The 288,358-nt window shown below is 39.1% G+C and overlaps 3 protein-coding genes across 6 annotated transcripts; 2 read left to right on the forward strand and 1 right to left on the reverse strand.

Moving 5' to 3' along the window:
• The first annotated feature begins 29,762 nt into the window (after positions 1-29,762).
• WDR36 (WD repeat domain 36) lies at positions 29,763-63,073 on the forward strand. The gene is made up of 23 exons (XM_039733428.1): positions 29,763-29,945; positions 31,193-31,220; positions 34,110-34,210; positions 34,704-34,821; positions 35,725-35,857; positions 36,758-36,812; positions 37,353-37,485; positions 38,431-38,606; positions 39,104-39,224; positions 40,663-40,728; positions 41,645-41,728; positions 43,176-43,330; positions 44,472-44,586; positions 45,810-45,975; positions 46,249-46,357; positions 47,120-47,199; positions 50,824-50,931; positions 52,306-52,403; positions 53,525-53,667; positions 54,016-54,132; positions 54,362-54,443; positions 57,071-57,258; positions 58,728-63,073. The coding sequence occupies exons 1-23, from the start codon at positions 29,799-29,801 to the stop codon at positions 58,875-58,877; spliced, it is 2,673 nt and encodes an 890-aa protein (XP_039589362.1). The 5' UTR covers positions 29,763-29,798; the 3' UTR covers positions 58,878-63,073.
• A 25,837-nt stretch (positions 63,074-88,910) lies between these two features.
• On the forward strand, positions 88,911-225,180 carry CAMK4 (calcium/calmodulin dependent protein kinase IV). 4 transcript variants are annotated; one of them, XM_039733408.1, is made up of 11 exons: positions 88,911-89,233; positions 147,695-147,773; positions 166,567-166,629; positions 167,169-167,251; positions 179,813-179,885; positions 210,479-210,569; positions 212,344-212,418; positions 214,777-214,852; positions 218,471-218,597; positions 220,645-220,797; positions 223,355-225,180. In XM_039733408.1, exons 1-11 carry the CDS (start codon positions 89,061-89,063, stop codon positions 223,553-223,555), a joined length of 1,194 nt encoding a protein of 397 aa, XP_039589342.1. In that variant the 5' UTR covers positions 88,911-89,060; the 3' UTR covers positions 223,556-225,180. The 4 variants fall into 4 exon arrangements, with proteins under 4 accessions (XP_039589342.1, XP_039589346.1, XP_039589343.1 ...); XM_039733409.1 differs by lacking the exon at positions 88,911-89,233 and adding an exon at positions 131,483-131,628; XM_039733411.1 differs by lacking the exon at positions 88,911-89,233 and adding an exon at positions 137,567-137,658.
• Positions 225,181-236,047: 10,867 nt separating this feature from the next.
• On the reverse strand, positions 236,048-246,482 carry STARD4 (StAR related lipid transfer domain containing 4). Its single transcript, XM_039733413.1, has 6 exons — positions 246,465-246,482; positions 246,031-246,160; positions 244,103-244,152; positions 241,485-241,611; positions 240,230-240,344; positions 236,048-239,656 (listed from the first exon to the last, which is right to left on the reverse strand). Exons 2-6 carry the CDS (start codon positions 246,133-246,135, stop codon positions 239,430-239,432), a joined length of 624 nt encoding a protein of 207 aa, XP_039589347.1. The 5' UTR covers positions 246,136-246,160; positions 246,465-246,482; the 3' UTR covers positions 236,048-239,429.
• Between the last annotated feature and the right edge of the window lie 41,876 nt (positions 246,483-288,358).

Raw genomic sequence — 288,358 nt, forward strand, 5'->3', positions numbered from 1 at the left:
TTTACCAGCTGTCTTTATCACAAGCCATGCATTTTCTCACTTTCACTCTTGTGATTCCCTCTCCCATGCCAGGAGAGGCTTGGGAGAGACTGCTTGGGGTCCATTGATTGCTGGGATAAAACCATGACCATCCAGGCCATCAACTGTTTTTTTTGCCATTAGGGAGGTCAAATCTACGTCACCCGTGCCTCCCAGGCATACACTACTTGACTCTGCTTTCCCCCCTATCTCTCATTCCCTCCTCAGCCTGTTTCTCTCCTGATGACCACCCCAGTTTTTATGCTTTTCCACCTTCCAAGCCTCACTTGCGTATTCCTTGTCCCCTAACCAGACCTATGCCAGTGGTGGTAAAACAGCACTGTGTGTCCTTCCTCCCTCCACACTTTGGCAGGCAACCTGATGGGGAAAGGTAGCTGGGGAGTAAAGTGGTGTTTCAGCCTCCTCTCACAACAAAATAACATAAAGCTGACAGGTGTCTCTGGTCCTTCGTGCATTGTGGAATAAGGCCTATCTCTTCCTGTCCCCATACTTTCATACCAAAAGGAAGAGAGGCAGAAGAACAGCCAGCTGGAGAGTTGCTGAAAAAGGAAAATGCTGCTCCTTCACATAACCTCACACCCTCCATAGCTCTCAGTCTCCTCTATAAATCGAAGTCTCTCCATTTTCAACGTATTTTCAACAAATTTGATTTATCTCTCTTAGTCAGTGCTGCAGGATAACAGAGTAACGTCTTGAATCCAAAATCATAGCATCTTTACATCATGAAACTATATTAGATGCTTCATTAGACATCTCTCCCTCAGAGCCTTCCCTCGCCTTGAGCATATATATGAAATCTCTGCTGAACAGCCCCTGGTGAGATCTTTGCCCCAGGGGAGATCTTTATACATGTAAGTGTGTGCATGGTGTGTCCCTGTCTCTGTACACACACATGAATAAGGATACATTTAAAAGCAATCTCTGGATACAATGCTGAGAAAGCATCTCAGTGATTCATCTTACCAGGACTGCACAGTGTGTGACCACTGGGCTGAAAAAGGGTGCATGAATTTTTAAAAAGACCTAACCACTTCAACAGCCTCGTGAAACCCATGTGGAGCTTCTGCCCAGCCTTTTGGTACATCAGAAGGTTAAAATTCTGGTTTTGCTTAGATTCACTGTGAAAAATGACTCAACAAAGACCTACAAGTTTTGAACTGAGGTGTACCACACCGTTAGCTCCTTCCTCTCTGAAAGAAAACCATTCCAATTTGGTAGTAGATAGCACATTCATGGAAACATTCAGAAGGAGTTTGGACAGGACTCTGAGCAACCTCATCTACTCAATATCCCTGCTCATTAGAGAGGAGTTGGATTAGATGAATTTTAAAGTTCCCTTTCAACCTAAAATGTTCTATTATTTTATGAAATATATAGGGGTTTTGCACCTGTAAATCTTCATGCATAACTGATTGAAAGTAGTGACTTTATGTTCTTATACTTTAATAAAGTATAAAGACACAGTTTCTTGTGCTATGAGGACCTTAAAGCAATGTTCAGGATTCTGTAGGACCCTTCATTTTCCTTGTCAGAACAGGTTGTGTTGTAGAAAACATCTTTGCTGTTTTAGAGAAAGACAATGAGAAGTGTCATTTGTCAGCAAGAGATGTTACAGAAGTTTACCACTAAATTACAGCAATTGGTATTTATATTTCAAGGAGTAATCGCATTTTTCTTCCTTTATCAAGATGTATATTGACTAATCTGCCTTTTAAAAAGGTGATATACTTGGGACATAAGATTCTCATGTACATTTACATGGTTACTCTGCTCTTGCCATCTCATCTCCTCTGTGATGCTTAACAAACAAAGTTAAGTATATTATTATATAAACTATAAGTTAATATAGTTATTATTTTCTTCCATATAAAACATGGAAGTATTTTTCTATTATTCATAGGAATGCATTATAAATAATTTGTTTAGCAGAACATATGAAAAATGGCACAAAAAAGCAAAGTTTATGGAAGCTTGTACCAACATATGAAAAAAAGTTATCAGAGTCTAAACTGAGTCTAATAACATTTTACTCCTCTTTGCTTCACATGATGTATTTCTATCACAGTGCGAAAAGAAAAGCACAAAATCCTTTCATCTCTTCAGAGAGCAGGCTCTAGGCTGCTCTTGGAGCTGATACTAAGACAGACCACAGCAGAAAAGAAGGTTGTGTTGGAGAAGATCTAGGTGTTTGGTAAAGCTGTCTAGGCTCTTCACAGCATTAACATGAGTTTCAGTTGTCAAGCATTCAGAAGTATGAAGATGCCATACCATTAAAAAGCATTATTCAGTTCCTTGCTGGAAAGTATTAACATTTTTGCCTCCTAATGTTAACTTAGAACCTTTTGACTGTTTCAGAGCATGACATTTGGCATAATGGGAATTGAGTTCAAATTAATTTGAAATATTTTTGAAACTACTCTGAGATTTGTCTTGCTAAGAAAGTGATTATTCATTTTCATTATATTCTCCAGAGCCAATTAGAGTAATGTCATGGTGACCTGGGCTGCACCAGGTGCCTCTTGGTGTTTCCTACAGATTTACTTGTTGGTAATTTGATGAGATGCTGTGTTGTATTGAGTTTTGATTATGAAGACAGGCTGAGAGAGTTGGGATTATTCAGTCTGAGCAAGAGAATACTCCAGCAAGTTGTTGTATCCCTATAACTGAAGGGAGCTACACAAAGGTCAGAGAGGGATTTCTGACAAGGGTAGTGATAGAACAAGGGGGAATGGCTTTAAACTGTCAGAGGGCAGACTTAGATCACATAATAGGAAGAAATTCCTTACTGTAAGGGTGATGAGCTGCTAGAACAGGTTGCCAAGAGAAGTTGTGGATGCCCCATCACCGTAAATGCTTCAAAGCCAGGGTGGTTAGGGCTTTGAGCAACCTGGTCTAGTGGAACTTGTCCCTGCCCATGGCAGGGGGTTGGAATGAGATGGTCTTCCAACCTAAACCATTCTCTGGTTCCATGACTCAAAGAATTAAGAACCTTCACATGCACAACACGAAAATTTAACAGACCTTTTTCCTTTTTTTTAGTAGGACTGTCTCATAACCTTTCTGCAATACAATGCAAGTCTATCAATACTTGTTTCTACTCTCCTGTTTTGTTTTCTGAATTTGTCATTATGACACTATGTCCCAGTTGTCCATGGGTTATGTTTCATGAACATGTCTCAAGTGATCTTGAAGAACCTAATTCCCACTTTCTTGTACTCCACTAGCTGTTAATCAGCATGGTGAGAGGAATTACAGTTTACAGAACTAACCCCAGTTTGGCATATTATTTTTCACAGAGCCTCCTCCAAACTGATTTCTTCATCAGTTCACTATAACCATTCTTGCAATAAATATCCTTAGAAGTTTGTGTGGTCTTTTTTACATTGGTTTTGTTTGGGACTTTCTTATTTTATTGGTTTCTTACCAATATAATTTTAAGATCTCCAGTGAACCTCTTAGGTAATTTTTTTGTTTCTGCCTGAAGTGAAATTTTTTCCAGCTACTTCCCACATATTTCCACAGATTTTTCCCATGGAAGTTCCATGAAATTGATTTTCTCCCACTCAAGATTAATCAAGCAGACATGCCCTACTAGGTGCTGAGTAAAATCAAGGCACTTATGTTACCCTGTGTATTTCAATTAGTAGCAACTTTAGAAATTGTGTTGTGAAATCAATAATGAAAATATTAAAGGTTAATTTTATGTTTGGAGTTCTGTTTAAATTTTTTTAAGATAACGCAAACGAAATATTGTTCATGCTTGCACAGTGTAGGATGCCTTGCTTCCTCCTGCTCAGGTCCAGAAACTGTGGTCTTTGTCTGACTTGCTCTTTTCCAAACTGCATGACATACATTACAGTAACTTTTCTCTTGTTACGCTCTGTGATATGAAATTTGCATCATCTGTTCCTACAGTTTATACCATGAGAACTCTTTTTCAGTTTATTTTCCACACAGGCCACAAAACCCTGATGTTGATGATTGACTTGGAAAATAGGTTATGTTGCTTTCTCCTTTCTTGAAATTTGGACCCCTGTTCTTCTGCTTCTCAAGTAACTACATTAATTATGATCTGCTAATCCTGACAATTGTAAAATCAACTGTCTACGTACTATTAACATATATTATGCTAATATGTGATATTGGATATCACAAATATCTGACTTCATTTTGGGTGTTCAAGTGAAAAACCCCACAAAGCAAGACAATGAAAACTTTAAATTGGTTGATCCTTTCATCGAACAGGCTTCAAACTCCATCTGCAGATTCATGCCTAGAACTACTCTTGCTTCAAAGATTTTATTAAACTTTACCTCACTTTGCCTCTGTTTGAAAATTGGTTCCAGCTATAACCATTACTCCAAACTAGCCTTCAAATGCCACGAGGCCCTCAGTAGAAAATAATGTTAACTTCCGTGAGCAAAGATGGTCTTTTGTCACCAACAAACACACTTGCAGAGTGTTACAGTAGGAAATATTAACACTGTACTTATTCCTTCTTTCAGTGATGATAGATTATTATCATCATTACACAGATTTTTATTGCAATGCTATGAATGTCTCTCCATCATTTAGATGCAGCCCAGAGAGCCAAGTGTGTCCTGGGCTGCACCCAGAGCCCGTGGGCAGCAGGGGAGGGAGGGGATTCTGCCCCTCTGCCCTGCTCTGGTGAGACCCCACCTGCAGAGCTGCCTCCAGCCCTGGGCTCCCAGCACAGCAAGGACACAGAGCTGCTGAGAGAGTCCAGAGGAGGCACCAAGGTGAGCAGAGGGATGGAGCACCTCTGCTATGAGGGAGGGCTGAGAGAATGGGGATTGTTCAGCCTGGAGAAGAGAAGCATTTGAGGTGACCTAATTGTGGCCTTCCAGTTCCTGAAGGGAGCTGGAGAGGATGGAGAGGGACTATTCATAATGGCACAGAGTGACAGGACAAGGGTGAATGTCTTCAAACTGAAAGAGAATAGACTGAATATTAAGAAGACATTTTTTGTGACAGTGGTGGGGCCCTAGCACAGATTGCCCAGGGAAGCTGTGGATGCCCCATCCCTGGAAGAGTTCAAGGCCAGGCTGGACAGAGCTCTCAGCAGCCTGCTCTAGCGGAAGGTCCCTGCCACAGCAGGGGGGTTGGGACCAGATGATCTCAAAGGTCCCTTACAACCTTCTGTGATTTTAGCAAAACAAGTCAATGATTAAGAAGACCGATACATAATAAAGTGAATTATCATTTCACAGAAATGGAAATAAACCATGCAAGGCTTAGTTTATTTCATCATTGCACAAGCATGGCTATGCTATGGTCAAAAGCCACAAGTATGGCTATGCCTGGTCAAAAAATCCCACTATAATCTCAGCCTTTCACTGTGCCTATCCTAGTAAGCATCCCAAAAAGTGACATTGCAGTGCTGTTTCTAGAACGTTGCTAGAAGTCTGCATGGAGTCCCACAGCTTTGAATGAGGTTGGCTTTCTTGGTTTCACCTCCAATAACTTGGAGACTTGCACATCAAATACCCATGTAAGCAGCAGAGTAAACATAGCTGCTTGGCAATACACAGTCATACCCATTGCAGTGTAGTTCTCCTCATCAGGCACTCATCTCAGAAGTACCCATTTCAAAAGTACTCATTTCCTTCCTATTTGGTTTAAACAGCAGCAGCTGCCAAGTGTTGAAGTGCTCAAAATTTGAAAAAAAACTAGAGTGTCAAATAGTTCTTCAGAAGTTTTGGACTTCTAAGCAGAGGGTTATTGAAGCTCAAGAATACTTTATGTTTTAATAATGTTTTGTCATGGTTTAAAAAATATTAAAAATTGTTTGCCTGCATTATTCTACTTTACAGAGTTTTTTCATATTTTTGCGTTTTTTTTCATCTTCATCAGCCACATCTCTGTTCTTTCTAAGCATGTTCCTTTCTCTGTTGTAGTTGAGTGGGCTGTACTACAGCCCTTATGTTAGTCCCCTCCTCCTCAGGCATAGGATTTTAATCCACTGGGATTTGCTATTATCAATATGAAACACCTCTCTCTAGTACACTTCTTAACATGATGGAGAGTAACTGCTCCAAGAATTTGTGCTGTCTACCAGCTCTGAGTAGCCTGAGACCTATCTTAATGGTTTCATGATGTTTCATCCACTTCTTACTCAGATTCTCTGAGATCCTTGTAACCTCTTCTAAAACTACACACTAATTCACTGAAAAGATGGCTAAGAGATTTGATTGTAGACAAAACAGTAAGTCTGACAAATTATATCAGGCCATATAAAGAATTATTTACTTCCCATGTTTCATATTTTTAAGAAAATACTCTAGCAATGGGATACTCCAGTTGTTCCTGTGCCACCTGATGAACAATGACAATATCACATTGGATTATGATGCAGGGAATGAAATTTTAGACACTGTAAGATATTACCTCTTGAATGAACTTGTCAGTAAGCTGGCAAGAAGAAAACCAATATTAGATTAGCTGTAGAAAACCCAAGCAACCTGCCTCAATCCATAAGCCTCAGACACCTTTAGAACTTGCTGGAAGGTGCTCAAGAGCAGTATTCTTACAAAAGGGGAAGAAAACCCCTGATGAATTAATATTTTATTTAAATGGGCGGGGTGAGTGCACTGATCAACATAAAAATAATGACACTTGTTAGAGGGAGCTTGGGAAGAATCGGTCAAAATATAAATAATTTGAAAGCATCATGGATATGTTATTTACTAAACCAAGTAAATGTTTATGGCGGATCAATGTGGACTGTAAAAACACATGCACACACACACAAAAAGTAACTGGGTTACACAACAGAATTATGGTTATCCAGTTGTAAGACAAGATATTATTTAATACAGGAGTCAAGCACAAATGAAATGTAGAGAGAATAACACATTTTTAAGAAACTAGACATAAAACCACTATAGGGAATACAAACAGAAGAACTACCTAAAGACATAAAACAAAATAATGAGTGTATTTTCATGTCTTCTGGAAGCTGACACCATGCCAAGGAAGCTGTGGACGTAACAGACAAAAATGTAAAGGAATGCTCTAGTAAAATACTTACAGCTGTACAGTATTGCATTGCTCCATTTTTGGCACATGAAAAGTCAAAAGAGTTGGCTAAGAATAAAATTTTGGTTTTCTCAGAAAACTGCTTTGAATGAGAGGTTGAACAGTAAAAAACCTTCAGGCTGAGCTTGAAAAGAACAAGACATAAAACAGCTGAAATGGCAGAAGCAGTGTGGCATTTCTGGTCAAAAATGTCCTGGCAGAGAAGGACTGGATGGTGTCAAATGTGGCCCCAGAGCCTTCATGGGTGTCCAGGAGTGGACCAGATATCTAACTACCACTAAGTCTGATTGCAGTGCTGGGTAAATGTATGACTAAAGCAATAAAAGAGAGAATCTGCAGATAGCAGAGACAGACTCAGGAAGAAAAAGCTCTGGTTTTGTAGGAAACTGTGCATCACCAGCATTACTCTGAAGCAATTACATGTGTAAGGTGAGTCAGTCACACATCACAGTTGGAATTACAAAAAGTTTTCTACAAGATCTCCTGAGAAAATCTCTTAAAGAAACGAAATTGTCATGGGAGTGTAAATATTACTAACAACTATCTAAATGTTGAGAAATAAATTGTAAGAATAAGTCGTGATATTTCATCATGAAAGGACATTGTCAGCGGGTTTTCTCAAGAATTAATATTGACCCTCTTGTATGTGAGCTAGAAGAGAGTTGGACAGTGAGATGACAAGTTTTGCAAACCTTATATAAAATAATAGGCATTTTTCAGACCAACTTCTGGCAGCTAGTCTTGTTCTAAAATTTGCACAGTATGGAGTGACAGAATGCTGAAATGGCATTCAATAGTGACAAAAGAAACATAGAGTGAAGAATATGTAAATGAACATAATGTGGATTTATATGTGAAGAAATTGCCCTACCAGTGTTTTATAAGTTAGGTATAATTGTTCAGATCATAGATGTTAGATTCCATACGCAGAAGCATCCAAAATAGGCAAATAAAATACCATAACCCATTAAGAATACAATATTTATGGATAATGTCTTTCAACAGAACATGTGGTTTTAATCTAAAGCTTTTCTTTGATGTTGTGGCTGCAATATTATTCCTACAGTTACATGAATTAGAAAAGAGATGAAAACAAACAAAGATGACTCTGCAAATGTGTAGATTCACATATTTAATTATGAAAAATAAGTCCAGTTCTGGTTATCTTATATGACTAAAAAGACAAATCGGAAAAGGAAAAAGCGTGGAATCTCTGTGACAGGAGACTTAGCAGCTGTTTTACCAGCAAGACATAATTGGTGATGGGGATTTGTAAAATTTCCAATGGACAGGAAAAGGAATGACTAGGGAATGAATTTGCACTGTTTCTTAGGGCAAAAGGCATGTGAAACTCAAACATCAGATGTAAACCAGACAATGGAAGCATTTTCCTACAGAATTCATCATCAATCTGTGGTGCAAATCGCTGTAGGAGCCATAGAAACAAAATATTTGAATGAAATCAGGCACAGCTTAGATCAGCCCATGCTAGGTACGTCCACTGAGGGCCACTGAATGTCACTGGTGAAAAGCTGCCCCCAGCTGAGGAAATCCTTGAACCACTGACATCAAAAACTGTGTTAGCAAGCCTAGGCAGCATCCATTTCCTACATGACTGGCTTCTAGTACTCTTTTCCAAAGTATTAATTACTTGAGAAAGGATGATAGAATAATTGCAGCATAATGGGTCTTGATCTTGATTTTCTGTTCTCCTAGGTCTGTTTCAGTCCTATGCTGGGCAAAAGAAGAGATTAAGTTTAGTCTTGGCCTCCTTTCTGCCACTCATCAAATGTGGGATGCTGGTACTGAGTCTTTTGACAAGACCATAGTTTAGCTCATGATGGATGCAGTGGGGTAATTTCTGGGTGTCTCATTTCTGTCCTTTCACCTCCCCAGCTTCTCTGAAGCTCATCTTATTACTGGAATTTGCCCTCCCCTGCATCCTCAGTTTGGCACGTACATGGTTCTGCTGAGTCAGGATCAGGCCACCCACTCCCTCCAAATGCCCAGGAATCCCAGGACTTTTCCACCAGGAAGAACAAAACCTTGAAGGCCCTGAACTCAGAAGGGTGTACAACCCAAGAAGCCCATTCCTGGAATGGGGGATTTCCCTGCTACACCAAATGAACTCTCAAAGCAGCAACAGGCACAAGGACGACAAAAGGGTCAATCCAAGTGAGAAGTAAGCCACTCACTGGGAGTAAGAAATTCAGATATGGTCATATAAATTCAATCCATTCCCTGAGCATGCTATATACAATAATTTAACAGTGTATAATCATAACTTGGAAAAGGAGTGTTGGCCTCATAGAACATCATCTTGACACAGAATTTCTGTTGGACATTCTACATCACTCACTCCTATTCTTTGGGTCTTGCTATACTAAACATCTTTCTGCTCAGACTGTTTGAGGACATTTAGAAACATGTATTGTTAATTCTTCTTAAACTTCCATTTTAATGATGGAATTGTTTTCAGTTTGAAGATGAACATACCAAATCAAACACCTGTTCTGAAAATCAAAGAACAATTTAGTTTGGAAAAGACCTCTAGGATTACTGAGTCCAGCTATTAACCTAACAATGTCAAGTCCACTACTAAACTGCATCCCTGAGTACCACATCTACAAGCCTTTTGAACAATATCATGGTTAGTGATTCCAGCACTTCCTTGGACAGCCTGTTTCAGTGCTAGACAACCCTTTCTAAACCTTCCCTGTGCAACTCGAGGCCATTTCCTCTTGTCCTATTTCTTATTCCCTGGGAGAAGAGGCAAATCCCCAACTGGCTATGAGTCCTCTCAGGGAGTTGTCAAGGGAAATAATGTCCCCCCCAGAGCCTCCTTTCCTCCAGGATAGACACCCCCATCTCCCTCAGCTATTCCTCATCAGACTTGTGCTCCAGCCCCTTCCCCAGATCTGCTGCCCTTCTTTGTCATGCTTCAGAGCAAAACAAAACAAAACAGAAAACAAAAAAAGATTCAGATGGGTAAGATGTGGATCTTTTCTAAAGCAAAGAGAAAAATTTTTATGAAATTTGTGAAATCCCCAGAATTTATTTCTTTTTTTTTTCCAGGGAATTGTAACAGCTCTCCTGTAGCATCCTTAGCATTGGGGAGAAGGAAAGTGATTAAATACCTGTAAATTAATCATCTAGCCACTGTTCAACTTTCTGTTACTAGGATTAAAGTGAAAAATGCTATTAAAATTGAGCATGATTCACCAATTTAAGAAAAGGAAAAAGGAAAAGCAAACCTCATACTACAATTTGTAAATTACCATGTCATTTTCAACACAACTCATAATCTTTCAGCTGCAAAGTTGAGTCTAGTTTCTCTTGCAAAATAAACGTTGACTATGAATTGTGAGAAGTCTGACCTTTAAAAGTAGTTTTTAATAAATGTTGGTTGTTCAGTTCAAGTACAAGTACTCTGAAGAAAGATAGCATCTCTCAAGACTAAGGAAAACAAATGCAAAGAGCACAGTGTTGTGTCCTCTTTCCACCAGGTAGGAAAGATGCTGATCAACAACTATAAACTATGGTATAGCACAGACATGAGTAAACGTTGTTTGAATAGAAGCACTTCAGAAATTTGTCTAGAACAGTCATATTTTCATAGCTTGGTGTGATCAAGTACATGCTGACAGATCCTCTGTCAGAAATAGTGTAGATATGTATGATTATGCCTTGAGGACGGGTGTAAATTATCATCTCTTGACAGCTGTTCTAGCTCTGTGTATTTTTATGAACAAAAAAGTATTGCCATTGTTCATATTGCCTTTTGAAGTATCAGCTGTTTCCTTACCTCATTCTCTAACTGCTAATAAGTTTTAAAAATAGTTCCATTTGCCTGTCATAATCCCTTCCAGCTATAATTTAATTGGAACCTTACCCACTATGATTTAATTTTTTTAAAATAATTTTATTCCTTTATACTTGCCCTTAGTTATGATAATCACTGGCTTCAGAGAGGCCAAGGCAGAGTTCTCTCTGTTAAGTACCACCATCAAAAGAGGGAAGAAAACCACAGTACTGTCTTTACTCACCACTGGCTTTTCCAAGCCAAAGGGCTTCTATCTCAGCTTCTACATTAAAATCTTCATTCACAAAAGTATTTTTTCTGAGTAAATCTTTTTTTCTCTACCAGAGATCAGTAATGAATGAAATACTTTCTCAGAATGGGATAGCAGTCCCCCGCAGTCTCAAGGAATTTCCCTGAAAATAACTCTTCTAATAGGATAAATATTTACAGAGGGAGAATATAATGAGCCAATTCTCTAATACCTTTTTGGGGTTGATTTCTTTTATTTTTTTTTTATTATGAAGGTCCAGTTGGTTTAATCAGAGACTTACAAATAACTCATGTTGATGCTGTGCTAAATACAGTTTTGGCTCTTGGTCTGTCCATGTATTTCCTCTGTTCCTCACAAACATGGTCACCCCCCCAAGAGAAAATAGGATTCTCCCCTGGTGTACTGGTGTTGCCTTGGGGAGGTACATAAGATGATGTTTATTGAAAGATCTGTGCAATTAAGTTTGTGATTTTCATTTTGTTTCTCATCTTTTCCTAACATGTCATCAGTAATGACCTCAGAGGCTTGTGGGATAAACTATCTTCTTTCCTTTTTGTCCTCATTCAGTACTACATCAAATATTGGGAGGTTAATAGAATAGAATAGAATAGAATAGAATAGAATAGAATAGAATAGAATAGAATTATACAATAAAAAATTATATTTTTAATAGAATAAAAACCTGAGGATGTGCTTGTATGACATTTCTGTTTCTGGCTAAAACTGAGGTACAGAAGTTTGCCTTTGGTTAAATAACAGAAAACTATCTGTCCCAGAACAATGATCTGAAGTGTTACATACATATACATCAGACATGACACATACAAGTGTCTTCCAGAAGATGTTATGATGGTTCAAGTCTCCCATGTGGACCAGGACATGCAAATTTGAAGCTTCTTCCAGCTGTTTGTGGAAGGTTGCATTCAACAGTACTTCTAGGTAGGGTAGTCTATCAAAGACACCCATCGTGGTGTCCTTCCCTCTGCTTCTACCTTCCAAGCCACCCTGTAGTAAAGCCGCATCTGTTTGAGCCATTCCCTCTTCATGGGGTACATATCCATCCATGTATGCTGCGTATAATAATGTAGTGTTCAGATGATTAGTCAAACATGGCTAAAAATTAACATATTTAGCCCAGAAAACAATAAATACATTATGAGGGAGTGGGAACAGCTTGTATAGACTTCTTTATGCTACTACTTCTGTTGATTGCCATTGGAAATTAGCTTTATTCTGTCACTTTCTAAAATATAATACCTATTATTAGGATTGGAATAGGACATTTGCCAGTCATGTCATTCAATTCTTGCTTAGGAGAGACTGTACTGAGTATCCATAACTTTAGCCCATGTATGGAATATGCTCTTTCAAAATTGGAAAGGCATGGCAAATTCACATAGAATTAAATATAAAAATGAAAATTATGAAATGCAGAACCTTTTCAATTAGTTGTAGACATTCCTTATGTTGCAAGCAACTTTTTTAAGAAATTAGTGGGTAGCTTGCTCTTTAGGACAGGCAATGTAAGCCATTTTGTGACCTCAGTTATTTTAGAAGCCGTGTAGTTCCCACTCCTAAAAATAATGGAGTTCAAATGGCTTGCTTTGTAGGGATTTTTCCAACTTCTCTGCAATAAGTTTTGGAATACCTATAATCTGAGTACTAGAACCTAGACTCATTAGGGGTTGGTTTTGTTTCTTTTGCTAAAAAGTGACACTTTAGGAATTTTATTCTTTCTTTTGCAATGCCTTATCTAGACTGACATATCTGTTGTGTGGTGTTAGCAAGTGGAGTTGAACATATTTATTGAGTGATTCAGTGGCTGGGCTGTAAAATACCATGTGATTTCTTTATGTAAGGTACTGTGAATGTTTTCTTTCTCCTTCTGTGCAACTACCAAGTAAAAACATCCTGCAAATCTTATCTGGAGTTAACTGTAAAAATGTAATGAGGTTCTCTTCACTGAAGTAAATTAACTCTCTATTAGACTCGATCCTTACAAGAAAGAAAATACAAGCCTTCTTCAGAAACTGAAAGAAACTGTTAACACAACACATGGGATGCAGAATACATTAGAAGTATGAGGTTTCAACTTCACATCTCAATTACTTTGAAAAACTGCTTGAAGCAACATTGTGTCATGGACTTCCCAAACTCACAAGTGAGCTGTCTTCTTCAGATGCAAGAGTTGTGACACTCGTAATCTCATTTCTCATAAAAGCAACCATATGTGGAAAGTGATAAAAGACACTGTCCAGACATTTTAAACTTATTGTTTACTTCTAGTTTCTGGCATTATATACGTGTATGTATGTCTCAATGTAAGAATGGGAGAGTGAAAGTTTTCTCTCTGTGCTTTCTGCCAAAAATAGTTGCATTCAGGCCAGCACTTTCTTCTTCAAAGTTAAAAGCCATAGGAAGGTTCAGAAATTTTAATTTCTGTTAACTGCTTTTATTCTAAAATCTAAGTAAAGAAAAATATCCTGGAAAATAGTTTTTCATGCTATCCAATTTATCTAAAACATTTTTGTGGTCAGTTATACACAAAAAATAGTGTATTTATCTACTTTTTCATATACAGTAGTTAGTGTCTCAATGTCTAAACATAATCTGCATACAGTTAAAGTGGTTTTGTCAAGTTCTATCTGATTTAACAAAGTATTTGCCAAAACCAAAACAAATATTTGCTCTGTCAGAAAGTATAACCTCTTGGAGAATCCTTTTAAGAGACCAATGAAAAATTTTAACCACTGTAAACAGGTCCAACCCTTGGATTATTATCCACTACTGACTTTCTGTGCAGGAAGATACGAAGTTACAATAAGGAGTCCAGGGCAATCAAGAGATGTTTCGGGGCTTTGGGATGACTGGTTAAGGTATTAGGAGTGCAAGCACTATTCCCCTCTATCTTTCCAGTTAGAGGAAATGATGAGGAAAGAAACACGAAGACCCAGCGATCAATACCTGGCTCCATGACTGGCAGGGGCTTTGGCCATGGGTTGGGCTACATGACACCAGATCTGCAGGTGGATGTCACCTGTCTCAAAGTGGGAAAAGGATTGTTGCAATTAGACAGGCTCATTGCAACAGCTTTAAATGAGGTTTTAAGGGGAAAGGGAGAAAAACAGGCTCGATAGAGAGAAGCCTGAAGGTGACACACCTGTATCCAGATGGGGGTCAGACTCTTTTCCCAGGTAACTAGTGACAAGAAGAGAGAAAATTATCACAAGTTACACCAGCAGTAGTTTAAATTGGAGATGAGGGAGAACTTCTTCATGGAAAGGGTCATCAGGCATTGGAACAGGCTGCCCAGGTACAATCACCATCTCTAGAGGTATTTAAAAGGTGGGTAGATGTGGCACTCAGGGACATGGTGTAGTGGTGGACAAGACATTGTTAGGGTTGGTTTCAATGTTCTTTTTCAACCAAAATTATAAAATTCTATGAAATCTTAAATAATATATAGTAATTTTTATCACAGAGCTGTTTTTTAGTGCAAAACCGGGAGACATGCTTGAACACCTTTCTCTGAGATTTAAGAGAAAAAAGGAAGTTCTGAAACAAATGAAAACTAGGCTTATATTCTGACCCCTATCATGAGACAAGAGCACTGGCACAAGCATTTCTTTCATTCATTCCACACCACCTTTACACAGCCTCAGGAAAAAGATACTGCATGTACATTCCTTGCAACTAACTAGAACTGCACAAAAGGAGTAATTCATTCGTGCCACCTGTGTTTCTTCTCCTAAGAGAAGCAACTCTTACCATTCAGTTAATTGTTATTATACAAATGACAGGCATTGAATTTCAATATGCAAAAATCTGCTTTAAACATATCTTGGCAATGACCATCTAGATATTTTCATCTAAAGAGGAATTAAATGGAGCTTTGAGCAACCTGGTCTAGCAAAATGTGCCCCTGCCCACAGCAGTGGGGTAGTTAAATGGTCTTTAAGGTCTCTTCTAACCCAGGCCATTCTATGATTCTGTGATGATTCTATATACTGTTCAGCTCCAGTACAATGATAAAAACTTGTAAACTGTGAAATTAGAAAATACTCACAGATAATGATGGTTTGTCTTTCAAAGAAATTTAAACCTTTTAAGAAATTAATTTATCTGCGAAGGTTGTTACATATAAACTGCTTTATATCTCCTAGGTTTTTGGGTTTTTTCTCAAAATTATATACATCATTGTGTGTTTATGTTTATACCCTGCTGTCTATTTTTCCCAGCAAAATATGTTACTTTCTGAACAATATTTGTTAACATTTCTAATTTTTCTTGCTTTGAAGTAATATGATTAAATTTATGTGCTGTACTTCCATTTATAAATTTCAGTTATTTCACTCTATACAAGATGATGGTAAACTTTGTATTAATGTTTCCAAAGACCATTGTCACAATATTTCTGCCAGTTTTTCAATAGCTCTCTATTATGAGCTATATGTGTGCATATAGAATATAACAGGATCATAATGAATTTAAGTTTCTACGATCTTTTGATCTTTCTTTTACCTTTTTTAAATTTATTTTTCCTTTTTTATTTTTCATTTTTACCAGCTTCTTAAAAAAAAAAAAAACAACAAACAAACAAACAAAAAAGAAGGGAAATAGTATTTTGAAGTGAAAAAGCAAAAGACCTGTTCTCAGTCAATCTCTGTCTGAATGCTTGTGTGGCATACACTGAAAACTGGCATACCATATGTGAAGAACTTGCTTAATATGGAGTCTCAGGGAGCAGGGTCTCTGTTTCACAAATCATGGCCCTGCTGCTTCTCTGTCTTATTGCCACAATTAGAAAATCAGTGTGTCTCTTCCATTAAAACAATGCTGAAAGCAACAGCTTTTATTTCTTTCACACTGCATAACACTCAGTGAATCAAGACCCAAAAAATCAGGAAATGGATTAGCAACCTCTCAATACATAAGCCCTGTAATGTCTGGTTTTACATAAACTTCAGTGTCAGAGGGGTTTTAAATTCTTTATGCAACAGTCCTCAAAAGCATGGGTAAGACATTGGTTTCCAACACACAAACAGTCATAACACCAAAATGCCAAATTGAGTTACCTCCAGCTGCTCAGAATTTTCATCAAGAGATATTAAAGGGAGATACACTTGTGTGAGTGAGAAGGCATTTCCTGGTCACAGCCTTATTTGAACCTGGTCATCTAGGCTGTGAAATGCCAGTTTAGTTTAAGCTACTAGACCCCACTTCCATTTGCAGCAGGGACTGGCTCCCAGTTTCCTCTTAGTCCCCACTGCCTTTGAGTGGATACAGAGCAGCTGCAGCTACAAAAATATTTGGCTTTTAATCCCCTGCAGGTCATGACCTTACTGTCCAAGGACAATTCCCAATAAGGCATCCCTCATCTCCTGTGGGGGAAGAACACATAAAAAACCCCCATGATTTCTATTTTTTTCTACCTGTGACCTCCTCCTCTTTTGCTAAATTTTTAAGTTCTTACTGTGACATCAGAGGATGCAGGTTTACTCATTGGTATGTTTTTGTTACATGGCCACTTGTCAGGCTGTGTGTAGCCAGTCAGCACCATGCTGGCACGTGGCTCCTGCCTGTGCTTCATGTGGGTCTCCAAGGAAAAGGTTTCTGTCTCTCTGTGGTGGAGAAGCTCCTCCCTAGCCCTGCTTAAGCACAGATCTAAATCTTAAGTCATATTTTCCTCTCCACCCCATTTACTTCACTTTGAAAGTCAGATATGTCCACCTTGCAGCTATCAATACTATGCACAAACCTGAGTTCTTCATTGCCTGAGCTCAACCCTCTGCTACATTAAACTTGTCTTAGGTTCACACTCTGTGTTGATGCCTCTTCTATGAACTACATTTCCTGGTCACATAGAACTTGTGGAAATAGTTTCATTCCAGTCAAGCTATGACTGCAACTAACCAACACCAGCAGCATGTCTGACTGGAGCTTCTTTCTGGGAATGGGTGCAAAATACACAGAATTCCCCATCTTTTGTCCTTCACCCAGACTTGCTCTTACTAGTGGATGTGCTAGGCAAGCACATGCAAGAGGAAAGTTGAAGACAGAGCACTGGACAGCACTTGAGTTATCTGGAAGTTCTGGAGAGAGCAGGCAGGAGTAGCAGCAGGGTTGAGAGAGCAGGCAGGTGCCTGCACCCAGCCCGGGGCAGGATGTAACTAAGGACCTGCAGGCAAGGACTATACAGGGATGTGGTTTGTGCCCAGGTCTTGGAGGGGACATGGTACTCCGAACAGTGATAGTATAATATGTTAATAAGGTGAAATGGATATGTACATTTTACCTGAATTACAGCTTTCTTAACCTCACTCATTCTGCAGGTTCCTTATCCAATGGGATACCCCAATGTCTTTTGGGATAGTTTTATCTTGAAGCACACATCAGGTCAGCTAGTGAAAAAATTCCAGTAGGATGGAGGGCAGTTCTGGCAGGATACAAAACCTCCATTCACAGGTTTAAGTCCCACCAGGAGTGATGCCAAAGGAGCTGCCACTTTTGGAGGGGAGTCAGCAGCTCCTTGCATTGCTGGTCAGGGCTCTAGGCTGCTGTCCTCTCCATGTGCAGGACAGGCAGACTGCCTGTCTTTGCTGTTGGGCTGGCAAGCAAGGAAGCCACAAACACAATCCCAAAGAGTGAACTCCAGTGCTTTCAGTGCAGATATTCCTACAACTCTCCCAGACTGACAACTAGGGTTGATCAAAGCAGTGATGTGTAAGGTTCTGCCATGGGCTGTAGCCCATTGAAGACCATGAGATGGGTCCTTTAGGGGCCTCTTTTGGGACTGTGCTATTATCTGTACTAATGACACAGATTAAAAGATCGAGTGCATGCAGCAAATCTGCAGATGACACCAAGGTGAGAGTGCAACAGACACTCTTGAAGGACAGGATGCCATCAGAAGAAACTTGAGCAGTGGCCCATGAGAATCTCATGAGGTTTTACAAGGCCAAATGCTGGTGCTGCACCTGGGTCAGAGCAATCCCTGGTGACAGCCCAGGCTGGGCATGAACAGATGGAAACCAGCCCTGCCCAGAAGGACTTGGGGGTGCTGTGGGTGAGAGCTGGACATGAGCCAGCCATGGGAACTCCCAGCCCAGAGAGCCAAGTGTGTCCTGGGCTGCACCCAGAGCCCGTGGGCAGCAGGGGAGGGAGGGGATTCTGCCCCTCTGCCCCGCTCTGGTGAGACCCCACCTGCAGAGCTGCCTCCAGCCCTGGGCTCCCAGCACAGCAAGTATATCCCAGCGACTACCCACCAGGCAGATGTCCAGCGGGGGTTCCGAGGCCGGGATAGCTTAGTGGGAGCTCAGGCAACCTAGGCAAGCTATAGTGATTTTCAGCTCTTAGTGATTATCAGCTCTTAGTGATTTCCAGCTCTTTAGCTTGCTAGGTACTGCAGCAGCAGATGCACGGAGAGAGAGGAGAAGACTGTGTGAGGTTCCGCAGGATTCTTTATTCTTCGGGTGTTCCGCGAAGGGTCCAGTGACAGCTCTTCTGCCAAACCCGGCAAAATCAGGGGTTTTTATACCCTACAGGGGTTTTGAAAACTGTCCAATAGTAAGGGTCAGGGGAAAGTGACCTATGGGCTTACAGAGAGACAAGCAGGGTCCGAAGGAGGAAGGGAGGGACTGCTAGGGTCCAGTCTTGCTGACTCAGCATTTCCTAGCTCAGGCCTCTGACCGCCAAGGAGGCCGTGCAGGCCCTGAGCCTGCTACAACTCCACTTTCTGTATTTAGAAAAAAGGCATTCCCTATGGTTCTTTTAAAACAATGAACAAGGCATGAGAACATAACTACCACGATGACAATTACAAGAAAAATCCACAGCATTCCCTTAACCAAAGATGCAACCCATCCCGTCAATCCCCATTGACCAAAGAGGTCATTGACCCAGTCTGGGGTCTTTTCTACTTTTAAGTCACAAGTCCTTTCAGTTTCTGGATGTTGACGTGGATGGATTCCGAGCATGAAGAGAGATTGAAGCAGCACATCCCTTCGAAGTCCTCGCAGCCATGTCCGTGGGCAAGCAGCAGGAAGTCAATTGCTGCTCGATTTTGGAGTGAGGCATGTCTTGTGGTTTCTTCTTCCTTTAAGAGATCGCTCAGGGCAGCAGAAGTAGCGTTAGCTTGCTTATTGAGCCAGTACCCGAGGTGATTTATTTCACCTAGGGGCTTAGCTGCAGCTACCCATGGTAGGAATATAGAGACCGCTATCTTTTTGGGTTTGTTCCAATCGTATAATTTGGGATCACAATTTTCATCAAATTCTGTGTAGGATCTTTTGTGGCGTTTTAATTCACTCTCTTTTTTCCAATTGTGTAACAAGGTGATATTTGGAGTAAGGGTAGAAAGTTTTCCTAGGGTACAGGGACCTCCCTGGAGTTGTGAGGGGATCCCAGCCCATACTCTGTCACCACAGATGAGAAACGTTCCCTTGGGTAGTACTTTGGGATGGAGAGAGGACACAGAGATCACACGAGCAGTATAATTACACCAGTCATGAGGGTTATAGGCTTTGTTAATTGGCCATATGTTTTTTCAGTATGTGTTTTTGTTCTGATCAATTTCTGGCCAATTATTTTTTGGACGTTTAAAGTAAAATTTGACACAGAAGGTGGCCTTGGAGGACCCGAACAGATCCAGGCAAAATTTGTTATTTTATGGTAGGAGGGGAGGGTTAGGGTTCCTTTCTTGTTCCTTTCCTCTGTTCCTTCCACCCCCCTGTTTAGTTTTAGTTTTTTATTGTTTTTTGTTTTTCTATATGCTAAGGGTGGGGGAGTGGGTAAAAATTTAGAGGCTTTTGGTAAGGGTTGATAAAGGGGATAATAGGGTTTTTAGGGTAAAAAAGGGTAACAACATATAATTCAGAGAACAGTTTTGTTTTTAGGCTGTGTCTGGCCTAGGGCTTGATGCCGCAGAATGTTGTTCAGCTTCCTGTTTTGTCTGCTGTTGCGTGATGGGACGGTCGTCCCCTCCGCAGGTGGACATTCAGCGACGTCTTTGTCTCCAGGCAGAACTGGTCTGGTTTTGAGGAGTCTTGTGTTTGACTGTGGAGGATTCTTGTCACTGCTTGTGGAAGTGGTATTTGCAGTGCCTAGGTATGGTTTTATGTTTTTCCCTGGGTACCATCTTGGACCAGATGATAGTAGAACACACGCATATCCTCTCTCCCAGGTAATCAGTTGGAAAGGTCCAGAGATTTTATGTGTTTCTGGGTCCTTCACCAGCACAGGTGGTTTCTCCGTGAGTTTTGCTTGGGTGGTATTTGCAAAGTGGCGAAGTATTGGTGGATCAGGCTCTGAGGTTGTACAGTTCGGGAAGTTGATGACATAGAGAGCATTGCAGTCTTTCAACTGGAGAAATGATTTTTGTTTCTCTCTGTTGCTGATTGAGGACTCTTTTAAGGGTTTGATGTGTCCTTTCTATGATGGATTGTCCTGTGGGGTTTGCAGGTATACCTGTCTTGTGTTGTATTCCCCACTCACTGAAGAACTCTTTTAACTTACGAGAGGTACAGGCAGGTCCGTTGTCTGTTTTGATCTCCTTTGGTACTCCCAGGGTAGCAAAGGCAAGGAGAAAATGTTTCATGGTGTGCTGCGCAGTTTCTCCTGGATGCTCCTGAGAACGTATCGACCGACACATGTACGTATTTTGATCTTCCAAAAGGTGCAAAGTGGGTTACATCTGTCTGCCACAGAGCAAGGACACGGAGCTGCTGAGAGAGTCCAGAGGAGGCACCAAGGTGAGCAGAGGGATGGAGCACCTCTGCTATGAGGAAAGGCTGAGAGAATGGGGATTGCTCAGCCTGGAGAAGAGAAGCCTTTGAGATGACCTTCCAGTCCCTGAAGGGACTGCACAAGAAAGATGGAGAGGGATTTTTTACAAGAGCTTGACATGACAGGACAAGGGTGAATGTCTTCAAACTGAAAGAAGATAGGTTTAGATTAGACATTAGAAAGAAATTCTTTACTGTGACAGTGGTGGGGCCCTGGCACAGGTTTCTCAGAGAAATTATGGATACCCCATCCTGGAAGTGTTCAAGGCAGATTGGATGGGGCTTGGAGCATCCTCATCTGGTGGAAGATGTCCCTCTCCAAGACAGGGAGTTTGAAACCAGATGATCTCTAAGGTCTCTTCCATGCCAAGCCATTCTCTGATACTATAATTATTTGATATGCTATTAAAAAAAGAAATCTGAGTAGAGGGCTTCCTGTAGGGAGTGAGTATTGCTGGGATATGCAATAGCTGAGCAGCAGCATTGAGAATTGCAGTTCTGTACATACTCTATATACTTTAAATCATGAGTGCAATGAGAGTTGGACATCCTCTTTGTTCCAGTTACCAGGAATTTCCATTTGCTTTCCCTGGGGCTACCCTACATCTGTGTCTCACTCTATTTGGCAGACTTTCTTGGCAAAATACAGTTTAGCATTATTTACATACAGAATATTTCTGGCATATTGCTCTTTTTGAGAGTAGAGAGAGAGAAAACACAGCTAGCTTCCCTATTTCTTTAACAAATTATAAATCATATTGTAGTTGGATGAGGTGAAATAGATATGGTGATTTTGAAGAAGCTTAATTCTGATTGTTTTGCAGCCCTTGAAATACAACAGCTTAATCCCATTTTTATCTAAACTTTCCAGTATTGTCTAGACTCACTTCAAATTTTTACTGAAATAGCACAAAGGCACAAATTTGTCAACACTGTGCTTCAATTAGAAATGGCAAGATAAGAAACCATTTGGTTTGTTGTTTGTAGTTTGTAATGTTAAGGTTAGGTTTCTCTCCTTAGTGAATGTGGTATCTCGGTATTGGTAACATTTAATTTAGATCTAATTCTTTCATTCAGCCACATGGCAATTAAATAATGTATTTATTTCACTAAAACATGTGAGAAAAAAAAATCTATTTTGCTTTTCACTGCTCTTTCATTACATTGATAATGCCAAAGTCATAGCAACATTATTCTTGTATTCCTGCTAAAAAGTGTGCAACTGAAATGTTCAGAAGCATTTTATAAACTCATCATTACTCAAAGTAAGCAACAAAGTGCATAGAAGAGCAAACAGAGGAGAAGGGACAGACTATTGATTGACAGTTGATTTTTAAAAGTTATCAGTTGCTTATCAGAAAAATAAAATGCTATTAAGCAATCAACATTTCTAGTTGTGTGTGTATATATATATATATATATATATATATATATACATATATATATAATTCTTCCACTTCTCCAGAAGTTGTGGATCCCGTGGTTGATCAGGGTAAGAATGTCCTTTCAGTTTCACTCCTTTCAAAAACATGGAGATTGACTTTCTCAAGAAGTCAGAGTTTTTAATTCACCTCGCTGAGTAAGTGCCTCAGGGTATCTCCCTTGACAAAACACATCAATAGTTCACCTGGATTTCTATTGAAATATTTCTTGGATGAGACAAACCTCATGTATTTGGTGAAATATTTCAAGTGCAGGAAACTGTTTTTTCCCTATCTTTTCTAGCCAGAACATTCTTGACCTCCCTTGCTAATTGTGATGACTTCAAAGTAAGGATCTGAAGGAAAAGTTATTGTGTTGAGCTTCCTCACCCTGCGTTAATGGTTTAAAACGGGTTTCTTATACAGTTAGACATATCCAGTTGCAATGACAGTCAGTGGATACCCAATTCTAACTCAAAGATCAAACTTCAGCAGTGTGTTGAGGGTTGTTTAAAATTTGAAGTGATGGCTTCCTTTCGTTCAGATTTTACACAGTGGCCAAAGTACTTCCATATATTCCTTTCAATTTATCCTTAAATACTACTTTTCAAATACTAGAAAAACAAGTTCCAGTGTAAGTATATTAATTTTGAGAGAGAAGAATGCCGGAGTTATATTGGAGTACTAATGAAAAAAAGGATAAAAGTAATGGCAGCACCATTGTACTGCTTATTCAAGTGCAAGACACGATTCAAAGAAAGTTAAATGTGTTAATAAGTTATGATCACACAAAACTAAACTATCTGAACAGCCTTAACTCAGACGAGCCAAGAATATCCAGAACCATGACATGTTACAATTCTGATACTTTGGGATTTGTGAACCAGAATAGATGAAACTAATATTTTTCCAATTACTTCTCATGGGATTTCAAAAGAGGAGAAGTGAGAAAAAGCAAGGGAAGAGTTTGAAGGCAGCTAAACTCTCCTCTACCCAAGAAAAATAAATGTTTAAGATAAATATTTCATAATGGACTTGGAAAATTATTGGGACTGGATAAGAATAGAAGGGTAAAAGACTCCAAGGCTGACATTAGTGATGTGGTAGCAGAAGATGCTTGGAGAGATAAAGATGACAAGGGAACAAGGAACAGCAGAGACAAGTCTGTTTAACTCACAGACTACAATTCCTCAAAAGGGCCCTAATGTTAACCACAAGAGTGATGAGTCTTTGAAACTTTTTCTGGCAATGAATCACTCTGACACCTCTAGGTAAATATGCATTTTACACCTTCTAGCAGCTGATATGCACATAGAATAATAACTCCCCACTGTCGTGATTGGTCAGCCTGGCTGGAAGGGATCTCAACTAAGAGCATGGCCTCCAAAGAGCGTGGCCAGAGCAAAGTGGCCATTGGTTTGACTCCTGGTGCTAAAACTTGTCTTTTAGATGGGTGCTCAATTTCCTAAAGAGACAGGAAATCAATGCAGAAACAAATAGTACTGAGAAAAATGTGGTTTCAAAGCCTTTACAAGAGTGTGTCAGCAGTTATGTTGTGGAACTTAGACTACCTGCATGTTCCAACTTAGGGGGTTTTTATGTGCCCATGTAGAAGCCACCAGTGTGGGGAGGATTGTGAGAAAGGTATTCTGTGCTCACCTCAGGACTCACATGCCCATGTCCTGCAGATGTGCTGATGGTCTAGATAGCTGCTACCCAAATAAATACCATCATGTACCATATTAGATGAAAATGGTTAGGTTTTTGTCCAATAATGTGGACATGCTCCTTTGCTTTGCCAGCATGTCTTTTGATCACTGGTGGAAGCTGAGGAGTACCAAAGTCAAGAGCTTCTAGACCCTCTTAGTACTGTTGTTCATTGCCAGCCACCAGCTACCCTCAAGTTCTCCTGGTGGAGATGAACACACCTTTTCCAAGTGGCATGTGGAGGTAATCACCGGCATTCACCTGCTGCTTGTGTCCAAGAAGGTAAGCTCCTAAGGGACAGCCAGCCAGCCTTGTGTGTCCATGACCAGGAGGAACAGGCTCCAAGCATTGCATAGGAATGTGGAAAAAAATTGTGGGCACCTCTTATAATTTCCATTGTGATGGAAATTATTATGCTTTAAAGGAAAAATATTTGCATCATTTTCTGAAATAAAATTATTTTAATGAAAAGTCATGAAAAAAAATATGAGGCCATTGAGCTTTTGTCCCCATGATCTGTGTATGAAAGTTATCTCTAACATAATTTTCATGTTTCCTGAGGTTTTCTGATGGTGGCATTCACACCCCCAAGCTGCAAAAGGCAGGGAATTTTTTTATTAGCTGGTTGGGTGCTGAATTTTAAAAATTTCCAAATCCTATATATCAAAAATATAAATATGTTAATCATCCTGGATATAATGGCATTTCTGTAGTGGTGAGAGCTTTTAGGAAAGAATATATTACTCATGTTTACGAAAAAGAAAGGTTTGCCTTCCAGCTACATGTACCAAGATGTAAGAGTCAAAATTGGCTCAGCAAATACAAGCCAAAATAATAAATTATAGTACCATAAATATAATAATATTGATTAGAAATGTATATTAAAGTCAATGACTTCATATTGTCTTTCTTCTTCTCCTGATGAGTGCTGGAAGCAGTCCCACCCACAGATACCATCTCGACCTGCAGCAAAATTGCAACTGCTATTTCTCAATCGCATCTTCCCATTGCTCAAGCACCACCACAAATGTGAGATCTTCAATTCAACCAGGAAACAGGGATTAAGGAGGAAAGTAGTTGTATTGTAAGCATAAAGATCCATCAGAAAATGCCTCTTGTCACTTATTTTTCTTAATGGAAACTACTTCCAAATCCCTTTAATTTGGCCAATTGCTCCAGTCAAAAATTGGTGTCACAAGTGAGGCTGCAGCACCCTTGGCTGAAGCAAGTAAAAGTTTTGAATTGCTAGAGTTACAAAAATGAACAGATTTTTGTAAAGTCCTCCTTTGCCCCCTGCCTCTCTGGTACATATGTCAGTAAATGGACTTTTCTCTCTGAACAATTTAAAATAGTAAACAAACTTGAACACATATTCATATAACTTGACATTTTCAGAAGTTACTGCTGCATGCAAATGAAGAGATTAGCAAAGTTTTTGAGAGATACTCTTTATTTGCAGAAATTTTCCATAAAAAAAAATAGTGGGTAAAGAAGATCTTTATTTGCAGAAATTTTCCAAAAAAAAAAAAAAAAAGTGGGTAAAGAAGGAGCTAATTCCCTTTTTCCTAATAGACATTCCTGGTCCTTAGATTAGTATTTCACTGAATTCATGGCATAAATAGGCTTTCATTGGTTATGATGCTGGTTCTCTGGTATATAATAAAACTCACCTAAGGTGACCTTTGTGCTATGGTGCACCTCCAATTATGCAGAGAAACATAAAACTAATTTAACAGATTCATCTTTTTATCAACATAATAACTTCATGAAGCCCATTAACAACTTCGAACAAAAATCTTTGGAGAAAGACTGAAGCACATGAGTTTGCAAGTTAAGAAAACCACTTCTAGAATATGAGAAGACGTCCTTTAGGAAACTGGAATTTGTTTGGCACCACTGTGACAGCAATGCAGGTAACCACGTCTCAAGGGCTCTTGAGGGCTACGCGGGCTCGGCTACCGCTTTGCAGACTCATCTCCATTAGTGCAATAGCTATTAAAGCACGGGTTTTGAAACGTCAGTTATGACTAGAATTAGATGTATGCGCACACGCAAAACCAGACACCTACACACATTCACGTGGCCGCAGGATTGCGGCCACGCTTTGGAACAGAGACCAGGAGCGCCCAGCGGAGACCAGGGCGCTGCGGCCGCCTCTCGTCCCCCTCCCTGGGCTGCGACACGCAAAGACGAGAAGGAACAGAGGAAAGGGGGAGATCCAAGAGGAGAGCAGGGCGGGAACCCACTCAAGCGGACAGGCACCCACGGATGACTAAGCTGCTCTGGCTGGTCCCCAGCTCAGGGCCAGAGAGGCACGCTGTCCCGCGGCAGCCTTCCAGGGTTTCCCTCATGACTCACGCCGCAGGGAGCATTCCCCGAAAACGAGCACGCCCCCGGCCGGGGTTTCCGCGGAGACTTCCGAGGCACTTTCCCTGAAACACTTCAGCAGGACTAGGGAACAGCTGGTGCCGAGCGTGGCAGAGACGTCGGTGCCGGCTGAGAAAGGCTCGCGGGAGCGAGGGAGGGAGCGGGGCCGTGCCTCCTTTTGGCCCGGCACTCCGGCACCCCGGGCACCCTGGTCGCCAGTGCCCGGGGCAGACTGACCCCCGACGTCCCCCTCATACCGATACCCTGTGCCTGGGGCAGCCTGTCTTTTGTGGTCCTGAGCATCCCGATATCCAGTGCCTGGGGCAGCCAGTCCTGCGATGTCCCGCGCGTCCCGGTGCCCAGTGCCCGGCGCAGCCGACTGCTCTGTCAGCTCGGCTGTCCCCACGGCCGAGCAGCTGCTCCTCCCTCGCCTGCACTCCCCGCAGCCCAAGCAAGAGAAGGGGCTCCCCCGGGGAAAGGGGTTTGTAAAATAAAAGGTTCACCTTCGAGACAAAAGAACCCCTCAGTTGTAGACGGGGATGGAGGAACGACCACTATGCTCCAGTTACTTCCTCACTAGAGTGTTAAAATGATGCCCTGGAGATGTCCCTGCAACCTCAGTGTGGAGGGCACGCACGTCCCCCCCCGGGCAGACCCTCTGCAGGTGCCCCGACGCATTTTTTTCTCGCTTTCAAGAGAAAATCGGGTTTTGCTGCAACAGTTCCCGCTGAAGTTGCATCCCACGTGTTTATGGGGAGGGCTACTCACACTTGTTTCAAGCAAAGCTTTTGTGTTTTCTTTTGTTTTGGTTGGAGTTTGGATGATGCCTTTGATTATTATTCGTTATTCCGGTTTTATTTTCGAATCAGTGACACAACTTCAACACTGAGTAATAATTATTTACAGTTCTGGAAAGAGGTGCAAGAGACGTCCAAATGAGCCCCGGTTATGGAATTGGAAACCTTTATTTCCGTAGGCGTACAGGTACATATATGAAGCCAGCAACGATCTGAAGCCCGGGAGGAGAAAAACAACGTGTAAAGACACCATGGATAATCACAACGGTAACCAACCAGTTTCTCTAGTGCTTCTGAAGCACGGGCATCCCTCTCTTCAGCTGTCTTTCGTGCCTTGTCGGGTCACGCAGTGGTGCAAGCTAATTAACCTTTGGCTTTTTCTTACACAGTCCTTTGTAGCTTGATCATCTTTCTTCAGATCGCCTTCTTACCGCGGGGGTCCACCTACAATTTCAACCTTTGTAACCACGGCAAGATACAAGAGGATCTACTAAACGTTTTGGATGCAGACAAAACCTTTACACAAGAGGTTGGTGCTTTCTCTGGTGGCATCGGAGGGAAACTGTCGGGACGGCACTGCCTCCACGTTTTTACCCTTGACCACCGGCAACTACTTTCTGAAAATCTCGGTTAGCAAGCCGGGAGTTGGCTAGTTTAGTAAACCGGTACCTGTGAAACAGGACCTTGAAGTTATGTCCAACTCTCCTCCTGTGACCTTTCTAAAATGTACTTCGCTGAAGCTGGGACTGGCAGGGACGGAGAGCAGGAGCCCGGGCGGCCGCTGCCAGAGCTCTACCCGACCCTTCCCAGCGCCTTGCAGACCCGTAGGACTGAAAGTCGCTTGTATAATTCTTCACCGACGCTGAAGATGGTGTCACGGTTGCAAAGGTGAAGTGGTTTAGAAGCTACGCGGAGGGTTCACACGCACAGCCGGCCCTTAGCTCAAAGACCAGGCAGTGTTTTTCGGGGAAAGCAGCCCTGCCGCTGGCTCGGGCATCACAGCCCGGAGCTGCCCAGCGCAGTCCAGCAGCGGCTGCCCCGCACGGCCGCCGCCTGACTCCCGCAGCCGCGCACACCGTGCGGGGCCCCGACGGGGCGGGGTATCTAGACAGGAGGAATGTCGATAACGGTGTGCCCGAGTCAGGCTGGCAGCCGGCGAAGGCGACCCCGTGGGACGTGGCTTTAACAAGCATCCCCTGTTGTTGTTTCCTTCCAGGAGCTACGACTCGATTTTCACACCTGCGAGGACGCGCCCTCCGAGCCGGCGGGCAAGCAGCTGTCCGAGGTTCGCCCGGAGTGCTCCCTTCCCGGCGGCTAGGTGGCATTCCCTTCCCGCCCCCCCCCCAAAAAAAAAAAAAAAAAAAAAAGGAAAGAAGGGGTCAAGAAAGGAAGAAAGGGGTATGAGGGAATGGGGAAAAGGTAACGGGGGAAAGGTAAGGGGGGGAAGGAGAAGGAGGGGAGGACGGGAAAAGAGAGGAGGAGAGGAAAGTGAGGTAAGGAAAAGGGAAAGCGGACGGAAGGGGGCAAGGATAAGGAGCTTTATTATATCTTTGGAGGGTGAATGGGCAGCCTCTTTTTAGGGATACGTGGGGAGGCGCTGAAGGGATAAGGAGTTAAGGGTCCTGACCGTCGTCTGCTCGCAGGACTCCAGGCGGGCGGAGCGAGCGGGCCGGCTGCTGGAATGCCTCCTGGAGCGGGCGCGGGGATGCGGAGAGCGGCCGGAGCTGTGGCGCGTCACCCGCTCCGTCCTGAAGCGCCACTGCCCCGGCTTCTGCGCGTCACAGGAGGGTCCAGGGACAGCGCAGCAGGACAGCCCCGGAGACAGCGCCGGGAGCGTCGCCGGGACGTCAAGCCCGGTCCCGTGCGACAAGAGCAAAGCCCGGGAGCTGATGGCGGTGTGGAGAAGCTACAACAACTTAGGATAGGTGGCCTGGGGGTGGCGCGGCTTTGCATTTCGCGTCCTCCGCCGGACTTCACTTGCATTGTCCGCCGTGCACTCATAGCAACGGAGTCATCCTGCGGGTTGGTATTTTTTTAAAATATCCATAATTTATTGAAAAAAAAAACCCAACCAAACAAAAACATGCCCACATACAAAACCAACACTACCACCACGACAAAAACCTCAAAACAGACACCTCGGGAAGTTCAGAGGCTCCCGATGCGGGTGTCTTGCGGGATGCGCCATCGGAGGTGTGCTCACTTCGCACCCCGCTGCCGCCTCTGCGGCGGGGCCACCCACAACTGGACCTGGAGCTTTGCGAGGGCAAAGGGGATCACGAAATGAAGAATCAAAGGGGATACAAAAATGAAGAATAAAAGAAAAAAAAACCAAACGCGCAGTCGCAGCTGCGTGAAGTGTTTGTGGCAGAGTTCGCGGCTGAGGCTCCCCTGCGCGCCCTGCTGGCATCGCGGTCAGCAGCGCGGGGGCGGCGGGCGCGGGGGCCGCTTTCGGCGGCGCACGGCGGGGCGGGGCGGGGCGGCGGAAGCGGGCGGGCGCTTCCTGCGGGAGGGCGGGCGGATGCGGACACGGACACGGACACGTGCGGAGCGATGGCGCGGGAGGGCGCGGGGCTCTTCGCCGCGTTTCGGGTGCTCGGCCGCTTCAGCGGGCACGTCCCGCACGTCCTGCGCTATCACGGCCGCCACCGCGAATTCTACGTGGCCACCGCCGTCGGGCGCAGCGTCCACACCTACAGTGTGAGTACGCGGCGTCCCGGTCCCAGCTCCTTTTTCCTGGCCTCCTTCCCGCTCTCACCTGCCGTGGGGAGGCCGGGGCCGTGCAAGGAGATCCGCCTCTTCCTCCCCTCGTCCTCCGCCCTCGCCGTCACGATACGGGAGCGTGTGCGGGGCTGTGGCGTCCCGGTGCCCCTCTTCTGTAGCCGGCGGTGGCCGGGAGGGAGGGAAAGAGGGAGGCCGCCCCTTGAGCAGGTCGGGAATGAGCTTGTGCAGCCATGTGGGCAGCGCTCGCCGATGCGGCACAACCCATCTGTCGGGAGCGCCCAGCTACTGAAGCTGTTCCTTCATTACAAGATAAATCAAAGCCCACCCGCTCTCATTTAGCGTTTGAGGGTTACGTTTTATGGGCGGGGGGCAGTCAGATCCTATTAAAACTCCTGTATGAAAACGGATAAGCGTAGTTGAATTCAGCAAGATGAAAGGCTGTTATACGAACTCGGTTTTTTGCCGTGTAGAATCATAAACCCCTTAAGGCTGGAAGGGACCTCTGGAGATCACCCAGACCAACCACCCTGCCAAGGATGGTTAGTTACCTAGAGCAGGTTACAGAGGAACGTGTCTAGGTGGGTTTGGAATGCCTCAAAAGAGGGAGACTCCGTGGCTTCCCTGGGCTCAATCAAAGCATTTTCACTGTATAGGAAGCACTACACAGAACTGAGCACTGTGAACACCAGAGTGCAGACATCAGGGATCTTCCTGTGCTTCTGTGGCACCTTTTAGCGTTCACTCCTGTCAGTGTTCTTCACAGCCTTTGAAGTGGAGTAGTGATCATCACCGGGCAGAGATGGCTAGGTGTTTACAACTAAAGCAAAACCTTTGTGAACAGAGATGAAATTACAATATAGGGTGGTTGTAGTGAAAATAAGGTAGAAGCAGATATGATGTGGAAACAAAGGTACCCAAGCTCCTCAGGGTGTCTTAACATGTCCTTAAGTTTTCTGTGCATTAGTGCAAAATACATCAGGAAGCACAACATAGCCGTTGGTGAGTAGTTGTCTTTTGGCAAATGAATTGTCTCATTCCTTTTGACCTGGTATCTTTATGTTTTTCAGTAGACAGTGTTTTAGACTGGGATGAATAATCTTCCTGGTTTGTGAACTATCAAATGCATTGTCTGATCTAGGTTAATTCCTAGAATGTTTAATTTGTTTATACCAAATTCATTGCAACCAATCACTAAAAATGCCTTTTTAACATTGTCATTGCAGGTGAAGAAGCTTGGTATTGTTGCTGTGAGTAAGTACTCATAAATAGTTAATTCTTCTTATTTGGTTGGGTTTTTTTTAAACATGTCTGACATCTGCACTTAATTTTCAACTTTAAAAAAAATAATTGTACTTACTAATATTTACACCGAAATGTATTAATAGGAGTCTCAGAAATCTAAAATACCAGTTTGGAAATAAGACTGCTGTTGAAACTGAAATTTAGTTTTCTTAGAGACATACCTTTTGAACCTTCTGTTCTTATCATCTTGTTTTTCCAAAAACACCTCTAAGCCATAGGGATTGCACAGTGAATAAAGCTCAGTTATTAATTTCAGACCCCTTTTTTGCTGTTTTTGTGATTTTTAGAAGACTGTTATAGGAGGAAAATACTTACATGAAGAAAATAGATGTGGATGCCTTCAGGGAGTGTTAGGAGCTGGTTGTACTGGTACTGGATACAAAGGATATGAATTGGTGGCTTGACGTTCACTTGGCCTTTGGTGGCAGAGCACTTGGGGTGTCAGCAGCAGGGCACACGTTCTTCAACACCATCCCCAGCAGCCTGGGTGCTGAGGCAGGGCACACCCCTAGGATAAGCTTGCAGAGGATGCTGTTTTAGGAGGAGTAGCTGACACCCAGAAGGGCAAAGTTTCGGTCCAGGGAGCAGTTGCAAAACATAAATCTTGGGCCAACAGGAGCCTTGCCAAGTCCAGCAAGGATGAGTGCAGAATCCTGCTGCACCTGAGATGGAGCAAGCTGGGAAGTGACTGGCTCATGGCATTCTGCTGGGGCTGTGCTGGTGCCAGGCTGGATGTGGACCAAAACCACGGTAGCTGTGAGTAAGGCAGGCTGTGTATCGAGCCTCATTAGGAATGCATCCAGCAGATCAGGCAGAGCTGTTCTCCCTGCACCTCACATTGGTGGGGCTGTGCCTGGTCTGCAGCACTCTGTTAGTGTGGTTCTGTCCCTTCCACTGCTCCCCTTTCTCCTGCAGGGGATATGCTGAGTAGCAGGAGAGTGTCAGGGCCTACAGCAAGCAGTTTGAAAATAGACATTGGAGTAACTGGATCTGCCTAGTGCTAAGAAGGGCCAAATTCAGGGTGACTCAGAGTGTACCTGAAGGGCAGTAGGATGTGGGGCTGGATTTGTGCTGATGGTGGTAGTGGTAGACAGAGCAGCAAGGGGCAACACCCACAGATTGCAGCTTGAGAGGGTCACAGTGGAGGGTAGGAAAAATGTCCCGAAGAGGTAACTATGGTACAGTGTATGCCTTGAGCAGAACTCCTTCCACAGAAGTGTTCAAGATTCAGCTGAGCACAGCTGCAGGTAACCCAGTCTAGTACTGGTGATAAACTTTGTGAGGAGCTGGTGGCATGTTGAACCAGTTGATTTCCAAAGCTCCCTTTCACTTGACACTTACACAGGGATGCACTCTGTCTTGAAAAGTAAGGTCTTTACCTCTATGTACCACAAAGTTTTTTACAGAGATATCATAAATAAAATATTTTCTATTAATAGAGCATCTATAAATTTGAGACTAAATGTCACATGACCAGGATTAGATTTAGATTATCAGCTATGCATTTTTAAAGCTGTAAACACATTAACTTTGTTTTCATCTTGCAAAATCATTGAAACATTGCATATTCTGTTCTACAGTGGGCTGCATCTTCTTACATATATAATCATCTAAGCTTTTTGAGAAACTGAGATGTTTACATACAAAACTGTGATTGAAAAAAGTGAATGCAGTGCCTCTCTTTTTATGGTGCTGTTGGTTTGTTGATGTTGTGTGGTTGATGCTCTGAACTTTTTAATTTGGGTCTGCCTAAAACTGTCTTAGCCTAAGCAGCCTTGCATCCAGCTTCTGTGGAGTACCAGGTGTCTGTAACCTGGTTGTAAACTTGAGTCACTTCACAGGTGCTGAAGAGATGTTCAAACAAATGGAACTTCATGCAACCTTCTTTTTTGTTCTTATTTTAGTTCCTCCTTTTGAAGCTCTGCTGCAGTATAGCAGAGGGTGCAGTTTTCTTTGTGCCTGCTAACAATTCACAGTACAAAGCACCTTTGTGGGAAAGGCTGCTGTGTGACCATGCTAGTTTGTATCATAGGTGCACTTGCACAGCGATTTTTGACCTGATGTTTCTCTGCAGAAGTGTAAAGTGCTTTAGTAATTTACATTTTTTATATTTCCTTGGATTGGGAGTATTATTGAGAGTCTTATTGAGAGGTGGTTTTTTTTTTGTTTTTTTGTGGGGGTTTTTTTGGGGTTTTTTTTGTGTGTTGTTGTTGTGGTTTTTGTTTTGTTTTGGTTTTGTTATTTTTTTTTTTCCATTTTTCTACTATTTGGGACCACACCGGCAGTTTCTCAGTGTGGTCTGGAACTTTATTCTTTTACCTTTTATGCTAGTAAAGTAAATATCCCGATATTAGCTACTCTTTCTGAACCAGTCATGAGGTAGGGAATGACATGTATTCCTAGAACATTAAATTCTCAGTGTGATCAGGAGATAGGTGCAGGAGTGGGTCAGTAACTCCCAGGCCTGCAGAATAACTTATCCTAATAAGCATTGCTAATGCTGAGATTTGTATTTATCATCTGTGTTTCCAGCCCTCACAAAGCTAACATGTGCATTTACCTATAGAGATAGTTCACTAATTTGTTATTAAGTGTTTTTCAAAATAATGACCTTATGTTCTACCAATCTTATCTTACTTATGATGTTGGTACTGATGTAATGTTTTGTAGTAATATTTGCATTCTTCTGAAATGTGTGTATTTCTCTAAAATTCAACATGATGTTTGAACAAAGGGCTTTCTTTGTGGGTCACCATGCCGAAGAAATACACTGTCAAGCTTTCTCTCTTGCTAAGAACCTAAAACTTGATTAACTTTTTTTTTTTGTTTGATCAACAGGTAACACTTTGCCACAGGACATCACATGTTTGGCAGCAGATCGCATGCTGATATTTGCTTCATACGACAATATTCTCCATGCTTTTGCCAGGAACAAAGAGGTTTCTATTAACTTGCTTATTACTCACTAGTGCAAAACAGTTGTGTAGTGTCTGTGGTATCAAGGCAGTTAATTTTCTATGAATGCCTATTTCTGTAGCTGTTTGGTACCTTCAGTTTTAGGGAAACAAGCTGTAGAATAAGGAGTTAAAAGCTTAAACTGGAAGAATGTATGAGCTAATTCCATAATGCTGAACTGTGTTTTGCATATTAATTAGAATAATTGAGTAGCTATTTAAAGATTTAAAAAATCATCAATTCATGTGAGCTAAATGAATTGAAAATAAATAATTGAAAATACTTAGGTAGCATATTTTTTGCAAACATTTTCAAATATCAGATATAACTATCTCTCTTGCATTTTGAGTTGTGTGGCCTTTCCATGAATTTTATTTGAACTTGTTGCTGACATCTTTTAGCTGTCCTCAGGTATTATGTTAACATGATATTCTATCTTAACAGCTTATTAGAAGCATTTCTGTTTTGAAATTATAGGTGGTTCATACCTATGAAGGCCACAAGGCAAGGATACACCTTCTACAGCCTTTTGGTGATCATGTCATCTCTGTGGATGTTGATAATGTCCTTATTGTTTGGAATATACAGTCAGAAGGTGAGAGATTTTATTTTTGTTGCTGCTTTATAGGATAGCAGTGTAAGACATTCAGTAATTAAGAAGAAAGGTTTTTTTTAAATGCACACATTCAGAAGCAATTTATTCTTAAAAAAATTTTCTTAAATGATAGTGCTACTTAGTTGATGATCTGAAGTCCTAATCCTGCAGTAATATTTCTGAGTGGATACTCTTACCATGTGCAAAGGCTCAGTAAAATTCTGTGTAGATGTAAAAGAGAGAATGATTATATGAAAATTACATTTTAGTGTTCCATTCCATACAAGAGTAAAGGCTGTGATAGAGCAGCTTTGGCATTATTTCTAATTCTTGTAATTCCTTGATATCTAGCAGACTGGGTATGACTAAATTCTAATGAATAATCTTTTTGTGTGTGTCAGCATCTTTTCATGCCGTTGTCAAGTGCTTTTGAAATTGTGCTTCAGTGCCCCAAACATGTTTTTTTAGAAAGCATTCATTGGCGTGACCAGTGTTATTCTCTGTGTGCTGGTTGTCAAAGTGTCTGTAGCCAGGCTTTAGAGATTTGGAGTTTCTGTAACAAACAAAGGGCATGCTAATCACATGAGGTGTTGTGCTCAGGTGGGGGCAGGAATCCCTCAGAAAGATATAAGTCAGATAAAGATATGGTATTGCCAGTACTGTTGTACTGGATAGGCTTACAGGGAAAAAATACACCTTCAAGCCAACAGATGTTTTTACATTGTAAAAAAGTTCAGCCTTTTCTGTTACACATTAGCTAATCCTCTAATGTAAGAAAATCCAGTTGCAGGATTTGAAGAGTTAAACATCAATCCTGCTTTTACATTTGCAAAGGGATGACAAGCCTGCAGAGCAGGTTTGTAGGGGTAGCCACACTAACACCGTTTCTTGCTGTTTTTGCAGAAGAATATCTTCAGATAGATTTTGATAAAGCCACTTTTGCAGTTTCTGCACTTCTGCATCCCAGCACCTATCTGAATAAAATTCTCCTTGGGAGTGAACAAGGAACCTTGCAGCTATGGAATATAAGATCCAAGTAAGATTCTTGATACTTTGGCTATGCTTCATGCTCCATGTAGTTTGAGAGGCAACAAATTATACTGTTAAGTGTGGAATCTTCTACTGACTCTTGGCGCAGGTTTTCGGTTGGTATATTTCCAGGAACAAGGAATGCTGCTGCTCCCTGAATGCTGATGCCTTTCAGGTTGCATATTGTGAGAGTAATCTCCTTCCAAAGTGTCAGGGGTTGTTCAGGATTTTTTTTTTTTTAAATTTCTTGGAATCACATAACTTTCACATGAAAGCTTTTGAAATTACAGTAAAAACATGTTCAGGCCTCCTGCCTTCCATCTTCTATGCTTGACATTTTTGGTTGTTGTGGGTCCAAGGAAGTGCTGGCAGGTAGAGTAGAGGTAATGACTAGCATTTGAGTCTTAGATTCAGGTAAGAGATGCATAGGCATGCATCAGTTGTCTCTGAGCATGTCCCAGTAGATCATCATCCGTAATGTCATTATTTCATTCCTACCATGAGCAGCTGCTTTTCTAAATCATGAAAGTTACAGGTACAGTGAGCTTCACTGCATATTAATGTTTGTTCTGCAAATGCATGTTAAGTCAGCTTGCATAAATCAGTGTTTCATTCTCCTAATTCAGCTTGCCATGATATCACGATTGTTTCTTTTGTTTCATATGTTCATGGCATGCAGTTAAGTCACTGATGTGATATTAATGTACAATACCACTTTTTCAATAAAATTTAGCCATAACTTTAATCTTATTTCTTAGTATCACAGGCTTTTTTTTGCCTTTTATCTGACTTATAAGAACAGAAAGCTGATGTTCTTTTCTGTATAAGTACATATAAAGCAATGACTGTGTAATGGAAAATCCCCAAGGGTTATTTGATTTATGAGTTTTTAATGTTTGTTTTGCAGCAAACTCTTGTATTCGTTTCCAGGATGGGGCTTAGCAGTCACAACCCTTGAACAAGTTAGTATTTTTTGTTATCTTTTATTTTCATATGTAACTGGTTGAGAACAGCAGGCAAAATATTGTTCATTTAAAAATACATCAGTAAAGATGGCATGTATTGTCCCAGGTAATTGTAGTAATCCTCTCTTGACTGAAGGTCTATTATCTGCTCTTCCTCTATTCCTAGTTCTGTTGCATTTGGCATCTTATCTGTTTTGTGTTCATCATATCTATAGTCTTCACTGAATGATGTCATGAAGTCACAGAATTTTCAAGATGCATATGTATCATGAAGCTTCATGACACTGATGATTTTTTGCCAAATTTGTTTTGTTTTGGAGTTTGATAAAATGCAGATTTTGTTGATTCAGTAAAAGATTTTGTAATGTATTTGCTATAATTTTTTTTTAGATATAAAACTAAGTTAAAATTTATCAATGGCTTTGATGACAGCTGGTGGAAATGGTCAGAGTTGTCTAGGATAAAACTTGCAAAAGAAAGCTCTGTTTTTCAAAGTAGTCCCAGCGTCTTGAAACAGAATTTTTTAATTTCTTGCAGGCTCCAGCAGTGGATGTTGTTGCTATTGGCCTTGTATCTGGTCATATCATTGTACACAATATTAAGTTTGATGAAACTCTGATGAAATTTCAACAGGACTGGGGTCCCATCACAGCAATATCTTTTCGTACAGGTAAATCCTAGTGGTTTTAGTGAAAATATGTATGAAAACTCTAACACTAATGAAACAGAGGAAAACAGCTTGTGATAAAACATTTCAGAATCAAATTTGTGCTGTGACTTTCAGTTTTCAAAGGCTGACAGTCATCTAGAAAAGGTAGCAATAAGTGAGATCATGCATTTTCATCATGCTAGCTGTTCTATAGCATTTTCTTGTGTTCTTATTGCACAGAAAGTGACGCACAGTATACTTGAAAAGAAAATTTTGTTTGCAGTGTGCCAAGAGCTAACACAGTACACAATTGTGAGAGACATTGTGGTCAGTACATCGTGCTTTAGTGTCCATACCTACTGATCAGCAGTGTCTGTCCTCCCAGTGTTAGAATGTTAACAGTTGGGTGAATGCTGAATGGCTGTTACGGAGGAATCTTAACTTGTATTCACAGCTTTTTCTTGTCTAACAGACATGTCCAGTTATTAAAGCTAGTTACTTTAATGTTGATCCTACCTACAGAGCTGTCGATACTGAATCTAATTTCTCATTTGAATAATCTTGCAAATCTTAACAGAATATAGGTTGAGTGCAGACCTTGTTGAGGAGGAATGCTACTGGAGAAAATTGTGGAAAGACTTGTGAGAAGTAGAAAGAGAACCTTTTGTGTCAATACCTGTTGTGTTTTCAAGCAAAATCTCTAGCTCTGATTGCTGGATTTAGAGATTTTACTGTTCTCTGATATGAAAAAGTTGTATTTTTTTAATCAGTGAGTTCAGTTTCTTTTCTGATAGACATACTGCAATATTTCTGTTAAAACCTATATTATTTCTAGCATCAACTTGAGATTTCTTTTTCCTTGTGGTTATAGACTTTTCTAGCATCAGTTTTAAGATGTGACAAGACAGCAGGGATGAGCTGAATGTCAGTAAGCAAATCTTTTGAACTTTTTTTTTTTTTGAGCAGATGGACACCCAGTAATGGCAGCTGGTAGCCCAGTTGGACACATTGCTTTGTGGGACCTGGAAGAGAAGAAACTGATGTGTCAGATGCAAGATGCCCATTCCACAACAATAGCTGGCATGACATTTGTCCCTGGAGAGCCACTTCTTATTACTAATGGTGCTGATAATGCTCTACGGGTGCGTTACAATCTCTGCTGCTCTCTGAAACCATTACAACAAAACTCAAGTTGCTGGTCTCAGTTGGACTGTAGTTTAAAGATTTTCTGCTATGTTGTCATTGCTTTAGGTACAAAGGTACTCCTTTGTAGTACCCTTGAAGAACAAAGCTTTGGATTCACATTTCCAGAAATCACACTTTATATCCCAGTATTCTCTTAAATCTTGATCCATTTTGATAAAAGTTTTGCATCATAAGCAGTTGCTGCTGATAAAAGCCCCTTATGCTGCATGTCCTCTGATGCCACTAGGCTCTGGTGGAAGGGCAGAATGAACAGCAGGAAACAAATAAGGTGATGTAATGGAAGCTTCCAGAGTTTTAGTGTTAAGGCTGAAAGCCAGTGTGTGAAGTTGGCTGCACCAGCTCCCAGATGAACATGTTCTGCTGACAAGAGGTGCAATTATTGGCAAGGCAGTGTTTATCAGCCTGGCTTTTTTCTGCTTATTTTGGGATGCAGGTTTGGATTTTTGATGGGCCTGGTGGTACAGGTCGCATATTGAGGAGCCGCATGGGACATAGTGCACCACCAACAAAAATCAGATATCATGGGCAAAATGGAGAGCAAATTCTTAGTGCAGGTATGAATCTCCATTCTTCTTCAGTCTGTTTTCTAGCTGTGATAAAGAAAATGTGCGGAGATAAGTGTCTTTGTTTTATTAATTCACAAGATTATATTTCAAGTGTTGTATAATGTGTTTATGAAACATGGTAAATAGCTAACATAAACAGTCTAATTTATTGCTGTTACAAAGTGTTTCACTAGAATTTTCCTACTCTAGTAGGAAATCAGTTTTTCCCTAGAGTAACATACCAGCAAGCTGAAGAGTACTTGAAAACAGAATAGCAAAGGAGCTGCTCTTATCATCCATATTTATTTATTTGATGAATAAAAATGTTTTTGTTATCTTCTGAGCAAGTGTTAGCTGGTCAGAATGAAACCTGTAAAAACTCAAAAAATGTGGTTGTGGCAGGGGAAAAAAAAGCAGCATAATGCATTTAGTAACTAATTTTTAGTAAGTACTTTTTCCACTTAGTTTGAGCAAGCTTTGTGGCTTGCACTGTCTTATATATCACAGACACAGCTTACTTGTGTTTGTGATATATATTTTAAAGATTGCTTTTTACTGAGACATTCATCTAAAAGTGTAAAAATGCATAAGTGACTACTCTTCCTTAGAAACTAGCATATTTAAAAAGACCCCTTAGGACAGAGAAGTGCTAGAACAGACTGTGTTTTACCCCAGACCACTTAGGTGATGAGATTATAGAGATTCACCACCTGGTCTCTAATTACTCTTAAGAATTTAATTGTCTGTATGGCCTACTTTTGAAAACATCATACTACCTGTACTAAAATCTCTTGCCATCCAGCTAGTGACTTGCATTCTTGTAATGAGTTATTGTCTGTATTTCAGGTCACACTAGACAAACCACAATCTCAATCAAGTATTGCTTAACAAGTCATGACATTTTCTTTTTCAGTGGTGAGGGCACAAACACAACCTTTACGATGAAAAGGGTCTTAACCTTTGAGATCTGATGTATCCACAGTGCAGGAAGACTAATGCTCTGCCCTCCTTTCTGAAACAGTGGTCAAACTTTGTGCAGCAGAAGTGAATTAGTTGCCTTTCATGGGCTACTGGTTTCCTTAGAAGAGGAAATGAACTTAAATTAACTTAAATTAACTCCTCAAATTAACTTAATAAAATTTCATTAATGTCATGGACATTACAGAGTGAGAGGAATTGAACATAGAAAAGATGACTGTGAAGAGGGTCATTCTGATAATGTGTGGGGCAGAGTTGTAGGAATGGGGTGTAGGCCATAGAAAATTAGGCTCCATTAGTTCTGCCACTTAGAGTGTATCTATATTTATTCTTGGACTAGAATTTTTAGTAAATATCTTATTATAGTGTTTCAAGTTGCTTATTGCTTACATTTTATTTTTCTTGCTCAAATACCTTATGAGTAAATTTGATTTTTGCCCTTCACTGCTCTGTGCTAATGCTTTCTTAGGTCAAGATGGAACACTGCAATCTTTTTCAACAGTACATGAGAAGTTCAATAAAAGTTTAGGACGTGGTAAGTATCTCAGTCAAAGTACAAACACAGGTGAAAAGAAGGCCGGAAAAGCATTTATGTAAATATTAGTCAGGCCTTGTTTTCACTTCAACTGTTCTATAAAAGCTAATAACCTCAGTTATTCTGCAAACTCAGTCCTTTCTGCAGTAAGTGTATGGTCATATTTGATTATACATTAAAAAGGAGATTTCTGATCCTGGCAGTGTATCTTACTTCACTGTGGGAAATACTGTGCATGATTTCTGTATTAAAAATATGTAAAACAGTAGCTGACATTTCAGCATATGTAATTGCAGCTTTTTACCCTGTTTCCATTCTGTTCAATTGACTAAATTATTAGCCAATTCTTACTTCTTGGCTTGAGTTCCTTTGATTCAGTGTAGAGTTTGACTTAAACACATCTTACAAGTTATGCCATGGTTAAGGAACACTTCCATTTGTGAGAGCAAGAATCAGAAAGATTAAAATAATTCTTAGTTTTAACTGTCTGTCCTTGTTATATATTTATTTGGACCTGTTTAAAAAGATGCATAAAAATTAATTTGGGCATAAATTTGAAATTCAAGATTCTTTGGTTACTGAAAGGTCTGGGTGCTGTTTACTGCTTTATATAGTCATGCCTGTAGGACCGTGTTTTTAGCTGTGATGGGAGAACCTTTGCCTAGGAGTTCAGCACAAGATCCTGGAACCAAGTGGATTGAGCTGTTAATGTCAAAGGCTGGTGATTTGCTCAGCATTACATGAATTTTAACAGAAACTTAGTGTTCTTAGCTCTACAAACCTAGGGAACAGGGATGTGTTTATTTAGGCCAAATGTTTCTAAGTTTAAAAGGAGCTTTACATTTTGTTAATAGTTCCTTTTAAATCATTCTCAGTTCTGACAATGAGACTGACACCCTTAATGTCTATTTTTAAGGTTCAATTAATAAAAAGAAATCAAAAAAGAAAGGCCTTAAGCTGGATACAATGGCACTTCCACCAATTACAGCCTTTGCGTCAGGTGAGTGGTCTTTGACATAGGTTACAAACTAAATATGGGTATATTATCTTCATGTATTAATTTCAATTTTTTAAGCTTCAAAACACTATTGTTTTGGAAGCACATGCTATATCTAGATTATTCTGTGGCCTTTCATGAGCTACTGAGTGGCAGTTAAAAATTGCATTTGACTTGGTAAATTGTTCCAATATCTCAAAAAGAACATATTATGTTAAAACATCCTTATCTGGTTCTTGGCTTGAAAATCTCCTGCATGGGAATCAAAGTCTACTGAATTATTCCAGGCTGCAGAACCAACAGCTAGGTGGAGGATGATCTTTGTCAGCTGAGGAAGTCTTAGTTACACTTACAGTTGATTTTGAGTCCTCAGTACATTTATTTGCGTCATTTTTTAAGGCTGAATTTCAAGTAATTCATTCATTTGTAATTCAGTATGCAAATAATGAATCTAACTTCTTTAGGCAGAATTACAATTATCTTTGCTTCATCAAAATGTGATTCTTTGAATTAATGACCTCCTCTTCAGACTTGAAATCTCTTTTGTCAAAAGTGTAGGTATTTTCTCTTCTGAGGATGTTTTATTGTTTCCTATGTTGAAAGATCTGGATTTACAATTTTGTGGAGCCATTTGACTTCTGTGGTGTAGACTGTCTGTACACTCTTGTTGCAAGTATGTGTGTATGTTTTTAAGATACATATTTAAAATTAATTAATTTTGAAATTAATATTAGAGCTGCCTGTGTTTGAAGACTTAAAACCTCCACTTATTTGCTTAAGTAAATATGTACTTAAATACTTACTTAAGTACATTTGAGAGTTGTTTCTTTGTTCTCTTTGTTCATTTAAGTGAACCAGTTTGTTTCTTGTTTTAATCTTTGAAGTTCTAAAAATAACTAGTTTCAAACTCTCAATTTTTTTTAAATTTCCAGAAAATTGCTCATTATTTAGATCTCTATATATCATATTTGACTACAAAGTTTGGATACTGAGCTTTTGATAAACAATTTTTCTGGAAATGCAAAATATGTATTTTGCTATGTGACGCAGATGTATCTCTTAAACCTGACATTATCTGGTGACTTCTGCTGCTTCAACAGCTGAAGAAAAAGTTAAAGACACTCAGCTGGAAATGTGTACACATTGAGCAGTGTAAACCATTCAAACCTGTTTAAAACATTTACATTGAAATATGTGTTTCAAACTGCAGAGGTTAAAATATGCTAAGACACAAAGTGTAACATACAAAACAGTTATTGAGGTTTTGGTTTAACATTTTAGTTACACTACACATACACAACTGTTTGCCCAGTGGTACTTCTGAGTGATAGCCTTTTGAGTGTGCAACGAGAGCACTAAATATGAAATGTTCTGTCTAAAGGTACTTTAAAATATCAGGAGAGCTGAAGTTTGACTTTAGAATTACTAAAAGGACTCTGTTACCTTGCAGAGGTGGCACATCAGAGTGACTGGGATGGTATTGTTGCCTGCCATCAGGGGTATATAACCTGTACAACCTGGAACTATCAGAAAACCTCCATGGGAGCTCACAAACTGAGGCCAGAAGAATTTAGCAAACACAAACCTATTGACATATATGCAACAGTAAGTTTATTTAGGATAAGATTTCTTCAGATTCACACTGTATGCTCTTTTGATTCCTGTTGGTACAGAAATAATGCTTAGAATGAAAAAGCGTGGTCTAGATGTGTTTTAGTTGCTTGCATTGTCCCTTCTGCCAGCTTACTGTGTCCAGTGAGCTGGTTTGTAATGCTTATGGTCTTATGAAAAGCTGTTCTTTTTCCCTAAACATTCAGGTTAAATGCACTTATTTTCTGGCTCTGAGAGGTGGTTAGTGTTTACCTTTAGTCTGTCACAGCAATGTAGAGGTGTCTGTATGCCTGTGCTGATGAACTTACTCTGAGAATGCAGATTGCAGAAAATTCTGAGCTTTTTTTGTCAGTACAGGCAAATGTATTTCCAAATTGCAAGAAGGATATTACCTCAGAAATCCATTAAAACTTGAGCTGGACTCAATGACATTGTGTCAAACACGCAGTGAAGGGGATGAAACAAATGTTTGCTGAGGTTTACCAGCTTTTTAAAGGAGGAATTGCTGTGGCACACCTCATTTACTAGGGGTTCATGCAACTCCTGTGTCTTATGATACATGTTTTTTTTTACATTTTGTTGAGTGGTTAGTTGTTAGATAAATTAAATTGTAAATAACGAGTTTTCTTTTGACTACTAGATTCTTTGGGCTGTATCTTTCCAAAGACATCTAGATCATTGTTTCTTTGTTTCTTCCTATTTAAACTCTCTGTGACCTCACCCTAATTTGGGTGGGTATTGATAACATGGGCATTGAAAGAGGCATGCAGTTGCCATGCTTACAGTTGGTCTTAAGGACTGAATTTGTGGCAGTCTTTATTATTTAATTGACAGTGCTGATAATATTACCTATGGCTTCTAATGGATGTTACTAAGCTAGGATTTCATTATCTTTCACAACCACGCATTGCCATATTTATTACATGACTATTTGCTCATTTTAAGAGTTTCTCCCTCTGCTTTCTTGAGATGCAAATTGTTTGTTTTGTGCAGGTTTCCTCAAAAAACGTGTTAGTGTTTTGTATTCACAATCTGCTGTGTACTTGTAACAACTTCACTGACAGACACCTAAAGAATGGTTTTCTTAGGTGCTTTGTGTTATTGATTGATTTTTTTTTTTTCATTCTCTTGGAAGGCAGTTGACATTACCTCGTGTGGTAACTTTGCTGTAATTGGGATGTCTACTGGACAGGTAGATGTGTATAACATGCAGTCTGGCATTCACAGAGGGCATTATGGCAAAGAAACAGGTAAGAGCTCCTAAACTTCCAACATACAGGCACTTAACAGAACAGTAGTCACCTCATGTTTTGCCATTATGAAAATTCAGTGTAGGTTCTGAGTTGAATTTAGGATGCATTTCAGTTTTTCTAATTATGCTGCCCTGTCCTATCTTGCAGTCAGAAACCTGACTTGAAGGACAGGATCCTTGATAATGTTATCAACTCTGATGTTAGCATATCCTTGGTTTTTTAAAACAAAATTGTTAGTTACCGTGATGATTAGCACTTAAATGAGATGCTCTGGCCTCCAGTCTTTTTGAGATAGTCACATTTCCAGTATTTGGCTTCTTGTTTTATAGGTTTCTGTCTCCTAGATAAAGTTTGCCATCTGTTTTGTGCCCCCTGCTTAGAAATGAAAGGAAAATTGAAGTCCTAAGCAAGTCCAGCTCTTTGCATATGGTGTTATTTTTTATTAACCAGCTGCAAATCTAGGGCATAATGTGACTGTGCCCTGACATTCCCTTTTAGAGTTGCACACATATATATTTCATACATATATAGTTTATGCATATTTCATATACTCTCATACATGCTTTTTGGCATTTATGGTCTGAATTTCTTTGTTTTAGAAACAAGGAAGGAGTCCTGCCTGAGCCCTTAAGACTTACTGGATTTCTAAAAGCCATCTAGCTTAGCAAACATGAAGTGGTCTCTTTATAAAATCACTGATTGATAGTGGGATGAAAGTTCTAATTTTGCTTACTGGCCAGTAGCCCTAAGTATAGATTAAGAAATAAAATTGATAAAAAACTAGAGGAGCTATGTGTATTCTTTACATTGCTGTGTGAAGTAGCTTTGGAAAACTCCCAGACTTTGTGCCTGGACTGAAGTAAATTTTGTCTGGAGTGGTAGTTCTTCTTGGAGACATCCCTTAAGTGATTCAAAAACTCCCTCAAATCTGACAATCACAAAAAGTTCCCCAAACTGAAAGCAGAAATAAGAGCTAACACTCAGCTTCAATTACACTTCTTACTTGTATTCTAGGTGTTTACTTGAAATCAATTTGGTTTTTGTAGAGATAAAAAAACCTTAATGCTGGAGCATCTTGTCAAGTGGCTTTCAAATTGTCATATACTTGCTGATCATTCATTGTAGTCAGGCAAAGATAAACAAAATAGTGTTTGGCATTCAGCCAAATTTCTGTGCTAAATTTAAATTCTGAAATAATACTCTTTTCTCTTGATTTGCAGCACATGAAGGGGCCATTAGAGGGGTAGCTGTGGATGGATTGAACCAGCTGGTAATCACAGCTGGTAGTGAAGGATTAATTAAATTTTGGAAATTCAAAATGAAAGATCTGGTTTATTCCACTGAACTTTCTTCTTCTCCAAGTGGAATTCTGCTTCACAGAGACAGGTAAGAAATTGAAGTTATTTCATGTGTACAGTGTTTGGTGAACATACTTATCTAGAATGGCAGCCAGTACTCTTAATTAGAATATATTAGAATTTGCACTTCTAATGCTTTGAAATACAACTGTCTGGTAGACAGAGGATGACGACATTTTATTAGACTGAAGGAATGTAAGACTTGTTATTTTTAGGATAAAAGATACCTGGAGCAATGTTAGGATGTTTTTATTTTTTGTATCTTGTGTATTCCCTCATGTGTGTTGATGTTTCTTGGCAGTGGTATTCTGGGAATTGCCTTTGATGACTTCACTATTAGTGTTTTGGATATAGAAACCAGGAAGATTGTCAGGACATTCTCAGGACACCATGGACGGATTAATGACATGGTAATTGTTAACTGTAACAGGTGCCATACACAGATACCTAACAGATTTTACAGATGGTGGATTTCTCTGCATGTATTAAGTCATTGGGTATTATGTTCACCCTGCGAACAGTAAAGCTGTAGTTCAGCTCCACAGCACTTTTAACCATGTTAGTTTAGAAATGTTAGGTGGTCAAATTGCCATCTATTTTTTAATGTGCTTTGTGATTTAACTATAACTTTCAACTATAACAACAAGCTGGTTTGGGGGTCAAACAAAACAAAGCACTGGGAATAACGAAAACCTCGTTGAGGAGCAAAATTGTGCAGAAATTTGAGCTGTGTATATAAAAAAGATGAGCAAACCTAAAACAGATCTGAGATTATGCAGCACATTTAATTTAATTTAATTAATTCCTTAATTACATCTTATGTAATAGTTCATTGTAGTGCTCATTGAAATAGTTTTTAGCTTCAAATTTATTTATAAATGCTACTAAAATAGTATTTATTTGACTTATTCAACTTTATGGTTAGAAATGGGTTTCCACCATGAACATAAAAGTGGGGACTGAAGCACTTTGACTAATAGTGAGATACATCTTGTGTTTTATGTTTGAGCCTGTTCTTAAAAAGCTTTCTTCACTTCCAGTAGTGTTATTGTCAGTTATGGCTTATGGCGATACCCTTTCACCCGGGTTTTAGGGAGCAGTCTGATCTTGGCAGGGCCTCCTGTGGGGACTGGCTTATTTCTTGTGCCATTAAATTGACTACTTTATTTTAGACTTTCAGTCCTGATGGTCGTTGGCTGATAACTTCATCAATGGACTGTTCCATTAAGACTTGGGACCTTCCCTCTGGATGGTGAGTCAGTTTAAAAACATACAGCAGAAGAAATAATCCCCTTTCTGATAAATGGCAGAAAGCTTTCTGGTTTGATTATCTGTCACGAGATGTGACAGTCGAAGTTGCACATAATAAAAGACTTCTGCCCACTATTTTAATTGTGATCAGTGCATGTCTTTTTCTGGGTCTACAGCGTAACACTGTCCTGGAGATCTGTTGATGACCCCTGGAGTTTCCATGTACTGTGAATAAGTGTGAATTTGTTCTTTGTCTGGAAGCAGCACTGTAATCTAACGGGCAAGAGATTGTTTAAGGTGAATTGCACTGTGATATGCTGAAGTCTTCATAGGATCAAAGAGTGGTTGGAGTTGGAAGCAAAGATCTAGTCCAACTGTCTTGATGTGGAAAGGAACTTTTCTCACTAGATCAGGTTACTCAGAGCCCCAGCTTCGCCTTGAACACCTCCAGGGCTTGGCCATGCACTACTTGTTTATGCAACCTGTTCCAGTGCCTCGACCACCCTCCCTCATCATAAGAAAATTCTGCCCTACATCCAATCTAAACACATGGCCTTTCAGTTTAAAGCTGCTGCCCCTTGTTCTGTCACCACAGGCCCTGTTAAAAAGTCTCTCTGAGTCTTCCTTGTAAGCTCCATTTAAGTATTGAGAGGCCACAAGGTTGTCTCCTCCAGAGCCTTCTGTTCTCCAGAACACCACAGCTCTCTCATTTTCCTCATAGGAAATGTGTTCCAGAGCTTGAGTCATTTTCCTGGAGCTGCTCTAACTTCATGTGTCTTGGGGGCCCCAGAGTTGGATGCAGTGCTCCAGTTGATTTTGTAAAGAGAAGCCTGTTTTCACTTACATTCATTTTAACAACACAACATAGCTTTACTTCAGTTATATTTTTAATTTGTTTGTACTTGCAACTGCCAAAAATACTCTCTTGTGATCCACCATGAGTAGTCTTCTCCCAGAATAAAGTTTGGCTGAGAAGTAGGCAAGTACACACAAGAAGTTCAGGAGCCCAGGAAAAAAGCCAGGCTGAGAAGTAACTTTGCGTTCTGCCAGTGCATTCTTTCGGCAGCACATCACATTAGTTTGTTTTTTTTTTTTAAGGTAGTGCTGTGCAGCTCTGGTGGTTGTGCTGAAACAGAAGGGTTTCAGTTTGGTTGGTAATTTTGTTGACATGGTTTGGTAAATAATTTTGTATATTGTAAAAGTTCTCATTTTACTAGAAGTGCTTTGATTCTCAACAAACAATTGGCCTGTTCTTGCATGATGAGAGCCACTAGTCTAAAATAGGACAGAATGGATATTAGTGTCTTCTTTCCAGTATAGATGGGAAGGAAATTAGCACTCTGGTCTTCACCTTTCTAATACTCTTTCCCTTGCAAAGTAATATGCTTACAAAAAAATTGCAGCATTAACTAATATAAGTTTCTTCTGGTTTTTTATTTCTTCAATAACATAATACTTTACAATAAGAATCTATTTTAAATTTTTTTAAAGCAGTCTTACAGTAGTTCTCTTTTACATGTAAAAAATTTAAATATTTTGTCTCTTGTCTCTGAAATTCAGGTCAAGATTAAATCTAGGAAGGTAAATGACAAACTCTGGTTTTAGATGTAATTACGTTAAATTATTTTTCCAGTGTGTAAAGGCAAGGTTTTCCCATAACTATAGGCAGAGGAGTGTATTGAAAAGGAGGAACAGCTTTTAACAAAATGCTTGATGCTTGCTTTACCTCTGTGGCTCCATAAATAGAAAAAACATCTTATGAACTGTGTATTCTAAAGCCTCAGCTTTGATGTTGTTCTTACAGAAGTATGGAGAATATGTTTCTAGAATCCAACATTACAAAAATTGCCAACTGACTTTAATAAATGGTCTGACATCTATTAATTGGACATTGTTTTTACTTGGGAGTGGTGCTTAACTGTCCATATGTATGCAGTGCAGGTCTTTCTAGTGCATGTTTTTAACATAGGGCTTTTTTAAAAGTGGGAAAAAATGATGACTTTGTGTATAGAAAGTTACAAGCAGGAGCCCAGGCATTATGCATCTATTTCTTTCTGCTATGCAGCTTGCATAGACAAAATGAGGAATCAGGGGTATGAGCTGACTGTTCCTGGATGAAGCATGTGAGAAAAACCAGCATAGGAGACCTGTTAAATGTGAGCTCAACATTTTAGTTTCTATTGTCACAGTTTTGCAGTTAGGCTAGAAGCATTAAGGTAGATTCTTTCAGCCCCAAGGCAAGATCAATTTAGCTTTTTATGTAAAAAATACAAGTGTGTCTTATTTCCTATAGTACATTGATCCCTACTTCCCCCAAGCCAGTAAGCATGATTTAAGTTCATTTTAATAATGATTTAAGTTCAGTAAGAACTGATTTAATGTTAAATTTGTTTTGGAGCTCTTTGTGGTTGATTTATTGAACAGAATTTCTCAGTTACAAGTAAGGATTGTCATAAAAAGATGGATTTGAAAGTAAGAGAAAGTATCTAGGGTACATTTTTCTCGCCATTATGCACTGTGTATAAAATGTATCTGATATAAGTTTGGGATTTATGGTTTAGTGTTTATATATTTTATATTGAAAGTGATGAATGATTTTTCTCTTACCTGAGATTTGCAGCATCTGTCTAAGAACATGCATAGGTAATAAAATACTGCAGGGGGAAAAGGCTTTTATTTTTGACATACTCTCTCAAACCATCACAGGAGTGCTCAGTAGCTAAGAAAATACACGCCCACAAGATTTTATGTTTTAAACTTCTGTGTTACATCAATATTTTTTCTATGGTTAGTGAACAGAACAGGGCTGTAGACCTGTAAACAAGAACAAAGTATTCATGCTCTTTGTTTGTACTTTTAGTTTCTCTTGGTGAACTTAATTTGATAACTTGAACTAGTTGTCAAATTAAACTTAGAATTTAAAGTAACTGAAATTTGTATTTCAGCAACAGACAAACAATGCTGTCAACCTGGGCTTGAATGGAACTCTGCTAGAGAGTGCATCATCCAGAATTTCAATGTCTCATTGTTAAAATTATTGCATAACAACATTTTACTATTATGTCATTACAGTTGTATTTTAACTTTGTTTTTACATGGTATTTTTTTCAATTTTCTGCAATCATGAAAAAAAATGATCAGGGAATGGTTTATCAGGCTGAAGATACGGTAATGCCAAAACTGTTGCAGATAATCAAACTTCACATTGTACAGTTCATATTTTATTTTAGAGACTTTAGGTGCTAGTATTAACCAGGTGTACATGAAGTATGCCGAGTGATAATTGTCAGTCTGAGCAGCTGGGGCTAAATGAAAATGCAGAATTTATGGCCAGTGCAAGTTTTGTGTTAGGCATAAGGAATTGACTGTTTCATCTAATATTCTCCAGGTGTAGATGTCTAAGGAGGTGCCAGCTTTATCTGATTTTAGAGAGTTTTGTAGAGACAAGGGGTTTGTTGCACGGTGCTGTTCACTTGCTTTGTTTATATATTTGGATTTTTCTGCTACCCTGGTTTGTGTCCATACTTCTTGTGGCCTGTTTGCATTCATCTGTAATTCAGATGTGTGCAGATAAACGAGTTTTTCTTGCTGACAATTTCTCTTTTTTTTTTTTTCTTCTTTATAGTCTCATCGATTGTTTTTTGGTAGACTCTGCAGCTGTGAGCCTTACTATGTCCCCTACAGGAGATTTTCTGGCTTCAGCACATGTGGATGATCTTGGAATTTATTTGTGGTGAGTATGTAATCTGTTTCTATTTAGAATTTAGGATGGGGCAGAGTTCTTTTAATCACCTTTGGTGCAAATAGATAATTGCCCTGTCAAGTATCATCTCCAGTGTTTTGTGTTCTCTGGTTCTAATTAGGACAGGTGTCTATATTGCTCTGATTCCTAAGTGGTAAAATTTCCACAGTTAAATTACTTATTCAGATAGATAGTTTAAATTTTCTAAATGTTTCTTGCTCTTAAGAGTTCCTGTTACACCATTCGTAAAGTTTTTCGTAGACTCCATTTCCCCCACAGATTTGAAATGTCTTTGTTCAAATAGCGCTTCTTTCTGAAGTGCTTTTCTTGTCCTGCTGTACAGTGTTGTCTGACACTTGAGCAGTATGGGAAAGTTGTGATTATTTCTCTTTATTTGTGATAAATGAACACAGAAGTAAAATGTGATTTCATTCAGTTTCCTCCTGATACAGCTTTAAAGCGAATGACTCTTCAGGGCCAGTAATGAAGTAGCACACTGTTAAAATGGCTTGGGTCTTTTTCCCATTTAGTTGACAGATTATTTCAGGTTAGATATGTTGGCTGTAGTTTTGTCTACAGTTGTTAGGCCTTCATTTGTTAGGCCTTCCTGTGGTTAAGTATAAGTGCTTCCTTGTGAATAACAACAGATGTTTTTACCTAGCCCTAGTTTATTGACAAAAGGAGCAATTTGCCAGAATCATTTATGTGTGTGTTTCAAACCTGAAGAAAATTTTCTTAGAGTATTACCCTAAAATCCTGTGAATGCAGGATGAGTCATTTATATTTGCATAATTTGTTGTGCATAATGTGTTCTGCCTGGAGAAGGCTCTGGGGAGACCTTAGAACCTCTTCCAGTGCCTAAGGGGGCTCCAGGAGACCTGGGGAGGGGCTTTTGACAAAGGCCTGGAGTGATAGGAAAAGGGGGAATGGCTTCAAACTGAAGATGACAGATTTAGATTACACGTTGGAAAGAAATGCTTGATTGTGAGGGTGGTGGAAATATTCTTTTTGGCCATCAGGACCAGGGCAGTTACTGCCTCTCTTCTGGGCACTGGTTAAGTCACACTTCAGATTCTGTGTTTAGTTCTGGGCCACTCACTTCAAGGAGAACATTGAGGTCCTGCAGCCTATGATTATTTTCTTGGCAATAATACTTGAACATAACATCTATATTTCAGATGTTCAGGTGAGTCTATTTTCACACTTAATTTTCTGCTTGTCTGGTAGATGAGGAGACCTAATCTTGAATAGAGCATGGTGAATTGCCATGCTGCAGCAATATTAGACTTCAGCATAAATTATGTCTAAGTACTTGTTCCCATTCATCTGGAGATGGTTTTTAAAATGCCTGTCTTATTTTTTCAGGTCAAACCGTTCTTTGTATTCACTTGTGTCATTACGGCCCCTTCCTGCAGATTATGAACCATCTTTGGTGGCACTCCCCAGCACCTGCCCCGTGCAAGGTAACCCTCAGATGAAAGTGTATTTTGTTTTTCCCTTGCAGTTGCTCCCCTGCTTGCATGCCACAGATTCATTGTGAATATCTTGTTGGCAAGAGAATTGGGTTCAGCTGACCTGGCCTGTGCCTAGTGAAAGAAAGGCCGAAGTGGAATTTTTTTGCTAAATTAATAGAAGTGATTGTGCGTCAGAAGTCCTCTAGATGGAGATCTTGTCTGCCCAAGTTTGGAGTGCCTGCATTGGCATCTCCATCTGGAGAAGAAGCACACCTAGCTGTTGGCCACTAGAACTTGCCTTATGGTGATGGCTGCTTTAGCAAGCACATATTTGGTCTACATATTTAAATTAGGGAGACAGGAATTCATCCCAGAACTTGGAATGTTTTTGTCCTGATTCCATCTGAAAGTTTTAATCCACTTTGTGTCTTCAGCAAATCTAAAGTTCCTGTTTAGATGCTAAGGGCTCGTAATGGGTTGCATTCCTTTGTTGTTTCAGGCTTGTCTATTAGATTAATTGTTTTAGACAAGTAATATTTTACAAAAAGAAAGGAAAGCAGACATATTTGTTCAAGATCACACAGGAGACAAAGAGAAAATCAAGTGACTGATATTATAACTTTTCTTGCGGGACGTTGTGCTTTAATGTTGAGATTTTCTTCTTTTTTATGTGCCACTTCAGTCATGCCTATGAAGACGTTGTGATGAGGTAGTGAATATGGTGCAAGGGTCTAAATGGAAGGATTTCACAACTTTATAATGTAGAACTAAAATTACTGTGTATATATATATTCAGAAAGAGCAACAGATTACTGTCAAAATTTTGTTTTCTTTAATAAATCTGTAAACTGCTTTTATATAACTTCAGTCAAAGTGGACAAATCTTATAATTAAAAATTTGTTTATTAAATTCTACATCTTAGCTATAATATTTAAAGTTATTTAATATTTCATAATGCTAATACAGATTGTTTCTGTAGCTTTTTAGCTCAATGTAATGTTAGCACCTATGTCTATAACTATTATGCATTTGTTATTCAAAAATTGCAAAAAAAAAGTGTTTGGCTTTATTTTTTTTAAAAAATGAATGTGGAGTATGAATGTTCATAAAGGATATCTGTTTCTGCAAGATGTGGATGTGTCAGGAGATGAAGACCCATGTGATGAAATGATAGAATATGTCTCACCTGAGCAATTGGGGGAGCAGCTGGTGACCCTTTCCTTATTACCGGAATCAAGGTGGAAAAATCTCCTCAACCTTGATATTATCAAGGTACTGAAACTGTGCAAAAAATAGCATACATCCATATATTTGCCCTATTTCTATTAAATGCATTAGCTATTCATGAAACTTTATCCTGCTTTTCAGGTGTTTTCAAGATTTTGCATTAGAAGTCTTTGTGGTGCCTTTCACAGTTCCTGGGATTTGGGAGAGGGGCTTTTTTTCTGCTGAATAGTAGCTTCATAATTAGTGGTTAAAGGATTTTACTTGTTGATTTACTTTCTAGTTAGTCTTTAGGGTTTTCACAGTATTTTAAAAAGGAAACTCTTGACAAACAAAATATTCCCACATGCTCTTACTATGATGATAATGATTTTAATTCAAATATCTAATTAACAGAAAAAAAATAAACCAAGAGAGCCACCAAAAGTTCCAAAGTCAGCGCCTTTCTTCATCCCAACACTTCCTGGTCTTATACCCCGATACATTCTACCAGAGGAGGAAAATGATGCACAGGTAAAACTGAGAATCAATGTAATTGTGTTTATATAGTGTATTTTAGAATAAATCTCAAGTGCTTTTTCATGTTGGGTTAAATCACTAGACTTTAAAGAACCAGTTTTAACTCACTGTATTATTGCTTTATTTCTCAAAGTCTTATTCTCTCAGTAGAAAAATAATGTAATTGAGTTGTAAAAATGTGTTTGCATATTCACGGACACACTGCTATGCTTTTGTGGTCTAGTCAAAGGTGGTAAACCTTGGGATACTGGCACAGAAATCTGATTTCTACATTCATCTTGAAGAAGCCCTGAGCACCAATGAATGTAAGTTTATGAAATATTTCACTGAAAATGTTAATGCTGCTTTTATTTTGATACATATGTGATTTCTAATGTCAGAATTGTAATGGATGTGAGGAAAAAAATACTCATACTACAGTATAAAAGGCAAAGGAAATTACCTAATACACAGATAGCCAGACTAGATCAAAGATCCATTGGTACTGCAGCTTGTCTGCAGCATGGAATCCAATTCTGGCTAAAACCTTTATGGAGAAAGAAGGTTGTGTTCCTAAGATTGTTAACCTTTTTGAAAACTGTGATGGATATCACCCAGAAAAGGTGCTATACATTATTTCTTGGGAAAGGAAGAAAAGAAGTAGGGGATTGATTTGGAATAGTCCTAATTGAATAGTCTGGTGGTTCACTGAAACATGAAGAGCATAATATGTCTAGCAAGTTCTTTCAAGGGTTTCTTCACCAGACAGTGAACTTACAATGTTAATTCATTGCCCTATAATTTAAACCTTAAGAATAAATAAATTATACAAAAATAAGGTGTTGAATTTCTTTGAACATTCAGTTTATTTTAAAATTTAATCTCTTAAACAACCTGTGGGATGCACCAGCTGTTTTTCGTGTTTATCTTGTGATGCTACAGAATCATTAAAACTTGGGTTTTTTGTAATTATGCTAATATATCTGACTTGGAAATGTAAATGGACAGTAGCTTGTCCACAAAGCAGTTCTGTTGGGAATTCTCCTACCCCTGCTTAAACTCTCTTGAGATGACTATTTTACTCAAGCAAGCTTAAAACATTTTGTATGCAGAACTTCATTATCTGTCATAAATAAGGTGTGTTCTTGTGCCTCACTTTTAGTATTTTGATTGACAGTGTTCTATTGAGGTGCTTCAGAGCCTCTCAGAAGAGGTGAATGTTTAAAAACCTTGTGTGGAGCTGACTCTACCAGGGAGCAAGTGCACTCTGATGTACTTGGACATGTGCCTCAGGCCACCTCTGCTGTAAGGCAGGTTTGTCCCAGGGTCTGTGCCACAGCCACGATCCAGGGAGCCTCGTGATCCTGGCTGCTGATGGTGAGCTGTAGGAGTGTAGGAGAGTGCCCCCTAATGACAGAGTGGCAAAGCTAGCCTTTGTCCCCCAAAAAAGGAAAGAAGCTCAGAAGCTTCTCTCAACAATTAGGTGAAAAGCCACCTCATAGGACCTCAGAGACGTCACCAAAAACTCGGGGTCATCTAATGAGATAGAAGCCAAAAAGTCCCACCTGGTCCATCAGGTAGAAAAGAGGAAAACAAAAGAACTAAGAGGCTTTTGTGAAGGTGTTTATACCAGGGGCAGACCTCTGTACCTGGCTCAAGTTTTTCTGTTTGTTGTTTTGCCTTTTATTAAACCTTTTTGTTTCTAACACTGCAGCAGAAGCCATCCTGCTCATTATTTTGCCTCCAAAGGTAATAGCTAAGCTATCCTTGGGTGTGTTAGGTTCCCTTTTGAGGGTTCATAAGACCTGGCCTGAGAAAAAGAACCTAGCAGGGAGTGGGGCTCTTTGCTGTCTAGATTACAGCCATCTCTTCTGAAAGTGACTGGACCATGCAAATGAAAAGAATCCTGCTGGAAACCATCCTGGTTTACTGTTGGGGTGGAAACAGGGCTTCACACCTCAGGTCAGGACTGTGGAGCATGGATTGAGCTGCAACCTTTTCCATGTCATATGTGTATCAACCTCACAACATGTTCCATGCTTCGTTTGTTTAATGTCATAAAAAAAAGATATTTAATGCATCTGTTTAGTACTGTTTAAATCACTTATATTCAAAACTAGCTAATGATTTTTTTAGGAATCAAATTCGATTTATATCACCTGAGGAATATTAACCAATGCCTAATACCATTAGTTACCATGAAGTTGGTCTTCTTAGCAACTTCTTAGCAAAAGAAATATTAATCATACACGTATTAAAAATGTTATATCTATCAGTTGTATTTTGCAACCAAACATATTTTTGCTTCTTCCTTTTGAAAGCAAATGGGTTGAATCCTCATAGGTTATCAGGTAGGATGGTAGAAATCCTGAGAAGGAACAATTATGAAGAGGAAGAAAGTTTGTAAATTGCATGTATTTCTACTGTGACAAAGATTTTTCTCCTAGCACCCTCCAGGCATCACTTAACAAAAGTAATAATTTTGTTAGATGCACCAGAAGGTGTTTAGTTTTGCTTAGTGTCAGCTGGAGTAAAGATGCGCAGTAAAAATAGTGCTCTCCATCCTTCAGAGTTTTTTCATAGTCAACTGCTCGAAATCTCAAGTATATGCATTCTTTCTGCCAGGAGATGTGAAATGACAATGTTACGTGGTTAATTAGAAATTTTGTTTAACTTAGAAGACAGAAGAGGGGGGAAAATTGAAACAAATACAAAGATGTTGCTTGTATTTTTCAATTACAAATAAAGTGCATCTGTACTTTTAGTATGTGGTGGGACGGTAAATTAAAGATGGGAGACATTTTCTTGAAAACAAAAAAGTAAGGAAACAGTAAAAACTTGAAATTCATAGTCACTGCTTAAGAATTTTAGAATAAGCCTGTCTTGTGAAGGATCTCTTAGATTCTGTTTTGCAAATGTTACTGATAATGTGTACCTCAATGTTTTACCACAGATAAAGCTCCACTTGACTTACTGAAAAGCTTGGGACCATCTAATATTGAGGTAGAACTACGGGGTTTGGCCCCTGAAGGTGGGGGCTCAATGGAGGTGATGCTGAGCTTTCTGAGAATGATTGGGATGATGCTGAACAAGAAGTACAACTTCGAACTTGCTCAGGCGTACCTGGCACTATTTTTAAAGGTAAACATTTTCTTATGAAATTTATGTCAGTCCTATTTAAAATAATGGTTATACAGTAAAAAGGTATAAATTGTCTGCTGAAATTATCTGAATTTATTTTGGTTGAGAATGGTTTTAAAATGTCTAACTGAATGTATTGGATGATTTGGCAACACATTTGGTGACAGTCAAGAAAAACTTGCAAAACAAAAGATGTTGTGACGAGGCCTCAGCCAGACAGGTTTTGTTCTTGTATTCCTTACTTAGAATTGTTTGTTTGGTTGGCTTTTTTTCTGTAACATTCCTAACTCAGTGGTTGTTAATTGTTAAACTAAGGTATGCTATGTCTTAAATAAGCAAAGAATTTAATACACCATGGTTGGGAAATAAATTGAACATTTTGTTGGATTTACCGCAAGACTTTGCAAGCCTGACCTACTTTCCATGTCAGTGGGCTGCCTTTCTTGTGTTACCTGTTGAGTATCACAATGTTATACTAGAGAGTTAATGAGAGTTAACGAAATTGTCCCAGCATATGTGTAAGTTAAAGTTACGCTACTGAAGCATGATAACAATTACTCTTAGAGACAAAGTGGTTCTGCAGAATATTGAAGCCCTTCTGATGCAGAAGTGTTTTGGATACTGTGATTTATGAAATAATGTGAAAGCAATTAATAACAGTTTACTTGGAAAACGTTGTTATAAACATTCAGACACATGTAATACCAGGGCATCCACAGCTTCTCTGGTAACGTGTTCCAGTGTCTCACTACATTCACAGTGAAGAATTTTGTCTAGTATCCAGATAAACTACTATCTTTTAGACTAAAGCTCAGTATCAAGGCTCCTAGATACTTAAATTGTAGCCTGGAAAATAAATATTCCATCCATTAAGTGGTAATAATTATTGCAAGTTCAGAAGATTTCTCTTCTTTAAATACTCCATCCATTAAGGGGTAATAATTATTGCAAGTTCAGAAGGTTTCTCTTCTTTCTGTTTTAACAAGGTTACTGTTTGTCACATAAGGAGACCTCATCCATCTCAATCATTATAGTGTGTGTTGGCATCATTCTTCTTGATGTGTGCAACATGGATAATTAAAATAATAATCCTGATTGACCTTAGCACATCTGTCTAGCCTTTCTAGCCCAAAGAGGAATTCGTGTGCAGGTCAGAAAGTGGAGAAAGTTACCCTCTAGGGAAGTGTGGAATGAGAATAGATTCAGCAGACTTGCCAGTAGATGAGTGAGTAAAAATATAGCATATTTAAGACACTTTGCTGCCTTATTCCACCTAAAACATGAAAAATGGCTTGTAAAGATTAGCAAAAGGGGTTCAGTATTAAATAGAGGAAGTTATTTGAAAGAAAAGAGTGCTTTTCTTATTTGGGACATTTCCTGAAAGCCAAGTATTGGAATTGGATGGGAAAAACAGTCTTTTAATTTTTTAGTCTGTATTTGTTTCACTAACTGCTTGTTTTCATTTTCAGTTACATCTTAAGATTCTGTCATCGGAGCCAAAACTCTTGGAAGAATTGTCCAAGTTGTCAATGCATCTTGAGGAAACTTGGATTTACTTGCAGGCTCTCTTCAATCAGAGTCTGTGTGTTTTAACATACATGAAAAGTGCTTTGCTGTAAAATACTTCAGGATTTTGTCTGCATAAGATTTCTTTCAGAGGAACAGTACAATTTACTACCAAAAATACTGGATTCCAAAAATCATACTGGGTCTTGGAATTGTAGAATCATTAAGGTTGGAAAAGACCTCCAAGGCCATCAAGTCCAGCATTCTTCTGGATACCACCTTGTCCATTAAGCCATATCACTTAAGTGCCAGACTACTCATTTTTTTTGAATACTTCCAGGGATGGTGATTCCACCATCCTGTTTTAGTGCTTCTTGTGGTGCTGTATTTTATACATCTACATATGGCAGAGTATTTTAGAACATGCATAACTGCCTGTTTTTGTTCACTTCAATTGGAGAAAAAATTACTACATGCAGCTAAAGTATTTGTTGTGTCAACTCTGCTGTCAGTGGACAGACATTTGGATTCAAGGCCCTGAGCAACCTGGCCTTGTGAAAGGTTCCTCTGCCCGTGGCAGGGGATTGAAAGTAGATGATCTTTGAAGTTCCTTCCAACCCAAGCCATTCAATGACTCTCTGATTCTATGGCTACATAAAACATAGTTCACCATGAAGAAATGGCTTGTGGGAAAAGAAAGAAGTGGGAATGTAACTTCTGTGCAGGAGGCCACAAACTATATTGTTCTCAAAGTCAGTGTCGATGCAAAAATAAAACAAAAAGTCTGAATTATTAACACTTTATAAACAATAGTTTAAAGCAAGTTTATCTAAAGATTGTGTTCCTCTGCAATTAGAGCACTTCTCTTGTGATGGTTGTAAAAACCAGTTGTCTTCTCACTTTTGCAGACATCTGTTTCTGAAAGCAAAGATTTCCTGCTGAACTAACAATGACTGAACTTCAAAAAAACTCTAGAAACACAAGCACCAAACTAAACAAAACCAGATTTTTGGGAGGCCCAGTTTCATAGGAAATTTGTTTCTTTTCTTAAGGAAAAGGAGGAAGGATTACTAGAAGAAAAGCTTTGTTTTGAGGATTTTTTAATTAAATCAGATGGGTTTTTTTACAAATTGGTATTTAGGTTTCAAACCATAACATTTGGGCATTGTTTGGGAGCTCATGAGTGAAATTATCTTGAACTTTGCTGCTTGAGAGTACTTCCTCCCAGCATAAGAATCTCCTGAACAAGGCCTTTGCTGTATTCCACATGCTCAAACTACGTACACAGACCGACAGAGTAACTAATACAAATATATGCAATTTCAATGAGTAAATTTGATAGGTGATTCATTGCCTTTGATGGAAGACTGAAGCAATAGTGTGGGTCAGTTGTACTGTATAGCTGGGTTTTTTATAATGCGCTTTTAGTCATGTGTACTGGAACAAATTATCTGCAAACATAGAATCATTCAACAATAAAAGGGCTTGGCTTGAAAGGGACCTTGAAGATGATCCACTTCTAACCCCCTGCTATGGGCAGGAACACCTTTCACTACACCAGGTTGCTCTGGGCCCCTTCCAGCCTGACTGGGCGCTTCCAGCGATGGGACATCCACAGCTTCTCTTGGTCATGGTGTTTCACCATTGGCACAGGGAAAAATTTCCTGTTCATGTCTAATCTGAATCTACTGTCCTTGAGTCTTAAGCCATCATGCACACATGAGGTTTCTTATGAAGTTTGGTACTGAGATTTAAGAAAATCTTTGTACCACAGAATTATTGGTTTCTGGTGATACGGTTCTTGGCAACCCATTACTCCCAATTTATTGGATTGATCTGAAGTTGTCCAAAATACCTTAAATGTCAGTGTAATATATAATGAACCCCTGAGCTTGTAGGTGTTACTGTAACTCCTTTAGAAGATCTTACAGCATCATTTTCTGAATAAAGACAAAATGTTCAAAGGTTAATAAGGCAGTATTTACGGACCTGCCTTTGTGGAAGAAGGAAGAATGGATACAGAACTTTCATGTTGGATCAGAGGAAGGGTCTGTCAAGCCCATGGTTCTGTCTCCAGCTGGAGGAAGAAAGATTTGTGGTATAGCAGCCTGGCTGTGTACAAAGTGATTGTTTCTCAGGCATATCACAGCACCTTTCAGCAGGCAGCAATTAGCTACTCTGTGACCCAGCTGTAGCCTGACAGTTTGTTTAATGTTCTGTGACAGACCTTTTGTTCTCTGTGAGTTCATCTAATCTCTTTTAGAACCCATTTATCCTTCACAACATCCTGTAGTAATGGGACCTACAATTTAATTAACGGGAATAATGTATTTCTGTTTATATACTCCAGACCTGCTATTTTCTAACATTGATGCCTCTCCTTGAATGTGAGAAATATCAGTCGTGCTGTAGTCTTCCTGCTTCACAGACTGCCTCAGAGCAGTGGTGAAAGGGTCTATCCTCGTGAAGGACATACTTTCTTTTGCTGGGTGCACATGTCTGCTTTTTCGCTAACATCCGAGAACCCTTTCTGGGCACAGATGTTTAAATCTGTATGTACAAGATTCGTCTACAAAACCTGTTGGGATTGTAGAGTAGGGTTTCTTTTTCCCCTTCCATTCATGGTCTGCTTGATGTAGTCATAAGAAAAAACTCTGCCAAATAGGCTATATTCTTAAAGCAGAAGCATCAGGGTAATTTTTGTGAGCAATGTATGTATAACACAGTTGATATGATGTTTTCAGTCCTGTATGACCTCATTAAATGTGTTTAATGCAGTTTCTTGTATCATACACATATGTGTTTGAAGTCCACCTGGAGCACATCAATAACTTCCTTCAGAATGTAGTATTTAGATGTGAGTGATATCTCACCTTTTTTATTCTTGTCTTTTTCTCATCATTACTACTCATCACTGCTATTTCAGGGGTGTTACTGTTGTTAGAACTGTAGAGTCTTCCAGCAGTAGTTCTGATTGCTTCATGTTCATGGTCTTTTATTTTGTCCTTTTTACTGCACATCAAAATGATGAACAATTTGCTGTTAATTAAAAAACTTCTTCAGAAATAAAAAATAATTTCTTCCTGTTAGTGAATGAAAGTAGGTATTTCACCTGCTATTTCCTGTATTATTCCTTTACGTGAGACATCAAAGGACAGTATTTTGTGATATTCAAAAATGGTTTTGTGATAGTCAAAAATGGTTGATTACAAGTGGTAACACATGTGAAAACTGAAGTTGATAATTTGGGCTTGGTTGCCCTTAAGAACTCACATTAGCATGGTGCTTTTTTAATGGCATATGCAATAGGATGTGGAGAAATGCTAGATGGGTGAAGGGATATTCATGTTAACTCTAGGTTTTCTTTCAAGCAGGGCAGCAACTGGAGATTTTACCATTCTTACACAATGCCAAGCTCATCTTAAGCTAGCTTTGAGTAGCAGCTTGCTGTTAAAATTCTCTGTTACTGTGTGTGACACAGCACTCCTTCCAGCTTCCTCTCAGGCGTGTGCCCATCTCTGTTCCTGTGCTTCCTCTTCACCATGATTTTCTCAGCTCTTTTGGCTCCTGAGTGCAGCTGCTGCTCTTAGCAACTCCTGCACATAGCAGTCCTATCAAGTTAGGTTCTCTGTACTTCCACTATTTTCTTTTGACTGTTATTTTTTCCAGTGCTCTTGTTTGTTTTGAGCCTGGTAGTTGGACCTTGCTACCTGAATTTGCTACTGAATGGATTCAGATGCTGCACAGTGAATGTTGCTCTTTTCTGAACCATAAGAAGCCTCAATCTTACTAGTCTTTGCTTTCCTTTTTCATTCAAGTAAAAATAGAGGTATTATGAGGCATGCAAACATGAAGAGAGAATAGAAGGATACCAGTGTTTACATTGGCTACATTGTTCAATGGCCAACCTATACCTCTGACTTACTCCAACATTTTGTACATTTCAAATTTAGCTCTTATTTCTTCAAGGAAAAATATAAGAAAGATCACATATCTGTGCAAATTGTTATACTGCAAGTGTTGTAGTCCTAGAGTAAGGACACTGGAAGATACTAATTTACATTCTGTGAACTAGAAAAGACAGGGTGTTTGTTGGCATATTTGAGCTCTGTTAATGAGCTGTGTTGAAGGAGTTTAGCATTGTTCAAGGATCACTCTTATATAAGTAGTTTCTGTGTTGTCTGTTGGCATCACCTTATGTTTACTGAGTATCATACGTTAATCTTCTCAGCACATCACCATTTGTATCTTCAGAACTATTTGTTTTATGAAAAATTATCTTTTAATAAAAGTAATTTACCTTTTTAGAGATGAGGAATCCAATCAGTGTCTTATTTGATGCCAGTGCAAGGACTGGCATCCTTTACTTTTTGATGTGTTTGTAGTGTGTGTTAGAGGAGACCAAAATACTGTCATTAAGTGTTGTTAACCCCTGTGCTTTTCTTTTTGTAAAGCAGTGGTGAATTGAGAAAAGCAAAATGAAAGATAAAATAACCAAGATTTTTCAACCCTGGCTGTTATGTCTTTTACTCTATGATTCTGTGTTCCCCAGAAGGATTAAATGAGCTTTCTGATGCTTATTGCACATCACAGATCTTTGCTGTTTAGTAGCAGTCTCTGAAAAATTACTTTCCTCCACTGATGTGTGCATTACTGGTTTGTGAAACAGCTTATGTGGCTAAGTGGAATTACATACTACTTCCCTGACTATCCAATGTGTTAAAAGATGTGCTGGCTCTATGACTGTGTTTTAAGGGTCCTCACCCTGAAGGATCAAATCACCTTGGTGTTTTGCAGTGACCTGAAATCACCCATAGAATAAGTCAGAATAAAATAGAACAAAATACTTGAAGAATCCTCACTCAGTTACTATTTTTGTAGAGACTGGAAATAAAAAGAAAACTCACCTACTTAAGTCCAGGGGTTTCCTTCACCCTTTTTTGTTAGCCTGTAGCCAAGCTGATAGTTGCCTTACAGCTACACAGCTGAAGATCTATCACTTACTGTCTCTGAAATTGCCCAATATTGTTCTCAGAATGAGACATGAATTTTGCAACTCATCCATTAGCACTCCAAACATTTTTTGAGGGTTGTTCAGATTCACATGCCTCAAAAGGATTTTGTAGCTCACTGAAAAACATAGCCATGACATTCTTATCTTACAATCAGTGATGTTCCTGCTGCTCTGGAGCTGTTCCATTTGGCACAGCTGGAACTGAAGAGTCACCAGCCTGTTGTAATACAACATGTCCCTTCCTGTCCTGTGGAGGAAAGGTTAAAGCCCTGGTAAAAGTGTTTTCAGAGTGTGTCAGGTCACCTATTTTGTTGAACATCAGGTTTGCTCACACAGGGTTGTGCAGCTGGTTGTTCTTCACATTCAGGATTAACCTTTGTGTTTCCCTGTTGGTTTTGGTTGATGAAAGGGTGAGGGATGACTGCCCAGTTCTCTTTGAAGAATTACATTTCAACAGAATCAAGACAAATGTAAGCTATTTCAGCAGTGCTTACATCAGTGCTTAATTGAGATGGTTTATTCATGGTGCTAGAGTAAACAGCACCATCTGTACAGAAATCCCTGCAGCTCCCTTTGTGTTAGTGAGTGAGGAGACAACCCACTGGTGTGTATGCAAAGGGCGGAAATACTTGATTTTTTTTTTTCCTTTTTTTTTCCTTCAGTCTCCACAGGCAAAGCCTGCTTCTGTTTTCCGTGTGTATCAGCATCCTCTCTGAGGGAGTTGCCAGCAATGAGGGAGAAATGCGTTTGAAACTTCAGAGGGCAGAGCTCTGAAGTCACCTCATAACCAAAGGACTGCACAGGACTTGTGCACACGTGCTGTCCAATGTGATAGCATTAGCATCAAGGAGGTCCCTGACAGCTGGGTTGAGGCTGTTGTGCCCATTTTTAACAGAGGTGAAGTGGAGGATGGGGGGAACTGTTGGTTCATCAAACTTCCCTCGTTCTCCAAAAGAATAATGGAGCACATGGTGCATATGCTTTTGGAATCCATCTCTAGTGCACAAAGGAAAAGATTAAGAAAGTCACAAGGGCAATTCATGCTTGCCCAAGGCCTTCTAGGATGAAATGGCTGGTTGGGTACACAAAGGAAGAGCAATTAGCTTAATGATCAAATTTAGCGCAATTACAGCAGTCTGTGATTACATTATCATAGTCTATTATGAAACACTGTAAATTGCTACTCTGAAAGTCAACAAGCATGCCTTCAGTTAATATTTTGCAAATTATGGTGCTTGTTCATGACAGTATGCACCATGTACCTTTTATACTGTGAGCTGACTTAAGCATCATATTGGTTCTGCAGCACCAAGGTGTGAATTACTTTTGCAGTTATCCATTATAATCAGCATTACAGAAATTAATTTAGCCACGTTCTAATTATGCCTAATGCATGATTATTTTGTTTAATATCCCATAGCAAAGAAGCTCAATAAATTACATGCAGAATGTTGAATAATGCTAGTGGTATTCAAGAGATTTGCACTGAGGCATAGAAGAATTGAGCTGCTAAACTAGTTGCAAATATTTCAAGTGAATGGCTGATAAAAAATTATTCTAAAGTTGGTGTGTGCCACAACACACTTCATAAGTTCTTGCCTCTTATCCACAGAGGTTTCAATTTTGTGTATCACCACTGTGTCACATCTCCTGCTGCAGCTATAGATCTTCTTTTTACAATGGCTTCTTCAGCCTGACTCTTTCATAACCATTTGATAACACAATTTGTGTTTGAGCAAAGAATCTTCCTGCGGTACAAGACACTTACTGTGGGAATGGTGAGAGGTCCAAGAAACACTGTTAAAAGAGACTGCAAAACCACATAGCCAGCTGAGAAAGAGACGGCAAGTGCAGTTTTCTTAGTGTGAAGGTGGTACCTAGAAATGTATTTCTGGAACAAGACTGCTGCTTAGGCTTGGAGACAGCAAATTGTACAAGAAACAGACTGTGATGTATCCTCAGCAGCCGAGTGCCTACTGCAATTAAATCTCATTTCTCAGTCAGGAAAATGCATGAAGTGATTTAAAGAATCTCTGTAATCAGAAGTAGTAAAGATTGTCTGTCCTCAGGAAGAGAATGGGCCCCAGTGTAGTGGTACTTGACCCAGGAGACAATGTCTTCTCTGGAGATGCTGTCCCCATTGCAGCATCTCTCTCAAAAATTAATGAAAAATTGTCTGAATATCACAGGAGTTACAACAACAGCAACAAAAAACCTGATTGGGTGAGAAAAACACAGAGCATAATTTTACACAAGAGGACTTGTAGTTAATGAAGTAATACCAGTGTTCCTGCAGAGAAGCAGGATTGCTGAAAGCCCATAATGAGTAAAGACAAACATTCACATTTCTCCTCTTCCGTGCTTAGCTGTGGGAGCATGGAAGCTTTGCTGTAGAACTGATTGGAAGTGAATTGATTGCAAGATCTTACCTTTATGCCTCAGATTAGTCCTAAGGCCCTTCTTCTTAGACAAGGCCCTTCTTCTTAGACAGGGTCACAGGGTCCAAAAGTGCCCCAACAAGCTAATGTTAAACATTGAGGATATTACATGCAAGTTGCAATCCTGGCCTTCTTTGCAGGACAAAACAGAATGATTTCCTCATAAGTAGAAGGCCCAAACCTGGAATTCTGCCTTTCTGAAAACTGACTTTGTTTTCTATGATTCAAGTCTGTCTATTGTGATTGACAGTGTTGAGATCTGGAAGGGCAAGAGAAAGAAATGTAGTGGAAAAATACAAAAATTCTGCCAAAGTACTAATTTGATAAAACTATGTGAAAAATGTACAGATTTTTTCTCAAAGGAATCCAATTAGTGATACATACTGAATGTTTCTAGGGGTTGTCAAGACCTGAACAGAATTGTCTTTCTAAACAGAAGATTTAAGGTACAAATAATTTTTTCATTAAAATATCAGTTCCTGTGATTTTGGGCAATTTTTAGACCAAATTTATAACTATTTAATTATCTACTTTGTAAAGAAAGAAAGTACTGAAATTGTCAAAATTAAAGGAAAAAATCAGTGAAATATTAGGAGATAAATAATGATGTAAATATTAATCCTAAGGGATAATGATATTGAAAACATTATGTGTTAATGAAGGCTTACCATGTTAGATTCTCTGCTTCATGCACATGAGAATGTTTCTTATCTGAGCCTAGTACCTAGTGTTTAAAGAATAACTCCTGATTATAACACACATATGGAAATGGACTGTTTTGACATAAGTGAGGAGGTGATGTTCTTCATTGAATGCCTTTTCCTTTCATGCTCTAAGGAAAGGCTTTGAAAATATGGTACATTTTTTTCAAGCAGAACCACAGCACAGCTTAGATACTCATTCCTCAGCTTATTTATCATTTTGATATGTTGGAGAAGGAAATCTTGGAGCCACAGATCACTACAGACAATACCTTTAACTTTGACATTACTCACCCTTGTGACCCCAACTCCACTAAAGTCTCTGGATTCAGAAAGAGAGATGCAGCTCTGGGATTAGCAGGAGTTGGCCCTGTGAGTTGCTACTTGACTTCAACATGGACCATGAACTCCTTGATAGGTCTGGACAGCCTAAACAGAGACAATGTACTGACTGAGGCATCAGATGAAGATGTCCCAGTAATAAGATGAATTTAAACCCATTTTAATTGATCTGTCAAGTGCTGTGGGCGTGTGCCCAGGAGTGGAATGCCAGTGTTAAGCTGGAAGATGAAGCTGGAGAAGCAACCCAACCCAAACCATGATGATAGAATATTCTTGCCATCTCAGTGTGTTCCATCAGTAAAAGAATGGTTACAGCAGCCTCTCTGAAGTTCAGCTCTATAGGCTACTCCAGATTTGTTTGTTACTCTGATTTAAATACTTTTTAAAATACTGGTTACAGTTCTAAAAGAGACGCTGTGGTCTAGGTAACTATTAAGCTGTTTTAGCTGTCTGCTTTTAATAACTGTCAGTCCTAAGTGAACTGTCAATTAAAATGACAGATTCCTGTTGATTAGAGATATCTACAGTGAATCTCTAGTCAGTGACAAGAAACAGGCTTCTATGCTACAAGACAGCCTGCTGTAATAGCAGGAAAACTAATTTTTTAATAGGCCATAAATGAATTTTCTACTGTCTTTCCACAATAAAATAGTATGTTGTTTTGAAAAGAGATGAGGTAAAAGCTTTAAATGGAACTTTTGTAAAACTTACAAAGACAAGATTGCTAAGTAAGTTCTTGAATTTTACTTAATCATGATTGAGAATTACATTCAGAAAAGCTAAGTAACTGTTTTTATGTGCACTGGAGAACATTAAATGAAATAATTCACTGTCTTTAAATAGAAAAGGACAACTGTCAGTTTCAAATTATGTTCCAGCCTCTGTTGTTCTGTTGTAATTAGTCTACATTAACACAGACTTCACCTCCCACAAATACTAACCTCACCAGATATTGGAAACACGTATTTGGAAAAGTGACAGACAAATTAAAACCATTTAAAAATTATTTCAAATCCAATAAAATAAAAAGTTTAATGATTAAGAGAATTATGTATTTTTCCTCCTTTCCAATCAGTCAAAAGACACTAATAATATTTCCTCTTAGCTATGACTATTATGCCGCCAAGACCAGAAAAGCAGTTTACTTGCATTAATTGATTAAGTTTCCAAGTATGTTTGTCAATCCTCTCTCAGTTTATATGAAATTGTTCTTGCAGTATTCGCCCCACTGCTTCCATACATCATCTACAGAAATTTGAAGAGCTGAATCAAATATTGCAGACACATCAGGTCAATTCAGCATTTTCATGTCTGTATTCCACAGTTCTAAACAAGATTTATTTGCATTGTTTAGTTATGCTTTTCTCCTTTGACTAAAAGGGAAGGTGTCTTACTAAAAGGACAGGATTGTTACTCAGATTGTACTAAAATAAAGGAAAAATCTTATTTGTTCCATTAATCTTTGTAATTTCCACTCTAGGATTCAAACTATAACAATTATCTTTTGTTACAGACTGCTTCTATTTCTATTAGAGACTGACTTGAAAGGCAGGTGCTTCTTTTTCCATTGTTATTTTGTCAGCAACTACTTTCTGAGGAGCTAATTCTCAGTCTAAGCATTTTATTTCCACTTCCTCAATGGGAGGTTCAAAGACCAAAAGTGCTTGACTTGGATAAAGCAAACCATGAATAGGTAAGTGTTGTTTGAACTGTGTGACTTGTAGGAAAATGGACTATCTAGCATACTGCCATGTAGAAATATTTGTATATTGTCATTTTGGAGTGTTACCCAGGGATTCAGTTCTCAGCTGTGGTTTCCAGGCCTAAAAAGCTTGGTGCTAGCTCATTTTCTTTTGCTTTTCTCATACACCTGTTGTTGCTAAATGTCCTTTAAATCAGCAGAATGACCAGAAATAGTACAGAGGATTTCCAACTCTTAGCTCCAGCTCTTGTCCTACCACTCAGTATTAGTCCAGTCTTGAGAAAACTGGAATGTAAGAAGAAGAGTAATGAAAGTCATGATTTCTGCATTCATGGTAAACTGGATTAGAGATAAAACCATCTTTTAGTTTCCATGGTGTGGCCAACTGTATTTTTGTGGAGATTGCTGCTCAAGCATTTTACCCAAGAATTGCTAATGGCTCAACCTATCTTCTCCATCTCCAGCAAAGTTTTTCAGTGCTCATCTGCATTATCTCCAAAGAGCACTTCTAGATTTACCATTACACAAAGTAAGTTATCCACATAATCAAATGTTTAAACATTAACTCAACCCAAAACAATTTCTTCCTGGCGAAATTAAAGAACACTAAATGGTCGAGTCTGGCTCCTAATAAGACTGGATTATGTAATGGTGTTCATATTCTTAAATGAAGAGATAGAAATCACTGGGTTTTATTCTATCCAGAAATCCAATAAGAAATTGTTCTGTGAACTCAAAATGCTTCACTCATGTGAGTCATTGTGTTGTCATGTGAGTACTGATAAATCTAGTTATAATCTTATTGAAAACTTTATCTTGCTCCTTTCTCTCTACAAAGATGAGTACCTGTTTAGTCAAAGTGACAGTGAAGAATACGTTGTTGACCTTAGCCATCTCAATTCTTTCTACACTTGAACACTTCCAGAGATGGTGACTCCACTGACTCCCTGAGCAACTTATTTCAATGCCTGACCACTCTGCCAGGGAAATTTTTTTTCTGATATCAAGTCTGAACTTCCCCATGCACAGCTTATAGCCATTTCCTCCAAGAAAATCTTCTGCTGTGTGTGTACTGCTGAAGACTAGTGGGTTTGACTCACAGCAAGGCATTTGCACCATTTATTAGTTAATTACTGAATTGTTTGTGTATATATCTTGTAGCCCAAAAGTTTGGAACTCCATGTGGTGACTCTCTATGGCCTAAGAATTGCAAAGGGTCTGAGGTTTGACATGGGGTTTGGATGCCATTCAGTACATGTAGGATTGAAGTTAAATGCAGGTAAACCCAGAAACTCAGGTGAAATGTTGGTCTTTCTAGTACTGCCTTACACTACTGGATCCACAGATAATGAATGTCTTGAAAACCAAGTACACCAAAAAGCCAGGCAGATGACAATGGCCTAGCTTCTTGCCTTTTTGTTACTCTGTCCTGTACATCTGCAACCCTTCATAATATGAACATCAGGGCTCTAAAGCAATCCAGGATCCCACAGCATAGTAAGGGAAGTCACTCTCTTACAACTCTATAAAAATACCTGAAAGGAGGTTGTGGGAGTTGGTCTCTTCTGCCAGCAGTCCCCACACAGCAGGAGATTTTCTTAAAGGAAGTTTTTCTGTGTTGTGATGAACTGAAAGTTATTTAGAAAATAACCTATAGAAAAAATCCCTTCAGTTGGATCACATTTTTATCTGACCTGCTGTTTTAAGTTTTGCTTTATGCTGAGGTAAAAAACGTGAAACTTCTTTGTAACAACAAATGCAGCTCTGTTAGATCTGACTGAAATGACCAAAAAAGACAAGGAAAAGTGAAACACAGTAGGAACATCTACTTTCTCTGAAACACTTTCTCAGGCTTTACCAAATTGAAGTTAATGGACTATTGGAGGCAAAGGTGGTTTCTAGGTGTTTTGGGATTCAAACAATGGATTTGTCTTTCCAGTGAATGAATCTGCCTGGCTTCTTTTGAATCCATCTACATTTTTGGCATCTGCAGTATCCCACAGCAAGTAGTTTCAGAACTTAGAGCTGCTTCCTCATGCTTATTTGAGACAGGCTTCTTATAACTCTATTTCCCTTAGTTCTGTTACTGAAAAATAGCACCACACAATTATTCCTTATCCAGCATGGATTCCCTCCTCCCTTGCCCCACTCCTTTTGATTTTCTAGTTCTTCAGTATGGGTAAAATTAAAACAGAAGCAGTTGAAAATATGACCTCATATAGGGAAGGAAAAATTTCTACCTATTCAGAGTAGACATGGGCATGTATAAACACTGAACAGTGTAGGTACTCTTTTTCATTAAATCAAAAATAATTACAATTACTTTATGTTTTGAGTGCTTTTATGAAGAACCATGATTATTTCTTGAATTGTAGGCAGCTTGGGATAACTGCAAACATCAGAGAGTAAGTTCCTGTCTGCATCATTGTCTTAGTTAGCAAGCTAATTATTAACCTGGGAAGAAAACATAGGCAAACCTCCTGGAACCCTATCCTAGCTTTCCTAGCTTTTAAGAATATATTTTAAAAACCCAAAGAAAACAAAACAAAACCCACAAACAAACAAACAAACATAAAAAATTCACAAAGTAGGAAAGTGAAGGTAACTAATTTAAATAGTTGTTTTCAGGTACTTCATGAACTACAATTACCACTTCAAGATTAAAAAACAAAAGCATATTCAGAGTGTATCAGCCTTTTGTCAATAATATGCCCTTGCTTGTCAAACTCCAAAATCTCAATTCCATTTCATTGCAGGGAAACCGCATCAAAACAACATTATTTTCCTTTAGAAATGTTATATTAATCAGAGCTCTGGATGAGATCTGGGCACAGGTGGACAGGTCTTCAAGTTGTCCTGACCCTCTCAAATGCTCAAAGACTGTGCTTTTGCAGGTTCTTTTCAATATATGGAGCCATTAGCAGTAAATGAACAACCTCATTTGTGATGTCAGGACCAAAGCACTCTTTCTGTCCCTCATCATATAGGGAGAGCTGGTGAAGTGTGTTTGGCTTTAGATTGCCGTTGTGGAGTGTCTCCGTTGCAAAAGCATGACCTGGTGTTTAACACTTAAACAGGCAGAAAAAATGCTGAGAATATGAGTTGTTTATTGCATTTTCTGTTTTGCACACACATTTAAATATCCATATAATTTAATGGGATCTCTTACATTGTTTGCAGACTCCGTAACTTCTCTGAGGCTCTGTACAAACTTTTAAAAGCATATTCAATGTTAATGTTCAAGTACTGTAAAGCGAATGCAGGGGACTGATAAATTATATGTGACATTTATTATGCTACATTCTGTGCTGGCCCAGAGCTAATGGAAATTGCAGAGTATTTTTTGCCTGTATTTGTTCCCATTAACAGTACTTGTTCTCAGCGGCTCTTTGGGCTGCTCATCTTATCTATTTATCTGTTTAGTTGCTTGAGCTGCCTGAAGTCTTTCTAACTCTCATGATCAGTTCCACTTCTGTAAGGACAAATACACAAGGGGGATCACAATCAGAGGAAAGATGTGTGCTCATGTCTTCACAAATAATTGGAGGGGTGAAGGTATGGGTGTTTAACGACTTGCAACTGGGTCTTAATGTCCCTACTGACTTTGGGCAGCAGGTTTATTGCAGAGCTCAGACAGTTTGACTCCTGAAATGGACAAGTGGGTCTGCACAAGCCTGAACTTCAGAGTAGAACAGGAGGATCAAGAGGGGATATGGGGTAGGCGGTTTGGGAAGGCTGTACCTCAGCCAAAGGGGAAAGGCAGAGGGCAACATTCAGCTGGGAGTTTAGGATGAAAGAAGGCTGCACCCTCCGAAACCCCAGAGAGAGTAAACCCCACGGGTGTGTGTCCCAGTGGACACACACTTCATTTTATTCAAATAAAGGTGAAGGACTCCTCTGTCTCATTTTTGGACATAAATGCTTGGCGTTTGTGGATTTTCCTGACAAAAAGAAGGAAAAAAGTTGAAAAAAGGTAAAAGCTTGCAGTTAAGACAGGGGTTGCAGAAAAGCTGAATTTTCTTTTGTTCCATGCAAAACTAGAACAAAAAGATGTCAGCTCTTTTCTCAGATCTGTCACCATCTCTCAGTGCCTTAAATAAAACTGTAATGTATTCCTGAGTTCCTTCATCAATGAACCAGTGCTCAGTGTGTCACTGTTACCAGGAATTCAGGGATTTTTTTTTTAAATGAGTGAAACAAAGTGGCAGAGTAGAAGGAAATATCTTTCTCAATATGCAAGCAATACTTAGGCACATAAAAGTTGTGGCTTGCTCTGTGCCAGAGTGTCATACTGTGCTTATACACGCCTTGTTAGAGCAGTTACATTTAGCTCTCCAGCGGCTGGACTTCCATAACTGTCAGAATGATTGAGCAGTTTGGATGCCTTCCAAGGCTCATCCTTCTCCCAGTAACCTAGATTGTTTAAGATCAAGTGTGTCAGAGTCAAAAATATTCCCGAGCAGTGCCTGTTACAGGAACTGGTGGAAACATCTCTGGACGTGACTCAAACCAGAGAAGAATATGTTTTTTTGCAAATTTATATTGGCAGCTCTTGATCATGAGTGTCAAGTTTAGTCATATTAAGCCTGAACAATTTTCATGTCTGGCCTTCTGAATCATGGACAGGGAAATAATCTTCTGATGGCAGGTGGTTAAGGGACTGTCATCTATCCCATGCATGTGGGAAGAACATAAAAGAATGTTGAAATTCTACAAAGACTCTTCAACAAGGGAGTGTTGCTGGTGAGTGCCTTGTATTGAATGGGACACTTTTCATCCTTGTGGTGAGTGAGATGTGTGAGGAGTGTGGTCCTGGACTCTGAATGTATTCAAAGGCAAAAACAAGTATTTTTGATGTGTGGTGATGACTTGAAAAACAAGTTATTGAATATTTGCTCACAGCACTCTGTCCCTGTGCAGTGTCCTTACCTTTAGTGCCTCCAGACCAGAAGAGCCTCAGGGGAAAAACTTTTATATTTTGGTGGAGTCTGTTTAGGAGCAATTAGTCTTGAAAATGTCCAGACATTCCTCCTCTGTGGTAAGCACCATCATGTTTTAATAATGATATTTTTATTACACTTTCTAGCTATGTGGAAGAATTGGATTTCTTTGTAAAAGCGAATTACTTCACCATTGCTGAGATACTGTCTGAGAAAGGAAAGGGACATCTGGTGTAGGCTTTAGTGGACCTGGACACCAGGCTTCATCTGTGCTACTGAATGCATTCATTACAATAGGAGATAGCGGAGGGAGCAGAGGTAGGCACACTTCAGCAAGTGAAGGCTCTTCAGATTTAAAAAAACCAAAAAGTTAAATTTTTTTTCTTCATTTTTGCAATAAAGATATTAATTTTTCCTTTTTTTTTTTGTTTTTGACACAAATTATCTATATACTGTCTGCATTAGATTAGCTGATTCTTGTTATGTGTTCACAGATTAAAATCTGTCCAGTATATTTTTTAAACTGTAAGATTTTATTTTGTATCTCCAAATGAAGAGACCTCACCTGCTGCCAGGCAGCAAAGATATGCAGCCGTGTCTTTGCAGCCACACTGTCCTCTGCCTTTATCTTTTTTAGGCTAGGAGACACTTTCAGCAACTCTGCTATCTCATGGTCTTAATTTTTTTTTTTTTTTTTTTTTTTTATATCACATTTTTTTTTTTTTTTTTTTTTTTGTTATATCACATGGTAAATTATTTGATGCCTGCTGGGAATAAAATTCCATGCTAGTTAATGCTGTTACAGAAAGAGCATGTGCTATATTGGTAATAGCAATGATGCGTGGACTAACTGTAAGCACAACAGCTTTTCAGGAAGTTAAGAAGTCTTGAGATGCAAAAATGTAAATTCACTGAAGATTTACATATTTTAATGATAAAACATATGTGATAATTTAATCAGGAGATTCTGGGTGGAGGAATGGGGGGCAGGGGAAGCACATGTTGATAGCATCTCACTAGTCATACTCTCCTTATGCTGCCAGAAAGCAACAGATAATTTTGACCTACCATTTAATGAGAAAATGAGATGCCACCAGAGGATAATTTTGTAACTCACATATATTCCTTAGTATCCTTCTGGTTTCATCTGCTAGTTTGCATTCTGGTTATAAAATTTTTGAATATATTGTAAGAATATATATTTTGAATATATTGTAAGAACTTTGAGAGCAAGTGGGGGATATTGGCATGTGGAACCTACTCTCAGCCAGTGGAAGTTGTCTGGAACCACCGATGTCTAACGTCCAACAACTTTAAATTTGGTCTGTCATAGTGTTTGTTTGGTTTCACAAATTAGGCCCCTGGTTAATATTTCCCTCCTGTCCTATGGGTCATCACAGCAATCTCAGCACCTGTGTCCATACACAACCTCTCCATCCTCCACCAAAAAAGTTCTCCTTCCCTCTGCCAGCATTAGTTGTTTTCTGTCACTTGCAAAGGTCTGTTTCTCATGCCTCCTCAGCTAATTTCCAATTCGTACCTATTTATTCTGCAGAACAGTTGCCTCCTAAATTAAAATGTGGTCCGCATATTCTGGATGCACCGCACTAAATTAGGCATTGTTGCACAGGGATCCCTTATTTTCAATAGTAAGTAGAGAGGATTCAGCCTTAGATGCAGCTCTTCTTTTGCCACCTGGTTATTCTTTTAATGGAAAAATCAAACCTCCCTGTACTTCCAAATGTGTGAACTATGCTGATAGTTCATAGATGCATTTTAACACATTAGACTACTATGAAATAATTAATTCTTGTCATGGGGAACATCTCTCTAGCAAACATACCATAAAGATGCCGACCCAGTCTCTGGAGTCTTTCTTCTTTCAAATCTGTATGAGCTCTTGCTCCTGCAGTCCTGTTTAAAGCTTGACAGTGCTTTCGGTTTAAAAATCACAATTTTTAAAGAATTCAGTATGCAAACATGATTGTGGCAGAAAATTGTAGTATCTACAGATGACTTAGGCAGAGGACTGTCTTTTCTTGGCTCTGAGGCTTTTAAAAAAATATACACATATCTGAACCTTTGCTGTTTTTTTCAGTTTAAGAAAACATGATAGAGACTGCTGGTTGGGAATGATGCTTTCTGTGGCCTATGAGAGAAGTTTTCAGTTCGTGTAGCTGAGATTTTAAACAATCTGCATTTCTTAGGAAATTGGCAGGGAAGTTTAGATGGTCCAATGGCATGGAACTAATGCTGTTTCTTCAAAATTTAAATTTTTTTTGCTAATGGGGGCCACAACCTATTCACCAATCCACTTAGACTTTTACTTGGTTCAGCAAAATGTACACGTGGGCTTAATTTCCAGTAAAATCCATGACATGAATTGAAACCCATTTTTAATGCCTTGCTCAACAAAGATGCTAGACATAGAATAAGAGCCTCTTCCAGGATGAGAATGCAGTGTGAGATGGAGCTGAAAAGAGGAGAACCTGCCTTATTCTTGGTGTGGTATCTGCTGATTAGACATCTGTAATCAGCCAGGAGGAACTGAAGCACCTGATTGCTTGCTCCTCCAAGAATTTAAAGGCACATTTCTGGGATGAACAGTTCATGACAAAATTACCTGTGACCACAAGGGACAGGATCTGAGAGCCCACACTGCACTCCTAGAGTCCAGAGTCCTGTGTATTGGGTCATGATCCAAACTCACCAGAAACCAATTCTTGTTGTTTGGGCAGATCAGCACAGCCTCCTGTGCTGCCCTGCCCAGGATGAAAGCAGATAAACTTGTTTACAAGAACTGGTCACATGTATTTATGAGACTGAGCATGACTTATATGTACACCATCTACACATATCACTTTGGCGTAAGCCCATGGCAACCAATCCCACTGATGTGAGTGGGACCAGGCATTCAGCCTCCAGCTTGCCTGCCTCCAATTTGTCACAGGAACATGTTGAATACAGGATGTTTTAAAAGTTTAAAGCTCTTTGTCTCTGTTCTGCGTTGCTAGTCTGGCTGTCATACCTTCATTCTGCTTTTCTTATTTGTAGCCTTTGGCAGAATCTATTTCTAGATGCATCATTTTAGTAGAAAATTTATGCTGTTGCTGTGGGAGTGATTCTCTGGTTCAGTGGGAGAAAAAGAGAAGGGTTTTTCTCTAAAAATCTCTCACTAGTTTAGTATCAATGGTATAACCTGTATCCTTGAAAATAAATATGTTGTGGTAAGCTGATTTCTAGAAGAAAAGAAAGACCACCCTTAAGTGATCTTCAATCAAGAAGTGGCCATGGTGTTTGGGTTTTGTTGTTTTTTTTTTAATTGAGAGCAAAGTTTGGGCTGAAATTATTTGGGTTTATCAAGATCTCATAACAATATTAGAATTCTGCAGAAGTCATTGTAGGAGTGTAAACCAGCAAGTTGTTCTACAGAAATGCTGTGTTCTTGACCAAGTCACTGAGGATTCACTAAGCAAGATTAGATTCTTTAAAAGAAACTGATATTAAATGCAACATGCATTAAAAAAACTTAATCTGAAAGTTGCTTACTGACACGGTCAAGTTATGTATAGAATAAAGACAATCTTACAGGTCTCAGTGATCTGTTTTTCACCAGAACACCTTCATTGTTTGGTTTAAACATTTTGTACACATCACAGGGCCTCTCTTATAAAAGTTCTGGGTTTGGTAGCTTAGAAAGAAGTTTGTAGGTTTGAGAAAAACTTCCTGTATAGAACTGAGTGAATAGCTGTAAAGGCAAGGTACCCTGAATTTCAGTACTCTGTTGGTCTTGGTTTTCTCTAACAACAGGATGAGGATGATTCATGTGGCCTCCAAGTTAATTTCATTCTTTCTCTAGAACCTCTATTCCATGTCATGCAGTTAGTCAAAATGCACACAGGGTACTGTAGAAATTATTTTTGATGAAAAAAATGTACACAATACGTAAGGATACAGGCAGAAGTTATTTGGAATAGTTATATTAGCAGTTACTGTGCCTGAAAGTGGTAAATATGGCTTGGCCAATCTTTGAACTTCTGTCTTCCTTTCATTTGCAATTTTTTTAACCAGGAAACTGTTTTCTGTGTCACACAGCACAGGTGAGACTGCTGAAGATTAGTACAAGGAGAAATATACAACTGAAATGCTGGTTTCTGAGAGAAGTGGATCTTATTGATGTCAGAGGAACTCAGGACTTTCTTTAATAATTTCAAAGTTTAGCTTGAAAATATTGCACAGTTTAAGGGGCAGAGTAACAGAGCAGAGATACAGATGACCCAAGTAGTTTCCAAATTATTTTATCAGTCTCCTACTTAATAGCTGTATGTCCATTGAGAAAAATAATATTTGGAGATGTGGTATTTATGGTGATGCTGCAGCATCCATTTCACTCAGTTTTTCTCATGACTATTCTGTGATTCTGTGACAAGGTGTTAAATTGGCTGTGTTACCCTTAAACTCTAGATGTCATCACTTCTGGAAAATCTTCTCACCTTCAGAGCACTTACCCTCATGCTTTTTATTAGTTCCACTCATTTGAACTCATTTGAACACGACAGTGGCTGATGCAGGCTTTCTTGCTATTTCTTGTCATGGCCTGCTAAATGGTTTTCCTGCTGATATCCCATCAAGAAAGAACTATCCAAGAAATGGCTGCAAGTTCTACCCAAAAGCATGGTATGTTTTGCCATGTTAAGCCGCGTGATTATGAAAAATGTGAAAAGCCACAGCCAAGATAAATGTACCAAACAGATGGCTCTTTACTTTCCTGTCTTTTAGGCTTGACATTGGTAGCAACTGAGGAGTCTGGGATTTTGGTTTTGTTTGAGGTTTTTTTCTGCTTGTTTGGATGGCCATTTTTTTTGTTTGTTGTCATTGTTGTTTGTGCTTCTCTGTCATAGAACTGGGGACTACCTTCTCCAAAGGAAAAAAAACACAACTCAATAGGAGCCCAGTGTACTCAGAGCTAGACTCAGTAAATAATTCCCCAAAACTGAAGAAGAAATTAATTCATTTCATTTGGAAGAAATAAAATGTTTTCTATATGTACTTTTGAAGTTAAATATTCTGCTTAAAAACTGATTTTCAATGCTTTAAATGTTCTATTGAAAAAGTTAACCCAAACTGAGTCTGATGAAGAATTTTGTTTACTTGAAATAAGTTACTTGCCTTTTACTGCAAGACCCAAAAATACTGATTGTAAGTTGCCTTAAATAAGTTAGTGTGGGATTTAGCCAACCAACCATGGAGTCTCCTGCAGAGCCATAGATGAAACACAGAAACAGGTCTTCACTCTGGTGAGGAGCAAAGAGATTCTTTCTTGTTTTTGCTCATTTCAGATTGAAGGTACTTCTTTCCAAATCAGTCAGAGAAACATAAAGAGCTCTGCTATTCCTCATTTCACTTTGATAGCCCACATTTCCTTCCCCATGTGAGTTAGGATGCTTATCTATGTAACTGCTGACATTTTGTACCAGTGTCTGCTAAAAATCCTAGGGAAATATAAGAGTAGCAAGTAAAATGGAAGCAGTCTAGTGTGATTATTTTCTGGAAATCTTCTGTAGAAAAGCTGGTAAACAGACAGACATAGCCTTATCAGTGCACTTTCATCTGGTGTTGTAAAAACCCCATTATTTTCCAAATTGGGGTCACACTGTTGACCCTAATAATGGACTGGTGACAAACCTTCTCCAAGGTGTATGACCAGATATTTCTTTCACTTTCAGTTGTTAATAGGCTTAGAGACCACTGGCATTGCATAAGTATAAAACAATGTTTGTTTCTGATTTATTATTAAAATCATACAAATAATTGTTCAGCCTTTAACTGGACAAAAAAAAAAAAAAAAAAAAAAAAAAAAAAAAAAAAGGTATCAAAATCTTCCATCTAAGAGCCAGAAGGTGTGAGAAATATACAACAAGAATAGCTTGGAGAGTGCTTAATGCTTTAGTTTGTTTGTTTCCATACATGGATTAGTGATTTTAGTATTGCCTTCCTACACAAGACTTCTGTGGAAGCAGGAGGTATTGTCTTCAAGTGCAAAAATCTTTCTGTACATTTACAGTAATCACATGCAGATCAGTATTCAAATGATACATTTTTGTTACCTATACCTACCTTGTCATGTACTCTTCTGAAGGCTGAAGGATTATTTATATTCTCTTAGTGAACTTTGCTTCACTGTGAAGACTGGTCCACTGCAGGGTAGGATTTGTTTTAATGTATTTTGAATATAAACAAAAAACGAACAGATCCATTTGAACACTATTCTGATTGATGATCTTAGCATTTGATTTAGTGAAGAATTTTTCACTGAAATCAATGTTCAATATTTCACTGATTGCATTTCAGTTCACATTTTTTAAAAAATAGATATGTAGTACTACTTAAGGAAATTGGGATGTCCTTAAATATGTGTAAAATTTTACTGTCAACAAGAGGAATTCATGAGCTTTTGCAAAGTGATTTATATGAGTCAGATGTTGCTAAGGCTTTTAGGTACGCTTCATAAATCAGTGGTCTAAACAATGGTAAGAGTATTTACAGTACCACACTATTGTGTGAAAAAATAAACAAGAGGAATTGTTTACATAAGTAATTAAACTTCTACATTTCGCTTTGCTTCAGATTTACTGAATTGGAGTTCACAAGCCGGGGTTTTGCTGGAGAGAAAGGTGATGGAATCAATTCCAGCCTGTTCAATGGCAGACCTGCTGCTTGGTGAGTGAGAAGTAACACCTCTGGCACAGCATTGGTAGGAACAGTGAAAAAACCCTGCACAACAGAGACAGGAGTCCAAGGAGAGGAAGGAGGATATGTGAGATAATCAGCCCTACAGGCACCAAGGTCAGTGGAGCAGGAGGGCAGGAGCTCCTCCAGGCAGAGGCAGATTCCCCTGCAGCCCCTGGTGAGGCAGCTGCACCACTGCAGCCTGTGGAGATCCGTGGTGGATCAGAGACCCACCTGCAGCTCATGGAGACCTCACACTGGAGCAAGTGGATGTGCCCAAAAGAGGCTGTGACTCCATGGAAGGCCAGTGCTGGAGCAAGTTCCTGACTGAATTTCATGACCGCCTGGGGAGCCTTACACTGGGGCAGTGAGTTTCTGAAGTGTTGCACCCCAAGGAAGGGACTCAGACTGGAGCAGTTTCTGAAGAACTGCAGTCCGTGGAAAGGACTTATGCTGGAGAAATTAATGAAGGACTCTCTCACATGGGAAAGGACCCCATGCTGGAGCAGGGAAAGAGTGTAGGGAGTCCTGTCCCTGAGGAGAGAGGAGTGGCAGAGGCATGTCATTAACTGACCATAGCCCCCACTTCTCATCCCCCTGCAGTACCGGTGGGGAGGAGATAGAGAAAAATAGGCTAAAATTAAGAAGGGAGAAGGTGGAGGGAAAGTGCTTTAAATTGAATCTATTTTACCTGTCATGGCAACTGGTGAGTGACCTCTCCCTGCCCTTATCTCGCCCCAAGAGCTTTTGCTTGTATTTTCTTTCCCCTGCCCCAGTGAGGAAGGTGGCAATTGAGCAGCTTGGGCAGGCACCAGCCAGGGCCAACCCACAACACTGGCTGAGGTCATAATGGAACACACAGGTGGAGACTCTCAAATATCATCTCTACGCATGCTGCTCACTTTTCTAGGAATTCTACCTGGATGCCTTATATTCTACATTTAATCTTGCTCAGTTTAAGTTGTAATGCAGTAGTTGAAGTGATGAGTATAGTAATAAAATGATACATTTGTTCAGTCTGCAAATGTGATCATCACTGTTAATTCCCACCATGGTAATTAATCAGTGGTACAAGATTTTAAAAATTTAGCCAAGCAAGAATTTAAACCAAGTGAAGTGCAGCTGATTTTCTTAAAGTGCAAAAACCCCTCATATCTTGTGCTTGGAAATGCACAATTTTATTGGTGTAACATGTTTCAATATATATGTATAGATATATATATATATGTATCATGTAGAGAAGAAATTGCAATGCTGTGACTTGGAAATACTGACTTCTGTTTTGCCTTGGAGGGATTCAGATTTTCCTGTTTGACAAGATGTAGCATATCCTGTATGAAAGTATAATCTCATATGATCTTGAGTCATGAGTGAATTTATTAGGTATTTCTAATGTTTTCAAGTTTTTTATGAAAAATACAGATTTTTTTCTATGCTCTATGTACATATGCCTGCACTTCTAAAAGTGGGCTTAAGGATACTGAGTTGCTGGATAATTGGTAGGACCTTGCACTTCACCAGCAGCTTAGTGTAAGTTATCCCTGTGTAGACCCTTTCATTACAGTAACTACTTTTAAATTGTAATAAATACAAAGAGTAAAATACATAAAAATAAATACATAGAGCAAAAATCTTTATGTGGGTGCTATCAGAGTGCAGAAGAGGTGCTGAAAGTCTTCCTTTTACCTATTACTAAACTCTTCTTGTTCTTGAAAGTTGAATTAGTTGCAGTGAATTTTCAAGAATCAAAATGGAAAAATCCAGGAATCATATGGAGAAAGTTGAGCACAGTGAGGAAAGTTTTATCCTGGAGCTCCAGGGCTTTTAGACAAGAACTGTTGAAGAGTGAAGCAGTTGGTTGAGAGCTTTATGTCTGAGTGGAGGCAACTTCATGCAGGCCTGAAATAGGCACCACATTTTGGTCAGGCAAAGTGGGTTAGAATTTATGTTTTCCTCCTCCTCTCTTCTACATTTGTCCACAGACAAGCTTATGAACATTACTTCCTGGGGCACATATGCCCTTCTCCTGTGTCTCCGGTCAGCCTGTGTCAGTGAAATATTGTTACAGGTAGTAGGGCCGTATGAATCCAAAGACTCAAGGGCCCTGTAAAAGAATAAAAAACCCAAAACACAGACAGTCTAGGGGGAAGCAAATGGAGTAAATATTCTCTGAAATAATAATATAATTTAAAAAATAATAACTCACAGGCATTTTCATTGCTTTGGAATTTCTGCATAAAAATTTCCCACAACTGCTGTCTCATTCTGAGATCCCTCAACAAAAGCATCAGGTCTGTCTCTTGAAATTATTGCCTTTATGGAGACCAAAGGTGCAGTCTAGTACTGGACCAAAACACAAAACTAAATAGTTAACCTTTACTTTTGAATTGGATGCTGTTCTAATACCTGGATTTTTTTTCCACAGTTAGATATTTTCTAGAACCTCTTTAGCTAACACAGCAAGCCTGTTATCATCAATATCAGCCAGGGCACTCAAACAGATTAGATTGCAATTGAACAAGACCATATCTGGATGCTTAATCAGAAGGATGTACAAAACAATATCAACAAACTACAGCCATTTCCTGTCTCATAAAAGCTGCAGTATTCCTGATTTTGCAGAACTGGAAGCAATACAATCAGAAATCACTGAAGTAAATTAGAATAGCTATTTTTTCTCTTCTGTACCATGCCCTGGGTACAAACTGTTTGTGTTTCCCACTGTTGTCACTGGCACTCAAGTCACAAGAAAACCAGTCACAACTACACTACAGTTAACAGTCCTCTCAATTTATAGCCACTCAGATATGAGGCAAATGAGTGAAACAAAGAAGGTCTGTTCCATAATGGATTGCAGCAGTCAGAATTGAGTGCCTTAATTGTTTTTCACAACACAGCAGGGTTTTATTTATTTCATTTGGGGTAAGAGGAGGTCACAGAATCAGACAACTGGAAAGGCAAGATTACTAGCTGGTCTAGCTAGTAACTCAGCTGCCTTTTGGAACAGCAGTAGGGATTGAATTCTTGAATTCTCTTCAATTTCAACTATGTCTGTTAAGTTCTATTGATAAGTGCCTATTAAGTTCTTGATAACAGATCAGCTACTGAACTCACTTTACTACTAGATAGGTGTTGAGATGCTGGCAATGGAGAATTTGCTTTACACCTGTGGTAAGAAATCTTGCATTGCTGAATCTGCATGTATTTATGTGGGAAAACCAAGCAAACAGCTTAGACTGCCTCTCTCTGCTGGGCAATATAACACAGAGGCACCTGCTGAATTTTTTAGCTGGTTTTGCTCACAAATCAGCAAAAGGACATGCACAACCAATGACTAACTTTTAAAATTAAGTGAATGGCAGCTGCTCCCCTTCAAATTATTCCTTAATGTCTCCTTCAACGCTGGGCAAGACATACATTTTAGGAAATAGGAAAAAGGTGGTTTAAGTATGGGGTTTTTTTATTTGTTCAATTTATTGCAAATCCACAGAGGGTGCTAATGCTTAAACCTCCTTCTAACCTTCTTATAAAATGACCGGTTTTCCACTGAGCTGAGGCTGAACTCCAGCCTACCCTGGGAAAGTGAATTCTCTTCATATAATTGACCATTTCTCAGAAACTGCTAACTTTGCCTTGCTCTTACAGTCTTCATAAAATTTCCTGTATGCAGATTTCTTTTTCCAAATACCAAAACATGGATGAATTTTTCTTTTGTTTCTTGAGAGTGAAAGAAACAATATTAACATTGTCAGCTTGGATTTTAAGAGTGCTTGCCTGTGACTAGGACTCTTTATATTTGTTTTCCTAATACATTTTTCCAACTTTCTATTGAAAGGGCTGGAAATCTGGCACCTCAAACTAGGCATAAAGTCCTTACTTGTACATTTTACAGTTCACTTCATGGTTTGCTTTTTTTTTGGGGTGCTGGGGGTGGTGAGAGGAGGGTGTTCTTTTTCCCTGTGATGGAGGGAGTTTAAACTACATATTTAAACTACTTAATAGCATTTGATGGGGAAGAGAAAATTTTGCCTTAGAAACAAGGAACACTATATCCTGGAGAAATTTCTCTAGCTGCTAATAATGGCAGAGGACCTCCAGCTGGATTTTGTTTGAGCAGGGATTAGAGAGCCAGCAACAGCTAAGTGAGCTTAACTCAGGAAGAACTATGTGTAACTTCTTTGGGTCCTACCAGGCAACTTATGGTTTATGAAGCTTGTCCTCAAGGGGGTGGTTTATTTGGGTTTAATGACTCATAGACTTGTGGACCAGCTTAATCTTTTTTTTTTTTTTTTGGTGAACCAATGCTGTTTGATCCTGAAAAATGAAAAGGAATGCTTCAAGTATCCTCCTACATTCTAGAAATCAAATGATTTATTGAATCACTTAAAGAGGGACAGGAAAGATAAGGGACTATGGTGCAAAGATAACTGTTCTGTATGCCTTCCCACAATGACTATAAAATGACCCTATTGATATCCTCAGCCCACATGATGTGGTTCAGAGATGGATGAATCACACCGTTTTCTAACAGTTTATAATTTCTTTTATCCCCATTTACATGTCTGCTTTTCCCAGTCACTGACAAAAAAAATCATCTTGACTTCAAAACCTGTGAGTAGGGTTTGAGGTAAAGGGCACACTGGTACACTCCTTCACCTCTAATGTCACCTGCAAAGGGTCGGTCTGTTCCTCATCTTTGTTTTCTTGCATAACAACACCTCCTCTCCAACATCACTGTTCTGCTCTCTCCCAGCACTGCATTCATTCTCACCTGATTTAAACTCTTCATGTACACAGCTGATGAAAGAGTCCTTTTTTACCCAGCAGCTCTATAAATCTTTAAGTAGACTTAGATTTACACATAAAACAGCATGAAAGATAACAATAAATTAAGAGACTGTGATGAACTTGTTCAATACAAGTAATAAGGCTTCCTATACATAAATAAAAACAGGGAAATTGGCAGAAGTTTTTAGCATTTCCAACTGACAGGCATCCATGGAAGCTTATACAGTGATCCAGAGGTATTGGAAGTTGAGTGGGAGATGAAAGATGTTACAGAAAATAAAATGCAAAACAATGCAAGGTTTTGTATTCAGCAGGGAAAATCAATGACAGGGAAGGGACGTGGCAGCTTTGGGGATTTGCCTTGGTCTCAACTTCTCTGACTTGTATGTGACACAGTTTGAGCAACGTCTGTTTCAGAAAACTTAATCTGCACTACAGTTATAGCAGATAAGCATCTGATCTAGCACAGGTGGAAATGCAGAATCCCTACTGGATCATCTTTGTAAAGAAGGAAGCTCTAGTACATGAAAACCACTTTGAGAGAAATATTCCTTAACGGGAACTATATCTGACAATTTGCTTTTCATGGATAACCTTTACTACAATAGGCATGGAGACATTTGTACCTTCAATAAGAAACTGCTGCAGTTTGGCCAGAAAGAAATACTGACCTAAGTTTCAGGGGACTAAGATAGTACTCTTTCAAATGATGCCTACAGACTGGAAACTACTTATTCAAAACTCAGAACAGAATTTGTTCTTTTTTTTTTTTTTTTTTTTTTTTTTTGAGTTCCTACACAAGGCCTAACTGCCGGAATTGTATGAAAATTTCAGAAGTCAAGTTTTAAAAGTTCCTATCCTACATTTTCCTTTTAATTTAGCCCTCTAAGGTATGTTCTGATTATACCTGGTGCAGTGATGTCTGTACAAAGGACAAGAGCATTCACAAAACAGGACTATAGCAACCAGGAGGGCAGAAAGATTACTGATCCCAAGTATTTTACTTCCACCAAGACACCAGATAACACTCCTGCTTTGGGGTTTAAATTTATGGGTGACAGGCCAGAGGCAGAAAATTGGACATCTCTTGCATGTATGTTTTGTTATATAAACTGATTCCTCCTAGACCTATCTTTTTTGTTTGAGTTTGTAACCTGGGTTTGTTGCCAGGAAAATTATGATCTTTGTAGCTCCATAATAAAATTTTGTACATAGTGTGTCACAAATTGATAAATGAAGACTTGTTAGTGTTTTAGTTTCATGTCCAATAAAGTTGGTGCAAATCTTCACATGGTTAACATAGATCTGAGTTGGAGCACTGGAGCACTGCTGTCTTTGGTTTCCATGAGACTGAGAGGCATTTTTTTGCTGGTTAGCTACAGTATGCAACCTGAAGACTTTCTTTAATTCCACATGGACATATTTGGATATTGTGATCTTAATTTTTGAAGGATGTGGGCCTTCTGAAGAACGAGGTCCAGTCAGTTTTCAAGTACAAGCTTGTCAACATGTCACAATGCAGCTCACTTTTGAGTCAGAGTTTCAAAGAAAGTAAAATGTCTTTTCTAGATATACCCCAGTTTAAAAAAAAATCAAAAAGAAAATCCACTGGTGCTGTGTCATTTACCAAGGAGTAGGTGAAGGCTCATGGTAACTATATCTACATCATCAGAGATATGAACCTGATTGCAGGTACCTGGATAAATATAATGCTGCTAAAATAACGTCTTCAAAAACCCTAACAGAGCAGAATTATACGTGTCCTTTGGCTTGCAGAATACATTAGAAATTTGACTAAAAATACAATGTGGAAAACCACTGTCTTCTATGTGTGCTGATTTGCCATTTTGTGTGTGTGTGATTGTCTTCATCAGTGACCATTTCTTCTCCCAGGAGATCTGTTAACAAGCAAGATGAAAAAGTGTCACCTATCAGCCAAAGACTTCTGAAGAAAAGCTCTGCATGCACCAGCAGAGATAGAGCAAGCTGGGGGGTTGAAAGAGGGCATGAGCAACAGTGAAAATGCTGCCTGGTGCTCTGGTGCTGACATCAGTCCTGTAACCGTGAGTGCTCTGGGCATGACGTTCATCTCAAAGGAAATGTGGAGTTGCTGTCAAACTGTATTGTGATATGACTTGGGTTGTGTCTTGGTTTTCTAATCAGGACTTTGGGTTACTTTTTCCTGACTTCCAAATATGAATTTGAAAATGATAAAATCCCAAATTACAGTGGTATCTACATTTTAATTTTATAATGACAATTACTCAAAGCAAAAAGGTTTTATCTCTCTTTTATCTATCTCATTTATCTCTCATCCTTTCCTACTACTAACAAAGACTAGTTTAGGATATACTTTTTCTATTATCTGGTTACTCAGAGAGAAGCACTTTGTTGTTAAGATCTTTGAGAAATTAAGAGGTTCAGAATTAAGATTAATTGCCCCGTCTGGTTACAGTAAGGAACTTATGGAACACTAAGAGACAGACTTGTTTATGAGAAGAAACAAATAATTTTGGAAAACATCAATACAGCCGAATCAACAAAACACTGAACAGGATACTGTGCTTTATTTGAGGAAGAAATACGATATTTAAAAAACAGGCCAGTGAATTGTGGTTGAAAATTAGAGGACAATGCTTTGTCCCTTCTGTTGTGCAGGTTTGCACATGGTCCATTTTACCTCCTGCCTGTGCTGGCATGGCAGTGTGAGTGGGTGTAAGAGCACAGAGAGGATGTGAGTGGGATTGATCTGGCACACTATGCATGCGAGGCACACACAACTGCTGCTGCTTTATTTCACCACTACACCAACAGAAACGACCCTTCTATAGATGTTTCTGGCTAAGAATTCTGCAGTTGGGGATGTAGCATGCTTTAGTATAATTCACATGCATTTCATAACCTGCAGATTTCATAACCTGTTAAAGATTGGCATTGCAGCAAAGCAATTTTATTTCTCCATGGCTTCTTTTAGTTCTCTGGTGGGAAGAGAAGATGTGTTTTGGGGATTTTTATAGTCATGTTCGAGAATTTGTCAGTCTCTTTCTTTCCCACTGATGTTTGCCTTGCTCAGCCTCAGCCCCCACACCCTCCTCGCCAAAATCACGGCAGAATTCCTGAACTCCCGCTCGGAAACCGGCAACGCTGCGGCATGGCGGGCGGGCGCCCACCGCGCTACGGGCTGCGCATCCCGCCCGGCCCCGCCGCACACCGCGGATCGGGATGCGATTTCTCCTCCCGTGCGGTTGTCGCCCCGCGGGGCCGTGTCCCGCTCCCGGGGCCGTGTCCCGCTCCCGGTGCCGGTGAACTGGCGGCGCTCCCTCCGTCCCGGGCCGGCCCGGGGGTCTCTCGCTGCAGGCGCGGAGCTGCCGCTGGGCTCGGCGGGGCGGATGGAGCGGGGCGGGGGGCGATGGAGGTGCATCCCCCCGCCCCGCCCCGCCGGGCTGGGGACCCGCCACCGCCTCTCCAGGGCGGCGCGGGGGGAAGGAGGAGGAGGGGAAAGGGAGGGGAGAGCGAGGGAGGGAAGGGAATAAGTGAGGAAGGAGAGAAAGAGGGAGGGAGGCGAGGTGTAGCCGCCGCCTTGTAGCTCTGCGTTCTGCAGCCGGCGCGGAGGAGAGGACAGCCCCCGGCAGGCGTCCCGGCATGCTGAAAGTCACCATGCCCTCCTCCTCCTCATCCTCCTCGTCCTCCTCATCCTCCTCCTCTGGCTCCTCGGCCGCCAGCCGACCCGGCTCCGCCGCGCCTGACTACTGGATCGATGGCTCCAACAAGGACACTCTGGCTCACTACTTCGAGCTGGAGTCCGAGCTGGGACGGTGAGGCGGCGCCGGGCCGGGCCGGGCCGGGCCGGGCCGGGTGGGCGGGGGGCGGCCGGGGCTGGGTGTCCCTGCCCGCGTCGCTGTGGCCAGAGCGGCAAAACTTTGGCGTGCGTGAGCGGCAGCGGGAGACCGTGCGGCTTTCACCAGGGGCAGGCTTTCGAAGGGAAAATCCCAGCTCCCCGCGAGCCAAGCCGAGAAATCCCGGGGGGAAGGGAATGATTCCTGGGAGAAGGCATCTCCCCGCTCGGCGGACGCTGGCCCGAGCCGACGGTTTCTAGGCAGGGTACCCGTGTGGTGTCAGTCCCCGTGCGCTGTCGGCTGAAGGGTGGGCATCACTCCCGGAGCGCCGAAATGCCGCCTCATTCACGGCATCCCTTCACACCAGACCTTCCGCCGTTCTCTCCATTAGCGGAACCCTGCGCTGACAAAACTCCCACCCGAGGCAGAATTCCCTGAATAGGCCTCTGCAGGGTCCTTCCCATCGGGGTGCAGTGTAAGCGAGGGAGCTGCTGCATCTTCATTCATTAATTTTTGCACTACTGCCCTGCAACTTAAAGGTCCCAAGTGTCCAGGTTCTTAAAAACTGAAGTCTGGTCTAGAAACACTATATCTGACGTGCAATTTTTGCCCTCTTAGTACATTTGTTAGTTCATGTTGAATTTGCAGGTAGAAAATAACGTGCAAAAAAGTGGAAAATTACAGGGTCTTTGAAGTTCACAGTACATGACTTAAATGTGTAAGTCAGTAGGTAGCAAATAGCAATTGTTAGTTTTGCCAATGATAGAGCATTAAAACTGCTGAATAAATGTGGGAAATTTACAGATAATGACATGGTTGCCTTGGTAGAAGACTTTTTCCAGAAAGGACATGCAGTGAAAGTTATTGCTACAAAGCATACCTGTGCTTTCTGTACAATTAACTGACAGGGGCAGGAAAGGTGATAGAAATACAATGTGGCATAATTCTTGACTTTCTGCCTAAGTCTTATGCATCTGCTGCTACTTTTTTCCCCCCAATATTGCTACTATTCTTAGTCGGATTTAATAGGTATGATTTTATGTATGCTTATCATATTTTTATTTGACTTCACTGTACCCCTGTGCAGAAGAATAAAAGTATGAAGCAGGAAATATTGCTGTGTTGGTTGTGTCTCTAGAGTTGACAAAAAAGGAAACCAAACAAAATGCCGGTGACTTACAGCAGTTGATACCAAGCCTGTCACCTGGATTAGTACTCTTCTCTGGGGTCTGCTAGAATCCTCCCACCATTTGTGATAGTGACTGTGGCCTTTGCTTAAATGTAATATGTATTGGTGATGCATCTTGGGTTTGTTGTGTAAGGAAGGGTTTTCAACATGTGAAATCTCCAGATTTTGGTAGGAAGACTTAATGCCTGTAAAAGTGCTAGAGTAAAGATGAGATGCAATGGATTTTTCTACCTTGCAAGGTGAGAGAGTAAATGCTGTAACACTAACAAAAGGTTTGAATATGGAAGAGAACCACACCCAAGCAGTGTACAGATGTGAGCATTAGGTCTGTCTGTTCCTGGGTAGAGCTAGGAAATAAGATTTAAAAATAAAATGAAAACAAAAACAGTACAGGACAAAACAACTGTCTTAATCAAAGATTAAGCGGTAGAGAAGGGACAGAAGAACTTGGAGGGGGACGTGCTTTGAGAGGAAATTTCTCTAATGGGTATGGCAATGAGATCTTGGTACTTAGGTCCCAAGGCCAGCACTCTTTTCAGAGTGCTGATGGTCGTCTCAGAACCCTCTGATAGGTTTATCTTGGCAAATCTATAAGGAAAAGCCAACAATCCCTCTTGGTTCCCAAGTGCAGTATAGAAGTGTATTGCTTTGTCTTGGGTTACCTCTCTCCAAACTTTTATCCAGTTTTGGATATGGTTTTGAGTATGTCTACAAAAACAAAATTATTCATTAGTTTAGTTTTGTTAGTGTTGGGGGAAATGTGTAAGGTGAGGCTGAATAATGTGGCTGTGTGATCCCTTTAGATGCAGTAAATAAAGTAATATACTGAAATAACCAGTGGAAAACATTGTGCTAAATTATCTTTAACAAACATAGGGATTGAAAGATGTCTTTTGGCAGACTCCAAAGACCTGCATTTGGACAGCTGTGGCCAAATATGGGAATTTCCATTTGGAAGGAGTGTTCCTTATGCAAAATATATCTGACATATCCCTAAGGCATCTTACTCGGTAACTCTTACTTGCATGACTAGCTAAGGAGTTATGGAAGAAGAGGGAGATGATCCCTTTGAAGGAATGATAAAATGCCTTTAAGCTTAGGTGGGAGTCAACAGTTGTTTTTAAACACAGGATCAGTTCACATGTCTGTGCTGCTCAACATGTTCATAGATAGAGAGGTGAAACAGAAATATTTGCTGGTCTTTGTAAAGTGTCAAGGGTTTAAAAGTTGTGTTGCCTGTGAAGAATTACAGAAAGAAACAACTTACTCTACTGCTGGAGCATTTAAAGGCAGATGAAGTTTAGTTTGGAAAAATAAATGGCATGATGGAGCATCTCATTACAGGTTTTTGTTGGTTGTTTTTTTTTTTTCTTTCATGGGCTCTTGGGGGTATCTGTCAAAAAATGGGGCATCCAGTCAAAACTCAATGACAGGAGGTAACACCACTTTAGCACAGTGTACTGGAAGTCCTGGCCATGGATACTATGAATGCTAAGGGGTTACATGGACTTAATGGGCAACTAGGCAAGTTTACACGCAGGAAATCCACTAAGACTGATTAAACATGAAGATGCTGACTACTGAACTGTAAGTTCCTGAGAGTTTTGAGGGTATTCTCTGACAGTGTTAATAGGACTTTGCTCTATTCTTACATTCTTCTTGAGGCATATGTGTTTGGCCACTGTTCATACTCTGGGCTAGATAGGCCTTTATTCTCATTCTTTTATTCTGTTTTTATGTTCCACTGAAGCCCTGATTAGTTCACCTTCCTCTTAGTCCATTTTTAACTATGGTTTTTGTCTATAAGTGGAGCTGAAAATACTTTAAATGTGAAATTTTGTGCTTTAAAAAATGTATTTTTTGCTTTAAAAAATGTCTTTCTTTTACAGGTTGCAATTGTTGATGTAGAGTTTGGAATTTTGTTCTGAGTGTATTTAATCTAAAATCTTCTTTTCCACACTCCCTTGGCAAAAAGATGTTGAAAATGTTGTACTCTCGACTTGTATTTCCTTAAGGACTAAAACGTTTTGTCGGTCTTATATAACCCTTGCTGTATCTTTTGGTACAGAGTTTCTGAATTCAGGGCTAGTCTGAAAATAGTGTTTGAGAGAAGAAGAAATTCCATAATTTTTTTTTTTTTGGATACTAAGCAATCTTACAAAAAATATAAATTTTCTTTGTTGGAATGTTACTTGACAAGCACCCTCTTTGCCTAACTAACTACATGACTATCTGAGTTGAAACTGTCTAATGTTACTATTGTAGGCAGATTGCAAATCTATCAAATGGTCAAAGGCATATGAAAGTATTTCCAGTCAAATCCTTTGGTCTTTCTTTCTTCCAAGGTTACGTTTTCCTGCATGGGCAGTCTTTCAGCTGTGCGATCCTTGCTGAAGACTGAGACTGAAAGGCTCTCAGTACTTGGCAACTTAGCTTGGACTGACAGTGTGAGCTGAATCATGGTGGTTTTATGTCCTTCAGTTTTTAGCACAGAGAAAGTTTAAATCTAACAGTACAGTTTGATCAGAATGACATCTTACTCTGTCAATTCTATTTATGAAAGCTGTCATCCTAACATGTACTTTTGTAATGGCAGAAGTAGATTAAATCAGCTAACTTCTTTGTTAGCTCATTTAAGCTAACAAAGAAAAACTTCTTTGTCAAGCTGATAAAAGAATTATTTTATAGAAATGGATTGGTTTTGCATTTGATGCTTGGAAGTTCAAACAGTTTTTGGTTTGAAAGCATGTCAATTATTTTACCCTCCATCCCTTCATTAAAAAAAAGGTTCCTTTTTCTGTTCACCTCAAGAGTAATTTGTTTTACAGCCCAGTTTGTTTTGAAAAATCATTTTCTCAGTGTTCTTTAGGGTGCATTTAAATCAGTTCTGTCCCACCTTCATAACACTATTGCTCACTTGCTTGTAAAGTTTTTTTTAGTGGACCAGAGGATTTTCCAAAGTGATGTAGGGATGCAACTGACAGGCAGCACATGTCTGTGGTGCTAGCTGTCTGAACGTGAGAGCGTGGAGTCTTTTTAGGGATCATGATGAGAATCATCTTTGAGTAGAAACTGCTTGTGTAGATGTGCCTGTACCGTGAACTGTAACTTGCTCATTACCCTCACACCTCCAGGCAAGCAGGAAGCGTTTTCCCTCAGACAGTTCCTGCCCATCCATTCCCTATTCAGGGAATTCTGCCTTGGGTGGGAGTTTTGTCAGCACAGGGCTCCGCTAATGGAGAGAACGGCGGAAGGTCTGGTGTGAAGGGATGCTGTGAATGAGGCGGCATTTCGGCTTCCCTGTTGAAGAGGTGGGTCTGAGGCCTCATTTGGGAGCCTTCTTTGGGCTGGACCTTGCTTTGAGGTGGGAAGATAGGAGACAGAGTGGGGAAGGTGAAGTTTCTGACTTGAGTACCAGAAACCAGAACTTGCAGTGAATAGCCCAGGCTTTGACAACTAAAATTCTTTACTTGGTGCAGGGTGAGATTTTTTTCCCCAGTTTTGTCTGGTTCAGTTCAACAACTGGTTGATTCAGAAGTAAAAAGCTGTGTTGAAAAAGCAGTGAAATAAAATTTAGTATTCCATAAATAATACCTGAAATGCATAGGTGATCAATTCTGTGTAAATTTGACAGCTTTTTTATACTTAAAAAAAGAGCTATTAATAATGAAAAAATATGATAGAGAACAGTTATTTCTTGATTTTCAAGGATTTTTTTTTCTGTCAGCCACCATGCATTTATGTCACTGGTTTAGAGAATGTTTTCTAATTTGAAAAATTATATTTCTAGTGGAGAAAATGAATAGCTCTTGAAGTAAGTACTCTTAAGAATACTGAAAAAGTTTTTTACACAGATTGGTTTTAGGAGTGATAATCATATAATTTGTGTTAATACAAGAATTGTCATGCTTGAAAAACATTGCATTTAACTGCAAGAGGTAAGATGTAACAAAGTCATTCTTTTAGCATATTACAGAGAGAATCATAGAATATCTTGAATTGGAAGGGACCTACCAGGATTCTCAAAGTCCAAGTCTTGCTGAAGAGAGAAAATCTGAAATCAAATAAGTGTTTTCAAGAGCAATTGAAAGAGAGTGGTTGTGGAATAAGCCTCTGTGATTCGGGGTGGAGAGCAGATTAATTTACTGAAGTTCTGTGGTACTAGAAGCATAATATGTATTCATTCCACTATTTTTTTGTTTGTGCAAGTGTGCACACTGTTGTGTAAGGGACTGTAATAGACACAGTTTCATAGGCAGAATTTTTCCAGTAAGAGATGTTTAAATGCTTGCTCACATAGTAAATAGCCACATTTTAAAAGACCACCAGTTATGAAAAAAAATCAGTGAAAAAATGCTCAGCAGTTTGCAGCAGCCTGTGCCCCATCTGTACAAGTTCAAGTACTTGCTAGAAAGGGCTAACTATCCTCTTCAGTCACTAAGATCAAAGAAGTTTTATTTTCCTGAATATTGTCTGAAAAATTCAATAAGGAAATTTTAAAAAATAGTCATTCTCAGCCCTTGTTTTAAGTATAACAAATTGAGCCAGCTTTATTGCAGTAGATGAGAACAATTCTTCTGTAGTCTTCTGCTGTCCACAATACTGACTGGGCTTTGGGAAAGCAATCTTCTGACCGGCACATTATGTGGAAAAACCTGCAGAGGTTTGAATATTTTCATCTATATATATACAATATGAATGAGCTATTAGTAAGAGTTCATATTGTGTAACAATATGAACTGTGCTTTCAAAATGAAGCAGAATTTAAACATAGAAACTTGCATATTTATTTGCTCTTTGCTTCTTTACTTAGGCATTCTTACCATACTTCCTCTGTTCACAAGAAGCAAGCCTTTATTATCTGAACAATTATAAATTTCACAAGGAATATTCTTTTTCCAGTACAGGGATGATAATTCTGAGGGAAACCATTTATTTCCAAATGTTCATGCTGCTTTTTGTTCTTGTTTTGTCTAATGTCTTTTCTGATATTTATAATTTCTGTACCTCTTACATAAAAAAAAGTGTAAGAATGACACGTTTTACAACCATTCACTGATATACTGGTAATTGTCTTACATGTAGGTGTTAGTGATGCTTTGTTCGGCCTTGCATTGTCAATATCACTATTATCGTAGGTTACTCTCTGTTAAAACATATGAACAATTGGGGCCCATCAATATTTGCTTCTGTTGCCCCATGAATAGATGGATGAGGTTTTAGTTTACTCTTTAGAGTTTTACTCCAAAGTAATTCTAAATTAGGAGACCCTGTAACAATGTGACTTTGCAAGTGACCACTCAATGTGTAGCAACTAAAGATTTTGAATTTGAATTTGATCTTCAGGCAACAAGAGGAGAGAATCCACCAAAGTGGATTTGGTTCAGACATGAGTAATGGCTTGAACAATGTGGTGCTGTAGATTATAAGTTTGCCTCCATTCATTTATGTGGTTTTCTGTGCTACAGATAAAGCATACAAAATGTAATAGAGAAGAAAATGGGAGCCCTCTTGAAGAACAAAAATAATTATAAAGCATGCTGCCCTTTGACAGTTTACTATCTATATACAATGGCATTTTGTGGGGGATAATGTAAAAGCAAGTCCAAGAGTCATAATTCACAGCCTGAAAAACAAAACACTAAATTTTATGCCCTTCAACGAATGTATAGTCTGTGTTCCAAAGCATACCTTGCTGTGAGCATCCATATGCCACAGATAAGATGCCAGAACTCCAACTTTATCTCAGAACTGATGTCATCTCCACAGTCCTTTTCCCCAGACCCTCCTCACCAGAGACATGTGATGCATCTCTCCTCTGGCCTGTCTCCAGGCATTGTGAAGAAAAACCAAAAACAACTTGCTTGGATTTAAGGAATAGCTGCCAATTCTAGAACAGGGTCATGTATGTGTTCCTCTCCATACCTTTCCCCACAATAATTTTTCCTTCTTGCAAATATTCATATTTTCCTCTCAGTTGAGATGATTATGAACACACCAATATGTTTACTTATTTTCAGTCTTTTGATCTTTAAAGCATATCCATGTCTACCAGGTTCACTGCCTTTGGGTACTGATACTGCATCTTTATATAGTCAACTTAGTGTGATTTCATTAATGAGACAACCCTGATTGCACAACAGACTTTAACAGAATGGAATCCAATTAAAAAAATTGAAAAAGTGTCTTATTTTTATCTTTTTGTATTGAGGTGACTGGCAGGGACAGTCAACCAGATCAGCTGTCACTGGTATTATCTTTAAGTACTTCTGAAATAATGTTCATATTGATTTTCTCTAAATAGACCTTGTTAACAGAGTCACTAACAGTGCCAAAGGATGTGGTATGCGATTTTATTTTATACTTAGCTGTAAAAAAATTAAACACACCATGTTGAAATGATTGGACTTCTGTACCCTTCTATGGAAGGCTGGACATAAATTGTGCAGTTTTCACTTGATAATAAGATCTTAAGCTATTATGTTTTTTGGTGATTAATTGTTTGACTTTTATTCAAACTTGAGGACATATCTCTTTCAGATTCTCTCTAAATACAGGACAGTGTTTGCTGTTTTCTGACACATTAGGTGTCCTGCACCAGCTTAAAGTTGAGGATCAACAAGAGTATTTTAAGAACATGCTTTGGACCAGAAAAAAATGCAATGCCTTTGACACAGTTTGATTGTTTTATATTAATGTGGTGTTATTACACAATTTTAGATTTTTGCTGAGAAAATTGATGTTTTGGTAAGGCTTATAAAGCCCTGAGAGAGTCTGCCATGGATGAGTACAGATTTTTTTTTAAAATCTATTTTTTTAACCTCTTGACATATTTTCTAGTTTAATGAACCACCATTCTGGTCTGATGTACAGTGCCTTACAGATTTTTGGGTTTTTGTCTTCCTGATGGAAGATGTGTTTGTCAGCTTCCTGTGTTGTTCAATAATGATTTGTTAAAACTGAATGCAACACATACTGGGATCTCCAATATCATTACCATAAGCTATGCTTTGAGAGCTGCAGGATACGTGTACATGAATGTTTTTAGCTGTCTGCTTTGAGTGATCCTTCTCTCTGCACTCTCTTCAAGCCCTCATGATTTTCTGGCTGACTAGCTTAGTAAAATCAAAAAGGAAAGGGCTGAAAGCTGATTTTGTAATGGGAAACAACACTTTAAGGTGTAGGTACTGATGACCCCTTAGGAAATGACTGATGACATAGTTTAATGACTTTCGGCTTCAAGTGATCAGAGGAAGAAACCTAATAAACCCTTCTCCCTCTCACTTGGCTGTTTTTTTCTGGGGATTCTTTGCAGCCTTTGCAATGGAAGCTGCAAATGCTTGTGGAGCACACTGTTCACTGGTCTGCTAGCTAACTGTCAGAGGATTAACTTGAGCTGAAAGAGGAAGGCAAATTCTAGTCTTAAAAAATGCTACTAGAACGAGTAACTATTAATATTGGAGCAACACATATGACACTGAAAAGGCAATAATAAATTAATTTTGTTTGGTGCAGGGAAGAGGAAGACTGGTATCTTATTCTCCCTTCACAGCATTTTAATTCAAGAATGTCTTAACTGTAAACAAGAATAGAATTTAGTAATTAAAATTAGCAACTGATGAATTCTAAGTAAGATAAGTAATCAATTCCAAATGGGGTTAATATGTAGTGGAAAATCTGCAATGAAAGAGACCCTAAAATTCATGAGCAGGATTTTTTTCTCTGTCTCCTAGGTGTGAAACACATTTCCATCTCTGTATTACCTCAATAATAAATATGTGCATAAATTATTTTTTGAGTTTAAATTAAAATCCCATCTCTCTTAATAATTTATATTATAAGTATTTAAAATAGGTGGAACAGGAATAAAACCAAGTGCAAAAGGCAGTTTTATTCATTACTATAAAAGTTGTTCAGAGAATCTATTTGATTGGCAGTAGCATAAAGAGAATATTCTTGGCAGAGAATCATTAATTGCAAATGACCAAAAAACCCTTGGTCACCTTCTCCTTAGCACAATGGTATCATTTTGCCATTTGAATAGTCAGATTGTCTAGTTATAGTACACTAGCTCATGTTAATGTACAATGATTTGAAATGGTTTGATCCATACTAGGCTATTTTTATTGTTCTACACTTGTGTAGTAGCAAAAAACCCCAAAATATTTTAACCTCTTCACATTCTTCAGAAAAGATGAAATGTCATTTGTGATGGAAAAATCATATTAGATGTATTTCCCTTGCAAATTACTGTCTAAATTAGGACTGGTGAAATTTATTCTTCACATAAACAGCCCTCCAAATCTTACTTTCTTTCTCTTGTCAGTCTCTAGTCTGTGAACTGGTTATGTTTGCTATTTGTGAATTAACACAATAAATACACACCATATAGCATGCTTAAGTCATTTGCCATGGTGTTTCTTATGAACCATGTGTCTTAACTGTATCAAATACCTAGTAATACCATTTTACTGTGTTTTGCTGTAAGTCAGAGCTAAGATAGAATAATAATGAGTAACAAGATGTGTTAGTCACCCACAATGGCATGTGGCCATTAGCAGACCATATGTAGTTCTTTAGAGCCATACCTGTTAAAGCTTGTTTTATCCACATATTCTTATCTTTGCAATAGTTAATTGCCATATTTGAGGACTCTGGAATTTTCATCCCTTGATAAATTTCAATATTTTGGCATTTCTCTTTGTTTTGAGTAAGAATGAGTAATTGCAGTGCTTATGCATTGTGGATCAGGGACAGTTTCACATCATGGAATTATTCAATAATTTTGAATTAAAATTTACAAATATTTTCACATTTTGTGTTTTGTGTTCATTAAAGACATTCTTGACTCAAAGTAACTGGATTACAAGTATGAAGTAAGTTAATATCTTGCGTGATAGGGCCTTGTGAAAATTCTGTTTCAGGTCCCTCTTAACTGTTTTTGTCTTCTGTCTTTGGTTCTTGCTTGGACTATGTGCTACAAGCAACACCAAAAGTGGTGCAGCATTCATGTGGTTTATTTCCCTGCTGGAATATAGAGAGGTTACAGAAGCTCTGTATTGCCTCCAGTTACAAAATTCTCAGAGTTTTCTAATAAGAACGATAAACATCATTGAATGGGATGACGTGGGATCACATTTGCCTTTTTTACAACTGCTGTCTTGGCGGCTTACAGCTGTCTGGTTGTTTGTTGCCCAAATGTTTTCCATTTTCTTTCTGTGTTTGCAACTGATGAGATTTTGTAGTCGTGTTCTTGTTATTTGTCTGTACTTCATGATCGTGCAGTTAATACAGCTAAATTTTATCCCTTTTCTCTTGATCCTACTCCCCAGGTAGTAAGTACAGGATTTCTCTTTCTGTTATTATAGTTCTCTGATGCACTTCCAATACCTCCCCACCTTTATCATCAGCAAACTGAATCAACATACTCCAAAGTTTATGCCAAAGGATATAATTCAAATATTAAATAAGATGTAGAACTAACCAAAAGCGTAGTGCTCAAACATGTGAGATAAAAGCAAAAACACTGAAGTAATGTGCAATGTGTTTCTGGTAAGTTTTGAGGAAGGTTAGAGGCAAAGGCAAAGAGACAGAGAAACAAAATCCTAAAAGCAAATGGCTAATAAAATTATTCCCCTCTATACTATTATTCCCCTCCAACTGAAACTGAAACAAATCAAAATTCTTGCAATATTGCCCATACCAAGGATGAATATCTTTTATTTTCCTCTGGTGATTCCTAGCTCCTTTAGCTAAGGGAGTCTATTCTCACCTTCGCTCTCCCCAGCTCCCAGTGCTTTCTCTAGAAAGAGAAAACACTCAAATGCGCTCTCAATCATCTTTACACAAAGCAGAAAAAATAATCTCCATGTATTTAATGGGCACAACTTCAGAAGCTGCAAAATTGGTCATTCTACACCTGTCTTCTTGTGGCCAAGTAATATAATTGGTGTGCTAGTCAGGAAGCTGACAGAAATTTTGATGTTTCAGTAGATTAGGTTTTAATATGCAATAGGTATAATCCTCCTCTTCTTTTTGAAATGAGGATTAAGTGTGTATAAATTTATTGACTCCTGAATGTGGAAGGACTCATCTCTAGTAAATCTGTCAAACAGAATATTTTTGCATGGCATTTGAAAATTATGTGGGTCTGGAACCTAATAGGTCCTAATTTTTTATCCATCCAGCCTAGTAGTTGCAGTTGTGAAAAGTGACAGCAACATGGACATAAAATGTCAATGCCTTCCTTTGTATTATGAAAAATCTCTTTTAAATTTACTTGTAAACATTTCATCTGAAAATATATTGTGGAGGAATTTGGTTTCTGTACTCCCAGGTAGTTGGTTATGGTAGTTCTTCAACAGAGGACCACATCTATGAGTTAGAATAATTCACTTAAATTTAAGGACTCCTTACATGCAAGGAAGAACCTTACAAAAGAACCACCTTGACCATGGTTACAATAAAATTTTTAATTTAGAAGAAACTCTGTAACCATCTGTACTTCTGCAACAGCCTTTTAATTATGATCAAGACAGACAAGAATTGTGCCTAAAATTGGTATGTGATAGTTTTGCAGAAGAGACTGTACGACATGGCTGCCCATGTTACCAGGAGCTGTCTCGATGACTCAGGAGAGTTCTCAGTTATCTTCAGAATAACTGCATTGATTTTCAGTGTCCTCTTGTTGGCAGCAGTAAGTTCAATATTGATCTGTTGACACCACCAAAGGATCACCCAGATTCTCCTAGTCACATTCTTATCTCAAATTGAAATCAAAATGTCTTTGGGGGCCAATGTACTCTCCTACATCCTTAAGGACTGGCTAGTGGAAAATGTACCTAAACTTCAGTTGTTGCTCTCAGAGATGGGTATGCAGTGCACTGGGTATGTGTGTTTTAGTGTTTAAAGGAAAATTAAATTTGCCTTCCAGAAAGAATCAACTCTAATGATACCATGAATGTGCTCTTCGATTTTGCTTGTGAAGACATCATGTTTGGAAACATTCAGTATTTGTTTCCAGAACTTTCAGCCATTTCAGAGTCTACTGATTAATGCATACATACATCTATGTTTGCAATACAATTTAAATGAACTGGTCATCCTAAGTCATTTGAGTCTTTATAGTGTAAGAATGGTGGTGCTGCGTCAGATCAAAAGCCTGTTAGGGCTGATATCTTGTCTCCCATCAGTAGTGAGAAGCATATGCCTGGAAGAGGGGGTGTAAGAACATCTATCCTTTGATGCTTGCTTGGAGCAGCCCCTCAGCCTCCAGAAATCTGAAGCTAAATCTGAACCTTCAGCTCTGTTCTTCATAACAGAATAGTCATGTAAATTTGCATGCAGTGCTTGAGAGGTAACACAAAATCACAGAATGGGTGGACTTGGCAGAGACTTATTAAGATCATCCAGTCCAACCTCCCTGCTTAATAAAGTTTAGAGAAGGTTTCCCAGCAGTGTGTCCAGCAGAGCTTTGAATAGATGGAGATAAACCAGGGGAGACATTCACCCAGTGAAATTATACATGGGCTAATACTTAATACCTCTTAACAGTTGTTGGGGTTTGGGTTGTCTTTTTTTCCCCCCTTAGTTAAGGGCTTGATTTGTGTAATTTTTGACTATAAATCAAGATGTCTTTGGTTGTGGCAATAAGACAATTATTTTGTTTAATATAGGAAATTAGGATTGCATGGAATATTTATAATTTAGTATTTATTTACAGGGAATTTTCTCTGCCGTTTAATACCCCATAACTGAATCTCAGTACATACCTGTTGCAGCTGGGCACAGACTTATGGAGAATTGGATTATAAAAAATTCCCAACCAGCTATTTTCATTCTCATTTCTCATCTCAGCTCCCTGGGTAGCAGACACCAGCTCTGGCTAGTTAGACTTATTGATAACCCCTCTGCACCATGAAAACGAAAGTTTTTTTCCTTCTCTGTTCTGTATGTCTTAACCAACTACTAATACATGAGTGCTTTCTGCAGTTTCTTCAAGTACCTGTTTTGAGGAACCCTGTCAAGTAACTTCTGAAAACCCAAGTATCAAAATCAATTAAACCTACTTTATATTCAAAACCTGGCTGAATCTTTCAGAGAAGTTCTGTGGTTTTAACACACAGCTTCTCTTCACAGAAGCCACATGAATTCTTCCCCAGGCTCATATATGTATCCATATATGCACAGTTCATAGTACTAGAGCTTTAAATTACTTCTGCCATATAGAGAAACAGTACAGTCCTTCAGTTCCCTCTGATTAACATTTTTTAAAATTGTTGTCACATTTGTTCTGTTTCACTCTAAAATGGCTAAGTCAGTGTTGTACAAGAGTTTAGATATCACTTTTATTTAAGCTATCTCATCTATGAGTACAAGTTAATCAATTAACTGGCTCTCATCCACTGCCCATAATGTGCTATTGTTCTGTTTTTCCCATGTTTTTTGCCTCTACACTCTCTCTATTTATGTGAGCTTTGAAGACCTTTTCTTTTTTTCTGTCTATCTTCTGAGTAGAGAAATATTCTAACATTGGAAAACATCAGATTTACCATAGGCTGTTCAGTAGACACAAAATCTTTACAGAATTAAAATTTTATAATAATGTTGCAGCCACTTTTCTATGTATTGTGGCCATTCTGTGCTTACTGAAGAGATCACCTTCAACACAGAATGTTTTTCATTTGGTGAAAAAATGGGTAAGATGTTGCTCTCCTGTCATTTGATACAAATGCCCATTAACAGTAGATCTTAGAGAAGAGTGAAGCTGCAGAAGCTGCTGCTCATCCTTGCAAGGTTTTATCCTACACTTTCCTTTTACTATGCCTTAGCACAGTTTGGGTAAGGTGAAGGTCTTCACATATTTTCACTATTTTTTATGTTTGACAACATGGTGTTAGCCCCTTTACGTCCAGCAAAAGAGAAATATCCATGACTAAATATAAACAAAAATTTTGTTAAATTATTTTAAATGCCCATGCAGTGCCAGATCAGTTCATTTTTCTCTTTGATGAATTGTGCAATGGACAGATCATTTTGTGAACCTGAGGGATAGAAGTTGAGTTCCAGCCTAATAGGCAGTAGAGAAAATTTACTTTGTGTTATAGGCATAGTTTTTGGTATAGAAATTGTGAATGAATGTTATGAGTCTTGCATCAAATTGGTGTTTTTCAGTGCTGCTGGAATATATTTATGTAACTTTTTTTTTTTTATAGCTTGTAAGAGAAATACATATGGCTGGAATAGGCTGGAAAATGTATTGTCCTAATTGGATAGTGAAATATGTGCCTAAATGACTGCCTGACAAAGCTATGTAAGGGTGTTTCAATATCTACTAATCAATAATCTGCATGATGGCTCCTTGGCTGGTTAGTCCTTTCTCTCAGCTTCCATTGTCTCTGAATTCATCTGTGACCTTAGATTACAGCATCAGTTTTGTTGTAGGAAACTCCATTTTGTTTAACTGCTAGGAGGAGAACATTTGACTAAAACTTGCTTAATCGTGCTTATCATTGTCCCTGAAGCAATAACATGCTGTTGTGAATGGTCTATAATTCATGTAGATGCCGTGAATTCAAATGAGTGCACACACATGTAGGTGCAACCTTAGATGGATGGGAAGGTAAGTGGTAAGCTTTTAATGTGTAGTGATTTTTGTAATTCCTTTTGATGTCAGGTGAATGGGAACCACCAAAGAGGGTGCATTGATGGAGATGAAATGAGTGGTAGGTATTTAGAAGCCTAATGTGACCCTTTTTTTTTTGGAAGTGTTTGTTCCATCTTCTATCAGTGATGGACAACACATTATTCCGAATTTATGTTAAAAAATCTCACCAAAGATGGTTGAAAGCTGTTGGTCATAATAGTTCTTGAGGCCTAATAGAGATGATAAAATGCCTGCATCAAATAATGGAATTATTTGGGGTGGAAAAAAGCCTCAATATGATTCACCCATAAACCTAACACTGTAACATTCACCACCAAACCATGACTTCAAGAAATGTGTCTCAATGTCTTTGTGTGGGAACTCAGTACATCACTCCAGATGTCCAGAGCTACCGAGACAACCCTTGGGGGGCTCGGAGGTCCTGGAATGCTGCCAAAAGTACCTGGTGGCTTGACTTTGATCCTTCTAAAGAAATGACACCTGAATGTGAGGAAATGAGAGAATTTCAAGCCTGAATGGTGAGGGGATGATATTCACTTGATAAAACTTAAATTATAATGCACTGTACAGGGGGGTTTTGTATGTTGTACAGAGGGGTTTGGAATGCTGTACATGGGTCGGGAGTCCCAAGATGGAGGAAATTGGGCGTGCCCTGCCCTTCTTCTTTCTTCTCCTTGGCATCCATGTTCAGGATGATGTTGGCACGTGTGGATTGGTTCATGGTGAAGGTGCACTTGCTAACAAGGATGAAAAGTATTGGAAATTAAAGGTAAATATCTAATACGTAGTTTTCACTATAAAAGAGACAATGGCCCTGTGGGCGGGAGAGAGTGGATTGGTTCATGGTGAAGGTGCACTTGCTAACAAGGATGAAAAGTATTGGAAATTAAAGGTAAATATCTAATACGTAGTTTTCACTATAAAAGAGACAACCACCCCGTGGGCGGGAGAGAGTGCCCTTGGCTGTCTTGCTGATCAGACCTCGGCTGGACAGACAGAAAAACTTTGTAGATAAGAAATAATAAACACAACTGAAGACCAAAAACTCAAGAGTCCAGACTCCTTCTTCAAAGCGTGGCCTGCCCAGACCCACCTTTTCCTGTGTTGGGGCAGAGACAAGTAACAAGCCGACCCCGACATCTTTGAAACACTGTGTTGCTGACCATTTTCCCTTGGATTTTGGGGAATTCATTCTGCTTCATATCTCTGTCTTCCAGCTCAGGGGGCCAGGTAGCCCAAGGTAACTCATCTGGCATGCTGCCAGTGCTCTTGGCCACAGGGGCACTGTGGCTGCACAGGTTTCTTCTGCACCTCATCAGGTGAAGAAGTCTGAAGGTGTGTCAAGCTCCAGCAGCTGTGTAGAGCAGCCTTTCTCTTCTGTGCTTCCCCACACCTGAGATGCTCCAAGCATCCAAAATTTTGAGGCACTGTCAGCACCCCAGCTGGTGGTGTCCTTTCCCACAGAGGTGCTCAGAAGCGATATGTTGAATCTGCTCTTTCTTTCATGCTGACTCCACATCTTTTATTCTCAAATGGTCAAACTTCTGCCAACAGCTGCCATCCATTATGGCTCGCAAATACCTAGTGTGGCTACAGATTGCTTGTCATTTCTCACTTTCTCCAGCTAAACTCTTTTTGTGTATCTTCTTGGGGTTACCCTTCTAATAATATGAGAGGATAAAACTCTTCCTTTCTTCCTCTGTTGCCACATTGTGTTTCTCTGAGTAGTAGAAGGAGGAAAGTTAAGTGAGAATATTCTTCCTTGCTTTTAGTTTTTCACAGAAAATGCAGAAGACTGTTATCTCTGATTTGGCCATTTCCACAGCCTTGTTTTGTGTTAGAAACTTCTGGTGCTGGGAAGTAACAATTTTTAACCTGATCCCTCAGTCATTCAAAAATGAACATTTTCATGGACTCTGAAAGTGTTATTCATCTCAAATGAACTGGCCTCAAAAAATTGAAGGGAAGACTGGAGAATGAAATGAGCACTATGATGCACAGAAACTGTTGATTTATTGTGGAGTGTCAGACTTCATTTAGGGCTCTGCCTTGAACTGGGAATCCTATGAGAATTTGCCCTGCTGTGTTGAGATAGAGATATGTCATCCTGTCAGTGATTTCCATTCAAACTCCAATACAAAATACATGCTTGAGCATGCCTTTCTTTCATAAAATTCTCATGTGCCAGACTCTCTACTGAAGTAGTTTAAAATACCTTGAAAGATAAAACGAAGTATGAAAATTTCAGTTGCCCATGAAGACTTTTGCCTCTGGGTTTCACAGGATTAGACTCTGACAGGTTGGGATGACTAATGGGATGGGTGTTCACTGATTTTACACCAGCACCACCCCCAACTTTCCCCATTTCCAATTATATAAATACTGAAATCAGTATTTTCTGACTTTCAAGTCTGAAAATCTGCAGAGAGGTCGGTGTTCTTTCATCGCCATACAGGGTGCTTTTCAGCTTAGACTGCCATTACAGTCATTATGAAACAAAGCTGATTTGTTTTCCACTTAAAGTATATTTAAAATAAAACCTGATTTCTTCAAAAATGACAAAAGGGAATTTTTCACTGTAGAGCATTTTTTTTTGTTAACATTAAAATAAGAAATTTTGCCCATAATAGCATGAGCAAATCTTGGTACACAGCAGAAATAATGGAAAATGTGCTTTCATATAACATATATTTCCCTAAAATTTCATAAATTCAGCTTTAAAAACTGTCTGCAGCCTGGGTTTTTTACTTCAGTGACTGATGGTGAGAAAGGAATTGTTAGTTATAAAGCTGTTTTCAATTCATTCGAGTGATTGCTTGGATAGGCACAGTTATTCTTGTTAAATGCAGATACTTAAGTAGAAGTCAGAGTACTTGGAAAACAAACTGCATCTGCCTGCTGCTCTGCAGTAAATTCTTTGCTCACCACTTCTGCAAGTAAGAATTTTGTTGTATCATCTGCATGCTTAAATGATGGTGAATGATTCAGGAATAGTGATGCTTCTTCCTGTGTAGTGGTCCTATTGTTCTCTTCCTTCTACTTAGCAGATTTCTTGTAGAGGAATATTGTTTGTTTCTGCTGGTCAACACCAAGAAAGTACATGGGGAGCCTGAATAGTGATGGTGAAAGGTGTTTGGAGATTTGTCAGGCACTGTTTTTGTCTGGTTCCTCGGTCTGTTCCCTTCAGCTATGGGCTCAGGAGCGCTGGGTCACAGAGGAAACAGGGATCTCAGTAGAAGGTGTTTCTGCCCCTTCTCAGGTGTGCTGTCTGTGTCCTTGCAGCAGTTCTGGCTCCGTCATGCAGCCTGCACTCACAACCAAAAGAGAGTGGGTGATGGGTGTCTCTTCCACTTGGAACCTCATCCAGGATGATGCTGTTCCTCACCTCTTGGGAATGATTGTGCTGGAAATGAGAATATACCATGGCAAGTGGTACATACTATTGCAAACTCACTTTTCATTAATATTCTGAAAGGCACTTCTGAGTTTCAATCATTTTAGTTTTACCGAGATTGAAGTAGTTGCAGCACTAAAATTTCAGTAGTGGCAAGGATGAAATATTCCTATGCTCTACTTAAAAAGCTTCACCAGGTGACTGTTAATGAATTAGTCAGTGGAGAGTTTCTGTGGTCTACTGATGTTTTGCTTAGGGAAGCAAAGAGAGAGGCTGTCATTGCCTCTGTCAGCACCGTTCTGTGGGTCTGATTGCAGATTGCCTGAGAACTTCATACACACGTATGCACTAAGAGACATCAACTTCTAATGTTGCATGTAACATCTAATTAGTTTTCACTACAAATAATTACTTTGATCAGCAAAGGCTGGGCCTTCTTCAAGGCTCTTGAGTAAATTGGGAGATTTAAAAGCAATGAAAGTCCTGGTGTAGCCATACTGGTAGAAAAGCAGCAGCTTCAGGTAGAATGATGGAAGGCAAATCTGTTATGATGAAGGATAACAGGTTTGGGTTTTTTTCTGCTTATACATTAATTGTAATTTGTAATTACATTAACTTGAATAATTCCTTTTGAGGGAAACCTCAACATGCATATGGGCATGCTCTGTGATAAAATATTTGAAGTCCAGTACATCAGGGGTGGTTCATGCTATTGTTAATGTTGTTGTTAATGTGATTGTTTAAGATCTTATGGCTTAAAGAGCTATTTAATGCTGTACTTAGGTGTGGTTATCCTTCCTGTAGTACTTCAGGCCCATATGATTGGGCTACCCTACCATCTTAGGGTAGCTTTCAGTGTGAGACAGTGTTCATATATATGATTTTTACCAAAACCTGCAAGTTTTTAAATGTAGCTCTGAAATATGTAGTCTGTTTCTCTCTGCTGCTTTTTATGCAATTATTTGGATTTCTTCCTTGAAGTTGTGCTCCATTGTTGGAAGAATTTCCAGATGTTTCCATGGGGTACTTGCTTTGTGATTGCTGTCTCTAAGGTGGTGTTTGCATGTACTCAGATCTTTATGACATTGTCTCTTAACTCTTTAGCAGTATTTTCTAGGAGTCACCAATGTATATTTATAGATATTTATGAGCAAGAGTAATAAACTATATCCTCAGACATGCTTACAGGTCTGTTTAAGGCAGGGGTTTTGCAGAAAGAAGAAAAAGCATTTGGATTCATCAAATGGAAATCATGACTGACTGCTTGAAGTTATGTTTTCTTGCATATAATTGAGAATCATGATTTTTGCTAGTGTGTTGAATTCTTCTGTGCTGTGACTCCCATAGCTCACCAATCTTCTTTTACAAAAGCTTATAGTGTGACCACTATAAGCTCTGTTCTTTGAAAACACAAATGACCCGTCTCTTCATCTTGAGGGAATAAATACTTTCTTTTTGCTTTATATTGAAGTCTTCAATTTTCAGAATTATTTCAGACATCATTATTAAACTATATCCATCAGTCTCCTTTGCTACCCTTACCAAATGCTTCCATGAAAAGCAGCAAAAGCCCATTGCTCTATGCTGGAAAGACTAAAAAATACAATTTCTAAAGAATGGAAAGTAATTGAGAGCACTCCAGCGTGCCAGGACCAGTTCAAAGTACATTAAAATAGAGCATATGTAACAGTGATCTGCAGGAAATTGTAGAGACAAAGGTAAATATATATATTTATGTGTATTTTTATGGAATAACAGAGGATGTGTTCAGTTGTCTCCCGACTTGCCAAGATTCACCTCCATGTGAATGTTGAATAGATCATGGGGATGTAGAAAGGCTTTATTGTATGAATTTACTTCATCTGAAGATTCCCTGAGGGAGGTATTTGTTTCTTCTAAGTTAGCTGGGAAGAGGTCTTTCTGACTAGTTATTTAAATTGTCCAAATCTGTTTTAAATTCCTGTGTGCTCTCAAGCATACATTCCCACATTTGGAGTGTCTGCATTGCAAAAACCCACTTATTTTTCACTTGCTAAAGCAATCATGACCTGTCTATTAATGACCTCTTATGGTAATCCATGAAAGCACTGAGCAGCATCAAACACAGCAGCATACACAGGACTGTTGACACATCTGTCCATTTAAATAAATTGCAACTACTTTTAACTCTCAGTTAATTTATGACTGTTATTTCAATGTGTTTTACCCAATGCTTCACTGACCCTGTAATGTTTTGTCCTAGACTGTCTCCCTAATAGGTCTGAGAAGGGTGTGTGAGACAATGTCATAAGCTGCATGGGGGTGAAAGTGTTTGGCATCTGCTGCCTCCACTTGTAATGAGTCCTGTTACAGGGGAGGACAAAAATATGTTTGATAATGAATTGCTCTTGAAAAATGAAACTTTCTTGCCAGTCATGTCGTCATTCTCTGGTGCTGACAGATACTTTTCATAAGGGTTTTTTTTGCCCCTGGTATTTCACCAATGCTCATAATGTGTTTTCCTTTAGAGACAGTGGCAGTTTGGCTTTCTTATAATTTTTTTCAGCCTTCTAATAGTTTCTCACTCATTTACCCTGAGTTAAAAACCAGCCACTTGTGGTTTTGAAATGTCTTCACATCATGCTTTTAATATTCTGAAATAGAACTAATGAAGGCAAGCAATTTTGATAACATGTAATTTATCTCTCCCCAGTGTTAAGCTGTTACAAAGCTGTTAAATTCTTCTGCTCACCGGAAAAACTGACCCTTTAGTGGAAGACAGGGATTAAACTTGCAGAGATTTTATGACTTTATGATTTTATGACAAGAGATTTTATGAGGTTTTTTTTCACCTCTGGACCAAGTAGCTGGTTAACAATGCTCCTGGTCTTTCTTGTAACTCTCCCTTGCCTTTGACCCTTCATATTTGGCCTTGTTTTTCAGAGATGTCCCGTGCAAGCCTTTTTTTTTCCTTTTACAATCCTCATTAGTGATGTGAACAATTTTGTTTTGGAAAGGTGGGGTGTCTTTTTCTTTGTTGTTTTGATTGGGATTTTTTTCTATTCTGTATTTTTCTCATTGTGGTTGAGGGAAAATCCAGTTTGCTATGTTGGTCCTTTATTATACTTACCTCTCCTTAGTTACCTGTTACACCCTGTACCCTATGACTACATAACTGTTTCCTATGATTTTTCAAAACCATTCAAATTCAGCGATGAACAAATGTATATTATAGAAAACTGTTCTGTTTTTTTCTACGTTGCTTTCCTTTTTTATTTCATTTATTTGCATTTCTCTTCATTGAAGCCATATCCTTAACCTCTTGTACAGCGTTTACCTCTGAAACATTGCATGTAAATACTAGTATTCACTAGTATTTAAGTCAAATAGCACATATACATAGCTGCCAAAGTTTTTGTACTGAATTATATGTGACATTGCTCATATTTATTATTTTTAAGAGATACTGAGGAACAGAAGAAATAAAGCCATTCCCATGGAATATTGAAAAGGGGTTTTTTTAGTGATATACCAATCAGTACCTCTCTTTGAAGCTGGAAAATTGATTTTCTATAAATTGGCCTTCCAAACAGAGCTGTCAACTGCAAATAAAGTAAATATTAGCTACCTAGGTAAATGTAGTCATTGTCAGTTAAATTGGATTGTACATTAGTATTTACATGGGATGTCAAGTGAAGAGTTACAGTGGGCTTTTTCCAAGCAGAAGAAATGGACACTTTGTGGATGTATTTACTCATAAATGGCAGAATACACGATTCACATATGTTGAGATTTCCCCCATTTCTGAGAAGTTTGTTAGTAATTATTCTAAGTATCTTGTATACCTACACTCATTCATATGAATTTTCCAAATTTATTCAGGGAATTAATTTCCATAAAAAGAAATTTATATTATATAGCAACTGTATTGAAACATGAGAAAATCAAACACATTGTCAGTATCTTTTGCATAGAGCATGCTGTCAGTTTTGTTCAGACTTAGCAGCCTTATGTTTCTTTTCCATGAGATACTGGATGCAGTTGTATTCCTTCTGTGAACAAGGAGATGCAGAGAGGTAATATGCTTTTGGGCTTGCTAAGAAGATAAATCCTTGAGTAGTACTTTTCATTTCACAGGGAAGAATTCCAGGTCCTGTGAGATGTCACAAATTCTTAATAATTCATATAACCAGCTGTGCCTGTTTCAGCTGTGAAAGGCAAGAAAACCCAAGGGTGAAATGGTGCTATTATCTACATCTGATAGCCACAAAACACTTTGGAAGAAAATCTAAAAACCTCAAAATCTGAGCAGTTACAGCATTAGTTACATTAAAATGTTACATTTTCCCAGATGCTCCAGAGTACTACATTTTTTGATCCTTATAAAACTGATAGTGCTTTTGTTTGTAATTCTGATCTAAAAAATAATTTAACTTACCATTTATCTAGCTAAAAATCTGTCCATTTCAAGATTTGGGAGTATTTTTTAGGTAGACACCTTAATCCAGCTCCACAGGAGATCTCACATTACAAGAGCCAAGTTCACACTTTCAGTATGAGACACAACTGTACCATTGGTGTTTTAAAAGAACTGCTGAACCCTTCTATGATACCAACTTTTACTTCCAGAAATAACTGCTGACTGAGTAGGTCATAATATAAACATAATTTCTACTTATATTGTGTAGGTGCAAACAACTGTCTGAATCTGTTTTCAAACTGTGACCTCAGAGGACCCTTACTGTTTATTTTCAGTTGCAGTTTCATAAACTGGTATGGTGTCTTTCAAGGTACTATCTCTCAAACTTTATAGGTTTATGTCCTTTTACTCAAGAAATTACTTCTTTAGTTAGGAATGCAAGAAAGTATATGATGTCACCAATGACTAGCTGAGGAAGTTGCCTTCTTCCCTATTATCTGGTCTGTGTTGGCCATCCATTGCTATGATGGAGATGTCACAGGTGTGGAGTAAAGGGGAAGCTATAATGTACAGTGAAAAACACAGAGACATGTTTATAAACACAGATTAGACTTTTCACAAAAAGTAGTTTTATAGAAGAATAGCATCAAGATGAGATGCACATTTTTAACATTTCAAGAGAATAGACAGTGAAGTGAAAGAGCTCATTCATTCAGATTGTAAATAAAAACTTGAGAGTAGTCACCAGATGTCTGTCCAGTCTGTTGACATGAAGAGCACACAACTGCACAATCAAGATTTAGTTAGTAGATTTATCTGGACATATTCTTAAAAACATTAATATTTATCTTGAACAGTTTGAAATATGTCACTTGAAGATACAAAATTTTCTGATATTACAACAGCCCACTCAGTGAGGGTCAATCTTAACTGTGAGAAGGAGACATATAGTATTTTAATATTTAAGTACACAGAAGGACAAATAGACATGGTTGACAAAGTACAGACAGCAAATACATGATGCTGTGAAAGTAAAATGTCTGCTCTCAGAATAGATTTCTTTCTTTGACCTGTTACACTGAACATATTTTTAGTTGGATTGTAGCTGTCCTCAGCTGATTCTTTCTTCACAATTCTTGAAATGTTGACTGAGGTCCTAAAAATGCATGGCAAGAATAACCCCCAAATGGCAAAAGATTAATTAGGAATATGCTTAGTGCCTGAGGCCATTCACATTCGTGCTGTCCAAGTTGTCCAGTTTTACTTTCAAAGAAACGTTGTACTTAAAAGGGATGGATTATGGGACTCTTTGGGGCTCTGAATGTTACAGTGATGCCAAGAAAATATTGTAGAAAATGCATCTCTTGCCTTTTTTCTGATCTGTTATATGGCACTCATGGAATTAAGCTTTGGAGCAGACTCAAAAATATTTCTGTATTCCAATATTTTTTTCTGCTTTCATTTAAAACCCATTTTATTTATTAGACATTTATATAAGTGTACTCACCTGCACTAAATTTGCAACAAAAGAAAAATCAGACTGATCTTGTAGTTGTGAAAATTACTGGCTTGTTGTGAACCAATACTCTTCACTTGAGGAAATCACACTTGAATTATACCTGAAGGCTGTACTGCCATTCAGTGGGACATTGACAGGCTGAAGAATGAGCCACAGATAAATCTAATAAAGCTGAACAAGGGCAAGTGCATGGTCCTGCGCCTAGGGAGAGATAATGCCCAGTAGCAGCACAGGCTGGGAGCTCACCCACTGGAGAGCAGCTCTCCTGGATAGGACATTGGTGTGTGACAAGCTGGTCATGTGTGCCCTGGGGGCCAGTAGAGACAGTGGTATCCTGGGATGCATTGGGAAGGGTGTGGTCAGCAGGTCAGGGAGGTGATTCTACTCCCCTTCTTGCCCTAGTGAGGCACGTCTGGGGTACTGTGTTCATTTTTGCTTTCCACAGTTGAAGAAAGATAAGGAGCTACTGAAGAGGGTCCAGTGGAGGCCACAGAGATGATGAGGGGTCTGGGACATCTCTCTTATGAGGAGAGATGGGATCTGGGTCTATTTAGTCTGGAGAAGACTGAGAGGGAATCTCACTAATGCAAATAAGTAGCTCCAAGGTGGGCGCCAGGAGGATGGTGCCAGGCTCGCTTCAGTGGTGCTCAGTGACAGGACAAGGAGCAATGGCCATAAACTAAAACACAAGAAATTCCATCTCAGCTTGAAGAAGAACTTCTTCACATTGAGGATAGCAGAGCACTGGAAGAGCTGCCCAGGGAGAGTGTGGAGTCTCCCCCTCTGAAGACATTCAAAATCCACCTGGGGCCATTCCTTTGTCGCCTGCTCCAGGTGACTATACCTTGGTAGGGGGTTGGACAAGATGATCTCCAGAGATCCCTTTAAACCCTAACTATTCTGTGATTCTGTCAAATTATGGAGATTTGGGGGAATTTAAATCACAAACTAAGCTCACATTTTAGAGTGAAAGGCTTTGCAGATAGGAGGATAGTATAAAAATAGAAATTTGTAAGAAAAGCAGTCAAAAAGATGTGGTTCTGCTCTGAAAAGCAATACTGTGAATAGCATTGTATAGACAGATAAAAAGATCTTTTTGCATTTTGTTAAGTCCTGGATTGAATCTCTGATTTTTAAAAAAGAGAATTTATTTCTTCCTGCTACTTCTATTAGTTCTTGACCAACAATAATAATTCTTCAGTCTTAACTGAAGACTCAACTTCTGAAGGCTGAAAAGAGCTAGAAAAATGAAGTCAGTCATATAGCTCTTACAGGTAAAATCAATCATGTGTTTAAAAGTTGTAAGAGGTCATGGTCACATAAAACAGTTCAGCAGAGGAGATTCAGATAAAACAGCTCACTCTCCCTTCTGTTCAGTCTTGCATTGCAGAGATGTGTAAAAATCTGCCGCCATTTCTGAGTCCATAGAAGAAACAAAATGTCCAACATCAGCAACTGGATTCCTTGAGTAAAATGAAACTTTGTGGGATACCTTGCACAATTGCCTGCTGTTGTGCACTTAATCTTAGTCTGTAAGGCACTGTAATTATTGATGAAATTAAGTGAATTAGGCCTGCCTTTCCAAACAGTATCTTGCAGTGCAAGTATTTGCATTTTACTGGGGGCAGATGCAGCTCAGGTGACTTGTGCACAATTCCTGCAGATCACAGTACCGCTGAAGTTGCAAAAGTAGTCATAGGATCAGACAGGGAAGTTGGTAGATCCCAGGCCTCTGCTGTGGATAAAGGTACCTTCAAGTAACATAGAGCATACTTTATTCCAGAAGTCAGTTATTTTTAATTTCTAAAGAGTTTTGCAAAGATATCTTTTAAATACATGTCATCTGGAGCTTTTCAGCATGACTTATGATTCTGCTGACATAAAATTTAACTGTTTGCTTCTATGCATTATTTCTTTTTCTAAAGAAGAAAGGTAATTTCAATGATTTATGAACTAAAATGCAAGATCTTTAAATAGGCAGGAAAATTAAAAAGTCAGAGAATCTGCAGATGTGTTTTCTGACAGCAACTGGCAGAAAGCTGAATGGAGGAGGGGTGGAGGCTTAGTAGCAGTAGAGGTCCAGAAAATGTGTGATATGAAACAGATCAGCATTTACATACCTGTTATTCAGAAACTCTAAAATTCCACCAAATTTGGATATGGAATCAAATTCAACTTCTGAGTTTGCCTACGTGTTTCTTATATTAAAAGGAGAATGAGTAAGATATATTGAGAAAGCTTTCCTAATTCAAGTTAGGCAAAATCAGTTTCATCATTTTTAGAAGTGAGGATCCCCTGCATAAAAAGACATGCCAGCAAATTGTATTTGAAGCAACGTGTGAAATTAGTCACTCTTATTTCTACGGCACTGTCTGATTATGTAACACTGTATATACATTTATGTAGCATATCTGTAACAGATGTGTTCTGAACTCCCAAGATGCTTTTCCCAAGGGCACTGTTTGGAGCATAATGACATATGAACATAAACTGAAGAAACAGAGATGGTGAATAATTACACCTCTATACAATACAGCTGTATGTACTGTCAGTAGCTGCTTGTCTGCAGCATCATTTTGTAAACCAGTTACTATTATTGCCAGAATAAACCAGAATTTTCATTGAAGTTTACATTCCTCACACAGCGACTTCACAAACTTCACTTATATCAACAAGCAAACTTCCTATCCAGAGTCAAATCATGACAACACTACAACACATAGGTCATTTACTGATGTTTGTCCTTTTGCCATCACTACAATGAAATTGTAAAAGCTACAACCATTTTCTTGCTGCAAACAACATTTACCTTCAACAATTTTTTTTTCATTCAGTGCTATGCAGTGTCATTGAATAACAACAGCAGATTTGAAACAACATCCGGGCAGCCATAAGTAGCGTGTCTGACCTACCAGCTAGGAGGAGAGAGGGCAGAGCTCAGTGGTTTCTGTTTGAGGCCGGCTTTCGGCTTGGGGTGACGCCGCTCTCTCCATCAGCCGTGGCGCTGGCCATGGTGCTGAGTGCTGGGAGCCGGGATAGCACGGACCGCAGCGGGAGTGCAGGGTGTGAGAGCTTTACGCTGGAGCAAAAAAAAGTAATAGATGCTGCTAGAGGAAAAGGAGAAAAGGGACTCGTGTTCTTAGCAGAGAAACTAGGAAATAAAGATTGCTGCATGGTTTATTTTCCTTGTCAGTAAGGATGGCACAGCACTGCTGTGCAGAAGAGTTCAGGAAACTGAGAACGTTCTCAAACTTCTGGGTAATTTGCTTTAATTGAATTTAAACATTTAAACATCAGACTTATTGCAGAATTGCTGCTATGATAATTTCAGCTATGAACTGTGTGGCTAGTTGTGGCTGAAAAATTTGGAATTGGAGGTTATAAGGAGTGGAAGCAAAGGAGGAACTCAATGTCTAGCCTTGTTCTTACTTTTAATTTAAAGTGAGAGAACAATTTTTTTACAGTTTCCTCAAGTTAAATAGTAAAATGGCATACCTAGGCCATTTTTCCCCTTTCAGCCTAGAAACATTTGCCATCCTATATGCTGAGCTGCTCTGTTTATAAATTGCTGGTTTCTTTAGCCATTTGCAATATTGGTGACAATTATGCCAATGATAACCAATCTTTTTTTCCTGTAACAGAACAGAAATTATTTCTACTAGTGTCTTCATCCTCTCAGCCTGAAAAAACTGATTTTAAGACTTATGTTTTGGTATGGTGTACTGCATTTGCAGAAATCCAACCATGTTGCAGCTGAATGTGCTTGATGGAAAAGATGGAGATTTATACATTTTATAAGAACCTCCTCTAGCAGTCTTCTCCATTTTCCATGCCTGCTTCTATGTTCTCACCCATTAATATGTTAACCAACATTAAGTTGGTAGTCAATATTACTTTTTTTATAGCCACCTTTGCAGCCAGTCATATTTGGTGGAAATCCTTACCCTTTTAAGCTACTGCAAGCTGCTTTTTGTCTTGCTAGAAGATGTGCATAATTAAGGCATTCTGCTTATCTTACTTTAGTTTTGGTAATGCAGCTATTAAAAGGTATCTCCCTTATAAGATCAGAACACAACTTACATCAACAAGCCACAACAAATTACTTTCTTTGGCTGAAGTTTTGTTAATGTTTCTGTACTAGTGAGTTTTAGTTTTCAATCTGTTTAGTACAGCCTGAAGCCAGGAGTCCTTAGGCCCTCTAATGTTACCTCCTGCCAAATCCCTGCAATTAAGCGTCATGGACACCTGCAGATTTTGAGTCCTGTATTGAAGGTAGCCTTTCTTTTGTGGCAGGGGAATGATCATATTCCCAAAACCCAGGTGATAGTCTGTATTTCTCTAAGATCCTGACTTGTCACCTATTCAAGCTATCACTCTCTAAACATTTCACCAACTTCACCAGTGTTTGAAATCTGAGAATCACAGGTAATAAGATCATATTCTTTCCTCCTGGCTTTCTCTAAGTGATGTTTTTGAGTCCTTGCTGAGGTCAAATAAATGCAGAGTGGGACATTGGAAAGCAGCATTAGAAACTATTTTTACTTAAATTAGCTTACTATTTTACATGCACACTTAGCTCACGATACTATTTTGATGAAAACTTAATTCACATTCTGTTGGAAGGATTTCCAAAATACCACCTACTTCTCCATTGGAGAAATGACTTAACCTTTTGACTTGCAACAGAACATGCGACTATACAAATTGAGTGTGTTTGCTTTCTATGGAAATAATAGACAAAGAGTTTGTCTAGCAAGAAAAGATGCCGGTTATTGTGGTATAAATAACGCCAGTTTTTCTGGCGTTCCCTGTATGCATGCTAAATATAATACTAATAAGATTTCCAGGTTTTATCCTTCTTTCCTGATCACATCAGATGTGTATTCTACGTAACTTTAAACTCTTCTAAAGGTGGTGGAGGGGGAGGGTCCATTTTTTTTTCTGTTTTTTGTTTGGTTTTTTATGTATGAATTTCTTTCTAGTCACACATTTTTATCTTCTCTTGGCATTTTTCTTTGAACTTGGCAATGTACTTTTGCCTTTCTCATTTTTGCACAGAATGTAGAAGATCAAATAAGTGGTCATGTTACCCTTTTCTGCCTCCTTTTGCTGGCTTGTTTTCACTTTTGAGAACCTTTGCTGCTCAGTCTTACCTAGAAATTTGTCAGCTTCCTCTTCTTATTGTCTTGTGATGCCAGACCTCTTGTTTGGCATGTAATCCGTTGCTCTGGTGGCTTTCTATCTGAAATTATAAAATGAGAGAAAACAGATTTCTAATATGATGTCAAAGGGAGGACTGAATCCACCATTCCTGAATTAATTTCAAAATTGCAGCTTGTACAAGTGTGTTTAGGCAAAGAAATCTGAAAGGTGGGACGGGATGCCAACTGAGAAGCAGAGTTCCAGAATGGCTTCTCAGCTGTCCCATTCTTCCTTCTAACTTCACACACCATCTTGCATCTTAGATCCAAGGTCAGCTTGAGTGGGCTTGAGGCTAGGGACAAATTTTTCACATGTTCTTCGTAATAGTAAGAGAACTGTAACAGGGCGTTCTCACACAAATGGTAGCAGTTTGAGAATGGCTTTGGAGCTCTTCTTTGTCCCACTGGATCTCCTCACCTCTCCTCATTATGACTCAGAGCTAACATTTTCAGGGCACTCACTGGAATAAAATTTGCTTTCTTTCTCTGATGCTTACCTGACTTCAAACTTTGCTAATGTCCAAATGGTCAGTTTTCTCTGGCAGCAGAAAAGTCAGTTACAGTTTCCAGATCAAATATACTGGACACTGCCAGATTAAAAGCACCTTCTCTTCAGAAATACAGTTTTGTACATTGAACTACGTCTCATTTTACTTTTGCTAGCAGTAAAAATGGGAAAATCATCCTAGAAGTGTGAAATACTTCATGTATCCATAGAATAAAGACTAAATGCTTCTTGCTTTTGCATATGCAGAAGATGCAGAGAGAAAAATTGCAGAGTGTTTGCAGGGAAATTTGATCTTCAAAGTTTATTATGTCATTCTAAAACAGTTATTTACAGTGCTTGTATGGCAGAAGCTGTGTGATCTGACTATATGTATTGTAAACTAAGCAATGACTTTTATTGACAAGCTGGGAGAGCTGTCAAGAGAAGAAATTAACTTCTTTGTTACCATCGTAATTTGCATATCTTCCATTTATTCTGTGGGGAAAAAATGGCCATGCCTCTGTTGACCTAATGTGTGACTTTGAAATTGAGGTAACTCCTGTTCTTTTTCAAATACACTTAGTATATGAGACATCTTGTATTTGCCCCTTCCCTGAAAGTTTATTTTATTCATTCACACTGACATCTTGCAGTGTCATTTTCACTTAACACCCATCTACGCATTCAAATAGTTTTCACTGTTTCCATTTTAGGATATCTATATATCTTTTTCTAATCTGTCTTCTGAGACTTATCAGCTGCAAGGTTGAGGTAACTACTTCTTATGCCAGCAATTTTATATTTGCATAAGGCTGAAAGAATATCTAAGGTGCGTTACTGGCTTGTATTAAAAGCCCAAGTGTATGTGATTTGTTTGTTTTCTCAGTGGTTTTACTTGTCATTGTTTATAACTATTTCTGTGTCTTCACAGTTATAATAGGTGAATAAAAAATTAAGCAGTCAAATGTCAATTACCTTCCTTCTCAAACATTCTCACTGAATCAAATAATCTTGAGAGAAAGTTAAGTTACACTACATCCTAGTGGTGGGAAGTACCACACCCTTGCCTGTCTTAATTTTGTGACTACCTGATAACATACTTTTAATAAAAAAATACGTGTTATGAAACATAAAGTTACTTTTAAAGATTTTATTTTTACTATGATGATTTTGCACACTGTTGGATTTTGCTGATTTTTTTCATGGCAGTTTAGATACTTGCAAAATATTGCTGTTTAGACCTTCTCAACCTGCAGAATATTACAAATAACCCCATGGCTTCCTGTATTGTTTTCTGCTGTATAGAACTATCAGGTTTATCTAGGGATGCATCTCTTCTTTTTGTAAATACTGTGTCACAGGTATGTGATCTGATGCAGTGTAGGTTGACAACTGGTAAACTTGAATACATAGGGAGTTAATAATATTTTAATCCTGACGAGGGCCACATTTTCTGTGCCTTGCATGGTTCCTAAGCTGAATCTGTCTGATTGCGAAAATATGTACTAACTTTATGTTATACTTTGCTGCATGCCATCACATGAGAAGATGTCAGAAAAAAAAATAAAGTTTATCCTTAATACTACATGGGTGATATGAACTTGTGGAATATTGATGTGCAAACACAAAATCAGTTATTCTATTTTTTCCATATACTATCATTAGTGACTGATGTGCAATCACACTCTGTGCATGTTCTTGTCTGCTGGCAATGCTTCCCTAATGCAGCCCAAGATGTCTGGTCTTCCATTTCATAACCACCCTTATCTCCAAAGCCTTGTTAGGATTTACATCTTTACTGGAATTATTGTTATTGTTGGTTTGGGGTTTTTTGTTTTAGAATGTTTATTTCTCACTCATTTGAAACAGTTTCACTGCAGTTAAACTAATCTACTGAACACTTGACTGAATCAGAATCCTCTATCTAGTGCTGTACAATAGCAGTTAGTTTTCTTGGGCAAGATAAATTGTCCAAGGATGAGAGATTGTCACATCTGAGCAGTTAAATCTTGTAGAAATATACTCTTTAAGTGATTAATAAAATTAAATTTAAAATTTAAAATTTAGCTTGAATGATAAATGACAAAACAACAAGCTAGCATATTTTAAAGGCCATATCTCTACGGCAGAAAAGTAAGGGTCATATATTATTAGTTGTTACTGATTCCAGGAATAAGTTTATAACTTGTTTACAGGATACATTATGAGAAGAAAATGTGCTTGTTTCTGTTTGTTTTGTTACAGATGGTTGTGCCACACATATTTGTAAATTCAAGGAGATGTTTTGCCTAAACAAAGACTTGTGTAGCCACAGCTTTCCCTTAGTGGTGCACATGATGTGTGGCATACTGAAAAACTCATGGGAAATAAAGTAGTAATTCTATTGGATTTTTAATTTAAGCTGAAATTCCCTTCCCCATTTTGGAGGAACTGGACAGAATTCTGTTGGATGTTCGTGGTTTCCAGTTGTTATATTGCAAATTAAATGTAGCCAGAGAGTTTGGATGATGATACGTGCTTGTAGGACTCAGTATCTGAACAGATTTATATTTTACATAAACATGAAGTCAGAGTTTATATCTGAGTATGTCTGTATTGCGCTTTGTTTGCAAGCTCTGGCAGCATTCAAAATGATTATAAAGAGCTTAAGTATATATGAAAAATAGATGCTGAAATTCCTTTTAGTGATAAGAGAGACTCACTGTGATTTCAGGGTGAACAATGTCAATGTACTACTCCAGTCTAACAACCCGTGTAGAATAGATCATGCAATTTCACCAAATCTTTTGTTTGCTTGATGCAATAACATGATCTGGAACTATGAAGTGTCTCCTAGAGAGGTAGAAATAAAATGTTCTGCAATGGACCTGAAATCAAGCAAAAGAGAAGAACTTCTCTGAATTAGAATGAAAACTATTACATCAAGGTATATTTTAAACAAATAAGCTTCATGCTTGGATAGACATCATGCAAATTAAGCAAGCATGGTAATACAAGCATTAGCAATACTATCACACCTAATATCTCTATAGCATACATGATTATTATTTTTAACCAAGGGCCCAGTCCCAGGCTCTTTAACTATCTTTCTAATTTCAATTTATCATCTTCCTTCAGGGCGTGTAGCCCTGTCTGGAGCTCTTTAATTTTCGTATGTATTGATACAGAATGATCCGATAAATTAATACAACACATACAAGATCAGAAAATTACTAAACACTACAACACTGAACTCTTATCCCAGAGTCTGCGACAGCTGATAAACTTTAAAATGACAGAGAATTGGAGAAATCATGTCTATCTCTTAATGAATAGAAGAGAGCAAAGACTATAAAGACTATAGTATACAGAAATATTACAGTTTAAATCTTCTCACATGTAGTCCAAACAGAAACTAGGAAGTTTATTTAGATTCTGTTCCCTTAAAAGATTGTTCCTGCCTCAGGTAAGGGAAAGGCAATGAAGTCATCAAACCTTAAGGCCATCAAACCCAAATACTCAATCACTTCTAAAAAGCAAACACATTTACAAAAAAAACTGGTAAATTAACTGTAAAGCCTGTGGAACAGTTGGGTGAAATGCCCCGTATAACAGCTGGATGAAGCACTGTGTGAATTTTCAGAAGTTTTCCATCCTGATTTTGAAGAAAATTCCTGACCTGTTTTTTCTCAGACACTTGTTTGAATTGCTGCGATGGGCGGTCTGCTGTGGTTGCTTGGCAGCTGTGACAGGGCGGTGCCTTGAGGAATGTCTGCCCGCGCCCATCTCCGCCTGCTCCGGCACAGCCTCAGTCTGCGCCACCTCGGGGGTGCGGAAAGGAACGCCCTCGCTGGACACGCGCAGCCCCGATCTCCTTTGGGGTCCACTCCACCTGGATCTCCGCTCGGGCTGGTTCCCCCTGGCTCTGCGCCAACACCCGCAGGCAGTGGGAGCAGGTCTCACACCGCTGGTGCTCTTCTGCGCTTGCAAAAAGTGAAAAAGCCCTCCCAGCTCCAGCTTTCGGGTTTTGCGTTGCTGGTGCGCATCTGCCGCCGCTACCACCAGCACTGCGCTTGTTGCTGCCGCGTATTCGGCCCCTGCATCTCACCTTGGCTGGCCCGGCCCTGGCAATCTGTGCGCTTTCCCCACGGACAGCTGCCGTGCAAGTTTTTGTCACCGTGCGTGTCACTGGACCCGCGGTGAGCGTAACCTCCGCCGGCACCGAGCATGCCGCCGCCGCAGCGCTCGGTCCGCTCCGCCGCCGCACTGCCGCCACCATACGCGTTTTCGCCGCTGCGTCTGCCCCGGGCTCTCCCGCGGCCCCTGTCGCCCTCATGGTCCCAAACTTACGCCACTCTGTTAATTCATGTACTGTATAAGGATTTCGAGAAACTCCTTGTGCATACCCGTAAGCTAACAACTGTGGGAGCTCTTTCTGTAAGTCTATGTGCTTAACCTGACGCTTTTTTTAAAAAGCAAATAAATAAATCATATGCTGCTTGCCTTTCCATTTCCATTTTTGAGAACGTCAGCGCTGTTGCAAGGCTACAGGCTTCGGCAGCACGTAGGCTGAGATTATCTATATAGCTCCCAGGGCCGCGAACTCGCAGTGGTTCATTTGCCGTCCCCTCCCTTACTTCAGAGGGACCCGCTCTTACTTCTCCGATCCGTGGCAGCCGTGTCTGTCCTTAGTCATCTTATGGATCACGTCGGGGTCACCATTTTATGGAGAAGGAAGACTTGTTCACCAGATGATGATCTACAAGTTTCGTCTTTATTCCCGAATCGCTAATTATTATACACTTTTTAATTAGATCATGCATAGTGCAAAATCCCAGCTCACCATTGGCTAATTAGTTATCAGCTATCTACGTGCTGTTTTGGTGCAACTATCGCTACTTTTCCTAACCTGTTTTGCCTCACCACCTGTCTCTGTGTATTTCTTCATCCGTGGGCCAAGGACACACAGTTCAACTGGAATGGCAACTCCCCTCATTCTCTGTCTCGGTCAAATTAATCTCACTGTGACCTTTAGCTCGGAGCCAGCTTGTTACAAAGCTCTCAACACTTCTGGAGCTATGAAGGTTAACAAGTCTGAGCTTACGGTCTGCTGGTTTGACTGGCTTCCCCACATTCCCTCCTGAAAAGCATTTATGTAATTGGGAATTTTGCATGGTCACATCTTCTCCAGATCTTCCTGTAATATAAAGATAGAAGTTTTGACTTCCAGCGCTAAATGAAGCCCGCAGCTCTTTCTGCATCAAACACAAGACCAATGTCAAAACCTAAAGCTCTTTCTTTCGTATAACAGGTATCACCTGATGTAGATATAAACTATATATTAAAAATTTGTTCTAGAAAAGAACACATCCTGTCTCAGTCCAGCATTCTGTCTCTTGTTTCCATATCTCATAACTCCACCTTTTTCTTTTTTTCTAGTCTTGATTTTATCAATTTTTTCATGCAGTTATTCTATGTTTTAAAATGGGTTCAGCATTTCATGCCATTTGTTTTTGCTAGAAGCTTCATCAAGATGTTGTTTCTCTGCTGACTGAATATGCCTGATGGGACGAACTGAGCTTGGCTGAGGGCTACCTAACCATCAAGGTGCTTTATCATCCTCCACCTGTTCAGTTAATTAAAACACTGTGAAAAGTTTTGGGTCAGGATGGGGATAGGCATATCTCTTACTATTTACCATGACAGGCAAAACAAGATGATCCTGGGGATATTTATTTTAATTAATGTCAATTAATATCAGACTAGGATGGGGAGAAATGAGACCAAATCTAAAACCATTATTCCCACACTCACATCTTACGAGACTCAACTTGAAGAGTTGCAGTCAATTCACAGCACTTTGTCCCTGGTGCTTCTCCCTCCTGATGCTCTTTCCCTGCTCTGAAAAGGGGTCCATCCCACACGAGACTGTCTTTCCCAGCCTCCTCCAACATGGGTTATTCCCTTGGGCTGTGATTCTTCACTAACTGCTCCAGTGTTTGTCACTTTCCATGGGGCGCAGTCCGTCAGGAACAGGCTGATTAAAATAGTTTTTGGGCAGATGTCTCCTCCTGTGGGGCAAAATGAACAAAAAATATAAAGAAAGTTTTCATCAAAGCAAGACCAGTCAAACAAAAGTTTGACTGTGTTTCAGTTGCTTCTGTTTTATTGCTGGAAAAACACAAGGTGCTTGGAGAAATGTTTTGAATTTTCAAAATACAAAAATACAGACAGCAAGGTCTGTGTAGCACATTAATAAAGGTGTGCTTTGAAACTTTATGTTTGAAACATTGGATGATAAACTCCTTTTGATCACATACATGCAAATAACAAAGCATACATAAATAAATAATCAAACTTTCAAGTGCTAGTAGTACATAGTCATTAGGAAAATACTGCAACATATAGGTGCAAAAAAGAGCTGTTACTGAAATGACAAAACCTAACATAATTGAAGGTGTGCTGTATTTCCAGTGAATGAAAATTACTGCAAGGCACATAGTTTAGGCAACAATAGAAGTCTTTCTCTTCTTTGTTACATAGCACTATTTAAGGGAAGACAGCCTGAAAATAAATGACAGCTTTCTACCAATGCCAAGAAATTTAATTTTCTTTGTTATTGATCTAGAAAAAGCTTTGAGTATTACAGCAGATAAATAAAGAGAAGTATTGTCCTTTGCCTGAAAACACAGCAGAACTCAGACATCACCAAATTAATTGCTGCACAGTTAGAATCTTTTGCCAGTCATAAGAAAAGTAAGCAATCTAAAAAAGGATCCATTCTACTGTTTTATGAATTTATGATGTTTGAAACAAAGTTAATGATTCATGTAATTCACTGAATTAACAAATTAACTTACCCTTTGTTTCATGACTGCTTGATGACATGAACAAGAAATTGTCATAATAAATTAAATACAGTAACAGTAAAAGTTGAGAACCTCAGATATGGGTTTTTTGTTGTTTTTTTTTTTTTTAAAGAAAATAATTATGTATTGTCCTGGAATGTCAATGCTACACAGGAAGGGTGTTCATTTTAGTTACCTCTTTAACATGATTAATATAAAGTTATTTATTTTGGAGTCTCAGGATCCTTGTGACTGAAAAATGATCAGAAACATATGCTTGGATTTCATGTAGAAACACAGAGCCAAGTGCTGGATTCTCATTTTTCTCCTCTGAGTTGGAACAGTGAAGAGAAAAATGGAAAATATATGCCACAACTCATAAACTCATAATTTATTTCTTACCATTTCAGATACATTTTCCAATTGTTTTGCAATTTCTTGACTGAAGAAGAAATGTGGTGTGAAGTTGGGGAGTTCATCCATCCAAATTTTTGTGGTGTTCTGCCAGCCTACAAAAGTTAAGTCCCTGCTGGAATTTTACCTAAACCCCATATCTGTCTGCCCGAGACATGCAGAATTTAGAACAAGGCAGATAAAAGGTTGCAGAGTCGAGTCAGTCACCTAGTTAATGCTGAGCAACATTAATTTAAAATGTGCTTTCTGATGGTCTGGTTCACTTCTGCTCTCAAATATAAGAGCATGGTTATAAAAGAAGCTTTCTGAAATGATAGCTGCTGTAATTCTGCCTGACAGCTAACCACATCAGTACTGATGATTTGCTGAGGGAAGAAACATGGTTATCTTGAGAAATTTGGTAAGAAGCAGGAGTGTTCCCCGTACCAAAATCTCTTCTATAGCCTTTTTCACACATCAATTTAGTAGCAAAGACTGGTTAAAAGAATAATTGTATCTAAGAGAAAGTGTCTAGGAAAAGAGAAGGTTGCTAAAAATACAGTGCTTTTTCCATTCAAGTGGTATGTGGAGAGAACTGAGGAGTTGACCTAAGTCTGTGAATTCAGTTACAGAAAATAATTAAGTGGCTGGCAAAAGCAGAGTATAAACCCTCCAATAATAGTGGTCACATGTATTAGTTGATTCATACATACCTGGTAAAATGATGCGTGAACTGAAAGTATTTTAAAGACTTCTGGGTATTTTTGTCCATGTCTAGCTTGGAGAAAAGGGCATATTGCTCAAGTAGGAAGTGCTTTGTCTTGAAACACTTGTGGGACAACTGGAGTTAAAAAAGGAAGTAGATTGTTTGTCAGAAAGAAATTTGGGTCATACCCCTTTCCCAAAAAGGTGCTGTTCTTGGAAACACAGGTGTGGGGGAAAACATTACAAATAGACATAGTTTTTCTATAAAGACCGTATCTGTCATCACACTGCATTAATGAAGAAACTGGAAAGAGAAAATATCAATGTTTTGTCTCTTTGTGAGTCTCTACTTACACAGAACTTTTAATTTTTTTTAATGTATTTTTCACATTGCTTTTCTGGAATGTCTGGGGGGCTTTTTTCTTCCTTTTTTAAAAGTATTTTTTTCCATGTCAGTGTTAGGTGCAGATGCCGGCCTTTTAGAAATCAGCTATGACACTCTTACTGTAACTACTGGTCTGTTACATAATGAACTTCTTGAAATGACAACCTTAAAAAGGAGAGTACATTTAATAGAAAGCTGCAATTTTAAATAACCCACAGAGTAAAAGGGATGGACAAGCTGGCACAGGTAGCTCTTTTCAAATCCAGTGGTAAAAGAAGGTCCAGTGTACATTTCCTGTCACTCATCTCTGGATTAGCCATTCCTAGTACTCTTCAGTAATTGGTTTGTTTTTCTTTAAAGTAATACGATTTGACAAGTATATGGCTTTTTCCTAGCTGTTGCTGTACATCCTGTTGTGTGCACCTAGGATTTGCCTAGGGCCATGAAATCCCATCATGCCATGCGTGATTGATAGCTGCTGTAAGATGTATTCTTTCATTACCATGGCAGAAAAACTGTAGCTGATCACAAGCAGCAATAGTGGAGGCAGTTACATACTTACTTAAATGATACGCTGCAAGAGACCTTAAAACTACATGATATGGTTGACTTAAATAACCTCACATTTACAGAACAGCAGTAGGCAGGTAAAGACACTGCAAGAAGGCAAAATGCGCCTGCTTAATCTATTGTAATTGTAAAAGATCAAGTAAAAATGGTTTATTCTTTCTTACATTTATTCATAGGAGCATAAGGGAATTTCAGTGCTTTTACAAGAGAAGATGAGCTTGAGGGGGAAGATTATAAGCAGCCTATTAATGTGGATTTATATGGTCACTTTATGCATTCTTCTTTAAAAACTGGGGTTTTCTTCAGCTTACAGAATGAGTTTAATTCAATATGAAGAACACACAGACACGTTTTCTTTAAGGATGGTGGTTTTTCAGGATTGAAATTTGGATGAGCTAGTCTCAGTAGCATGTGTCAGACCACAGACTGGCCAGTTACACAAGGTGTGTAGAAAGGGCACAGGTCTGTTTAGACCAGATTTTAGTGAGACGTGAGTTATGCCCACATGCAAGCATGAGGCTTGATACTGCAGTTTGATGCAGGTTGCCGCAGTTAACATTTTTTTTTCAATTTTTTCACCTCAATTCCTGAATGTGTAACATTTGAAATAGCATTAGGTGTAGCAAGTCTACACAGCTGTGTTTCCTACCACTTTTTATGCTGCATTGAGCCTTAAAAAATTGGCATCACATTTAATTATGTGCAGCAAGTGTTGCATTTTCTCTAAGATACTCATGATTAAATTAAGGTGTGAAAAAAGAAAAAATAAAGACCTAAGCTATTACATATTCTTCACTCTATTTTATGCTTCTCTGTACTATTACTCATTGCCTAAGCTTGAAAAGTTCTTCTCCTCAAACTTGCAATTTCTCTCTTGCTCACACTCTCTGCTGTGTGGTTGGTTTTTTTTGTTTGTTTGTTTGTTTTTTGGAATTTTTTTGGTTTTGGTTTTGGTTTTGGTTTTCGTTGTTGTTGTTTTGGGTTTTTTTGTCATTGTATGCTCTGTGTCCCCAAACTCTGTAACCATGAGCCTACATGCTTATTTTCTATTTGCTGCTGCTTCTATTCTGAATTCCTTTTTCTCACTTCCTCTCTTACTATGCAGCTCTTCGCTTGGCATGTCTCCTGACCCACTCTGCACACTCCCACCACCTCCTCCTCTCACCACCTTATCTTTGCGTGCCTGTGTTCTCACTTCAGCATCCATCCCACCTCAGCCTCCCTCAGTGTCTAGATATCTGCCTATCTCATCTCCAGATAGCTAGATAAATATAGATACATGTATACACAACCTTCTCCATTTCCTCATCTAAGATGGCTTCTCTATTTTTATTTTTCTCCCAAAGCTTTTTCTTCCCTGTGTTCTTTCTCCTCCTTCTTCAAGCAGTGGTGTGCCATGGGGAACTTTGTGCATGCTCCACAACATGGTGTAGCTGCTTTCTCAGAATGGTTTTGTCACACATATTAGTCTGCACTGGTCTGGGGGGACATGGGGAGGCAAAGGATTGAGAGATCCATGAAAATTTTCATTTTGACTACATCAAGAGAGTTTCCAATGCTGTTCACAGACAAAGACATGGAAAAGCTCTGGATCATGAGAGACAGGTATCATGGTGACCTTTTTTTACTGCTTTTTAGAGTCTTGAGAAGAGTTTGCCATGACCTGCATTCAAAAGCTCATTGCTCTATGGGCTGCTGTACTTAGAAAGGGTGGGAGAAATTTCCTCTGTCATAGACAGGAACCTTTATAGGTATCTATATAAAGCTTTGTCAGTGATCAGAGTTAAAACTCTTCCAGGTCATGTTATACCCAACCCATTGAAATGCCCTTAGGATGGAATGAACCATGTTCCAAAACTGCCAATTGCTCTGTTATCTGCAAAGGGAATTCACATAATTATCAGGGAGGTACACACTGACATTTGATTAGATAGGTTTTGCTCACTGTTTCTGTACAAAGGAAAGAAAAAAATTGTGTTGAGTCAGACAAGCAATTTGATGGTTCAGAAAAGGTATTCAGTACTCCATTTAGCATCACAAACTGTCAGACAAATGGGGAGATAAAGCCAAAGTAGAGCAAGACTCTGCCAATGTGGTATCTGATGAGTCTGCTAATAAGGAAGAATTACTCAAAGTCCTGTGTTTTACCAAAAGCTGATGTAAATAATGTGCAGAGCTAAAATTAGCCAGAGGTCTTTAATGCTTAATGCTTCAGGTCCTGGTTTTAACTTTGCAATATTATATCTTTTCAATTGACATTGGAGATTTTACACTTTCTTCTCTCTCTGAAAAGAAATAGTTTCTTGGTTACACCTGAGAATGCCCAAGGGAGCAAAAATTTATCTGCAAAGAGCCAAGCTTGGTTTGAGGCTATTCTATTGATGCTTGTGGAGGTTTAGCTGTTCTGTCAGAATACATTGTGCTGGTTGCTGACATCTTAGGTGCTTTGGCCAAGTTCCTTCTGATTTTGTAACCTCTTCAATCACTTAAACTCAATACTAAGATGAAGAATTGGTTCTTTGTAAGATTAATGTATGCTACAGATGTATAGGTTTTAAAAAAATCAGTAAGACAGACAATTTGGGAAATGTTGCCATTTGCTAAACATTTTCTAGTGCTCAGTAAAATGGTCTTTACAAGAAAATCTTACACATTTTCACCATATGATCAGCTCATGTTACTGATCTAGTATCTCAAGACAGAACTAAAAGATGTCTGCTTTTTCCACAGTGTCAGAATATCTAAGAACATATTATCTCCTCATGCAGTTTGCCCTTTTAAAGTATCATGGCTAAAATAATATTACATCTCTTACAATTACTGTATGGAGTATGGTGTTCACTTTATTATATGAAAATTACTTGAAATAACGATAAGATTTTTTTTTTAAATTCAACTCATGCATAAATTTATGCAACACAACCAGACCAGCAATTTCCATTAGCGAGTTGTGTAGCCCTGCTGCAGTGTTTGAGTAAATGGGAGTAATTTCACATTACTGCTGTATACTGCCCATTTCTAGTACTTATAATACAAAAATAGCCTTGCATGTTCATTATTAGTAGCCCTTACAAACTTAAGTTTTTGAGTATAAATTTTAAAAAACCCAAAAAACAAAAAAAACAACACCACAACAAACCTCTAAAACAAATGTTCAAAAACAAACCAAACAAAAAAAAAAAAGAAAAAGAAAAATGCCAAAAGACTGTGAACCTGCTATAGGCAACCATTTGTAAATAACAGCATTTTCTGCAGTTTCTGTAACTTAAGCCATTCTGTTTACAAGTGATCCACGTAAGAGTGAACTTTCCAAGAAGGTCCCAGGTTGAAAGACTGGTGTTGCACTGTTCTCTCACTTTCTTGTGGCCCACAATAACATTTTTGTTCCTATGTAGCCTCATAATGGTAATGCAACATGCACTGGTATTTGCTATGCAGGATTGAAAAATCTCTGGCTAAAAATCATGGACCTAGATCTTAGAGTACTGCATTCAGTCCTTGTGTGTTGATGAGACGTTTTGTCTTCTGTGTTGCAGTGAAGAATGGATTCAGCTCCTGGCAGTGTTTGGAGCTTGTGGCTGAGTTGTCTGCTCTTGACTGTGCTGCTGTGCAGTGGAAGGGACCCGACTGGATTTCTGGGTATTGAACCACTGAGCTCAGAGGGTCAGGAGTGGGTTCCCAAGCAGGGGCAATATGGTATTGGTTCAGCAAAGAGATAATGTCTGGTTGGTGCAAATAATACAGTCTTCCCTTATGTGACTGGCAAGAGGGATATTTGTAAATGTACATCAGTTTTCCTGCTAATAAACACGCTAGAAATACCCTAACTCCATCTGTCCTCTTTCCTTCCTTTGTTTTGAGACGAGAGGGAGGATTAGCAGTAAATAATAAGAATGCTGTTTGGAATCACAACATATGGAAGTATTTGCTGAGTGTTGACTTCATAGTATTTGTCTTGTTCTCCTACCTCTTGAGAGCTACCCTGTGACCACACCTGGGAGCTGTTTCATGACCCAGATGAATCAACCAGAGCAATGTGAGTCTTTTGAGTCAGGGTGACCTCTTCAGAATTTTTTTTTCTCTCCCTCTCTCAAGAGCTCACCATATGGCCTGGCTATCTCAGTATATTTGCAGCAAGAGCAGCAGCTTCTGATTTCTCTGCCTGTAGCCAGGCCCACCCTGCTGAAAGATTAGGGGATGAACTATGTCAGAAGTTAGGAATTCTCACTGGATTTGCAGCACATGTACATTTAAATGTCTAGGGTTTACCTTTCAAGAAGGCCAATATGCCACTTAAGAACTCTTGACTTCCCCAGAGAACAAAAAATGAAAGACTAATGTCAAACACTGAGAAATCAGTTTCTCATGTAATAAGATTCCTGACACAAAACGGCACAAATCTATATTTTAAAGTGGAGAGGTTTTGCCCTGGGGCAGTAATTCAGGAAATGTACTTAATTTTCTGCTCTTGTACCTCTACACTGTCTACTACAAGTCGCACAGTAAACTTAGGTGTTAGTGAAGATATTTGTGAGGCCTGTGATCTTTTCCCCTTCGTAAAAGCTAAGACGTATATAAAGTACATATCTCTTTTCTTTCTAATTTCCCTCTTCTGTTTTTTCTGTTGTTTGGTTGGAGGGAGGGGGGCAGGCTGTTGGGGGATTTTTGCCTGCGTGCAGTTTTTATTTCAAGAACACAGTAAATCTGTGTTAGAAAACTGATGGTTTTCTACAAATACACCAAAGGAAGGTGTATTTTGCTTTTTACTTTTGGAGCAATGAAGGCAGAAATTTAAGACTTTTGATTACTCCTCTTCACAGACATTACACTTCAGCACCCTGCAATTAGGACCCAGTCCTACTCCTTTGCTGCTGGCAAATTTGTCCTGTAGATAAATTTTGCATTTGTGCTGCTATAGAAAGGCTTACCAAAGAAAAGGGATGTAAAATGCACTCTAATTAGCTAAATGCAGCTGTAAAGGTAAATCCAGGGATGTTACAGTAAGTGCATTATAGCAGTGTGTTATTCAGGTGACAGGTTTTTTTCCTGGAGTGGGGCTGATGGTGGCTTTGAAGAGTCCTCCTCAAAAATAAGAGTATGGAGAAATGAAACAATTAATTTAAAATATATTACCTAAAGTTTCTACATGGCTTGCAATGACTATAATTAGCTTCATGTAAGAACAAGAATATATAACAGGTGGAAATGTCTCAGTAGCACCTGCTTTGGTGTAAATTTATTGCTTATATCTGGATGACAAATAGATACAGATATACAGGTGTTACGAGGTGTTACGCAGTTTTTCTATACTCTGGAATGACAGCTCTGGTTCTTTAAGTTGCTCTGAGTGTGCTTTCTTCTTTAACTGACATATTTTTCTACATTGTGCAGTCATTGTCCACAAATACAACCGCATGACATCACCACGTCCCACTTCTGACCTAAACTCGTTTTCAGATCTAGATTAGATATTCATAGTTGAAAGCCACTCTTCACTCTTTATGTCCCGCCTCAACTTTTTTTCCAGCATCTGTTTTTGAAAGGAGATGCAGAGGGTTTCTCAGTGTCTCAAGCAGCAGCAGAGTGTATTTGAGGTTGTCAAAGAGTGCTAAACTTATTCTTCACTAGGAAAATGGTTTGCAAGAGTAGTGCTTGTATTGAAAACTTCCCTGTAAGTACTAGAAAAACATCTTAGTTGTCCTTCTGATTGTTCCGTTTACTATTTTCATTTGCATAACATCATTCCCTAGAAAAACAAAAACCTAGCATTTTTGTCAGTGTCACTGTTTTCAATGTGGTAAGCTTAGATTAGATTAGACATATCATCTCTTAATCAGTTTTCTTCTTACAATGTGTGTTCAGCAGGGGAAGAAAGGTCAGAGAAGTGGGTTTAAACCCTCAGTAGCACCAAAACATGTATGTTGTGCATGTTCCAGTGTCCTGTGATTAAAATCAAACCACATGACTCTATGTGGAGATTATAAGATCCTCAGATCTTGTGGAGGTTATATTCTTTGTTCTTGCTTCCTACAGCTAAACATCTTTTGCGCCTGAGTCAGTTTGTAGAAATAGTGTAGCTTCCATCAGTCTGAATCACATTTTTTATATAACCAGGGAAAATGCAGACTGTTTAAGGTTGTAATATTTCACAGTCTAAGTCTGTAATTTAAATATGAAGTATTTTAGTTTATGTTCTGCCTACCTGATTTATTAATTGATCCTGAACAGGACTGTGAGAGTTGCTGAAATAGTGCAGAATCTTCTCAAAATGCAAAAGTGCTACAGGGAGAGCAACACAGATCATGGGTAATAAGTTACGGAACTGCTGATAGCTCCAGTGGGTGAATGGAAAAACCAGAAAGCTGCAGGAGGAAAGGGACAGAGTGGGACAGAGCCTCTAATGTCCTTGAGGTTGCAGACTGCATTGTGCACTAACCTTTTGGATCCTTGAGCATTTATAGAAAATGCAATACAAAAACGGGCAAGGACTGTTCAGCCACAATCATTAATATTTTGTCAGCCATAAGCACCTGTCTTTTGTGAAGACAGGACATAGTCCTGCACAGATTGCTGTAACCCTTGTGCTTGCAACAGTTTCTCAAGTCTGTGAGTGTATTCAAAGTTTAACAAGCATTAGTGTTGTTTTATTAAAAGCATCTCTTTCCTAACAGAGTTCACAAATTGCCATTGCTAACAGGTTTGTTATTAAGTCAGTGGGGGAGAAAAATTTCTTTCTGAGGGTTAAAATGGAGGAATAAGGAAAACATTTCTTTTGAATAAAAATGTGGATAAATTTCTCAGCAATATAGTGAACCTCAAAAGAATTTTTTTTTTCCTGGATGTATCAAATAATTTAAAATTATATTATATTCCCCCCAACCAATTTGGAGCTAAAGCTTTAGAGAGCTTGACATTACTAAAATTCTATATGGCATTGATATAGGGTAAAACTTTGTGCTATACATTTTGCCAGATAAAAATATTATTAACTAGATACTTGTACCGAAAATATTGTTAAAGAATAACTAAGCATCTAGAGGGAAGGTGATTGATCGCCATGAATCTTGTGCATCTTCAGTTAAATCTTCAAAAAAGTATTTTTCTATTTTGGGTAAATTTTGCCAAATCAGACGCAAGCCCAGAAACAGAATTTTGACACCTGTAAAGCTAAGTTTGCAGGTTGGATTTCACATGAGATCTCATTAAAGGTGTTTGCTCTCTAAGCACCAAGAAAAGAAATTGTGGGAAGGGCTGGCAGAAGTACATGATGCCTTTCACAGCTTGATTCTTATTCAGAGGAGAATGTTCTGCATGTCAATGTGACACCCAATCTGCAGGGCACAAGGGGGTGTGCAGGGACACAGAATGGTTTGCAGGGACATAAAGCTGTGTGCTGGGACACAGAGAGATGCACAGGGACACAAAGTCATGTGAAGGGACACAGAGGAGTTTGCAGAAATGCAAAATAATGTGCAGGGACACAAAGGAGAGTGCAGGGACACAGAGCAGTTTCCAGGAACTCAGGGCAGTGTGCAGGAATACAAAGGGGTGTTCAGGGACAAAATGGGATGTGTGAGGACCAGAAGAGAGAGTGCAGGGACACAAAGAGAGATGTGGACACACAAAGTGATATTGAGGGACACAGAAGAGCCTTCCTGTCTGACAACAGGAGATCTTTGAAGTTCCATGTCCAAACCTTCCTCCCTGCTGATGACCCACAGATGTTTTCCCAGACTGTGGCTGATGTGGATGCTGGAGCTGTGCCTGCAGGGGACCTCTGCTGTGCAGGTCACACAGCAGCCACTTGCTGGCATGGACAGCTGATTTGCATGGCTGTCACCCACTTAGGGCTTATAAGAGTATGAACCAGCACATGGACATAATTCACTGCTTGTTTTAAGTCGCTCTCTGAAGGTACACACAGAACCTTCTTAAGAACATCTTTTAAAAATGTAAATCCTATATAGGCTATGTCATAAATACTGCCTAACTGCAATTCTATTTTACATTCCAGTGGAGTTTGAAAATGACAGCCTTCAGGTATGTCATTGGAGTACACTGTGCTTGAAGTTTGAAGTATGATAGGGAGAAGATGAAAGAAATAATTTATTTCCAAACATCTAATACACCACTGTGCTGAGTTCATTACATAGAGGAGTACAGACTGACACAGAATAGATGAGATTCATTATCCTGGATTACAGATCAGCTCTGACAGCTAAAAAGCCTCAGTCCTTTAAAAATTGAAATTGCAGCCTTTCTCTAGCATCACCAATTAAACACTGGCTTGATCAGTGACTGGTGTAGAGAACTTAAAGAAAAGATGAAAGATGTTCATGGACTAGAAGTTCTGGAATCTTCTCCTCGAAAACAGCAATTTCATACTTTGGAAAAAGAGTTCCCTAATTTCAAGGACTGAATAGTGGTGACACTTTCATGAAAACAATTTAGTGTACACTTGCCTGCAGATGTCTGTGATTAATTATCAAGATGGTCTGTGATCATGGTTATTGAGAAGGGTTTCTTAGCATCCTGTTGAAGTTTTTGTAGGTTTAGTTGCACTGGGAGCTGTCAAATTATAGAATGGTGAAAATTGGAATTTCAAGAAAAGCAGAAAAGACAACATGGAACAGTATATACAGCAGTACCTCTGAGAAGGGAGGAGGCTGAAGATGCATTATTCATTAAATTTACTAAAGAACATATTTTAAAAATGTGGTGAGGGAAGAGGAAAAAGAAGAAAAAGTGAAGTCCTTTAATTAATAGGGAATACTAGCAAAGAGAGCATTGCATGGAAAAAGCTGGGGTCTGTAAAACGTTTAAGGCCCAATTACAGCATGTGTTAGAATATTTGAGTCAGAGTACTGATGTCACTGGTGAGCTGGTGATGTTCATCATAGAGTGCTGAAGAGGGAAACTTCTGGGAGGAATATCATAGTTTGCAACCGCAATCTTACAGAGTGATTATGGACGGGGAGTATGGACTTGGTGGAGTCCATTGAACTGAAACACAGAAAGTCTTTCCTACAAAAAATAGGTTTTTTATGTAGCTCCAGGTGACAGCTGATGCAGGAAGAAAGAGCTTCACGTTTGGAAGTTGGTCTTTGATGCAGAAAGGACTGCATTAGCTTCATTTAGCTAAGGAAGGGGGCTTCATTTAGCTCTGGAAGTCAAAACTTCTATCTTTATATTACAGGAAGATCTGGAGAAGATGTGACCATGCAAAATTCCCAATTACATAAATGCTTTTCAGGAGGGAATGTGGGGAAGCCAGTCAAACCAGCAGACTGTAAGCTCAGGCTTGTTAACCTTCATAGCTCCAGAAGTGAGAGTCCCTGCTGACATGAAAGCTTCTAAAGATGGAACTGGAGGAAGGCTTTGCAAGAGACTTGCCCTTGACTCTGAATTGAGGCTGCTGAAGATGGTGCCAGAGGTCCTTGTGCTGAAGAGTAGCACTGCCAATGGCCAAGGGAGCCCCCACATTAGGTGACACAAGTGGCTGGGAGTCACTCCTGGTCCCTTCTGCAGCTTCTCCCCCAGAGGTTCGAAGGCCAGATGAGCTCAGCCAGGTCAGGTGCTCGCAATGCACTGCTGCAACAAGGACAAACAAAACTCAGAGAGTGCAAACAGACACAGGCCACGGCTTTACCATGAGAAGCATTTGATTTGGTAAATTCTTATTCTTCTTGTCTTGTAACATTTCTCTGCTTCCCAGAATCCTTCCCAGGGCCTCCCATCTTACCAGCCACGTAAGCCTTTGTTGTGCCTGCTGCTTTCCATCTCACACAAGCAGCACAAAACATTCCATTTTCAAATTCCATGGTCTCTGGCAATCCAGTTATAAAGCACCAAAACCAGAAAGAGCAGCAACAGAGCAGCAAGGACAAATGAGCAGAACTATTGCTGACCAGCAGAAACACAGAACTTCTGGAACTGAATACACAGGTTCCCACTGGCTTTGGTTGATTGGGGAGTTTTTGGTGGTGGTGGCTTTGTTGTTGGTATTTTTCTTTCCCTGAGACACATTTGGGATATCCCATCTGACTTTCTGTCTTCAGAGCTCATGGCCTAAACCCAACCCCATACTGGCTGCTTGATCCATATTTCCGTGGGTTCTGCCTGTCCAGTGGACAGGGAGACCGTCTTTTCTGTCACACAGTGCTTTGTGCAGCATTGGTGTTCTTAGACTTGGGCTGTACACACCAGTGTAAAGTAAAAGCCACTTTAAGAATTACACCAGAAAGGCACAAGATTCCTATTCAAGCCTGAAGATAATATGATTAAAACATGTTCTGATATAAGATTTTTCTTTTCAGTTTCCCCTTGGTTATTAATTGGCAATTAATTAATTAAAATTAATTTCCCCAAGCCAAGCCAGTTTTGCCCATGTTATTAATTGGTAAGGGATTTCTCTGTCCTCATCTCAACCCAAAATCTTTTATGTCAAGCTCCTCACCAGCTTCTCCCCAATCCTGTTGATGGACTGTAAGTGATGGAGCAACCTAGAGGGTACCTGGCAGCCAACAACACACTGCAGTCTTGCATGGTGTGCATATATCTCTGAGAAGGAAGGTGTGGTGATCCCAGCTTCCTGTCCTCTTTGTGCCTAGCATCAGGGTGGGTTGTAGGGAGGGCTCCATGGCATCTGTAGGTTATCTGAGGACTGATGCAGCATTTTTCCCCTGTGCATGTGGAAGAAATCCAGCACTTAAGGAAGATCTAGGCCTACTTAGGTCTTTCCCAGCCATCAGAACTGAAGCTGGAAGAGCTGGTCTTAAAGTTTTGGAAGACAGGACCTGACTTGAAACCTCCCCTGTGCTTGCAGTAAGTTGACATTTGGATGCCAGGCCTGGCAGGACTGCAAACTCTATCACTCTGTTTTGCCACTGGCAAAACCTGCAGCAGAGTATAAGCCTTCTTCACTTCTTCAAGAATTTTTTTCTGTTTTATAAGTAGTAACAGAGTCTCTCTGCTGCAGCTTCATCTTTCCTCTGCAGCTTTGTTAATGCAATAAAATTACAATGAAGTATTACATCTGCAGGTAATTGTTATGATAATGGCAAGTCAGGTTTTTTGAATGTGACAAAAATACTAACAAACAGCAGATTAAGAGAACTCTCTATTATGGAAAATCAGCTATTTCAATTTATCTTTTGAGAGTATATGTAAATATGATCAGAATACACAACATGTTATAAAACATGTTAATTTAGGGAGCTTTGGGAAAATATTATGCATTCCTCCAAATTCTTTTGCATTGTCTGGCTTTCAGTCTTCTAGTTTATGATTAGAAATGTCTGTCCCACCAGGTTTAAAGAAGAAAAGATATGTAGTACCTAATAACAGCCCAAGAACTTTTGAATCTGACACATATTAAATTTTTTTTGTTGTCTTGTACTAAGGGATCCTGGACTAGCACTGAACATAAACTTCATGGCAAAAGTAATTTGTTTCAGAGAAGACACTGCATAGGAATTGATGATTCAACACAACACAAACTTCCAAGGAAAAAACTCTGTAACTTACCAAAAAGAGGGCTATTAAAGGATACACATGGACACAAGAGCTTTCAGAATCCAGAAAATGACTAGACCTCAACTTGCTGGTTGTAAAGTTTGTTCAAAGCTAGATTTAAATATGCAGGCTCGAACAACCATTAATTTTTCACTGTCTTGATTTCAGCTGGTAACTTTCCTGTGTACAGAGCAAGCTGTTAGAAGCCCACAGCCTCCACACTGCTTCCCTTCCCTCAACCAGGAGAACCAGAGTTAATGTGTGAGGATGTTCAGACTGCCACATGTTGTCATTTAGGGTTAAGTCCAGTCTGCCTCCTGCATCTGGAGATTGTCATGAAGAGCAGTAATCAATGGTGTTGACACCTGCTTATGGTATCTACTGTATAAAACACTTCCTGATGAAGGAATATGTCACCAGGTAATTCTGCAATGGCCCAGGAAGGAAAGGCTTGTAACACAGAATGTTTTACAACGTTTTTACTGCTCAGCACTCTTTTCCCCTTGCATGCACTCTTCATGAAGTTTAAATAAATAGTGTTTATTCTTCATTAGTATCTTTTAAGAGGAGGAGGGGGGAAAAGGGCTGCTTATGAGATAGGGGTTCAAATGCTTGAAATAGGGGTTGCTTGAAATAAGGCATATGTATTCCCAGGAGGGGTGAGTTCACTGGATAGTTTCAGTTGTCAGGTTTTGTGACTTAGGGAGAGCCAGTCACGCCATATCTGGTCACAGCATCTGAGACTGTGAGAAAGTGCTTGAGACTGCCAGTCCAAGGATCTGGGTCTGCATTTTCCATAGGTAGTGTTAGCACATGAGTTGGAAGATTTGCCCCATTGTGTCCAAAGGGGCAAACTTGTTCAGTACCAAGGACAAAAACATGCATGGCTTCTCTTGGTTCACTTTTCTACCTTCTTTTCTTTGCTCTCCTCATTTCACTGAACTGCTTAGACATGGGTAGCAAAAACTCTCCAGTCTGTGAAAAGGAAAGAGCATTCTCAAGGAAAACTAATTTCCAAAAAAAATATTCAAAATCAGTTTCTGTGTCTGTTGGACTGCAACAGCTTCATGTTGAAAGGTGAAACCCCCACTATTATCAGTTCGGTTTCAGGCAAGTTTAAGTGAAATATTTTTTCTGACATGGTAGGAAAGAAATTGGGTTTCCTGCTGAGAATTCTCATGGCTGTTTTAGGAATACAGCTATTCCAATGTGTGGTCTGACCCAACATATTAGAGGGGCTAAAGGAAAAAGAAGAAATGGTGAATATATTTTCTACACGGTATTTCTTACATGGTGCTGTAGGAAGTGCTCTAATCTTCACCTCATTGTCTGCATTTCAGCAGTCATACCTGAAGTTTTGTTTAGGAACCCAAATTTCAGAAAGGTGGGTTACTTCAAGGGAGCAAGGTACACACAGTACAGCAGTAACCTGTGGAATTCAGTGTAGTTTGAGTTTTGCTTCTGTGCTTTTCAAATTCATGCTTGAGATAATGATTCTTGCTTGTAAGTTTGGGTCAGCTGTTCCCACTCAGTGAAAGGCAGGGAAGCCAGACTCAGTGCTGAGGGTCTCTTTCTTGTTCTCAATATTTACCTACCAGCTAAACTGAAATTTAAGAAGTAGCATTTGATGTGGGGGAAATTATCTAATGTTGATATGGATATGAAAGAATGAAGCTAATGTGACACCTAACTGAATTCCTGCCATTTAAAAAGGCACTACATCTAGGTATAACAATGTGTTTAGCCTCTCTGTGGGATAGAGGTTCTTTTCTATAAATTTCCTGCAATACTTGAGGGAGGACCCGCATTGGAAGCAAGTTAGAAATATACTGCTGCAGTCTCAGCAGGAATTATCGGCTGCTGGTCGAGCCACCACAGCAGGCGTTTCTTGAACTGCTGCATTTTAATCAGTGTTTCAGCAGCCAACCTACTCCATGTCTAAAGAATTATAGTTCTACAAACTGTTATCTGTGGCATTTACAGGTTCAAGAATATTGGCAAGCACTAGTTTGATTAAGTTTTTTTTTAATGGTGTATGTTTTTTGTTGTGTTGGGCTTGTCTAAGGCTCCTTTTATCTGCTGAATGCAATGAAGGCTGAATATAAAAGATAACTTTTTGGAATATTGCACTGCCTTTGGAGGCCAGCCTGAACAATTGCTCAAAAGTCCTTTCACCTCAAATATTGGAAAATCTATTCTGTAGCTAAAAGTTTAAAAAAAACCAAAAAAAAACCAAAAAAAACAAAAAACCAAACCAAAACCTGAAAAGGTAGGGGATATTTTCTTTCTAAAAATCAAACCAGCCAGAACTCTGGACGCTGGAATGGAATTGGATTTCATTTTCAGAACTATGTACATTTTTTTCACTAACCTTGCCTTTGTTAAAGATTTTTTTTTTCAGCGTCTGTGGGAATCAAAGGCTTTTTGCTGCTCCTAAATGATATATGTTTTGTGAAATTTTTCATTCTGTTTACAAGTAGTGAAATAGTGAGGGAAAAGGGAGGGCTGCAGTGGCTTGCAATTGCCTGCAAGCCCTGTATATGTAGATATTGATACTTAGAAGAAGCTTTGAGATTAGATTTGAATAACTTAAGAATTATTTGTCAGATTACTGTAGAAAGAGTTTGTTTGATACTTCTACATGCAATTCAAGTTGTGAAATTGCTGAATTTGCATGCATGTATTTTTTAAAGTGAAGGCAGTATTAGTAATACCATGAAATATGCACTCTTAAACTAATTTTAATTCCTCTCACTATAAATAGATTTTATCTTTTTGTGTGTGTGTGTGTGTGTGTGTGTTTTGGGGTTTGTTTTGGTTTGGTTTTTGTTTGTTATCCTGCTTGCTTGTAAGTTTGGATGTTTAATTTTGAAGTCCAGGAATAGTAATTTCATTTCTATAAATCCATTTTGACCTTTTAGTGTATATCTAAGAAAAGATAAATTAATGAGCTTTAACTTTATACTTCTGTAAACTATACTAAGTAATCAGAATTCTTTGTGGAAACCTATAATGGACTTTGATCTCTTGCTGCAGTTTTGGCAGCACAGATTTCCATGGCTTTGTACCAGGTACAGTTTTCTTGGGACCGATCATTCTTTCACGTGTTTTTATTGGGCAAACTTGATTGTGTAATTATTACTTGACTGCATGAAGCACAAACCAATTTATTTTTAAAAAGTCAATGAACTTAAGGAATTTGATCCAAATGAAATTGACATTGAGGACTCTATTTGTAATAAGTTGATATAAAAACCAAGATGAGTGGGCATGGTGTGGAAATGCTGACCTACTTTTGAAAAGATTGAATTTCCTTCTTACAGTGAAATTACACCCAATGAGTGTTAATTTATTTTAAAAGCTGCAGTTTGAGGAATTTACTTTTACTATCTACCTGTGTCCAAATAACCATATGGCTACATTTCATTTTGGTTGCCTTTCCTGTTTCACAGGCAGAAGCTTTTTGTGGGTTTCAGGGAAGAAATGCTTTTTCCAAACTGGGTCAAATTCTGTCTTTTCTTGCTTTGTATTTTCTCTCTCTCACTGCAGGTTCCTGCAAATTCCATTTTCTGCTTTATGTGCAAATTCTGCTGATCACCTCCACCTCCTTAACACCCCTCCTGGGCGTCCCTGCCTTCCTTCCGTCTGTGCTGACACCACTATTTTTGACTGCATCTATTTGAAGTGTGGCCCTGACTTTTCTCTCAGTCTTGCTGTCTGGAGTCCTTAGCACAGGCAGTGTGGTACTGCTGCCCAGCCTTTAAAATAGTGTCTTTCTGAAATCATTGGAAGCTTAATAACACCTGAGAATAGTAATAACAAAAATAATCCAGAATGCTCAACCAATTGTATATTGAGAGGTGGGTGGGGAGGGGGCAGAAGATTTTGCACATTTTAAATATTTTAAAAGCGTTTTTCAAAATCATATGTTAGACAACACACATGTTGAATTTTAGTCTATTTTGATGTATTTAGTGGCACATACTTACATTGGTTGACTAATGGGTGAGTGAATTTATCCTGCCACTGAAGTATTTGTTCTTCAGGAAAACTTTCTGTGCTAATACTGTGTCTCAGCTGTGATACATTCCATGCACAGGACATCATGAGCTTTCTTAAGTGTTGTCATTGTGTTTATTGTAGTTGGCATCACAAGACTGTCCATTATGACCGAGCAGTTAAGATGTATAAATTATTTTCAGGGTTTTTTTTAATTCAATACACATATATATGTATATATATATATGTATATATATGTATATATAGAAACATATATGTTGTTGCTGTTCTTCTTTGGCATGATCACAGTTATACCTGGGCTTTTAAAAGTAAATCTTTAACAGAATCATTAAGCAGTTTTGCAGATTGAAGCACTTGTGCAAGCAAAGGAGAATGGCAATATTTTCAATAATATTTTCTAATTACTATTCTCTAACTTGGCCAACTACATATTCCAAGAATATGCTTTTTATTCTTTCCTTTTCTTTCCACCCTCTTTTTCCCCCCCTATTTTACTTATTCCAGCCAATTTCAAATAATTTGTATTTTGAATTCAGGTAGACTCTTTCCAGGCAAAGGTGCAAAAAAACAGCAGCTGGATGCTCCTTTAAGCCTAATTTTGCTTAGAACTAAATAAGTGCACACTTACATACACAAATATATATAATAAATATTGCATATAAATGTATATGTATATGTGCAAAGATATATATTTGTATATAATCACTAAATGCAAGAGGCAAAAGCTGATCGAATCCATTCTAAATAGGCAAACACAATACAGTGAGTAATCTTGTGAAATATGGGAGACATGATTTCTGGTTTCCTAGCCTGAGTTGGTAATGGGTCACTTGTCAGTCATACACTGCAATGCAGTTCTGCAAGGGATTATCAGCTGTAGGGGCTCAGGACCCTTTCAGTTTCTCCCATTTAAACTGTTAACAGGGTAGGATTAAATATTCTCTAGGGTTGTTGTCTGCTGCTTATCAAATAAGTGCTTTAACCATTGAGTATATGTGATCTCTTTCTGTAGCACTCTTTGCATTTATCATTCAGATGAAGCAAACATCCGTTGTAGAGAATGGGACATTGAGAGGCTCTAGGTGTGCGTGTCTGGCCATGAATTCCATGCCCGAGGAAAGTGGCATGTTGCCACAAGGATTCCTGGTTTCTGTGTATTTGTGTATTCTGACAAAACATATCAATGAAGTTTTCAGTTAATGCAAATTTGAGAGGAGGTTCTGAGAAGCCGGATGATGGCAGTCAAGGTTTGATGTTGCAAAAACTTAGGGTAGGGGCAGGAGGTTACAATTAGCAGCTCTCTGTGTTTCTGCTTCACATGAGAGTCTTGCAGCTGAATCTTCCCACTGCTCTTTGGTGATGAAATCTTGAATTGCTCCAGTTGGTGACCTTCCAAGTCACAGTCACTCAGGAAAGCTGGATGTGCTGATTCACCAGAAAGCTTCAGCAGCAAGCTCCAGCAGGAAGCCAAAATAAGAAGCAAAGCAAACCACCCTGATTTACATGAGGCAGTTTGGTTTCTGCATTTACATTAAGATCCATAGGCTGATTTCTGCTTGCCCACTGCCCCCCGACTCCCCACTACTTTTCTTTTTTTTTTTTTTTTAACCATGAAGAAGCAAAGATATCCTGTTACCAGCAAAGAAACAAGGAATCAGGTCCATAGTAGTAATAGCTCTCTGCTATGTTTAGCACCAGGCATGGTGTAAGCAGGTTGCCATCCTGTTCCTGATTTCCTGTACTGGTTTCTGCCATGGAAGAGGAAAGCAGAGTTGGTCATTAGCTAATGTTAGGTGTTTTCACTCCTGGCTGGTGAGAGCAAGTCTATCAGAGCTGGACAAAGCCATGTAAATCAGAAGCAAAATCTTTCAAAGTGTTCCTGAGTCTTGCAATACCTTGTCATCAGTTTTACACCAAATTAGGACTGCAGGGATATGCAGAAATCTGTATAATAGAGAATAGTTTTCAAAGTAGTGTCCTTGTTTGTGTTTTGAATATTGATTAATGAGCCTGATGTCAAACTGCTCAACTGAATTCTCTCTCCAGGCTGTCTTACACCTCTTTCAAGCATTATGCTGCCTGTCTTCCAGGTTTGGGTACAGTCAAATGAATTGTAAAAGGTGGTGTGATGCTATCTATCCTTCCTGGTGGAAATGCCCATCTCATCATTATGACAGTTAAATAATATGGGGTGTAAAAAGCTACTGACAGTAGCTTTACTGAGTGACAGGGACTGCCCTCCATTGCCACAGCAGCGGTGAACATCAAGAGATTTGCAAAGTAATGATCATCTATTTATTTGGATTAATAGCGGCTGCTAAATAGCTTCTCTAATTCTGCCCTCACCCAAATACAGTAATTTCTAGAAAGTTTGCTGCCTACTTTGTAAGAACATATGTAAACTAATAAATTTGATGCTTATACTACACTCTGTGTACATGAAGAAGGGTACAGGAATGATTTGCAGTTTATGCACTGACTTCTGCATTGAAGTACTGGAGATATAAATCTTATCACAGCACATTCTTAGAATTCTATCTTTTAACAGTTTTGTTGTATTTAAAAGATGTGAGGGTTTTTTTTTAATGTGGTATATATTTTCTTCTTGCTAAATAGAGTCTTTGGAGATTTGGCAAAGGAGAGGAGATCTAATTAAATTCATGTAATGATTCTGGGAGTCACTGAAGCTCAGTACTCCCACACATTTATCAATATACTTTTAAGCAAGACAAACCATTTTAGCATTTGAGATGAAGTGAAGATTAATTTATATGTGGTGCAGAGAAGCCCTCAGATGACTGAGCTGCATAACCCTTGCCACAGGTGACCTTTCTTTATGAAGAGGTCTTTCTGAAATAAATCTTCTCAATCAAGTGCCAGTTCTTGTTCTCACTCATGTACTTATGAAATAGGGATGTGCCTACTACTCAGAGCCTTGTATTGGCACCTGTCTGGCCCATGCTGAGGAGGAAGAAGAGCAGGGCACCCATGGCAGTTTTGTACAGCACCTAGAATAATGAACCTTGTGCCACAGCTTTATTCCTATAGTCAAGCATGGCTATGCCATTCTAGTGTTTAAAAGAAAGCTGCTGTTGTCATAGTTGTCCCATATAGACTCACTGAGATGAATTTCTCCTGGTTCAGAGGGACCTGCACTGCAATTTGGTGTCTGGTATGCATGAGAATTCTCTCACTGCAGCACTGCTGTATGTACTTCTGCAGTGGCTGTTCATGATATGACAACTGCAGTCCCCTCTACCTTAAAAATTATGCAGCTACTTAGAAGTGCTAAGTCCTGGAGTGTGTCTGAGGGCAGGAAGTTTCCAAAAATGCCTTAATTTCAGTGATGGTGCTTCAGTGCATCTCTTTTGGGTAGGATACAAAGGTATCTGAAGGGTTTGTAACCAGTAAGAGTTTGCCAGAGGTTTCAACCTCTCTTTAAGTAATTCCTAGAATGCAGGGCCCTCCCTTGACAGGAACAAGTAAAGCCGAGCAAGTTGAGCCTCCCTTGGGGAGCATCTGCCCCAACTATCCACTCAGAGAAGTGCTTTCCATCCAGCAGAGCCATAATTTCATGAGTGCTCAGGCTTTTCACATTCAAGTAATTACACCTTGAAGGCAAACAGTTGTAAGCCCAGTCCATTTTTGCTGTGAACAAATCCCACCAGTTTCCAGTGAATTAACCGAAAGTGCTGCCTCCTCCATTTGGTGCAAAATTTTACTTTTTGGTCCAGTGGGCAAGGAAGAGCACAAAAATTTTCTGTGTCACCATTGCTGTCATCAACAATTAGTGAGAAGACCCCCACAATGTAACCTATTGTTGCAAATGTGTTTCCTTAACGAAGGCAAGATATGGTGACTTAATTAGCCAAGGAAACATCCAGGAACTGCCATGAGACAGAAAAGGTGTGGCCAAGAAGGATGTTAAACTCTTGCAACTTTTGTTGGCTGGGTAACTGCTGAAGTTCTGGTTAAACACAGAAGGGTTTTTGACACTTCTTGGGTTTTGGGGGGGAGGGTTTAGTGCATCTATGGGGAAAAGTGAGATAGTTTTGCCCAAACTGGGAAGAGTAGAAGATATAGGCAATTCTGTTTATTGACAGATTTGAAGAGTTGTATGTACAACCCAACTATTGTTCCTTTTTTTTTTTTTTTATTATTTTAAATTTAGTGGGGCTACATCCATTGTCTACAGATGCAGGCAGAAAGGGACCCAGAAACCTTACGCCGTCAAAATGTTGAAGAAGACAGTAAGTCATTTTTGTTTTGTTTTGCTTTGCTTTGGAATATATTTGGGATTTTCTCTGGGCTTTTTTTTTTTTCTTCTTTCTTTTTTTTGTCTTTTTGTTGTTGTTGTTTTTTTTTCTGTGCAGTTTATTCATGTGGGGGAAATATGCTAGATTTAGGATTATAAACTGCTAAACTTGTATTTTGCGTGAGTGAGCTTTGACTCCTCATCACTAAAACAGCTGTTGGAGGTAACAGTACTGTAGAGGAAATGCCTAATCCCCACAAATCTGGCTTGCACCTTCAGCTGGTGTTGTCCATATACACTTGGATCTGGTGGAAAACTTTAAGAAAAAATATGTCTTTTTCTTTCATTAAAGAAACAAAAAAGGACCTTGAAAAATTTAAATACTCACTATTTTGTCTTTGATGTAATACATTGTTTTGCTCAAAAAATGCCATGACACAATTCATCTTTTTTCAGAAACTGATTAAAACACCAACTCAAACCCAAGTAAAATTAAATATATTGTAGTGGGTTTTTTTACCACTACAAAATTGCTAGAGAACCAGTTGAGATCACAATTTATTTTTAGAACTCCATATATGTCACACTTATACTACAGCTATTTTTGTGTGTTCTGAAAAATAGATGGTGGAAAGCAAGAAGAGGAACTAAGAGAAGAAAGGCAAGTTATGGACTGAGAGACTTCATGCAGAAAGACACTGTGGGGCATGGGGTAGAGCAGTTCATATTCCTAGGATGGAAAGAGAAGTCTGAGAGAAAGCAAGCCATCTTTGAGGCATGTACATGATATTTTTTCATGAATGGTTTTGATTCAGTTTATCCCAGTGTTAGAACATTCGTTACTCCATAATGTTCAAGAACATTCACATGTAGAAACATAAGGATGGGTGGGTCGGCATAACCATGTCCAAATGGTGACTCCACTGGTGGTCTGAGTGCAAGATGTAATGAGTGGGTTTCACATGAGTAAAATGTTGGCATTAATTTGTCATCTTTGAATGTGAGCCAAAGATTAAACTGGCACAAAGATTCAGTTGTGTGTGCTGCTTTTGAATTTGCATCTGGTACACTGGAAGAAGCAGAGCATGTGCATTGCTGCAGCTTGTGGTCTGCTGTTCCTATGGAAGGGCAAAAAATTTTTGAGGTTTCATCTGTTCATTATGTCAGTGATTCCCATAATGTTTTAGGAGTATACTGTTCTCTAATTCTTGTTCTGAAATGCACTAGGAAGAGCTACATTTCTTAAAAATATTTCTTTGCCTTTTTATTTTTTTGCCTTTATGGAAATTAATTCATGTTTACAATTGTCATATTTATGTATTTATGCTAGATCTATTTTTGTGTGTCTGAAACTAGTAAGTTTAGACTTTGGTAGACTTACGGTAGCACGGGTTTGATTTTTTTTTAATGGCACTGAAGGAAAAGACTATAGTTATGTAACTTATAAGTTGTTTTTACATCAACAATAATGTATAAGTTTGACTTAATGCCGCCTTGGTTATATTAGCAGTGTGGTTAAGAGGCTCACAGAGCTGAGTCGTTCCCAGTGTAAATTATGCACTTTGGGATGTTTTGCTATGAAAACAAGTAATCCTCTTACACAAATGAGATTTTTTGTGTAAATGAGAACATGGGAGATAATGCTTTAAGGATGTGCCATTGCTTGTGTCTCTCCAATTTGGAGATGTAGTTATTATCATAGGGTGTGAACTACCGGTGTTAGAGTGCCCCTACAACAGGAGGTCTCATCTTTGTTCAGTATCTCAGTATAAAAAATAGCCAGGTGTGAGCCAAGTCATGTACTAAAATGTTGATCAGTTTTCTGTTGCCTTTTTGAAAACAATTAGATAAAAGGATGGCAGTTCAATAGTAGAGGAAAAGGGATGGGAGGAAAAGCAGAGGAGCTTGTGATTGTTTTCTGGTAGAGTTCCGTTTATGAATTCCATTCATAAATGTACATAAGGAAGCTCTGAAGAGCACACAGGTTGAAATTAGAAGACAAGAAAAAATGACAAAAGATCGAATACTCTTGATTTTTCCATTCAAATTGACTGTCTGAACAGAAATAGTCTGCTGCTTCTAACAAGACTGACTCTGTAAGGAAGAGATCTGTAAAAACAGGATGAGGGACAGGGATAGGGTGGTCCAGATTGCTGTGGAAGTGATGACAAGTGATGTGTGATTAGGAGACTGGTGGCTGATGGGCAGCTTCAGATTTCTGAGTGATGATCACTGAAGTGCTGTAATTTGAAGTAAAGCATTGGAATTACTACTTTTGCCTGATGGGAACAGCTTTGGTAAGAGCACAGGATGCTTTAGGATTGAAGTAGTCCACTAGGAATAGACTGCAAGAAACATAAGATAGCTATCAGTGTTCTTTTCATTTAAACAGAATGAGTAATTTTTCACTTTGCATTATTAATACATTCTTAGTTAAGAGCAATAAAATTTTGGGCAAGACCTATCATCCAGTTCTGAGAATACATGCTTGTACAGGGTTTGAGTTCCCAGGAGGTTCTGCAATTAATATTTTTTTACCATTTTGTTTAATAAAATAGCAGTAGATTATTCACTAATTTTATTTTTTTTGGGGGGGTGGATCTGGGGGTTGTGAGTGCTTGCATCTGTGGTTTAAAGGTTTTTATAGGGGTTACGTCATTAAAGAGTAACAGAACAAAACATTTATACAAACCTTATTGTGTACTAAAATAAAAGTGTTCATAAAATTATATTTCTGTTGACAGGTTTAATAATTCTTAACCATTAATACAAATTTTCTACAATTTCAAAGGGGGAATAAAAAAGGGTTTTTATTGTTTCAAAATGATTGAAGCAGAATGCTTCCATTTTCTGCTGATTTTAGTATTGTCAAGCCCAAGTTTAGGAGTAGTTTAAAATCCTTTAAATACACTAATGGTGAATAAAACTTACTTTGAAGAACACCTCTGACTCTTACACCTGAAGTGTCTTAATGTCAAATTCAGGAAACTCAGAAGCAAGTTAGAACTTTAGCTTCTACAGCTGCTAAAAGACTACTGTCAGAAGGGTTAAAGAGGTCCAAAGAAAAGTTGATTTTTGAATTAGCATGAGAGACACTTTCCAATAATGTATAAGAAATAAAATTTCTAATGGTTCTTAAGAGATTAAAAAAACCAAAAAGTTTAAAACCCAACATCTAATGGTGAGATGAATAAGTATGGAAAATATTGCCTGTGATTTCCTCATCTAACCTTTGTGCTTAGTTCCTGAGCATAACTGAAATGTATAGCAAATGAGCATATTTGCTATGTCCATCAGGTCTTTTAAATTCCATGCAGGTGGTAAATGTAAAGATATGAACCGTGTAATTTCTTTGGGAGTAAGTCTATTTCATGAATCAGGAAAGAAGCAAAAGCAGATCACATGGCACTTCAGAAAAAGTCATCAAGTGAGCAGAGTACTGTTATGAACTTTTACACTTGCAATTGCAAATATGAGATTGTTTTGCTTTTTACTATGCATTTTACCTCTCCTTGATGACTCAGTGCTAGAGAAAAGTGAAATATCTTTAGGATACACTTTACAAAAATTATTCTTACTGCTCTTAAACTGAGACTTAAAAATTTCGTGATATTTACAGCCATTCATTCTGGAGTGGTCATTGCTGCAAACAACATACAGCATGCGGATCATATTGGAAGAATGTGGTTCTTTAAGGAAGCAAACATATATGTGTTGCATTTTTTATATGAAGTCTCATATCTACTTTTCCACCTTTTAATGTGTTTTGAGGAAGCTAAGCAGCCTGGAGATTATCTCAGAATCTGGGTAGGTGAATACCTTCCAAGAAATTAGATCCACCTTCGCCTTAAATTTCCTACCTGAGTCTGGATAAGTTGCTTTAAAAATAGTGATGAGAACAGATGGACTCTGCTGCATGGTTTCTAAACTAAGAAACTAAGTGCCTGCCTACATCGTAGGTCTACCAAGTGCTAACTACTGCAAGTGAAGTAATTTTGGTGCTGCCACTGCAATAAAGCAACATGCTCTGCTGAAAGGAGAATAGGATTGTGAGCTGGGTTGTCTGTAGCCTGGATCCTGGCATATTCCCAGTATTTCTTTTGGTTTCAGCTTTTTCATCCATAAAAATGAGATAATATTTATTTTATTTGCTTCTCAGCAATGCTTTGAATGAAGCCTGGTTAATATTTCTCAGTTCTAATTGATGTGTGCTGTTCCCTAAGCGCAATTAAGTATTATGAAATATTAGACCCTGTCTGTCTTAGTCAATGAGACATACAAGAATAGAGACTAATTTGGAGAATTTTCATTTTGATTTCCTTCTTTTTTATGTGTGGGCATCCTCCCTCACACAGTTTGTGATGCTTAAATAATACTTCTGCATCACTTTTATCAAAATCAGTATATATGAAGCAGCATTCTTCCTGCAGACTGGTTGATATTCAAATTCAGACAAATGTTCAGGCCCATCAATTTTTTTCTCAGATCTGAAACAGAGCAACAGCTTTCAACAATATATACTCTGGAAATACTTCAGCTGGGATTAATACAATTGTACAAATAAGTTAGACAATTTGAGGACAGCAGATACTTTATGTCGGTGGATCAGAAGGAAGAATGAGCAAATGCAAAGGTAATAGGCTTGCCTCGTGGATAATGGGGGTTGGATATCTGGAGTTAGGGTCTGAAGGACATCATAATGGTTTATAAGGCACATCTAAAAAGTTTCAACTGCATTAATGCTTGCACGTATGTGTATAGACACACACACATATATACGTATACACATACATATAAATATATATACACATTGGGAAGAAGGGACAGGCAACTCAGGAAGAGTAAGGCCACTTCTATGGGTCGGGTCCTGCTCTTGGGTCACAACAACCCCTTCAGCTCTACAGGCTTGGGGGAAAGTGTCTGGAAAGCTGCCTGGTGGAAAAGGCCCTGGGGGTGCTGGTCAGCAGCAGCTGAACTTGAGCCAGCCTGTGGCCAGGTGGCCAAGAAGGCCAAGGGCACCTGGCTGGGGTGAGCAATAGTGGGGCAGCAAGGCCAGGGCAGTGACCTCTGTGCTGGCGCTGGGGGGAGCTGCATCTCAAATCCTCTGTCCAGTTCTGGATCTCTCACTGCAAGAGAGATATTGAAGTGCCAGAGAAGGGAACAGAGATGGCGAAGGAGATTAATTCCTGTGAGGAGCAGGTGAGGAATCTGGGCATGTTTAGCCTGGAGAAAAAGAGGCTTAGATGACCTTGCTCTCTAAAACTGAATGAAGGTTGTAGTGGAATGAGGGTCATCCTCTTGTCCCAGGTAACAAGGGACAGGATGAAAGTAAATGGCCTCAAACTGCAGCTAGAGAGCTTCCAGCTGGACATCAGGAGGACTTTCTTCACAGAAGGGTGGTTAGACATTGGAATGGGCTGCCCATATGGTGGAAGCACCAGCCCTGGAGGTGTATTCAAGAAATGACAATGTGGCACTCAGTGCTTCTGTCTCTTTGACAAAGTGGTGTTTGGTGAAAGACATGATTGGTCACAGACATGATTTGATGATCCTGGAAGTCTTTTCAGCCCAAGAGATTCTGTGATATATATATATATCCAAGCATGTTTGTTTTATAGACACACATATACAAACACCTATATATGCACCCTAGAAGATTATATATTAGTATGATAGGTATTTAAAACTCTATGTATTCCCAGCTCCGCACAGAATATAGTTGTCTGGGTTTTTAATTTTCTTTTGCAGTGAATTGGTGGCATTAAGTGGTTATCAAGAGGCTCTTGCAAATGTTTGGTTTGTCTCTTGAAGGAACACTGCTTTTGGTTGAGCCTTCCCCACTGATTAGGAAGAAAAGCATCAGGGTGGAAGGGACAGGGGAGGAATGGGTGGACATTTGTTTATCACATTGGCATAACCAGAATTAGTAAATTGTTCCTATATTAACTTCAGGAGAAAATGATGTATGTTTGTAGGTGTAAAATTAAACCTTCTATTTATTGCCATGTGGTCCTATGTGATTTATATTTTAAGTGTCTCCTGCCTCCATATGCCTGTTTCTCTATAGACTGTATGAATGTATCTCTCTCTCTCTCTCTCTCTATATATATATATACACACACATCTATGTGTATGTATCTGTATTTATATAGCTATCTATCTATCTATCTATATTTTTATTTATATCTATTTTGATCTATCCACCTCTATTGATGCAGTAACTGTCAGTACTCATAGTGGACAGATAGTTATGACTGATAATGTTCAGCAGACAAAAAAACAAGAGCCTGACATAATACACCAATTTGTATGACATGCTAAGGCAGTATCCTTTTTTCTTCAGGTTAAAGATGTGTGGTATATATTCACATTCATATGCCCATTTAAGGTCATTTTTTTCCTCACATTGTATTCATGTGTAATATTCTGATTTTTTTCAAATTTTTCAAAAAAAGAGAAAGAATTGTGTCACACGTAATCCTACATGAAAACAGTCAACTGCGCACCCCTGTACATCAGTACACAGCAAAAAGGACTGTTTTTGTCAACTAACTCACACATTGTCTTCAGTTATTTCTTCACATGCACACACATACACATGTGCACCACACAGGTCACTGCTCGGGAATTAAAGGGAAACAGTAATTTCCTAACTACCTCTTAATTACCACTCCACCTGCAATACTACCTGTTAGTTTTCCTGGCTTTCTCATTTTTCTTCATCCACGTCATCTCATATGGATATACATAGGCAGTTCATACTCATGTTTTTACAGGGAGACAAAAAAAAAATTGAGTCAAAATTACTTTGAATAAAGAAATAAGGCAGTAAATCTTGGAGTTTTCCACTCCTTATTTTCAGCTTTCCCTCATGTAAGGGGAGTCTGGCTTCCATTTTCTGATTCACTACAATCCAAAAGACATGAGTTTTGAGTAGAAGTACATCAAATGCATAGTGTGTAAAGTAGGACAAAGAAGTTCACTTTGTGAACTTCTTTGGGCAGAAGATAAGTTAGCAATAGACTTTTGCCCTAGAAGCTGTGAAATCAGGCACCTGTCAATGAAGGTGTAAATTTAACTGAAAAATAAATTTGCTAGGTATTTTAGTCCTTGCAAAGAACCAAACAAACAACAACAACAACAACAAAAAGTGTTGTCAGGAAAATTTTGAGGAAAGGAAAAAAATCCCCTTCTACTATTGTAAAAGCCTGCCCTATGTATATAAACTTATTTAAAATCTGCAGTACGTAGTATTCTATTTTATTGTGTAGTGCAGGTATTGTGTTAAAAATCTCTTAATACAGAATAACATCTTTTTCTGTGACCATTTAGTTTGAATTGCTATGTATTCCTGAGTAAGTCAGAACCTGGGTTAAGATTTTAAGAATTGATAATATGCATTATATTTCATTCTTCCTTACCTAATTTATAGGTACTGAGAAACAGTCATTTCTGGTCTTCACAGCTTATTTTTCAGAAATGCAAAGATCATCTAATAAAAAAGATAAAAATATAAAGCTCAACTCATTGTTACGCTGTTCAGGGAACCTCAACCTACACTATACATTGCACTGTTGAAGAAGTACTTCTGAGTGATAATATCCTTTAAGTGATGAATTCAGTCAAAAACCCCAAACCCCAAAAAATGGCACATGTTTGGCTTTTAATTGCTTGATAGGAACTCTTTGAGAAATTATCTCAGCCACAGGTATTCTTTTACCAACCTATCCATGCACATTTTGCTCCTGTTCTGTTGCAGTAATTTGTCTTCTCCATGACTTTACCCAAGCCTGGGGAACCTCTGTGCCTGGGATGCACATAAATATGGAGCTAAGATGGGGACTGGGCTAGAAACTCTTACTCTGTGAGGTTGTGTTTAATGCCACACAACCCTACAAAGGGATGGCATTTCTGAACAGTGGTGCAGAAGTAAATATTAAGCTATCCTGAAACTATACCCCTCCTCTTCGGAAACCTTTCAATATTTGAAGACTGTTAAAGAAATCTGGAGATGTGCCTTGATGGAGCAGAGGAGGCCAGGTTTCTGAACAAGTGGTGAGTCTGTGAAGCTTGTGCTCTGTATCTCTGAAAGTATTCCTCCTCTGCATTTTAGGAAGTTGTTGTTTTTAGATTTTATTGTGTGGTTCTATCATCACAGGTGTGACAGCTATTCTTTTCGGGCGGAGAGATTCTAAGTGATAGAGTAATGAATTAAGGGAAAACTCTATGCACTAAAATATGAAGAGGGCAGAAGATAAGAAATTATAGTCCTTTCTCCAGTGCTAGCAGTTCAGATGTTGAAATAAATCATGAACATTTTATGACTTAAAATGTGTCATCCTGTGCTTATTATTCTGAAGCTGGGTTCTCTGTAGCCTCTCAGAGTAGCAAATCTAATTGAGATCTGTAGAAGAGAGGATTTATTTTACCAAGGATTCTGTAATCAGCATCTTCTGACTTGACAAACTGGCTTATTTCCAGATAAAATATATGCTTTTAGCTGAGGTGGTCTTCATTTATTTATGTCTTTTAAAAGAAAGACCAACCATATGTAGGGAGGAATGAAAAAGCAAGATGGAAGTTAACACAGAAGCTGTATAAGCAGCACAATCTGAGGGCTCTAATACAGAAGCTTCTTTGAGAAATCAGGAATGCAGCACTTTATTCTGATTTCCTTGAGATACATCACATGACCAGAGGATCTCTCAAGATGAGAAGTAAGGTTCAATACAAATTTCTAAGCCAAATGTTGTGACAGTTGACAGCTGCAGCACTGGTGTGTGTGAGTGAGGCTTGTGACAAGTTTTTGTTAAACCAAACTTGATCTCTAATCAGGTCACTGAAAAAGGGCTTTCTTAAGATAAAGCCCCAAACAAAACAATCCCAAAAGACCCATCCCCCTCCAACAAATAATACATCAGCTAAATACAAACTCTGAATAAATAAATAAAACCTAATAACTTGTTTTCAAACAAATGTGAAAACCCCATCCCACTTACTTTGTTAATCTTCTCCCTTCATTTTATGCAATCTTCAAATACTACTGCTCATTTCCAAAAAGCTATTCCATTACATTTTGCATATATTTAACAAGCAGATGTTTCAAACTCCACCTATGTCTTCAGTAGATACAGTTGAAAAGAGCTGAAAGCATTTCCATAAGTAACAAGAAATAACATTAATAAGATGATTATTTTGTACTTCAGTCCTGTGAGATCCAAGTCTTTTTCTGTTACAATTTCTTGGAGACAATCCTGATTTCAAATTTTTGTTAGAATTGCAACTATTACTTGATGTGTTAACATGTGAGGACTTCTAAGCAGCACTCTCACAAATATCAACCTGCAGAAATTTAGATTTTTGTCTGCAAGATACATAACACTCATATAGGTTTCACGTCTTTGTAAAGTGATAAAAGAACAGCACTTCAGCAAGAAATAGCATGATAATAATTGTAGGTTTCTGGACTGAGTAGTAAACACAGTAGATACAGGATTTAAATGTAAAAATATAAGAAAATACAAATCAAAATAACTCCATGATATGGCTTTCAAGAGTTTATGGGAAAAGTCATAATTCCTCAAGATGAAAACCCTAATTCCCAGAAATAAGAAGCCATCAATCTGTTAATCAGAAGTCCAGAAAAATTATTCACTTCACCATTATACCTAATTTCAGTTATTCTTTTTGGGCGATTACTTTATTACAGCTGCACCACCACAATGAGAACATACATTAGCATTTCCATGTTTTATGGATGAGGACTACGGGAGATAGAGCTGTAAAGTATTTGTATCCAGGCAGTTGGTACCACAGTTCATAGCACATCAACAACTACCCCCCGCATCCTTTAGTTCACAGGTAAAATTTGGCCTCTCATCTCCACACCTATGGGGTCCTGAGGGATTCCAGTTTTGGTTTTCTGGTTTGTTTTTTGTTGTTTTTTTTTTTTTTTTTCTTTCGAGGTTGGTGTTTGGTTTTGTTTTGTTTTGTTTTTTGGGGGTTTTTTTGGTTGGTTTTTTTTTTTGTTGGTTGGGGGTTTTTTTGGTTGGTTGGGTTTTTTTTTGTGTGTTTTTTGTTGTTTTTGTGGTTTTTTTTTTTTGGGGGTGGGGTTTGGTTTTTTTTTTGTTGGTTGGGGGTTTTTTTGGTTGGTTGGGTTTTTTTTTGTGTGTTTTTTGTTGTTTTTGTGGTTTTTTTTTTTTGGGGGTGGGGTTTGGTTTTTTTTTTGTTTTGGGTGGGGTTTGTTGCCTTTTTTTTTTTTTATAGATATATATATATCAAACTTGCACTCAAATCACACAGGCACCAGAGGTAGGTTTTAGGTCAGGTATTGTGTGATTTGTCAAATGTACATGTGATTTCACTGGACATAAATTCTGAAATTCAAATATTCACCTGTTCTGGTTCAGGTTTACATAGCTTAAAATTGTCCCCTTTCAGGATCTCCTCCATTTACTCTTAAATTGTATGAAGCATCAGGGAGCACAGAATCAGATATGAAAGGCACCCTGTGGCTCTTTGTGCCCTGAATTCATGGCTTGAGGTGACCTGTTGGGGAGGGAAGTCACTGCCTATTCTGCATATTCCTTCTGCTCTCAGCCTGCTCAGTCACTTGTCCTTTTTCCCCAGCACAACTCATAGTTCTTGGCAGAGGAGGCAAGGTAACATTCTGCCATTAATGTAGCTGAGACATCCTCCATTGGGACTGGGGAGATGCAGGAACAAAAGCAGTCCTGTAAATTATGGTGTTATTTGTTGACACGTAGTGCTAGCAAGAGAATCTCAGCTCACATTTTCTAATCTGAGAAGCAAGCTCCCTAAATTAGTTACAAAGGCTTGCTTTCATGTCTGACTTTCTTTCTTAACCATCTCACCATTTCTACATGCTTTTCTGTATCATCTTCCAATTATATAAAATACTTCTAATTTTCAGTCCCTGAAAACCTTTGACGTGTGATTTCTTCCCTATTTTCCTTTAAGCTTCCACAGTTTTATTTGGTTATTCAGATTACAAGGTGTATAACTCATAAATATGTGTGCAAGCGTAGAATTACAAGTTATGGATACTATCAAGCAACACCAAAATTGCTTCAGGACTCCTTGTTATCAGTGTTTGGGGCTGACCTGCCTGAAAAATGGATTGGAATCCAGACATTGCAAGCCTTCTAGTACAGGGGTCATTTGAGCATCAGGCTGGGAGATCCAGGATGGTTCAGAAGAGGAAATGTGCATGACTTAAGTGCACCTGGCATTGTCATGCTTTTATCCCACCTGAAATAATTTGAATATAAACCAACCTCATTTGAGCTTCAGTGCCACTAGCTAAGCCTTCCCTACCTGTCATCTGTGTAAGTGCTCATAAATGGAATGGTACAGCATGTAGGCCATTACAGGTTACTGTGAAGAAAATTAATTGCAGCCCAGACAAAACTGCTTCAGTGATTACATGGAATTATTTGATATCTGTGATTGAGATCATAATATTAATAGCAGCCTTGATACACCAGACCTTTATTGGGTGGCAGTGAACTTACAAGTTGAATTCAGAAAAAGATGGATAATAAGAGTAATAAGGACCAGCTTATTATTAATGTGAAATTTCTTAACTAGCAGTAAGCATTGGACTTGGTTAATGGTATAAGCAGATACAATTTGTTCCAGATCTTTATTATGCAGGTGAGGACTCCTGAGAATCTGGAGTGATTTTAAGATAAAACATCAGTGATAGGGAGCAACCTATCACCAATTAGCTCTCTATTTCTAATTTTTATGTTGCACTTTGTTTATTCAGAGGGATGATGTGAATGTGAAACCAAGATGTTTAATACTGGATGCATTACCCAGGATAAAAGCTGGATTAATAAATTTTCACTGAGAAGAGAGGAAATTTTTGGATTTGTAACAGTTATAGGTTAAAAGCAAGAATATACAAGAAGACAGCAAGTACAAATTTATAAATAGACCATAAATGCATCTATTTTGACAAAAACAAAAGAAGTGCTTACCTTTGATTTACACATTGTTCTTGGATCTTAAAAGTGTCCTCCCCCACCCAGCTTTGGGAACAGTAACAATGGCAGTAACACACTATAAATAGTGAATCGCTGAAGTGAGCAATTAATGAATATCTAGTAGGCTTCCATTTGTTTGCATAAACTGCTCAACAATTATCTAACATATTTGCAGAAATCTATGTATTAATGAGAGAGTAAAAGAAATAACAACCAAATTAGTCATATAGTTAGACCATAGACTATAATGAGGCTTATTCTACTGAACATATAACTTGTTTTTTACTCTCATAAATAAATATAAACATAAATAAATATACAACATAAAATATAATGTTGCAAATGACCAGTGTTGTGCAAGTGCCTCTGAATCCATCCATTCACCCCGTGGTGATGCCACTAAGCTAATGTGGGTGAGTAACAGAACCCATTCCCTGTGGATCCTGTGTCTTTGAGGAATGTTACTTGCATCTGGTCACCTTTACTACTGAAACCATGTATTTTAAGATGCAGGACCTGTTAATCTGGTATGTCAGGGTGTGATTTACTGTACGGAAGTTTATACAGCCACATGAATTTTCTGTATCCATCTGATGGTTTCCCTGAAAAAGTACTGTGCTTTTCTTCAGAAACAGTTGTGCTACTTCTTCAATGGAACAATTTGCTCTTAACAGATTGACAGTTCTATCTCATGAAGATAGATCAGTCTCTTTCAGCTTCTAGAAACCCAGGTATTTGCAGGCAACAGCTACAAGACATTTAATCACCTGACAGGACAAATGAAGGCACATTGATGTAACCAGCATTATTCCCAGGCAGGTGTGTTCAGTCTGAGGAATATGCATCACTTGAAGGACTAGAGTTGCAAATTGGAAGCATGGACATATGTGCAGAAAATAATTCTCTAGTAGTGAATAGTGGGGTTTTTTTGGTTTTTTTCTTCATTAATAATACAAAATTATTTACATTTAGGGAGCCGGAATAGTCTGGCCAGATTAAAATACAAAAATATTATTTCAAACTGATTTGTTTTTAAGATAATATTAGTCCATTAGGAATTCAAAGTTGTTGCCACACAAGAGAGAACTGCAGACCTTGCTGAGAAGGTCAAGCAGTGTCCCACCAACAACAGCTACTAAAACATAGGAGGAATTCTTTATTTGAGAAACTGTTATTTTCATTCAAAAAAGGTCATTCAATGAACAAATCATCTGAAGCAGCTGTTAAATAAATGTCCTAGTTGGAGCAATGATGTATCCTGTCATTCAGAAGGGTCAGCTTTTTAAAACTCTGTTTTACCTACTGTCCACTGCCATGCTGATAACTGAATCAGAGTAGTTCAGAGAAGTGGACTGAGTCTCATATAAGTCCCTAATTTCATTTATCCTGGACCTTTCTCTCATACCACTTTTTGTAACCTCCATGATTCTTTATCACTTAGGCTGAAGACTGACATCTCTATCTTGCATTGATATATAGATGAGATCAGATTATTTCAATACAATCCATGTTTATAAAGATGCAAAAACATTCAGAAGTCTTCTTTAAAATGTTTTAGCCTTGAAGTCTTGACTGAAAAATTTTGTAAGAAGATAGTCTACGTATAAACTGGGTAGAAACTAGAATTCCTGTCATTCAGGACATTCTGAAATTGAAACGCAAGACCTTAAACTGCATAGAAAATATTTTCTTTGAACATTTTTCTTGTGAAAATTTATTTAAATTCAAGCCTATTTCTTTTTTCTTCAAATCTCTCTGGAGAGTCTTGGTAACCCATCACTCCTGTGCTTAGTTGTGACAATTGGGAGCAGACCTCTTAGACTACCAAGGAACGACAACTCTGCTTGTTGTAGCCCATGTCTGTACAAGTTTTAATATTTCAGCTTAACTGTGAGAGGGCAAAATAATGGCAAAATTGTAAATGGTAATTAGGAATTGATGCCATAAAATATAGAAAGATTTAGGCTTCAGAGCAGTTACTATATGAGCAAATAAAACTTTGTTACTTGGAAGCACTTTTAATAGTGTAGTGTCAAGCTAATAATGCCTTGCACTGTGATTCCTGTAAGTGCAGAGAAGCACATAGTCTTGTGACCTGATGGTTCAATAAATAATTAATTGCTCATGTTAGAGGTGTTCATGTGAGTCAAGAAGTGGGATATTAATTAAGGAGCTGTGCTGAGCTGGTGTGAACAGACTCCCTGAGGTGGGCAGTGCTGTGAAGCTCCTCAAGAGATGTTTTGCATTGATTTCTTCACAACCATTGCCTGGGCACAGTGTTTTCACTGCACAGGGGTCGCACCTGGGCAAATGTGCCCCTTTGCCTCCACAGTGCCCAGGGGAAGGAGAACAGCAGAGACTGAGCTTGCAGGATGAGGAATGTGCTCTTCCTCTTGCTCTCTACTAAGTTTGAGGGTACAGAGAACATCCATTGGCAGCCTGTTTTTAGGATGGTACTATATTGCAAAGCAGCTGGATTAATCTATGTAAAGTGGTGGTTCATTTTATCTTGTGTCATTTAATCCACACAGAAACAACACTTTTACATCTCGGTGGTTTTTACCATTACTCCATCTCACTATCTTGGAGCATGGGAACCTGGAAGAATCTCAGCTTTCATTATGGAATTTTCCATTCCTATCTCTTGTCAAAATAATCTGAAATTCAAAAATAAGAAGTACACTGAATATAAATCTAGTGCTCCTTTTCTGCATGACCAGTATGAAATTTCAAAGACAGGGTAATTGTAGACACATATCTATAAAAGACATAAATACATAATTCTACAGAAGTGAAATAACTGGAAGGACAAATACTAGGAATAATCCAGGAACGATCACACTTTTAATGCAAATGCTTTGTTATAAATTAAGGAAGCAGCTTTCCTAGATTGCCTCTTGCTCCCAAGTTCAAGCTTTTAGATCTTTGCTGCGGCAAGTTCTTTATCTAGTTAGATTAAGGCCAGTATGCAGGTGCTTTTCTGTGCTACAGTCACAGCTCCTGGTTTGCTTGCTAGAGTTTACTGAGGAGTGCTGGAAGCCACAGCACCAGGCAGTGGCTGTACAGCACCTACAAGCAGTTCTTGCAGATTTGCTGTCTTTCAGCACTCCATGTGATTCCACAGGTAAGCTGAGGAAACACATAAGTGTTGTGGGTTTAAATAATCACAGGCCATCTAACAACTTTGTTTGGGTTTTATTTTTTGGCCTATGACAGTGAAATCTTCAAGGGACAGTGAAATCTCTCAGGGTCAGCAGTGAGGGGATGATAAATAACTGTTTTGGGTTTACTGCCAAATGATTTCTCTAACTGACATGGGTGTTCCACAGCAGGTTGTTGCTCTGAAGGCCTGTCACTATTACTTGCAATTTAAAGTTGCAAATACAGAAAATAAAGCTTAGTAAAATTGCAGCAGTGTTAAAATCACCTGACCAGGCATTTACACAGCCTGGTATTACAGAAGTAATGTCTTCCACACAGACTAAAGTAATCATTTAAGTGGAAATCAAGTTGCACTGATGAAATACTTGACCAAAAGCATACTCTAGTCCATTTATCATAGATTAAAAGCAAAGAATAAAGGACAGAAGGAAAATTGCTCAACTAGTGGAACTGTGAAGCCTCTGAAAGTTAGCATTTGATTGTTTTTTCACTTCACAAACAGACTAGTTCTGCTGATCCCATTATTCTTGACTGTAATATACTGACACATCTCTCACTGATGCTCCTGTGAGTAATGGTAATTTAAGGAAAGCTCAGATAGTTTTCAAGCACTGAACTGCCGATTTAAATTACATCCAAAAAGGAGGAGACAAAATAAAGAATTTTGCAACCTCATTTTGATCAGTTATTACATACACACAAATCAGACTGCTGTATTTGATCTAGCCCAACATACTTAATTTGCCCAAACATTTGTGGTAATGACATATTTTGATTAAATTATCCAAGGTTTAAACATTGTTACTATAGCAACATACACACTAGAGTGAGATGCCTGACTCTTGTCCTAGCAAATAATTTCTGTCAGGAAATTATTTGATAGGATGATGATAGGAAAATTCAAACAAGTAGTTGAATTGCTGATATTCCAGGTCACATCTCACAGTAACCATTTTGGAAACATACCTTTCATGGGGGCCCTGGCATTGTGCCAGGGTCAAACCATGACATTGCCCAAACTAAAAATAATCCAGGTTTGGCCGTGATATAAGTAGGTACCTTTTATTTTGGTAGGAGCTGAACAAGGTAAGTGTTAACATAACTCTATCTGTACTTAGCATAGGACAAGGTAAGAAAATAAAAGTGATAAAACAGCCTGTCTGTAATGAAATGTCATGACTAAATATGTCCCTGTTTTTACTCTGGAACACTTCATATCACCTATACATGCCCATTTCTGTAGTAAAATCTGTCCCAATAGACATTACATATAAATATGTAACACTCCTAAGTGTTTCTCTGCAGCATATTTGCCATTGCATCTTATCATCCTGAATTTTGAGGTACCTTTTCCTCATACCATCATCTGAGAAAGTGTGAAAGTCCACTGTTATGTGTCAGGTCACAAACTTGATCACAGAGGAACTCACCTACAGTTTGAGAGTAAATATATATGAAACCAAACACGTAAAACTAAATCTCAGTCCATGTTTTGACTTAATTAGGTGAGAGGCAAGGTGAGAGGAGGCCTCTGTACTTTCTCACTTGTACTTTCTCACTCAGTGCCAAAAGAAGTGATCCTTAGATTTTGGGCAGCCTTTTCCATGCTTGCTCCCAGGTATGCTTGGTGCCCAAACATTTTCAGAACTGCAGGAAACAAACTGTGAGTTGCTCAGTCTGTAGCAGTGCTTTTGGATAAGGTAAACTTTTCAGTCTGAACTGCTCTGCTGGGGATATCACTGTCCATGCACAATTGTACATTAATTTTTCTGAGGTGCAAAGCATGTGGGAATGGTCGCAGTGTGTGAATCATAAAAAGCCCTTTGTTGCCCAGCAGTGACCTTTGGAGGCCTTTGCTGCATGTTTGCACTCACTGAAGTAACCCAAAGTGATGCCAAGGAAATGTTAAAACTGAGCAAGACCACAGGCTGGTGCTAGCAGCATTTTAGGAAAAGTTCAGAGGAGCCTGTCTTCAAACCTGCTGCTCAGTGTTTATGTAGCAGGAAAAGAAATTTGATAATTGCATTTGGAGTAGACAGCAAAAACATTTTTAAAGCATGCATTCGTCACATGTTTAAAGGGTCCTGGGTTTGATCCCAGAGCAAGTGTTTATGCTTGAAGATTTTGTTATTGGCAATATGGGTTACCTTAGATGTTCAGGTAATGCAATATTTCATTCCTTTTCAATGCTTGATTTCTTTTCCTTCTTACATGCACTGAATTTGTCCAAAGTTGGGTTTTTTTTGCTTCATTTTGCTTCCTGGCAGAGGCACTAGAAGAGATTGAATGTCAGTAAGTTTTAAGAAAGCCCTGAGGACTCTAGTTCTCTACTCATTTACACCACTATGGCATTACTAAGCTGGAATTGTCCCTGATTGACACAAGGGGAGAATCAAATTTTGCCTATCCAGTAGTTCTGAATGTAATGGATACTTGGATTTTGTTGATGCTGGAAAAAATTAATTACTGAGAAGTAGCTCTCTTCTTTCAGGTAATAAAAAACCCTCACGCATCTTCCTCACTAAGAATTTGAAGGTAATTTTATGTCCCTCTTAAAGGTTTATATATTATGACTGCCATTCTTTTCCCATCTGATGTAAAAAGCCAAAACCAGAACTTGACTTTGATAAAAAGCCTCCACAAAACAAACAAACAAAAAAAAAGCAGCACAAGTCCCTCTCAAAGTGTTCTGCTTGACATCATGTATGTCATCAATTTTGAACCACAGTGACTTGCTGACTCATTAATTTCAGAACCCCCTGAGACATCAATGTGGGACTTCTCTAGGGTTTGGAAGAATATTTGCAAATCAGGTAGTTTCCTCATAAGTGTATTAATTGCCTTGAAAACATAAAAGCATTCATAATTTGCTTACAAACATTTTCCACTCTTGCTTGCTTAAGCATTCTAGTTTCAGGAAAGCTGCAGTTTGCTTTCCTGAACAAAATACTCCCTAGCTCCACACTTCTCATGAGAAGTGACTGATGACCCCAAAGAACATAAGTTGTGACTGTTGAAGACTACAGTTTGAAAAGGGAAGGGGTAATCTTCTCAGAGGTTTAACCAATAATTTGAATTAATAGATCATTCTGTCAGAGACAGTTAAAGCAAACTGAGGTTAACCCTTATAGTCTGTGGCTGGAGGTGTTTGGCCTTTGCACCACTTTTTTGTTCTAAGCAGCAAGTTACACTACTTTGATGAGCACATCCTTCGTGCAGAAACCTTTCCCAGCACAGCTGCTGGAGAGTGTGTCAAAAGAAAGCTAGCATAAACTCAACAAACATAAGTAAAAATAGACAAGGCCAGAACTTGAGTAAAAATAGGAATTTTCTCACCTTTTCCTGTATTGTACTTCTTATGTACTTCTTCTGTGACTTACATGTATATTTGTAATAGTTTTGCTGGGTGTGGACATTTCTCTGTTATAGTATCCACCTTGTGTTAATGGAAAATTTCTCTTTCCAGTATGCTTGACTCGTGTGTCTCACATTACCTTACTCTTCCGGGAGATCTGGAAGTGCTATTCATACATAGCATCCTGTGATTCATCCAGAAGTTTCTATGCTGAACATGGAAATAATTGTTTCCCTTTTTCCCTCCCCACTTTTAACCAGATAGACAAGAAAATTGTCCGCACTGAAATTGGAGTTCTCCTTCGCCTTTCGCATCCTAACATTGTAAGTTTAGCCATGTTATTCCACTCCACATTTGTTTCCTTGTTTTTAAACACTTTCTGTTTGTGAGAGATGACTATTGTGGTTCACCAGTCTGTAGAGACCTGGATTAAAGCTCTGGGTTCTCTTAGAGGGCATGCTAGCAGCTTTTTTATGAACATCTGTTGAGTTATATTTCCATTTGAAGATAAAACAATGATGTTCTTACAGAGCTGAGTGAGAAACTCTGCGAAAGAAGTTCTGCAAATGAAAGTAGAAGTTGGTGTTTTCAGTCCTGGGAGACTTAAAGACCAAAAGGTTCTACTTTTTGGTTTCTCTGAGAGACTGACAGATGGCCTCTTAAACACCTGTATTTCACAGAGGTTACTGAGGTACAAGAATAACCAAAAGAGTACAAAAAAAGAAAAAAAGCTAACAAAAAAAAACTGGGAGAGAACAAGGTAACTCTCCCAGCTGTGTTCTGTGTTCTACTGTTGACCTTCAGAAGTGCTCTGCAAGGAGACAAATAAGCAAAATAAATACTTTCTGTATTCTTTTACCAGATAAAACTGAAGGAGATATTTGAGACCCCTACAGAAATCAGTCTTGTTCTGGAACTGGTCACTGGTGGAGAATTATTTGACAGGTAAGTTACCTGTGCATACCTCTTCCATCACCTTCCTTCCCCAAGGAGGTTAGAGTTCAAATTTCTTCTCTGTACGTAAAAACCCTACGTGTTAGTAATTATTTGAATTGTTTTACCAGCATTCACATGAATAAATATCTGCAGCAAATATCCTAAAAGTGCCTTTGGAAATGTAATTACCATGACACTTTTTGGGAAAAAAAATAATTGAAAATGGAGGAATTAGCCAGTAAATGTTGAAGAAACGTGCTCAGCATGCACACAGCATTGAGTGTGTTAGAGCAGACAAAAGATGGGAAAAACTGGCAAAATCTCATTGACAGGTCATCATAAAACAGATTAGATGGCAGTCAACCTGCCAGGAGGATAGTGTTATATCAAATAAAAATTTTGCAAGCAGACTAACAGGAAAGAAATTCTCTTTGGTATCACTGTGTTTATCAAACATCTGGTTTTTCTACAAAAGTTCTTCAGGACAGCTGAAATTCTGAAGATTTTGCTCATAAGGCTGCACATACTTCTGGAGTAAATGCATATGTATAAAGTGAGATGATTCTCTAATAGTGTTGGGATGGTATTTTATTGGTAGGGATTTGGGTTTTTTAGAGCAAGAGATGATAAAGAAAACATTTTTTACTGGCTTGAGTAAATGAATTAACTTACTGGTGTTAGTGATTTCAAGCTCACATAAGGACAGGTTATTTAATATTCCTTGTTCTGTAATGAAAGTTTAGTATCATAGAGGAATATTACAAAAATACACATCAAATACTCAGTCTGAAAATATCTGCCACTTGAAAAAACAAAAGCGTACTTGTTTTCTTATGCCATGGTCATACCTTCAGCCTTGACATGAATTATTTCTAAACAACAGCAAGAAAAGCAACTGCTCCCATGACTCCTAAGTTCAACAGAAGAAGGGTGATTACTCTCTCAATACAGAGCCAAATGAATGAGGAAAGACATGCTGCAAATTAAAGTACCAGTGGGGTCCCATTCTTGAGCTGGAGACAACCCTGGTCAAAGTGCCTTACCTTTCATGTAGCCCTTTATATACCCACATGGATTTCAGATTAGGTAATTTTCAGGGGGGCTGGATACTCTACAGGAGTCTTTGATGAGATCTTGCAAATGCAAAACACAAAAAATCCAGTGAAGCTGTTGGTTCCTGAGCAGCAACCATCTGTGTGGTAGGAGAACAGAAGAGAAAAGATTTCATGGGATCCGGGATGGGGAACTGCATTATTTGATGAAACATTTGTTTAATATACTGACAGTTTCAACATTCTGTAATCTATAGTCAGTAGTGATTATGGGACTTTAACTGTCCAATTGATCTTTTCAAAAAGATTGGATGCTTGATCCAGAAATTTGGACAGCTAGGACCAACTGTGTGGCATTCTGACTAGAAGCAAAGTCACTCAGTAGAATTGCAGAGCCCCCTTGTGATGCTATAGATGAGTACCAATATTGTGGAGATCTGAACTCTGCATCCTCCTTTGGCCCATGTACAACAGAACTGGAAATTTTGTCAATACAGACCTCTGTGATTTGGAAAAAGACCCAACAAGCAATGAAACAAAAAACCGTATTAAATTATTTTCATCTCTTAAGCTAGAAATATTACTTCACTCTTCAACCTTAAACTAAAAATAATTAAGCAGAAATATGCAGCCAAGATGTTTTGCACTAGCGACTCAAATATTAGCTGTTTCCCCTTTTTAAGCTGGGCTAAAGGATTAACACTTGCATTGTTCTGTACAATGGCTGCCCTCTGAGTGTTAGGGAGGGTAAATTTAGGTTTCTGCCTTAGGGCAGATTCCCCTCTCATGTGTAATCTTTTCCTTACATCTTTTTATTATGCATGAAGGAAATGTTATGACTGACAGAGAGACCTTGTGCATGCCTTTTTCTGTGCTTGTATGATTCCCATCACAGGAGAAAGATAATGACCTGGAATGCCTCCTCCTGAGCAGAGGAGCTATGTCAGATGTAGAGGGACAGCTGTGACCAGGTCTTGAGATCCACCACATAGTTGTTCTCAAGGTGGGACCCTGTGTGGACAAGCAGGACCTCAGTGTGGCCTGGCACCACCTCCAGGGTGTGGAATACCTTATGTGCCTTATTTGTAAACCACCACCCCTACACAGACAGCAAAGCAACTTTTGTACTCTGGAGGAGTTGCTCTTGTCCCTCTTTCTAATCAGCAAATGACATAGTTGGGCCTGTTACACAAGCAGTGCTGCTCTCCTGGCTGCAAACATCTTCATTGCTATTACTGCTAAATCTTGTAAAATGCTGCTACTTTTTATATCAACTGTTTTATTGCTACAGTTTTCTCCCACCCCAGATGTCCATTCTTCTTCTGAATAGTATTTGAGCTGCAAAAGAGTAAGTTCTTCCATGTAAACATCCCTCTTATCATGAAGATGATTTTATAAATATCCAAGATCCAACTAGTCTTCTAGAATCCTATTAGCATTGTTGATGTGCTGCTGGTTTCGTGCCATTCTAACTAAAAGTTCTGGATAATGAAATTATTCTTTTCTTTCACCATATTTAACATTACTGTCAAATCATCCACATTATTGCTAAAATGAACTGTCATTATGACAATTTTTCAATTGTGTTACCTAAAGGCAGATAAATTCAAAGTAATATATCAGTTTGACACCTGAGTTAATACAGTTCAAATCAGATTGATTTTGGCTGTATTTTTAAAAAGAAAACTCTTTCTCAGACTTCATAAATCACATTGTGGGTGATACCCTACATACCACTCCAAATACTAACGCAAAACTGGAGATGTTTGTGTAAATTAGAATATTTATTGCCCCTGTACGTGATGATTTTTACCAACCAGCAAATGAGAAGTGACAAAGAGCTTATGGCAAAGAATGACAAAGAGAGTGGCAGACCAGTGGAGGAATTTACCAGAATAGAGAGAAAAATACAGCAGGTCTAAATTAACTGCTATTAAAGTTCTTTATAGGTGCTGCATCTCCAGCTTAGTGCTGGGAGATATTTCTCGCATTTGCTTGGCCCTCCTCTTTCATTCCTGCATGTATAAAACAGACAGGCATGGCTGAAGTGCATTTAAACTGGCAGTGTTTTGACAGAGCCCCAAGGGACAATCTTCTGATAAGGCTCTGAGTTCCAGTAATGGTAAGCCCCAAAGCACAATCTGATATCTTATCTTTTATGGGCTACCTTTTGTTCAAGTTGGGTTTTTTTGCATTCAGATTTTATTAATATCTATTATCTTCCAGCTGAATCACCAATATATCCCTTTTTCAAATATGAATTTCAGCAAAAAAAATCAACTCTAACTTATTCTTTTTAATCAGAATACCTGTAGATTGCTAAGAATAATTTTGTTTTTTTCCACTTCTGATACAAATGTCAATCCATATATTCTTGTTTTTACTTTTGTGTCTTGACCATAGGCTCTTCTGTTTCTTCTTTCATATTATTATCAAGTGCACCAAACCATCTCTAAAAATAGCACTTGCAACTGACAGTCTCTTGACTCACTTCCATTTCAAGTTTCATGTAATTTCCTGTGAACTCTAGGTTCAAATACATATTCTCTTCTATTATATAGTATACATTAACAAAAATATTAATTATTCTAAATAAGTTGCCTTTTTAAGAGGCGTGGGAATGATTGTTTCTTATGGACAAAATATAGCAAAGCTTTCCCAGGCTTTAGGAACACCTTTTTGTTTGTGCTTTTGGAAATTAAAATTGCTAAGGGATGTCAAAAATATTCAAGGAATTAATCAGTCACTAAAGTGAGAGTCTTTTATAAGGTGGTGTCAGAATAGCATCTTCTGTTTGCTTCAGTGCTCTGATCTCATTATGTCATGGCAGTTTGTCTGTCTTCTGAACAGGGGTTGGAGAAGTTCTTTAGACTCCCTGCTTCATGGAACCATGTTACAGATCCCTCACTCAGGACTGGCAAAAATAGTAAGAAATTGGTACTTGACTACACCAACTATGCCTGTTCTCTGAAGCTGGAGTCAAGATACAGAACTCTGATAACTCTGCTCTTTGATATCTTAGTAACTCATTTAATTTCTCTTCTTCACTAATGATAAAACCAAGTAATTTCAGAATAAAGATGTGTATTAATGCTCATTTGTTGTCTTTCCAATGTAATTTGGTATTTTGTTCACATACAGAGCTGTAACAATGCCTTTACATCTTTTTTTTTTTTTTTTCGTGGTCAGTGCCTAATTTTCTGTTACTCTGGAAACCAGGAAAGTCCTTTGTAAATTGCACATATCAGCGCTTGTGAAGCTTTTTATTTTGTAAGATATTTTTAATACAGAAGATTCTTGAGATTATAGCTCTTCTGACAGATGTATTCAGAGTTTTCTACCACAGCCTCAGCATTGTAATATAGATATACATAGTCTGTATGGCAGACAAACCAGGTGAGTTAAATTAACCTGCTAAATTAATTAGAAAGTTGATTGAGGCTTAGCTGAATTCCTTAATTATTAACAAATTTCAACTTCTTATTTGATTGAAATGCAGAGAGGTTTTGACAGCTGTTGACATATACATACCTACAGACTATATAACTGTATTTTACATATGTATGTACATACAGAACTTCCCTGACTGACCCAAGTGTATTGATGTGTCTTTGCATTGATTCAACACCTCTCCTGAAATTATAAAGTCACTTAAAATGTGTATGCTTTGTACATTTTGATTTAATTGCTTTTTTGCTATGGACATTATGACAAGAGTGTAAAGTGAAGTCAAAATATTTTAGGAAGAAATGCTTTTCCTAGATGATAATTAAGGAGATTTTTAATGAAAGCCTGGAAAGCAAATATGTTTTAGGTTATGTACTTCTCAGTTCAATGTTAACCTTTAGTCACAGTTGTAAGGAATGTGTCACAGACCTGTGCCAGGGCCACAAAAGAAGGTCTGGAAGAGCTGAACCTGAAATAATCCTGAACTGAATAATGAAAATGTTAATGTTCCTGGGAGTTGTGACATAGAGGAATATAAGCACAATCTGGGTTATGCAAACTGTGTCCAGTTCCAGCATTTGATAGTCAGTTGTTCACTCTTGCTGGGAAGTAGGTGATGTGCCAGAGTGAACTCCAGGGCAACATGTTTAAAATGTCATGGCAGCTACAGCTGCACTGGTTTGGCATGGAGGGGTGGAGTGGGTGGAGTGGGAGCATCACCTGAACTCAGGTAGAATCTTTCCACCACCCTTGGGCATCCATGGTTTTGGCTTTTGTTTCTTAAATACCTCTGTAGTTTTATGTGTGAGCAATTCCAGTGACTCTCCACACTGATAATTATATTCAGTGTCAATATTAGGAAAAACATTTCTTCTGTAAATTCAGCCGGTATTTGATTGCCTTGTCCCCAGTAGGTAGAGAGAACATGATTACTTTATTCTTCAAATAATTTTATAGAAAGCTCTCATGCAGCAGAGGGTTGTGAAAGACTCTATTTTCTTTGCTCTTGCAATCTTTTGTGCCCCATTATGTTTTCTATGTTTCAGTTACTGTCTATTGAAAGTCCTCCACATTCCTACGTCTTCCTCATATCATGGGACCCTTAACTAGTCAGAGAAACCCAATTAAAGCCCCAGCACTTGTTTTCAAGCAGCTTCATTGGTGCCTTCAGTGCTGCACTTTTCCCCTCCCCAGGCCACCGCCTCTTTTGTAAGCTTTCAGGGATTTCTCTCTTCACGCCCTGCCTGCTGCATTGCCTCACATAGCCTGTTACACAGAAACTTTTGAGAGGGGAAGCTTGCAGCAAGTTCGTGAGGACTGTGGCTACACAATTTCTAGAAGGAAAGAGTATTATTTTTAAAAATATCTTATGAGATCAAGCTCCTGAAAGTGAACTTGTCTAATTCTGTTGGTGCAATAGTAATGCTGAGTTGGAAGTAGAAAGTTAAAGAGGGGGAAACAAATCCTAGTATGAGCTCTAAGAAATATGTAATCTTTCTCTAAATTCTCCTGCATGCCACATTTATCAGAGAATGAGTCTTGCTTAATAATAATGGAGGGAAAACAGTTTTCCTGAATGACTGCAGTGCTGAATTTCATTTCTAAACACACTACTGTAGAAAAACTTCTAGTTTGTTTCATGGGGAGTCAGATCCAAAACCAGGTCAGTATTTCCCATTATCTTTTTTCAGATGACAGACTAGCAGTTTGAGTCATTAGAGAGAGTAACTGCTAGTCTGCTATGGAGTATGAACATGGTTGTAGGATAAGGGAGATTCTGAATCAGAGCTACTTTTTAAAATATGTATTATTCCTCAATTTTGTGGTATGAAAAATGCATACATATTTATGCAGGAAACATTTTTTTAACTAAACAAATACATCACAGCAACTAGGAATTGCAATCACCTCAATACAGATAAGAACCAATAGATCTGTGAATCATTCATTGAGAAAATGTCCCTTGTGGAAACCATTTTGTTATTGAATAGAGTGATGTAATTTTCTTTTCTGCTAGTTTTTAGTCTCTGCTAAAACTGTTTCTGCTAGTTTTTAGTCTCACTTTATCTTGTAGAAATCTTCTAATTTTATTTTAATTGAGAACAAAAATTTGCATAAGAATTGAGTAGTTGCAGAAAAAAATCTCCATGACAACAAAAGCGTTTTAGATAAATTAACATTTATTGTATAGAAACAAACAATTTTTTTTAAATGGTTAGCACATACTGGCATTGGAATAGAACTTGTATATTTCTCAGGCATTTTGTCTTGCCTGAAGTACCATGACACAATCCACAGCTAAGATGTGGTGCAAGGGTTTTGGGTAAAAGCCAGCTAGAGGCTGAATGAAAATTACCCTAGAAAGAGTCATGTCTTCTTTTAATGTCACAGTAGTTATAAAAGATGGTCTGCAAGGTACATACAGGCAGTGCTTAAAGAAAGCAAAACAATGCTGGGAACTGATAAAGTATAACAATTTTTATGGTCTTAGATGGCCAAGTTGGTTTAGCAGGACTTTTGCAAGCCACATGATATGTTTCTAAATTCAGCTAATACTCAAATGCTACCGACTCCACATTTTGGAGAAATAATATTTATAGCAGCAACATTAAATAATTGCTAAATATAGCAAATTTTAGAGTAACTGTTTAGATAATTAGCATAAAAATAAGTGCATTTGCTAATATGAGTTAAGGCAGGAAAGCAACAGACTTTACCTGCTCACATTTTAGGCAAGATTGGAGGATGGGTGAGGTGGCCCACATGGGAGGGAAGCAGAGAAGAAAAGCTAAGAATAAGAGAACTAGTGCATGTAGAGCATGGGGAAGGAAAAAGTAAATTTTTAAAATTGTAAGATTTCAAATTTTCTTGATCAGCAGGAGCCATGAGTTCATGTTGAGTTTGAAAATGCAGGAATATTAATTGTACCAATACCAATTTCAATACCGATAAAAAATAAAAGAGAAAGAGGCTTTGGTCCCAGGAACAGTGGTCTCAGCTGGAAGTTTCAGGCATTGCCACAGTGAGAGACCTGGAGTAGTTCTGTGGAGGGGGGAAGGGTGTTCACCCTTCCTCACTTTTAGCTGAGAGCTGTCACTATAACAACAGCAGCAGCAAACGCTGACTGGGAATTTAAGGCACTGTCAGCCTTGCACAAAAGAGGTGTGTGCTGCCAGTGACTAGCCCAGTCTGGCATCCTCTGTCATTGGATGAGTCCTCTCCTTGTTCAAAGCAGGTTCCTGTGTGGTTTTGATTTCTTTATCTACCAGTGCAGCTGTGCAAGCTCGGTTTCTCTTGGTGGACTTGGAAATAGTTCACCCCCTCTTTTGTTATTATTTGAAAAATCAAACCCCAAACCTAGTTATTTCCTTCTCTGATTAAATGTTCTCTTATTTATTCCTTTAGGAGACTGATTATTTTCACTTGCCTGATGTGCTTGTTGTTAATCCCCAGAAATGTGTTCTAACCAAGTGTAAAATTGTATATTAATATAATTTTAATACTCCTCTGAAAATTGATTCTAAAATGATGCATTGGGATTCCCCATGTCTTTCCTCCTTGATTTTCAGGTCCCATGTGTTTAGCCTAGCCAGACTGCCCTACCAGTAATAAATTTTTTCCCCTACTATAATAAAATGTCGGCAGAGCAGGTGTGGCCACTACCTCCCTCTCTTTACTGGGATGGCCCACTGCTTTCCATGGCTTCACACAGATACAGTGAATTAAAGCCCAGTAGCAAGAAGAATGTCCCAAAAAGGAGTGAAATCCGTTGCATGTTCTTCCCATATTACACTGGAGGCTGCAGGGATGAGGTGAATGCTGGTATGTGTTTATGTATCTGCAGATGTAGATGCTCATGAAGATATGCAACATGGAAATATTATTAAAAAATTAGCAAGAGCTGTAATTCCTTGGTCCTGAGGCTACACTGAAAACTCTCTGCAAAACTAAAGAATTTATACTGCAAGAAAACTCCTAGTGCTCACAAGGAACAGAAATGCTGGAAAGACCAGCTGGAATCTGGCACGGGTTACTGCAAATTATGCAACACTTGAACACATACATGTGTTTGATGATGGAAGCTGCCAAAACATCAGTGTATGCCTCCCCACAAACACATTATGCCCTTTCCACATGCTTGCTGGGCAGTGTGATGCTGGGGTGGTTTTCGATCTGCTAAATCTGTTATAGACCCATTACCTGGCAAGGGTCTTCCCTCTGGGCAGCAGCAGCAGCTGAAAGAGCAAGATAACACAGATCTCTGTGCGGTGCCCAAGCCCTGCAGGCTGGCAGGGATGTGTCTCAGGACCATGGGACTCAGGCTGTTCCCAAAGGACATCTCCATCTCTGCTGGCACTGGGAGAAGGAAGTAGGGGCTCTGAGAGGTATTTTCCTCCTCCTATATATAGAAGGAGGCAGATTTGTCTCAAATACAATGACGTGCTTGGAAAGATAAGATTGAGTCAGGTGGTGCTTTGGGAGAGCTCTGGCTTGCTGTTCATCTAGTAGCCATTCTGCTAAATATGTGTATTGATATATAAAAGTGTAAAAATTGGATCAGTATATTTCAATAAATGTGTATGCATAACCATGAAAGAGGGATCCTACACAAACAGGCATTGCATTTTTGCTCAGTCTAGAATGTCTCCGTTTTGAAGTTGCGTCTTAAATTTCCTGGATGCTTGCAGCACCAAATTAAGTATTTTTCCAACCACTTTTTTCTGGTTTAAAGCAGTTCCCTGCAATCTTCCTCACAGTTTTTCTCTCCAGCACTCTCTTGGCCTACCTGGCTTGTTCATTTGAATATCAAAAAAAAATTTAATTAGTTCCTTATTGCTGTTGTTCCTATCTTTCTATCCTTTCAGCAAAGGCTTTATCTTCCTTCACCCATGATTTTGTCAAATATCATCATGTAAACTAGGTATAAATATTTGGGGTTTGCTTCAGTAATATTGAAATAAGATATTTCTGCAGGTTTCCTTCCCATTATAGAAAAAAGGGCAATGAGTAATTGTTAATCTGCAGGCTGAATTTGAAAAATCCTTTTAAAGAAGACACATTGGTCTCAGGTAGGAGTCTTGCTGGCACACCTACCATTTGTCTTATGTAAACTACCTCAGGGAGGCTGCAAAAAATAAATATGCAAATGATCCCCCAGCATTACTATATGATCTAAACTACAGGAAAATCTTCTTTCAATGCTCCTCCTTACTGCCTAATAGCCAGGTTATAGTCCTAAAGCAGTGTACCATTAGAAATAAATTTTCATATTTAGAAAGGGATATGTCTTTTTTCATTTATTGCTGTCACAGAATATTAAGTTTTCTATGTACTATGTTATTATTAATTAAGAGTAAGGTTTCTTTTCTAAATAAGTCTGAATTCTAGACTTCTGGAAAACTGGAAAGGTAATTCTGTATGACATAATCGGCTAGTGCATATTGTTCACCTGTAGCACTGGCAAATGGATCCAGTGCATTGCACAATATTTCTACATTTGTTTCTTATTGCTTTCCGGAAATGTGGGCCCACACTTCATAACATTTATTTATTTTAAAGTGTAAATTACAAGGCTTCATCTCAAGGCCTTTTTGTTTTCTTTCTTTGTGTTTAATATGAATAATGAGAGCAGCATGCTATCCTCACCAGCATTTGTTGTCTAAGTCAGCATGGACTCGTCTTGAGGTCAAGGGGGCAGCCTTGAGTGTCTTTTTGATTTTTCCCTTGTTTCCAGTGGCTAGGTAATTAACATTGGCTGGGCATTTACAGGAAGCTCCTGTTGTCTTTAATTTTGATGAGTGGAGGAAAATACATAGCTATAGACTGCCTGAAAGGGTTTTGGGGTTTTTTTCATTCCCCTGGTTTATGTGTTTCAAAAAAGTAGAAATAGAAATACCATACTATAAATAGAGAATATTTTTGGATTAAAGGAGAAATGTAAATTGAATTGTAACTGCATTACTTCATATTTCTCTGATCTCGTTCTGAGATATATTGGAAAAACAGAGTATTCTAAATACTGTTTAAGCCTTAGAACCTGCCTCATGCATTTCTGAAATCAGGTGCACAAGGTCATCCTGCACTTGGTGGACTCAGTGCCTGGGGCAGGGTGGATGCTACAGAGAGGCACATCTGGGTGACACTAAATACTTAATTTGAATTAGAAAGGAGGAGAAAGCAAAGACAGTATATTCGGGGCAATGAATGCAGGAGCATTAATAGGGCTCAAGTCTCACAATGTAATCTAACACAAGAGGATAATTCAGCCTGAAATGGCTAAAGAGTAATCTAGCCTTCTAGCATAATATTGCATTTTATGGCGTAATTTTTAGGTTTTTGCAACCTGTTTCCTATACTTCAGGATAAAAGCCTAATATAATGTCTCAGTGAGTAAGATTTCCTTTGTTTTCCCCTTATGGTGATAAGTTCCAGTAAAACTCTCCCTAATGGTGTAATCAGATGACCAAAATAGGAGAAGGGCTGAAGGCATAAAAAAAGCAAAGGTGTTAAAGCAGTGCATATGGCATGACAGTTAAAGGGTTGCCAAAAGCCCTAAAGAACCCAAATCAAACAAGCTTCTAGAAATAATCCCAAGCACTTATGCAGCAAAGAAATAATGATGAAATAGAAGAGCTCTTGAGAGGGATTACTTGCTGTTATTGCCGCCACATGAATAGACTCAGTGCTCTGTGAACACAATGAGTGTAAAGGTCAGGTAAAGGCAGCTGACTGGGAATATCCCTGTGTAGACTGCTTCCCACAGTGCCATGCCAGTTGCCTCTGTTTCCGGTGGAGTACTATCTTTGCATTTTTTCTTACTTCTAATCGCTTGATGCTCTAATGAGTATAAAGTAATGCTTTTCATATGTAGTTACTCACACCTTTCCTGTCAGTTTTGTGAAGCTGTGAGGAGCTGCACTAATGGTAACTCAACATTAATCTGTTATTTTAGTGAAAGGAAGTGATAAAAAGTGCAGAGCAGGAGTAGTGGGGAGAAAGAAGGGTAGCCTTCCTACCACCAGCACAGCCTTTTTATGGATCTTGAGGCAGAAGGTCTTTCCAGTGACCTCAGACATTAAAGGTTCCTTGCTGTTCTGCTTCATGGGGATTTTAGGATATTGTTTCATAAAACTGGCTTGTCTGCTTGCAGAACATAATTTTATAAAATGTCTTGTAGGCACCACAGGTTCTGTTTCTAGACAACATCTGTCTATGTTTTCTTGGGCTCTGAAAAATTAATACACTAAAAATATCAAGACTTCAGATCAAAAATCTGACCTTTAAGGTAACTCTCTGAGGGACAATGATTGTAGTTCACAAATACTGTGCTCAGTTAAAAACATTAGTAAAAACACTGTTGAGTGTTTTAAATGGAGTATTAGGATATCTTAATGATAGATCCTTCTTTTATTAACTTGTACATCATCATGCAAACCTGTGTCTACTGCTGAATATTTAAGAAAAAGTAGCTTTTCCAAAAGAAAAAAAAGTAGCTTTAGTTGTAAAAAACTTGTATATCTTTGCATATATCATCCCCAGCTTTCTACTGAGGGAAAAAAGACAGTTGTTCAGCCCATCACACTTGAGGAATAATTTGAAACTAGTAAAGTTTTACACCAGCCTTTTCCCTTGAATAATTCAGATCTGTTTGGGCATAGCATAGTGCTTTTCTTTTATAACTGTCTACTAACTAAATAACTAATTAACTAACTGGGGAGGAGGGACTTAAGTTAAATATAAAAGTGAAAAAACCAGTTTCTACATGTTGAATAGTTTTGTCTTTCAGTAATTTAGATTCCTTGAGTGTCAGAAAGTTTCAAAAACTTTGAATTAAACATGTACGTATATTATGAGCATCTTATCCCGTTGATATCTTACCTCCTGGATTTCATTTAACTGGAAATCAAGGGTAACTTAAATTGCAAAAGGGCTATTTTCTAGTCTCTTGGGGACACTCCACTGTCCTGGTCATATTTAAATTTGATTGCTTGCTACCTCATTTTTGAAAATAAGCATCTACCTTCACTGTTTATTCACCTTGGTGATTAATTGTGTTGCTTTTTTTCTGTAGGATTGTGGAAAAGGGGTACTACAGTGAAAGAGATGCTGCTGATGCTGTCAAACAAATCCTGGAGGCAGTTTCTGTGAGTATTATCTGGCATTTCATGCTCTGCAACTGATCTTTCATCCACAGTGGCTCAATAAATACTTGTGTGTGAAAGAGACAGTGTGCACAGGTTTCCTCTTACAATTAATTCCATACCAATAATTTTTAAGGTAATCAGTGGCACTTTGAAGAATTGCACTTCAATCACAATGACAATACTGTTGAGAGAGAGCAGAACAATAATTGTTGCCAGTAGCTTGTGCAGTTTCTAATGTACCTTCTTCCTCTTTATGTTCTGTACTTTTTAAACATTGGATTTTTTAAATATAATAATTTCACATTCTTTTAGTTAGAGAAAGGCATACACATTCTTGAGGAAGGCTTCCAATGTCCACATACAGTATTTCTGTAAATTTTCTGTGCTTCTTAGTCACTTGGGGATTTTCCATCTGATTTCACACCAGATGTTCTCCAAACCAGCAATCAGATGCTGGGGAACTACTTAAGAAATTAATTTGCCCAATGTCCAGTGTAAGTGTTAGTACTATTCACTTCCAGTACAGAAGAGAGCGGACAAGAGAAAAGAGAGGTCACCCTGCAGGGCTCATTTGAGAGATGTTGGTGGTGAGGCAGGTTCTATCCAGGCCATCCATGGAAATTCAGTGTCAAAGAAGCTGTCCTCAGAAATGGACTGGTGGTGGTTACTGGCCTCTATAGAAGGTATCCAGAGATGAGATGAGGAGATTACTGGTTACGGCAGTAATTCTGTTCATCAGAAGGAGCAGGGCAATCTGGTCATATTTGCCTGGGATGATAACAAAATACCTCAGTGTGAAAAGTCCCTATTGGTATTATTTGTGAGCCTGTTCACACTAAATAAGATGTGAGAACTGGTGTTCACAACACTAACTGCAAATACTTCAAGACCGTGCATGTTTGCTTCATGGTCCCTTCCGAATGATGTGATGTCTACTGTATCAGTCTCATCCAAAGAAATCTAAATAATGTATTTTACAGCACAACATAATGCATTTGTATAAACTTTTAAAATTGGCTCAGATTATTATTTTATTACTAATTTTTTCTTTCTGTTGAAATGCTCCGGTTAAAATGGCTGTAGGTTATTTAATATTCTTTTATAAAAAATTATTATTAAGTTCTGCTGAAACATGTTTCAGATTTAAGCTCTTTATTTTAAAGCCAGAACAAAAGAAAAATCTTCAACTTCTATGAGCTATAATAGCCTGGTTGAAATCAATGGAACAGTGATATATGAAAACAAAAAAGCTGATTTTTATATAAGCAAAAATTAGGATTTCTAGGGTTCCCTGTAGTAGATCCCTAACTTGGATGAGCTATATTCACTTCTGCTCTTATAGCTGACACCAGACATCTAAGCCAAAGCTGGAAAAGCTGTGGAAGTGGCAGTTCCCAGTTTTGCAGCCCTGCTGAAGTACTCTGATAGATTGGGGCTATAAACTTGACAGAATGGTGTTTGTGAGCAGGACAAGAGTTATAGTTAGAAACTGGAAAATGCTGCTGTAGTCGAATAATCTTTTCAAAATAAAAGGAAATGTATCCACAGATCATTCTTTAAACCAAATGTTTGTACAATTTGTACAATAGGCAATGCCAGTGAATACCCTTCAGGCACCACATAGGCTTTTTTGATGTTTGTGATTTTTATAAATTGCACTTCAAAAAAGCGGCATCCAGCCTTCCTTTTGCTGAACTCTGTTGAGCTAAATGTTTTATAAGGCCCCTGTTCAGGGCTGTTGCTCTAGTCATGGATCTGTCCTTGCAGTGGGTCATTAATAAGGAGGAATTAAGTCTTCATATGGCAAAGGTTTTTATGAGACACTTCTAAAGAATTTAATAAGTATAGACCGGCATTTTAAAAGCACATAAGCATTTTTTATTTAATTTCCTTTGAAATTGTTAAAGCAAATGGACTAAAAAAACAGAATAATCAATAAAACTTCTGAGTCTGTCTGGAGTTTGTATACCTGAATACCTGTGTGCCCAGCTCTAACTAGCTTACCAAGAATTAATCAAGCAGCCAGAGTATCACACAGAAGATTAATCTCAATCTTCATGTCACAAACCATCATAGATATATAAAACATCTGTAATCCCAAGATCAGAGAAAATAACAAAACCAGTATTGTTGTGTAGACCTCCACATTAATTTAGTCTTTTTTAATGACTTTACTTTTTGCTATTTATATCTGATCTGGAGTTCCCAGCCAGTGACTGTATTTGCCCATAGAGGGAACACATTACATTTTTTTTCCTCCCTTCTCCATTTTTGCCCTTTCCATTATTCTTTAGCTCTTCTTCAAGCTGGGAGATAGCTTCATTCATAAGATAAAAGGCTTATACAAAACTAGGTCAAACCAGTGTTCATCCCTTTAGCTCTTCTGCTGGAGTGTTCAAAACAGGTGGAGAGGTTTTATTGCTATCTGACAGCACAGGGAGATGAGATGGAATCTCATGATTTCATGAATGAGTTTCATGCCTAAAGAGGAGGCATTTGAGGGCAGTTTTCCTTGGAACATTGTTGTAATTTCTCTCCTCTAGGGAATGAGTTGCATGCAGTGTGGTCTTCTTGCACACTTATTCTAGTAGCAGTTTTGTTGGTTTTTTTGGGTTTTTTTTGTTTGGTTTGGTGGTTTGGGGGTTTTTTGGGTTTGGGGTTTTTTTGTTTGTTTGGTTCTGTTTGGGTTTTTTTGGTGGGTTTTTTTTGTGTGTTTTTTGGTTTGGTTTGGGGTGGTTTTTTTGTTTGTTTATTTTATTTGTTTGGTTTTTTTTTTTAGTGAGTGAATTTCTGCATGCAGATGAGGCCAGATCTTCACTGGGTATCTTGAAGAATGAGTTATTGATATTTTGGTGTCCAAGTAGTCCTCAAAAGATTGGTCAAAAAAGGAATACTGTACTCTTTTTTAGGAGAGGAACACAAATCTATTTTTTAGCTGGTTAAACTTTATAAAATTACACTGGGTTTTTTTTAATGTGTACTTTTAAAATCTTATATTTGTTGCTAAAATAATTCTGTTCCTTCTTACCTATTCTGCATTAGTGTAAAAGGAATACTTTCTTCTTGGGGATTAAACTACTCTTCTCAATATATTTAAATTTGAAATTAAGTATAAATCTTAGTTTTTGTATTTAGGGTAGTTACTAGTATATGTACTATATGTAGTTTTGAACTCATCCATCAGTCTCTAAATTAATTTCCCATCAAATTTTACAGTAATTTATTTTCTTAGATGGCCCATTATCTTGTCTAGATAGGAATATTTTCCTGAAGTTATATGTGGGACTCCCTCCATTTCTATTTTTCAATTTAAATTTTCTACTGCTTCAAGCTTCATTATAGATCTGCACTTCTGTTCAGATCCTTGTCATCTTAAATTCACAGGGGGCATGCTGAACTGTCAGGTATGGTGCCAAAGCCTGGAGGCACTTATGCAACTTGCAGATTTGAGAGAGAAAATTAAGATTAAAAGTTTCTATCAATTTCAGGGAATTTTGATCTGTCCAATAATGAACTGTATGTTAGTAGGTAAGAACCTACTTATGAATATGCAGCTTGCAAGCACATTTACAATGAGTTACTCGTGTGTCTGACAATTAGAGCTTAGGCCAAATGAGCTAATCAGACTTCTAAAGACAGGATAAGACTCAAGGGAATTTATTTAGATATTTGGGGGGCTTGGCATTCAAATAAAAGTGTGCAAGAAATAAAGATTATGCAGAGATTTCCTTTTTGCTATACAGTCATTGAATTAGTTCTTGCTGGAGATAGAGACAACAAATGTATTTTAGTTTTAGCCACCAGCTACAAGGTGAACTTACTTGAGGTGTAATTGTCACAGGTTCCTAAAATTTTGAACAAGGTGAATGTGTTACATTATCAATATATACTTAACAAAGCCTAAAAAGGCACACCATAAAAAAGGATAAGAATTGGGAAGAAACATGGAGATCAGTTCTGTAGAGAATGAAGTCAAAATTAACGGAAGAGAATGGCAGGGATGCCTAGGTATTACAACAGAGGAAAAAACTTGTCGAAAATAGTAGCAAAGTTTGGGAATATGCTATGTAGGAAGAAAAATACTATGCTTGATTGAAGATATTGAAGAACATTGACTTCCTCTCTTTAGAAGATTTTACAAAGGATTTTCTTTTCAATAGAAGAGGCATTTGTACCTTCAGGTTTCTCCCCCTTCACTGATGAATCCTGAGTGTTTTCCACCCTCCCTCTGGCAGTAGAGAGTGGCTTTCTGAGTCTGTTCCTGATATAAGTGTTTTTATCCATAAGGAGGAAGTTAAGGAACAGCCGCTGTTCTGACCTAAGACTACCTCCCAAAGCCTGCTTTTCTGATGGGGAAAGAAAGGGAAATGTAAAATTCTTCTGTCAAGTGTTCTGTATGTTTGCTTGAAAGTGGAATTTCAGAAACTTGCAGGTTTAGGCCAGATTCAGTATGTCTTTAACTATGTGGTTGTTGCTGAAGACCAGTGCTTGATACTATAAGACAAGGAATTTGCTAAGGATTACGATTTTGTACTGTATTCCCTCAAAGTGTGGTCCACTTTGCCATTCCCCTTTTTACAGGCTCATAACTTCTTGAAATAGCATAGACACTACTTTGATAGTGGTTGTATTAGACTGCAGAATAAAGGGGTTCTAGAAATATTTTTAAAAGGACTTCTGCAATAAACATGCATCACACATACAATAAACCCTGTATAACAAGGCAAAGTGTCAGACATAGAGGAGGAATGAAATAAGGGAAGAAATATTGTTTGTTTGTATTATATCTTATAATACAGCGAAGGCAGGCAAGGACTGATGGTTGGATTGATATCAGGATGTGTTTTGCAGGAAAATTACTTTCATTCTTTCCTGAACTGGGAGTATTGCCAGAGGCATGGCATACAACTTAATGACTTATATTAAGAAATAACAACATCTGTCCATCCTATGGCATTGTTGTTGGGTTTTCATGAAATAAAAAATAATTTCTACTTGATCGAGTCTAGGCACAAAGTGTTTCTTTCTTCACTATTTGTTTCTGAGGCTTGAAGGTGAATCTTCTTGGAGAGGGATGGTTTAACACATCATGTACAGAGATGACTCCATGGAAGCTGGGAAATTGTCTTGGCCTTTCTTCCATTTGGTGACCACGTTTTAAAAGGGACTTGATCAGTGCCCTGGCAGATTGTTCTGTCACACTGCTGTTAAGAACAAATAAGCAAGTAGGTAAATTGACAAGCTGTGTAAGAAACTGGTCAAAGCACTGCCCCTGCCTGGGAGAGAAATGCATTTGTGTTTCTAATGTGCTGTCTTTGAAGCAATGATCAGTAATGGTTCCATACACAGAATAATCTGCTTAGAGGGTGAAGGCATTCTTAATGAGTCAGTTCATAATATTGCAAGCTTACATTTGATTGCTTTTCATGTTTGTTGTAGACAGATTTTAAACTATTTTTTCTTGTTATTGGGGAGCATAACAGAGTGGGACTTATTATCACACTAACCTGTTTTATCAGTGCCTTGATTCAAAATTATTTTTTCAAAAACATTTTTTGAGATCTGTTTTCCACTGAGTACAAGGTTCCTCTTGCAGCACAGATATTGAAGAAGAGTTACAGTCAAAAGAGCCCAGCAATGCTGTCATCAGCAATAAGGAAATGAGGGTATTGTATTTGCTATTATCACTAATAGAGGAAATAGAGTGAGCAGATTTACTGTATTACAGTTAATGTCCAGTGCAGCAAAAAGTCAGGGTCATATTTGCCTAATTGTTACTATTTTTATTATGCTTTCATCTAAGTAAGCTGTCCTACGCTCGTTTTCAAAACGTATCACTACAATATTAATTTTGGAAAACATTTGGAAGTAACAATGAAAGTGACTAATTATCACTTGTTTTAACTCTCAGCACACCACAAATACAATGCCATATTATGCTGTGTTTGAGTCAGTAGTTGACACTTAGTCCAAAAGACTGACATTTCCAGGGAAATTGCTGTCTAAGAACTGACTGGGAACTCAAGGATTTGACCTTTTCCCAATTCATCGCAGGGAGATGGGCAATTTTTCTGCACCTTCATTTATAAGATGGATTGTTGGAAATACTGTGTGAAAAGAGTGCTGAACCTGTCCAAAGGCTGAGTCTATCTGCCTCATTCACTGATTCTTGAGGCATTGTTTGGTGATGGCCTGGCCATCTCCTTTAAGAGGAAATAGCATAGGAAATGAGCTCTGTGAAGGTCTGAGTCTTGTCCTTAGACAGCCACACTTCTGTATGTTAGCCAGCACAAAGTTAGCAATTAATAAGCACAAACAAAGGAAAACAACTGCGTTTATCTCAGACCTTAAACTGCTACTACTCCTTTTATTAAAATAATTTTTACTGCATGTATTTTGCAAACTATAATGCAGGGATAGGGCACTCAAATAACTGTTCCTATGGGACACACTGTATAATCTGCATCTCCAAAAAGCACATGCTGCTATATGAGCTTGGCAGGGCTCTGAAGGTTTCTGAGTTGGAGGAGCTCCTAAAGTATCCTGAGATCCTCACATACTGTGTAGAAGCAGTAAAAGTTTACCATCTGGGTGCCACAGAGTCAAAAAGAATTGATGAAGACTAAGGAGGTATCAGAAATTGCCCTGGAAGAAATACCAAAGTAGAAAACCAGGCAGCTGTGCATGGAAGGATAGAGGAGAATTGTTAACTGACACTGCAGGAGTGCCACAGGTAACTGCTGCCCCTCATGCAAACTGTGCAGCCTTGATAAAGTGATAGCAGTGTAGACACACATTGCAGTATTTCACTAAGGACTGAAAGGCATCTGGTTAAACGTTACATTTAAAAAGAACCACGTTTATAGACATCACTACTTTGTCCAGAAGAATATTTACTAAAGCTTAAGGAAATCCTTTTATCCAGACCTCCAGGAGTACTTTTCCTAAGCCAACTGTGACTGCAAGACCAAGCAAGGACAGGCTTATCTCCTTGTGTCTTGCTGTTCATGCACCAGTAATGATGGTAAGGAATAAAGAGACGTTGACTTCAGGAGTAAATTACAAGGGAACCTGTGAAAAGAAAGACAATTGCCAAAAAATTACTCAGTAGTATTATTGTAGCCCTATGCAATTTTGCACCTCCAATTTCATAGTACTAGACTGGCTAAGATAGCAGCCTTTCAGCAGAACAACTGCTTGCAAAATTGCATTTTTTTTTCATTAGGTTGTATGGAAACTTACCAGAATCCCCATGATGTGATTTGAAAAAGCAGTAAGATAATTTCTTCCCTTTTGGGGGGAGATTTCTGACATGCCACGGAGCTGTTATAAACTAAGATTGACTGACACTGATCCCTTTTAAATTGGCTACCTAGAAATTAATCAGTTATTGTTTCAGTTTGGTGGATCTATTTCTGTGGCCCTGGTAGCCTGAGTGAATAATTCAATCTCTCAAGATCCCTAACTGATCCCCTGAAATGTCAGAAACTGTGGATTTTTTGGAAATTGTAATGAATCCATTTTTCTCCTTTCTCATTTACTCTTTTCTGATTATTTTTATGTCTCTGAATGACTGGTTTGCATGATGTCACACTTGTTTGCTGGCATGTGAAGAATGCTTTCTGAAGGCTTTTACCTCCATTTTATTGTTTCTATCAACAAATCCAGGAAATGCCTAGACTTAAAATTTCACACACTCCTTCTTTTCAGTTGAGCTTTACACAGACTTCCATGTTGGAAGAGCCAAACCCTGGCAGAGGTAAATGTCAAAGGTAATGCTTCCAGCAATCAGCACCTCCCCACTTCATTAGATTTGAGTCCATGATTTTACTTCATTAGCTAGAAATAATGAGACCAGATATTTATAAGAAACAGCGTGTCTCCTTGGTTCACGTAGTGGGGGAAAAGCTTTTTTAGGAGCTATGTTAGATGGTGCCTGAATGAAGCACACAGTCAATGGTAGTTTGATTTCTGGACATTGACAATGTTGACTGTTTGGTGAACAGTGCTGGATGTGAGGATTTTGTTTTATTTTCTGACACAAGTTCTTGTGCAATAGTAAGGATGGGCAGCAACTGGAGTGTTAACAAACAGTACATTTCGTTATTGAAATGTGCCTTTCCAAATACTCTGCTCACCTGAGTCTATCTGATAAGCAGCAATAGCAGAAATTCAGCATGCTGTCAGAAAGTAAACATATGAATATTTTCTTCCTTATGTTTTAAAGTCACTTTGTTTTACTATTGTGGTTTCCTGTCTATAAAATATTATCATATTCTGTAGTTATTATCATACTTTATGGCAATACAATATAAATTATATTTGAGTGAGCAAAATCTAACAGCTGTAGAGCTAGGTATAATAAATTATCACAGCTGCAATCCTTTTCCTTGCATCCGACTGTGCCTGATTCACTGGGGTTCTTATATCTTTCTGTGTGACACAATGATGGAGTTTTTTATAAGGAACTTGGAAAGTCAAGCAATAAAATCTGTTAAAATATGTCCTTCATTTAAAAATCAATATTTAATCTAAAATTCCATAAAGATTTGATATATATGGTATGGAACATTGTTGCCAACAAAAATTTCAACATGGTTTTCTGTGCAGATACAACCAGCCTGGAATAAGTTTGCGCCTGTGGCTGTCTGGTAGGATGAATAATTGAACAAATTCAGAAAAGATAAATTTGACAGCTCCATGTCTCTCAGAAATAAGAGTTCTTTCTTCCTGAGTTCTGAGAGAGTGCTTCACTAAAGTACCATTAGTCTGAGCACCACACGAGCATCCAGCTGTACACAGAATATCTTGTCTTGTAGCATTTTCCTTGATGACAGGACTAAAAAAATCTCGTCTTCTGGCTGCTTAATTTTTTTCCACCTAGTGAGAGAGATGTTTGTTAACATGTTAGTTTCTTGTAAAATGTATTTGAAATTATTCAATAGTCTGAAAAATTATAAATTGGAGGGAGCAGACTGACTCCCTACATCTTCTTCCTGAAGAAAGAAATTGAAGAAAGAAAGAACTGAAGAACTTCCTGAAGAAAGGAAAGGTAGAAGACAAAAATAATGCAGCATATGTCCTGAAGAGGAGATCTGCGCAATCAGAGTTTACCTCCCATATTTTATTCATGTCAGTCCCAGTTTTTGCTTCTGAAACCCTCCCTATGACTCTGTTTCTCATTGGAAATCCAAAGGTAGGATCAACAAGCAAGCAAGTGCTGGTTCACACCTGCAGGCAGACAAGGTACCACAGATACCCCAGTTCCCTGCCTAGTGAGAACTGAGTTGCTTGCTGCAAAGACACCTTCTCCTCAGACAGGGTCTTCCACCTCTCAGTGGCTGCTTCTTCTTCAGGTTTACAGGGTTCCCACCAGCACGTGCAGGACCCGAGGGAGGTTCCTGCCCTGCTCCTTCTCCTGCCCGTGCAGATGCTGGTCCAGAGGTGCACAGGCTGGGATCTGTCAGCATCTTTATTTCCTGTGCAGGGACAGATGGAGGGGTGGTTCCCCTTCATGTCGGGTGCTTTCCACAACTCCCATCCTCCAAATGGTGCAGCAGGGTAGTGCCACTTACTATATACCCTGATTTGTAAATTAAGTATTCTGCTGTTCACATGCCTACAGGTAAACCAAACAGATAAACCTAAGCCAGTTTTTTTTTATAAGAACAACATAGTTTCAGACAAAATATTCCTAACAAATCAGGAGTTATCTCACTATTTTGAAGGATTCATCTGGTTTTCTGTGAAAGCATAAGTCCTTGCAATAATTTTGAATGAATGTCTAGAAGGGCAAACCTGTCAAAAATTAAATTGAATTAATCCACAAATTAAATTAGAAGCTTCTATCTCTAGTAAGCTTTGAAATCTCTCAGCAGGTAGTGTGAAGAAAAATCTGGTAACATGTAGAGAACCAACTGAAAGACAAATTCTGATATACTTTGTTTTTAAATACCGGTGTAGTCACTGAAATTTGCAGCAAGGATAAGGTCCAGTATGTCACTTGAATATAAAATAACCATTGCCAGCCCTACATGTTTTTGCAATGCTTTCCATGTGAGACTGCAGGATGGCTCCTGTGATGAGTCGACTCTAGTGTTATCAGTGGAGGTGTTTCAGCTGCTACTTTCCTAAGCTTAATTTCAGAGTAGGGGTCTGGGAAGGATCCCCTATTTAGTCAGGTGCAGACCTTCTTCCTTTCCAGACTTGCTGCATTTACCCCATCTCTGCTAATCCTAAGGAAAGAGCAGACTGAAGCAGTTATGTCTGAGCAGATCTTTGAGCATGTGTTTCAGGAATGCACAAAAGGTTTTTATAGTTACCTCTTAGTGGTAATGAAGAAATAACTGTTTAAATAACATAAGGGTACTTTCCAAACTATTGGATAAGATGAGTGATATAATTGGGTTAACATTGCTGCAAGTGAACTAGTTGGTAAATAGAAATTGGAATAACCAGCAAAGTATGTCTATTTTGCAGTTCTTTTTTGAGGTCTGTAACCCTGTAATTGGAGCTCAGGATCACACATTGTGACTGCTCCATGGTGCACCTGTGCTCTGTGGCTCACATCACACCTCAGGCTTTAGAGCTGATGGGTAGCAGCCTGGCACTGGCAGGGTGGCCTCTACTCCCATGTTCCCGCTGCTACATAGATGTGCAAGAAAAAGCCCTGGGCTCCACAGCTCCCCATGCTCCAGCCTGTGCCAGCAAAAAACAAATTCCCCAAAAAACAAATGCCAGTGCTAGGTTTATATTTGTAACTCAGATGACACTGTCTTTCCCAGAAACCCTTTAGTGTGTTGAAAGCAAAGGTTCATGAAATGCTGTCACTCTTCAGGTTTGATACTCAATATATTGTTACACAGAATGGGCATGTGGCTCTTCAAGAGTAAATTATTCATCCCTTACTATATTACTATTTTACTTACTGTTCTTCCTGGACTTTATCTTCCATGACCTTTTCTCTTTACTCTTTACTCTTTCTCAGAATTGTTTGCTTTCTGCATGAAATACAGACCAATGTATCTAAATAATGAAAAGTCATGGACCAGTTCATAGCTTTCTGTCAGTCTTCAATTTGACTGATTTGCTTAAAATCACACAGCTGATTTCTGCTATCTAGGCAAAGAAAATTAAATTATTTAATATGTTAAGATACAGCTAAGCAAAAGAAAAGTGATTCACTGGACTATTGTTTTCAAACACTAACAATCTACCTTGGAGAGCTGAGTTTGTTTCAGAGCTGTGTACAATGTGTTGTAAACTTGGCAAGGGCCTTTGGCTGAAATCCTTTCATGCAGCTTTGGACATAGTGACACCAGAAGAATAAGGGCATCCCTGTTGGACCTCCACTACAAGAAGAAACCCTTAATCACATCCCTTCCCTAAAGACCAGCTAAAATGATCTCTGACACAGCCCCTACAAAAATTTTCATCTGCAGCCAGAAGTCATGAAAAGAGCCTGACAACCCTTCACAGAGAAGACCTTAAGACCCCACAAGAGCCTACTCATCAAAAAGGTTGAATGAAAAATGCTGTGTACCCAGCAGGGTGTGCGGCCCTTCCAGCAGGGACTGTGGATGTGTCCATCACTGGCCTTCTTGACTCTGTTTCTTGCTCTGCTGCTGCAGTATGGTCTTGGTTTGTTACCATTGCAGTGCACAGGGGAGTCTACAGTTTTTTCTGATTAGAAAAAGTAGTTTGTATTTTGTCAGTATTCTGAGCTCGAAGTTGCACATGGGGAAGGAGGTTATCTTCTGGAGTGACAGGGAGATAGAATCCTTCACTACTCTTTTGGGAGGTGTCAGAGACCACTGGGATCTTCTGTGCCATTCTTCCTGTAATCCTGTCTAGTGACAGCTGCATTCATGCTTTTGGGTTGATCAATAAATGCAAACCAATGAATGATGGGAGGCCATAAATCCTCTCCAGTCTTTAAATGTCTGGTCCCTTCCTCACAGTGCTCAGCATGGCAGTAGAGAGCAGAAACATGTTTGCGGTGTTGAGAGGTCACGAATCCAGCTCTGACCCCCTCCCAGGATGCAAAATTTTCTGCTGAAACAAAATTAAATGTAGCTTTATGCCTGTTGTCCTTCACTTCCAATACAGGTATAGGCACCTAAGGTTATTTAGATTTGCACAGCAATAAATCACATGAGATTTGAGAATAAGCTGTTGCATCTGGCATGCTGTAGTTTCTTCATCTGCTATCAGTTTTTATTTACTCTGAATCACAAACCTAAATGTGTAAAATTTCTCTCAAATACAAAAGAGTGAAATATTCAAGTAAGATTTGTGCATTTGGTAATTGAGGTAGTTGTAGGTAACATTTCATGCTAATTAGATTAAAGGACTGCTGTTTCTGTAATGGCATAGACATATGGGACCTTACCAGAATGAGCAGCTGATTCCTCTAAGTATCTGTGCCAGGAAAATATAATTTATATCCTTCCTAAATTAGGGAGAAGGTTACATTTTGTGAAGTGAGAAATCTTTGCCTTTACTGATTTGCATGGGTTTTATTCAATTTCAGGAGGTTCAGTCTCTGGTTGACTTCTAGCCCTGGTGATATTTGCTTTGAGTGGAGAGCCTCACTACTGAGAATCATTTAAGTGTCCAGTTCAAGGCACAGAAATTTTAAAAACTGTTTCTTTAAACAAAGTAATAAATATGATAGGCATTGCACTTAGGCAGAAAGGAATTTCTGAATGACATTGCATTTCCATTCAGAAGCATCATTGTATTTCAACCATTTGGAAAGTCACTTTGAACTTGGTGTGGACATTCATCCTTGTGATCTGTCATAAATCTTCCTTTGCAGTGTTTTCTTTGCATTTTGTGTTAATTTTAGGGGGGCAGGGTGTCTAAGCAGGAAAGCATGGCTAGCAAACAACAGTGGAATGTTCATTCTAATAGGTAGTGTGTGCAGTTTAACAGGTAGATGAACTTATCTGAAGATGTTGTTGGTAACACTAGTGGGCTTGTTCTGCTCTTGAGAAATCAACACTTACTTTGAAAGGAAAGAACTTAGGTTTTAAATAACCTAGAAAACTCTTTCGTGTGATTTAGTGGTATAGCTGTGGTTTATATTTCAAACAAGTCTGCTCACACCAAAGCATTCTGCGTGTTAAATAAATGCAGCTGACTAATAAAGAATTTTAGAAATAAATATTTAAAACACTGTTTGGCTTTTATTAAGCTTCCTTACCTGATTTCAACATAAAGAAGAATAGAGTGTTAGAAAAAGGGTGTGCTGTGAGATGTAACATGGACACACTGGCATATACCCAGCACCAAATCTGTGTAAAAAAAGCCCCTGAGGTTATGCTGGATTACACTTTCTGAGGCTGGAAAATACACCACTTTACAAAAAGGGTGTGCACACCCTTGTTGCAAAAGGGGTGTGTCACTATGAGGTGTCACTAAGCAGATGCTCTGCAGCATCCCACTGTCCTCTTCTGGGTCTGTCTGGAGTGGCTTTGCCCTCTCCAGAAAAAGTGTTCAGGCACTGGAAGCAGCAGCAGCAGTGCATGCTGTCTAGCTTGGGACAGGGATGGTTGCTTAGAGCCTCAGTTGTGCCTTGTTGATTGATGGAAAAGGAGAAGAGAAATCTGTGTATTTCTGCCTTTATTTACCATTGCAACAGCAGTTTTTTATCCAGGATTTACCTTGAGAAGTAGGAGTCCTTAAAGAAAAGGAAATGATGCCTTCAGATGTGGCTGGAAAAAAAAAACAATAGTTGCCTTCAGCCATTTTAAAAAAATACAGTTCTCTTGGTTGCCAAAATGAAAGCCTCTTTTTAGTATTTTCTTCTTTAGTTTTTTAGGGTTCAGAATTTTGGCATTTCTCTTGAAAAGAAGTGACTTGTCTTCAGGAAAGGACTGAGATGTCAGAGTCACATATTTAAATACTAACTACAGAGAAGTATATTCATTTTATTCCCTAAGATGTGGCATGTATAGCCTCACGTGTTTTGCCCTGCTAGGCTTTCGCTGAAGCAGAACTGTCCCAAAGACTGAAGCCTTTTAGACTACAGATTGCAGGCCAGATCCTGTCCTGAATTTTAGAATATGTTGGTTTTGACAAGTATTTTCCTTTAAAAAAATCACACTTTTTCTAGGGATTTTATTACCTCATTTTTGCATGTCTAGTTCACAGTGAATAATCATACCTCCAGAATTAATTCTTCCTGATTTCATGCAGGCTAGGCAAAGGGAAGGGAATATGCTCTGAACAGGGAGCTAGAACTTTATTTGCCCTTTCACCATTAAAATAAAAGCAAATAAAACCTAAGCTGAAATAATTTTACTTCTCTTGTTCAGAGGTTTTTTTAATAAGAGACATTCCAACAGAAAGCAGCTATAATGTAGTACTTTCCTGGCAGTCACAATAAATACTATTGCATGATGTTTCCCTTTGTTTTCATAATTCTGCCTGCCCCAGCCACGTGTTGGGCAGCCAGCTGCCTGCTGCCTCCTTCCAGGATGGTCACAGCTCACCAAACTGGGTCTTAAAATCCTGGTCAAGGATGTTGTCCCTCAAGTTTAGTAGGGACTGATGTGCAGCACCAAGTACAAATGCACAGCTCCACATGGAAGTGATGTTACTGAAACACACATTCTTAATTTTTCACCAGGGTGTTACAGATTAAATGCTCTTGCTTTCTTCTAAAGAAAATGCGTCTGGTTTGGTTCACTTCCTGTACAATGTGCTGGTGTACATTTATATGCATACAGTCATCCATGTAATGTGATAATCTGTAGCTTAATGTTGCCTCCTCTCAGTAGACAGAGTGGTAATTTTTTTTTGTGTGTGAAAAATACCAGCTTTTGCTCATAATTCACATGCATACTGCTACAATTCTATGATAAAATCTTCCAAAACCTGGGATGAGATAGCTTAAGCACAGTGACAGTTAAGATAATTAGGTTTGTCAAAGAGGTAGGTGCAGTAAATTCACTTTAATGGTGGAAAATGTTGGCATCTTCATAAGTTTTCATAACATTTTTTATCTATTCCTGCTAAATCATGTGTTTGATGGTGTGCTTGAGAGTTTCTGTTTCCTTGTTTGGAAACAACATTGGTTTGTACAAAACTGTTGTGACTTTTTATAATAATTTTTGTCTAAACACAGTTACTGTCATCACTGCAAGTTCAAAAAAGCTGAATGATGACTGCAGCGGCTGAAGTCCCAAAGATTTTGTTCACTGATTCAGCAAGGGGAAAAAATACATCCTATACTGAAAATCAGGCATATATTACGTAAAAGTACAGATTTTACTGTGATTAAATCCTCTATCTGTGGAGACCATTAATGCTCCACTGAAGCCAGTGGGGTAAACACAGCAATTAAATTTGGTCTTGTTGACTCCACAGTTTGGAAAAAGTATCCCTGACTTCACAGGTGGGCTCACTTTTGGACTCTTGGAAGAGTGCTCAAATCTGAAACTCAACCTTATGTTTCTATTGTCTCCATAAGTTCTAGGATTTTTGCTGTCGCCATCATAGATATATCTTCTCATAGAGCTGTGATCATGAGACCAGTCAGCTTTTTGCTACTGCATTCCTGTTGGAAACCTCCTTTGACCTCAGTGATTAACTAACAGCTATGGGTTGTCATTCCTCTTTCCATCTTGTCCATTCTTGTCTTGACAAACAGCATTTGTTTCCTCTCACAGCCTACAGCTATTGTTAAGCCAAATAAGCCCATATGTTTAATCTCTGCTCATAAGAGCATGGACTTCAGGCTTAATAGATTTCTTATTTGGAGGTCTGAACTTGACTGCAACCTGTTCTGGGAAAACTCCAGTCTCATATTTCAGGCACCCATGCTCAAGGTAAAATAATTCAAAATTAAACAAATTCTTCTGATGACTCAGATAGACCTTATCTTTACATGTATCACCTTATATATGTAAAATATTGCATCTAATTTTTATTAATCTTCATTTGCAAAATGAAAATTTTGACGTTCTTCAAAATTCTCTTGTTTTTCAGTCCAAAAAACTCTCACTATATAAGTTAAATGTTACACCATGTAGTAGCATCATCAGCCTGTTTTGGCATCTGACTTAAACCAGAGTCTTGTGCAGCAGCACCTCTCTTCATGACAATATCTCCCCTGCTGCATCCAAGGACTGCATTTGTCTGTTGCAAAAAATGGCATCACTCCAGGAGTTCACCCTGTGCATCTGGGAAAAAGAAATAGGATTTGATGCATGGAGTCAGATTCCCTATGCATCAAATCCTCTTCTGCTAATTAGCACAACACACAGAAGCCACCAAAAACTACAACTAAAAAACACTCAAAAAGCTGTATTTGGGGCTTGAGCCTGGCTCAATGACAGATGCCCACCCAATCTGCTCTATCCCTCCCTTCCTCAGACAGGCAGAGGAGGAAAAAACTACAAAAAGCTAATGAGTCAAGGGCAGGAAGATCGCTTAGCAACTTCCATCACAGGCAAAGCAGACTCCATTTTGGGAAATTAGTTTAATTTATTACCAATTAAATCACAGTGTGATAACGAGAAAATAGTCTCTCTTCTCTCCTTGAAATGCTGTTGCTGTGGTGAGGGATTTTTTTCTCCTTCTTAAATACCTTATCAGAATGTTGCTGCCCCTGTTGCTGATGGCCAGCCTTGGGTACATCTTGGAGTCAGCTGGAATTGGCTCGCTTGGATTGGGGGAAAGCTTTTTGGCGACTTCTCATATAAGCCACCCCTATAGTCCCCTTGCTCCCAAAACTTTGCCATGCAAACCCAGCGCCTTTTAGTATAAACAGAAAAGAAAAAAAAATACCATAGCCTGTTCTTTACAGCTGTACTTGCATCACCCTAGAAGCAGTTCATTGTTTGACCCACACACACTCCTCCTGGAAATTTGCCCTGAATACTTGCAACTTTCACAGTGTGGAGCTTTTTTCTCAATTTTGGCCTAAAAATATTCATAGCTACTTTCTAGTTCGTTTTTTTGTGCCAAGAATGGGTTAGTTTAAGCCTGTTCCTTCCACCCTGCCTGATGTTGATTGCTGTGTACTAGTAGAGGGTCATCAAATCCTCCTTCTAACCTCTACTTTGCATTGCTGAACAGGGAAAATTTGGCATTGTCTCATCAAACAAAAGCCTCTCCAGTCTTGCATCCATTCCTTGTTTTCCAGAACAGGTTTCTCAATACCAAGTGCTTCCCTTGCTTTGTGCTCCTGTCTACTTTGCATTCTCCTACTGATCTCTATTTCCATCGGTGCAACAATCAGCAAGACCTATTAGACACCAGAGGTAATGTTAGATACTTCACTGAAATCCAGACATATTCATATCTGTGATTGTTGCATGAAGTTTACTATCAAAACTTCTGAAGAAGAGGATTTCTTTCCCTCTAAACAGTCCACAGGCAGGATGTTTTCTCCTTCAGCATTGGTGTTTATATTCACATTTGCCATTAAGCCTAGTCCAGGTGTGGTTTGATAAGAGGAGGTTCTGGGACACGAGTGTCACCCCATTCTTCTGAAATATGTTAAAATTAACATTGATTTATCTTCTCTTAGCACTTTTTAGTCTTATGGAATTGTTCAACTATAGCCTGCAGAGACTGAGGGGGTTCACGTTCCTCTTGTGTAATGCAAAACAGCGAAAAGCTTTGAATTTTTACTTTTGTATTTCTTGATAATATTTCACATTTATAATCCAGGTCATAGCAAGTCAGAAACCTCTGTGATTTAAAAAAAAAACATAAAAGATAGCATTATAAACATTGGGATGATGAAAGACAGGGTGTAAAGAAAGGATATAATTTTCAGTCATCTCTTCACAGTTTTGCAGTCATTTTGTTGTTCTGATTAATAGAAATTTAGCTGTTTACTTGACTGAGACCAAAATAGCTTTTTTCTGTTTATATGGATTTATGTTTAGATTCAGAGACATGAGAGAAAAAGTTTTTCATCCTAGCTGGCATTCCTGATTCTCATTGCATGTTTTAGATTTATTTACTGATATTTTGAGTAAAATACTTTCTATACAAAAATTTTTAATACAATCATTCCCTCAATTTGGAAATTACTCTAGAACAATAAATACAGTTTGTATCTCACACTGATTGCTAAGCTAATCAATAAAAATCTGTGGACAACAGGAATCTGTGGACCAGATTCTTAATTATCCAGTTGTGTCCTTTTAGTATGGGAGTAAATTTAACTTCAATGCTAATCTTTAAATCTCTTGTACTTGATACAAAAACACAAACCTGGATTAAAATACAAAAAGAAAAACATACTGCCACCCTATACCCAGCCCTCAGAGTGCAGTGATAACATGTGACTGAGTGTTGGTCATTACATTCAATTCCACAGTTTTAAACCAGAAGACCTCAACTCTCTTTGAGAGCCACAGCAGTGAGTGTCTGCAGATCAAAGGTACAGGGATGTCTACATTATGGTGGTAGTGCAGTGCAAAACACTAAACTAGCACACACACTCTGGTTTCTTTGAAGATAACAGAAACATTTACACTGATTTCATGGGATTATTTGCTGTTTGTCATGTGTGGCTGATCCTTTTTCTAGCTCTAAGTCCTAATTGAAAATTACCAGTGGCTTTTGCACCCCAGGCTCCTCCTTTCTGACCACAGACCTTGAGGCAGATGCTGGAGGTGACAGCAGGTTCTCAGACATATTTTATCACTATTCACCCTGGAAAGCACTTGTATTATATGACTTTGTCACTCACTTAGAGAAACAGCTCTGGAAGTTGCAGTTTGGGAAAGGCTGGCTTATTTGCACTGGGAATAAAATCTGTGTACAAAGGAAAGTCAAAATACTAGGGTTTTCTTGTCAGTTCCATGGCTTTGTAGAATATGTGACAGAGCACAACCATTTTGCTCATATTCATAGACATTTTTACAAGGATTTTCTGAATGCTGGGAAGAATATGGCATACTAACAGAAATTTAATTTTTGTATTTTTTTATGGACATCTCCATTGTAATAGCAACATTTGGAATTAAGAGAGATTCATGTAGAAACCAGAAAATATATTTGGAAACACGTTTCTGAAAATCCTTCCGTGATAAAAATACAATTTTAAATTAATCTCTTCCTGTGTCTTCCAGTATCAGCAGATGTCATAAAGAAAAATGTTTGTAGTCTTTTGGATATTAAAACAACAATCGTATGATGTATTTTAAAAATTGGCAGCATTGCCTGAAGTTCTGGACTAAAGAGCTGCTAGCAAATTCAGGTTTACAATTTGGCATTTCTCTGGGTGGCACATGGTGTCTGAATTCCAGGTGTCTGAACAATGAACATGGAGTGCCCTGATGAGGTCATGATAATTCCCAGCAGAACATGAAATTTTCTTCTACTTTCGAGTGTCTGCAAAAACACGTAATGTGCCTTTACAGAAAACTTCTAATTATACTCATGTGCAATCTGAGAAAGCTTTTCAATAGAAGCAGTCACCTGTGTATCAGAGTAACCACAGGCTAACCTGACGTCTTTCTCTTACTAGCAAGTGAGAATTTTATACCTCCTTCCAGTTACATTCTTACAGACATAGCTAAATGGGTCTGATTTTTTTAAAATACCTGATTTCCTTACAGATATTGCTGGTATATTGTAAAGTACAACAGAAATGTATATTCCTAATGTCATCACCTGAAGAAAAATTCAGGCTTTAAAACGTGGAATGGAAATCAATCTTATGAATTCTCGCTGTGTTGGGATCCTAAGTAACTGTCCATGAAGTTGTTTGGGTTTTTTCACTGAGTGCCCATGATAGAGCATAATCGACTTCTTTCCTCATTTTAAATGTAAAGTTTGTGTTGTAAAAACATGAAAACTGGGGATAGTTGGCAGGTCTAGCTTGCAACGTGTACCTTGAGCAAGGAGATGCCTGAGGTATGGTGCTGCCAACAGAAACGATATTTTGTTTTCCTTCCTGATTTCAGAATAGGAGAGTGCATGTGTCACACTTCTGTGAGGCTGAGATTAGTCTAAGTTTTCCACACCACCACTGTGGTTTAATGTAATGGCACTTGGAAGACTGAGGTTGGCTTTTGTACTGCAGAGGCTGAGGGCTTACATCTAGGAAATGAATGAGTGGAGACTCTTCCATGCATATACTCCTTGAGGGCTAAGCTGTTTAAAACTACATTTTGTAAAAGTCTGTAACAAAAGTAAAAGAATATTATTCTTTTTTTAATAGTATGGTTTATGCAGCTTAAATGTGTGGTCAATATTAGGCTTAACAAGTGATGCCAATGTAGGCCAAAATTGACCATTCAAGGAAAGCAGTATAATATAACACAAAACTACATCTGTATGCTATTCATGCATAAAGAAGAATTCAAATGCAGGATTATAAATATCCCATAGGTAAAATGATGCATCAAAAATGATAGACTTTTAAAAATGCATATTTTGGAATGAGAGTTTCATGGACGGACAAGAGAAATTTCATTCTCATTGGTATATTACACTGAAATCTCACCTTTGAAACAATTTAAGTCTGACCCTTCCAAAACAGTCATTCGCTGTCAACAATGACAGATGGCTTGTTATAGACAATATCCATGCCATTAAGTTGTGCCAGCACCAGCCTTCAAAAAAAATGGCCAGATTCAAATTGCCTGATGGGAATACCCTTTCACTTGAGAAACAGGGTGTTGTTTTGATCACTGCTAATTTACCCAGGACTTTTTTAAACATTTGAACAGTGAAGGCACCCAGGAGAACTTCCTGGCATGGCTTAATTTTGTAGTGTACAGTACAGGCAGAACAAAATCTGCTAGTTCAAGAGCACATCATAAAGCCTGTAACTTACCCATTTAACATCTACATTACTTTATGAAATATCCCTGTTTAAAAAAAAGGGAGAAAAAAAATCAAAATGAAATTTAGTGCTTTGATTGGAATGCAAAAAACCAATTTCTTGCAAGAAAACTAAAATGTGTTGGTTCAGAATGAACAGATGTGTACCTGTGGCTCATTAGGACATTTTATTATGGCCTTGTTACAGTATCCTAGAGCTGTGGCTTGTGAATCCCTGTGGTCAGTGAAACCTAATGCTGCCAGAAATAGTTTTCCATCAGTTAAATGTCTCTCTGATGATGAAAGTTATTGGGACCTGAGCTAGCACCAGATATCATTGGCAACAGCTTTAGATCTATTCTAGATTGGATTTCATTCATCTATTTTTCAATTTCCCAGCGCAAAGTCAAAGACATTACTGGCTTGCAAAAACAGCACTGGTTTTTCAATAATCTGCTCAGAATAGAGAATCTACATAATTCTTAAATTTGATAGAATTGCAGTGATCTTGCTGAATTTTGTGTTCTGTATAGGGATAGCAGATTGATAAAAGCCTTTCTGTAGATTTGTGCCATTGGTTAAAAGGCAGAAACTAAATTTTATAAAATTTCTCCCTGCTTCCTTTCAAAATTGGCTGTAGTTACATCACTTTATTAAAGACACATCAGTGTATTTACAAAGGGTTTGAGGTTGTTTTTTTGTAGGTTGGTTTTAAAATAATTCCATCTCTAATGCTATTTAAATATTTTTTCATGTCTTTAAATTAATTAAAAACTCTTGCTTATTAGGAATTTGTTTGTTTGTTTGTTTGTTTGTTTGTGACAGTGGTCAATAAAGTAAAATATGGTGAAGACAGCACAGTAAAGTGGTAGAATGCAATGTGACTGTGATGCTTTTTGTCTTTTGACCTCTGTACAAACCATAAAACCTCAGCACACTGTGGAGGGTTGGTTGTAAGAGCTCTGCTGGGTTAAGTAAGTTGAGCAGAGAGGTTCTGTGAGCTGAAAAAAACAATAGAGGATATAGGTGCTTGTACCAAGGAAGAGCTGCAGTGCTAGGTTTTGGCTTTTGCTTTAAGAAGGGTGCTGTTTAAGGGGGAGTTTAGCTCTCCTGGGTTTTTTTTGCACTTCATGAAAGAGTGTACTGTACCTCATCAGGTCTGACAGATCGAGTCACAGCTGTTCAGAAAGCTCTGCCCACTGCAATTTTGCGGCATTACCCTGCATCTGTTACAATAACTCTTTTGAATTTCACCATAAATCACTGCATTTTCCCAAAACAAACTACATTCTTCACCTTTTCCATATGCTGCTGGAGAGGGGCAGACACTGGGAAGGTGCCCAGTCTATGTGGAGACTGCAGTGGTAAGATTTTCCTGCATAAGGAGTCTGGGCAATTGCAGGAGAAGATGCATATCTTTGTCTTCCATACCCCAGACATGCAGAACAAAAAAAAAAAAACAAAAACAAAACAAAAAAAAACCAAAAAACCCCCTAAAACACCACCAAAACTACCAAACAAAAAAACCCAAAACCCAAACAAACAACAACAAAAAACCCCCAAAACAACAAAAAAAAGAAAATTAGGCAGAGTGGTTATGTGAGCAACATGGAAAATATATGTTTATTCTTCTTTGAATTCTGCAGGTGGGTGGCTGTTCTAGATAGATGTAGAGAAAAAGCCACTATAGCAAATCTCTTCTAGCTACTCTGATGCTGTGGCCTACTTACAGCTTAAGAGGAGAACTTCATGCCACTGCAGACAGCTCTCTGCACAAAGCCTGCTCATTTGGGAGCTGTGTGGGAAGGTGTGTGTGTTACATATGTCAGATTGTACAGAAATTACTGTACATGATTTACTGTCACCACACCTGGTGTAGTGTCGTCACCCCTAATGCTGCTTCATTCTCCTAAAAGCTGGAATATTCAAAAAGATAAAAATGCTTCTAAATATAAAGGAAAATTAATTGTGGGGAATGCAGTTGAAAATTTATAAAACCCAACTGCTTAATTTAAAATCTTCTTTCTGACCTATCTCATAACTCTGAATATCATAGATCAGCAAAGAAAATAATGAGATTTGGTTTTATTCATCTATGCTGATGCATTTTTTCATTCCTTTTCATAATACAAAGATTTATTATCTGAAATTATAAATCAAATTAGATGTGTTAGTGCATATTTATGCTAAGTACAAAGGCAAATATTCTTTGTTCCACTAAAACAAAGTGTTCAGTTAAATGCATCTGACTAGATTAATGGCTATTTTATGAAAATATTTGGAAGCTGGTTTCTCAAGTAGCAAACATAATAGCATACTCCTATTTCCCAGAGCAACCAGTAAAAGCAAGACAAATTCAAAGAATCAAATTTCTGCAAGATGTTCAGAGGAGCTTTCATTATTTGTGGCCTTTCTAAGTCTCAGACACTGAACTCCATAACTTGCTGAAATAGTATATCCAGAAAATAAATTGATAATGGTTTCATCTGCTGTGGTGATAAAGTGGTCCTCTTCATGGTGGTGGTGGTTCATTCAGTCTCAAAACCAATGTTACTACCAGAAAGGAATGGTGGCAAAGAGGAGGTAAGGATGTGAATATAACTGTAACTTGATCTCACACTTTATTACTGAAGCCTTGCTGATGCCTGTGGAGCTGGGTTCTGACATTACTATTGATGGTGGGTTTTTATTTGGTGGTATTTTTAAGCTCTTTAAGGACGAATTCTAACATATACTACTACAAGGCCTCTTAAAACAATCCCTGTATATTCAAAATTATTTCTATTCTTGTGTTCTATTTTGTACAGAAAAAAAATTAACCCTAAACAATGTTCTTACCATGTAAGCAACAGAATTAGATAAATGCACTTTTCCATAATCAGCACAAATAAAACTATCCAATTTCCAAAGCCAAAGCATATAGGATTTCAGGTCCTGTTCTGTATTTAAAGTTATGTGCTGCCGAAGGGATAAATGGAACAGGAACAGGCTGTTATATAACTATACATATTTTAAATAAAGTCTGACAAATTTGAAGTAGGGGAATTTTACATGGAATTCAGTGGTGACAGCACTGTTTCAAAAACAAATTATTATATGTCCCCATTTCCCTTTGCACTTGTCACTCTGACATCTGTGCAGCTTATATGCCTCAACAGTTTCAAAAATGTAGAAAGTGAGATGCAGAAGATCTGCCTAGGATAAGCCTACAGTAGCTTCAGGTCACATACCACATCCTCTTATCAATCTTTAACTTCTGTGTTCTTGTGGGACCCATGAATTGCAAACTGGCTAATACATGCATGAGATTGTAATAGTGCAGAGGTCCTCATTAACTATGACATTTTAGATACCTCTCAATTCCCCCAAGCTGCATTTGTCTTGTTTTCCAAAGTCTGCACCAACATGGAATGTAGGATTCCAGGTACATTTTCAGTGACACATTTTGAATGTTTCTCTGTACTCTGTAAGGTCTGTGCTGAATTATGTTTAGACACCACATAGGTGGAGAATGGCTTTCCCATTCTGCTTGTATAAAGTGAGCTCACTCACCTTCCTAGGACTAGAAAACAGGATTCTTTCCCCCCCAATATCCTTCTCCTTCTGGTTTATTGAAAGTTTATTTAAGCTTCCTCTTAACTGATTCAAAATCTGCACCAATTAACAATGCCTTATTCAAGCAGTATATGGCTGTAATCAAACCAAATTACTGTGCAGTAGCTTTCATTATGCAATGATACTCTTTTGTGCAGCTTTTGTGAGGGCCACAGAAAGAGCTTAATTACAAGTCTAGACATTCCTGAAAAGAGAGCAAAAAAAGTCCCTGATTTCAGCCCCTTATGCATGTAATGACTGCATGTATAGCGGAAGATGTCCAGTGCTGTGTTTGGTTCAAAACCATACTGTCCTGGTTTTGTAATAAATTCAACATGCAAGTCCTAAATACATTCTATCCAGCAATGAAACTGGTGGAAATTTTCCTTTTCAAAACATGAGTGAATCTGGTATTCATGATCATGGCTGTCACATTTTCAGCATCCTGGACAGAAATTGCTGTAGTGAAACCCCTGCACCAGCCACACCAGTCAACAGACTTCTCCCCACTGCTAATGTGCACAGAACTCTGCCATCATCACTCCATGACTCACTGCTCAGGAAGAGCCCATCCTGGAGCTAAACACAGACACATGTGGAAGCAAAGAACAGGTCAGGGTCTTCATGCCTGGATTTGAATAACACAAGGAATTCAAAGGCTGAAGCCAGGAACGCCAAGGTAGAAAAACAGAATGCATCTAGAATGCATGAATTCTAGAATGAAACAAGAGGGGTAGCAAGCTCAGTCATACCCGTTAGGAGTGCTACAGGTGAGGGAGACCTATTGAAAGATGTCTAGAAGGAGGAAGCACTGTTTCTGTCTTTTTTTTTTCTGCTAGTTTCCGTAAATGTTGAGCTATACCCAGATGTCTAGCACATTTAATAGCAGTGACTAAGTTGTAAAGGATGAGCCTATAATAAGAAAAATTACTAAAAGTTAATTTCAGAGTGTATTCAAATAATTTAGATATTTTTTAAAATTCTTTGCACCCAGTGACCTCCATGCTACAATCTTTAAAGAGCAAGCTTTTAAAGCCTAAAATACATGTAATAGATAGCAATCACATCTGATGTTGGCTGCGCAGTGAAGCAGATATATGCAGCACTCACTTCAAGAGGAAGAAGGAAGAAATTAACTTCACTCTCCCCAGAAATTTGAAGTAAATAATGAAGAAAAGAAAATGGGGCACCTGGGGAATAACAAGGCATGGAGGTCATCAGCAAGGCAGGATTTCCTTCAGATCAAGCCATGCCAAGTCAATCTGACTTTTTCCTAAGCATGGTAAGAGATATTATTAGTGAGGGAGAAGCAGAAGGTATTGTACCTACTTAACATAAATAAAGCTTTTGGTACTTGACTCATCTGACAGTTTTACAATAAATTATTGAAATAGTATCAAGGTTATGTGGCTTTAAGCTGTTTTTTTATGTGGCTGTCTCTATTGAGAGAATGTGTATCAGCATATCTGAAGAGCAAAAGTGGAGGTTCAGGAGAATCCTTGTCTGCTCTGCTTTTTTAGTGTTTTTTGTTGGTAACCTCATATGATGGAATAGAAGGTCCAATTATAAAATTCTGTAAACCATAAAACTGGAGAAAGCTGCAAATATGTTGCAGAGTAGGATTAGGAATAAAATAAAGTTGCTAACATACAATGCCCTTTTTGTTCAGTTAAGGACACTGGAAAAAAGAAGAGAAAGAGTTTGAAGGTTACACTGGATCAAAAGGCAGACAGGAGTGGTGTATGTTGGAAATAAATGGCAAATACATTTATTGATACTTTCTATAAAATTTGTCAGGTCACAACTACTGGAATGCATTTTTGCATTTTCAACACATTAGTGCAAGTTAACACTTTCCTGTAGGAGAAAACAAGAATGACCACAAGTCTAGAAAAGATTGACCAAACAAAAGTCCTGAAATCCTAGAGAGAAGAATAAATGTGTACATGCTAACAAGCATTCAAAAGGCTCTTGCAAAACAAGGAGATAATCTACTTTCTGCCTCTTCCATATATTGGAAACAAAGAAATGGTCTTCATCTGCTCTTGTCAAAATTTAGGTGAGTTGCAGGGAAGTAGTTTGTAACAGTCAGGAAAGCACAGCCCTGTAATAAATTGCTTGGGGAAATTGTAAAGTCTCTAACAGCAGAGGTCTGCAGGAATAAATTGAACAAAGAACAAACAACTGTTGTAGGTGTAATTGATGCTGCCAAGGAACATAGAGAGGAATACATCATTCAGGTTCATTACACCCATACTTTTCTACAGTTCTGTGTAATGCGTACCGTAAATAAAATTAAGGGATAGGGGCAGAGTTTTAAGCAGTTTACATTTGTCTTTTTGTCATAAAATCTTTCAAGTTAGATAGATGCCTGAATTATTAAACAACAAAACAAAGAACAAAAGAAATTTCCATACAGCAGAGTGAGAGCTTTTTGGAAAAAAAAGTTTAACAGGAAAGAATGAAAAAAAAGAAAAACACATTCTTTCTGTTGCAGTCATAGTTAAAGTCATGGAAGTTGTTCAGTTATGAATTCCTGTTGTGTACTCCAGGAGTAAAGGCTGAGATGAAGGCTGCCTTCATTTTAAGCAGGTCCTGCAGAGAAGCACCTGTATATCAGACTCAGCACAACCTAGTGTCATGATGAGTCTGACCTCAAAGTTTATCGAAGAGTAATAAGACTGTGCTACTCAAATTTTGTTATAAATCTTTTGTCCCAGATTACCTGAGTGTTCTTTGTGATTTTTTATTGGTTTCCATTCTCTATTGAAAATCTGAAGAAAGTGAAAACTGAGTATTTTAGCTGCAGTGAGAGTACCACATCATGATCACATTTTAATGTGCATGATGTGTTAAACTGTTCTGCAGTGCTATGCACTTACAAACTCTACATCCAGCCATAGAAGTAAAGTATTTTCCAAGTCTTATCCATATATTTTATGTGGGAAAAGTGATGTAATTCAGTAATGCCCAGCTTTGTAAAGTGAGTTCTGGCATGATACCTGGGCCCAGATCCTCTCATTTGACCATATAACTTAGTCATTAAGAGACATAATAGATAAATAGTAGAGCACTGTCTTACAATGGAAGTGCACAATGCCCAACTCTGTACTACAAACTGGGAAAGTCTTTGAAGTTATGCAAAGGAGCATAACTTTTATTAAAATCGGTATATGAGAAATAAAGCAAGAGCAATCAAAACAAAGCACATATAAATGGAGACAAGGGTTATACAAAGTGGATTATGCTCATTTAACTAAATCTGTTTCTAAACCAAGATGCTTTAGCTCATACTGTTCATATTTCTACAAAACCAATTAGTATTCCTTCAATACCTGGAGCTCTAATGCTACATGAGAAGAATGGGACTGATGAAAATTTGGAAATAGGTCAGTCCTGGGGTATCTATTAACTAAGGAGCAGTGCTGATAAGGGACAGTGTTGCAAGGGGGCTGTGAGTAACAGGTGGCCCAGGCTACACGACAGGAGGCCACCGCATCTGCTAGAGATCTTTATTAACAAGGCTGTTTGGAGGCAGACACCTTTTACAGAAGTCCAGCCAGCTGTCTATCCCCTCAGAGGCCTAGGGATCCAAAAGCCTAACTAATACTTCCATGAAGAATGGGGTATCCATATCCATAAAATCACTGGAGATTTTTTTTTGTTGGTTTGGGTTTGGAGTTTTTTTATCCATGTTGCCATTCTGTCTGCTAGCTCACAACAAAGCTATTGACCCTATTTGCAATACTCAAAAAATTTTGATGTATTATGAAAATATAAGCTGCAAACAGTAGCTGTTTAACCCAGGACCTGGCAGCATGAGGTGTCCCTGGCCATAACACATCTTGTCCCAGCCCAAATGTGAAGTCAAGCAAGAGAAACAAAGGATGAGAGAGGAAAGAGCAGCAAGGACTGATTTTAGGGTGTGACCATGGCAGGACTTATGTGGGCTGCAGAGAGATGTCAGAGTTCCTATGTCTGAGCAGGAATTCTGGATTAAATGCTGGGAAGTTAAGGGGAGGTGTGGTGAAGAGGGAGTAGGTGTAGCTGTTGTGATGAGGGCACATGAGAGAGAGAGCTCTGAATATTGCAGTGACAATCTTTGAAAGGCATAGGTTAAGTTAGTGAGGCAATTTTCATTTGTTGGGCACCCCCACATGTAAGTTTTATGCAAAGGGTAGGCTGGAGAGAAATTTTCCTACTTGGGGTTTTGTAAGTTTGTAACAAAAAACCCCCCTGGTTTACATGCCAAGTTCAATTAGTTGAAAAGTCAGTCCGTCATAGGGCACAGGAGTGGTTAGCAGATGTTCTCAGTTATGATTCTTACTGTGTGTGAGAGGGAGCCCCACAAGCCAGTCTCATTTTATGACTTAAAAGGGAGGAAAAGTTGAACAGCTTCACCTAAAGTTTTTTCCCAAAATTCCCTCCCACAAAACTGTGTTTCTGCAAAGAGAAGAAAATGTCTGTGTTTTCAGCCTCACAGCATAAAATGTTTTTAGGATTATGGGCATGTGGTAAAGAGGACTTGCTAAAGACTGCAAACTTGGCTGGAACATTCCTCTGCATAAATTTGGTCAAGGATTTTTTGTGCAGATGATTTGGCAGTGTCTGTTTTCCATCAAGTGATCATGAAATGTTTGATCCTTCTCACTCCTACAGAGGCAGCTAAACTGATTTTCAGCACATGAACACAGATCAGTTCAGACATCTTTTTCTGTCCATTCCAGTCTGATGGCTTTTGATTGCACCTCTGCATGTCAAACACATCACTGCTATGCTGTGGGAGCCTCTTTGCTACAGTTATGTCTGGCATGATGAAGATATATTTCTATGGACGGTAGACATGATTGTTTGCAGGCATGCAGATGTAGCTGTATTAAATTATGTAGAAGTGTACTATCCATCAGTTTCTGTATGTTGTTGGCTGTTTCTACCATGGATAATTGATTAGTTATCTTACTGGAAAACAGCTGGAGCAAACACTTAAATTTCACTGTGAAGTAAGGGGAGAGTGACTGATCTCTAAAAGTCATATCATGACAAATCCTGTGACTTTAGGATTGTAGAGAAAGTCAATAAAAACCACTTATTGCACTGTGAGAAAAACACTTGTGAAAAGCACACAGTATCACTAAAACAATGCCCAAGGACAGAGCAATGTATTCCTTCTTAGTGTTATTTAATCACTGGCAATTTATAGGAACTAAAATTACAATGAGATACACAGCCAAGAGTTCACCTCAGATGCTAATTCAAGTGTACATTATTATAGTTGTGTTGTCTAGGTGAATATTCAACCATTTGTCATTTCCTGTATAAATATGCACAGAGACTGGGATTTTTTGGTAGTGAAAACACAGCTGAGAGAGATGCTACTAAAATGTAAAACAGGAGACTTTTGAATAAGATAATGTGATTCTACCCTTCAGCAACTGTCTTCTAAGACTTCAGAGTTTTGTGTGAATATTTTATCAACAATAAATACAGATTTTCTCTCACTAGTTTATCCTTTTTTGTCTATCAGTATATTGTATATTATATTTTTTTTCAATTTCTGTCCATAGCAATATAAGTGGAAGCTATATATTCTACAAATTTTTCTTTCCATTAGTGCATGGCAGAAATTCAATAGTGAGTGGATTGGCATGTACTGCATATACTTTGGCAAGACAGATGGATTTTTAGAACTTTCCAGTTGAGTGGTTTTAAAACTTGTAAGAAATATGCACCAAGAGACCCCAAGCATTGTAGTTGGCCCAGGACACCTACTGCATCCTTTCTACTGAAATATGTTTATTTAATTGTTTAATAGTTATGTGACCATTTTCCTCTCTCATAGAATATTATAATGTGCAGAAACTACCTTCCTCTGAGACAGACTTTGGCATCCCATCATCTATCAAATTGCTTCTTAGGAGCTACTGCTGTATTAAAATTCAAGGATACTTTCTGATTTTGTTCCCAAATGAACATGATGTTATCTTTGCCTTCCCAAATTTTATTTTTCCTATTCAGATTACAGTATGAATCCAAGGATCCTGTGCTGAGCAAGTTTGCAGAGAAAAGGGCTGCTGAAAATTAGTGAAGTAACTCTGTGTCACACACAGATCAAATATTAATCTGCAGCTATAGAGAATTAGAAAGACATCAACTCATGCTTGACCATTCTCACTTACATGCCTTGACTTTCTCTTTCTTAGTATCTGCATGCAAATGGGATCGTGCATCGAGACTTGAAGCCAGAAAATCTACTCTATGCAACACCAGCACCAGATGCACCATTAAAAATTGGTGAGCAGCATTAAATGTCTGCTTCCCCGATGCCTTTGCAGTAATATGTGCTAACTGATATTTGGAGTATATGCATCTCACGATCACCCTATTTGAGGCCAGTGCTTAATGAACAGCATGTTACTTCAGCAGCGCAGCTGTTAATGATAGTTTCAAAACCAATGCAAAACTAGATGCTTGCTTAGAGAATTCATTGCCAAAATCATGTGGAAAGTGGCAGAGATTAAAGCACTGGGAACAAGAAGAATCATGAGAACAGTATAAAGGTCTGTGCACCACTTTTATGCCTTTTTTTTTTTGTTAAGGTAGTACCTTAAGAGGAAAGATATAGTATTGTGAAAATAAAAATTTGCAGATAAATGGCAGAAAGCTTCTGTTTTGAAGGCAGGTTTGAGGGACATGCAGAGATCTTTGCAAAGAGCACAGAGTATCTCTTCGAAGCATGGTCAGCACCACGGAGGGAGCAAGGAGGAGCAAGGCTCTCCTGATCAGCAATGTATTGCCAGTTCTGTTGGAGATGCAGACACTTCCAAAGGGTATGACCTCCAAAAATGTTGGGCATGCCTAGTTTTTTGCTTGAGCAAGGAGCATCTGTGCAACCCTTCTAAGTTTGAAAATACCACCTGGCGCTCCCTTAGGAGTGAGTGTTTCCACGGTCATCAGGGTGGTGTTCGTCATGGTTTTCTGGAGCCAAATTTCCATGAAGTGGCCTCAAGCAATTTTGTATAAATTTCTAGGAACATTCTTGGTTCTCAGGGTGATGGTATTGTACTTTATATCTTACCCTATTTATCTTTCCTGGAAATGAAACTTGATAATTTAATGTAACACCAGTGGCTTTGGTTTGATGTCCAAAGTGTGTAGGGCTCTTGAAACATTTTCTAAATGCCATCTTCCTGGTAAAGTAATTATTTAAATTGAAGTCCAATTTACAACGAGTGGCTGTGTTTATAAAGTAAACTTTATTTCTAATTAGATAAATTATAATGCAAAAAGGATAGCCCTTTAGGAAAGAGTGACCTATTTTCAACCTGATCTTGAATTAAAACATTCCCTTTTATATTCAGTCTAACTAAACAAAATCAAGTCCTTTATTTTGTGCTTTTAAGGCAAAGGTGATTTTCATCACCTAAGAATAAGTCAGTTTGAATAAGCTCAGTTTATTCTCAGCAAAAAAAGAGTTGTGAACACTTCAATTTTTGTTACTTTTATGAAGGAGTCATGCAAGTACAGTGTGTATTGTCACAAAGGCCTTGCTCTGTAAATAGTAATTCAAGGTGGAACATTGGAGAAAGGATGATCAATACTTCTTTTGTCATCATCTTTATGCCTCTAAAAGCCTTTTATCAAAATATTGCTGAGATTTTGTCTTGCAGAGACTACATACTTTGACCCTCAACTAAAAAAGCAACCCAAAATAGTTCTGACAATTTTACTGAATTATTCACAGAATGGGAACTGAATATATACCTAAAATATATTTTTGAAACTCTGCTTGTATGCCCTTAGGCCTCCCACTGCACTGGCATTGTGCAGTTTTCAGAATAAAATACAAGCTACATTTCTGTCAAGCAAGAGCCAGGAATACTCATTTGTACAGCAAATTTTGCCTCTGGATTGCAGCATAGGTAGATGCATTAAATCAGTGCTTACCTATTGAAATGTCAATACCATTCATTTAACATATGAATGTTTATTTAATTGCATATACAACATAAAACCCCACATTATTACAGGGAGTAAGAACATTAATATTCCCAAACCATCTTAACAGCTGACTTTGGACTTTCCAAGATCGTGGAAGATCATGTGACCATGAAGACAGTTTGTGGAACTCCAGGGTACTGTGGTATGTTGTTTTGTTACTTATCTTTGCTTTTATGACTGTAGATGCAAAGGAAAGTAGACACTGGAGAAGATGGTGAGATCACTCTGTTACCTAATAGAACAGCCCATAATGGAATTCAGGTGACACTGTTACTGTCCATTACCCTGTATGACATTGCCTGCAAGGCGCACACACATACCAAGTCTGTTTCAGAGCAGCACTTAATTCCAGTCCAGTTAGTTTCATAAAACTGTGTTTCACATATTAGCTGTTAATATTCTGGTTATCTTCTCTTGTGACAGTTATACTACCAGTGCCACATGTCCATAGTTGGAGCTTAGTGTTTTTATGTCCATCACCGTATACTTCGTAAAAACAGCATAAGGCTTATTCCTGCAGAAGAGCCCTCAGAGTTATGTTGACTTGGTAGGAAGGATTGAGGCTGAATATTTCTGCAGGGAAGGGAAGAAAGGAGCTTTATGCCTATAGTTATGTGCCTATCCTTGAAACCTTGATTTAGAATTCAAGTTAACTGACTGTGCAGAAGTCCTGGTGACCGGAAAACATTCAAGCATTACTTTCCAGAATTGGAGGAAACCCAGGAGAAATACTGTTTCAATGCCAAATTAAACTATGAATAATTGATGGTTCCAGGCTGCCAGCTCCCACATCCTGCCCACCCATCTATCAGCGGCTTCTCCAGAAAGGACACAGCAACAAAAAACACATACTGGAGTCTGAATACTTTGGCATCAAGACTTGACAATCTATAGTCCTTGGGATGTACCGATTGATGCAGAGGATGGAAAGCAAGAAGATGATCACAGAGAACTTAGTTTGCTGCAATGTTGTGCCTTTAGTGAACTTAACAAGAAGAGCATAAGTGATTTCTGAGAGTAGCACAAAAAATCAAGCCAGAGCAAAACAGTGATTCGTGATCAGTCTGTTAGAGGCAACCTCTAAACTAACTCCAATGTGTCAGACAATTCCATTCACCAAAAGCAAACTTCTGGAAATCTTAAAAAATACTAAAAGCCCTTCTGTTCATGGCTGTGCAAATGTAGTGTGGGAAGGGGAAGAGATTGCATTGATGTTCGTAGGTACAGCCAGCCCACTGTGCTCTAGAAATGTGGCAGCCATCCTGTGTGCATCACAGATCCAGTGGGACCAGGGTCCTCAAGCTGTGCCTGTCAAGCTGCTTAGGCAGACAGTGACTGCTCTTTACTTTTGCAGAGCTGGAGTCCCCCAAAACTGCCTGGCCTTTCCGTCTGCTTCTCACAGCAGCAGAACCAGCTGCTGGAAATGGTCTGTCTTTCCTTCCAATTAAAACAGAATATCAAAAATAAAACCTAAATAAAGTGCCAAGTAAATAGACTCATAGAGCCATTAAGGTTGGAAAAGACCTCCAAGTTTGTTAAGTCCAAGCTTTGACAGCACAACACCATGCTAAGGGCTATGTCCAGTTGTTTCTTGAACATCTCCAGGGAAGATCGGCACCATCTCCCTGGGCAGCCTGTTCCAATGCTTAACCACCCTTTCTGTGAGAAAATCCTTCCTAATATCCAACCTGAACCTCCCCTAGTGAAGCCTGAGCCATTTTCTCTTGACCTCTCATGGTTACATGGGAGGAGAAGCCAACCCTCACTCCACTACCACCTCCACCCAGGTAGTTGTAGAGACTCCCTGAGCCTCTTCTTGTCCTGGCTGAACACTCACACTTCCCTCAGCTGCTCCTCTTAGGATTTATTCTCTGTACCTTCACCAGTTTCTTTGCCCTTCTCTAGAGAGGCTCCAGTCCCTCAAGGTCCTCCTGGTTGTAAGGGGCCCCAAACTGGACACAATATTTGATGTGTGCCCAGCACACAGGTCACTGCGCCACTGTTGCTGACACAGGTCAGGGTGTCCTTGGCCTTCTTGGCCACCTGGACACAGCTGGCTCATGTTTAGCTACTGTCAACCAGCACTCCCAGCTCCTTTCCTGCTGAGCAGTTTTCCAAATGCTCTGCTTTTTCATTGGGCCCATTTTTGTTGTTGATGTATTTATAAAAACACTAAGTAAAATACTGAAGTTAAAGCACCTCTTTCTTGGTCACATTGTAGCTCCAGTGCAGCTGTAGCTTTCTGTTCTTCCTTCCACAAACATAAAAAACAATTTGAAACAAAAATACACTTCTCATTTTATTCTGGCTCTGCTGGGGCATGACTTCTCTTGTTTTATGTTCAGTGAAGGGACTCATTTGCCTAATTAAGGGCTTAAATGGGCAGTCCTAATTTTTTATAAAATTCTGCACACAACTGTGCGTGGACTTCAATTGTTTTTGTGACTGTTATTTCTTCACTCGACTTTTGTGTTACTGAAAAGTATTTTGTCCTCTGCAGCACCAGAGATACTACGGGGATGTGCCTATGGCCCTGAGGTGGACATGTGGTCACTGGGAATTATCACCTACATCCTGTAAGTGCAAACAGTGATAGAGAGAGGTTCTCTTTTTAGCACCCACAGGATTTCATTACACTAAGATCTGTGCCATTGGAAAAGACAAGATCCTGAACTTTAATTATTACATTCCTAACCTTACTGAAGTCAAATCCTAGAGGAACATGGCAAAACACTCAGTCTAAATATTTGATAAATATAACACTTCTTCCTCACAGCAGCAAGACCTACCCATGCAGAATCATGCTACTAATGTGAACAAGTATAGACCAAAAGTTCCAAACACTTGTGTTTAAGTAGGCATTTGTGTCTAACTCTTTTTGTGGTTAGTCATGATTCAATTCGTAAGAGTTACAATTACTTTATTGTATTGATTGAATCCTTCAAAGGAAGATTATTGAGAAGGAAATTTGCATATGATATATTGACTTCTTTATGGGAGAATAATTATGAGACGTAATTTAGACCCTTGGCAATGACAATGCTTAGATGGGTTGTGTAGTTATATACAATACTTCTAGGATGCCATTTGTGGGAAGAAAATGACATTTGAAAAATATGGAAGATTTTGTACATGTGGGCCATTATCCCTCCCCTACTACTTGCTATGTCCAGCAAGTACAGTGTGGAATAACACAGCTATTTTTATCTTGTGCAAAGAAAAAATTATATTCTCTAGAGTTTATACTAAAAGTCCATGTAAGGATATATAAACACTCTGATAGTAATGTCAGAAAACATTCATCTTTTCTTCTCCACATAAGCTTCAAATAATTCAAAGATCTTCTTTTCGGTACCTGTAAATAATAGGCTACAATCTATCATTTGTTATTTGCTCCTTTTAAATGTGTGTCTTGGTGTCATGGTCTGGTTTAAGATCCAGACCTTGTGTTGAAAATCATGTCTCAGATGTTGCCTGCCAGGTGCTCATTTCTTGTCACTTCTAAGGTTTCCACTGATGACAAAGACATGAAACTTACCAGCAAGATGATCCCTAAGACTGGAGAGGTGATTTTGTTGTCCCTTTACAATGCCACCTACATTGACTTATGGCCTTTCCTAGTTACTCAAGGCCTAATGAAGTTATTGCACTTCAAACTAAGAGCCTGCCTTAAGCAGAACTTATTTTCAAGTGTAAGCAAGCTCCAACAAACTCCAGAGAGCTCCTATCTAAATATCTGACATGGCATTTTCCATATGCAGTATCCCAAAACTTTCCAGCTGTTCAGGGGCTGCTCCCAAGCCACACTAAAACTCTGCGTGTGCGTAAATACAAGAGTGTGAGTTCCTGCCCTAGATGGGGCTGCATGACTATAGATACTCTTCCATTCTTCCTCCTTCTAATCCTGTCCTACTCCCACCTCAAAATCCAATTTGATCTACAGGAACAAGCTGCAAAAATCCACATGGCTTTCTCTTCCATTTTGCTTTGACAGTACTCCACATGTTAAATTCTTCTATTATGCATAAAGCTTTGTGGATCAATATGTCTGATGGATTAGAAATTGAGACCAGAAAGGTACATGTAAAATTACTAAATCATTAATCCTGAAGACCAGAGGACAATGTTGCATGTTTCAGTCTCATAGTTGAGCAAAGGAAACCCCTTACATAGAGACAATAAAAACCCCAACATTCCTGTATGTCCCCCCAAAATGGAGTGGATGTATGAGTTAACAATCACATTATAGAGGATCGGCATAAAACTGTATCTTGCCATTAATCAAAGTGGCCTTACCATTTGATTAAAAAAACCTAACACAGATTTTGACAGAACAGTTTTTACTGAGCCAAATTATATTAAAACCTATTGGTGGTAACTATCATAATTCAAAGGAAACCACATGTATGAGGAACAGTCCTTTTTGTATTCCTAAAGCAGGTAGAAATCCTTCTGCATGTTTGAGATGCAGACAGTGGTCAAAAAATACAGAGTCTTTGCCTGTAGTTAAAATTGCATGGATTTAATTAAAGGTGTTACTTTTCTAAGTTACTTAAAAGGACACAAGATCCCATCTGGTCATTTTTAGTTGTTTTTTAAGCTCTTTACATTGACTTTTCCTTAATTTGTAGGTAACTGATTTAAACTGAATCACAATAATAAAATGTTATTTCAAAATAATATAAAATCAAGAGCAGCCACACTAGGTTTTGCACTGATTCAATTAATCTAATTTGAAATCAGACCTCTATATTTACTTATCTATTTTGGCATGTAGCAAAAAAAAATGCAAAAACTCTGTCTGCTTAAATGGATTTTTAAGTAGAAGCATATCTATTGAAATTGTTAATAGGAAAGCAACAGGTGATAGTAGTGCGTTACAGTAAAAACAGAAAGCTCACTTAGCAGGCTTCCAACACAGTCACAGAAAGACTTAAGCAGGTTCTTACTGTCATTGGTTACCCACGTCCAATAGGCAGTTTGGGCTGAGCCAGTGAGGGGAGCTGCTCAGGGGTGTTCCATGGGGGCAGCACGGACCTGCTGCGAACCCAGAAATGGTAATGGGACAGGCAGCAAACAGGAGGGGAGCAGCAGAGGGGCTCTGCCTGGCCACCACCTACTGAAGCACAAGGTTTGGAGGCTGGATCATTGTGTTTTAATACACCTCTGCCAGACTTGGAAAAATAATGTGCCCAGAATGTTCTCGCAATGAGGTGTTTCTCCCCTTCAGCAGTGGAATGTGATGCAGCTGTTCCACCCACGGTTATGCACCACTCCCAAAACCACATTTCTTCCTTGAACCTCAACCTCCTTTTTCAGAGCAGTAAGCACATTGTGTTTAAAAATACAAAAAGAAGTTAAAATGTAAGGCTTTTCTATATTTTTTGCTGTCTTGATCATTGTGATCTGCAGTTGTTTTCCTCTCATCTTACTTCTTGTTGAATTTTCTGGAAGCAGGGGAGGAGATAACCTTTCTCTCTTAAGCTCAGATCACATACTGGCTGAATAGAAAATTCACTTTAAAAATCTGATTATGTGTGCAGGCGTGATTAAAGTGCAGTGAAGCAATAAAAAAAAAGGACATGATACAAATGGAAACCACATCTATGAGTCTGCTTTCCCTGAGGCCAGCAATGTGGATCTCTGCTGGAATCTGTATTATTCAATATATTTATAAATGCAGTCATTAGTGAGATCACAAGACTTCTAGATTTTAAGTAGGTTACCTAAGTAAAGATGAGGTCTGATCATGAAAACTTACCAAAGGTTTTTACATATTGTGGCTGATAGGATGGAAAAATGTACAGGGATCAACATGTCTAAAAATCATTCCTAATTGAATATATAAAAACTTTAACTTTGCATGTAAGATCAGTTTCCTCAGCTAATTCCTACTCCTCTGGCAAGAGTTACAGGGATTCTGATAAATGCTCTATGGTCCTACTTTAATAGTTCAAATTAAACACATGAAAATAGAAAAAATACAATTAGAAGAGCCTTTCCCAGTGCTTAAGAATACTTATGACCATATTTTTCTCTTCTCTTTAGAATTAGAAGTTCATGAGTACATCCAGGTCTGGTTTCCCAAAGTGATCTATAGAACACAAAGTAGGGAAAAATACTACCATGAACTGTTTCTAACAACCCAAGACTAATTAAAATTTGATAAATTAATTTCTTTTTTATCCTTTCAGGCTTTGTGGCTTTGAACCATTTTATGATGAAAGGGGAGATCAGTATATGTTTAAGAGAATCCTGAGCTGTGAATATGACTTTGTGTCCCCGTGGTGGGATGATGTGTCTCTGAATGCCAAGGATTTAGTAAGTAAAGCAAAAACGAGACTGGAGTATTTAGTATTTCTGCCACTGAGAAAGAGTCCATTTTGGGGTGGGGACAGAATAATTGGTTAATTAATTGTTCATAATTATTTCCTCTTGTCTTTGCTATATTGTGGTGTTGTTAATATTGCCTGTTAGTCCAGTGCTGTAATTTTGCACTCAGAACATGGATATTCAGGTCCTTATGTGAAGCAAGCCATAGATTGTCGGCAGCTGTCACAGTGTTCATGTATGCCTGCCTTTCCTTCCAGCTCTGAAGTGTTTCACCATTCATCATTTCCGGGCAAACACCTTCAGGGGAATGTAGAAACAAGCCCTTCTTTTTTCAAAAAATGCAGTCTTTAAGCCTGCATTTTGGGGAAGAATAAAAAAAAGGAATGAAACTTTCCTCCCACTGCTTTTTCTGACATATTTTTTCTGTCCGTTAAAGTTTGTTTTCTTTGGTAGGTGAGGAAAGACTGACTACTTTTAAATATGCTCCATTAGCAAAATGCAAGGGCTGGCATGCTATCTGCACTGTATTCTTTTATTACTGGATAAAGTAATTTGGATCCAGGAGACACTGATCTGCAAAGATAGGTATGCTTGAGTCTGACTTTTGTCAATAATAACTTGCACAATTCAGTTATTTCATAAGCACTGAAAACACAAGTGCTCTGTTCCATACATACTTATACAAACTGTGTCACAAAATACTACGTCACTGGTGTTAGTGAAGTACTTCAAGATATTTCAAATGGAAGTACTGTAGAAGCTCAAAGTACTCTTTTGGTGTTTTATGAGATGTGAAGTTTTTCTAAGGCTAAAAAAGTATAATTTAATGCCAGATAAACAGCAGGTAAAGCTTTTGTCCAAACCGCTCCATAGTGTTTTAATAAAGTAAAGCTCAATCTTTTAGGTTTGAACATTGCATAGGAAATTGTAGGTAACGGTGATGACCATGACTTTCAAAACCCATGTTGTAGACAGTTCAGTGTTCAGTTGAAGTGATTTGTTTAACTCCAGGTTTTTGTTGGAGACACAACCAATATTCACCACAATTCCTGTTCTTCTGCATGCACTTCAGGGAAGAAATTTTGTTTAAAAGCTATTTGTAGGGAGATTTCAGAGAACCCTAAAGCAAGTTTTCCCTCACCCCTGGGCACATAGAAGCAGTGGAGCCCATGCCATCACTTGCGCTGCTCCAAGAAGGTCTGTAGTCAGGAGAGCTGGGTAAGTGTGGCTCTGCAGAGTGCCATCTGTGTACTTGGTTACTCCATCCTCACCTTTCTTCTTTTTTTAAAACTCCACTTGTCCAGAGATACAGTAAAACTCATGGAATGTCACTTAACTGGACAGACTTTGTATACAGCAGGACCATCTCCATTCCCAGGGGTATGTTTGCAGTGCCTTTTCCCAAAAATATCCTACTGTCATGTGTGTAGAAGTCCAGGTTTTCTGGCTTTGGTGATAGAAGGAATGGTGTAAACAGCATTAGTTTCAGAGTGGGCTAAGACAGAAAACAATGCTTTTTTTGTGTGCATATAAGGTTTTTCAGTGACTGAAAGAAAAATTTCCTTTGTGATATACATGCCAGGGACTGCATTGTACAAGTCTGCAGGAGCTGCATGCACATAATTTAAACCTTCTAATCCACTTTAAAACTTGTCCAAATTCTAAAGTAGAGGTACATCTCAGAGTCTTTGAGAATCTCTTAGGAGTTTTGTGACAAGTCAGACATGAAAGAACCTATGATAGATACAAGTCAGCTGCATTGGTACATACCCTTAATATGTTGGTAACCAGTTGATACTTTCTCTTTTCTCTTCCCCCTTAGTGGCTGTCTTAATCAGATGTTATTTATGGAGGACCAAGAAATGCCAGAAGCAAAATACATGCAAAGACACAAATGAAAATTCTTGTTGGTTTCTTAGAATGTCTCACCTAAGGTGTTCTCCAAACCAAGGCTAGAGCCCCCAAATGCAAAACTAGGTAAATTTGAATGAAGAATAAGGTTGACAGTCTTTTGTATTTCTTGCTTGTGATGCAGGTTAAAAAGTTGATTGTTTTAGACCCCAAGAAACGCCTCACCACTCTACAGGCTTTGCAGCACCCATGGGTCACAGGGAAGGCAATAAACTTTGCACATATGGACAACGCACAAAAGAAACTTCAAGAATTCAATGCCCGGCGTAAACTTAAGGCAAGTCTCTACTCATTGTCTCTGTTTTGGCTATGAAAGCATGCAATTAAATTAGCAGCCATGCAGAAACCTTGCACATTTTTGAGGACAATATTCCATGGTGTTATGGAAGCTTTTTATTTAAGATGTCTGATGAAGATTGAAGAAGTTTGAAGCTGATTCAGTCAATGACTGAAGCCAAAAGAAACAAAAATGGGTTGAGTTGATTGAAAACTTTCTCTACAGAGATAGGACTGCTGAGGATGTACACATCTTTCACAGAGTCCTTACTTTCCATCTTTTTTTTCCTTCTTCCTGTCTTGCTTCTGTCCACCCATCTGTGGTGGTGCATCCTTAGGATACTGATCAGAAAGAACAGCATACTGAGTAATTTTTTAATGAGCATCCATCAACCTAGAAGAAAAATAGTTTAAGAGAATATTAAAACATATTTTGATCCCTAACCTACTCCTACCTATCAATACAAAGCAGGAGGTTTAAGCCCTCCTTCTACACATTTCATTTGTGTAGGCATAAAATACTGCCAGGATGATACTTTACCATCCAGTCTACGTATCTGCCATGGGAAGAAGCAGAGAAATGTCTTTAGGTGCAAATAGCAGGCCACTGAGCACCTGACTGACATAGTAGCAGGAAACTTTCTTCTCACCTAATCTGTTTTTCAGTTTTTTAAGATTTTCATTGTATCAGGAGATAATTCCAAGGATATCTCAGCAGAGGAATTGTTAGTAACAGCTACAATGAAGCTGCCCTTGTAGCCCTGGGGAATAAGAGTAAAAAGCAACTTAACTGAGAGCTTTAGTAAATTCCATAGAAAAATCAATTCACAAAAAACTGAGCCTTAACTTCACCTTTGCTATTTTTTTAGTAGAGAACTGTAGCAGAGAATCTGTACAGGGCAAAGAAATTTGCTTTGTCATTTACAAAGTTCTCAGAGGCTGTAGATATAATTCACATTGACATTTTAATTTTGTTTTTCTTTATATTTTTACACCAGAGATATTTTTGAAGCTCATTTTATTTAGACCCCTGCAGTTAATCAATTCATTATTTTGTGATTACAAACTATCACTTTTTATAAGTTTATTTATTCAGTGCTTCTCTGTTAAAGATTAAATTACCAAATCTCCAATTATTAAGAGGATTGATTGAAGCTGGTAGTTCTTGTAGAGTTAATAATTTTCCACAAATATATCTGTAAAAGAAACAATAAATTTTTTGACAATTAACGCCTGGTCAAAAAAATAAAACCAAAGCAAACATCAAAGTAGTGAGTACACACTTCAGCTGTTGTTTTGTTAATAAGAATAATATGTAATTATTTCTTCTTTCCCAACATAAAAGTCCATCAGCAGGCTTTCTTTAGGTAAAAACAAATTTTAAAGAGTAACTCTAAAGGTCTCAGTCAGGATTTGGTATTAGCAAATATCATATATAAAATATCAAATATCAAATATCAAATGTGAGACTAAATTACATTGAAGTGCCTTTAGAAATTATAGTACCATTGAGTGGCTTCTTCTGTTTGTAATCAGTTTTCCAAAGCCCTCTCACCACTAATGTGGATGTTTGATTTTTCCTTTAAGGTCTACTCTCTCAAAATTCTTGCCTATTGCTTTGGTTTATCCCTTATATTATTTCTTCATAATGTCTTGTAGCTGATTCTTTTTTATTGACAATGTTTATGTTATCTGCTTTTCATTAAAATCTTCTTTTTTCCTTTTTATTTGTTTGTGAGAGTTTTTTGTTTGTTTCTTTTGTGTGCATGTGTTTTTGGGTGTTTTTTTGAATGTGTGTGCATGATTACCTCTCAAAAGAATCCACAAAACTTGCTTCCTCATCTCTTCCTGCAGACCCACTTCTTTGATGTCTAAGCAAAAGCTCAAAAATAGCTTGAGCTGTCGCACACAGAAATTAGCATTTATTTTCCTCACCTCTGTATGTCTGGTTTTTTCAGGCAATAAAACTGTCCAAGGCAAGGGCTAGTATAACTGTCCTCATGTGTGGCTTCATTTGGTGATATTTCATGTGATGTGAAATCCTACTCCTAATGTGTATTTCATATGCCTCTACTTAGGAAGTTGCCCATCTTCTGCTCAACATTGTGCTTGGAATATGCAACAGTGCAATAGTGATAAATACTGTGTTCCTTTGTGAAATTTTCACAGAATAATCAGTGGCAATACTGTTTTTTATTATTATGACAGAAGATGACGACTTTCATTTTGTCATCCAACTTCAGCATGGGACACCTGAAGTAATTTCTAAAAAAAGAAAAAAAAAAAAAAAAGGAAAAAAGGAACAAAAAACCCAGCGTATAGCTGAAAAAAAATAAAAAGGTTGTGTTCATGTCACTCAACCTGTAACCTTGTGAAAGCAGCAATTTTAAACCTCAATCTAGTATTTCAGGTGGTTTTCTAAATGTGCCTAGGCCCAGGCAGGTATCCAAGGGTGATATTCCCAGGACGGCTGAAGGCTGTTACTGCTGTTGGGTCAGTGCTGAGTGCCCATGGGCCATGTTCCCTAAGGAATGTTTTCTTGGTCCCCTCTCTCCCAGGCTGCAGTGAAAGCCGTGGTGGCCTCCACACGCCTCGGCAGCGCCAGCAGCCACAGCGCCCACGAGGGCCACAAGCCCGGCCACAGCCCGGCCCCCACCCAAGACAGCCAGCCCACGGACAAACCCACCCAGGACAGCCAGCCTACGGACAAACCCACTCAGGAAGCAGCGGCAGCGGCGGCTCCAGAAGAAATGCCTTAGGTCGAAGTCACTCGCTCGTGTCGGTGGAGATGTCATTTCATACACCAGCTACCTTGTCATCCAGCGAGAGAGATTAGCAAGCTTGGCCTCTCTGGTTCTGCTTCGGGGTGCTACAGGCCCCACCTGGTGATTCTACCTTCAGTGCATGTGACTGCTTATGAAAATAGTAAACTGTTCCATTAGGCATGTCATGGAAACAGTGTAATTTGCAGTAATATCGGCAGGTGAAAACATGGGGATTATTAACTACCTACCATAATCTGTATACTTCATCTATATAGTGTTCCTAGGTGGCATTTGAAACAAAATGCTATTTTGTTTGGTTTTATGGAAGTAGGTGTCTTATCTATGTTGTGAGTTTCTTTGAACAGTTTCCTTCCAGGTTCATAGTCCTTCAGCAGACAAAATGGAAGGAAATACCAAACCAATGCTTTTAAAACTGATGTATGAAATAATGTTTTTTATCTGTAAAATTGAAAAATTATTTGGGGATTTACATGCAAAAAAAAAAAAAAAACAAAAAAACAACAACAACAAAAAAACATTCCACTACTTCTGAGAAGAAATTGAAATGGTAGTTCCACTGGGCATGAAAATGTACATTGTTCAAGCTTGCATTGAGAATGCCTTATTCTGACTTTTCTTGTTTATATACAGTATTTTAATAACAACCAAAATTACTCTGCCATTTCATTCCATAGTAAAGTGTTAGCAAAACAAAACCACAGACTAAACAAGGATTAGAATACATGCAAATTTCTGGCATACCATTATCTTTATTCATTAAAATTCTAATCTGCAGATAGGAGACATTTTATACGTCCTAAGGGAATAATCTGCATTTAAATAAGTTGTAAATGCTTGAAGAAAGCTATTTCACAATTACTGATTTTACTTTGGGGAAACACTCTTCTGCAAGGTCTAGGAGCAAGTAGAATCTAGTTGGTTCCTGGGTAGTTTAACTTCATGAGTGAGCAGTTTCCACTTGTAATTAGTCCACATTTTCCTAACAAAGAATGCCTCCTGTAAAGTGATCCACCAGCACGATCTTGCATCCACCCACAGCTGTGTCTTGAGTTAGCAGCTGTTAGCATCAATCAGCTTGCAAAAGTAGGGTCAGGCTCTTCAGCTATCTTGATATTCTTGTTGAATGTGATTGATAGGAACTGAAAAAATAATGTGCATCAGTGTGTATGACCACTTACACTTGTTTGTTATCTATTTGACAGCATGTGACTATTGTACTGATATATTACAAAAATGGCAAAAAGAACCTGACATACAAAAATGTCATTTGTGCTTGTTAAACTTTTTAATACTGATAGTTACCTAACATCCTAATACAATCATCATTCCTCTTTAGCTTTAATTGTTTTTATGTTGTTGTTAGGCCTTGCACAACTTGCCTTGAAAAAAATATAGCAGATACTGAAAAAAACAAGACGTTAATAAAACATTCAATAACTACATTTCCTGATAAAATTAGAGAGTAATACAATGTTATTCATATGGTAGATTTAATAAATAAAATGTACCCTAAATTAATATATAAAGGAGGATTAAAGCTCCTGTCTCTACTGGGTGAAAATGCACGCTAATGAATACATTATACTTGAAATTTTTTATACATTTCTCAGAACCCTTTGAACTTGTACAAAAAGTTTTGCTAACTAAGAAGGGTTAAAATGTAAAGTACGTGCATCCATTCCATTTTCAAAGGACACACTTTGAGGTCAGCTGAAACATCTGGTGGGGGCAAAGCATCTGTGTGCAAGCCAACTTGACACAGATTTTTTCCCTTGGAAAAAAGTACAAGAAGATTAATAACTTTGGAGAAGATCATAGATACATCCACATGTCTCGCTTTTTACTCTCTGTCTTACCTCCTTTGAGGTCACTACAGGAAAAAGGCAGTTTTCAGCTACTTTACTCCACCATTTTATGCTGTGGTGAAGTCATCCAAGTTCAATCAGTAGGGAAGTTTGATAAGACAGGCTGGATTCTGTACCATTTCTCCTTCATATGGGATAATTGCTTCAAACCTGCAGAAGTGGAGTTGGCTGAGCAGTTACTGCACATCTGTGAGAGCTTGAGCATAAATTCCTTCATCTGAGGCACAATTTGTTGAGCTGAAAAGCAGTCCCAGCTTATTCCCAATGGTGGTTTTTATAAATTATACCACAGCATATCACAACTATGAACTGATGCTATCCAAGAGGAGACCTCTATGTGACAGCATGATCTTCAGAGGCAACTCAGTTTTGTGTAAAAAGACTCTGGGGCTTCAGTTGTTTTTGTTTTTATCATACTCAGCATTAAGCAATCAAGATGTCTGTGCTGAGGCTGTGATTACCAGTACGTGACTTGGTAAAGCATAGTGCCTGGCTGATATATTTGATATATGACAGCAGTTGGGTGTTTGCATGCAGTGGAAGATGTAGGTGTTCCCTGCATTGGCTTTGTCTGAAAAATCACATCCTGGTGGCATCTCCTGTGGTGCAGACTGGGATGTGCAACACCAGTGTCTTACTGTGGCTGAAAAATGTGAACACACTTGAAAACTACTGGGGATGGACCACATGTTCCCAAATCTGCGGTTATAAACTAAGTAGAAAGTCATTGCACTCTTTTCTATTGAAATCCTGAGCTTCAATTCTTTAGAATATTTAATATATTAACAAAGTTCTTTAAGGGAACTTTTCAAAATGGAAAACCTTCCAATATTTTCTGAAGTATTTGAACTTGGCAAAACTTTTCCTTTAAATGCAGATTGCAGGACTAGCCAATTGTAGGCTGATATTCTAGAGCTAAGATGATGATCAGATAGCTGTTAAATGGCTAAGGAGTCCTGTCTTTGTACCACCGCAGGGGTTTTCCCAGGTTCAGAAAGATTATCTCCAAAATAGAACAGATTTCCTGTAATGTCAAACACTTTTGCTTGCAATTTTGTGGATGACATGTAGATTGCACTGTGTGAGCCTGGTGCTGGTTTGCTGGCTAAAATTTGTACTTAACAGTGTGTAAATATGCTGTAAAGAGGCAGACAGACTGTAATCAAACTTCTGAATGCAGAATCATCCAGGCAAGTTTTTGATACAGCAGGGTATCAAAGGGTAAGAAGGGTACTTCATAAGAAGGGTACTAAGGACTCTGTGTACACAAATGAGCAGGCTGTTGGACACATGGAGTGACAAAAACTGCCCAGCAGTCCCTTTGCCTTGGTGAATACAGCAAAATGCTCTGAAACACTGTGTGGTAGCAAAGCAGGATCAAAGTATCAACCAAAAAGTTTTTTGAAGTGGCTCAGCAGGGAGGCCCAGGCTGCAGGAGGCTGTGGCTCACTGGCAGCTAGGCCTCCACACTTTCCAAATGAGTCACCTTCTCTTACAACACACACTGCAAGTGGAACATGGAAACAGCTGACAGCCATGGGAGAAGTGAAGACAACACCACATTTTCTGCTGCCCAGCAGCAGGGAAAGGGAAAATGATACTGGGAGTTGTTAGTGTCCAACTTGGCAGAAGGAAAGCAATATCTGACAAGCAGCAAATGCAGCAGGACTCTGGAAAATAACCCCTTGCTTCTAGATAAATGTCCCTCAGCTCCTGCACATGTGCTGGGTCATCTCTGGGGTTTTAAGAGCAGCATAACAAAGTGTGGGGTGGAGGACTCCCTGCAGATCCTTTCACATTGTCCTGCATATTGACTGCTTACAGAATGGCAGACACAAGTGTCAGCATGATGCCTTGACTCCAGGCTTCTGCAGAGGCTTTTTTGTCTGGAGAAGAACTAATTTTTTTGTGGCTGAGCCAACCTTGTTGCTGCTGAGGTTATGAGTGCACAACTTTTGGAGGCATGGCATTCATGTAACAAAAAATATCAGAGGTTGACTAAGAAAGATGCACAGTTAGACCTAGAGACCAGTGGCAGGGATACACACAAGTCCTGAAATAACTAAGGTAACAAAGAGACAAGCAGAACATCCTTAAAGTTACTTTATAAAACAATAACAAATAACTCAAAGAATATATTCATTCCCTATCAGAGTTAATCCAATTGGAACATAAACAGAGTTCATTCTTTTTTTGTATAAAGAAATTTATATCAAATTCCCTGATAAGTCCCTGCACAATACCATGTTTTGTTAAACAAAAAACCATCAGCTGCATTGCAGAATAAAAAGAAAATAAGGAAGGAAAAGGGGAAAAAATATGGGTGAAATATTTGCCTAGTGTAGACACAGAGCTCTAAAGCAAGGTTTGCAGAGGGTTACAAAGACGATGACAGGAAAGGAGCAGCTCCTTTACGAGGAAAGGCTGAGGGAGCTTGGCCCATTCACTCTTAAGAAGGGATGACTGAGAGGGACCTCATGCATACATGGGAATACCTGAAAGAAGGGTGCCAAGAGAAAGGACCAGGCTCTGCTCCACAGTGCTGAGCAATAGGACATGAGGAAATAGGCAGAAACTGATGTCTAGGGTGTTCCCCCTGAACATGAAAAAGGGCTTCTTTACTGTGCAGGTGTCCACATACAGGGACAGACTGACTGCCCAGAGAGGCTGTGGAGTCTTCCTCACTGAAAATATTCCAGACCCTGGACACAATCCTATGCAATGTGCTTTAGGAAACCTGGCTTGAGCAGAGAGTAGGGACCAGATGACAATGTCAATGCTCAATTCTAGCCTTACCCATTCTGTGATGTTGTGATTTTATGATCTTAATTCCAGAAGATATATAAATTCTTACTGGCAAGACTGCAAATTCTTTATATCCGGGAGGTAAAATTTCTGGCCAGAGTAATTTGGAATATTGCTGGAGGGGCAGTGAAGAGCATTCCTTGGAGTGTGAATCCTCTAATATAAGGATCCACTAATCCTCTAATTATACATGCATATAACTAAAAAATCCCTCCCAAGTGGAAAAGAGAACATGAATGCAGTTATTATTGGAAAGCATTCAAATATTGTGGGGATAGGCATAGTACAGAAGCAGGAATACAATGGAATGGCCCAATTCTGAATTTAGCAGTAAAATTATAGATTAAAATCTGCATATGTACATGAACACAAAAATATTTCAATTTATCAAATAAGAAGCAGAGACTGCTGAACAATCTGAGAACCAAGTCTGTATTAAAAGTTGCAGCAGTGGCAGTTTTAAGCCATCATTTGTCCCTTACCTGGGGACAAGGTCCAGTTTCAGCTGGACCTGAAACTATAATGATTACCAGTCTGGTATACATAGGTCATTGCTGGATGAAAGTCAGTAATGTATAGCAAGGTATGAAAGATAACAAATACGGTGGTATGGAGTTTTTCCCGGCTCTGGCTCCTCCCAAGACACAGCTGGGAAAAGATCGTTTCAGTGCCTTCCTTTCAATGTGCTCAGTACAGGGGTAAAAGAGGAGTGACAACACAAGCACAGCATTTTGTGAGGAGTTGGAGCTACTTCAAACTACATAGAAGCCCTGCCCAGTGATGCTCCATCCACAGCATGTGTGACTGAGAAAAGTCTGGTCCTTTATTTGCATATCAGGAAGATGTTTATTGGCCAAGGTATACTAAACAACATGTGTTTGCCCCTGTGAAGTAGCACAGAGTTCTTCTTATAGGAAGGTACATAAAGAGCAAAGCTTAAAAGAAAGGGATATTTTTTTTTCTGTTTGAAACTCTGGCTTCAGAGTTTGTGCTAACATGTGTTAACATTGATGGCTAAAGGGCTTATTGTTATTCTTCCCCTTTGTGCTTCATCTCTTTTTTTCTGGGCCCAGGGGCACCCAGGAGTAGCTGTCAACTGCCAGTCAGTGAGTAAAGAGCCATCTGACACCTGGCAGGTTTCAGCGTTTCTGCCCTGACAAATGTGCTGTTGCCCTTGGTTCCATCAGATGGTTTCACTCCTGCTCTTGTGCTCCCAGAAGAGTCTGGGTTTCATCAGTCAACACATGTATTTCTCTGTGAGCCACCTCTGGTGTGATTTGTCACTGCCAGTTGGTACCCAGGGAGAGGTATTTCCACTTTCCCTCTCCATTTCCCAGACTCATGCTGTTTCCTGGCACCTTCCGATTCCTTTCTTAAGAGCCTATGCCTGGCTGACAGAAATAGCTTAGTGGTGTGCAACAAACGCCAGACAGACACAGAAAATAACTGAGCTTCTTGGGTTATTTTCCCAAAAGAAAATGGAGGTATCTGGGCTGCTGTAAGCACAGGTTGAGGGGCTCAGAGCAAAGAGTCACAATAACAGCACTGTGCCAGGTTCTGCTCCTCAGCACTAGGAAGCTCCTTTGCCAACAGCACCTTTTTCCTTCTGTGGAAGGAAAGAGGATTGTTTAGGTCTATCCAAAGAGACAAGTCAGGCCTTGGAATTCTGAAAACTATCATCTGTTCTATGACCAGTGACCTTCTTAATATTGTTTACATAATATGAGTTGAAACACTTAGAATCATATTTTATGCAACATTGCCATTTACAGTGCTGGCACAAGAAGCTGCAAAGCCAGTTTGGAGCACATGGTCCCATTTGTTGCCTGGAATGGTAAATAATGATCTGCTTTGTAATACAAAACTCTGGAGCCAACCATTGTATCTGCATAAGTACACAGAGGGAAAATCCATCAACAAGAAAAAGGATTGTAATTCTTATTCCTGTGTTGGGTGGATCTGGGGTAGCTCTTCTAATTGAAATTATTATTTCAAATTACTTGAAGGTGCTATTCTGGTCTCTTGAAAGCTGAGGACAAACCATTGGGTTTGGTTTATAGCTGCAAATAGCATGTGATCTGTACCAGAGACAGTATGTTCTAGGAGCCACTGAGTCATATTTATTGATCCACAGAACTGTGCATAGGGGTCTGCACTATCCGCTCGGCCCTCATGATGAGGGCTCATCCTTCTCAGCCCAAAGCATGATGATTTTACTTACAAATGTGAAATTTGCATGAACGAGCACAGCTATACAAATCCCCAAATAACACTGCACAATAACCATCCACAACAAACACACCAGAGAAGTCTGCTACAGAATACATCAAAAGGAGCTCCTTTTTAGCTTTGTTACAACAAAGGAAAAAGTGAAAAATGTTTATATATGTGCATTCTGAGGTCTCAAGTTTCTTGATTTCTTTTATTTTCCTGACATGCCCACCAGCCATGTTTATGGAAGCAGTGCAAACATATCTATCCAGTGACAGCCTCCTCCAGATGGAAAAACATGACCCTACCTTTCATATGTAAGACACTGAAGTTGTATTGTTTGTATTATTAATATGTCCCCCAGTCATCTCTCCCCCAGCTGGCCATGCAGGCCTGAAGCAGTCTTTTACAGAAAACAGAAGTTTATCAAGAAACATTTCATGAAACTAAGCAAAGGGACTGTATGTATATTTAGACAAAAATATCTGAAATATCTCCTGAACCCTGCTGCAGCAGTGTCCTCCCTGAGAAGTATTTTCCTTGGGAATGACAAGGACCCTGCAGAGCATCCAAGACTAGTTCCATCATCAATGTACTACCTTCAGTGTAGTGATAAGTGCCTTGTTTGCTCTGCTCAAATCATTACCACCTTGGTTACAGGGAGGCAATAATTACAAACTAAAATACTTTTTACTGAAAGTAATTAGAAACAAGGACAGTTACAACTACTAACTGGTGAGAGCGAACCCAAACAGTTTCTTTGTGCTATTGAGCACAAGAACCACTTCCTTGTTCACACCACATCCTCATGAGATGTCATGCTAACACTTCTGATAAAACAGCAGAAATTTTACTTAATGTTCCATAAGAGGACATTGTTTTCAAGTCTGGTTGTTCTTTGGGGTTTTTTGGCTTTATTTTTTGGAATACATGGAGACGAGTGGCCTAGGCTCATAAGAAAATTACCTCTGAAATGGTTGCTCAGGGAGAAGAAAAGATAGCGAGGAGGAGGGTGAACCCTGGTCATAGAACCACAGAACCATCCAGGCTGGGAAAGACCTTTGGAAGAGATTGGTTGGGAAAGATTATGCAGTCCAACTCTTAACCCAGCACTGCCAAGTCCACCATGAACAGGGTGATCTTGCAGTGAAGCAGTGGTGGTGGCTGGTCCACCTTGCCAGGGAGCGGGAGAAGGGAAGACTCATTGAGACTCTCTGGCCTGGGGGAAGAAGTCTGTGGGCCCCCAGGAACTATACCACCACACCCTTGCAAGACCAGGGAGTGCCAAGCAGGGGCTGCCTGGCTGCTCCGCACCCACAGGAAGGAGCTCATCAACTTAAACTCATGTGAATCTGAAGAAATGTGATACATGAAGGGTGCACGTCTGGCTTGGCCTTGGTTTGGAGGCTCCTAGGTGGATGAGAACCATAAGGAGGGAATTTTATGCTGTTGTTAATTCAAGAATACTGTATGCTGGATGGTTAGGGTATGTGCTGATGTTTCCAAGACAAACAGAAAAAATGGTGCCTTTGATTAATAACACAAAATATTTTATAAGCCTGTTACAGAAGCTCATTGATCTCAGAGCAGTGGAGGCTCGACTCCAAGTAATAACAATGAAGAATGTTGTAAATACATATAGCAGACTTTCTCAAATTAGCTCCATGTCCTGTGTTCCTGACTCCTTATTTTGCTGCTTAATGTGTAAGAAATCCTGTACTGTCAACACTGTTTTCTTAAACTAGCAAAGACGTAAGCAACTAAATAGCAGTTTATAGTCTGCTTGTTTAACTTTACCTTTTTGCTCCTGATTAAGCCTGTTTGTGTAGTAAATTTCCTTATACTGTGCAAGTGAACCAGAGAGAAATTTGAATCAGAAAAAAATTACAAACAAAAAAAGTTTGTTATTTCCATGTATTGTGTATGGGACCAGTGTACCTCCTTGTGTGTTTGCATGGGAATGCTGATAAGCCATGAGAAAATGCTTCAGTGCTGGGATATTTACTTTTAACAAGTGTCTTGCATGACTGATCTGATGCTAAATAAACTAGCAAATCTAGAAAAGGTTACATCTACTATTTGCTGACAGTTAATGCTCAGTGTAGAGGAAGGAACAATATTTATCCTTATAAGACAAGTTATCATGGGTATTAATTGGTTATATTGCAAAGTCCATAAAGAATTCCAGCTTGGCACAGCATTTCCCCTGCTCCTCTTGCCTTAAAAGTTAGCAGCTGAATAACAAACAAAATCTGTTATTAATGGTGGAGTACAAAACTAGGGGCTGTCCAGGCTTCCCTGTGTCCCAGGATGGGTTATGTGATATAGATGCTTATGTCCCTTTTTGTTAATTAATTCCAGCAATTAAGAAATTACCACCTCCTTGTACACTCTAGTTCTGCTTCTCTTTTAATTGGGAAGTGTTTTACAAAGTCCCAAGTCTTTTTGTTGCAGTTAACAGTTTGTCTATCACAATGATTTGTTTTCTGTAACCTAATACAAAGGTTATTAATGTGCTCCTTCATTCAGCATCCCCCTCTCTCATCAGCACAAACAAATCCTTTATCCCAGAGGTCTTACATTCCTCTTCTTGCTGGAATATGGATTTTCTTCCTTTAGTTGACTACTCTTTGTCTTGAGCTAATTTCTCAAAAGCTGCACATGGTACCTTAATGGAGAACATTGCAAGACTGACATGTTGAAAGAACCCCTTTTTTTTTAAATTTCTCTGCTGTGTTCCCACATCTGTTACCCTCAGTGGTGTTCCTTCTTGCCTGGTACTACTGGTGCATCTTGTTATCCTTGTCACCTACAATTCCCTGGTCTTGCAAACTGCTTGAATGAAAAGTTCCTTCATACCCTTTTGTGGGAGATGTTTTTACAAAACCTCTCCATCCTGGAGCAATATAAGAAATAAATTATTATAAGCTCTACAAGACATTTTGCATGGCAACAGTGCTCCAGAAAAAAAAAAAAAGTCTAATTTGGCACTTCCATGGATACTGCTGAATCTTTTCCCAAGCTAATGCAAGGCATACATTCTTACTGCAGTTTTATGAAATCATCCTGGTCACACCGCCGTAGCAGAATGGAAAAGGACCGTGGAAAGACCAAACAAAAGAAGAGGGCAAGTATCGGGTGACTTCGAGCTCCCCCTGGAGCTCAAGGGTTGTTTGCTTTTGGCTTACCTCTTAAAAATAGCACATCAAACAGCTGCGTTGGAGCTCGTGATATAGTACAACATTACAATGGTTTTAGAGTGAGCTTGAGACAAATAAGGAAATGGGAAGTAAGAAAGAACTAACAAGTCAGAGGAACTTTCCATGAGTTAGGATAGCTGAGGAGTTAAACATAATAATCTGCCTCATAACTATAGAATTTCTGCATTTCTGTTGATATCTGGTGCAGTCTTCGTCTTTAAAAAGCCCTGGGCTTTTGTACTTATGATGTCCTCAGCACTTCAAGCACTTGTTTCCTTCAATGTTGTACATATCCCAGAAACTTTATGTTTCAAATATCCAATGATGCAGGTGGTTTTGGGAAGTGATTCAATATTTTTACATCCATGGTGAATTCTCCATACTCATTTGACATTAAAAAAAAGTGCAGGAAGGGTCTCTTCCCTCTTCCTTACTTCTTTAGTACTTGTGGTCATCAGATTTCCTCAATTTCATTCCCATGGTGTGGGCTGGGAGACACACAGCAGAACAGAAAGATGTTTTGCCCATGTTGATCATATACAAAACTTTATTTTCATTTAGCTGATTGAGACAGAGAGACCATGAAATTCTGCAGATATGGTTGTGCACATAACAGGCTGCATCCTTAATCCTGTATGCACATGAGAGGGTGGTTTGTGGAGACATGGCTCATGCTCCAGTGAAAAGGCTTGCTGTGGTTTCTTTCCTTCCCCCTTCAAATTGTCAGGAGTTTGAAATCCTGTCAGGCATACAGACAAGGAGGGGTTGTATGGCACCCAAATAACGTGTTGACCAAACTCATGTTTGCTGCTGCTCAAATGCACCTGCTTGAGCATTGCTCTGCCTCCCCAGTGCACCCTGGAGCTGGAATTAGTGACATCAGTGCCTCAGCAGCAATGTTCCCTGGTAGGAACCCAAATCACAAGCTGAGACAGTCACAGAATCTTGGCATAATTTTCTCTCCAGGGTTATAAACTGCCTCAGAGAGGGGTCTCTGCTGGCAGGCAGGTTAGCAAGGCCCAGGTACAGAGCTCAGGAAGTGATTTCTACCTCTGTGCATCCCAGGGCACAGCCAAAATGGTCCAGTGACGGCCGGAACAAGGCCAGTTTCTGGTTACACTTCAGGCAGTAACTGATCTTCTAAGAGTTCTACTTAGGTTACCTGTATCAAAGAGAAACTTCTGAGGATTATTACCTTGTCCCAGTGTCTTGGTACACTGAAAGAAATGTTTTAAAGAAAGTAACTCCAGAGAAGGCAGTTCTGGGCAATGTGTTGGTATTTGAGGCTCCTTAAACCAGATGTGGCATTTCTTATCATGTGGGTCAGTTATGAACTATGCACAGGTATCTCCTACCATATGCTGTTACCATCTGTGTCTACTTTCTCCCTGCCAGTGGCACAGTTCCAAGGAAGGTTAACTCCACGATAAGCAGTCCCTGAACTGTAAAACTGAGTCACCAGCACAGCCCAATGAGGACTGGAAAAGGCAGAATGTGTTACAGAATTTAAATTTTGGTTTAGGACATCAGGATATATTCTTTTCTAGAGAACATTTAATATTTAGCATAGGTTTAAAATCTCTCTCATCTTCTATTACCTTTCACCAGGAAACGTGTTTGAGTATCAATGTTTCAACAATTCTAACAATTAATGTCCTTAAGGATTATCCAAAGATCCCAAGTGTCCTCTATACCTATCCCTATCCCTACCACACTTTGCAGAAGGTGACACAATACATGCCCTACAAGAGTGTGCTGTTTCACAAAAAGTGACAGTTCCTTTTGTCAGCAACAGAGGAAGGATACAACTCTTTCCACTGAAGTCAAAATGCTACAGAACTCTACTGCCTTTATGCTAGCTTTGCAGGAAAAACAAGGGAAGGCTCCAGAGAAGATACAGAAGATTTCTTCGGTTCTGTAGGTGCTAATTAAATATATCCCAGTATATATGTTGCAGCTTGTTTTATACACCTAATATACATCTATATGCCTTCTATATGCTCATGTGTTTCAGATTAACTTAATGTTTATGGTTAATAGATCACTTCTTAAATATAAAAAAAGGTAAATACTACTGAGCCAAAATAATAAAGTTCTTCCACAACAATCATGGGGCCATCATAAAAAACTCCTGCATATACATTTTTAGAACTGAAGCTTTGAGAACATCCTACTTGTACAGCTTTCAAAACATTTCAGCTGGGCATTTTCCTCAGTCTAAAATGTTTCTAAGTGAAAGCAGGGTTTATGGCTTTCAAATTTAAGGAGACAAACCAGTATCATTAGAGATCACCATGCAGCTGAAGGTGAACCACATCATTAGACATAACTGCCCAAAAATGCTACATATGGCTGCACAAATATTGAAGAAACTACATCACGAGCCTGTTGGAATCCATTATTTATTCTGCATTTGCACTCAAAATACAAACACAATCACTTAAATGCTAAACACAGTAAGTTATACCCACTGTTAAAACAGACTTTGACTTTCACAGGCACAACTTGAGTGGTTTCTCTAGAATTAGGGCTATTTCTACAACAGTGAACCACCTAGGTTAAAAAACCAGGCCACACCATCATGTTCTGGCTACTTACAATTACTGGAGGAATTATATATGCTGTGCTTTTTAAATTCATCATAATTTATAAATTCATCAAATTTGAGATCAGGGCCTGTGCACAGAATATCTCTCTGAAGTACTAGTCCACCTCCCAGACAGATTTCTGCCTCTAAATTGAGCATAACCCCAAGTCTGCATCTTCTGCACATCACACGCAAGGTTTAATACTGGAGGTTTTAGATGAGGAACAGAACCCAAACACGAAAATTGTCTTATCTTCAGTCATCTTTCCCACACACATACAAAGCACCTAGTTAAAGTGCCAAAGCATAAGTGTCACATTGCCCAAATCTCTAAAAAAGTAAGTTTTGAAAAAAATTATTAGGCATATAAAAATAATTTTGATGTGTCTATATACACACTATTTTTCTAGCAAAACCAAATCTCTGCTGGGCAATTCTTGGGCAATTTGTTCAGAAGTCACTTCTGGATAACTTTATTCCTAAGTGATAGAAATCTATACCAAGCATTTACTTTGTCTCCCTTTTCTTCTGCATAAACAAAACATAGGTTCCTGTACTTTGTCCTTGATACTGCTTTCCTGTTTTAATCCTCTAGGCTCCACTTAAGATTGTCCACTAACTCAGAAGGGAAATACAACAGTGGGAGAAGAGGCTCTGATATTGTGGCTTTCTTGGTTCCGATGTACTCTGTTTAAACAGTTCTTCTCTCTCAATCTATAGCTATATAAAAATAATTTAAATTTCAGTTTCAAATAAATACATTTGAAATTGGACATCTTTCTAGTTCTGTATTAGTCAGTAGATGAAATTTTTATTAGGAGTATCAATATACAAAAATACACTAGCAATTTTCTTATTTTAGCTCAAGTTCTTCTTTCTTCAGCTGCTCTGTGCTTCACCAATTTGTCTCTTCTGAAAGCAGAAAAAGCAATTTCACTGGATACTAAATATGGATAGATACTGTATATGTGTCAGAGCCACTAAAATGGGCATTTGGAACAATTACTTCTTCTGTGCCTGGTGTACAAGCATCCTGTAAGTGTCTTTTGCTCCTTCTGACCCATTTCTCCAGCACTGAAGTGCCTCTGTGCAGATTTAAACTGAGCAATATTTTTCACTATGTACATCTGCATCATAACCCCTCCATTAGTCAGTCCCAGAAGCTCTAAAAAGAGAAGACATGAATATGGAGATTCACTGCACATGTAGTCTTTGTAACTGGGAAGAAAAAATAGGATAGACTTGAAACAGTTTCCTCTACAATCATGTCATCATTCATCCCACAGAGCAGCACTGCCAGAGATTCATAATTGCCTCTGTACCAGTACTAGAAAGAAGAGAATTCTGGCAGCAATTCCTTGGTGTCCTTGGAGGTAGAAGATCACCTTGTGAGCTTGCAGTACTTTAGCAGACGCAAGGAACGTAGAAAAAAAATGGGAAGACTAATCGAGGGGTTTAAAGGGAAATGCAGAATACACAAAACCTAAAAAGGAGTTAATATTTTCTGCCCATGAAGACCCCAAAGGCTGTTTCATGCACTGTTTCTAACAGTCTTAAATACTACTAAATACCTTAAAACATGAATCAGGTTGAAGAAGCCCCCACTATATTTGGTATTATGTTTTTTCTACCTCTCTGATTGAGCAATGAGAAAGAGAAGTCCTCACTATTCAGAGTTCAGTTATAGTGGCCAGTGTCAAAAAAAGCCAATATTACTGGGGACAGTCATCTGAATTTTTGGTTTTTTGAGAGTCCATTACCCATCCCTGGATTGTATGTATACAATTGGCTCCACAACATCAGGGTCCCAAGATACCTTCCCAAACTCCTATACAGCTAAACTTAACACTGTGAGCACTGGCAAAACAAGGGGATAACTACAGTGTCACCTGAGCAAATGACACATACTAACACCAAAGACTTAACATAAGATTTTAAAGATAATTCATGCTCCCAGCAGGGAGTTAGTTATTTTTTTAAATGCTGCTGCTATGTATCTGTGAGAATCCCAGATTCAGATTGCTGAATATCTTTGAAATTTGTATCTTAAAAAAAGACCCTGTATCCTTCAGCAGATCTCAGCAATTCTGCAGCTTGAGCTTTGGCCTTCAGCTGCTCATGTTTTGACGTATTAATTTATTGTAAAGATCAGTCTAGGGATAGTAACACAGAGCACTCCACAGCACCAAAACACTGGCAAGTCTGTGCTGTTGTGGCTACAGCAGCACCTATCACTGAAGCAAATGAGTGGTTCTTTCTGCTGCTTTTGTAATTCCAGGGTTTGCAGTTAAAGAAACATACACAGAAGGAAAACCCCCCCAAAAACCCAACTAAATGAAATCCCCACACACACACTATTACATGCAAGTTTAAGCAAAAAATTACTTAGAAGTACAGGGTATCACTGAAGAGCCATTGGACGTTTGCTATTTTGAGAATTGTGTGATGAAAAGCCCACAAAAAAAAAAAAAACCTATGGAAAGACACCTGATGGCCTAAATGAGCTTTGGATCAGCTGTAAGGGCATTTCTTTATGAGACTGTTATATACGACAGTAAATAAGTTACAGTTACAACATCAAAGAAATGCTAATAATGAACACTTATTTTTGCTCTCAAGTACGAATAGCTTTCTTATGAATAGTTTCATTTAACAACTGGCTATATAATACCCAAATGATAAATCAAAGCAAATTTTAAAAACAAATTACAGATGCAGCTGAACAACTTAAAAATAAATTAAAAATTAGGTAAATATAAATATATATATATTTTACAAAATTACATCTTCAATGAGATGCTGCCAGTACAGCAACCTGCACCATCAAAATCCTGAGCACCTGACTCCCAAAACTGCTGGAGAGAGCTGAGCTCATGCTGCATTTTTCAAGCCCACACACACATCTTGTGCTTTCTACTGAGGAAGCTGGCAGTTTAGAGATTCAGGCTATTCCTCACAAAGCTGAATGCTGAAGAGCAAAAAGCATCTTGTGCTGTGCACTGGGAATGTATGCCAATTATCACATCAAAAAGCACTTGCTAAAGTTGTTTGTATCCTCAACACAAAGGTTCGGGTGTCATTCAGGAAGAGTGTTACCTCAATTTACTAGGTAACCTATGCTAAGCTAAACAACATAATCTGATTGTAAGGAATGCACTGGCTTTTAAGTCACTGTTTGTCTACGCTTTGAGTGCCTTTTTGAGGTCAGAGTAGAAATTGGCTAGGGTACTAGACATGGCAGTGTCTACTGCAGACTGTGGTAGCATCCCTCGCAGTTCAGTCTGGATATAACCTGTCAAAAGACTGTGGCCAGGAGAGTCCTTGAGAGGGATGCAGAACCAACCACAAGGGTGATTGAATCCACGGACGAAGTTTGGTCTCACCTCTCCATAGTCCAGGCTTATACCTATCAAGGAAAATAAAACAAACTAACAAACAGGGAAATGAATTTGAAAGAGGCTAAAAAAAAATTAACACACAGTAAATTTGAAATATATAAGCTTCTGGTTGGGGAATTTAGTAGTAGTGACAGGCACACTATGAGTTCCTGGGTATTTTCATGCATGGAATTTGCTGTTCATCCAAACTCTGTGACAGACAAGAGACCATGATAAGCAAAAATTCAAATGTTAAAAGAGGACATTCCTGCCATTTAGAAGAAGCAATTTGTTACTCATCCCACTTTGCTTTAGGACCTGAGCTGAAGGACTCAACTTGTCTCTAACACTCCTGCCCCATAGCTGACATAAGTGAAACCTGGCAGAAAGGAATGGTTCACGGGTAAACAAGTAACTTGTTCACTTCTTTAAATATGTAAAATGTTAAAACACCTTTAAATTTGTAAAAACACCTTTAATTTATTTGTTGAAGACCATCTTAGACCATTTTTGGAATGTTTACTACTACTAAATCTGAATCAAATCATAAACAAAGCAACTGTTGCAAAATTAGAATTTAGCAGAGGCACATGGTGACTTACCACATGTTAGAAGCCCATCTTCATAGCTTGTGGTGTAAGAGAAATCAACAAACTCCCTTGGTGCTATGATGTTCCAGAGCTGGCCAGCAGTTGTGTAGCGCATCACACAGCAGTTCTTGTTGAGTGACAGAATTATAAGGGGAAAAAAAAAAATCTATCTTAGTATAGTGAATACAGGGAAACATAATGCTTGCAGGCAGCTAACGTCACAAAGGTCATAGTCTCTCTCAACTACACTGCAAATTCAGTGAAGCTGTGCCATTCTCAACCTAAAAGCTGGAAGTTTTAAGGACTTGTGGTCTACAACAGAGAGTTGTGGAAACAGAGAATATCTGGCACCATAAAGATTTAAAAATCTAAAGCTAGAGAAACTTTGGCATGCCTGACAACTGAAAGCCACATGGCTCTTATGTCACCAAAGAGCACTTGAGAGGTCAAAAAGGACCATGAACAAACTTCAAAAGGAATCACTTGGTACTAAGATACTCTATCAAATACTTTCAGTAAGTGAAAAATAAAATGATACGTGAACAATTCTTGAAAACAGGCTTTCTTATAATACAGTAGAGTCTGTATAAATTTTATACAGAAAAAATACATTGTCATATAAATCTTCCTCCAGAGACAGAGCAAAAGACAATCTATGTTCAAGCCAGGTGCCCAGATGAGGGTTTTGAATTCATACTGAATGTCTGCATTAACCAAAGGAAGGCTACTAGTTGTTCTGTAACCAGCTTCAAACCTACCTTTCTTTTATCAAGTCCTGACCCTCAGAATTAACTATTTTGTGTCTCAGCACAAAGCCATGCTACACAAGTCAGCCCTTCAGGAAGAGGGGGAGGTTGCAGCTTCTGTATGTGTGGACTAATACTGTGTTTGCTGTGGAACGGAAGAAAGGAAGCAGTATGAAATGGCTTTGGCATACACAGTATCACACTGCAGCTCTCTGTATGCGAATTTTAACAGAGGCTATCAAAGCTCCCAGGTCCAAGAGAATTGTGACTGACTCCTTTATTTTTAGCATTAATGGAAAGATGAATTTCTTGTTTCAGAATAGGACTGTGCTACCAGAGAGCCTGATCTGTGGTCACACAGAGCATGTATGCACATGCTGCTCATGCATACGAAAAAGAAGCCTGAAAAAGGTTCATATCTCTTGGAATTGGTCTGATCTACATGAATGTTAAATTCATGAATTTTAAATTCATGTATTCATCAATACACATTTCCCTCAAGAATCTAAGCAAGTCTTCACCTCTTCAAATGTTTCCATGATGTCCATTGAAGTCATGAGGCTGTCCCAGTCTAGCCTGTAAGGTCCAGGGCGAATATGATCCACTATTCTGTTAGTAACATCTTCCACCACTCCTTGAGCTTTGTAGCTAGAAAAATGTGTTAACATTTAGTAAGAAATTCTTTATATTCCATTAATTTTCAACAGTACCCTTACATTAACACCTTGGTACCAGGAAGTATGGTCGGTGGACAATTGCATCAGAGAAACCGTACAGGAAAACACCTATGCGTGCATCTACTCTTCTTTGCAAGAAATTTTCCTCTGAAAAAATTGTCCTTTTTTATACAATTAATATTTTATAAATGACAAACTCCTTCCTTGTATAAAAATTATCCCGTTTATTTCTCTAACAACTGTAACAACTTGTCATTTTACTCCTATTGCTTGGCTAGCAAGAGAGTTTACCAGAAGTAAGTAATCTTAAAGTAAAACATCAGGAATACAACAGGGAAAACATTTTTATAAAGCAGAAGTAACAGTATATTGGAGATAGAAATGCTATGGTTTATAGCTTGAACAGTTTTTTGAAGGACTTTTGCCTATTATAGCAAAACTGTAAAACAAAAGCTGCACAGAAGCACCCTCAATGGGCCTCCTCACTGAGGCCCTGGACTGTAAATTGATTTGAGATAAGATAAAGTGACCCAGGTCTGGGGTGGGGGAGAAAAATACTTTCACAGGATTAAACCCAGCACCTCTGAGGTGGAGGCTACAGCCCCAGGTTTATCTGCTGTCAGGTGGAAGAGACCCTCACACGAACGGGGGGAGGAAGAGACGTTTTGTGTGTGTGGTGAAAAAGCCTCTGCTCACAGGCAGTGAAAGCCCATCCTCGGCTGTGCACACCAGCTCAGCTGTGGGGCCTCTTCACCCTGGCAAAGCCACATGTAAGGGACATCCACATGAGAGACAGCAGAGGGGCTGACATGGCTTCTTAAAGGGCCTCCCAAAGGGGTCCCCAGACCCTGCACCAGAGCTGCATGTGATGCAAAATTATGTAACAGATCCAGAGTCATGCAAGGGACAGTGTCAAACTTGCCCCCTCAGGGGAGGCATCTGGGCATTCCCACCTGCCCAAACCTATATTAATCCATGGGATTCTATACTTTTGGATGGGGGACACTCACCACCAAGACTAGATTGAGAGGAGAAGTGAGACATCATTGGGACCCACAGAGGGATAACTTTTCTACTTAACCTACCTCTGTCACTCTCCCTGTCCCCCCAAACATACCTCCCTTTTTCTTTCTTTCTTTTTCTTTGCCTCTTTTACTACTAAATTAAAAGTATCAATTTTTCAGTATCAGCATCTAGCCTTGTCTGGTTTTAATCAAGTTTTGGGAAATATTCAAATGTTTTTGGGTTCATTCTACTTCATTCACAGAGAGTTAATTCTCTTTACTCCTCTGTGATTAGAGCAGATCATAACACAGGAGTAGAACCAAGCTAATGAGAATCTACATTATGCTCTAGTGGCATATGATTACCAAATAAAATAATTTGGTACATGACATTATAGAACATTAATTTTTAATTAGATATTTTAGTTGACACCAGAGATTTTGTTTTCTTGAGTTACTACGTACTGGGCCTCCAAATCCTGAAGGGGAAGAATCCATCAAAATCATTATTTTCAAAATACTTTCTATTCATTAAGATGTTCTTATTGATAGTAAATAACCAAGCAACAGATTCACCTCTTCACTTGTGCAGTTCATCCATACTCATTCGTAATCATCTGTATGGAGCCCATCTCAGCTATATACTTGGAACAGGAAGACCACATGAACATGTCAGTGGCTTGCATGTAGGTGTCTGCAAAGCTCTTCAAAGTGTCCTTTAGTTCTCCAGGTGCTTAAACAACCCTGGGGTCTTCACCTGCACACAGCAGTCACTGCCCCCCTGGCAATGGCTCAACTACAAAACTTGCTGGAACCCTTGGTGCCTGGGGCCATCAGCTCTCACAGATTCAACAGGACTCAAATTTTGTGAGGTGTATCAGTCTTTGAGATAATTTTAAACACTACCTTTTCACAGGACTTTTTGCTTCTTCAGAGTGCTGTTTTTTAGTAACTATTTCTCTATTTAAACCTACAGATACCAACAGAACCCAGTGACAGAAACTCACAGAGGAAAGGCCTTCATGTCACACAAACAACCCCACAAAACCCTCTCACAACCCCACACTTGGTATTTTGCAATTGCACGGTCACTGCAAGAGTCCAAGGACTGACTGAGCTGTCACACAGTAACCTTTCAGGACTACTGAACCCAGGCTTGATTCTGAGCTTTACAAGACATCATTTCTGGGCAGATGCTGTTGCCACTTCAGCCAGTGGGAGTCCTGTGGTGTGTTCCACAGACTTCACCTTCGTTCTACCAACCAAGCAATGCTAAAGTATCAAAAAAAAAGACTAGAAAGGAATAGTACACAATAGGCAACTCATTTAGCTTCCCCTCTAGAGGATCTGTGTAGCTGAGGGCTGTAGAATTCACAGCCTTAATTTCTAAAATTTCTAAATTCTACAGAACACATCTGTGGAACATTAAAAATGTATCTCTTGTGCAGGCAAACTTACAGGTATCCACTGAATTCCTCTGATGGTTTACGCCACACAGTTGCATCTTTCTGAAAGAAAATATAAGACACAATGTTAATTGTCACTTGGATACAATTGCAAGAAGTCCAGAAAATGCTTCAAATTCCTTGAATAAAAGCAGCCAACTTTATAATTAGCCATGGTTCACGTGGGCACCACTGCACAATTTTCTTCAGATTTTTCTAATATCTTTTACATGTAATTTTCTATTACTTAAAAAAATCAGAAAATTGGCTTTCTCAGAGTGAAATGCTAGAAGTCTGTGCAGAAGTGGGGTTTGGTAGGCCAAGTCAGTTTACAGTGAAAACACACAGAATAATGGGACAATGTTAACAGGGAAAGCCTTCCAGTTGCAAGGCCACTGGAAAGCCAACAGCCAGACGTTACTCAGACAGGAAGACCACAGTACTTCTGCTTGCACTCCTGTAACACAAGTTACAGAAGTGTGCATGAGGTGCAGGTGCAGACAAGAAAGTTCAGTTACCTTTCTCTCCTAGATGCCTGACTAGATGAATCTTGCAAGCAGTAGTCTATTTATTTTAAAGTTACTCAGAGAAAATAGAGAAACTAGTATCTTCTGATTTTTATGTAACTATGACATGGGACCCCTGTACAAAATGTATGAATTTTGGTCTTGAAAAAAGTACCATATGGCACCACTTTATTTGGAATCATGATTATATAAGCACAAAGGACCAAATGTCCTAAAGAACAATACTGTTAAGTACCACATCCAGAATCATTTAAGGTATTTTGTGGCACAACACATCTCCTTGTAGTAGGCAAAGCTCTGAATTTCTTTTACATGATACAGTATCAAAATGGAAAGAAGGAATAGAAGAAAGAAAGGAGAGAGGAAGGAAGGGCTGGAGAGAGGGGTAAAATCTGAGGATTTGGAGCACAAGGATGCAGGTAACTTTTTAAAGGAATACAGTAATACTTAACACAACAACACAGGAATAGACAACATTTAGTAGAATAGAGGTGGTACAGGTGTATTGCAAGAGTCAAAGGCTTCGATGCTCCATTCCTCCCTCTCCAGACAGCAAATTTATTAATATTGCAAATAATCACTTTACATTTAGATCAGTTGCCTCTGTCTTATCAGTGTCTGCTCATAATGGAAGAAAAAATAGAAGCACTACTCAAACCACTGTAACAAAAAGACAAAGACAGAAATTTACCACACTAGTCCTACCGTATTGCTACATTCTACTTTCTGTGGAAGACAGCACTAAAAAGTATTCACCCAGCCTAGGACTGATGCACAAGCAAAGGCTATTTAGCTTGTGGAAGCACAACTCAAAAACCCCAGGCAGCTCAAAAGATGGCAAACTGCTTGGAGAAAGCAGGAACTGTATTCCCTTCAGGAAAGGAAACTTAGGACAAAGTGCGGTCTCTAAAGAACAACAGAAAAGTTAAACAGTATGAGAGGAAGCCCTGAGAATTATCTCATTTCTTAAGAAGGAAGGAATGATCTCATTTCTAAGAGGAAGACATTTGGAAGCTGAGGCACGATGAAGTATTTATTGACAAGAGATTCCAGACGCCAGCAGGCTGTGTCTGCTTTGCTGAAAGTACACCTGAGCCTCTTGCAACACTATTAATGCTAAATACTTCACATTTTGTTTAAGTCAAGCCTATAATCCTACGCAGGTTCTTCTATAAGATACTACCCTGAAAACGGGCAGAAGAAATGACAGTGTGCCTGAGAACAGGAAAAACACATCCTGCCATCTAAAGATGGTCTAGAGGGACGGTTTCACGGAGTCTGTCAGTTTGAAGTCCTGCAGGGCACGGCCAAGTGTTTCTCAGCCGTGTGGCACGGCACAGAGGGCTCTTTCCGCCGCACGGGCGACCCACAGCTTCCTGTGGAGCAGAACCGGGAAGCCGCCCAGAGCACTCACGGTTTTCTTCGCCACCCGCCACTCGCCGTCTCCGATGCTGTGGTACCGAACCAGCGTGTTCCGCAGCTTCGAGGCCAGGGGCGCGGGATTGGGCAGGGGATCCATTTGCTTCCCTCCTGCGCGGAGATGCCTAATCACACAGGCACAGAGCAGAAGACGCCACGGAGTCAGGGAGGTCAGCAGCAGCGCGGATCTTCCAAACCCGGACGGAGGATGCGGAAAACACCGCCGCGCGCACCCACGCACATCTCCCAGCCGGGTTCGAGTGGCACAGAGCGGCTGCCAGGGGCTCAGGCCGAAGGTCAGGAGCTCAGGCCAAGGGTCGGGAGCTCAGGCCAAGGGTCGGGAGCCGCCAGCCCCGTCCCGGGATCCGCCGGGAACGCGGGACGGGCGCGCTCCCCTCACAAGCGCAACAGCCCCGGCTCCGCGCTCACCCGCGATCCGCCCGACAGCGCGCGATGCCAGCAGCCAATCAGAGCGCGACCGCTCCTCCGGCGCAGCCAATGGTGACGCGGTCCGCCGGGCGCGAGGGAGGGGAGGCCACGCCTTCGCGTCACGCGACCTAGCGATATGTCTCGGTCGTGACGTCATGATCCGGGGGCGGAGCCTAGGGCCGGATTGGGAATGGCGTGAGGGAGGGCGGGGGAGTGCGACCCGCGCCCGGCCCCGGTACCTGCGGGGAGAGCGCCAGAGCTGCTCTGCTCAGGGGTGTCTGGCAGTGTCTCTTTTTACTGATCGCAGGGAGTCGCAGAATCAGCTGAATTGAAAGGGATGCATCAGGGTCATCGAGTCCCTACTCCTGTCCTGCACAGGACACTTCAAGAGTCACACAATGCCCGAGAGCATTGTCCAAACTGCAAATTTGCTGAGTCTGTCTTCCAGTTCTGCGTGCAGATTGTTTATGGAGATGTTGAAGAGCACAGGGTGGGAATGGAGCCCTGCAGGACCCTGCTAGTGACAGGTCACCAGTTTGATGTCACCCCATTCACAGTAACCCTTTCTGCCTGACTGGTGAGCCAGTTGCTCACTCATTATATGGCATGTTTATCCAGATGTTCAAAAGATCTATTACTTGTAAGTAGAATGGCCTTGTTAAGGTTTTGGACTCAATGTGCTTCATTGTCGTGACTTAGGGGAAGTTTCAGTGCTCAGACTTAGGGGGAGATAGACAATGCCTAGAAGAATAATGTACTGTTGCAAAATGTGGAAGATGTAAACTTTTTTTAAGAAGGGATATTCTTTAATGTATTTCCTTTTTATACTTTCAACAAGAAGAAAGATTTAATCCCTGAAACAGAAGGCAGCCAACAAGCTCTAAATAATGTCCAGGTGTTAGAAAAACAAACCATTTTTTGGCAGAATTGCCTTACTAAGGTTTAAGTCTTGGCAGGCTTCCATGATGTCAGACCTAGGGGAGGTTTGCAAAGCTTGGGGAGAAGGATGGTGGACACAAAGAATGCAGAATTTACAAGCCACAAGGACATCTGGCAGAATTCCCAAGAAAAGGAAGAAACTAATAAAGGAAATCAGCAATTGTGCTGAATCAGGTATGACTGGGTAAAAAGGAATTCCAGCAGCAGGAGGTGCAACCACTGACCCAAAAGTAGAGAAAGACTGAGCATGCAGACTAATTAACATAAGGGAGGGACTCACTTAACCTATAGAAGATAAACTACTAATTAATAAGAGAAGAACTTGTAGCCAATGAACATTAATTCCTATTTTTGCTAAAATGTGTAAATAGTACAAAGTTCTGGGAGTCATGGTGCTGGCTTTGTGGATTTGCCACCAAGCCCCCATTGCTGCACAGGTCTGTAAATAAATCAAGTATCTTTGTTCTGTGCATGGATTGGCCTCCTGCACACCAGGTGCAAGAACATATTTGGGGACAACAGGGCTTCTTTACAGTGACCATATAAAGGTTTACACAGGGCTGCGGCTTGCCAGAGTCCTGTGTATTTGCTGTTCAGCTGAAGCGTCTCCTGTGAGTGCCAATGTGATGAGCAGGAGCAGTGAAGGAAGATTCCCTGGGTCAGCATCTACAGGCTGTTAGCTGTGGCTTTTGTCATAGTACCTGAAACTGAAAACAACATGTTTGTCCAGCCACAAAGGGCTTAAGGTGCTGTAGAGCATGGTGAGTGACACATTGAGGTGAGAAAGCCTAAGACGCCCTTGGTCCAGTCAGCAGAGTTTGCAACACAACTCAGCAAGGCGCTGAGGAAGTTTTGAAGTTTTGTTTTGCTCTGTAAAGCAGGAAGCTGACCAGATTCCTATCCTAAGAAACAGAAGACCTATGGCCAGCCCACAGCTGAAGCAAACTTCAAAAGTGTGTGTAAGTGCTTGTTTCCTGCAGGCTTGCACTGTTCACTGGGCATCGTGCCGTCCAGCAAACGTATTGGACAATGTCCGTGTAAAAAGTGAAACCTCTTGCAAGGACAGGGAGATAAATTGATTAAAAAGCAGATGATTAGAGTTGGGAGGTCAACAGATCTTCCTTGTATGGTAATATATTGTTCATTTTGGCCAATGCTGGCTCCCAAAATGAGTGTCTTGAACATGGTTTTCTTTTCAATATAAGCTTTACACTAGACCTTTTGAACTGTCCCTAGTTCCCTTTGCAATTTTGCTCATTTTTCCCTAATTGAAAACGGGTCTCTAAACAAAGGTCATGCTAGCACATACTAAACAAAAAATGATATTTTACATGAAATCCTTGACATTTTACAAATTGCAGAATCAAGAGAGAAGTTTTGAGTTGAAAGCATAGCGACTATACAGGAACATGCTTCATTTATCTTCCTTTAGAAGATATATTATATTTCTCTGAGTGAAAAGGTGTACATTTGAACAGCCCCTGGCTGCTTTCTCCAGTCTTCCTTGCCTTGTTACACTCCTTGAAGTCCAGTGTTTTCCTGCCTTTGAGCATGACATTCCTTCCCCATGGGCTATTGCTAGTTTGAACCACCAGTGGAAGTTTGTTCGTTTTTTAAGAGGGAATTTTTTTTTCTTGAAGGGGAGAATAGCAAGTTTGCATTGGAAAATGCTGATGTATTTAATAACAACTTATTTGTATAAATGTTTTATGTTTCCCCGGGCTAGGTGGCTTATAACAGAGGATTGTTTGAGTTTTTCAAAGCTTCACTGGGAACTCATACAGCAAGTTTCTCAAGTTTAGGAGATCTGTAAGGTTTCTGCAAGGTAGTCTTACAGATTATAGGTAGTCTGTATTCCCATATGTAACATTAATTTTATTATCTGAGCCAACAGGGTGCTTTCAGGACCTATAAAGTGGTTCTTGCTCACAGTGAGGTATTTCTATACTTCTGGCTTCCCAGCTGTGCAGAGCACAGTGTCAGTGAAACATGTGAGACAACTAATGTAATGCTGAATATTTTTCCTGTCTTACATTCCTTCATGAGTTACAGCAATACCTACAATGCCATCAGCTTGTGCCTATGTGAGAAAAGTGCTGTGAGGACATGAATGTTAAATACTGCTAACAATACCAGAGCTGAGCTTTAGCTGCTCCGTCCTGCTGGTCTTGCTGGTTCTGCTGGTTACTGGCCCGTCTCTGCACAGTAACTCTTGAACCACTCCCAAATTACATGACAGCTGTGTCATGCCTGCAGTATGCTATATTCCTGTGGAAGAACATCTGTTCCTCTTGTTACATAACACCTTGCACGGGTAAATTTTGATTATCATAATGGGTGAGACCCACAAACACTGTCAAAAAGCCCAAAATACCTCTGTCCCCCAACTGGAAAGTAACTAGATAAAATAATTTTCTTTCTGGAAACATGTGCATTCACCTCCATGAAGAGGAATGCTTGTCTTAGAATGCCTCATATTTCATATTAGAAATCCTGTTGTTTGGAAAAGTGGGAGATTAACTACAAGCATTTAATTTTTGTTTACCACTGCCTGGCAATAGCTTTGATCACTGAAGGTGCTCCACTGTAGAATGTATAACAATCTTGCCTGTTTTTTAGACACAAGGAACTGTAGACATTTAATCCTAATGTCTAGCAGGTCAGCAAAATTTCTGCAGCTTACCAAACATATTGGACCAAGTTCTGCTTTTGTAAAACAGGGTGTGCAACTGCTAATACATAATGTGCTCTCTCATATATGACATTCGGCATGCTGGTTTCAATATAGAACAGTACCCAAAGTATTTAACTGGATGAAATCTTATCTCCAGCTGTTGGGAGAAGAGCAAATGGTACACAGTTACCTCATTAAAGTTATTCTGACCAATTTTTTTCTCTTAAATTCAGATGTATTTAGTGCCCTTTCCAGACAAAAAAAAACAAACATGTCCTTGATGTCCCTGACAAGTATTATATGATTCTAAAGCTCAGCAAGCTGCCATTAATAATAATGTATTTGATATTCTCAAAGTTAAATATAATCTGAACATGTCACACAGAGGACCCTAAAAAACAGCATGTTTTGTCCTGCCAAGACTGTTCTTTGCTGTTTGAGCTGACTTGATCGTATGGAGATACAGTGTCTTCATTTAGCATTAAATTAATACAGCTCTTCTGAATCAAATCTGAATTTTGGAAATGAAAACGCAAATCCAAGATCCATTTTACCAGGCTTACTGTTTTCTCACTTCTTTTTCCCAAGTTATCAATAGCTACAGATAAATTGAAAAGCTGGGATTTTTCTCCCAGTTTTCTGCCTCATTAGGAGCTTTTTTCTTTCTACAAGCATTAACTAAGGCTTGAGCTATTAGAGGTGTCAGATAGTTCCAGTGCAGAAGGGTGGAGATAATGGAGTCCTTCATTCTTTGGGGCATCTATGTCCTTTCGGCTGATGGGTTGGCAAGAGCCATTAGACAACTTTTCAAGAATTATCACTATTTGTCAGTACTGCTTATATAGTTTTGAGGAAAAAGCAGCATTTTCTTAGTAGATTTTTTTAAACTATTTATTTTATTGTTACACAGTGTGTCGGGGGTGTGATTACCAAGGTAGTCCAATATATTTATTCTGAGCCTGAGTCTTTTTTAGCAGTTATAAACTTATGAAAAGTAACTGCAATGTCTGTGCCAATACATGTTCTGTAGTACAGGTCTATTTGACATATCACTAATGAATTTTGGCGTTTTTTCTAGATTTTTAATTCTGTAGGAGAGAGATATGCTTGGTTGATTGGCCAGTTGATCTCTTCCTAGACCTGCACTTAATTTGATCATGAGCAGTGTGTTTATCATTACTCTTGTTATAGGCAAAACCAGTTCAGGCCAAATCAATAATTTGAGAAAGCCAGATTAAAAATAGAAAGGGAATAGATTTTATTTTGTGAATTAAAATACAGTCTCTGCCAGCCACAATCAAAAGCACAGCGCTGAGCCAGGGACTCGACCCTGGGTGAGCACAGGTCTCACCGCCTCTCGCATCAGATCTGTGAAGTTCACAAGGTCCGCTCTGGTTATATACTGTTCTTCTTGCCCGAAGCTAGGTTTCTTTTGTTTCTTTCTCTTTTTTCGAATATTCATCCCCTGTCCAGTGTTAGAAGAATTCTATCTTTGAGCTGACAGAAAAAGTGTCTGGGGAAGGATTCGAATATTCATGTAGTCTGCTGTCCCCAGTCCGGTGTTGGAGGAATCCCAACTCCTGCTCAGACAAAGCTGTCTTGGGGAAAACAATACCGTGTCCAGGAACAGAAATATGTAAAATACAAGTTACGGGAACTGAGCATTTACATGTTAGTCCAGAGCTGTCCTCAGTCATTATTGGCCAATGATGGCTTGAGCACTCTGAGATTCTCTTAGAATTTCCATAGGAGCTGCTCTCTTCACTTGCTAGCTTGGACTCTTATTCAGTGAGCGCCTGTGTGCTCAACAATCTAGTGAGGTAACCAATTTCCCAACCTTGTGTGAGATGTCTAAAAACCTGGGTGCTTTTTTGTAACATATTCTACAGCGTGATTACATATATATATATATATATATATATATATTTACTTTAGTACAAATATATTTATTACATTTATTTGAGCACAAATTTGATACATTTATTACACTCTCTTCTGACTAGTCAGTTTTCCTTAGCTGATCATTGTGCTCACTGTTACCAGGACATTGCACTCAAATCTTTATCAATCTGCTCACTGGTGCAGGAGATCTGAACAATTTCAAGCAGTGAAAAATACTCATAACTGACAAGACAATTCAAAATGTTGTTGGGATTTGGTTTTGGGTTTTTTTCTCAGGTATTAACTTAAATTGCTTTTAACTGTGAAAGGTAGAATGCCCTCCACGTATGTCAGAGATCTGCAAGTTTGGGGCCTTTGCACAGGCATCAAGTTTTGTGGTAAAATTCAGACTTTGTAGACCCACGCCTTCTGTGTTGCACAAAACACAGAGGCTGTGTAGTCCTTTGAAGCTGTTCTTCAGTGCAGACCCAGTGACTGTATGATTGAAGCTGGCAGGGATCTCAGTGCCATCTGGTCTGGATGAGGTTTCTGTCAGCCCCTTGCTCCAGCCAGCCTGAATGGCACTAGGACCCTCTGGTGTATCAGCGCCCCCCTGCCTCCCCAAGTTTTCAGGGGGTGCAGATACCCCTCAATCCAGAGCATTAATGAAGGTGTGAAAGAGGTTCAGACCCCGTATTGACCCCGTCACATTGCTCCAACCAGGCCTTGTGCCACTGACCATCACCTCCCTCACTATCTGGTCATCCAGCTGGTATGTCAACTTCTTTGTGAGGATCTTGTGAGAAATCCTGCCATTACTTTCCTTCTGCAGCTGACTTTCAGGATTTTTTTCCCCCACCTTTCTTACTACCCAGTTTATGTTCTCTGTCAATAAAATAAAATACAAGTATCCAGGTTTGCAACTTAGGTGTAAGAAGAACAGTTGAAAGTTGAACTTAGAGAAAAACCTGCCCTGGAAAACCACAGTCTTGGAATGTAATGGAAAGAGCACTCTGCAAGTGGCACAAGAGGGCTGACATTTAACTAAAACAATTTTGTTTTGAAACCTTTTACTGTCTCACCTGGAATTATATGGCCCAGAACGTAGACTAGCAAAAGTGTTTTGCTCTTAACCACTCTTAGTGTATTCAGTCAAACTAGCATAGCATTTTAGCTGGCAGGACAACTGCTGGAGGAGACTGACTTTCTAGAAAGTTAAGCCAGTGAAATCTTGACAGGCTATCTCTTGCTAAAAACATGCACATGTATTGTTATGCACCAACTGTCACATGAGCCACTAAATCTAACTGATTATACTTCAGGTTGGTCGGAGGCTCTTCCAAATGCAGAATAGGCAAAATCATTTTTCATACAAATATGTCACAGGCATGAAGAAAACAAAGAACTTTGTTTTTCTGTTGAGCAGTTAAAAAGAGAGCCACAACCAAAACAAAACAAACCAACCCAACAAAAAACCTCCAAATTTTGTAGGGAATGTCTAATATTTTTCATGTCTGATCTTCAACTATCTATTTAACTTTGGCTGCATCAGGAAAGTGTACAATGTGATGCCTTTCAATCAGAGTGTGATAGAAAGTAACTCTATTTTCTACAGTTGGGCCACATAAAATGACAGAAATGGCATTAGGATTTCATATTTGCTTAAAATGAGCTGTATTAAATCAGCTAGCTTGACCATTCCCTGTAAATGCCAAAAAATCCCAAAAGGCTACAGCTGGATTCTTAGCACTCATACATATTGCCAAATGCAACTTTCCAGATGGTGAGAAGTGTAACTAATAATACTACATGTTTCACTTACATAGCCCTGGTAGAGTTTGCCTCAGTTTATGAGTGAGCCAGACTAGAATTCAGCTCACTTCTCACATAATCATTCAGACTAATGTATTTCACTAAGAAACAGGAATGCAGTAAGAATTCACTGACTTAGGCAGATGTGGGTCAAAGGAACAGTCTAGAAGACAGAATGGGCCATCACCCTTCTGGTGAGACCTGGGCTAGCTGCCACAATTTCCTTCCACAGTATCAAGTTGTTGCAGGAATTCACTGGACTGCAGGTCCATGCTGTTGCAAGCTGCAATGTTGTTTGCATAAGAGGGAGTGATGGTCTGGAGCACAGCTTAGGCCAAATAGTGTTCCAAAAGCAATCACTTCACAGACCAGCAATTGTAACTCTTTTTTTTTTTTTTTTTAAAGTGCATTTTGCGGTTAAGCCACGAGATGGCAGGAAAACAAAAGAAATATTATTTTATGAAGAAGCTGCACTTGAATGTTACATCTAAAACCAAATATGATCAAGAAGGGGGCAAATTTTTTTCATGAAATGTTGCTACAGTCTTATAAAGTTTAAAAATATGTTAGATATCCCTTTAATTAATGTTATCTAACTGTGATTTACACTAAACCATCTTTCTCTTATCTACTGTTTTGTGTCTCTGGACAAATGTCTAATTTTTTCCCTATGGGCAGGAGGTAAAAAAGTTAGAACTGCTTATTTCGATTTTGGTTCCCAGTGTAATATGGTGTGTAACAAAATTAAATTCAGAATAAAGTCCTTCTGGAAGGAGAACCATGATTTCCCTAAACAGTGATTAGTCCTTGGTTTCTCTATCTTACGTAGTATACCCTCTCATTCTACCCTTGCAAAAAAAAAATCTACCTTCATATTACTTTCAAAGCAGACTGCAAAGTCATGTAAGAGATTCAAATGATAAGTTATTTCTTCTTGATTTGAAGAGTAAAAGGCATAGTGCTTTAAAATCATCTCTGTATTTATCTGCCTTTGTCATCTGATATTTAAAAAGTGCTGTAACTTTTTCTATGAAAGAATTTCAAGTGACTGGACTCTTTTCCATCAGTGGAATTTTAAACAGAGTGTCTTCTACAATATCTTAATTCCTTTTTCAAAAGCAGTTGTCACAATATGATTGTTAGTACTGTGTAAGTAGCAATAGTGCACCATAGCAGTACATAGCAATAGTGTCTGTAAGAGTGGTGTGCATGGAGTCTTACAAACAATTCCCAGTTGTTGGATAGTCTTGTCCTGCAAACACTCTTAAATTCCCTGTAATGCTGATTGCAACTCAGAGAATACATCGTCTACCACAATTAATAAAGTTTAGTGTTTTCCTGACTGTAGCAAGCTGAGTGTAGTAAAAGACCTATGTCCAATGATGGAGTTTTAACATCTGGCCTTATCTGGATTCCTGGATACCCTTGTCTGTGGCCTCTCTGCAGTCATCTCATCATAGTGAACCAAGGAGCTGTTCACCAAAATGCCTTTATTATGTCCAAAAAAGTTGTTGAACTTGTTTTGGACAGGCTTCAATGATACCTCAAGGGCTTTCTGTAGATCTGTTTGGGAACTTATTGCCTCTTTCCATCCCTACCGTTCTTATTTACTGCTTCTAACAGGACCACCCTTTTCTTCTCCAAGAGGCAGTCCTGGGGATGTGCCAATGACAGAGCAGGTCACTGCTGAGCTGGTCAAGGAGTGCACCATTCTGCAATAGCTGTGCCTTGGCCAAGGGTCAGAAGCACGGATTATGGGCTATAGGGCAGTGTACAGAACTTTGTCACTTGCAAGAAATGAAGAGTAGTTCATGGCTTTGTCATGAAGTTAAACAGTCATAGTTCATTTGTGCATATGTAGTTGCCCTGCTAATAAAAGGAAAAAAGTATAGCTGAAAAATTACTGTGTTGATAACTCCTGGTTTATATATACAAGACATACAAGACACTTATTTGTGAGAACTATTGATCCCACATTTTCTGGTATTAAAATGTTGGTTTATGATAAATTCATAGCTGTCCCTAAAGCAATTTTGATCCCTGGAAGACTCAAAACCCCCAAACTCAAAACATTGCAACTCCAAAGCAATGTTTTTATTTAAAGCAGTTATTTCATTGTCTTTTCTGTGAATTGTCCATGCTTGCGCTGCTTTGAGGGAGTAATATCAGCAAGGTGTAGCTGTTGGCTATATGCTTAACTCATTATCTCAGTCAAGGTTTGAATAAGTAGCAAAAGTGAGTTCTTTGTGTCAATCAAAAAATTTGTCAAGTTTTCAAATGTTCCTTGAAAGACATATGTCTCAGGTCATAGGCAGAAAATTACATTCAGGTTTACGAAACCAGATCTTTTATTACAGCAATGAGAAAACAAAAATAGAAAGTTGAGATTACAGATCTTTGAAAGGTGGATATTGGCTCAAAGCAAGGACTCTGTATTACATATTAAGATGCCATAATGTTGCACTTTGCCTGGAAGAACCTACACCGTAATTACCATTCTTTGTTTAGAGGGCTAATGTTTAATGGGTTTTTAGAAATGCGCTGCACCAAAGACTTCTTGCCACCTATCCATTGATTTCCAGCTTTGGGATTGTTGTAGTAACAGAGTGCATTGTGATTTCTGCAACACTTTCAAAATCTTGGTCTCTGCTGTGTTTCTTTTTTTCTCCCTTCACCCCAAGAGAGACAACAGGGTTAATGGAGCTGGTTGCTGCAGACAAACAATGAAGCTGAATTTACTCCTAGTGGTCTTACACCGGTAGCAGAGCTGTTCCAGTCTCATTCTGCCCACTCAAGCTTCTCGCAACTTCAGCTGCTGTAGTTTTGAGGAAATCATGGCAAAAAAAAAAAAAAAAGACAGAAACAATGACAAATAAAAAGTAAACACCAGATCCACTTTTCCTTTGTTTTTTTTCTTTCAATGGTTTAATTTACCATGCCCCTTGGCAGCACTGTAGGCTTTTGTGCTATTTTCCAATAAATATGTGCTGAAAACCCCTGTGGCCACACATTGCTCTGCTTTGGTATTGCCCTGACATTAGCAGATCTGTAAACCATGTTCCTGATATATTTGCTGCTACACTGTTTATATTATTTTGTAAGTCAATTTGAATATGCAAAATTTGCTGACCCTTTTACCATTTTAAGGGTACATAGGTATAGGGCTGCCATCATCACCAAAATATTTTCTGTGAGTCATGGTCACTGTCAAGAAAAACAAGACCTCTTTTGATCTCTATGATTTCCAGGCTCGATGGAAATGCTTAAGCTTAGTAATTCCCTTTTGTACCATATATTCTCTGAAATTACTGTTACATTCTCTTCACAGAAATTATTTTGTAGCTGGATGTGGGGTTTTTTTCATTATTTTTTTCTGAGTGGTGGCAGAACATTATGGCACACAGTCCTCCTAGATGACATTTTTTCTTAGAAAAGTACCCTCCTTATCATCCATACAAGATAGAAACTACTTAGAAATATTTCCAGGGTAACAACTTGGAGCTTTTAACATCTTAAAGTATGTTTGGCAATTTTTTAGTGAAGTAAGATACATTTATCGTGAATGTCTGAGCTATTTCCTTTTTGAGAATAGCATTAGGAGTTGCAAATAAGCCTTTTTGACTAACGAACAGAACATGAGATCATTGTTTTAACACGCATTCTGTCTTAATCAGCTAATTATATGGACATAATAAATGCCCCAGTTTCCTCAGCCAGTCCAAAACAGACTTGATATCTTGAATTATATCTTCACCCTGGTTATAAATGTAATATTTGGAGTATTAAGTGAGTAGACTAACATAGGGCAGCATTGTTCTGGTTGAGGATTGCAGTCACAGACAGGAAACCTAAGATATTTTTCAAATGTGGCAGTGGCAGAAGACTGAACCTGATTATCTTAAAAGCCTTCTTTAACCCTGTGACCTCTTATTTTCTTAGCTTTGGTGAGAACTAATATGAATAAAACAGTTCTTCCTCTGTACCAAGGAGGCATGTCTTTGTCTTTTCAGACGATTCTTGTTACAATGTGCTCCAGGGTTTGATGTGTGAGGAGAATAACAGTATGGACAACAAAATTCAGAACACAGCTTAAAACTCATTGCATGCAGTTGTTGTCAGGATTTTTTTCAATATGGAGGGACTCCTTAAGGCAGCCTTAGATGAGATGAAGATGACTAGTGGAAGATTTTTAGAAAAGAATTAATTTCCTGGATGAAGAGCACCTTTGTCCGAGGATGGGATCCTGAAAGGTCGCCACAAAAAAACCCCCCCAAAAAACCAAACCAAACCAAACCAAAACAAAACAAACAAAAAAAAGCAAACAAAAACAAAGCAAAAAACAAAACAACACCACTCCTCTAGTGGCTAGGGCACTCTGCTAAAACATAGCAGAGAACTGATAGGAAAGTATGCAAATTACAAGGTTTATGCAGAGTCAAAACAATATTAGAGTTTAAGAAAACCATGCACATAGCCAGCTAGAAGTAGGAGGCTGATGATTTGGGGAGGGTCGTTCAGCTGATAAAAGGATGTAATTCTCTTGGGTAGTAGCAAAGGCTGCACAACAGGGGTCAGAGAAGGACTGTATGGTTTCAAATAACAACAAAACCTTTGAGGGGCTTCAGTCACATCAACTGCCTGTGTGTACAGCAAGGAGGAACTTGAACAAAGCTCTATCAGAGTTCAAGGAGCTTTAATATGTTTGAAGGATGCTCTGACATAAGCTTTTATGCAGTGCTCTGGAAATAAGAGGCTGAAATTGGGTCAAGAGAGGAATATTCTTCTCAACACAGTATTTTAAATTGCAAGATGCATTAGAAGGCCTGAGTGACCTCTTCTCTGCATAAGAGGTTTGGGAAAATAAACAATGTGTTAATGCATGTTTTTCATAGAAAATTTCTCTGCAGTATTTCTGTGGCAGAAGATGCTCAGATAGATAGCCTAGAGAGAAGCAATTTACATTCGTTTGGTTTTCAATTAATTCTGATTAAAGTGGGAGGAAGACTCTGCATCGACTCTGCATATACCATAAATGTGGTGTGGATATGCATATTCTCTTTTAATGAGGCATCTTGCCCACTGGCCCAGTGTCATATAGCTCAGTGGCTTCATCTTGCTATATCAACAAATTTTAAAAGTTGTCTGTACAATTTTCTTAAATACAATCCAAAGATGTATTTATTTTTAATAAAATAAACTCATTTATTTTCTTGGGAAAATATTTATGATTTATTGTAATTTATTTTGGGGTAACATTGGACATTTTATGTACTCAGTAGTAGCTGACAAGGTTTTTGAATGGTGTTAAATAGTTTAAGGTAATAACTGTGGTTTAAATTTTCTATGACTACAGTTGTGAAGTGATGGCAAAGAAAATAGGATAGTAATAACTCTCATGGGTTTATTTCAAGTGAAAGTCAGCAAAACAATAACAATTCTAACAATCTAAAACAAACAAACAAAACAACTTTCCTAGGAAACAACACCAAAAGTTGCATTTGTTAAAATGTATAACTGGACACATAGTGTTGGAAAACTTTTACAATGTTATCTGTACCTGGAGAATATTAACTTTTGTCATTTAGGTTAACATTAATCAAGAGCATGTCAAAAGTCTGTGCTGAAATGTGACTGAATTCTGTTTTCTAGAGAAACGGTTTGGAATTCTGGAAACTCTTCCTAATGGATACATGATTTACATATTTCTTTCTTTATTTTAACAAAGTACAATAAGCATCAATAACATTATAACTGTCCTGTATTACTTCTTTGATTTTCACACATCTTCTCTCTGCATCTTCTGGATCGGGACAGCCTCCGGTTCCTTCTCTTTCCCCTTCTGCTCTTCCCTTCATCCCATAGCTTGTCTGCATGGAAGATCTGTGTTTGCTCAAAGAATCGCAGCATGTGCCGGGTGGAGAGGGCCAGCATGGGGATCATCTCGCCTCGAGGCAGGGCAGCGGCGGGGCAGCGGCGGGGCAGCGGCGGCGGCGGCGGGCGGGCGGCAGCGGCAGCGGCGAGCGGGAAGGACACCGGCGGGGCAGCGGCAGCGGCAGCGGGGCAGCAGCGAGCTGAGGTAGTACTTAGGGCTCCAGGCTAGGGGCTGGGCGCTGCGGTGCAGTTCATAATTCCTTATATACAGCGTGGCCCCTCCCACAGTCCGATCGTCCGGAGGAATCATTGGGTGGTCTGGAGGAGTTCATCCTAGCGACGGAGCCTCCCCCCGTCTCGAGGGGGGCTCGAAGGGGGTTGTTCGGGGATGTCATCCTAGCGACAGAGCCTCTCTGACCTCCTCCTCCTCCTGCCGATCCACGGGTGCTCGTTCTTTTTGGGCACGTGTCACTGACAAGGCACGTGTGGCTATTCTAGTACTTTTACATGTAATGTTAGTAAAATAAATTTTTAAGCAAGAGTTCAGAATAAAATCTAAACAATTTGAGACATTTTCATTTTAGAATTAATCTTCCCTCTCAACTGGGGGAAGAACCTTTTCCTGATACCCTGACACAACTTCATGCCATTACCTTAGGTCCTGGTGATGTCTTTTCCTGAGTCTCTGCACATCACAGAGAAGAGATCAGTGCCTGCCCCTTCTTTTTATCTCAGGAGGAAACTGCAGACTCCATTTAGGTCTCCTCTCAGTCTCCTCCAGGCTAAACAGACCAAGGGCCCTCAGCCGCTCCTCACAAGGCTTCTCCTCAAGGCCCTTCACCATCTTCATGACCTCCTTTAGACACTCTCTAGTAGCTGAATGTCTTTATTACATTGTGGTCTCCTAAACCGCCCCCCAGCACTGGAGGTGAGGCCACCCCAGCCTAGAACAGAGTGGGACAATCCCCTCCCTTTCCCAGCTGGTGATGCTGATGCCCTCCAGGACAGCGTTGGCCCTCCTGGCTTCCAGGGCACTTGACTTAGATACAACTCACCACTGACCAGGACCACCGGGTCCCTCTCTGTGATGCTGCTCTCCAGCCTCTGATTCCTTATTTCCAGCTATATTGTTTGGCAGCTGACTAAAACCAGCATCTCAGGGAATTGAACAGAGCAAGTAGCTCTGAGCTAGGTTCATGCTGACACTTCCAAATATGCATGAGAGCCTTGATTACATAATCTCATTTGTATTTTGAGAACCTGGGACAGGTACCAGACTCAAAGGGATCTGTGGATTCCGTGACCATGTTTGTGATGTTAAAATGCTCCCTTGCTCACCCCCGCAATGGAGCACAGGGAGCCACTGGCACATGGAAGGGCCTGGGAACACCCAGCCCTGGCTGCTCCCAAGGAGCAACCAGCTCCTCAGAGCCCACCTCAACACACCAGAGCAACACAGGAGCCCAAAGCCAGGTGGGAACTGTGCCCTGTCCAGGCTCTTCCCAGAACTCTCTCAGGGAACCCACCACCCCATGGCATGGCTGTGACACCCGTTATAATAAAAAGTCAAGGAGCTTTTGAACTGAGGGGCAGTTGCTGAGAGCCATAGGATGAGTTAGGGGAAGAACACTTTAGGATTGCAGAGGATTTATAATGGGCTGTTTGAAGAAATACCAAAGATGGGAAAAGAGAAGAATTTAGATGATTTGGGGAGGAATAAGTGTAGGAAAATAGAGGGATAAGATGACAGAAAGGGCTGGTTGTTTCTGAATAATTATGCTTGACTGCCTTTGCTATGTGCCCAGTTAGCAGAATCTGACCTATGTTCTTATCATATTAATTTCTAACTCTTTGTTTTTCACTGGGTTTAGAGAGGAGCTCTCTCTTGGGGGCCTAGAGGAGTCCCAGCTGCTAGAGAGATGGCAGGGTCTGGGGGTCTCCAGGGCAAAAGTAGGTGCTGTGTCTGTGTGAGACCACAAAGCAGTTGTCTCAGTGTTGTCTGTCTGAAGTCCTGTACCTCGGGTGCTCCTGCATCCAGTGCCTACAACTCAGGAGGCTGGGATCCAGGGGCAGCTGCTGGATCTACATCCTCACTGTCCTGCTCTGCCAGAGGAGGGAGTAGAACGATGCTGTTTGTGCTGTGTTTATGTGAGTGCTCTGTGTGCCTGTGTCCACCGTGCGGCAGGCTGTGATTACCTGTGCATGTGTCGTGCTTTTCTGTGCTCTGCATGCATCTGTCTGAGTTCTTGGTCTTCTCCGGGTTGCTTTTTTGTGTCATTTAAAGACAGCTCAAGCCATGTCAAAGTAGAGAAATTTTGAAGCTCTTGATTACTGCAGAAAGTGTCTGGCAACGTGACAGATGGCAGTTTAAATTAGTTACAGAGAAAGGGGTTTAGCATTTGAAGGCACCCAGCAAACTGAGTTTACTATCCCACATTATCTAGCCTTTTAATAATGAAATTCACCCTTCACACAGACCAGTAGATGAAATTTTATCGATTCATTTTAACAGGAAATATAGGGAGTTGATAAGTGAATTTTAATTATTTTTTTTCCTATACTGCCATTACTCTTTTCTTCAGTTATTTCTTTTATGCTCATTTTATTTCTGGCATTTGTTCTGTTTTGTTTTTTTCTTTCTTTTAGGTTGATTGTGGTTTTGATTATTGTTTTTTTTCCCCCAGTGCTGCTTAGTAGAAGAAAAATATCATTACTTATTCACTGATTTCCCACAATACTTTTGAATTTCTGTGTTTTGGTGGGGTTTTTTTCAGGAAGTAGAAGTTACTGTGGGACAAGATCTAGAATATTTGTGAGACTGATTTCAGCTCAAGATTGGAAGCTATGAAAAAGATGCAATATCAGTATGGATCTTTTTCTTAGATCTAATTGCACGTATAGAAACATGTTGAAGTTTAAGAATGAGGTTTGCATTATTTTTGAGATAGTCTAAGCAACCAGAACAGGAGACTGCTAACACAGAATGTTATTGCACCTCCTGCATAAATCCTATTATCTTTAGGAAAAAGTAAAAAGTGGGCAACTCATGCCACAGAAAAAAATGTGCCATTTATGGCATAATGTTCCTTAAATTGCTAAAGCAATATAGTCTACTTCTGTAAAACATTTATAGTAGTATTTAAGACATCCATAATGATTTTCAGTGCTTCATAATACACTGCAAAGAACATAAGAATGTCTCTTGCAGTGGCCAAGGGCAGCTACCTGTAGAGGAATATAACAAGTTAATCACAAATTAATTTTCACACATACACTCTCTCACCTTTTGATCATTTGCAGAGATATTTTTATAGGATTTTAGTAAATTAATGACTGGTTATGGATTTTTCTCCTATGAATTTGCCTACTCACTTTTCAAATCTGTGTGAAATAATACTGTCCAAAAATTTGCCATATGCTGCAGGGAAAACAATCTCCTTTTGCTTGTTTTCTATCTGCCTTCTGTTACTTTTATGCGATGCCCTCCCTAGCTCGGTGCTGGAACACAGTGAACAGTTAATCCCCATTCAATATCTCTGTGTACTTGGGCTTTATTGACATCTGTTACGGACCTCATTCAGTTGTCTCTCTTTTTTTCAGACTGAAGACTCCTCACTTAGGAATCTTCACTGAAGAATCTTCACATAAATATTTGTTGTGCAGAAGGAGTTATAGACATTTGAGCCATGTTCTTTGCTCTGCTCTTAGCCTTTTGTAGTTCTGTGTTCTCTCAGTCAGACCTGCATAAAATAAGCCAGTGCCTCTGCTTGGAGTAATGCTTCTAACTGTTGGGGTGGGGAAAAAAGTAATTTCTTTAGGTTACATCTGCTAGATAAATAGATCACATATCTTGCCACATGTTTCAGGTGTCTTAACATTTGTACATTAGGTGAAACCAGGCTGTGAGTATTAGATCTTGCTAGATTTTGTTGATTGCTGATTTACAGAGAGTAGGGCTTGCTCATTGACCAGTTCTGTTCAGCCAGGAGCTTCTCAGAGACCCTTTCCAGAGCTAGGGGCATTGGGTTTGTGCCATTGGTTACTCATAGATCATGGTAAAGTTTCTCTTAAAATTATGTTTTAGTCAGTTCTTTATTCTATAACTTGAAAAGATGACAGATGGTGTTTTCTTTGCCTAACATGGAGGAGTTGTTTGTGCTGGCATAGGGTAAATGATATTTCATTACTTCTCAATGATTCTGTGTGGTTTTGAGTAAGAACAGAAAAAAAAAAAGGGTGCTTCATGAGTTTCACTGCTCCATTAAAATCTTCTTGCTCAGTCATACTGCAGCCATTTCAGTAAAATCCTGAGGAATTTTTGTCCCTCCTGCCTAAGATAATTACAACAGTAGCATTATGCTTGAGGTTAAATAAGATGTCCTGGTTTAACCCTGACTATTTATTTAGCTTTTACTCTGAAGATTAAATAATTCTGTTGTGACAGGAGCCCTTGCTTTGGTCACTGAGATTTGTGTAATCCATCACCCTGGACAATATTGACACCAGTCTGAATAATAAACTGGTGCATCCTTCATAACTCAAGACTAAGCATTCTTCATGGAGGATGTTAATGATCCTCTCAGCTTCTTTATGGCATATCACTTTGTCTGTTCCAAGGTCTAGTACCACTCGGAGCCTTTACTCCCCACAGTGTAAAACTTGCCATGAAGTTCTGTAAATCTCTTCATGTTATCAGACCTCTTCTAGACATGGGGGAAATGCTGCTATTGATGCAAGACCTCCCAGGTATCTTGGTCATTCACACAAATATATCCTGCAGTGTCTTAGTGCAGGAGGCAGTAATACTGCCTTTGGGGAAGGAGCCCAAGAGTCCTTTGCAAGCGGGATGTGGGGAGACTGATTTGCAGTTATCATTATAAATTGAAATTATAATAAAAGACAGTGAAAAACTCTTGGAGGACAAAAAAATGGAGAGGAAAGATTATGTGAGACCTTCAAGAAGTGAGTGCTCAATTCAGAGTAAAAACTCACCCAGTGTATTTTAATTCTCTGCAATAAGTGCAGACTATGGGTTTTCATTCTTAAACTGGCCAATACACTAATGTTTCTGCTAGGTATTTCTGTTTTAGCACTGGCACTGCATCATAGACCTATAAATTTTCCTTATGAATCACTCTAAAGCCAAATTCTTCCCTAATCAGTGAACACCTTTTTAAATTTTTTTTACTGCTTCACACACAGATTGTCTGGAATTCAGTGTTTGGGAGTTTTTTAATGTAATTCTTTCTGATTATTTAGGACATCCATTCCTGTTCTCCAGCTTAATTCTAGAAGACTTCCCACTTTTTACTAAAAAAATGCAGTTTTGTCAGAGGTGTACATGCTCTGCTATGCTACCCTTCACCTGTGTGGAAGGTCGGAATATAACAAGTTACCCTTGTGGAGAAGGTATTTCAAAGAAACCAAGCTCTGCCTTGGAGACAGAGGAAATGAAACAGCTTTCTACTTTGCTTTGTCTCAGAGGACCCTTCTGTTGTGGAGATGCAGAAGGTCAAAGAACAACAGCTGCCAATCTCTTCCAAAACTGATGTGGAAAATTCCCTGGTACCCATCCATTAGGTGATTTATGCCTGCAGAAACAAGGAGTGATCAGCAGGATCTATTCATCCTTTATCGGTCCCATATGGCCAGTGTGAAAGTTTGAGGAAGAATGGAGACTAGCGATAGGCTACTGCCTGAATGAAGTCACAGTGTCATTGAGTGCTGCTGTGCTGGTCACATTGGAACTTCAATATGAACTAGAGTCAGAGGCAGCCCAGTGGTACCACAGTGGGTATCACTGATGTATTTTTGTCAATCCTTTTGAAAGCAGAGTGCAGGCCACAGTTTGCTTTCACTTGGGGCTCTGACCCCAATTCCTTTTTGGTCACACATTAATGAAGAATGAACTTTGATGGAACCATGAGCACAGCAGTGATGCAGAGCTGCTTTCCACATGCAACAGTCCAACACCACTACCTGAAAACTGGTTCTGACGGAGCCCAGGGCCATGCACTCAGTGAGCTCAATGGGCTTTTACAGGGATGGTCCATAATTCAGGGGAATTTTTATCTGTGTGTGTATATGTACCAAAAGAGAGGAAAGTGATGAGGTTTTGGGAAGTGGGACCTGGCATTATAGAAATTATATGGAATATGGAGTGCCTACTCTCTTAATTTCAGCTGGAGTAGAGAGAATTTTCTTCCCAGCAGCTATTAGTGCTGTATTTGGGAATAATACTGATAACACTCTGATGTTTTTATTGTTGCTGAGCAGTGATTATCTTAAATCAAGGATTTTTCAGTGCTGCATAGTCTGCCAGTAAGGAGCTGTTGCAAGAAACTGGGAGGGAGCATTGAGATGGGTAACCCACTGTGGCCAAAGGGATATTCCGTACCATAGAAGGTCATGCCCAGTAGGTAAACTGGAGGAGTTGGCTGGTAGGAAACAATTGCTGCCTGGGCATCAGTCAATATGTGGTGAGCAACTCTATTGTGCATCACTTGTCTCCCTTGTGTTTTAGTTCTCTTTCTCACCTCTCACTACTATTGTATTACTATTGATTTTCTTTATTTCAGCTATTAATCTGCTCTTATCTCAGGCCATGTGTTTTTTGTGATTCGTCTCCCAGTCTCACCAGGGGTGGGAGTGAGCCAGCAGCTGTGTGTATTTAGTTGCTGGCTGGGATTGAACCAAAACACCTTATCATCTTTGGAGTTTACAAATAACATTTGTTGACTTGCACAAATCATTGGATCTGTATACACAGGGTATCCATGGATACACTGTAAATACAAGAAAGAATTTCTTATTACTCTGGATGCAAATTACAGAATCACAGAATCACAGAGTAAGCTGAGCTGGAAGGGACACACAAGGATCATTGGGTCCAACTCCCAGCCCTGTACAGCAGCATTCCCAAGAGTCACACCATAAGAGTATTGTCCAAAAGCTTCTTGAGCTCTGTCAGGCTTGGTGTTGCGATGGCTGCCCCAGGGAGCCTGCCCAAACACCCTCGGAGGAAAGAACCTTTTCCTGATATCCAAGCTAGAGCTCCCTGGACACAAATTCAGGCCATTCCCTTCAGTCCTGCCACTGGTGACCCTAGAGAAGAAGTCAGTGTCTGCCCCCCCTCTTCCCCTCACAAGGAAATTGCAGCCCCCAATAAAGTCTCCCCTCACTCCCCTTTTCTCCAGGCTGAACAGATGAATTACCCTCAGCTCTTTCTCACATGGCTTCCCCGCATGGCCTTTCATTATTTTCACTGCCCTTCTTTGGACTCTCTAGTAGTTTAATACATCTGTTTTATTGTGGTGCCCCAAACTGCACTCAATATCTAAGGTCGCTGCACTAGTGCAGAGCACAGCTGGACAATCACACTCACATAACATGTTAATGTCTTGGTTTAGTTGTCAGTAAGTCATGAAGATTCACTCATCTTGAAGGTGTACTTGCTTCAAGTTATTTCAACAACAGCTTTCTGGAGACAATAGCAGAAAGTTCCCAGATGATGAAAGGGACAGAGAACCTGCACTGTGAGGAACAACTGAAGGAGTTCAGTCTTTTCACCCTAAGAGAAGAGGCTTAGGAGACATGTGACTACAGTTTTTCAATATTTAAAGGCTAGCTACAGAGAGGACAGAGCTTGTCTCTTCACAAGGACAAGACAAGGGACAATGAGTACAAGTTGCACCAGGAGAGATTTCAGCTTGCAAAGAAAAAAAGAAAATTGTCATGGTAAGAGCAATTTTCACTGGGACAGAGTCCAATTTATACCAATATCTTTAATAAGCTGGATAATTAATTAAACAGAGAGCACATGGAATGGTTATTCTGAAATATTCAGGGATGGTAAACACATGCTCTTCAAAACATTTTCTGCTTTGTCTTCTTCTCCCCAATTCACCTGTTTATTGACCTGACCCTTTTCCAGGTAATAATCAATGTACTTGCCTACTCAATTACATGCTAAGATAGTGAAATCTTTCATGCATTTTCCCAGAAATGTGGTAAAAGGACCACTAGAAACCTTACCCTTCTTTCTCTACCTTTTATTTATTTATGTTCCCATTCTTTTAAGAGGTTTGGGTTTTTTTCACATGTGATTGTGACTCTGACAAACAGCAGTAATTACGTTGATATGTACTTTATAATGTTTCTTCCTAGCCTAAGTGTTTGCTATTTTCTAGGTTGAACTCCTTCAATATGAAGAGGTCCTCATTGTAGTTTAGAAAACACTTGGCTCACCTTGATGCTACCTAATGGCTTTAAAAAGCACTAACATTCATTGAGTAATTTTCTCATGCCTGATTTTGACTGTTGGTGATTTGAGTCCTCTTATATACTGAGTATGCCTAACTGGCTTAACAGGAAATAACACATGACTATTTTGTTTTCTACATACTGTCAGTGAAGGCTGGCCTTTCAGACCATTAAAACACTGTCCAAGAAAGGGCATGAAGTCACAAAATCCTAATTAATTTATTTTGTTCATCCAGTTTTGTAAGAAGACAGCAAGTCTTGGTATTTTGTACAGGTTTGGTAGGGGCTCTTTGTGTCTATGTTCATATCCTCAGAACAGGATACTATTTTCCCTCTTTCTACAGTTCAAATGTGGCTCCCTTTTTACCAAATGCTTCATTTTCACTCACATCCTCATATTTAAAAGTAGCATAAATGAGACTGAATGTGTGTATTTCTTTGCAATGCAGTTTGATGTTAACATCCACAATTTGAGCTTTGCATAGTGAGGCTTGTAGCCCCTAGTAAAAATATTTGGGTTTATTTGGATTCCCATAGGTATGCCAAAGGAGAGTTTCCATACCCAGAAAAATATTATTATTCATCTGAAAAAACCCCAAAACAAACAAAAAAACAAAACAAAACAAACAAACAAAAAACCCCAAAAACAACAACAACAACAAAAAAAAAACCCCAAAAACAACAACAACATCAAAAAAAAACACTAGAAAAACTTACTGCATTGAAAAACCCAAGTTTGCTAACTACTATCTAGGTAACTTTCATTCTTGAAGGGAGGCCTTGCAGGGAATTTTTGGAAGAAAGACAAAGATGTGGTAATTGTAATACATTATTGACCTATCACATTCTTATTCTTCAACAGCCAAATTAACTACTGCTTTGAAATAGTAGTATCATCCCAACATTTAATCTGTTTTTTTAATAGTTCCTTACATTTCTTTTTCACCATAATGGAAAGATTCATTTGCCATGAGCATGAGGATATAACAAGGTACTGGAAAACAGCATATGAAGCTCACATGTGGTGGCAGCAGTACACAAGCCTGTTGTTCAAAGGCTCTTTGGTGCCTACAGAATGTCTGCATGGCAGTCATGTGTGACTGCAGCATATGGAGCTCTACCAAAATAGCAGAGGCCCAGTTTTTTTGATGCCGGTAAGAGATAAGAATTATTAGCCTAGTTTGGGTGCATGAAACTTGCACAGGGCAAGGATAACCAGCCCAGGCCAAAGCACTGGCAATGCTGGTGATGCAGGTTTTAAGTAGATTAAAGTTGGCAAAAATTTTCGTGTTCTCTCTGGTTTTACATTTCTGCTTTAGATTGTGGGCATATTCAATGCAGTGCATGTGTGTATACAAACATATGCATGACTCCAGTGTTACTTCCATGATCCAACTGCCAGGTTGACTGTCATTTATTTGGTAATATTGTAATAACTGCAGCACTGAAAATGATGGCAGGATTTATGGTAATTTTGATTCCTGCTTTGTTATACTGTGTCTTTAGATGGTTATTTATCTATTCTGACTACTGTCAGAATTTTTTGCAGATCTTTATGCAAGCTGATGGTGGTTCTCTTAACTAAGTTTAAAGTTTCCTATGTGGGCATCTTAAATAGATTTTAAAAGGATCATTTACTTATTAACTGGTGTAAAGGGGAAAATACTGAAAGTAGGCAGAATGTTCTGGATTTAACTAATGGATAAATGGGAAAGCAAAAGACCAAAACTATTAATGGATTACAGATGAAGTTTCCTGTATTCAATAGAATAAGGAAGCCAGGGACAATGAAGTAAGGAGATAAGCACTAAAATTCCTGATAGGAAGAAAATGAGGTCACCATTGTAGCAATAGAACTAATGCTCTGGGGGAGGAAGGCAGGTGTGCAGACAGCAAGGTTGCTCCTGCTGGAGCACTGATCTCCAAGGAAATTGTGCCCTGGGGAACTTGGAGACAAGCAATGCCAGGTGGACTGGGGAGCTCTGCAACATGGAGACAGTGGGTATCAGATCCACCCAATGTAGAATCCTCCTTCTACCTATTTTTCCAGGGACTAGAACTGTAATACAAAATGATTGCCACCCCCTTCAGTGTGTCGCTTTCACTGCGGGTACAGAAATCCAGGCAAGAGTCCTCTCAGGACACAGGCTAATGGAGGTGGGGGTGATAGTACATCCTTTTGCTATTTTCTGCATGAATGGGTTTGCCATTCTTATCACCATAAGATTGACTAAACTTCTAGGCCATGGGATTCTACAGTGAGAGCATTCCCTGCTGTTCAGCTCCTTTGGAGCAAAAATTGAAAAACCCAGGAAAAAAATTAAGCTGAATGAAAATTCAATCTGCACTTGTGATTATGACATTTCAGTGAGAATTCAGATGAGAGGGAACCTCTTTTTTTCACTCCATGCTCCAAAGACTGCTCTCTATTGCTAGGCAAAAACAGCCTGTGATCACTTTGCACACTGTTGTCTGTAGGCTCAGCTCTGTTTGTGCTAGCCCAGTAGGAATGGAGACTGGTCTTCAGAGGAGAGTTTGTTGGTTAGAGTGTGCTATGCAGTAGCTGAGACCATGGTTCCTTCAGTCCTTTTTAGAGGAGGTTTTTATTTCTGGAATGGGCCTTGGCTTCCCACAGGCCTCAGAGCTGTCAACACCTTTGCAACCAGATGTTTGATGATAAATGTTTGAGGCACAGCAAAATGCAGACATTACATTAAGTACCAAAATTAGTTGTTCACACATCTTCTTCTCAGGAGTCACAATCAGAAATGGGATTGGAGCAGCTGAGAACTTTGGTCCCAACCACACTCTTTTTCCCCTGCTATTCTAGGTCTTCTCAATGAGACTGTTCTATAGATAAAGATTGAAAAAGCTTTTCTGGCATGATGTATGTGAGCAACATTTTGAGCTGTCTCACTGTAACTTGGCTTTCTTCCTTGGCTGTTCCTACATCAGATTTTTTCTTAATTTCCTTTGGTAGAGATGGTGGAAGGCCTGTACCATACATAATGAAGTGCTTGTGCCAATGCCAGCGAGAATGTGAGCACACCACCATAAGCCAGCACCGTGGCCATAAAGACACCGTAACCATCTGTACTGCTCCTGCAGGTCTGCAGGTGGCATGGTGGCAATGTGCTCAAATAGCTTCTCATGTATAGCAGAGGTAGGAGATACTTCCTTGAGTCAAAGCTTTGATTTTTCCTTTTAGCCCCTTTTAGCCCCCTCCAAAGACTTGTGTTTGACTGAGGGCAGTTCTAAGTCAGGATTTATCTAACAGGGAGGTCAAGATGGCAAATAAGAAGACAATTATAACAACGATGCAAACGTTAGCCAGAAAGCCATCAGATCGTAAGTCGAATACATAATGTGCACATTAGTCTTCCCTCTAATCTACTCACTGTGGAAAAGAATTATCCAGTGCATTTTCTGAAAGAATTAGTGTAGAGACTAATTAGCTGTTGTAGTGTGTAACCACTCACACATGGTGGAAAAATTGTTTCATCTTACCAAGTCAAATATTCTGTATTTGCTTCATAGTACTGTTATGTGATGTATTCTCCTTGATAAAGGCAGAAATTGTACAATAAATTTGCTTTGTGCAACCTTGTAACATTTCTCCTTTGTCTTCACCCTCAAATTTAATGTTCTAATTAGTAGAAAACAGATAGGTACAGAAAAGCACAAACCTTGCAATGCTAAGCAGTGCCTTTGACTTTGATCAGATTATGAGCTTCAAGAACACATGTAGGACCTTCACAAATCCAATTATACAGTTTATGCCAAGAGGAAAAATTTGTTCCCAGCACAACCCTTGCAGTCATGAATTCTGACATGAACCAAAAATCTATTCTGTATTAACTCTAATTCTGGTTAATTTAACAGTGAATGACATCTCATTTATGAAGAATATGTTAGATATTTTTAATTACTTTTTATCCATATAACCTCTTTTCCTTGTTTTTCTGATAGGATGAGATGGAAGCTTTATTATTTAATTCAGCCTGTAATTAAATTTCTTCTCCTGATTCTAAATTGTTTACTTCTGTTTCTTCAGTGGAAGGTCCTTTTCTTCTTGTCTTATGGAGACAAAATGGGTGACACTTGGCTGACCCTCTGACACTGACTGTTATAGGGTTTTTCTGTTTACTCTGCTGTTTTTGAGTTAGAGCATGTCTAGTGGCCAAAGGAAAAAAAAACATTGAAAAAAACTGTTAGATACTGCCAAATAATTATGTCCCTGAAAGGTCATAACCCTGTCAGCCTTGGTCTGATCTTGAGCTAAGGAGCCTTCCTCCAAGGGCTAATGAGATTAGGTGTTGCAGCCTATTGACATGGGATTCCAGATCCAACCTCATATTTTATTTACAGTTCTGGGACATCTCCCATGGTTGAATGAGCTTTGAGTTCCACCATTACAGTGAAATTCACCAGTATACAAAGGAGAATTACTCTCTTCCATGTGTAGGACCCTGCCTTCTGCACCTGAGGCCTTGCTGCTGAAGTTCACTTGTCTTTTTTGCTTTGTGTTTGGCTTAGCTATTACTTGTTGCTTGGCTCAGCAAGTGACAGCTACACACATCTGTCTGCTTCTGGATGCCAGTAAGAGGACATCCTGTCTAAGTGCTCAGTGAAGATCTTGAAGCTGGGTGCAGATAGGGCCAGCCCTATCCACACTGACCATGTGGACTGTCCTCAGACAGCACAGGATGGATGTGTTGGGCAGTGACAGGACAGTGAATATGCCACCACTGCCCCTGGAGTAAAGCCGCCAGAAGCTGATTGCTGCACACTTCCTACTGCAAGAGGAGAATTTGAAATCAAAGATTTTCTCTCCTCTTTTGAGGAGAAGTTGAAATACAAAGATTTTCAGCATTGGCCCCTTCCTGTCCTCTCCCTTCTACAGTGGCACTACACAAGAGAAGACACAAACACTTAGTCTGGTTGCAAAACAGCTGTTTATCTGGGATAATTTTGTTTGGTTTGGAAGAAGGTGTTCAGTACCAGTCAGTGCCATGGTGGTGTAACTATGCTGCAGAAACTGTGCTGCTCTCAAACCTGGCATGCTTTCTTGACCTTCCTCAGGTCAATCTGTGCTGCTCTTTGGGCTGCTCTTGTCCAGTACAAAAAGTGCAAACAGTCCTGGGAGATCCCAGAACTTCCTCAACCCTGCTAAATTGTTTCTATCACTAGACTGCTCTCACTTTCTACTTGGTGTTTCTATGGGATTATTAGCCTGCGGCAGAGAAGGGAAGGAAGGGAGGCTTAACAAGATGTTTGTGTTGATGTGAGAAGATTCTTTCTGGGAACTGAGACCTTCAGGTCCCTCAGATTGTATCTCATCATCTGGAGCAATGTCTTATCCTTTAATTGACCCAGCAGCTGAGTACTTTCGAAGTCTATATGCAAGTTAAAGGATGCCAAAGCAAAGCACAAGAGAATGGATTTAGTCATCAAGGAACTGAAACAAATGAATTTTCAGGTGCCTTTGGAAGTGACAGGGTTTTTTTCTGAGGCTTTAGCATTTACACTACCAATTTAGGCAGACTAAACTCACTGCAGTGCATCTGCTTGTGCAGCTCTTGATCTGTCCTGTCAGACAAATTAGCTTTGTGGATTGCCCTTCATGATCTCAAAAACTTAGTTGGAGGGAGTGTGACCCCAACCTCTTGAATTGCCTTGTTTAAAGGCTTTACAATGCCTGTTTTGGAGGTGCCTTACAGAAGCTGAAATCCTAGAGGCCTCATAGTTCTCAGAGAGAAGAATATTTGTAACTACAAATGCCAAAAAAAAAACCAAAACAAAACACAAAAAAAAACCACCAAAAAACCCAACCCCCCCCCCCCCAAAAAAACAACAACAACAAAAAAAAAAAGCACAGAGAAAAGAAAAAAAAAAAACAAAAAACAAAAAAAAAGCACAGAGCAAAGCAAAAAAAGATAGCAAAATACTAATTTATAGAAAACATAAACATGGGACAAATCTTTTGCTCCTACTTAAGCAATACCTCAGGGTTAAAACTGGGGATATTTCTTAGTGCTAGTTATGCTAGTATTAGATAAGAAATAAATCAGCCTACATTTGGCCCAGGTTTATCAGCCGTAGTTACTGGATAATCAGTTCAAACTTTATCTTGTTAGTAAGCAGAAATATTCTCTTCACCCTCTAGTGTATTCTAAGCCAGATACTACTCAGATAACACTTAACATTTTGAAATATTGTATTGACATGAAGATTTTTATTGTTTACCTGCAAACAGGTGCTGCATTCTGTTTTTCCCCAAAAACTTAAGATAATAAATTATATTTCAGCACAACCTAACTAATACAGAACTGACCTTGAAATATTTTCTGTATTTATTTTGGTTGATCTTCTGTATTATTCACCAGCAGAGTATTTGTCCTAAAGAGGACTTCAGACAGATTTTAAGATTTGAATAATACCTCTCAGAAGCCTTATTTTCCTGCACAGAGGTGTTCTTTCAGCCTTATTCACACTGTGTATCACAAGTAAGAATGTGACCCTCAGCTATGGGCACAACCAGAAATGTTTAAAATTGTCCATCTGGAGAAGTTTCTTTCAGCCATAATGTTGGGTATTTGCCTTTATAAACTCCATAACTCCGTAACAAGTGTTGCAATGCCAACAGAAATTGTCTCTTTAAATAAACACTTTAAAAACCAGAATGGATGACTAATGCTATACATAAATTTCAGCACCTTCTCATCTGTATTGGTGTATAAACACCTGACTTTCTACAATGGTATTAAATATATTTTAATAATAGTAGAGAATGTTTTTCAACTATTTAAAATTTCAGGTAAAGTAACAGGTTATGTTAACATGTGGCCAGCAAATGTCATAACTGCTCTAGCTTAACACTTCTGATTTATGTCTGGCTTAAACCAGAACACAAAAAGTTTAAGCAGTCCTTTGAACAAGTAAAACATTCAGTAAAAGTGATGTCAGCAGGATGGGTGAAACTCAAGTCTGTTTCTATTGTGTGTGCTGTTTATTAGGCTGCCTGTACTGACTGGAAAATTCATTGACAATTAACTTTATTTTCTGCCCTTGCACCTCAACACCAAGTGTGGGCTGTGTGGCAGAGTGAGATGTTGCTTCTTACATGTCTGTCCTATACACATTAAATAAAGTTACTGTTTCTAATGCTGGTACTTCTAATTGTTTTTACATTTTGTGTATTTAATATGATTTTGTGGAGTTTGGTTTTCTTAGCCTTGAGCTGTTGGAGCAAGAGTAGATAAAACAAGTTGCAGCAGTGAACACTCTACAGAAAATGGTTAATTTGTAGTTTTAGTATCTTCTCACACTTACAACATCATTATACTTTGTCTGCTGGGAGCTGCATAATGTGCATGCAAGATATTTGCCCAGGTGTTCTGGGAATCTGTAGCTTGTGCTCCAACCAGACAGTCTGATCTCCCACCCAGAAGAACAAAATCCACTCTTGTCCCTAGGCATGCCTTCCAAGCATGAAAAATCACATATGCAAAGACATGTTGGAAATGTGGCGGACCTAGATGCACTTTTTGGGTTATTAGTTGTTTAGGTAGATATCAAAACTTCAGCTTGCAACATTATCTTTCCCCTTTTTATTTACTCTTTGACCTAAGGTCTATTTGCTACAGGGAAAGCTACCTGAAACCAATTTTTCTATAGATGGGACTTTTATCTGGCAAACACTACAGCAGCAGAGCTGAACTACCTGACTTTCTGTAAGTGAACAAGTTTGCAGAGGAACTGGTTATTTTAAATGAAAGAGGTGAGCCAGTGCTTCACTGGACTGTGACCAGGACAGTGGAAGCATTACAGAACTCAGCCCCTGTTTTCTTTGGTTTCATATTTTGTCAAATTCAAAAACATGTCAGATGCGCAGCAGGCTTGTAGTACAATCAATTTTCTACATAAGAAGCAACCAATAGCTACCTTGTATCTTCATGAGAGTTTTTTGAGAACTGATTGAGATCTTCATGTGGAAACATAGCTAAATTTCAAATGAGATTTTAAACAAAAAAATTTCCATGCTCTTTTGACCATTTGTGGTCATCTTAAACATATTATGATTACTTTGTTTTTATGATTACTTTGTTTTTAGAAGTGGAGAAAAAAAGTCTTTCTGATAGCAAAACTTCCTCTCCTATTTTTAAAAATATATACTAACATAACTGCCTGTGGTATTTTTTATTTGGAAAAATGCTGTCAACCAGAATGCCCTGAAGTATTGGGGTTCTTTGCTAGCACAGTGCTTGGAATGCAGCTGCCTCTTAATCACATTGCATGACTGTAGGTGGGAAAACCTGAAAACAAGTGGAACTTGAAATGAGCCATGCATACTTGTTTTGGAACATCAAGAGAGAAAGGAGGGTTTTAAGTCCTCAAACTATGTATTTTTGCAGCTATCTACTTTTATTTTCCTATCATAAATAAAGAAGATTTGAAAAAAATCTAGGAAAAACCATCTCTGTGGAAAGGAAAACATGCTAGAAGTGAGACAAAAATCTAGAATAATTCTTTCAATTCTATTATTCAAAACCTCTGACTTTTGCTTAGGTTTAATTTCAGGACTTGTTAATGAATACTGGAGGAGCTTAGAGGAGGAGCTAATACTTGTCTCTGATTTACAAAGTAGAAACTTGCAGATAGATACTATACTCTTGAGGCTGGCAAATGAGATTGGACTTTTGGCATCTCTTTTTCACATGCTTGCCAAGCTGGACAGCTTCCTACATAACTGCTGCCTTATTTGGAAAATGCTTAAACTATTTCTTGGAAAGTGTTTGAAGGTCAGACAGAGGGGTTTTTTCTATGTTTTACAGTATTTAATATTACATAAGAAGGTTGTGTCCTACTTCTCATAGTGATCTGACTAAAGACTACTGGTATGATGTAGACATGCTTCCTGACACAACAGAAACACTTTCGAAGACAGTGAAAGGCAGTAATACCTGCATGTTCTTCTACCTGCTACACATCCATATTCACACTTAGGAAATAGGCACTCTAGAACTGTCTTTAAAATCTCCCAAATATTTATGCACTGCACAAATTTTGCTGCTCAAATGAGGTCTCTGATAACATAGTTTTGGAATCATCCTACTCTGTAGCAGAGATCCTTAACAGGTTTCTCCTTTTGAGACACCTCAGAGGTCCTCAAAAGGTGATAGAAAATTATGGTAGGGGCTGTGAAGATATAGGTATGAGGGAGTAACAGGAGGCTGAGGGTTAAAGCACAAATCATAACTGGTCAGCAGACACAAAAAAAAGGTAGGAAATACATATACTAGATCTAAAAGTCCCATATGCGGTAAAAACACAGGAGAAAACACAGGGAAGTGTCAAGAGTTCTCACAACTCCTAGAAGAACAGAAACAGAGAGAAAGGGAAAAAGAATGGGAACCAAAAAAAAAAAAAAGAGAGGAATTGCTCCACTTTTGTCTTCCTCCACTAAAGAAGAAGGAATTGCTCCACTTTTGTCTTCCTCCACTAAAGAAGACACCACTGGTCTTTAATCACATCAAGTTCCCCTCAACCTAAAAAGACAAGAAGGGCTGGTTTTGGTCTTGCTATTCAGCATATTTTGTCTGTGTGAAGTATCTCTATTATCTCACTGTATCATGTAAATTTGGCCCCTACAGAGCCCTGTGTGCATGTGTGTATACACATGTGCATGTGTGTGCATGTGTGCATGTGTGTGTCCCACTCCAGCCTGCCCACACAACAAAGTGATTGATTCACAGCACTGAGCCAAATTTAAGCTCAGAGGCAAAAACCCACTTAAATGAATTTGAGAATTTCAAACCTCCTCTCAACTCTCTCCCACAGCTTCTTTGATCTCCTTTTAAAAATCTCAGACTGTCAAAACATGAATGCATGTATGCATTTATGCACATGAATAGTCCCAGCAAAGTTAAGGGAACAGGGTTCTGCCTACTCTCCCATTAGCACATCTGAAGGAAGACAAGCCTCTCCTTTCCTCTGCACTTCTGTTCTTGCCTTACCTGACCATTGGATTTGTTCTTTGCTGGCTGCTTTGTGTCCCACACATTTGTGCATTGCATAGAAGAGTGCAGTAACAACCGAGTTAATTATAACTAATTGAATTGCAAGAAAAGTGTGTGATTCAAGGAGCAGTGGTCCTGCTGTACGTAAAAAGAACAAAATAAAATAAGGAATAAAAAGTGCTAGGGTAGGTATTGGTATTTATTTTATGTTTTATTTTTTAAGGTTAGGGTTGTTCTGGTTTCCTTCAGCATAGACTTAGATCTCTGGGTGGAGGAGAAACTGTTTACACAACAGTGTCTAGATACTGTGGTGTTCTTAGGCTTTGGCAAAATGTCTCCAAATTATTTGAAAATGTTAGTTTAAGAGATGTTGAGATTTGAATTGAAAACAGACATAATAGTTAGAAAAGTACCAACTTGAATTTTTGAGTATTCTGGCAAAAAAAAACAACCCAAAACCAAAAAAACAAACAAACAAAAAACCAAAACAAAACAAAATTAAAAAAAAAAAACCAAACCAAACAAACAAAAACAAAACAAAACAAAACAAAAACCAGAACCAAAAAGCCTTCTTTAGTTCACTTTATGGCTTTGAGAAGGTACTCTGTGCTTGCACACTAACTGCTCTCCTACACCACCACAGTGCTGCAGAATTACAATGCTGCTGTTCTGAGGCTGTCCAATAATTTCACTTTATGTTTATCTATGGTAGAAGTTTAAAGCAGGCTTTGCCTTTCTCTGAACTCACACTGGAAAGGCAGTCGATAAAATGCCTAAAGTCTGTGGGCAAACAGTCTATAAACATTGTTGCAGTGTGTTGTCATGGTGTGCCTCAGTTTCCCCAGTCCCTCCCCAGAAGTTTCCTTCCCCAGGTAGGGTGTCAATCTCCTCTCCTTTCCCCACCCTGCTGGGCATTGTCTATGAACCCAGAAATTCCAAGGGGAGCGTCAAGTGATTGGCAGGTTCAAAGGATGCTCTCCACCCCCTGGGGGGCCATTGGCCCACCCAGGTGTCCTTCTCACCTGAGACCCCTCCCCTCATACCTGGTTGGTAGTCTCTCTGTTCCCTCCCCTGCCCTCTCCCCAGGTAAAAGGACAAACAGACCACACAGTTGGGGTTCTGGTGGAGAGTGCTGCTGGAGTTGTTGCAGGATTCAGAGGCCATGAGGCTCAAAATAAAAACTCTGGATTAAAAACTCTCCATCAGGACCCACTCCTTCTTCACCTTGCCTTAAAGGTTTCTCCAGCTCAGGAAGGCCTCAGGAGTCACCTCCCTTTAACAGCAAGCTCCAGCCACAAGCACTGGAGTTCGGGGCATGCCCGACTTGTCTCCACGTGCCCAGCTGCGACCACAGGTACTGAATAGCGTCTCTGGGGAGGAAGGACCACAGGTGCCGCTATTTGGTCAGTAGCCGAGGCCAGACAGACCAAGGCAGTCCCGTTCGGTAATATTGGTAAATTCCAATAAAACATGATCTTCAGTCTAGTGGAACAGTATCATCAGGTTTGTGCTTGTCAGCTGAAGGTGGCTTCCCTCATCCTCTTAAAATTGTCATTACTAACAGTGGTGTAGGGGAGAAGTGAGTGAGCATAAATATAGAGGCAATGTGTATCACAGACATTCAGTTAAAAAATAATTAATTTGTGTGAATCACCCCCTGGGAAAATTACTGCTTTTTGAAGTATGCAGGCCAGGCCTTGTGAATGACACAATCTGATAAATTGTCACATATGCCATACATTATGGCCTTGCTTCAGAAACTCCCCAGAGGCAAGTTGTGTGAAACAGACCATTTCAGGACCGGGTAAATCTCCCTGTTTCCAGTTCTTCATGAGTTCTCAGCAGACTCAAAATTATTTGCAGAAGAGGGTAAAATTTGGTAGTGGCCTTAGAATAAAAGCACTCCCACAAACACAACTAAGGAGCAAGAACCTATTATGCAATAAATTACACGAGTTATAATTGACCTTTGCCATCTTGCTGAACAATTGCACATTTAGTCAGAGCTAGCCTTAAAACACCAGGCTAATCGTATTCCTAGGATGAGCAGCATGCAGAAGTTAAAGAAAAGTCTGTTAGAAATTCAGGACAGATCTACTCCCTCCATGCCTTGATCGCTTTCTCTCTCAAATGTCTCTCTTGCAGACTCTATTAATCTTTACTCTATTCTCTGTAAACACACTGGCATTGAACAAAATGAGGCAAATAATCTATTAATTGCAGAAATGAAAATAATATTCATTTTGTCCTTTACTGTGACCTGGGTGTAATTGCTGGGAAAACATGAAGCTGAGAGGTTCTAAACAGATGTTGGCTACAGCAGTGTACGAAGTGATGTAAGTTGCAGGTGAAGGAAACCAGTCAGACATTCTTTCAGCTCTTGTCAGTTCAGAATTATTTCAAAGAATTCTACTGAACCCCAATACATTATTACTACCTATTGCAAAGGAAATACCAGGTGGAATGTTTCTCTTAAACCTTATTTTGTATTCCAGACTGTTGGGATAAAATACCTTCAAGCTATTGGAACATTCATGAAGATGAACGTGAGAATTTAGAGAATTGCCTTCATAATTTCACATTGTTTTTCTAGCAATTCATTCATATTGCTACAGAAGCCAGTAAGTTTAGTGTGATGTTAATGTGCAGGTATTAAATCAGATCTGAGGCCTAATCAGTTGGGTTCCCCATCTCTTAGAGCGCCCAGATGCAGAAGCATTTGATAGCTGAAAAGCCTACTGGAAGGAAGAAATTTTTTGTGCTACATTAGGTCTTTCCTTTTATCTCCAATAGCAAAGTAGCTGAACTCATGAAGTTAAAATTTAAAGAGACACTGTTTGATGGTGGTCCTCTTATCTGTATGAAAGTCACCACTGTAAACCTTCCTAAAGTCTTGGCTTCACCTCTGAAAAAGAGTGTGTACAAAGCTTTTTTAAATGAAATTTAGTAACAGCTGTGTTCATTTAAAAATGAGCAAAAATATACAAAGTAATCTAAGCACTTCTAAATTCGCAAAATGGTGAAAAGTGAAGTAATTGACATAAATTCCTGGTATGTAAAAATGTCAAACACAATTAATTCTTCATGTCAAATTTCCCTACAGGTAGTTTGCAAAAAAAAAATTAATTCTCTTTATTTCTTAACTAATATGAAAACATCTTGAACATCTTTTATTTAATTTCACTGTACAATTGTACATTTGACTGTACAATTTCACATTTATTGACTGTCTAGTTCTGACAAACCCCACAAACTTACTATGGTATCAGTCCTTAGGATTAAGCAAGTGTGAGTCCCAGAAACAACTTTTTATTTCTATATTCAGTACAATGGATAATGAATTTTTGCTTTTTAAAGGTACATGAAATACATCATAATACTCCTGAGGATAATGATGTTAAGCAGATGATGTGCCAGAGTTAATGGGCAGAATGCTGGTGTTACAGATACACTTCAGAGGGCAGACCTAATGCTAACATGAAATCAAAACTAGCTTTTGGACAGATAATTATCCTGGTGGTTATGTGTGCCTAGACAAAGCTTGAGGCAGCTTGGATGCTACCAGATGAGCCCAGAAATACAGCCTTCAGCCTGTCAAGTGGCATGCTGTGTGTTTAGAGCAGGTGTGCAGATACAAATCTTCTCCTGATATCTTCCTCAAGGGGAATGCTACAATAGGCAGCTTGTTCAGCAGTTTATGTCCAGCCTGTGCTACCTGGTAGATTTCAGAAAGGTGAAGGTTATTTCTGAGAGTCAAGTAGATTAGACGTCTAGCTTCAGCAGAAGCAATAGTTTTTATGCATAAATTGCATGTGTCTGGGTTTTCAGTGTCTAAAGGTTGGTCTAGTACAGGTTTTGGCAGCTGGTGGGGACAACCCAAGTTGTCCATGGGACTCCCTCAGCAGCCTCACAGCAGAAAACTCTATACAGTGATCCATTCTCTGGGGTCATAAACACCCAGCCCATGCCCAAGTAGCCCCTGCCCATGTCAGTAGCTCAAGCTACTGCATTGCCTCATGAGGCAGAAATAATCAGAAGTACGTTAAAATATGGCTTTCTCTAGGCACCTATGTAAGCTGGTGAGAGCAGGGTGGACTAGAGGGCACCTAGAGCAGGTGACCTTGTTCTGCGCAATCCAGCACCATGAGCTGCAGCTGGGTCCATGCTCATCTGTCTTGGAAGCAGCACGTGGTAGTCCTGGCTGAAGGGTGAAGGTGGGGAACTGCCTGCTCTTCTTGGCACCAGATCAGTGGGATGGATGATTTGAGGGGGAAAACTAATGTTATCTGAGTAGGTGTCTTAAAAGAAACCAATATCCTTGTTTTTAATTGTTTTCTTAAGGCAGTGAGATAAAGTGAAAAGTTAAAATAATTTTTGAAACAACATAAATATAAGTAGTAGAAATAATAGAAACTGTATGTAGTGAAACTTGTGTTCCACTTACTGTTTGTCTTCCTCCTTACATTTCCTGTGCTAGGTGCATCATATATTCAATTAAAGCATGGGGTCATTAGGCCAGGGGCTACTGTCTGCAACTGCTGCTTCTGCTGGTTATTAGATTACATGCAGCCATGAAACTAGTAGTTTTAGCACAGCCTCATCAGAGTGTGACAAGAGGGCAATCAAGGTTCAGAGTTTTATGTATTGGTCTACTTATACTCACGGAAACCAGCACACTTAAACATACATTAAATGTTTTAAGTGGGGTACAAAAAGAGAAAGGATAAAAATACTGGAAGAATAAAACACTGAAGTCTTTGTTTTATTAACATGTTGCATTCCTCGTTTAGGTATTAGGAGATTGCTATTGCAACCAGCCTTCAAGACCTGTTTTGAGACAACAAAGAGTGATAGGCAAAGGGGAGTAGGCATCAAAGGCAGCACATTTTGGGGGGGCAGGAAATTTCCACCAGATCCAGAGGAAAAGCACCACCACCCTCAGCTTTACATGTCTCCCCCCCGGCCAAGTTTGCCTGGAAAGGTCTCTAAGATCTTCAGTCGTCTTCAGCAGTATGATCTCCCTGCATGGTTGTGAAGTTTTTCACAGCTTGGAAATAATTGTGCAGTTTTCTAAGATGCCCTGGAGCAGAGTCCAAGCTGTTAGGAGACCACTTTCAAACATTAAACCTAATGCTTCCTATCAGGATTTAGGGTAGGAATGCATCTTTGCATCCTCCCCTGACTCTCACGGACCAAGAAACAAAATTTTTCCTCTGCCCCTTTGCAGCTGCTTTTTCTTGTTGTGCTTCCATCATGTTAGATTAAATAGTCTGGTTTCATGCAGTCTTTCCTTGATGAGCCTGTTTTCTAGACCCTTGGCTACTCACTGCTCTCTCCTGGGCATCCTCCAGCTTCTCCCCACCTTGCAGGAAGTGCCTTGCCCAAAACCAGATACACAGCTTCTCCTCTGAGGTTTAGCAAATGCTAACAATGAGTTCTGCATGAGACCTGTAGACCTGTAGGTTAATGCTTCTGTTTGTATAATCTGGTAGAGTGTTTTCTAGCAACAGCAGCAGATTAACTCCTCCTAGCTACAGATTCATTGTGACCCCACAGATAGTTTTCCACAGAAGTATTACCCAAAAATTTGGTTGTCTAAGCTCTGGGTGACATTGCCCTCCTCTTGAGTAACACTCTATTAAAAAGAAAAAAATATCAGTTTGTCATGATAATTTCAAGTGTTCCCGGTTTTCAGCACTGGCACTGACCGTACTTTTACCTCAGTCCCTGAATTTCAGTTGGGTTTCTTCCTAGTTTAATATCCTATTTGCTGGAAATATTGATTTGGAAAAAATATAAGGATTCACAACTGTTTTTGTAGTACGGCTGGGCACTTTTCTGGTATGTTTCTGCTGTTCTGCTACCACACAAATGTATTTCATCCAGTCTTGTTTTGCCAAATTGATTTATAAACAGATCACATCAGTCAATATCAAAAACATAATGAAAGACAAGATTTATGCCTTCTGTTGTTTATTCACAAGCCTTTAACCTCATTATAACCTTCCATAAAGGAAATGGGATTGGTTGGATGCAATTTTGTTCTCATCAAATCCCTGCTGACTGCTAAAAAAACAATTTGTATAATAGTTTTGTTTCAAACCTTTGGTATTTTGTCTTAAAACCTTTGTGATCAATTAATTTAATTGGCTAAGGCCAACTTCTCTTATCTCGAACAGATGAAATTGCAGGCCTATGCATAATACCCCATAGTGTAGAGAAGGATTAGGAAATTTCTGTTGCAAGGCATTGCTAACTCTAGAGGAGAATGAGAATATCCAAATGATTTTAAGGAATATATTCCTCAGCATAGCATAAAATAATGGCCAAAACCCATACATTATGATCAGCAGTGAGTAGACCCTTATGGCCTTAGCAAGCAACTCACCCAAGGTGAAATACAAGAGCTTAAAAAAGTTACATTAGTCAGTGTAATTTGAGTTGTGAATATCAACATATCAACAGTGACTATTGTTATTAAAAGGTATGATAGGATTTTTGGAAAGCCATGAGTAACTTAAACTCAAAAACTTATATCAGGAGTGGACTCAACTAGACAATGGAACCCTAAATAGATACAGCAAAGATGTAAATGTTCCTCACAAGTAAATCAGGGCTGAACATACGGGGAGAAGCAACAACTATTGTTAAGCCCAAATAATGTTGCTGCTAGAGCACAGGAATATAGCTGAGGGAAAGTCTGTGTGTTGAGGCAGGTTAGCTATAGCAGGTATTTCATATTTGTAGAGTCCTGAAGTGTCAGCAATCTGTCATTTGACCCAGTGTAGTAATTGTGTTTAGAAAGAAATAATGGCAACCATTGCATGTAGCTTTCATACTTCCGTGTATCAGACCACCATGCTTTTAGTATTTCAAAGTGACTGGGTTGTCCCTACAACACTGCTGGGAAGGAAGAAGGTTGTGTTTTATAGAGGAGTTCTGATGAAAATGGTCAAGGAAGTTGGGCTAAGTCACACAACTGGAGCGCCAAAAGTACACTCTAACCTGGAACCCATAGTTGGTTTCTTTTGTTTTTCTCTTGTTGTTGTTATGGTTGGTTATTTTGGGATTTTTTTAGATCTGACACAGAGTAACTTGCAGTAGTTGGCATAAGAAATCAGTGAACATGACTGGTTTCTCATATTTTTCTCATATTTTTAGTGTCACACTCTGGTCTTTGGGCTATTTTTAATGCACACTTTTAACCTGCTCTCAAGGATTTCTGCATCATTTCACATTCCAAAACCTAATCATCAGTATTATTTTCTTACACCTCTAAAAGGAAGCCAGGAATAACTTAAAGTTACTCTATCAAAAGCAACTGGTGTATCAGGAGCTGTGGCTTAGAAGGGCTTAGTGATATCACCTCTTTTAAGGACTGCAACTGTTCCTATGGGAGCCTCCTGCTGCTCCAGAGCTTCCTGCCATGCATCCTCCTGGCTGTCCTGCATCCAGCAGCAGAGGCATGCTGGCCCTGGGGAGAAGGCTTTTCTGGTGCAGACATTAACCTTTCTCCCTCAGGGATTTCAGCTCTCCTTTTACAACTACTTGTTTTTATTAAAGTCAGCGTTTTGTGAGTGCTCAGAGAGTGCTGTATGGTATCAAGTTGGGACACACAGCACATTCACTGTTAGATTTTCTCTCCAGTTTTTCTTATGAGTGCCAGGAAACCAGCAGTAAATCAAAAAAATAGCACAGCACAGGACATCCATTACTGTTCAGACTGGCAATGTGAGATGCATATTCCTGCAAATGCTGTGGTCCAAGACATTGATATATGTATTTCTGTTTCCTGGCAGGAAAAAAAAATATTTTAGCAACTAGTAGAAGACAAGCAAGTCATGAGCATTGGATAAAGTAGTTTCTCTGATCTACTACTGCTTTGTTTTTATTTGCTTTCTTTTCAGCAGCAGGTGCTTTTCAGTAGCACCCACATATCACTCTGAAAACATGAATGAAACAGAAAATCAGTCAGTGTCACAGGCTTGGCATGAAGTGGTGTACTTTGAGGAAATACTAGTTGAGACCTGCCAGCTCGAAGGTGAGTGGTGCAGTCCCAATTAGCCATGAACACACACCTCCAAAATGCTGTGAGAACCTGATTGCTGCCCAGAGTCAGTTCTCGGGCTCAAAGAAAAGACACCTACTCTGGCCTTGAGTTACTTTGACACACTGACATACTGATGGCCCAGCATGCTAGTTTGTGCCCTCTAAGATGCCAAACTAGACAAATACATCTGTTCCGTGGTACAGGAGTTGCTTTGTGGTGCACAGGAAGCAGGGACATGTGCCATTCACTTATCTGCCCACTCCCAGGGGGACAGCAGCTATTCCTGTCCTACTCCTTTGCTTCCTGCCTGTTTTGTAAAAGCAACCTCCTGGCTCAGAAATAGTCAACAGGCCCCTAATCTGCTTTCCTCTTTCACACTGAATTTGCATAATCTGCAAGAGAGCTAGACCAAATCTAGTTATATATAATCCAGCAAAACTTGGGCCTCTTGTCTCCATTGCTCCAGAAGGGGATTCCTGAAATGCTGGAGTGTGTGATGTTCACCAGCCTAGTTCTGGCAGTTTGTTTTAAAAGTATTGGTGCTAAAATTATCTACATAAAATGTACCAGTATGACCTAATTTAAATATTTATTATGTTTTCAGATATACCTACCACTCTGAGTATAGATTTGTTCATTATAGAGTCAGAAACTCTTATGTAGGTTAACAGTACTGAAATGAGATGCTCTTAAATTATCATTTCTGCCTATCCCTTATAGTTTGTTATTACTGTGAAGCCTCTGGAGAACTATTTCTCTTGATTTTGCATGATATTCCTAATATAACACATTACATAATGTTTTCTAGGTTTCAAGACTTTAAGGTTAACCAGAAAACATTATGTTCTTCTCCAAAGGGAGAAAAATAAAGGACATGGGTAATTATTCTCTCAGCCTTCAAAAATCCATTTCCTTAACAGCACTCTATCCTCTCAAAAGAGAGTTTATGCTTATGGGGATGGCTTGCTGATCGGTTGTGCAGGAACAGGTTCAGTACTTCATGTGTGATTCCAAGAAGCACAAGAAGCCCAGCTTTCTGAAGTGGGTCCACCTGTACCACTCTGGAATAAACACAAAGTCATATGGCTTTCAGAAGTAGGAACAAACCTTGTCTTGCCTGCCACTGGACACAACATTACTGCACTATCCACAAACAAGATGTTTGTTCCATCACAATCTGTAATTTGAATTGCTCTTCACATTTATGATACGCTTACACAACCAATCGGTGGGGGTATAAAATAAAAGTGTATTGGCTTTGCAGTACAGGAATTAATGCAAGAGAAGAGAATTGTGTGCAACTTGTGCCTTCCTTATGGCCCAGCAGGACAAGACCTGTTCTTGATGCTAGTCTCAGGTTGTCTTTACCTTTCAAGAATGTTAGAGCAATGCAGAGCCTGTTAGAGCATCTGGAGAAATCTGAGTTTTCAGGCATCCTATGTTCTGAATCCTTTCTGGTGCCTATAATGCCTAAATCAGTACAAAATTATTCACTACCCAAAAATTGCCTTATAGCTGACTAAGTGTTGTTTAGAAAGGTCCTAAATCTTCCCAGTAGAAAGTGATCTCTGGCTTATGTCACTCCTCCACATCAGAGTAGTTCAGTCCATCAGGAGAGAACATCGCAACACAATCACCTTGATAATAAAGGAAACCCATCCACAATTAGAGTGGTGGCCTTAAAATGCATGGAGAGCTTCAGTAGCAGCCAAGTACCCCTGAGAGAAAGAAGAGAAAACCTGAGGTTTGCCTTTCAGCACCCCAGGCTGGGTAGAAAGCAGGGGTGGTGTGCATGGGCAAAGCCCACCTGAGGGAGATGTAGAGTTATGTTGGTGGCACAACAAAAGGGCAGAGTTGTGCCCTTTTGCTCAAACTCTGCCTGTCTGTAAGACAATGTCAGTGACACTGTCTGGGCTTTAAGAGCTGAGGGCTGCAGTTCACTTTACCCAGCTGGAAAGTCTGCCTCACAAGTTCATCAAAAGTTTTGGGTCATCCCCATGAACCTGGTTTTGATCTTGTTTATTCTGTGGTAATTCCAGTGGAATAACTCAGCATTTACCACTGTGTGAGATTGGATGGATGGTTTACTGTTTGAAAATCCCTGGGTTTGGCACGTGATTTAGGCACACAGTGTCCTTGGATTCTCCTTCTATTGAATTTATTGGAAATTAGCATAGATACCACCAATCATAGAAAGGACTTTGATCATGATACCTCTTTTCTATCAGAGGGAGTAATTCCTTACTTTCCAGGTCTTTGACCATCTCGCTTTCCAAGACTGGGGTAATCCATCACCCTCTTCTCATTTATCTTCAGCAAGTTTCTCCCCAGCCTCTGGTCATGTGTGCTGTATTATCAAGGATTATCAAATACACCTAGGCTTGTA

The sequence above is a fragment of the Passer montanus genome, unplaced genomic scaffold (genome assembly GCF_014805655.1).
Source record: "Passer montanus isolate IOZ18808 unplaced genomic scaffold, ASM1480565v1 scaffold87, whole genome shotgun sequence".
In the NCBI taxonomy this organism is placed as follows: Eukaryota; Metazoa; Chordata; class Aves; order Passeriformes; family Passeridae; genus Passer; species Passer montanus.

Coding starts and splice junctions, on each gene's coding strand:
- CAMK4 (XM_039733408.1), top strand. CDS start 89,061: ATGCTGAAAGTCACCATGCCCTCCTCCTCCTCATCCTCCTCGTCCTCC. Junction 166,630..167,168: donor GCCTTTCGCATCCTAACATT/GTAAGTTTAGCC, acceptor TTCTTTTACCAG/ATAAAACTGAAGGAGATATT. Junction 212,419..214,776: donor TGGAACTCCAGGGTACTGTG/GTATGTTGTTTT, acceptor TGTCCTCTGCAG/CACCAGAGATACTACGGGGA.
- WDR36 (XM_039733428.1), top strand. CDS start 29,799: ATGGCGCGGGAGGGCGCGGGGCTCTTCGCCGCGTTTCGGGTGCTCGGC. Junction 43,331..44,471: donor CTATTGACATATATGCAACA/GTAAGTTTATTT, acceptor TTCTCTTGGAAG/GCAGTTGACATTACCTCGTG. Junction 53,668..54,015: donor TCAACCTTGATATTATCAAG/GTACTGAAACTG, acceptor TCTAATTAACAG/AAAAAAAATAAACCAAGAGA.
- STARD4 (XM_039733413.1), bottom strand. CDS start 246,135: ATGGATCCCCTGCCCAATCCCGCGCCCCTGGCCTCGAAGCTGCGGAAC. Junction 241,612..244,102: donor GAGGAATTCAGTGGATACCT/GTAAGTTTGCCT, acceptor ACATTTTTCTAG/CTACAAAGCTCAAGGAGTGG. Junction 240,345..241,484: donor TCATGGAAACATTTGAAGAG/GTGAAGACTTGC, acceptor TCACTCAACAAG/AACTGCTGTGTGATGCGCTA.